Raw genomic sequence first — 212,214 nt, forward strand, 5'->3', positions numbered from 1 at the left:
TCAGAAATTATTTGTGAGAAATAGCAAATTAAAACATACGATGAAAGGCCATGAATGCATACAGCTGTACATTTGAATAGCATCGCATTCTCACTCTATGAAAAATAATCACAGTAAAATAATTAAAATTTCCGAAGAAAAAAAATACGTTACTATTATCAATTGGACGTCTACCTTGTTAAAAGCCATGAGTAATATATTTATCGTAGTAAAAAAACATTCGGTGATGAGTATAGTATTGTAATGCTTGAACGTAGATTTTATTTCTCGAATGCAGCTGTAGAAAAATTTTATTTTTAGTGCGTTCTTAGATCTATAGGTACCTACCTACGTAGATTCTGCGAGTTTTTGGTACCTAGGTATAAGTATTGAAAACATATTCTATTGCTTACCGTCGTAAGTATTGCAGATATGTAATAATGTTGATAAGTTCATCATTCATTCGTTTGTTGTGTTCAGTCAACATTGACTTTTTCAAGCTTTCATCATAAACTTGTTGATATTCGTAGGAAAATAAATCGGCGTAATTGTTCAACTTTGCAATCTCAGCTTTGAAAATTTTCAAATGCACACAAAATTGTGCGATAATAACGCAGTAGGGGATTACACAGAAGCACATGCCATAGTAAGACATCGTGCCAATCAGAAATTCCAACATAACTTTGACTACGAATTCTTTTTTCGTTTCCATTTTCCAACATAATGAATGAAGTAATCCCTCATTTCGTTGAATATCACAGGCAAACCAGTAAGGTATGATTTCAGATGATTTATCCGAATCCGAGAACGTTGGTTTAAAAATTAAAAGGTATAACGGAGGTATTACGAATATCATGGCTAAAAGGTTGTGAGCGCTTATCAACGTAATGATTTTCAAGTTGACTAATTTAGCTGTTTCTTTGAATATATCGTAGGTAGTGATGATGTTATTATCCATCGTGTGCAATAATTTCTTGATTCTTTGTCGACATAGAATTGAAATGAAGAAAGTGCAGTTTACTTCGAAATTCACGTATAAGCATACAAAAGATTCTATCGTACGAACTTTACTTCCATGAGTGTTGGAAAATCCGATGATGTTTCCAGCTAAACTGATCAGCAAGCTACCCATGTAAATTGAGCTGTATATGATGCTGCATATTGGTGAATCGAAGGCGCCAATTAAATGCAGTATTGTTGAAACTAATAATTTTAAGAGTTTAGCTTCATGTAGGAGCATTTTAGTCTTTACGGGCTATTTCCGCGTTCGGTCACTAAAACAGTTTGCGTTTTTAAAAACATACCGATAGCACGTTGAGGATTAACACACATGACAGATGAGTCGAATGAAACAATTACGAGTACATCTTGTCAAAAAGATAGGTATAATTTTGAAAATATTTCAAACTTTTTAATTACATGATGTCAGAAATGGATTCTAGTTGGTAAGTTAAGTTCATGCTAAAACTTGAATGGGTAATGTTCTTTCGACCCTGAATTATGTGTCACTGTCAGTCCACGTACTTATATGATCCGATAATTCAGTTGTAAAATTTGAATCGACGTGTACAGCAGTTGATTGAAAATTACTACCTATGCTTTGCTTCATTAGGAACTTGCAATTCTTGACTGGTTAATCTACTTACCTCGAGTTGTCACGATTGTTTTGCACAAATTTCTACTTTTAAAACTTCTCAAAATCATACCTAACTTCGTGCAAAAAGGTCTTCGAATTGATGTGATGAATATTCAAAAGCCCTTAAACATAAATAGATCAATTACGACAGTAGTATTTATTTCAAACGATGTACCTATACAAAACTTAATGACATATTTTCATGACTTACGCGGTTCAATACGTATAGGTACAAATTGATTATCGCCAAAAGTCTGTAAATAGGTATACAAAAGATGGCTAAAAGTTTTTCATTTCATTTCTTGGAATTTGGGCGAAGAAAAAAGAAAAATACAAGCATCCGATGGGTTTCAAAAATGAATTAATAGTTATAAATTCATGGTGGGAATTAATGCCTATTTGACTAGACGTTCCAGATTGGTTGAAAAATATTTTGATTTTTTGAAGTTCAAGTTGATCAAGAAAATTTTTTTTAGCAACGCTGCGAGAAAATTACATCAGTAATAAATGTTGTATTTCTGATCTAAAAAAAGTAAAAAACTGCAACATATTTTTTTAATCTTTAGAAAGCCTACGAAAATTCTCATTAGGTACGAAAGAGGGGGATGGTTACAGCATCCAATTGAAATAAATTAAAAATCGCAAATTATAGTTCGTTGAAAAAATATTCTAAATCTACCTGATTCCTGTTTTTAATAAGAGTACATTTAAAATAGAATATATTGTTTTGACAGACGATATTAAAAAAGTCAAATTCAAGACTCGAGCATCAAAGATCTTCACTTCAGTAGGTAGGTATGCAAGTGTCGGCCAATACCATCAAATATGTTTTACGAAATTGAGCGCATTGATTGTACCATGGAATGGTGGACATTTCATTCAATATTGTTTCATTCTGAAATTTCAAGTTTTGAATGATATGGTAGTGGTACCTCTACCTATTTAGGACTGACAAGGTAACTTTAACAACTCGTCAACTCCAATCTAGCACAAATTTAGTTCACTGAAAGAGCATGTCACTCAGACCTCAGAACCAAGCCAAATTTCAGCGGCACGATTACAGTTGACGAGTTGTATGAAAAGGTTCCATTTAAGAGATCATTTTTTACATTAAAATGAATAAGAAGAGTATCCAATTCTTAAATATAGTTTTTACTTACTGTATCTGAAATTATTTGAGCGAAATAGCAAAGTAAAACATATGATATTATACCATGAATACACACAGCTGTACACTTGAATAACATCGCGTTTTCACTCTACAAGTAATAATGACAATGAATTAACTAAAATAAAAAATAAAATTAATCGTAATGACAGCCTACCTTGTTGAAAGCCATGAGTATTACGGTTACCGTCCCAAAAAAGCATTCGGTGATGAGTATATCGTTGTAATATTTGAAAGTAGAATTTATTTCCCGAACGCAGCTGTCAAAAAAAAAATGATCGGTTTTTGAGTAGGTACCTACATATTGATGCTGAAGCTGGATAAAATTTAATCATATGGAACCAAGTTTAAAAAATCGAGATATTTACTTGTTTTGAAAACATTGTTAAGGAAAATGTAAATTTAAAAATTTTTTTTATCAAGTATTCAAACCCGATTATTTTTATTTGATGTTAACACCACCTTAAAATATTGTTTATAACAATGGTCATTGACCAATAAAGTTGTTATTGTTAAAAGTTACCTACTTCTCGTTATTTTTAAACATAATAAAATAAATAAGTACCTACATACTAAAGGAAGGTACCTATTTAATTACTTACTGTCTTAAATACTGCAGATATTTAATAACGTCGATAAATTTATGATTCATTCGTTCGTTGTGCTCAACCAGCATCAAATTTTTCAACTTTCCAGTGTGAAGTTGATTATATTCGTGGGAAAATGAATTTGCATAATCGGTCAATTTTGCAATTTCGGCTTTGAAAATTCTCATATGAATGCAAAACTCGGCTATAATAACGCAATAAAGCATCACGCAGAAGCAAAACCCAAAATACGACATCGTACCAACCAAAAGTTCCAGCATAACCTTGACCATGAATTGTTTTTTTGTTTCCATTTTCCAACACAATGTGTTGAGTAATCCATCAGACCGTTGATCATCGCAAGCGAACCAATAGGGTAATATTTCGGATGATTTATCTGTATCCGAGAACGTTGGTTCGAAAATTAAAAGAAATAACGGAGGTGTTACGAACATGATGGCTAAAACATTGTGTGCACTTATCAACATGATGATTTTCAAATTGGCCAATTTAGCTGTTTCTTTGAAAATATCGTAGGCACAGATGATGTTATTCTCCATCGTGTGCAATAATTTCTTAATTCTTTGTCGACATAGAATTGAAGCTAAGAACATGCAATTTACTTCAAAATTCACGTATAAGCATACAAAAGATTCTATCTTACGAACTTTTCCGTGAGTGTTGGCAAATCCGATGATACTTCCAGTTAAACTGATCAGCAAACTACCCATGTAAACTGAGCTGTATATGATGCTGCATATCGGTGAGTCGAAGGCGCCAATGAAATGCAGTATTGTCGAAATTAATATCTTCAAGAATTTAGCTTCGCTTAGAAACATGTCTTTAGTTGTTGATTTTCAGTTACTTCATTGGCGAACATATTACGATTGAGTACCTAGTAGTTATCTTAATGATCCTCCATTCTACGTAAGGATTAAAGATGATAGATGAGTGAAGCGCGTTGATAACTACAACATTAAGAAAATATGATTTTAAATTGTTGGTGACATGATGTCAACAAACGAAGTAAAAAAAACTGCTCTCTTGATACAAATTGTATATCATTGCCAAATCCACGAGTATGTAGGTAAGCTCGAGCAATAAAGTTGTAAAATTTAAATCAATAAGTAGCCATCCTTTTTTGAAATTAGGCGCTTCCTTTAGTTACTCGCAATTGTGAGATATTTAAAAATTCAAAGTACCTAATGCCCATCAAGAAGTCACGATTTTTTAAAACTTCACGCAGGATATTTCGACTTCCAAAACATCTCAAACTTGAAACCCAAGCAAAAAGTCATCGAATATTGATGCGATGAATATTTCAAGATAGGTAGATATGTACTGCCAATTACAGTGTCATTTCAAACAATACATGCAAAATTTATTATTTTTCAACTTCTTCTGAAAAAAAAAAAAAAAAAAAAAAAGGTCAAAACAGGCGTACGATTACCAACGAAAGGTATTGTTTTAAAAACCGAACGATTAAGTCAAGCACTTGCTAAAGTAGCAATAGGTATTGTAATTTTTATGCTTTCTAGAAAAGTTCACGTACCTATGAAATCAACATTGACGAGTCTTAAGAAAATTTAACACCAAAAGTTGGCATTATGATTTATGAGAATCAACCTCTAAACTCGAACGATTCCAGTAGTAACTAATTCGTGAATAACAAATTTTAAGCGAATTATTGAATTATAAGACAAAAATAATGATTGAAGTTGAAAGACAATAAATTGCTATCACCGATCACTTCAAGGGCGAATTTTAATTCGTTCCCATTTCAAAATTAGGATACAAAATTGAAAGCACATGAACGATATTATTACCTACCTACCATTATTTGTATCTCACCTCAGTGATTTCCCGTGTAGATAACTGTAAAGATTCACTTCCATAAGCCAACGTTTATGGTAGTCGTTTGATGATTTTGATTCGATACAATGAGATTGGTTTGGCATGTGATAAGGTGAATTCTCAAGTCAAAAGCCAAGTCTCGACGAACTGATCATTGATACTAATTCTTGCGAGATGTTTGGAAATAAAATAACTGAAAAAGTGCAATGAAAAAAAAAGTAACACGTTCCTTACCTAGCTAGATAGGTAATAAGTACAACTCTTGGCAAAAATTTCGGCCAACACTATCAACCAGCAACCATCAAATGAAATGATTATAATTTCCATACCTGAGATAAACATTCGGAATGAATTTATAAGGTCATCTTCAGAGGAGAAAATACTCTAAGTATGATAATACAAAACCTAGCTTCAATTGTTCCAAGCCACTTGAAAGAATCCTATCAGTATGATTTCTCAAAACTTGTCATTGTTTAGGAACACTTCAGTTCAGTGACGATTAGAAAAAAATTAAAAAGATAGTCAAAATATCTCATGTAAGTATAACCGATGAACTTCGCATCAATTTTCAAGTGGTAAGAGTAAAATTACAACAATATATTTCAATGTTAACTGATTCGTGTTTGAACATTCTAAGGCTTCGTGACGTAAATGATTAAAGTCTCGTAAAAGAATATCACTATCAGATCTCCAGAAGGCGCATTAGATACTTGATACTTAAAGGCTCGTTGGCTGAAATAGTGAAATCTTAATTCTTATCACATGTCAATTTCATCAAAATGAATTAAAAAATAAAGATGACACAATCTTCCATCATTAAGGTATGTACATTTACCTATTTCCGTTGGTTAGATAATACCGTAGATTAACTCGAATTAATTTATTCTATGACAATAGGTACCTAGACCTACCATATATACTCAACCATCCGGATACTGTACTAAACGTCATCGGATCGAATCCATTGTTGAATTTTTGCTCGTTACATTAATCTATAAGTTTTAAAGAAAATTCTATAAAATATCTTCCATTCTCCAACAATGAACTACCGAATTTGATTGCTTTTTCCCGAACTTCAGCCAATAGCAATGATCGATTAATTATAATGCTTGAAAATTTTAATCTAAGATACGTACCTACTTACGTTTGCCATTTCATGCACTTATAAATTAAGTATTACTAAAACAATCATATTTTATTTTTTGATCTAAATTAAATTACCTATACGTTATTATGTGTTTATTATAATTGGACCAAATTGTACGAAAAAATATTGAAAGCATTCTTTTCGATGCATTTCTCATTTAAAATGACCTTCTATTCGGATGCCAATTAAAACGTGAAAGTTTTCAAGGAGAATTTTCCGTAGGTATTGAATTTTGACATTTCAATTCACAAAATTGATTAAAATTCATTTGCTTGATTACATCGATTAGGTTCAAAATAAATATTCGAGAGTTTACCTACCGAATTTAACCAAACACAAAATTGACTGCACATTTTTATACGTAGCTGGTGATGAAATAATTCTTTCCAATTGAAACTTCATCGGTAAAATACTTTCGAATGCATTTAACTCCAACCTGGACTAAAAAGAAATCAAGCAATATAGTTTCTCAAGAATCATTATAGATAGAATGCTGTACTTATTGCACTCGAAAACTTTTAAGCGTGGATTTAATTTTTTTAATAGGTATAGGTACCTTATTCTTATTCAATATTGTGCTTACTTACATTATGAACAGTCGTCATTACGTGAATTTTCATCGCTGATATTTCTAATTTAGGTAAATGTAAATTTTTCCAACGATCGAATGATTTTCTGGAAAATGGAAAACGATAATACCACGTTTTTGTATTTCAAGATCAATCTTTTGCTTCGGTGAGTGAATCCTGAAAAGAAAAATGAATTAATTTTCGACGATCTTTGTTCTTTATTCGAGGAACGAAAAAATTACCTGAGAAGATTCCTTTCGTAGAGCTTCTAAAAACAACACTAGGTATTGTTACAACAATAATTTTGAAATTCTTACTGAAATCAGAAATTGGTCAATCGACACAGGTAATCGTACAAAGGTGTATAATTATCTAACTATCTACTCAAAAAGTCACCATCAGAATCTTCAAGTACCACGAAGTACTTTTGATTTTCATCATTGGCAACAAAATGAAGAAAGGGACGAGGAAAGAGAAGAAAAATGGAATACAGAATAGAAAAAGAAAAGGTATTAAGAGGAAGATCAAGCAAAATCAAGCACAACAAGCACACCCGTACACAGAAAAAGCAAAACACACATACACACAAAGCAAAACACATTTAAACACATATCTACATAAAGCAAAACACACACACAATACACGCATGCCATTGCAGAGCACATAGGTATCACAGATCTATAATACGTACAATTAATATACACTATCTAAATACACAAATTTATTACGATACTAATATTGCAGGATAGGAATCACTCCAATGACAGTCATATGTTACGAGGTCTCAGTTTGGTCTTTGTTTCCGGTCATCTCAGTTTCGTCCTTCGTTCTCTTGTTCTTAAAAAAATGGAACTCGCAATGCGCTCAACATAATACGAATACCTAAGCAAAGAAACAAGCATTAGAAATATTAGATTAGAATACATACCTAGATCAACATTAAAATTAACAGCACACCTCCGTAGGACTTTGGTTGTAGAAGAAATTATAACGAAGAGTCAACAATCGTGTTAATCACATATTATATAGGTTCAACATAACTCAGCTTTTTGGTTGAGTAATGTTGAAATTGAGAAGAAATCACATATTGTATTGAGAAGAAATAATAATAACGCTAAAACGCGTATTACGTATGAACTGCTACTTCGATGAATCTTCTTGGAACACTCTTCTGGGCGAACAGCTTTCTTCTTTTCGATTTTCGGCGATGGTTGATGAAGGATCGGAGGATAGGTAAGCAGAATTCATCTTCTCCGTGGAATCCGGCTTCTGACTGGATGTCGATGAAAAGCAGTGAAAACTGCTATTTTATTGTTGAAGAAATAAAAAGTAGTTAAAACTACTATTCACATATTGAGAAGAAATAAAACACGCAGCTCAGTTATGACTGTTATGAGCTGCTACTTCGATGAATCTTCTTGGAACACTCTTCTGGGCGAACAGTTTTCTTCTATTCTATTTTCGGCGATGAGTGATGAAGTCGGAGGATAGGTAAGCAGAATTCATCTTCTCCGTGGAATCCGGCTTCTGACTGGATGTCGATGAAAAGCAGTAAAAACTGCTATTTTATTGTTGAAGAAATAAAAAGTAGTTAAAACTACTATCACATATTGAGAAGAAATGAAACACGCAGCTCAGTTATGAGCTGCTATATCGATGAATCTTCAATCTTCTTCTTCTTCTTCATGGATCTTCTTGGAATGGAACACTAATTACATCGCGAAACATCACACGAAATTAAAAAAAGATATCTAAGCTATTCGGGTAGCAAAATTTACGTTAAAAAACTGAACACAATACGAAATACAAACTCAAACTCAGCTTTGTCTTCGTGCGTATTTGTTTTAACACTAAAATAAGACACTATTTTTCCGGCAGTAGAAGAAATAACCGAAGCATGCAAAATAAATCATCACATAAACCTACCAATATCAACTTTGAAATGAAAGAAAATCTCGCCATCAAATATGAACTAAACGCTACACACATGATTCAAACGAAAACCGACATACTTAGGTACGAAAGTCGAAAACAAATAAAATTAAAATCACAATTACAGGTCTATGATACTATTTTCAGTATTCGGCATATTGTAAGAAGCCACGAACTGACCTTACAGATCCGGTCATCTCCCGTGTTTCAACATAAGCAATAATAAAAATTACCTACGACGCAGATGCCAGCAACAGCTGGAGAATTTGTACGTCAATTCGAGGATTAGTACAATAGGCTTCGTACCAAAATTCGGCATCACAGCACCTGTAGTAGGTAGATCTCTTTCCAAAATCCGACGAATAAAATACATACCTAAATAGACCAAAAAAAGAGGTTGGTTGGGATCTATAAACTTGCGAATGAAAGATTGGAAAGAGAGAACCGGAACTGAAGTGCGGAAGCAATAGGTACCTATTATTTAGCTGAGAAATGAAACAATTTTCGAAAAATTTTGAGGTTTATTTTCCAAGCGAAGCAAGAGAAATAATTCAAGATTTTTGAGAATCGTTTCTTTTACCAGTAAATAAGAAACTATTACTCCGGTGTTAGATGAACTACGCTAACACGATATCTGAATAACTCTACCGATAGGCATACCAATATTAACTTCGAAACGAAAGAAAATCTCGCCATCGAATATGAACTAACTAAAAGCAAAACTCTATACACACCGATTCAGACTGAAAAACACGAAAATGAGACTAAAATCGACGGAAGTCTCAAAACCGAACAATTACGTAACGTATTTCACAAAAAAGGTGCTTACGAAGTGAAAAACACTAACGAGGGGATTCAATAACGTGATTTAGATTACCAAAATCGGAAAAACCGAAGAAAACCGTTAAAATTTCTCACACACGAAACACCGGAAATTATTGAAATATACCATCAGGCATTTACTTACAGAGCCAAAACCATACGTAGTACGTAGCTAAGCCAAAGATGAAGAAAAATGTCGAAAACATCAACCGGATATAGGTACACGATAATTCGAAAATGAAACCTTACGAGTACTTTCGTACTCAGTACATAACTACATACCCATCAAGTAACGTTCAGGTTCAGACGCCATTAACGAAGATCATAAACGACACAAAAACACAAATCTAACAAGTTCATTAGCAAATGGAAATCATTTTACCGAATTTCTTGAATAAAATAAAACCCAAATCGAAAAGAATAACTCAAATTTTACCTTATTTTTACGAATATAGCAACTCTTAATACACACGAGACAAAACTTTCGTATAACGGTCGCACGATCAGGAACAAACGAGAAAACGAAAACGGTTGAGGTGGAAGAAATGAAGAATCAGGGCCGCCAACTGCCAACAAGTCATCATTAAAATGCGTGATTATCCATATTAATTAAAATTCAGACAAAATAAAACAAAAATTATCTATTTAGTCGCTAATTTACTCATCAAGTTGGAACAGCTATTTATTACTTTCGTTTGAGAAATCAACAAATGATGACATTTTGCAATTTTAAAGCCGTTCAGTTTTCGTAGGTATTCCGCAACTGAATTGGAAAACGAACATCGAAAATGTTTTTGCCTTTTGGAACATAAATTAAAATATTTACCATTAAGAATTAAGATACTCGTGCACCTAGTTGAATTTCGCAAGTTTAGTTTTCTCAATTTTTGTCTTGAAATTTACTAATTATGGAGACACAAGGAAATAAACTTAAAGTAACCAATAACAAAGGCACAAAGTGCACAACACAACTATACCTACAAACGTGAAATTTGCTGACGTTCATGGTTTAAATGAAACTTGAAATTAATGAGACGTTTGCCAAACACTCGAGTTTATTGGAGATTGGAGAAGTCAAAGTCGCCGGTCGCAGAAGTTTTTGATGATTTATTTTTAGGATGAAGATGAATTTTCAAGTTCTTGCCATCTTGGAAAACGTTTAAATGCAAATTTCGTCAATTTCATTCAATCAAATTCATTTTGAAGACATCAATGAATAGATTATACGCGATTACAACGAGAACGAACGTTGTAATCTTGTAATCACAAAACTATGTCAAAAATGTCAAAATGTCAATGACCGCTGACTATTTCTTTTTTCCATCACGAAGCGCTAGTGATTGAAAAATTTTCTGTGAAGTAAACGAACTGACTGACGCAATTTTTTTCTGATTTCATTATACGTGGTTTATGTGATAATCAATTTTTTTTTATCAACGATTATGAATTTTCGAAATTGAAATTTTTTACTATCGAGTGTTTCAACATTGAGTATGCCAAAGAATTGCTATTTCAATGGCGTTCCAAGTTAATGAAAATCTTCGCGATTTTATTACCTAACTCTGGATATGATTTTTGCTGTTAATTTTCGGTACCATTTAACCAATATGTATTTTTTCAAAGTATTGTTCGTCGATAGTTCGAATTCATCTTCGAACTCTAAATTTCAAAGCCGTACTACCGTCTTGATATTGGCTATTTTGAGTGCCGCGTCGTCATTTCTGGTTGCTTTCGGTATTCTTCTATTTTCACTAGCGTTTACCGAATACGATAAACCCGATGTTTCCAGAAAAATATTCTATCCTCTACCCCAAGATAATTTCAATACTGTTCATCCAGGAACGCAAGATTTAATCTTACGAAAATCTGACCTAGAAGTACCTTGTGAGTATCGCTGGAGAATTGTAAATGGTTTCGTCTCATCTTGAGTCATCGTCATTTAATAACGTTATGTCGATAGCTTTGAAAGCTGAGGCTATTAATTCGCTTAATGTGGCTGTGGAGTTGAAGAATGCTGGGAAATTGGAAAAAGCGATGAAAATCATGGAGCATTGTATATCCTTGGCTCCGTTCGATCCAGATGTGTTGAACAGTTACGGTGAATTCTTGGAAGATATTCAAAAAGACGTTGTTGGTGCTGATCAGATGTATTTTCAGGTATACCTTGTGCCTTCGATATGTATAATTTCGTCGTTATCTATTCATTTAATAAATTTGAAAATTTCAGGCTTTAGTGAAGAATCCGAGTCATAAACGAGCGTTGGTAAATAGACGTCGAACAATTACAGTTGTCGAAGAAAAGGATACAGCTTGGTTGCATAATATTGATGAAAAACGTAATCAAGTCGCTGCTATTCCGGATACAAATGTTGCTTTAACTAGAGCTAAGAAAGAAGCTTATTTCCAAGTAAACATATGGGTGTTTTCTCCCTTTGTGTTTTGAATGATGTGATATTAATATTTAATTTGTGATTATTTTAGCATATTTATCATACTGTTGGCATCGAAGGAAACACAATGTCGCTGTCTCAGACTAGATCGATAGTAGAAACTAGAATGGCTATCGGTGGTAAAAGTATCGCCGAGCACAATGAAATTTTAGGTTTAGATGCTGCTTTAAAATACATCAATACTACATTAATCGATAGGTTAGTTGAACTTCAAAAATGTATTACTGTTATGTTGAAAAAAAATTAAAACGTACGGTATTATTTTTAGAATCGGAAGGATCACCGTTGAAGATATTTTAGAAATACATCGTCGAGTTCTAGGATACGTGGATCCGACAGAAAGTGGCATGTTTCGTCGTACGCAAGTTTTTGTTGGCGGTCATGTTCCTCCAGGACCACATCACATTCCTTTACTTATGGATGAGTTTTCCAAGTGGTTGAATTCCGATATAGCTGCGCGTTTGCATCCTATCAAATTAGCTGCTTTAGCCCATTATAAATTAGTTCATATCCATCCTTTTATCGATGGAAATGGACGAACGTCTAGATTGCTGATGAATATGATTTTAATGCAAGCTGGTTTCCCTCCAGTTATTATACCAAAGCAAGAACGTCATCGGTAAGAAAAAAATATCGATTTTCGATATACATATTTATGATTTAGTTCATTCTGTCTGTACCTTCGATTGTATTTCATAGATATTATCGCGTCTTGGAATTGGCCAACGGTGGTGATATCCGACCATTCATGAGGTTAATTGCGGAATGTACCGAGAAAACGTTGGATTTATTTTTATGGTCTACTTCGGAATATACTACCAGCAGCATTCCAGCTTTAGATTTCTACAAAGATGATTAGCATACCTCTTTTCCTACAATTTCTTTTTTTCGTATCGACGTTATTTATTTTATTTTTTTTATGGCTGTGATATTTCGAATAAGTTACTGTGCTGTTTATTGTGATTTCTACTCTTGAAATCGTTTTCTTTATATTTACGTGCATTGGTTCCTGATTGTGGGTATGTTGTATGTTGAATTATGATTAAGGATTTTGTTTTTTATGTGAGTATAAGAAGTGTTCGTCTCAAATGAATTTCACAACGCTATGTAATAAATTCCACTCTTGAGATGAAAGTATTAAAGTGGATGGTGAATGAAGTTGCGATATGAGAAACATATCATTGAATGTGAGCGTATTGTTACCTTCCGATTGGTGAATCAAACTGTCATTTTCATTCTTGTTTTTCAATTTTCATAACTTCGAAAATCGATGAATCATAATGCTTTTTTTCATTAATCAATATTGTATTACTTTTCATATCCAGCTGATTCGCTTTTGGGTTCGTTATGAATAATTTTAATGTTGATTATTTTCATTTTTTTTTCTTCATGTTGAATTTTATTTATTTCGGAAATAAAAATGAAGAGCAACGTTGAATTGGATATGTTTTTTTTTCACAATGAGAATTACGCAGTTTTTGGTAATATTTCATTAGAATCAGGGGAACTTCTGGTATACGTATGACTGACTGAAGAATCTTGAAGGTTTTAGAACCAAATATTGGGATGAAATGAAAACGCCAAAATGGTGCAAAATTTTTGTGTCAGTTCAAAGCTCAAGAGTATTAATTTTTTCAATCGAGAAGACCACCGAAGGATTGAATCATTCTGTTGTTCTCAGTTAGTTGAGTTAGTAGTCTTCCTTCTTGACTGGAAGTGGAAACTGTGGAAAAAGAATCAAATATGTTTAAAGGTTTTCGACGGGTCCAATCATTTCAATTACAATTTTGAACCGGAAAGTTTTCTTCAATTTTTCAAAAACTCAAACATGTTTCAAACACCTTATCAAAAAATAAATTCAAAAAAAAATAATAAGAAAGTTTTTCCGTTGCACAAAAGGCTGCACTGCATTTCAACTTACAACTCATCAACTCAAACTCAAACTTCCGAAGTGAGAAATTACCGAAAACAGCAAATTATGCAATAATAATGAATATTTTAATGAACCATGAAAATATGTATTTCCATTTGACATTATTAGTGTATTTTCATCTCATTCCCTGCAATTTGATTCTGAAAAAGTAAAAAAAATGGACAATTCTCTCAAAATTTTATACACTGGTTGTAAAAAAAAAAAAAAAATCACAGAAGTCACAGATCACACGATACATTTTATACATTATCTTCTAAAACTTTTCCTCTGTGCTGTCAACCGTTTATTTTACAGTTTACAGATTTCATTTTCAAACAGTTGTTCTTTGTATCGACAATGTGAAAACTTAAAAAGTCCGTGAAATTTTAATTTATTTTCACTCAAATGTGAATTTGTGAAAATAGTTTTCCAATATTACGTGTTAAATGTTACTTAGTTTTTAAATTCAATTTAAGAATCGGTAATAGTTCGCGTTAATATGATAAGAGCCGTTTTTAATGATTGCCTAGGCCAAATTGTTGAAATTTTAATCTGATAACGTTTAACGGTTTTTCTTAATTAAAATTCGAAATTTCGAATAAAAGTTAATTCCAACGTTGTTCGTGTATCGATATAAACCATGGAAGACGAATTTCAAGCCATCAAGTCGGGAATCACCGTCGATATCAAAAGGACAGATGGTATGTTGATTGATTTTTCTATTAAATATACCTATGTCATACTTAAAATATCTCTATCTCGTGTAATTCGAATTGATTTAGTCGAATGAGTATAAGCAGATATCGCAGAAACATAGTCAATTCATCTCTTTCGAATAACACGTCATTTGGAGATATCCCTCGATATCGTCGATGCTCTCGTATTCGTTTACGTAACACATCGTTCGTACCGGTTAAATTGATTGTGTGTTGTCTTGGATGAAAGAGTTCTAATCTCATTCTGTATAGTTCGGTTGTTTGCATATTTCTTACGTCGATTGTTATTCGATGAAAGATGTGTGTGTTGATACATATCGAACACTTGAAAAATGCATATTTCTTTGTTTACGTTCCAAAAGGTTACCCATACACACATCACACATCTGTATTCGTCGAGTTGATCCGTTATTGCGAATATTTTCCGCAAAATTATCCAGTTCTTCGGTACTCTACCTACTCCTCGTCTGGCAGAATCACGAAGTGTTATCTCAAATCAACGTACCCAGCTTCAGTCTGAGATAAGAGAGTAATTGATGGATTCGTGAAGTATATTATACTATCATTGGAAACATAGCATCAGCGGCGCTTCATTAACTGCGAGCAGGATGTAACCAGCGTTTCGATCAGATATGACGAAAGGAGAATTGGTGGAAATTTCGCGGAAAGTGTTCGATGATTCGTTTGCAGTAATCATCGTAACGTCAACAGCTCATTTTGTCAAGTTTGAGTAATTCGTTAAATAAACAATTGGCTTCTTGTATTACACCATTGTCGTATTGTTATACGAATGGTAATTTTTCAAGACTGGTTGTTTGCATTTTCTTGCTAAATTACTCAATTTGATGACACGTTGAGTACGATGTTCTTTTTCATGTTCAAGAAAATTGAAAAAAGATACTGGGATACTGTTCGAATTATGGAATACGTAATAAATTACGAAGAAGATGGATTGGAAAAATTTCCTGATTACTCGAAAGGTCAAGAAAGAAAAGACGTACATAATTTGCCAATTTTTGGAAAAAATTCAACAGGAAGTAATTAATATTCTTCTCACCTTCGAATAAAATTGAAAAATTTTACGAGAATATCCGAGTTGTTTGCAATAGATAAAGTATTGAGATAAGTCATGTTTACCTACACCTTCGTTATCGTTCGTTTATTCGGCTCTAAAGTATTCGAGTCTATTAACCCGAATGGCCGGTGAAATAATTTGTTGATAATTCAGATTCGCTCGGTTTAGTCTATATAAATCGAGATTATAGACAATAGAGGTATCTGGAAGGTATGGGAGAATATTTCTCGTGGTATACAACAACAAATGTAACGTATTGTACAACACGATAGAGATACCTTTCTCCTGGTTGATTTTTTACGAGTTGCGGTGCGGTTTCGTGCGACCAAATGATGAATGCGATTAACAATATTAAACTAAATGACCAAGTTGGTAACCACGAATGCATAACACGTCGACGCAGGTTTCCTCCATCCAGCTATGAAGAAGGAGCGTAGGTATCTCAAGGAATAATTGGTGGTCTGGCGTACACGATTTGGTAGTGTTGTATTTACTTCACGAGCGAAAGAGAATGATAGCAAAGAACAGAAGACACGAAAATAGGTACATCGGGAATGTAACTATCAAAGAATGACGATTATAATTAACCGAAGTAAAAAAAAAAATCCAAGGAAACTAGCACGCGCCGTCGAATAGGTTTCGATATTTATTTTTATGGTGGACTTTGGAAATATACGAAAGGGTGACCATGGAGACGAAGACGGGTAAACATTTTAATACACGTACCCTTCGACGAAGCCAATTTTATATCGAGGCAAAAGAAGCCTATAAAATGGTATCGAATATTAAAGGCGATTAAGTCGTCCAGTCTGATCAAATGTCGCGTAAATACGAGTCGAAAAATAGCGAGTGGTTTATTATTCATTACTCGTGTATGTCCCTTAGGATTGGGAATTTCGCGTGTATTGTGTATTAGGAGAGACGGGTGAGGAAGGGGTAAAGTCTGTGGAAGCTTTGGGAGTGTTTCCTCGTACCTGGTAGAACGTCTGGCGGCTAAGGTAATGGATTTTTTCCACTTATGCACTTTTTTTTTTACCGCAATAAACCAACGTGTATGTGTAACGCGGAAGCATCGCTACAGTGCTGCCAATTTATTCGCACTTTCTTTCGTATAAAAATCGTAATTATTTATAGAATAATGTATTTTCGTGTTGAGCATCCGCCGCACCAAGACCGCCTCGTATCTCTGCCTTCGACAATGTTCGATGTTCATGCTATGATGAGAGAAGTATGCGAAATTGGATGTGTAACTACTACGAATGGTTGCGCGCAATGATTCCATGCACAAGGTGCAGGTTATGCTTGAATTATGCGATGGAACTTTCACGCTTATGTGGGTACAATGGCGAGAGTGATTTGAGAGGGTGGTTGACGCAGGCGCTGGCGTTTGGTTGGGTTCCGGATCGCGGAACTGGGTTCAGTCTGGGGTCGCGAAAGGTGGGCAGTTTCTGTGGTATTTTTTGGCTTCGTGAAAATAACCAGTTGGATGGAATTTCGAATCGAAACGTTTAAAGCAGGGTTGGGCATCTACGCGTAGAATAGCCTATTCTACATTTTGGTGTAGAATACGTAAAATTTGACGTAGAATGCGTAAAATGCGTAGAATGCATAGAATGCGCGTAGAATGTGTAGAATGCGCGTAGAATGCGTGGAATGCAGCAAAATCACCCATCTGAAAGCCAAAAAATTGTTTATTTACCAAAAATGCACTTTTGAAAAATGAAAGTTCAACTTTTTTGTTCAGGAAATGAAATTTGAAATATGAATTTGGGTTTTCTTCTTTTTAATTATATAAATTGATTGTAACAATTGAGAATTTGATTTGAGAAAAGAATTCAATTGACTTATAGGTACCTATACGAACTGAACAGAAAAAGTAATAAGACTAGTAATCATAATTCCGAAGCCGAATGAAGCTGTGTTAGGTGAGCTTAATTTCAAAATTATAAAAACTACAGGAAAAGCAGGTGATTTGAAATACGTTGCTGGTTACTATTTTGTTCTTGTTCTTTACCTTACTGTTACTATTTCGTTTTTTTTTTTAGCTTATTGTTACTCTTATTTTGTTTTTTTAACATTACTATTACCATTTCATTTTGTTACATACCAGCATTGAATTAAATTATGTAAAAAATGAAAAAAATATGAGTATTTCGAAAAAATAAAAATAATCTGCACATTTATTCTACGTCGTATTCTACGCATTCTACGCATTCTACGCATTCTACATGTGTTTCAGGCTATTCTACACACGCTATTTTACGCGTAGAATGCCCATGTATTCTACATGGTGTATTCTACGGCACAACCCTGGTTTAAAGTTTGCATTTTGGCTCTTTTACGAATTTCAAGTGTACATTTAAATCCGAAAATGGGCTCAGATTTTGAGGTATTTGCTTTTATCATGCATGATTACTGAAAAAAATTTAGAAAAAAAAACAAAGGAGGAGTTGCGAGATAAGGCCATTTTTTGGCCCCATCTAGTTTTTAACTCGACAATTCTAAAAATGTTGTAATAAATGTCCGAAATACGAATCCGTGGTTAGTTGACCCAAACTGACCATTTTTGGGCTCCAGGGGTTCCTAAAGTTGCGAATAAGAAAATAATTTTAGGAACCACTGAGTATTATTTTCAAAAACTTTTTTAGCGTAAAATATCTTTTTGAATCAGATAGACGTTATGTGAGGTGATTTTCTTACTTTCGACCCTCGGGGGGGGGGGTTTCAATTTTTGAAAATTTTGGAACCACCATTTTGATCATACCCCTTTGAACCTCGCTAAAAAGCTTTCTATAGTTTATTAGTATCTGAAAGACCTCCATCCTTCCAAATTTTGAGCTCAATAAAAATGTTCGCTGGTACTCAAAAATCCAATTTTCCAATTTTTCGTAATTTCGATATTTTGGGAACCCCTGGAAAACTAGAAACTTGCGATTTGCGCCAAAAGTAACGTTTTCAGGTATATATTCGATTATTTAGATAAAAAAGTTGAATTAAGATCCATGTATATTCGTAATTTTGAACCCTTTTTTTAGAGCCCCCTTTTTAGGCACCCCTAAAAAAGGCGTTTATGCATAGTTTTTCAAATAAATAGTGCTCGATAATTTTTCGAATGATTTTTCCAGTAACTTTCAAAATTGAGCTATTTTGGGTCAAATTCTGAGATTTAACTCTTCGAAAAGACGTTAAAATCATGTTTTCACGATTTCACACATACATATTAAAAATCTCAGAATCAATAATCCAGTTGGAAAACTGGGTCGAACGAATCCAAAGTTCTGCGTGTAAAAAACCCAAACTCTGGTTACGAGAGGAGTGCCGATTTCACACTTTTTAATTACCTCAAGACCCCAAAGCCCAAAATGAGCTCCAAAGGGGAGGTAACGAAACCGACAATTTTCTGAAAACTCAATATTGGTGTATAAAAAGGATTTTTGAGAATGCAGAATTTATTTTTGAGGACTATTTGACACCAAAAATTCCAAAATGGGTTCCAACGAAGGATTCATACCCCTCTTCCCACTTTAAGGGGGTCATTTTTGATCTTTTTGGCAAATGAACAATTAAATTGAAATCAGCGTTCTCAAAAGCTTGAAATTCTCATAATATTGTACGAGTATTTTAATTTTTTTTTGAATTTTGTACCTCCAGTGAAATCAGCGTCGTTCAATAACCAATAGTTGGACGGTCATTATCAACATTTTACGTTTCCAAGTAATCTTTGAGACCGCCACCCCCGCTTCATTTTTTTGAAAACAATTTGGAGCAAAACATTTTCAGTTTTCTCGCACAATAATGCAGAACTTTTTTTTCTTTCGGCTACATTTTTCATCTGTATCAGTTTGGCGGGGGTGGGGGCTCCATTTTAGAGGTTTTAGCAAATTTTTGCAAGAAAATGACAAAAAAGTAGCGATTTAAAAAAAAAAATCAGGTTCTCTGTTTGGTTACTGCTGTGAAAAAAGTGCCAAAATTCACTTCAAAATTTGAAAAAAATTTTAGAATTAAAAATTTTTAATAACTTGAATTTTCATAATAACTCATGGAGCAGATCATCAAATTTTCGAAAAAAGTAACGATACTAGTGAAGAAAAAACACAGCTTGAATGAGAGATGTGTGAGATTGAAAATTGATCACATCTAATACATTGGAAATTAGATCCAGTTCTCGTTCTTATAATTAAAAGGACCAGCTATAACTTGTCAGAAAGTACATACATACATACATACTGAAAATGAATTTGAAAAAGTAAAAGAAATGCAAAACAATTTTTTCAATTTCCTTTGAAATTTAAAAACATTTCCACCTTGAACTTTGAAACGAGCGTTTGCATACTCTTTTGTCTTACCAAAGTCAACTCTTCAGCTTGATTTTGTTTCAGCCGTATCCTAGTAAACTAGAAAAGGGTAAATCTATTTCGCAGGCATCTCAATTAGTTTACTTTTTTCAGCCTTGGTTACTTTTGTTCCTATTTTCAACAGGAGGTTACTTTTTTTTCCAATTTTTCACGGTAATTTTAAAAACCAAAAAACGAACTCCTTGCATTAAAAAACATTGTTTTTCATAGTTCTCTCAAAATACGAATTTTCCAAAGTTTTTGCCCTCGCTTCGCTCGGGCCTTTCCTCTTTTTTTTTCACAGTCTCATTATCAAGTCTTGTGAAATCAAATTTCCAAAAACTTCGCCATTGCTTCACTCGGGCCAATTTTCTTCTTCATTTGAAGTTGGAAAAAAATCACATTTGCGCCCCCAAAAATTCAAAACAGAAAGTGAAAATTGTTGAAAATCTTATGAATTGATATTAATTAGCAAAATGGGTATTTTTTCCCTATTTCTGTTGACAAATTTTCAGTCAAAGTTATCGTTGGGATGCCTGATTTCGAGTTATTGAATTATTAATATTAGTCATAGATAAGAGCATGCTATAAGTAGGAAACATGAAACAAAACATAAATTAAGAAGAAGAGTAAACAAACATGAAACAAGATACAGTTTTTACTATTTTATAGAGCAATTGAAAAGTGTGTTAAACACATCCCCCTGTCGCGTTAGCATGTCAAACTTGCCACTTCATGAGTGTACAAGTTTGACAAGTTTCCAGCCCCCACGGCGTGGACGTGCGACTAGGAGTTGGAGCAGGTAATGAACCTGTTCCCATTCGGGGGCCGGGGCCGGGAGGGAAGGGAGGGCCGCGCGCGCGACCGGGCAAAAGGGAAGGGCCGGGCAAGAGGGGAGGGAAGGGAAGGGCCGGGCTGGGACCACCACTGCATTCCTCCTTCGGTCTTGATGTACTTACGATAATTAATATTATCTATACATCCTAATCTACTAACTCTAAGTAAATATAGTTAACCTAATGAGCTATCGAGGCTGTGGTCGACAGGAACACAACCCCCGAGCACCAACGACAGCAAATCATACCCAGAGCTCAACATGTCACCGCAAGCAAACGCAACAAAGCAGTGCAACACCAAGAGCCTTCTCTGTCCGCCAACAATCAGGAAAAGTGATTCCCACTACAGGAATATTTTCCCGACAGGAACAGGGAGCCAGGAGACCCTAAAGACCGTTGTGGTCACAGTACCCCGCCACGTCCACCCACAATGGCACATCTCCCACCAAGTAATCTCGGCTGAAATTGCTACCAGAAAGCGTGTAACTGCCACCGCAGTCCAACAAACCCATCTAAAACTACCTACCTAAGCTAGTAAACTAACTTAAAATAAAGAAGCGTGCCTTCACGCCCCCCTGTCGCGTTAGCACGCCGGATCCCTTTTTTTTAGGAAACCCGGCGCCTGCCAGCCCCCACGACGTGGACGTGCGACTCGGAGTTGAAGCAAGATCCAGCGGATCTTGCTTCCATTTAGGGGCCAATATTTAATCATGATTATTACCGAATTTAAAATCTACTTCTTCTTTTTGAATTTTTCTCTGAATCAAAACTAAATTTCAATGGTATGTAATAAATCTGAAAACACAATACACTCATAAATCTGATATTTTCCAGTAACTTTCAAAATTGGGCTATTTTGGGTCAAATTCTGAGATTTAACTCTTCGAAAAGACGTTAAAATCATGTTTTCACGATTTCACACATAGTAAAAATCTCAGAATCAATAATTCAGTAAATTGTTGGAAAACTGGGTCGAACGAATCCAAAGTTCTGCGTGTAAAAAACCCAAACTCTGGTTACGAGAGGAGTGCCGATTTCACACTTTTTAATTACCTCTAGACCCCAAAGCCCAAAATGAGCTCCAAAGGGGAGGTACGAAACCGACAATTTTCTAAAAACTCAATATTGGTGTATAAAAAGGATTTTTGAGAATGCAGAATTTATTTTTGAGGACTATTTGACACCAAAAATCCCAAAAAGGGTTCCAACGAAGGAAGAAAATTGAAAATTCTAAAATACAATCTGTGTATCATGGTTATGTTTGTATTTATTAAGTTTGTTGAATTTCATACCCCTCTTCCCATTTTAAGGGGTTCATTTTTGATCTTTTTGACAAATGAACAATTAAATTGAAATCAGCGTTCTCAAAAGCTTGAAATTCGATACTCGTCATAATATTGTATTTTAATTTTTTTTGAATTTTGTACCTCCTCCTTCTTGATTTGAATGGTTAGTGGAAGTGAAATCAGCGTCGTTCAATAACCAATAGTTGGTTGGTTATTACCAGGGCTCGGATTTTTATGCTGGAGCATATTTTTTGTATGCATAGAGGATAGGGAATTTTTCAATTATCTCCACGATTCATGAAATTTCAAGTAAAACGAACCTAATTCGTCAGAGCATATTTTGGCATATTTCACCATAAAAGCATATAAAAGCATATTTTGGCATTTTTTAGGGAATATTTTGTGTTTTTAGAGCATATTTTACATTTTTAGCAGTTTTTAGGGAATATTCTGATCAATTTCAAATTTTTGCAATTGGCTATTCTTCATTTTTTCCCCGAAAAAATTGTGAAACTTGCAGTAGCTCTCTTGTACCTACTTATTTTTTTTGTTCATTTTATTTGTTTTTTATTCCTTTAATAATGGAATTAGAATTTACCTTTTTGTAATTTTAAAATGCTCAGTTTTGAATTTCTGTTCGCAACAATATTAGTAAAATCGTATAGGAATTAATGTTTCCTGTAAAACAATGCCCGTATCGTTAGAGAATATTTTTACTTTTTAGAGCATATTTTGCCATTTTTTAGGGAATATTTAAGCGCATATTTTGGGTTTTTTAGGGAAAGAATATCCGAGCCCTGGTTATTACATATCAACATTTTATATTCCAAGTAATTTTTGAGACCGCCACCCCTTCTTCATTTTTTTGAAAACAATTTGGAGCAAAACATTTTCATTTTTCTCGCACAATAATGCAGAACTTTTTTTTATTTCGGCTAAATTTTTCATCTGTATCAGTTAAGCGGGGGTGGGGGGCTCCATTTTAGAAGTTTTTGCAAATTTTTGCAAGAAAATGACAGAAAAGTAACGATTTAAAAAAAAAATCAGGTTCTCTGTTTGGTTACTGCTGTGCAAAAAGTGCCAAAACTCACTTCAAAATTTGAAAAAAATTTTAGATTTGGCCTTAGAATTTAAAATTTTTAATAACTTGAATTTTCATAATAGGTAACTCATGGAGCAGATCACCAAATTTCCGAAAAAAGTTACGATACTAGTGAAGAAGAAACACAGCTTGAATGAGAGATGTGTGAGATTGAAAATTGATCACAAGTTATTGAATTATTAATATTAGTCATAGATTCTAGCATGCTATAAGAAGGAAACATGAAACAAAACATAAATTAAGAAGAAGAGTTTGAGTAAGAGGAAAACAAACATGAAACATGATACAGTTTTTACTATTTTATACAGCAATTGAAAAGTGTGTTAAACGCATCCCCCTGTCGCGTTAGCATGTCAAACTTGCCACTTCATGAGTGTACAAGTTTGACAAGTTTCCAGCCCCCACGGCGTGGACGTGCGACTAGGAGTTGGAGCAGGTAATGAACCTGTTCCCATTCGGGGGCCGGGGCCGGGAGGGAAGGGAGGGCCGCGCGCGCGACCGGGCAGGAGGGGAGGGGAGGGAAGGGCCGGGCTCCTTCGGTCTTGATGTACTTACGATAATTAATATTATCTATACATCCTAATCTACTAACTCTAAGTAAATATAGTTAACCTAATGAGCTATCGAGGCTGTGGTCGACCGGAACACAACCTCCGAGCACCAACGACAGCAAATCATACCCAGAGCTCAACATGTCACCGCAAGCAAACGCAACAAAGCAGTGCAGCACCAAAAGCCTTCTCTGTCCGCCAACAATCAGGAAAAGTGATTCCCACTACAGGAATATTTTCCCGACAGGAACAGGGAGCCAGGAGACCCTAAAGACCGTTGTGGTCACAGTACCCCGCCACGTCCACCCACAATGGCACATCTCCCACCAAGTAATCTCGGCTGAAATTGCTACCAGAAAGCGTGTAACTGCCACCGCAGTCCAACAAACCCATCTAAAACTACCTACCTAAGCTAGTAAACTAACTTAAAATAAAGAAGCGTGCCTTCACGCCCCCCTGTCGCGTTAGCACGCCGGATCCCTTTTTTTTTAGGAAACCCGGCGCCTGCCAGCCCCCACGACGTGGACGTGCGACTCGGAGTTGAAGCAAGATTCAGCGGATCTTGCTTCCATTTAGGGGCCAATTTGTATTATATAATATCTGCCTCGGAAAAATCAATGCCGGTGGAATGAAATTTCCGGCAGCTGATGCGCAGCATACTGCTGTGACTAGTGTCCCTTTTTGCTTTTTTCCTCGGATACTGAAAACTTCCAGAGGTTTTGTTCCACAGGTCCTAATCCCTGCAGTAAAAAATACATTCGTTATTAATTTTCAAAAAAAATGTGCTCATTTAGGAAGAAAACAAATAAGACATACCAGTTTTGTCTACGTTGAATATCCTACTGCTATCGAACTCATGTTTATCCATTTCAGTTTTTAAATTCTTGAAAAAATTCTGGACTTGAGGTCTATTGAACCCTTTGGCTGTCGCTATGGATGTTGCTTCAGGTGCTCGTAATACCACCAATGAATTTCTATCACAAAAATTATTAATCCATTCTTCACCAGCTGTGTTTCCTTTGAACGTGTGCGGAATGTTATTTTTCTCGGCAAATTGGAATGCCAACTCAGCCAACGTTTCTTTTTCAAGGCCATAAAATACTTCGTCTGCTTTTCTGATGTAATCCACAATAGACTGTTCATGTTCTTCCATGAAAATCGGTCTGAATCGTCCAAGATTCTATCACATAGCATATTTTATGAAGATTAAATTTATGTACTACGTAAAAAGTATGATGAATATTTTCGAATTGTATTTACCTTATCAGTAGAGTCCTTAATTAGATGTTTTCGAACTGTTGCATAGGGAATGTCAAATTTACGAGCAGCTTCTCTGATTTTAATCTTATCTATTCTAACGGCTTTGAATGCATTTCTCATGGATTCCTTTGTCCACCCATTAGCGCCAACAGTTGTTCTAACTTTAAATAATTACGTTCCTGGTTCCTCAACTGAAAAACTCAACAAAATAACAATAAATGAAGAGTAAAACCAATACCCAATCACCGATTTCTAAATTCTCTGTTCCATCTGAAGCCATTATAAAATGAAAAAAAAAATGGCTTAAAAGCTTGATAATTACTTGCAGGGTAAAGTGGGAAAAAAAGTTACTTACCAAACAGGTGTGTTACTTTTTGAACTGCGACATTATTTTCGACTGAATCACCATTGACACCTAGATTGAAAAAAGGCATCACAAGTGAGAAAAGTGATACGTGTACGTGTACTCATCAAGCAAAGTAAGTCTGCGCCAGATGATGTTCCTGGGCTTAAAATTTCAATTGTATCCTTTAATCCTTTACATTGGAGGGTAATTCATTGAAATTCATTTCGATCACCTGCACAGAGCATAAGACATGTGAGTAACACAGTGAAGAAAAATGCTAAAAATGTAATTTAAAACTAAGTATTTACCTTGTTTGAATCCCATAGAAGGATCACGATACTTTCGGCTTGATACGACATGATTGCGGTGTTATTCTTCCATTATTAAAAGAACAATAAAATTTCAATGGACATGAGTCAGTCTGGGGACTTGCTGTAAACACAAGAATGATATTACATATTGAATAACATATGTTTGTTTAAGTATACCATTTTCCAGATTAGACTAAACTATGATGCTTTTTTGTAGTAGTAATTTGTTGGAAGATAGTAAATTCAAGTTTTACATCTTCCATGAAATTCACCACCACTACTACACCATTTATCAAATCAGATGTTCCACTCAGTCAACAAAATATACAAATAAGAAACTTACTACGTTGTGCTACACTTACTTTAGGCCTTTTCTAATCCAAATTATTCGCTGCTATGTGATGTGCATGCATAAGCAATTTACATTACGTACATTACATTAGTGAATAACAACTGGAATCAAAAAACTTATACTTAATACATTACATCAGTCCCACCGACTGATTCCAGTAATAGGAGGGCAGCGTTGAATAATGTGAAAAAGCTAAACATTAATTGAAAATACAAAATAATGAAAGGTACTGTATCCTCTGCTCTGATTTTCAAAATTATTATCACCATTGTAAATTGTAAAACAAAACACAAAACATGCCAAACATGGCCATTTTCAATGATATGAGAAATGAAAAAAAAACTTTGGCCAATAAAAATAATGAATGAAATAATTCCACCAATAGAAAAAAATGAAGGTAATTCACATGCTAGAGTGCGTTGTTGTAGATTGAAGAAACTGAAAGTGACTTGGCAAGTACAAAGGTGTCTTATGTGTAATACCCAACTCCTAAGATACATTTCTAAATAACATGGTGCACTGAAGAATTCTCCTTAGTGATTGTAATAGGGTTTCCTGAGGCAGGGGTTGGGGAACCCTAAACAGTATTAAAAATATAAAACAATTAAAACATGGTAAAAGTCATGAAATTTAAAGTTTAGATTCTTTTCTTTTCTTTTTTGTTTTTTTACTGTGTTCTTTGTTCACATCTTTTAAGATGAAATACAATCCTACTGTGATAAAAAAAAATGCACAATACGATGAGTTAATCTCCTTCCAGGTTGAATTATTTACAAGTTGAAGTACTTACTGTGTCAGTCAGTATCCCATCTGTGACGGTTTCTAATATGCCGTTTTCTGTAACACAGGCCATCTGTGCCAAAGCTGCACTAGAAAATGAGTGAGTTTGGATGATCATGACTGCCTCAATGCGATCGAACCATTCCAAAAAATTTCTGTAACAGGAAATCACACATTAAGCTAACAAATAGAAAATTAAATTGAAGAAGAAAGTTTGAAATTAAAAGTACCTCGAGATTATTTTGATTTAGCCGACCAGTCATAACATATTTATATTTACATTTTGTGGTCAAATACTCAAAAAATTCAACGCAACCCTACAGGTAGCTTTCAGTCCAACCAAGGCCGAATTGGTAATCACTTTTTTGCGCCAGCTAGCTCCTCCCAGTTATTTAAGTACTCGAGGGAATCTGAAATACTCTGAAAATGAAAATAGGGTTTTGATGAAATTGTTTTCAATAATTTTTTATTGCAAATGGAAGTATTTTCTTCAACTTACTTTCAATTCTGTAGATTCAGGCCATAATGCACCTTCTGGACTCAACGAACTCATAGCTGTGAGTAAATTATTCACCCTTTTTATGAATTTTACTACAGGCTCACATCCTGGAAATTCTGTTTTGCCATCTTGTGATAATTTCTCCATCTCCGTCGCATCATCATAACCAAAGAACTGCAATGCACAAATTTATCACTACAAAGAAAACATTACATATGCCTACAGATATGCGCTGGCAGAAAAACAGCAGTGGTGGTGCGAATCGGTGCACCAGCAAGGTGGCGTTGTAGCAAAAATTCAAAAAAAAAGTGGACAACAGTCGTATTTTTTTTTTGAATTGAGTGCTTCACACCGCTGGAAAATCATCAGTGGTGGCGCTGACCTCTACATATGCCGCATATAATGCAATATTCCTTCATTATTTCTCTGTCTTTCTCTTTCTCTCAATTTTTTCCCCAACTATGTACCTAATTCTTGTACAGGAACAAATACTGTAACACATCAGGAACATACATATTACAGAATCAAGGTGAATTTAATCTTCCATTTTTTCCTTACTTGATAAGCTAACACAACGTGGCATTTTTTTGTAATGCTCTGGATTCAAGTGGTGACCATTCAACTTGTGTGATCTCAAGGAATATTTTGGTTTCTTTTCTTCAATAGCTATTAAATTTTCCCAAAACTTCGAGTCCATTTTTACATCCGGCGTCTAAAAACAATAAAATTGAACAAAAATTAGAAAAAGTAAACTTGTAAAAATTTTCTCATTTTGAATTCAGAGAGCTTTTTTGAGATTTTCTTTGGAAAACTGAATCTAGAACACAATTCTTTGGAGTTGATTTGCAAATCTTTTGTTTTTTTCTCCATTATTCTGTTTTTTTTTCTGGCCTGAATTAATCTTTTTCAACGTTCTTTTTATAAACATCAAGGTGTTGTACAGAAAAACAATTTTTCAGGTGCCAAAAATACAGACACCAGTACTTTGTATACTTCATAAAATTAATAATATTAGTACTAAAAAGAATACTAGAATCACTGAATCAGCCTCTTCTCCAAGTTTCTTAACAGAATTTACTAGGTAGATTAAAATTTAAACGATCATCACTGCAATGGTGGACACATCTTGGGTTCTTGTCATTTCAGCCATATTGACGCCACATTGAGCGATTCCAATTGGCGCCATCCGAAACAATCCCATCAACAAAAAATCCGCTATTCGCCAGCAACAAAGTATCCTCCAATATGAGTTGAGATAATACATTCCCTGGTGCGGCATTTCTGCTCAGAAAAGCACTGAGTGGCTGCATCCAGTTAACTCTAAATGGTTGATATGTACAATAGTACTAAACCATGATTACCCAACATGTTCTTATGGTGTTCAGGACCAGGAGTGTACTTACCAAGGTCAGAAAAACCATTAATTTCCAAATTTTGGGTATCCAACTTGGCAAATGGTGTAATTTTCAATTCATCCAGTAAAATAACACCTATAGAACAAAAATGAAAAGCACTGAAATTGAAAAATTAAGAAAATTAAGAATCACTGAAGTGTAATATAAGTACCTCCTTTGTCTTGCATCTCCCTGCTGACGCCTTTATCTTTGAGCAATTTGAAAATGTTCTGGTCACAACCATAATGAGCCTTCAAATTCTGGAGGTACATATCTGCATGAAACAATAACATGAATTATTCTTTCACTTTAGCATCAGAAATTTTTATCAAGTAGACTGTACCTACATACCTTCAAATCATACTTTGACATGGCAGTGCTAAAATTCCGTGTCTTCTCATGTAGTCGTAATTTGAGTTATCTTTTATAAACAAAAGAATACTTCTAGTTATATGTTCCGCCTCGAGGATCGATGTGTTTCCTAGATTTGAAGCATGCAAGAACACTCTCTTGCATGCTTACAGGAAGGTCACATATTTCTTTATGTAGAATATCTTCATTTTTTTGGGCCATTTTTCTTTGAAACCACATCACTAACTGCTTCAGTTTTTGTTACCTGTAAAAAAAATAAATCAAAGTTTAAAAGAACGCTTATAAAATAGGAAACAGATCTACAAAGCACTAATACTTACATACTTATGTAGGTACACTAGCGTGCGAATTACTTGTCCGAGCAGAAAAATTGCGATGTTACACAGTTTTTAAAAAGCTTGCTACAATGATACCATTAACAATTTTGAGAAAAATGTTAACCCTATTGTGTGTGAAAGCCCTATCCTTCAAGAACTTTTAATGTGTTTGAACCAAAAAAAAAATGTCCAAAAGCTCTTTGAAGTAAATGTGAGAGAATTTTTAGTGCTTTAGTTTTCTGCATTTATACTGGACAGACCATACATCCTATCAAAATCTAATGACCTTACATATAAAGAGAATTAAATTTTCTACAATTTTGTGAATTTGAAATTTTCGCAGGACCCTTGGTTTCAAAAGTGTAAGCCTTTGAAGTTTGAGTAAAAAAAGTTGAACTTGAAAATTGGAGTGAAACAATTTTGCAGTAAATTTTCATAAAATTCTCGTTCCAACTTCAAAGACGTGTAGCTCAAAAACACAGTGTGTAGCAAAAAATTTCACATGAACAAAATTGTAGAGAATTTAATTCTCTTTCTGAGTACTGTCTTCAGATGTTCGCTAGGGTGTACAGTCCGTCCATCTTTGAAGTTGGAGTGACGAGAATTTTATGAAAATTTACTGCAAACTTTTTCAACTCCAATTTTCAACATTTTAACCCTGTAAATTTTCCAAACACAGAATTGTGATACCCCCTCAAAAAACCTGTATGGATTCATGGCATTTCAAAATAATTGAAAAATCACTCCTTTTTGTTAGATAAAAAATACAATTGCATTAAATAAAGAGATGAAATAACTCACCGAATATAAAGCCTATTGTCCTGATATCACCGTTGTAGTCGCACTCCTTGGCATATATTTCCATCTATATCAGCCGGTTTCTAGCGTATCTGAATGTTTCTTTCAGGGTCTTACAGCGAGAGTTGGCCAGTGAGTTTGTTGTTAACAGCTCTGATCATTTCCTCCCTCTCGTCGTTCTTCCTTGGATTTTCTCCTGTACTGCTATCATGAAAACACCGTTTTCTTGTATTTTATGAGCTAAATACATTAGCTTTCTGTTTTTGATATCTTCAACGACAACTTTCCGCTCCTCTCCTATTCTTGCTAATACTTCCTTGTTGGTAATGAAGTCCTTCCATGAGATCTGTATAGTAGCCTTCGATAGCATCACATCTCAAAAGCTGATATTTTCTTCTTGCATTCTGCACTCATGGTCCATGTTTCACTGGAATACTTCTGAATGGTCCATACGTAGCATTGCATAATTCTCTTCCTCAGACGTAATACTCATTGTTCGATTTCCCAGCACATTGGCAAGGTTGTTGAAAGTGGTTTTTGCAATTCCAATCCGTGATTCAATTTCTTTATGATCTCTACTATCGTTGTTTATCAGCGCTCCAAGGTATCTGGATTGGTTTACTTTTTCAATTTCTTGTGTTCCAATGTTGATTTTGACTTCTTTATCATCTCCTTTTGTGCATCTCATCACCTTCGTCTTGGCTGTGTTTATTTTCATTCAGTATTTTAATCCTGCAGTGTTAATTTGGTCGATCATCTTCTGCATCTGCACTTCTGTCCCAGCAAAGATCACTTTGTCATCTGCGTAGCTTATTTTGTTTATTCTCTTGCCGTTGATCTTGAATCCCATTTATTTGATTCACGGTTCCCTCATTATTTCTTCTGCATACACGTTGAACAACCTGGTATAATTTTCTGGAATTCCACAATGATGGCACAACACATAAACACTTTGGACACTGTGCAATGCTTAAATAAAATACAAATGAAAATTTTGAATGCGACCACCGATCACACACGATTTAAATTCATCCATAAAAGCTGTGAAAAAATGAGACCTTAACAAAGTAACACACATTCAAAACTGATTGTGAAACAGTACTGTAAAATAAAATAGCCAAGAACTCGAGTGATACATACTTGGAAGGCGAGGCGTGAAAAAAAACTGCTGACTGGAGAAAGTTCCTTTAACAATATTTTTGTAATTGAGACCCACTGAGGTTAGAGAAATGTCTATAACCTCCCTTGTTTTTAGGTATTATGGAATGTTATTGTCAAATAGATAGTCAAGTCACCTGACTCTAAGCAAAGGTCATTGTTCATCTTTGTTTAGTTTTTTTTTTTCAAAACTGGTATCTCCACCTTGGTTTTAAACCTGTTGAACTAACCAGACTAAAACTTTGGAAACAAAATCCCCCCAGGTCAGTATTAAGTATTTCTCCTTGTCTTCTGTTCACTTTCTCATTTTTTTAAAAAAACAAATCATTTCTGTTATTGTTTTTCCTTGTAATTTTTTTTGCGACTTGTGTGATAATTGCAATCATTCTAGATTTTTTTTAGAGGAGTGTCAAAATATAATGTGTGAAAGTACCCTGCACTAAAATGTCCCTAATTCAAGTAGGCTTGTACCAAAGGAGAGGAGTCAAAAGCTCTACTGAATATCCTTTGTTACAAGTTACAAGAATACTCCCTAAGTCTCTTCTGACTACCTGTTGCTAGAGGATATCAACTCTTAGAGGTAGACAGAAGAGACCTGAATGTTTTGAAACAAATGTTTCTAGAAAGCCACTTGGCATTTTTAAAAATCCTAAACCAAAATAATGTTCCCAAATTAAAAAAATGAAACGTAAAATGAGGTGTTCACTATATTATTGCCTAAAATAACATTTTTTTTTTAGCAACAGTATTTTTTAACCAAAATAAAAAAAAATTCCCTCAAGACCAGTTTTGTTTTCTGTAATATCTACTCACTCCATTTTTGCTTTCAGTGGCACACATTTTTTGTACTTACATCAAAATTCTAAATTGGAAAACAAATTTCTCAAAACTAGAAACCTTCAATCTTAATTTTAAAAATGTTTACAATGCAGAAGTGACTGAACTGAACTGTACTACTTTCAGATAGTTGGTCACATTTATGCACTTTGTAATTCTCCTTATCTATTGTCCCCAATTTTTATTGTAACTACTCAATATCGTTTGTCTAACTTCATCAACAAAGGAAGTCAACAACAACCTGTGTTGGCTTGACTTGTCTCATCCTCCAAAATGAGGGTGGTTACATATAAGTACTTCTCTAACCCGGGTAGGTGTCATTTTCAAAAATATGGTAAAAGGAACTTTCTCCAGATAGCAGTTTTTCTTTGTGCCCCGCCTTCTAAGCAGTACTCGCGTTCTTGGCTATTTTATTTCACAATACTTACTATTTCACAAATAGTCTCATTTTTTCGCGGCTAAAGTGGTAAATTTAAATTGATGATTTTAATTTTCAAATTTTTCGAGAAAAAGTGCGCGAAAAGTTATTTTAACCAGAAAATGATGTCAGGACAGGATAATCTGGACTTCTACTTTGTGAGTTACTTTATCTGTTATTTGATGTGATTGTATTTTTCATCTAACAAAACAAGAGTAATTTTCCTGAAAAATTGACCCAGTTCAATTTTTTCTTTGGTAGATTTGTTCAACTCTAACTTGTTCATTAATTTTAAATTTTACAAGTAATCTTCATAGGTATCTAGTAAGTATTATAGCAATTTCGATTTAGACCCTAAAAGCTAGCTAGTTGAGAATATTTTCCATTTTACGAAACATACCTCTAATTTACATCTTCGTAAGACTTATTATCCTTTTAGCAGTACTGAAAAATAACCCTTTGCTTGTGCAGCAGTTTTACAGTAAGCATTGCTAATTTTTAATGTAATACACCATGCGTTTTTGCACGCAGCTGTTTGACGTAAATATTAGCAACTGTAGCAAAGGCAAAGTAACTGTGCAGATATACGTAAGTTGCGGTGTCTCAAGAGGGATAATTTTATTGCTTGGGGCGGTTTTTACGATATTTTCCAAGCCGTACTTTACCTAAGTAGAGTCATATAATGCAACTTTCAAGGAGTCAATTTTATAGGCTATACGTTCCAAGAGAAGAATCAGGAAGAAGTGAAAAAAAAGTTCCGGTGTGTCTACGACGACGTCGACGTCGAGTCAGACGAAGAAAACCGTTCGAGAGAGAATATGGTGTTAGCGAATGAAATAATAGTTTACGATATGACTTTTGTGTAGGGTATGCCACATACTCGTATACGAGATGTGTATTAAGCTATTTTGCAGTCTGGAAAAAAGAGTGTAATTCGAACGCGTTTTTACGAGGGCAATTTCAGCTGAAAATTTATCGTTCACGAAGTGAATAATTTTCTTCGAACGTTAATTACACAAGGCGAGAAAAAAATCGATGATAGTCGAGATATTCGTGTTGCTCGCTGGTCTAGTATTGTAGGTACATAGACCAGGTACTCAAATACTCGTACAATGTAAAATGGTCAAGGCAGAAGTTATTACGTAACTAACGGCCGCAATTATTATATTTTTCGCTTTTATTATAACCTATTCAATGGTAGTCTGAAATTCCGCAACGGTGAGGCGTAAAATCAAAATATTATGATAATTTTTCTCATTTTTGTTTTTTTTTCCGTCCATAAAAGCGAAGCGCACGCGCTTTATGTCGACGATGTCGCGAAACCGGAGAAAGACGAAGATATACCGCGAGATACGAGAGCAAAGGAGATAACTGGATGGGGTAGGAAGAGCAGGGTCTCTCTCGGTGTATTTTATACACATTGCAACTTGTTATATGAAATATTAAGAAGGTTAATACGACGATGGTCAGGCGGCAGTTGTACGCTTGTTTATAAAAGATTCCTTAAAAGGAGATACTCGCCAGTTGTGGAGGCGAACCCGCTAGTACTGTAGATACGAGTAGATACTGGTCCGCCGTGTATATTTTACGTGACGTCAATGTCGTTACTTTTACCCTCCTCTGGCTCCCCTGTCCAACAGATAATGCAGATATTTTTCAAGGGAGTTTTTAAAATGTATCAGGATTCGGTACGCGAGTCGCGAGTGATGGAGAAAAATACACTCATTGAGATAATTGATCGTCGTCTACGCTTGCATAGGATATTTTCCGCGACAATTGCGGCAGGTACTTGCGGATCTGCCTACTCGAAGACCCATTCAAATCCTATACTTGGAAAGACGCTCGGAAATTCTCATCGTGTTCGTGCTGACCTAGGCGTTGAAAAAAAAGCAGCAACGCGACCGCGTGCTCGCCCGCAATTCACCGAAAACAAAAAATTATGAGTCAAGATTTTCGGTGGCTTTGAAGAATTAATTGGCGTATGTGGGATGAGTGACTCTGAGAGAGAGACGAAGAGGCTCGCTCAGCTATCGTATTATACGATACACTCGCGTAGATAGTTGGAGGTATATTACTGTCGATGTAATAATTATACGTTCGATGTACGAAGCTAATTCGACATCGAGTAGAAATTGTCAACAATTAGCCCGCGAGAGTCGAGAGATAGCATCGATACCTACGTGATGAAAAATTTCATCGAAGCTCGTTTACGTTGCTGAGGATGAACCGGGCCTATGATCTCGAGTACCCAGATCCGCTTTCTTGATTCAATTAATGATCCGATGCCGCACCCGGAAAATAGGAAGTACAAATTTGAAGGTTAAAACTGCACCTCGATTTGGATTTGTGAATTTATATCGTTCGTAACGTACCGAGTATGTCTCCGCGTTACGTTTCTAATTCGGTATTCGAAGAGGGATTTTCTAGGTGGATTTGGTGATTTTTTTTTGCAGCTCGCGTTGATGGATGTATCACGAAGATGTATAATAAATAATGAGCCCGGTATTATGGTTTAGGTTCATTTTCCTATTAAATGGATGTGGATGAAAAAAGGGCGAAGAAAACGTGTATTTAAAGAAGACGACGTAAATGGAATAATAAATAAGAGTAACTGTACGGTAAAAAAAATGAGAAAAAAGTGATAAAGTTATATGTACAAGCAACCGGAAAAAATATTAAAACACACCCTTGTTATGCGACCAGCTCTCGGAGAGTTTATAGTCTCATCCTACACATGAACGAGGTTTCATTTCAACCACGCCACAACTCGAGCTATAGCTTTTTGTAATTTTAATTTTGAGAGAATTTACTAATGGATTTAGATTAATGGTAGGTACGATTTCTGTATATACCTTGGCGTACTCGTATCTGTCATTCGACCTTGAAATAGAGGGAATTAACGGTATGTCCTCGCGATCTGGTCGAGTATGCCGAATGTACGTATCTATACTCGTGTACTTGCTACTGAACTTGGGCACATGTATGGGAAATTCGAATCGATACCTCTAATAGTTGAAAAATTTTACCTATAATGATAGTGATTTTGCGATGACTGTATTATCTGATTGAATTATTTAGCTGGAAAACACTCGATTGAAAAAAATCAATAGAAGGCTTTATAGTAAGTATTAATGCGCCGACTGATGACAATATTATATATCGAAACATAACTAAACGATAATATTGTCGGTCACGAATTTATAGATATTGTCGTGCTGGTATTTGATCGGAAAGTACTTACTGTCGTGTAAATTTTTTCTTTTTTTAAAGTCCCTGCGAGTTTATTCGTATTTTGACGAGAATGTAGTGTGTTGAGATGCTCGCTTACGTGAAATTTGACCGAAAATTCAATGTTGAATCGTATTTAGTCGGGTCTTGATGTTGTGTCTATAGTTGATGTGTATAGTTATATCGGTTTATTTGTTGTGTATGGTCACCCAGGCGATCCGGAAATGAGGTGAATACTTTTCGATTGATACTCGAAGCACTAGTTTTACATTCTAGTAAATTTACATAGCTATAAAATTATATTCTGAGAAACCGTGTATCTGAACTTTTAGTACCGAGACCTACTCACCCACTGTCGTCCTAGCCTGCCATTTTGATAAAAGTGAGTGACTAGAGAGAGATCGGGGCGTTAAATCTGAAAAATGAATAAATATTCGAACTCAGCGATCTGGAATCATTAGAAATCGACATTTCACATCACTTTTTCGTCATTTTTTGAACTTTGTTTTTAAATGGGGTAAAGGGTGTCTTGAAAGACACTTGGTGGTTTTATCCAGAAAATGTAAGAAGTGAATATTGGAAAATTCTGCTTTTTCGAAAAGCTCATTTTCAAGTATTCGGGATTTTAATCAGGATGAACTTGGCCAGGTTGGACAGACTTTGAAAAAAAAAGTTGACTGAGTTCAAACCCTTCTTCAAAAAAAGTACCAACTCTTTTGTAACTCTTTTTTTCTCGTTTGACTTTTTACACTTTTCTACTTTTATTTTGACCCTTCAAAAAACTCACGTGTCCGTTCCTTTAAGGGCACTTCAAAGGTGACGGGGATCAGACCAGGTTCTGGTTACATCAAAAAAATATGCCAATGTTGGAATTCAGAGCCCCCAAATAACTGAAAATCAATGTGATTTCTCATTTAATTTTTTTTTAATTTTAGTCAAAATTGTGGCATTCTGTCTTTTTTTCATAAGTTATGAGATCCTGTTTTGAAAATTATTGATTTATAAAAATGCCCATTTTTTTGGAAAATTAGCCAGGAAAAGTCAGTAAATTTTGCTCATTCTGGAAAAATTATGAAAATTCCAAAAAATTCAACAATTTTTACTTCAAAATCCAAATTATGTAATAAACTTTGATTGAGAATGCTTTCACAACCGTTATATTCCTTGAAGGTTTGAAATGGACACCCCCCCCCTCCGTTTATATTTTATACTCGAAGGGCATTTTCACAATCATTTCTCTGCTCCCAATTTGCTGAATTGGGTCGTTTTTTTGGCCTGAAATTTAGATTTTTTATCCAGAAATTTGAAAAGTCGTGTAAGGTAAACATCGGAGAGTAACTCTGCTCTCACACATGGACACCAATTTGGTGAGGTTAGGTAACCCAACATTTTTTAAAACGGTAAATAAATAACCACCAGTCAAAGTTTCAGAAGCTGAAGTAAATTTTTCGATGAATTTTTAAAAATCAAATTTGGGTCAAAAATGTGATAAAATCGTAATTTTACTACATTGACCTAGAAAGCTGGAATTTGGCATGTTCTCTATTTTCGACCTTCTGAATCGATTAGAGACAACTTCAATTCGTTTTAAGCAATTCTGAAGCCTCCAGTAGAGTTTTGAAAGTTGACATTTTTCTCAAAATTGTACCCAGTGAAGTTGGAAAGTTGAAATTTACTTTTTTATCTCAATTTCAACATACTTAGTCAATTGGAGGTGGTTTCAAGCCGTTGTAGAGCTTCCAGTCATATTTCAGGGTGCCTAACAGTGTGCTGCTAGTCCAATAATTGTCTTGCTTTCAATACTTTCTATCAAAATGTTACGCTTTTCTCAAGATCAGACTTGAAATTTTGAAGAAAAAATTGTTGTTGTTCCCTCCTGACTGATGAAAAAATCTGTATAGAAATAGTCTTTAAACAGGTGAAAAAATATTATGCTAAAAATCTTTTTTGTTATTTTTATATATTCTGAACCAAAATTTTTCCAAAAATGTTATGCTTCGCTTTTTAAAGTATGTACTATGTTATGTACCTACATACCTAATTTTTGATAGAGGCATTAATTTGCATTTTTCCAGAACGAACAATTATGTGAAAAATGCGCCTATGATGATACTTTTATTAAAAAAAAACGCTCAAAACAAATTGAAAAATGAAAAATTTTGTCAGTAAAAATATTGATAACTCTTGCCTCCCTCCCTCCTGAAAAAATATTGTAATACCTCAGTCATAACACTGGAAAAGTAAAATATTTATTTGTAAAATTTTGACCTCTCCTCAACCCCTCCTCCCCCCAAGTCCTGAAGCGTTTGCAGAATGCCTCGCCAATATAAAATTGAAATGGTGAAGCAAATTTCGACATCTTCATCCCACCGAAAAAAAAACCTTAAGAGTGCCCAAAAATATAACAAAAGCGAAAAATTGACGTGTAAAATATTGACACCCTCCCCCCCCGCAAAATAAAAATAAAGAAGTCGTAAAGTGTTTGAAAAACATTCTGCCAAAAGTCCTGCTTTATCATTTTTAAATTTTGTTGGACACCTTGTATAACATTTGGGAAATTCCAACTTTTCAAAAAGTGCTATAAAAACTGTCCAAATCAACTATCGCGATTGTGCTTTTCAGTGACCAATTTCACCCATTACACTCCATTTTTTCCAAAATTGGTTTCTGAAATTTTTTGGAAATATCAACTTTCAAAAATCTGCTGGAGGCTTTAAAATTGCTTAAAACGATTGAGAGCAGTTTCTAATCGATTCGGTAGATCAAAAATAGAATACATACCTAATTTCAGCTTTTTAGCTCAATTTGGTGAAATTTAGATTTTTTTCATTTTTGACCGAAATTTGAAGCTATAGAATTTGAAAATTGAAAAAAATGGTCGGAAATCTGGAAAAAATCGTTTCTTTGAAAATCTGTGCAGGTTGTACGAAGCTACGAGTGAATTTAAACGTGCCTGAGGTAGACTTACTGTAACCTGAATCGTGCTAAAAATCACATTTAGCTTTCTGGAATACAAATTTCGACAGGGGTACGAAAACATCGAAGAACATCACTTCTGAAACTGAAGTTGAATGGCATCAGCCCTCTCCCCTCGGCCCTCACCTTGTGTAAAAACTTTACTTTTTATTGCATTTCGACACGAGTACCTATGTATTTCTGTTTTTCTCAATTTTCAATTCAATTTTCTCTTCTATTTTTACAGGACGAGTTCACGCTGCTTTGATATCAGGCATTTGCAGAGAATCTAGAAGCGTTACTGTAGAATGGTTCGAAGGAAGCGAAACCAAAGGCAAAGAAGTACGTACCATCAAAAAACACATTGTATATTTACCCGACGACGTCGAATTTTTTGGCGTCGAATCTTCGTCTATTAATGTAAAAATTTGAATATTACGGTAAATTACATTTCCATTTTGAGAGTAAACCTTCGCTTGAGTTACTCGTATATGGCTGCGGCGTCGTCACCGTCTTCTTCTCCGCACGATCCCATCCGGGAATTAATTCACGAAGATTTCAAGGCTGTAACAATGTACGAGTGGTCAAAACCGAAGACCGCAGGGAAATCTGGAATTGGACGTATGGCGACTGATATTTTTTCTGCTTTTTGTCGCGATTTCATGCGAATTAGTCGAGTGGAGGATTTGTAAGTTAGATGGATTGATTGGATTGGTGAGCGTTGTTCGCGTTTGTGACAGACTGGTTTGATTGACTGATGGTCTCGCGATGAAGAGCGAGTATACGTCAATGTATGGGTATTTATAGTACGACGATGTCTGCGTATGTGTACAATGTACATGGAGTACACATAATACCTATACGTTTATCTACTAGATACACCCGATGTAACAGTAACAGGTTCTGATACACGAGGTATAGGTATATATGAGGTCTGTAGGTAAGGTAGAGAGCTGTGCAGTGTACATTGTACAGCAGCATATGCGGTCGATGGCGATAGATGGCTGGCGGTGTGCTCAAATGAGTCATGGTTCAAACGAGAAGCGTCCAACGTTGTTGGTGAACCGGCGGCTCGACGCATAAAGTATAGAATGTAGAGAGACTTGAGGGACGATTCTTTGCGACATGAGGTAGGAGAAAGACGGTGATGATTTCAGTAGACGCTGCGATGAAGGGCGTGCGTTAATCGTAAGTCGACTTCGTGCAGTCCTAGTCTATATCGGAAGATATTATGACAAGACGCTGAAACATGTGTGAAGTTCGCTCTGAAATTTCCTGTAATATGAACGCCTGGCGTATGTTTCTTCGAATTGATGAAAATATGCGATGCACGTTGCTCGATCCATCGCCACGCGAATTTTGGTTTTAGCAAACTTTATAATTATGAATATACTTATACTACGAAATGAATTGTGAAATTATGGCGAAGTTAGCGATTTGATTTTATTGAGCTTACGTGTAGGTCTAGGTATGTAGATTGTAGGTACCAGTATGTGTGTAAATTGTGTGTACTCGTACTCGTATATTGTACTTATTACAAAGCTGTACCCTCTACCTGTGCCTACCAACGTGGGTAATATGTACTTTGTGTACGACGACGTCGAGCCGAACACGCAATCTGACGTTTTTGACATTACAAGGGTGGCAGTAAAGAGAGAAAGGCAATATTTTAAAATGCGAAAGTTCCATTCAAACAGCCAATTTGTCCGCTTGGTCGGTTGACTCATTTTTAACCCTATATTGCGGAAACTCGACTCGAGTCACGTGAAATATGCTCGAAAAGTGATAAAAAACATTGCCGGTGTAATTTTTCGAATTTTTTTTTTACCAATACGAGTGATTCAAATCCTATTTTAAGAAAATTTTAAAATTTTATGCGAGCATTTTTACGTATACAGAGAAGAATATTATGTAGCCTATGTGTATTTTGGCAGATGTACTCGTATCTTTGTATGTAGTATAAGATCACGTTTTGATAATCGAATTTTACGTATGCGTCGAGTTTTCGCCTTCTATTCACGTTCTAATGTTTCTTCCGGTTTGAGTTACTATCTGACTCGGCACTGCACAGTGATTTTTTTCTATCGTAACGGTGATCACGTAATTGGACTCTGTATTCGTTTCATTGGTTTAACGAACAATTCAATTGGCGACCGACCGTTGTTGTCGGTGAATTGAAAAAGCTTCATATAGAGCGTGTAAAGAATCCGTTTTTTTATGGGTTTATAGTGTGTCGCGATAAGTGAAGTTATTTTAAAAGTGCAATGAAAAAAATTCACGAGAAATTTTTCGGCAAATTCAAATGAAAACAATCGGTGACACGAATTGAAAAAATTGCACGGTTATTTTGCGGTTAATTGGGTGCTTGCTTTGAACTTTGAAGTACATGCGACGTAATTACTCAGCGCTTGATTATTTTTGGATAATTTTAGCTAATATTTGTCGTGGTTTAAGCTGGCGACCGACCTAAAAATTCAGTTGGGAAAAAGATTTTTTAAATATCAGGAAAAAATCCTCTTTTTCGAATTGTCATTTTTAATTAAAAAATTTAGCCATGAAAATCTCAATTCTCATTTTTTGTTCAATTCTAGAAAGTGAAGAAATTTTGAGATTTTTACCTCAACGTAGTAATTTTTTTTCGAAAATGGGTCAAATTCGCCATAATACAATATCAACTTCATCGAGTAAATTTTTTGCATTGAGACCCTTCTCCCCTCCTCCCCCCTCCAAAAAAAAACAGAAATGTCTGTTGTTCAATTGTTTGAATTTTTTCAAGATCACAACTTTCTGATTGGAATTTCAGAACTTGCCTCAATTTCTTGACTTCTTGTCAAAACATTTTTATGTCAAGTGATCATTATTTCTATTTTATTTTTCGCAGTTTAGTTCTAAAAATTTCAATTTCTTTATCATTTTTCAGTTTTTGATCAATTATTTAGTAATTTTTTTCAGAACTGGATAATACTTTTATTTTATTTTTTTCATACTTCAGATTCTTGAAATAAAAACGCGTTTCTTTTTTTTGACATGAAACACTGTATCAAAATGCTTATTTTTTATCAAACAAAAAAAACTTTTGAAACTTTGATTTATGTTGAATTGAGTAATGTACTCGTACTTATTCTCGGTGGAAAAAGATACTCATTCATGTTTCACGTTGATCAAAAACGAAAAATGATAAATTTTTAGCAGAAATTTTCTTCAACCGAGGTCCAACTTTTTTTCAGGGCTCGTAGTATTACTTGTTTCTACCTATGTTTTGGATACTAAAGTTACTTTTTTTTTCAAATTTTCCAAAAACTTAATTTTTTTATACGTCAAGAATAGCAAAAAATTTCATCTTTTGTCAGAGTAGCCGAATATATATAATCTAATTTCTTGCTAAAAAAAATTCCAAAAAGTAATTGTTTTTTTCTCAAAATCACTCAAATTAATATGTCGCTTCTTGCCATAAAATCCCCATAAACTCTCGCTTTTCAAATGAAAACTTGAAAAAAAGGGTCTTCCATTTTCAACAAAGATGGCGTAGAAGCATAATTTTTTCACAATAATTCCCAAAAGGCATATTTTTTGCTATAACTTGTCAGTTTTACTTTTCGTCAAAAATTGTCCAAAAGTCTTGTTTTTTTTTTGCTAAAAATCAAGAATTTTTGCCAATTGGAAAGTCTCGCTTTTTTACCACAAAAGTTCCAAAAATTACCTAGAAGTGTCATTTTACTACTTAAAAAATATAAACAAGTTTCACTTTTCTAAGAAAATTGTGAAAATATGTAATTTTTTTGCAAAAAATTCTAGAAAGTCTCACTTTTTTAAAAGAAACTATCCAAGCTTTGCTTCTGGTCAGAAATTGTCAAAAAGTCATTCCTTTTGTAGAATTGTCGAAGTCTCGCTGTATTTTTCCAAAAAACGATTTTTATGTCAAAAATCGCACAAATTCTAACATTTAGTTGTCAAAAATTGCCAAGAAGTCTCGCACTTTTTAATCAAAAAAAGTTTCAAAATAGGTAGTTGAATTTTTCATTGAAATGTTTTGCTCAGGTTTTGTCACTTTTTCGGTTACTTAATGGTTACTTTTTGAGATTTTTGATTGCTAAAGTTACCTTTTTTTTTTGGAAAAAATTGAGTAAGTACGAATCCTGTGTTTTCCATTCTAACTAAAAAATATGATCATGACACTGATTAAATGGAATTTCTTGTATTTATTTCAGGGTGTCTAGTCTTGAATTTTAGTAGGTATAGTCATGAAAGTCGTAAAAACTGTGAAAAGTCATGAAAAAGTCATGAATTTTGTTCAAAACACACTTGAAAATTTTTTTAAAAGCCTATAAAGTAAATAAAAATTAAAAAATTGAATATTTGGTCCAAAAATTAGAAAAATGAAAAAAACTGTAATACCTACTTGCCTACAAAATTAGAAAAAAATTTCTCGCAGTTTCAAGTTATTTTTTTGGAGGGAGGGAGGTATTTTCATGCGGTAAAAATGTGAAAAATAGGACATGAAAAAGTCATGATTTTTTGTGTGGTAGTTTTGTTAGACACCCTGTATTTCCACTTCATAATTTCTTTGATGTTGTAATATGAATTTTTGAGTCGTGATTTTTTTCGTTGAAATCTGATTATTTTTGGCAACGAATTTGATGAGGACCCGAGTCAAGGTGACCAATTTCAACTTGAAAATTTGTTCAAAAATCGTCATCAAATAAAAGATAATTTTTCTTTCTTTTCAATTACATTTTATTAACTTACCTTGTGGAATTTATTTCTGCTCTCTGATTTACACATTGTTTAAATAACGTCTAGAAATGTGCATTTTTTTTTAGGGGATGTGCTTTTGTTCTAACATGATGACGTTAGTTTCCGATTTTTTTAAATCCGTTTTGGAGAAATTGGAGAAATTCTTTCAAAAAAGAAAAATACGATGGACTACCCCAGCGAACACTTTGCGTAGAAATCTCATTTCTGGTTTTTTAAGAGGGATGGAGAGGGAAGGGGATGGCCTGGTTGAATTTAGGAAGTACAAAACTATTTTACTAGTGCATGTAAAGAGTATAGGCTCAATATATTTTTTTTTTGTTGAATTTTCACCCTATTTGATGTTTTAAATGTTTTCCATGATTTACATAATACCATGACTCACTCTCTCCACCATTCCTTGCTCTTTCTACCCTCAAGTAAAGGTCCCAAATTTAAACTCTATTCTTTCATCAATCATTGTTCCACTAATTTATGTAATGTACTTGGACTTACATTGCATCTAAGTACGTCTGTGTATGTATGTACTTATTTTTATTTCTAAAATATTATTAAAACACATTGGTGATAAATCCGTCAGAATATTTCGTTAAGAAAATAATCTGCTGTATACATATTTCAGTCGGTAATTTACGGTAATTGTTTATGGCAAAATGTCTTCATTTATATGTTGTTCAAAAAAGGGAACCCAATACGCTATAAATTTCGATTTTAAACGCGGATACTATTTATTATACTTTATAATTTACCGTACGTAAATTGCCTCATTGAGTAATCTCCACGTTGTTGTGTAAAGTTATCCGCAGATTTGGACCACGAAGCTAAGGTTCGTGTTCACGTTCGATGCAATGAAATCCATCATCGTTACGTGCCTCGAAAAGACGAGTCAAAATGATTAGGCAATTTTTTCTCTTTCTTTTTTTGAGAATCTACTCGTTCTTGGCGTATAGCATTTTGTGCTAGAAAATTTAATTCCACGAGACTGAATTTTTTTGGGAAGACGAATTCGTCGTTGGAGTCTCGGTGCCGCCAGTGTGACTCGAGTCTGTAGAGATACATAATATAAAGAGTGAAGGGAGAGAAAAGGCGTTAAATTGACGATAATTTAACGCTTTGCAAGAGAGTAATTTCGAGCTGTCGTCGTAAGCGTCGTCGTTACTGTGGCGTTATGTGTATTAAATGTCCGTAAAAGTGGAAGAAAAAAGAGATCCCAAGTTGCTAAGTATACGCAGAAACCAGACGATGGTGTTCACATGGGTTTCATTAATTTCCATGTAGCGGAATGTTATTTTTACTCGACGAGTATGGACTCGTAAAATATTAAATCGCATCTACCGCAGGTTATTCGTGAAATAATCGTATGCAAGAAGGTGTTTATTTTCGTAGAATTCACACGTGTGTGTAATTTTCTGTTACAGATTGATTTGGATAGTATATTAGCATTAAATAGTCATCTACTACCAGCACATACTCAAAATATTGAAACTATTCCTATCAGTTCGATTCCTATTAGCAACAAATTAGCCAGGGTAAGTATATCTTATAAAAGTAATCTTAAATCGAGGGAAAGTAATGGTCGGTGATTTCCTTTTATTTCCCTATCTGTACGCTCGCAATGTAGGATGCATGACCTTTAGAACATGAATGGTAAATAATTATACTAGTAAAAATTTCGCAGTTTCGGGTCAAAAAGTTATGGGATCGTCGTGGTTGGGCATGTAGTCGTACATACAACACAATACAACGTATCACTATGTGCAGTGTGTATTCGCAACACACGTGTTATCGATTACCGGTACTCTTGTATGGTACGACGAGTGCTGTGAATTTTAAAGAGAAATATTCTGCGGTACTATTAAAGCCACTTAAACTACTTCGAAAATGTTTTAAATTTGGCACTGTGTGTTTTAGCTGTGAGAAATTTTCTCAGCGTTGTTTTCGTCGAGAAGAATCAATCGATGAAGCGATGCGATGAGAGATTCTTGGTCGGTGTCGTGTTTTTATTATGGAAACTCGTGTTGTTGTTTGTTACGGCCTACGGGTTGATTCGAGCAATGAAAATACGAGTATGTCTACGTAATACGAACGTAATGAAAAGCGATAGTATACGTTATATTATGTCATTTGTCATCAGATGCCGAAGCAGGCTACGTCGATGTTAATCGTTGAAACGAGATAATTATCGTTTATCGTCGACTGATGATGATTTGTGACGCGAGAGCGCCCGTTTAACCATGCAGAGGAGTAGTTGAGTTGATGTAATTTCTCTTTGATGGACGTTGAAGGTTTCAATTTGGTCTTTTGAAGGGAGATGGACAGAAATTTGAGGGTGAAATGGGTAATTTTGTCGGATAGGTGTTTGATGAAATTGAGAGGAGTTGGATGGAAGAGAACGGGAAAAGATTGGCAGGTCAACCATAATGAATCTCAGCTCTCATACTAAAAACTCATTTTTTATTTTCTCCAATTTTTTCTTCAAAATGTATTCTAGACTTTTTTTTTTTAGTGAAAATTTTACGTTTAGAACGCATATTTTTTCCATCCCGAAAATAGATACACTGAAAGGAGAAGAGTTTGGAAGGACGAACTATCCTTGCTCCGTTGAATGAATTGTTCCACCATGAAATACGATGAAAATTGCTGAAATGCCACCAAAATGTCATAAAAATGGTATAAAAATCCATGAAAAATTATGGAAAACATAAATTGGGATATTTTGTTGTGAAAATTGAATTGTTTTGTGTACGATGATTAGTTCAGGTTTGATATTTCAACGCAAGGATTTACATATTTAAAAACAAATTAAATTACTTCTTTTAATTTAATTTCGAAGACATTATGGCGAGTTCGTGACAAGCCTATGATTTCTTTAGTAGGGCTTCTGATAAGCTGAAATATGGGGATATTACGTCAAAGATTAAAAGGTTACGATGACGTTGAAATTGTGGTGATTGATATTAATGTTAGGTAGGTATTGCATTTTTTGTCATTTATTTTTGTAAATGTTGTATGGTCATACGCGTATGTTTCGATGTTAATAAGTCCGAAAAAAATGGAAACTTACATTATTAGGTTCATTTTGTAGAATCCTACAAATTTTTACTTAGGATTTTTTCGATCCTGAATTTCAGTGAATTACAAACTTTTTTTTTGGAGGGGGGAGTGAGGGGGAATCATAATTTTTCAAAAATTTCTCTGCCACAAACTCGAAAATGCTATGAAGTAAATGTTCAAAAAATATTGGTCGAGAAGGGGTATCAACAAAAAAGTAAAATATTTCAAATTTTAAAAATAGGGTGTTCAACAGGTCATGCAAGTCATGCATTTGGTCAGGTGGTTAAGCAAATATTGCAAAATTATACATTTTCAGAGTGTCTACTGGCAAGAAAATTGCAAGAAAGCAAGAAAATAGTATAGAAATTCCTTCGAAAAGCAAGAAAATTTCCAAAGTAAAAAATTGAAGTTACACCATCAATTTTGAAAAATGTTGAGATCAGAAAAATCGAATCCTTTCTTTAAAATTGATGTTCTACTTTTCGAATTGCAAATTTTCTAACGCTTTTAAATTTTTATGAATTCAAAAATTAAATAGAAAAATTTCAAAGAAACTCAATAAGTAGATACCCAAACTATTTGAAAAATCCGAATTTTTCATTTTTTTCTGAACAGAACCACGAACTTTTCGAAATTTTTGATACTATTGTTTAAATTTTCGAGAAAAAATTGGGGGGGGGGGGTGGCGTTGATCATGAATTCGTAAAAATGAGAAGAGGTACGAAATTTCATGTTTGAAAATAAGAAAATAAGACGAAGAAGGCAAGAAAATGCAAGAAATTTGCTTTTTTGGTTTCAGTAGACCTTCTGATTTTCCAAAAAAATTTAAAAGAGAAGAAACTGAAAGAAACATCTAAATAAATTGGGTTTTAATTTTTTTTCATTTTATTGTAAATTTTGAATAATTCTGAAAGAGAAAATTAAGCCTTTCTCTGGACCAATCTCAACCTGACCTCGGTACTGTTTTGGGAAAATATTTGCTCAAGTTTTCCAAAAATATTGTTGGTAGAAAAATTGATTCCAAAATAATTTTGTTTTATTTGTGAAAAATGGTGAATTTTCAAAAGCATCTGCTCTAGCTTCACTCGGTCTGATTCAAATTTCTATTGCTTAAATTTTCAGAAAGGGTATTCCTAGGTAAGATAAGTGAAATGTCATTTTCCTAGATTTGGGAAATTATGATGAATTATTGTTGGTTACTTCTGAAAAAAAATCGATCCAAACTTACTCAAATAAAGAGTAAGTATGCAATTTTGAACATTGCCTCACTTACATTACTCATTTAGCATTTTTAGTTTTTGAGATAATTTAATTCAAAATTTGGATTCAAAATAGCTCAAGGACTAAGAACCCTAGAGTGGTACTTAATGTAAGTGAGAGAAATGTTCAAAATTTAATACTCTCTAAAAAGAGACATTAACCACCTTTATTGATTTTTTGGTTTTTGATAGGCCTATAGGTGCATTTAAGAATAATCGAAAAAATGACAAGAATGGCTCATTTTTGAACTCAAAATTTGGTCCGGCTCTTTAATTTCAGAAATTGTTGAGCTGTATATTTTTTCCATATTGTACAGATGTTAACGTGTCGATTTTTAAAAAAAATAGCTCTCTAGGTTCCATAAAAGGGGCTATAGGTATAATTTTTTTCGATTTTTCGAGTATTTTTCCATGTAAGTAAGTAGTCTATTTTTCGAGTATTTTTTGGGAGAGGCGCGTTATTTAATAGAGATAGATAATAGAGGAGGTAGATAAAGATAACTTCACTTGATGATGTTAACAACTCACAATTCTCCGAAAAATGAGTAATCATTCACACTACCTATACTTAGGTATCTTGTAGTTGCCATCTATTCATAGACTATTGAAAAAGAAAAAATAATTTAAACGCTGCAACAGGTATTTACATGACATGACATGTAGGTACTTGTTTAGGTGAAATGGTCTTCTTTCAAAATGACTAATTCGTAATTCCTTGAAGTCCTTACGATGCTGATTTGCTGTGTAAAACCTACCATCTCTCAACAAAAGACTTTTTTTTGGTTTGGTAAAATCTGACTGATGAAATGATTAGGAAGAACTGTTTTAAAGGTGGTTCGTGAGGGGTAACGTTGACAAAACACATGGCTCCTGGCTCGATGTCGCCTTCATGTTAGCTACCTCGTCTCACCGCACATGGTTGTCACCCCTAAACAACCCATGCATCTAATTCAAGCGCCGAATAGAACCCATTTCAACTCGAAATTTGGGCCCTTTAATTTCAAAATTTTTTGGGCTGTATATTTTTTCTATATTCTAGAGGCGTCGAGGCGCCGATTTAAAAAAAAAATAGCTCTCTGTGGTGCCATAGAACGGGCTGAATAATTTTTTTTTGATTTTTCTTGTATTTTTTGGGTTGGCGCATAGAAGATGTGGCAACAATTTTTTAGTCATATTGCCAGTTTCAGTTAATCGAGAAAAATTGCCAAAAACTTATGAATTTTTTTCGATCCTTTGGAGCTACCATTTTTTTGGAGTATTCAACTCAAAATGAAGGTCTCTGCTGAATTTGGTCAAAATCTGTCCCGTTATTTTTTTTTTCAAGATCCACCATAACGTACGCGTGTCTCGAAAACCAAAATGTTGACATTTTAACCCCCCCCCCCCACTTTTGAGAATCCCCAGTTGCAACTAGAGCATTTTTTCAATGTAGGCTATGGTGCGTTGTTGTCCAGCAAAAATTTGAACCATTTCACTACTATTAAAGAGGTCGATGAACTTGTTGCAAAAGAAACCACAAAAGGGTGGGTTGGTGAAAATGCATTTAATTTACAAAATGTTCTACCCTCACTTGTGAGGAAGTAGAAAGTTCGTTCAAGTTAGTGTTGATGTGATCTTGATTTCCTTTAAAACGTGTGAAAATCCCCGACCTTCGTCTCTCTAATCATTTATAGATTACCTACTTTTTATTTTTCGCACGTTTATCATCGACCCCATCTGACCTGAAGCAGTTTGCAATGTATTTATTGATGGAAAATTCCCAAACGGTTTGTTCGATTCATCTCGTATAGCCTACAATATGAACATAAGATGTGATGATAGCATTACTTGAACCAGAGATGGATTGGAAAAAAATGCAGATTATACAGTACGCATAATTTTATAAAATTCTTCTGACCAAAAACGCTGTAACACTTGAAAGACGCCCCCACATACATCGCGATATACAAAGTACATGCTAACGATTACTGCTTTCGGTGACTCGATTAATGCGATTCGTTTTTCACGAATGAATAAAGTGAACTGTGTAAGCGTGTACTGTATGGTGTATCGATGTACTCGTTCCTTGTCCTCTGTGTTATTGTTGTATTTTGTCATCGCCGATCTTGGCCATAATATAGTGTCTTGATTGGTCTTGGTTTCGCGAAAGAAAGAGCGAGAGAAGAGATCAGACAACCGACACTCGATTCGAGTATACGCCGTATAATCTAATATGGATATGACGTGGAGAATTTAATTACAATAGTGAAGGTTACGGACCAAACCTCACTTCGTATGGAGTGATCTCGTAGATCAGTGAACCATCGCATATGTGTGTATCGTGTACGAGTAGAATTGCAATTCCCTGCCGTTTTAATATGCGTATAAGCGTTAACGCTACTCTTCATAGATGAATTCCTCCGCCCGCATCGCTTCATCTGGTTCTCTCACACTCTTCTGTGTCTGTATTCGTTTCACGGTCTCGTATATCAGCTGTGCAAGTGCCACTGTGTTGTCGAAAATTTATGGTTTAATATGGTGGTCAAATATGGTGTGTGGAGGTAAGAACGTCTCCAGTGCTTGGCTTCCTGATTCCTGATTTTTGTGTACGTAATTTTTTGGGTTTCGTGTGTTTCGGATTTTTTTGATAGTTTTTTAGTCGAATTATTCAAAATTTGGCGTGAATAAAAGAGGACTCATAATGGGTAATTTTTTTGAAATTTTTCAGAATCAATTTTGAACTTACGGAAATTAGGCTCATGCTCTTTTTTTGAGTTGTTTAAAATATCCAATTAATGACATTTTTTTTGCCATCACTCGAAAAATACCGAAAATTAGTTCGAAAATGACGATTTGAATTGAGAAATATTCATAATTTATTGGAAGTTTTGTCAGCTCTAAAATACAGGTTTTAATGCCAATTTTCGTATTATCAGAATAGAGTTTAAAGGTCAAAAAAATGCACAAGAAATAAAAAAAAATTATCAAGTGGTATTACACTGGTAACCTTTTTCAAATTAGGTGATAAAAACAATCAAGATGAGTTTTATTGCATTTTTATTACATTTTTAAAACTCATCTCAAATCACCATTTTCTTCTCTCTTCCACGAATAGCCAAAAATATTATTATGCAGTAAAAAAAAATGAAATTTTTGACCGCTCTGGACCAACAAGTAAAAAAACAAAACCGTGTAAAATTTCACACCGGAGCAAAGTTGGCGATAACAGCAAGTAACGGGAATTACACACCAAATAACAATAACACCGATCGATAGAGATGGTCGAGACGTGTTCGTATAACCTTGAACTTATACGATGCGATGGTGCATTTCACGATGACGAATATTTTCACTATCAGAAGCAGCTTCTCCCCTTCGAAATGAGTCAAAGGCTGAATTTATCTGAATAAATGCTGATCATATTATAGATGAGATTAGGAGGAAGCCGATAGAAAAGTTGAAAATGACGCTCGTATGTGTGTTGCGATAAGGATATCAGTTGTCAGTTGCAGAATTGACCTTTTAGGCGGTACCATAATTGAGCTTTTTTCAATGGGAGAGGTTTCCTCCTTAGATAGTGATGTTGTTTGGTTTTCAAAAATAATGTTCGTGAGAGTTCAAGGACAGCCTGGAGATAATCTGTGTTGCGAAATTGTTCCTAGTTCAGTTGTAGGGTGTCCAAAATTCGATAAAAATTGTACACTGTTGGTACGTATTAAAGACCTGTAAGTGTTTACTTATTTTTTTCCAACTCGAAAGTTCAATGAAACATATCGCGTGCTGAAAACTATACGTACGTGTTTTGAGATTTTTGCAGAATGCATCATGCTAGTTCACTTCGAGTTCGACGCTGAAATGAAAAGATATAGTAATTTATGTGGGTCATTCATCGGTATTATTTCATTCAAAAACTCTGGTGGTGATGTCACGGATCTGTCTATATTATTTCTTCCTTATTTTTTGCGATAACATCGTTAATATTTTGACAAAATTGGCGAGAATTTTTCAAGATGAATTGTATAAGATTGAAATAAATTATTACTCGAAGGGCAGATTCGTGAAATAAATCTATTTATACGACTATACGTAATATTGATGAAATCTCAGATATCATCCCTCTCGTGTTTTTGTGCAGCTTTGAGATGAACTATGTAGATTGTAGATGGAATAATTCATACGAGTATATGCGAGAAAAAGTTATGCATTACAATGAGCAAAGCGAATAAAATGATGTATAGTGGCTCGAATGCAAAATACGTACCCGAGAGTAATTAATTTCAATTAATCGCACACGATTTCGTTCCGTTCAACGTTTTAGTATAAATGGAAATGAAAATTAGGTACCCAGCCAATGGAGACCGTCGTTGGGAAAATTTAAACTTAACGGATTCTCTAAATGAATTTTTGCTAATTTGAAATCGTACGAGTATGTTGGTTTTGATTTGTTTTTTTTTGGCATGGCTGTAGAATAATTTAAATCAAATTTTATTTATCTAAGAACCTTACTTAATTAGTATTTTGTAGATGTGGTAGTGACAAACAGAGATTTAATGAAATGATGGCCAAAGGTCGGATAAAGGTTTGCGGAAAAGTGAATTTTAAAAAACTTGATGACTATATGTAGAATAACTGTAGAGGTGGTGGAATTTTGAAAATTATTCGACTTACGTATTTTGATTTTGTTCCCAATGCTTGTGAATTGTCTTGAATGATCAAGTACACGTTCTTCGTTCTTTCTCCTGCCTCTTTGAACTTTTTTAACTGATCAAAATAATGACAAACTAATAATATTGTAGATCTCAATTTTTTATCTCAAAATGCAATTTTTCCGATTTTTCTACCAAATATTACGAGAACATCAATTTTGTCAACTTCAGCGTTATCTATGTATGTACCAAAAACAGTGAAAATTGTCGTATTTTGTCAACGTTGTCTCTTGTTTGCAAAAAATTCCAAGTGTTTAATTTTTTTCCAAAAATTGAACAAGATTTACATTTTCTTGTTTTGTTGCCCTAGTAGCACACAATCGACAGATATGTAATATCGAAAATGGAATTTATCTACAAAAAAAAGGTGAATTTATCTTTTTCGATAATGATACGATAATATTACGAAATGTGGGAATCGCATATCAAATAATTATCGGAAGTTAATGGAAATCGATATCCATCAGTAGATAAATTGACGATAAGGATATACCATCATCCAATATAACTATAACAGAAAATCGTTTAGTATTCGTTTCAGATTTCATGTCGATTTTCACTGTTAATAGTGTTTATATCATCATTAAAAAAATCGCGAATTCATCGTTTTCGATAATGATACGATAATATTACAATATGTTGGTAATCACATATCGAATAATTATCAGAAGTTAATCTAAAACGTTATCCAGTAGATAAATTGACGATACCATCATCCAATAGAACTGACAGAAAATCTTTCAATAATTGTTCTTCAAAAAATCTAATCGCGAATTTAATCTTTTTCGATAATAATACGATAATGTTACGATATGCGGCAATCGCATATCGAATAGCAAAAATTAATCTCCAGTCAAAATTTCAAGTACTGAAGTGCATTTTTCAATTTTTGCTAAATTTTTGGAAATTCAATTCAACCCAAAAATGAGGAAAAAATTAAAATTTCACCAAATTGGCCTAGAAAGCTGAATTTAGGATTTCGACCTGACAAATCGATTGGAAACTTTTTCAAGCCGTTTTGAAAATTACTGAAGACTCCGGCAGCTTTTTGAAACTTGAAATTCCCATAAAAATTCATCAAGTGGAGCAGGGTGTCTAACACTCCTATTTATCCTATTTATCCTACAAAAGTCCTTTTTTTGCCTATGACACCTTTTTGTCCTTTTAGTGTCCTTTTTTTCAACAATTTTATCCAAAAGTCCTTTTTTTCCAAAATGACTTTTTCAAATTTTCAATTTTTCCCCTTTTTTCCAGAATTTTGAACTTGTAGAAAAGGGCTCATTTGTCGACTTTTTTAGAACTTGAATCACACGTTTTGGTAAGCTTCTGCCCTCGCCTCGCTCGGGCTATTTGCTCTTCTTTTTCCGAATATGTGACTTATTGTTCAAATTCAAGAAATGTTCAAAGTTTGAATCAGAAAAATAAACTCCTCCTTCCTTACAGATTTTTTTTTACTTCTCAGCAAAACATGAAATTTTGAAATCAAAACTTTTAGCCTTGCTTCACTCGGGTTTGTTTGCTTTTCTTTTTCAAGTTTGAATTTTTTCTTTTCTTTTTTTTGAATTGGAGTTTTGAATAATCATTTAAATTTTAAGATTTTGTAGCAAAATACGAATAATTCGTCACGCATACAAACATCGTTTTTGTATCTCTCGAACTCGAAATTATGATTTTAGAGGACTTTTGCCCTCGCTTTGCTCGGATCCGTTAGCTTTTTTTTCGGATTTTAAATTTTCAAAAAAATAATTATTCGAATTTCAAAATTTTGAAGCAAAATAATATACTTAGTAACTCATCACAGAAGATAACATAATTTTTTATATGTATCTCCCAAAATACCTTCTAATTTTTGAGAGCTTTCGCCCTCGCTTCGCCAAGGCCAGTTTGTTTCTCTTTTCCTTGATTAATAATAAATTCCGAACTTAAAGGAGAAATCTCGCCCACTCCCTCCCCCTCACAAAAAATCCCAAGTGTTCAAAAATTGTCCTGTTAAGAGTCCTGCTAAAGTTCCTTTGGCTAAAAAATTGAATGAAAATTTTGAACCTCCCACCTTGAAAAAAATTTTGCACCCCCCCCCCCCACCACACCTCAAAAAATTCCATAAGTGCTCGATAAATGACCAGCTGAAAGTCCTACTAAAAGTCCTTTTTAAATCCTTTTTTTTCATTTTGAAATTTTTTAGACACCCTGTGGAGTCGGAAAGCCGAAATTAAATCTGCACTCCGATTTCAACTCGCTATCAAGTGTACCTACAGGGTGTTCCAGAATAACCTTTCACATTTGTTTTTCTTATTACTCTGAGAGAAAAATGTTTACAAAAATTCTTTTACAACCAAAATGAAGTAGAAACATGCCGTTTTTAGACCATATATTTGAGTTTCCATTAAAAATAAAGTTTTAAAAATTTTTCCATCGAGATATTTTCCATCATTTTTGACACATTCAACCAAACATTTTTTCGAATTATTGAACACTTCTCTTCCAATCAGTCTCAACTCACGATTAATATCACCTAGAAGATGTTTTAGAGTCCTAGATTCATCCTGATACACTTTTAACTTGAGGTAACTCCATAAAAAAAATCATAGGCGGAAAAATCAGGGGATCGAGGTAGCCATTAAATTTCTGTGTTCAACGAAATTATTCAATGACCGAAGTGCTCACGCGCTAAACATATTGTGTTGGTCTCTGAATGATAGGTAGCTCCAACATGTTGTAACCAAGTAAGTAACTATACATCTATAATACTATAAAGGAAAGTCCCCTTTTTTTGTTGCCGGTAAACTCGAAACTTGCCGAACCAAAAATTCTGAATTTTTATGCATACGAACGCCTGTAAGCTGGAGAGTGTTTATGGCAAAAAAAAATTTGAAAAAGTTTCAAAGGACAATTGTTATAAAGCTTCAAAGTTGAAAAAAATGACGACTTTTTTGGACTTTGCGGAGGTGAAACCAGTTTGCGGAGAGACGAGGTAAAATTTCGTTGCAAAGCGAGTGTATTACGTTGCATTGAGGGTAGGTGCTGGAAGTAGGGGTGGTTTTAACTTCTAAGTGTAGTAAGAGTCTATCAGGTTGTGAAATCAGCAGTTCGGAACAGTGTTGCCAGGTTTTTGAGATGTTAAAACCCCAATTTATGACGGGACCGCGATTTTGGGAAAGAACGTGTTCTAAAACCCCCCAAATCCAAATTTTCAGCTGCCCAAGTTCATTTTTCGAATTTTGGCGAATTTTTGATAATTCAAAATTGACTGTTTTTGGCGATTTATGCTTTTTTTTAAAAGAAGTACGTACTTGACCAATAAAAATGGTCAAAATAAATCCCAAAACTAATATTAATTTCACCATTTCCAGCCATTCTGGAGCCTCCAGCGATATTTTTCAATTTCTCCAGAATTTTGAATTTGCTCCAGAAAAGAATCAAAAGTTTTCCATTGGCGAGGAAATTTTTGAAATTTGCGCGAATCGGTGTATTTCGTCCACAACTAACCTCCTTCGAAACCACTCAAAAATGCTTCAAAAAAACAAAATGAAATTAAAATGTTAATTTTCAAACTTTTTTACAATTTTCAGTTTTTTTCATGGCATACATCAAAAATCAATCATTCATCTGCGATCTTTTACACGTAAATTTATAAAAATCGTCAAAATTTCAATTAAGATTACTCAAAATTAAATATCATTCATCTGCGAACTCAAAATTAAATATTTATATTTTCCTTTATTTATTTTTTTTTGTTTTTTTTTTTCATACTGAGAGCTGTAGCTTTGATTGTTGGAAAGTTATTCAGTTCAGGTTCAAAGTTGTAAAAACGCAAGGAGTAATAAAAATGAAATTTTGAATTGAAATTTCTTGAAATTTTCAGTGAGCACCTCAGTGTTTCACTAAAACATTCTGCATTTTATCCTTTCTACTTGGGGATACAACTTGAACTTGAATACCTAACTTGAACAAAAAAAAGCTGCAGAGCAACCCTCAGTAAATCACAGCTACAAAATCGGATAAAATTCAATTTTTTAGTCTGGAAACTGTTCTATATAATAGTTCACACGTTCAGAGATGAAACTTGAGGAATGGAGTACTTTTATGAACTACTAAAGTGGGGATGGTCAAAGGTTTAAATAACAGAAAGGTCATTTTTTTGAAATTTTGAATTCGATTTAAAAAAAAAAAAAAAATCAAAAAGAGCAGTGGACCCAATGCACAAGAAAAAAGAATCATATTAGGCCATCATGATTATGACCGCATTTTTCAAGACGGTCGTGATCTTATGTGACCATTTTTGACCTTTTGTACCTTAAGTGACTGTGATTGGGGGGAGGGGTGAAAATTTCGAACTTCAAAAAATAATAAGTTGGCCTGTGTCTGAAAAATGCCACTATCCAAAAATCACTGATAATGAAAATGAAAAAAATAAAATAAAAAGAGTAATTTATTGATTTTCTCATTTGTAGCCAAAAACTTACTAGGTACCTACCTGCGTAGATGATTCACAATGTCAGATTTTATGCACGTACTTAAGTTTTCCATTTTTCAGTTTGGAAACTGTTCTAATGGTTCAGCGATGTTTGGAGATAAAGCTATGAGGAATGGGAAACGTTCAGAAACTAGAGTTGACCCTGGAGTGGGGAGAGTTCAAGTTGAAAATTACAGAAAGGTCTTTTTTTTTGAAGGGGCATTACTGTCATTACCTACATCAGGTGGAATGTGAAATAAGATAATTACCAAACAATTTTTTATTCATTCATATGTAAATAAGCAAAAACTGCTCTAGATCTCTTCAATAAAAATTTCAAACTTCGAAGAATGAAAATGAAAAAAAGAATTAAAAACGGATAATTGACCAATTTTATCATTTTTAGCAATTTTTTGTTCAAAAAATATGTCTATTCCGGAGTGCCCACTTTGGAAAAAAGGCCGGGGGAGTAAAATTTTTGATATTTCGCAAGTTTTTGAGCTCAAACTAAGAATGAAAATGAAAAAAAGAATTAAAAACGGATAATTGATCAATTTTATCATTTTTAGCAATTTTTTGTTCAAAAAATATGTCTATTCCGGAGTGCCTACTTTGGAAAAAAGGCCGGGGGAGTAAAATTTTTGATATTTCGCAAGTTTTTGAGCTCAAACTAACTAGATGATTCACAACGTGTCAAATTTTGTAGGTAGGTTATGGTGAATTTTCAATTTTTCAGCCTGGAAACTGTTCTAATATACTTAGTTCAGACATTCAGAATTAAAACTTGAGGAATGAAGTACTTTCAGGAACTATAGCTGACCCCTGAAGTGGAGAGGGTCAAAGGCTAAAATTACAGAAAGGTCTTTTTTTTGGAGGGGCATTAGTGTCATTAACCACATTAGGTGAAATACGACAACAATTACCAAAAAATTTTTTATTTACTCAAATGAATTTTAAAAAATGCAGCTCCACCCGTCCGAAGGACGGGTATTTTCTGCTTGTACACTATATAATCGTCTGCCTTTCAGTTCAGGAACAAGAAACTCGTTCAACATTTTGCCTTACCCCTCACCGTTACTGTTTCATTAAACACACATGGTCCCACTACACCAAACTTAGCCACGCCCAACCAAACAGTCAACTTGGCGGAGTGTAGAGGTTTCTCGAGTATTATCAACTGATTCTCTGTACACTTGAAGCGCACATTCTGTATATTCACTTCACTGTTTAGTTAAAAATGAGCTTTGTTACTGATGAGTAAAGTAAAGGGGTCCGGGAGTCTTTATTTTTAAAAAAGGACCTCACAGTAAAAGTACACTGTGCAGCCATCTACTTCTCCAGGGCAAAAAATAACTATTGAAACATAATTCGGCATACTTTGGCTACCTAGAACCGCCTTTACCATTCCCCTAGCTCCTCTTGAACACAGATCAGTGGTTACCAAAATGTGAAAGGTTATTCTGGAACACCCTGTACTTCTTGTGGGTTCAAGTCATTTTGGAGCCTCTAGCGACTTTTGGAAAATTTCTGGAGCCTCCAGGAGATTTTTGAAACATGAAATTTTCACAACATTTTATTAAAAGGGATGAGGAACCAGCCTGAAATTTTGTTGCAATTTCATGTTTCAAAATTCTGCTGGAGGCTCCAAGAATTTTTAAAAACTCGCTGGAGGCTCCAAAACGGCTTGAAATCCACCAGCAGTCAACTTCATGGCGTGTTGGAATTAGTTTGCAGAATTAATTTTGGCTTTCCAACGGCATTTGATAAAATGTCGAGGGAATCTCAAGTTTTAAAAATCTGCTGGAGGCTCCACAACTGCTCAAAACGGTTTGAATCGATTTGACCGATCGAAAATAGGGTGTATCCCAAATTTCAGCTTTCTAAGTCAATATGGTAAAATTTTGATTATTTCATGCATACGAGTATAAATTTTTTTTTTCATTTTGTTTATTTTCATCTAAATTTTGGATTTTGGATTTAAAATCCACTTTTTGGGAAGATTTTGGATTTTGGAATTTGAAATCCATTTCTGCAGGGCATTTTGAATTTTGGATTTGAAATACTTTTGAACACATTTCTGCGATGTATTGAAACACAGGGTGTCTAATAGGTGCTGCAAGTCCAGTTATTGAGGAAGAAGTCCTTTATTTAATTCAAAAGTAATGCATGCATTTTTGCCTTGTTAGAAATTCGTTCAAAATTTGTTTTTTATTTTATCGTGTCAATTTTTTACCTTACTTTGTTTTTTTGTAATTCATTGATCAAAATTCTAATTTATGTTTATTTTCTAGTATTTTGTGGTTTTTAATTGAAAGAGAAGAGGAATGGTAGAAAAATTTGAAAAGAACCCCCCGTCTGTTGAAAATCTGAAAAATACTTCAAAATAATGATAGTGTATTTTTATGATGCAAGGAGTATGAAAAATCGTGCTCAAGATGCTGTAGCAGGGTATCTAACAGGTAGTGCAAGTAGTGAAAGTAGTGAAAAAGTAGTGATTTTTAAAATGGGTAGTGAAAGTAGTGAAAAAGTAGTGAATTTTGTTAAAAAGGTAGTGAAAAAATGAAAAAATTCAAATTCGTTCTTTCCGTAGAAAAGTGCTCATTTGTCAACTTTTTTAGAGTTTGAATTACACATTTTTGAGAGCTTTTGCCCTCGCTTCGCTCGGGCTATTTTCTCTTTTTCCACATAGAAAAGTTAATAAAATCCTCTCTGTATGACGAAAATTTTTTTTCACTTCTCGAGCAATGAATTTTTGGAAACTTTTGCCCTCGCTTCGCTCGGGCTTGTTGGCTTTTTTTTCAATTTTAGGTTTTTTCTAAAAAAAAATCATATTTTGAATTTCAAAATTTTTAAGCAAAGTAATAAACTTTTTATAATTAACCAACTCAGAATTTCCGAAAAATTCATATCAGAAATCTCTGAAAAATTTAAGTTATCCCACCAATTTTTAAAAATGCGGAGATCACAAAAGTCGAATCCTTTCATTAATATTGATGTTGTTCTACTTTTCGAATTAAAAATTTTTCCAAAAGCTTTTGCCCTCGCGAAATACTGATTTTTGAGAGCTTTTGCCAGAGCCCGTTTGTTTCTCCTTTCCGCAATTAAAAAATTCCCTTGAAGGAGAAATCATTTAAACTCACCGTTTCATTCGAAAAATTGATTCCCCCCCCCCCCCCCCCCAATGACATTGAAATTTTCCATTCAATTTTTGCACATTTTTAAAAAATTTGTTACGTTAAAAAAGTTTTTTATTCACCCAATTTCATTAAATTAGCTTGAACCTTTAAGGTGAAAATAAAATCAAAAATTAAAATGATGAAATTATATTTTTGACATCCACTTTTTTGAAAAAAAATCTTGGGATGTTTAAAGACATTGGAGAAGCGAAAAATTCTAATGTAAAATCTTGCCTCCCCCCGGCTTTCTTTTCTTGTAAAAACTCTAGTGTTGAAAAAATGTCCTGCTAAAGTCCTCATTTTTTAATCTGAAATTTTGTTAAGGCACCTTGTCTTAAACGTATGTAATGAGCTCATTTGTATTATTTTTTTTGAAAATAATGTTGATTGAAATGAAAAAATACTGTCTACAAATTTTCTTCCAATTTCAATTTTTGTGTATGTGAGGGCCCGGGGGTCGAGTGGATAGAATTCTGAAAATTTGGTTGAAAAAAGGTAGTGATTTTTTCAAAAAAAATCCGTTAGATACCATGTGTAGATATTTTGAAAATGGTCTGGAAAAGTCCTACATTCTGATTGAGAGATTTTGTAATTTTGTCTGATGAATTTGTTTCTTCACCTTTTTTCAAGGAGTTATTTAAAGATTGCTTCAATTTTTTCACATATTAATTTTCCAATTTTATTTTTATTTAAAAAAAAAACAAAAAAGACGTTATTTGGCGTTAGCTCTTTTTTTCACAATTTTCTTCATTTTAAGCAGTCATTTTCGATTTTGATGAATCAGTTATCAAAAATTTTTCGTTTCTTAAATTTTTGAAACTATTTCTGAATTTTTTATGGAATTCTCAAATGTTTTGAATCAATTTTATTACATTCTATCTATTTTCTCTATTGTCTGATTCCTTCGCTGATAAAGTGATGATGCTGAGTTCGTTTACTCATTTTTGAATTCTCCGCTTTCTAGTAGATAGAAATAAGACGGGTCTCTGGTATTTCTCTATGGTGAAGAATGTGGAACATGTAGGTAGCTTCTAAATTGTGAAAATTTTTCCCATCGCAGTAATACTTTGAAATCTTTTGATCGGCAGGTCAACGTAGCAAAGCGTTCTAGAAGCGGTCGAAATAATCGTACAGTAAGTTTTGCGTCGATGCCAATTTTACCTTTCTTTTCGCATTTTTTTCCTTTTTTTTTTTTTTTTAGCATATTCAAACACAACACTTTGGGTTTGGATACCATATGTGTGTGTGCTACTTAGTATATGTATTGTATCAATCATTAAAACTCTCTTGTGTAGTGGGAGGATAGTGTGGAGTTGAATAAGAAGTATGGTATACCATACGACGAAGAAGGTAATAAAGTTATTTTTAACGACATGATATTTGGCTACTGGAACAAGCAGTTTGATTTGCTTGATTAATATAAAAGATTTTTTTATGGAAAGTGCGCCGACAAAAGTCTAGCTATTGGATGTTTACTTCGACATAATATTTCGCATTTATGCACATTTATGTATCGATGCCAATAATGTATAAGGTACTTGAGATTTATTCTTACAACATTTTTGTATGTATAGTATCGATATCGGCGAAGACTACTGCGGCGTGGTCGATCGGTCGTGCGGTGTTTGTAGACCGTATCCGGTAATGGGAATCAAATAGGAAAAAAATGAGCTTTTCAATACATTCGATTATCATTGTCATCGCGACATGGCGGCATGTCCTTCATTTGGTCGCTTTTTTCCCTCCTCTGGCGCATTTACCTATAATCGCGTGCTCTGAATTATTCCAACTATCGACAGGGCGAGCATCGTACAGCAGGGAAATAAAACGATAAATTAGGTATTTGGTATTTCGACGTAATGATTTTAATTTTATTTTTTTCATTTTGTGTTGCAGAATTCAACAAAAGCCTCTATTCCGGTCGTTGCAAATAAAGGTAAGCATTCGTAAGGGTGAATTTTTCCTTGCTGCGGTGGTTGCATGTGTAATTGGCCTAATATTCCGGTTATGGAGACTGGTGAATGGTGATTTTTCCGCGACTCGATAACGTATTAATTTTACTAAGGCGGAGGCAAAGGCGAATTAATTATTTTAAATTAACAAGCGTAGACTAGTTTGATTATTTTGAGTCGTGGTATTTGCTTAGAAATTGGCTGGCTATTCGAGTAATGTCGAATTGTCACGATACGTTTTATAGGTTATTGTTTATTTTTGAATTTGAAAATCTAAAAATTGCTCTTGGTAAAATTAGGTGAAATACCTACGTGCCGCATGCTCTGGTTCTCAGAAGTTAGAAAATACATCTTATCAGATAAAGTTGAAGTCTACTTATTAGAAATAGTGAAACTACATATATGCAGAGTGATGAATTATGTTTATTTCTGATGATACGTATGTGAATCATCGACCATCGTATTCATCGTTACTGTTTTATTTCTGTATCAAAAGTGGTGTTAAATTCTGAAAACTACTGTACCTATAATGTTTCGGGGTATTTTTTCATAACCATACAGGGTGTCCTAAATAGATTTGAAAATCTATCGTCTGATGAAATGACACGTAGGTGAACCAAAAAAAAAGTATGGGGATATTTTTGACATAGGTACGTAGATATGTTTTTTCGCCGGGGATATTTCCGAAATTCGCGTCGCTTACTTTTGAAAACTTGGAAAAAAATCGACAACAAATTCTTAAAATTATTTCAGACTTTTAAAGACTGAAAAAATGAACATTTCTGACATTTGAGTAAAAAAAAAATGATGTTTTATGTCAGACTTTTAAAAATTCTGGGAAAAAACTTGATCACTTTGAAATAAAATCTGATTTCACAATATTTTGTCTTTTCTGAAATTTCTTGAGCAAAAAATAATTATATCCATGATTTAAAACACGTTCCTTAAAGAGCCTTTACTCCCATTTTTCGTTTTAAATTTTGAAAAATTAATTTTTTCAAACAAAGATGTTACAATTTTTTAAGACACGTGACAAGAGGGTGTTTCCGGGTAGCGCCTTGCCAATTTTCAGGGTGTCTTATAGTCGTTCCGATCCAGAAGGTCAGGAAAAGTTTGTGTTTTTGCCTATGGGTCATTATTTTCAAAAAAGTCAGGAAAAAGTCCTTCTTTTTGCCAGAAGGTCCTTCTTTTATCCGAATTTTCAAATAATTCTGTCATTTAATGAAAATTGAGCGAAAAATGAAAACTCAATTTTTTAGGATTTTTCATTTTTTTAAACGTTAAAATAATCAAATTATAATAGCAAAAAATTAAATATTTTGTTAATGAAAACCAATTACTTAGATTATTTCCATTGTTTGATGTATGTTCTTGATTATTTTTTTGTTTCTTTTTACGATAAAAAATTTTTGAAGCTTTTTTTTGGCAGTTTTCTGAAAATTATCTTCAAATTTGAAAATGTCCTTCGAGGAGGTCCTTCTTTTTAGTTTTCAGATTTAGTTAGAAACCCTAATTTTCGATTCACTTTGATTTTGAACTTTCATATTTTGTAATGAAAATTGGTGAATTTTATTGAATGCTTCGTATGATTTTCAAAAAAAAAAATTACGAACCATTTGTACTTAAAATTTTGATCACAATGACATTTTTTGGATCCTTTAAAATTGAATATGAACGAGTCGATTTTTGGCCTGGACACCTTGTATACGTTTTTGCTCCTGTTCAGCTTGATTCCTGTAAAAATGGCATTTTTGTTTTGAAATCGTGTTTCAATTTCTTCTGAGAATAATTTCCTCATTTATGGTTGAGGTTTGACATCATAGACTTAAGGGAAGTATCCCGAACCGAACAATCTGAATTTTATACATTTTATGAACCAAAAATTTAGGTACCAAATTGCATTTTTTGATTTTTGGTAAACTTTGAAAATTTAATGTTTTGACCAAAAATGCAAAAAATCAAAAATTCATCAAATTGACTTCAACTCCTCAAATAGATTGATAACAGTTTAGAATCGTTTTGAGTAGTTCTGGAGCCTCCAGCAGATTTTTGAAAGTTAAAATTTTCACAAAAAATATTATCCAGTGAAGGTGAAAAGCTTAAATCAACTTTATACCTTGATTTCTACATGTTAAGCCGATTAAAGGTGGTTTCGACCCGTTCTGGAGCCTCCAGTCATACTTGGAAAATTCCAGATTTTCTAAAAATGCCATGAATACTGTTATAATCATTAATCAACTTTGGCGTGTATAAACCAGATACGTGCTTATTTATATAAATGCTAAAATTGAATTATAGTAATACCTATGACAGATTTTATGGTGTTTTTCTCAAAAGTTGGAATTTCCAAAACGTTGCTAGAGGCTTCAAAACCATTTCAGTCTACTCGACATGTTGAAGTTCGGTATAAAGTAAATTTTGGCTTTTTAACTTCATTTGGTGAAATTTCTTCCGGAGGCTTTAGAACTGCTGAAAATGACTAGATACTGTTTCCAATTAATCCTGAGAAACGAAAAAAGGGTACGTACTAAATTTCGGCTTTCTAGGCCAATTTGGTGAAACTTTGATTTTTTTTCATATCTATAAATGTTATGTACCTATTTTGCCAGAATTTATTTGATGTTTAGAAATTCAACAGAAAGTGAAAAATGCACATTTGCCCCTGAAATTTTGGCTGAGAGTGTATCTTAGCATGCTTTTTCGATTTACTTCGTCCTGTTCAAAAAATTATCTAAGAGGAAAAAATATAAAAATCTTTGGAAAAATTACAACTGTTTTTGTTGTTATTTATGTTGGAAATTTTTTTCTGTTTCTCCAATATTCAGATTTCAAATTGATAGAAATACATATATTTAAAGTGAACAAAATTGCAAGGGTAAGTGCACCACCAGATTACATTTCAAATGCTGGATTTCGTTTTTTCAATTTTTAAAAAGTGTTAATTCAGCTCAATTTCAATGAAAGAATCAATCAAAGTTTAATAAAATCAAGTCTCAAAGTTTGTGTCTATCCTACGTATTTTCGACCTCCAAAATCGATCGATGGTAATTCTCTTCTAGCGATCTTGAATTGGTTATTGTACCATAAAGTGTTCTTGCAACATTTTTCGTTAAATTTTTAAAACGAATTAAATTTTTTTGATTCAGATTCAAATCATTTTTCGAGCAAGTATTATCCTGGAAATTTTTACACCCCTCGTATGATTCTTGCCTCTCACCTTACTTTTTAACCAATAGCTAAAAGCTGTGAACTTCAAAAACGATAAACAAGATCATTGATTAAAAATGTTTTAAGTGCGCTCTACTTTGTTCCTTAGTTCCAAAGGTAGGCAAACGTACATACTTGTACTTGAAACAAGTTGCCTAGTCATCCATTCGAAGGCGGATCTTTCGTCGTGCAACACCCGGTATACTTACCTCGTTTTCTCTCATTTTCTTCGTTTTTTTTTTCTTTCAATAATGGTGGTCCAATTTTTGCTTGATGCGAATGGAGATTGGAGAGGAAGTAGGCAACATTGTAGTATTTCTCAATGAAGAAAACATTTCGAGGGAACTAAAGGAAGGGTTTGACATTTACTTCGGTAATAAACGCTTTATTTATAAATAAGCTTTTCACATTGAATTATTCCTGCGGGAAATTTCTGTTTTCATGTCAAAAATTAATGATACACCAATAAAATGCACCATTTGCTGAATAGCCAGCCGATAATAAAATGAAGGGTATCTAATCGAAATTGTAAGCAAGTAGGTACTCTGCATATTTGTGTATAGGCACGAAAGGGGAATCAAAAGGCAAAGGTTAAATATGGCATCGGAGCCAACATGGTTGTTGTAATAAGGTGGTCTCGACAAAACTGAAATGCTAAAGGACGTTGACATTTAGATTTTTAAACATTTTATACCTGAAAAGTTGAGAGTGAATCGCCCAATAAGGTAATACAAGATTCAGAAAAACGGATTTTTTCGAAAAAATTGTCAAACTTTCATGATTACGGTTTCGTGAATGAATGGTCAAGGACGTCAAGAAAATGTTGAAATGTCAATTTTGGTGTTATTATTTTGAATGTTCTGCGTACTTTTCCCAATTTCGAGCCGAGGAATCCCGAACAATTGAATGCTGCAGTGAAAATTAGGCTGAGTTTTAAGTATCCTATGTAAATTCTACAATGTCCGGCAAAGATAATTGTATGAGACCAAATTTTTCTCTATAATTTTAGGAAATCTGGATGTACTTACGTTGGTCTTGATGTGCTCACAATGATATCACTGCAACATGAATTAACCTCGTATAAATTTATTTAATTAGAAAGAACATTCGGTTTGGAATGAGCGTTGGAATCAAAGCGTAAAATATTAGCAGTGCGCGAATTATAATCCGCGATCTAGGTATATGTGGTGTATGTAACTCCACCAGTATACGTACAATTTTTATTAGTCTTTCGATTACGTAAATTGTGGTAATTATTATCGAGGTGGTGGTATAGTTCGCACGACGTGGATGGATTTTGATGCGTTTATACGCGTGCAAGCTGTACCGTCATCGTCGCTTTTACTTTATAACGATGTTATAAAAAAGAACGATGGGTAAAGTTCTTCGAAGGAGTGGATCGTGTCTCGGTCGTGGTAAGATTGTCGATACCATTTAGTACCTAGATTTCTTTCTTTTCTTTCTTTTTTTTTTTTTTTTTTGTTGTAATACCGTTTGTGTTTGTGTGCGAAATCAACCCGCTAGTGAGAAGGGTAAATACCGACTGTATTTTTAGCGTATTATGTATTTGTATTTTCATTTTAATATCCGCGCCGAAATACGTGGTACTTACTACTTACCTATAGCAACGTGTAAAAGAATACGTTGCTATGTAATATGTGTGTAGTTATATCGATATATTAATTTTTAGCCGCAGGTGATTACACTTTCGGGTCATCGGTGGATTGAACTTTTCTACTCGTGTAATTAATGAGCTCAACTATTTTTCATTTGTCTGTGGCTTGTCTATGTCTGTAGTAGAGTAGGCGCGGTATAGTGTTATCTTGAAAAGGTGTAAAATTACTCCAGGGCGAAAAAAAAATTAACGAAGAAATTGTATGTTGGCGATGATTTCCCCAAAGTATATTGTACCGAGCTTATTTCTTTGGAAAATTTCACGTTTGGTTCTTTATTTTTCGAGGTAGAAGATGTTTTTCGAAAGTTATGAAAAATTGAGTGAAAATTCCAGAAAGTGTTTTAGAGTGGAGACTTTTTTTTTGTATTTTTTACTCGAACATTATGATTGGGTAATTCAATTTCTCAACGTATTAAGGTTGGAAAATTTTCATCGTCATGAAAAACTTCGTAGATAAGCCTCGACTAGTGATTTTGATCCGTCTCTGGATAGAAGATAGCAATTTTTTTAAACGAATTATCTGACAATCCGACGAGTCACTATCCCTTCGCCCAAATGGTCAAAAAAAACGTTCAATTTTTTGAATAGACGAGGCTCTTGATCTGTAAAATTGATGATAATTCTCCAATTAATAAATCTGTGTCATTGGAATAAAAATTGCACAATTAAGTTACCAAAAATTGATGGAATATTAAAAAACAATGAAAAGTTGAGAAGAAATTTTGCATAAATTGCTCGTATTATTGAAGAATCGCCGAATCTTGATTAAATATATTTTTCAAAGGAGGAGTCCCGATAAGGCCACTTTTTGGGCCCCGCACAGTTATCGACTCGACTACACTTAAAATGTTGTAATAGATGTCCCAAATACGAATCCGTGGTTAGTTAACCCAAAATGACCATTTTTTGGGCTCCAGGGGTTCCCAAAGTTGCGAATAAAAAAAGAATTTTAGGAACCACTGAGTAAGCATTTTCAAAAACTTTTCAAGCGTAAAATATCTGTTTGAACCCTATAAACGTTATGCGAGGTGAATTTCCTATTTTCGACCCTCAGGGGTAGAAATTGAGGGGGTTTCAATTTTTGGAAAATTTTGGAATCGCCATTTTGACCTTACCCCTTTGAACCCCGCTAAAAAGCTTTTTACAGTTTATTAGTATCTGAAAGACCTCCATCCTACCAAATTTTGAGTTCAGTAAAATTTTGCGCTGGTACTCAAAAATCCAATTTTCCAAACTTTCGTAATTTCGATATTTTGGGAACCCCTGGAAAACTAGAAACCTGCGATTTGCGCCAAACGTAACGTTTTGAGGTATATAATCAATTACCTAGACGAAAAAGTTTAATTAAGCTCCCTGTATATTTGTAAATTTGAACCCTTTTTTTGGAGCTCCCCACTTTAGGCACCCCTAAAAAAGGCGTTTATGCATATTTTTTCAAATAAATTGAAGAATTTACGATTGAAACACACTAGCAAGAGCTCGATAATTTTTCATTCGATTTCACCTGTAACTTTCAAAATTGGGCTTTTTTGGGCCAAATTCTGAGATTTTACTCCTCAAAAAAACGTTTAAATCACGTTCGTTGAAGTTTAATCTCAGAATTTGGCCTAAAAAAGCCCAATTTTGAAAGTTACAGGTAAAATCGAATGAAAAATTATCGAGCTCTTGCTAGTGTGTTTCAATCGTAAATTCTTCAATTTATTTGAAAAAATATGCATAAACGCCTTTTGAGGGGTACCTAAAGTGGGGGGCTCCAAAAAAAGGGTTCAACTTTACAAATATACAGGGAGCTTAATTAAACTTTTTCGTCTAGGTAATTGATTATATACCTCAAAACGTTACGTTTGGCGCAAATCGCAGGTTTCTAGTTTTCCAGGGGTTCCCAAAATATCGAAATTACGAAAGTTTGGAAAATTGGATTTTTGAGTACCAGCGCAAAATTTGGTAGGATGAAGGTCTTTCGGATACTAATAAACTGTGAAAAGCTTTTTAGCGGGGTTCAAAGGGGTAAGGTCAAAATGGCGATTCCAAAATTTTCCAAAAATTGAAACTCCCCCAATTTCTACCGCTGAGGGTCGAAAATAGGAAATTCACCTCGCATAACGTTTATAGGGTTCAAACAGATATTTTACGCTTAAAAAGTTTTTGAAAATAATACTCAGTGGTTCCTAAAATTCTTTTTTTATTCGCAACTTTGGGAACCCCTGGAGCCCAAAAAATGGTCATTTTGGGTTAACTAACCACGGATTTGTATTTGGGACATCTATTACAACATTTTAAGAGTAGTCGAGTCGATAACTGTGCGGGGCCCAAAAAGTGGCCTTATCGGGACTCCTCCTTTAAATGTTGATTTTTCAAAAATGCAGGAACAGAAATAGAAATTGTTGGATTGACTTCGCAGTTATTGTAAATTACCATAAATTGATGAGTAAAATAAACATAAGTTTGCTCACATTTTTCAAAATTTAGGACACTTTTTTCAAATTTTTGGTCACTTTTTTGCTATTTTTCAGTAGCCTAAAGTCACTAAAAAAAATAAAATAGCGAGTTTCATGCCTGATAATTGAGAGAAGTTTGGCAAAAATTGCTTAAGAATTTTTTTTAATGTTAAGTACAAAAATACTTGTAGCTGACTGAAAATTGATAAAACATCGTATTGTCAACAAAACATCACAAAATACGAAAAAAATTCAAAATTCGAAAATGGGCTTGAAAAGTACAAAACTAAATTTACGAAATTTATAAAATTTATTCGAACCGAAATTTTGAAGGAAATGACTTTTTTTGGTATACTTAATATGAAGGAAAGGAAGATTGAAATTGAAAAAAATTAAATAAAATCGATTTTTTTTTGCTCTCACAAATAGTAAATTTTTGAAAGCTTTCGCCCTCGCTTCACTCGGACTAGATCAAAACTTTTTCAATCAAAACTTTTACGCCCCCTCTTTGCTGGGGCAACCAAATGATTTATGTCGTTGATAAATTTTCATCTATCGGAGGAGGAGGAGGAGGGGTGAGGAAAAAATGAATCCAATTGATACCATTCAAAATAATGATGCACGAAACAAGTACGAAATTGTGTTTTTCCAATTTGGTAGACACAATGATCGCAAAAAATACACAAAGAACAATTTTTGAAAATTATGAAAAAAGTAGATGAAGAATTATCAGAATTGAATGAAATTGTGAAAAAATTGCATAAAATATCATGAATAAAAACTGTAAAATTGAATTTGAAATCATTCGAAACTTTCCAAAAATTGATTAAACAGTGAAATTGTGCAATGTCTTGCAACTGTTTTAAACATTGTTGAAATTTGTTGGAATCGCATTTAAAAAATTTTAAAACGTCCAAAAATTTGAGTAAAATCTTGCAAAACCACCAAAATGATCAAAAATTGATTAAATATTCTCAAAATTGCATAAAAATGTGTCAAAATTGTCGAAAATATCATAAAATTTATCAAATCAACTCCTAAGTTGAGTATTGAAACTGGCTTAAATTGATGAAAAATCGACACAGTTGAGCAAACTTTGTAAAAATTGCTTTAAAATTATTTTGTTAAAATGCAAAATATCGCAAAAATGCTCAAATTTTAAACAAATTGTATGGAAAATTACTAAAATTTGATCGATCAATGTTATCAAAATGGAATGAAATTTAGCTAAAAAAATCACAGAAAAATTATAAAACTGGCATAAAAATTGCTAAAAATTTCCAAAAAAATTGATATAATATTACAGATTGCCTAAAACAGCTTTCAAATTTGATAAAATGGTGTAAAAACAATAAAAAATGGCAAAAGTTGGTGAAATACATATCTCAAAATTTGAATAAAATTTCCCAAAAATGTTGTTCCTAGATCATAAAACATTGCCAATAAAAAAAAAACGTTGAAATGTACCTACTTGAAAATTACTGAAAATTGTTGTGTTTGAAAATTCGAGTAAAATGTTGCAAAAATCAAAGTCGTTCAATGAAAAGAACGAAGAACAGAAAAATGATTCGTGAACGTGATTTATGGTGCAAATAATTACAAATCACGAATCAGAGCTAAAAGGTTGGAATTATGAATCAAAATCACGACATTTTTGCTCCAAAGTCGTGATTTGAATCGTCTCCTGTCTTGATTTCCAACCGATCTAGAACCTCTTTCGAAGTCTTAATTTTTCCCATAATTTTCGAATCCCTCTCCAAAAAAATCTGTTGAAAATCCACGATTCTACTTAATAAATTCCAGTCAATGTGTTTTTCTGATCCCGAAGATCTACTCACTTGAGAAATGTAAGGGAGGTGTCCGAAAAACACTTACACTTTTGGGATTGCATTTTTGAAGGAGAGGGAGAGGTAAAATCAGAAAAAAATCGAAATCTCGAGATTGTATTTTTGACCGAAAGAGAGAGGATTCAATTCGAGGAACACCATGTTCAAGATCCTGCAAAAATGTTGAGAAAATTCTATGAAAATCCTTCACATTTGAGGTAGAATTTGTTGAGACTTTCAGTACTGTCAACTTGAATCTGCAAAGTGAGAGAGAAAAGCATGCAACCACTGCCACACTTAGATCTCATTTTTTTGTTTTTTAAATATTATGTAGAAGATTTATTACGTTTTTGTTATTTCTGTTCGCAGGATCATACAGATCCAGAGTGCAAAGTCGACCTACGAATATTATGCCACCGGCGTTAAATAACCATGTAGAAACCGCATCCACCGTTCCAGTTACCCCTTCGACTCCAGTCGCAACGAATCCGCCTAGAATTACGCAGTCTTTTGTGCATCCGACTGTTGTGAAACCAATACAAGAAATGAATACGCAATCTGTTAACGTTACGAATAATCAAAGTAAGGGTGCTTTGCCTAAACTTACTTATGCTGTCAAATCATGACACTTAATAGATGTATTAGTTTTGCGGTTGCGCATAATGTATCTATCTATGCGAAGTGGAAAATGGATGTGTAGTATCGTGCTGGACAATTGACTGGCGATAATGCAAAGCTCTTTATTGTTGCAACTCATTCAGTAATTCGAATAGTAGCTGTTGTACTAATAAATTCTGCTCGACTAACTTTTAATTCGGTATTAATAACCCCGTGTAACAGTTAACGTTCATCATTGAGATTAGTCACGGTGACGAATTGTTAAAAAATTAAATGACGCGAATTTTACGAGCTGTTGGCATAATAAAAATCATACCTATCGGTCACTCGGTCACCTAGTGGATGGGATCAGTTCAATGATACTCGACACTCGTACGAGTATATTTTGATTTCGATTTTTCGGATTCTTTCGGTCAAGTTCAAAGTGAAATGAAAAATGTTACGTGTAATTGTGGGGGAAAAGTTGAAGTATAAGGGTAGCTTTGTATAAATTTAGTCGAATTGATTTGAAATTCTAACTCGATACCGGAAGCCGTATTGTCGAAAATAAAATAAATCACTTTTTCAGTCGTAGTTAGCTTTTAAATTGATGGTTGAATTTTTTTTTTTGAAATGTTTGATTATTTCGGTAGGCAAAGAATTCGTTTTAGGCGTGTTTAATGTGATTATAAATGATAGTTTGTCACGTTTTTTTTACCCCTGTGTGACCTTGAATTATCGAAGAGCAAAATTACGTAACGTTGTATTGTTGTTTGATTTTGTTGCCGAAAACAAACATTGTCTCGCTATTTGTATTTTTTTTCGAGCTTTTTTTGTCAATGAATAAGTAAGTCGAGCGATATACAGGGTGGTCTGTGTAGGAGGCTACAAAAAAAAATCGCTCGGTGAAGATCAATAATTATTATGTTAGTGACAAAAATTTAGATTTATTCAATTTCTTTTACGAAAAACAGAAAATTAACATAAAATTGGAGTAAGTATTGCAAAAAAAAGAAAATGAAGGGGAACAAAATTAAAGAACATGAAATTTCCCATGAGTAAAAGTGCCCTGTTGTTTTCTGAGAGACTTTGTTTTCGAGATATTTTGAGCAAAAATTGAAAAGGATCAGCTTGAATTTATTGTTTGATAAAAAATGGATGATTTCCTATTTTTCTCCTTGAAAAATCGATTTTTGGGAACAATTCAGAAGTTTTCAAAAATGAATAAAACAAACAGGAACAAAATTGTGGAGCATGAAATTTGCCACATTGTTTTTCTATACCTAGTTTTTTCATTTTATTTTATTTTTTTTGAAAAAGCAAAAATTAAAAAATTCAATTTTATCGAAACATTTTTAATTGTAACTTTACATATGGACCACCCTGTATTTCGTCATGAATAAATTTGATTGCCACTGAATAAAATAACATTTTCTTCTATTTGATTTATGATTCTTCCAATGAAGTTTCATTTTGTTTCTATTTTTATACACGAATGAAAAATCCTTTATAATTGATTCCACACTATTTTTATAATGTTTTGAATTTTTCTTGAACTGAAAGATTTCAAAAGGGTGTTGACAGATGTGCTAGGCAAATTAGCCACCAATAGATTTCTATACTGATAAGTGATGATAACTCTGCTTCTCATCTTTAGTAATTTCAAATGAGGCTTCCGAAGGAAAAGTCATTTGATAAAGTTCAATTTTCCAATCCCAATCCCACCCAACAATTTTTCAAATAAAAGCCTCTGATAACAATTTTATTTTTTTTTTGTTTTTTTTTTCAAAAAAATCAAATTGAAAAAACTGGAGTTCTGCGAGAAGTTTTTTTTGCTTACAACGAGATTTGCAAACAAAATAGAGCTGAAAATCTTACCTGAGGTTCATATTTTGAATTATATTCGATTTTTAGGAAATTGGACCAATGAGAACGTTGCATACGCAGAATTTTAAAAAAATAAGCTGATATTCGTACTCAATGCTTCCAAAAAAAAAAACAAAGAAGGGTCAGATCAAAAAAATGACTGTATATTCGAATTCAGTGCTCTCAAAAACCAAGTAAACCATATGTCACACGATTTTTTCAATTTTTAGAAAATTTTGGGTGGCATTGAAGGCGTTGGAGGAGCCAGATCGAAAAAATGACTTTATATTCGAATTCAGTGCTCTCAAAAACCAAGTAAACCATATGTCACACGATTTTTTCAATTTTTAGAAAATTTTGGGTGGCATTGAAGGCGTTGGAGGAGCCAGCTTTGAAGGAGTTTGAAGGGTTAGATCGAAAAAATGAGTTGATATTCGTATTCAGCGATCTCAAAAACTTGTAAAACGATATGTCACACAATACTTCACCTTTTTTTTACATTTCATGTTGACCAAAATTGCTGGACTTTGTACCTACACACCCCCCCCCTTCCAAATAGATTCTGGAATTCGTCTCGAAAAATTTATAGTTATAAATTATCATAAAAATGTATGCTTTCTAGATGATTTTTTTCAAATTGTTTAATCATCGTACCAAAAGTTGGCAAACTTTTGAAATTTTGGGTGAATATTTTTGAAACTACATACTTTTAGAATGGATTTTCTTCTTGTCTTTAGAAATTGAAGATTTCCTTAAAATATTGCGAGTAAATTTTCAACGCGAAATATGAAAATGCAGACGTCAACGAAAAATCAATTCGGTATTTGTGATGAAATTTTATCAGCCTAAAATTTTTTCAATTCCTCTTCCCTCGAGTTTTTTCAACTTCGCAAAAGGAAAAATTTTGAAAAAAAATATAAGCATATCAACGAGTCAAAAATACATACCCATTTGGAACCCTTTGACAAGCTGATACTTGCCATTTCACTCCATAAACGAACTTTTGTTACTAAGTTTCAAGATGTGAACAGGAAGTCGATTTGTATTACCGTCTGTCAATACCCTTTCATATCTTTAGGCATCAACTTTCGATATTTTCGGTCAAATTGAAAAACTTTTCCAATTTTAATACACGTGCTTCTCGGTTTCAACGTTTATTTCCTCGAGATATTCTCATAATTTCACGTAACTATATTTTTCAGTTACTCAAAACAACAAAGGTAACAGAAGAAGTAACGTCGTCAAAGAAGTAGAAAAATTAAAAAAGAATCGCGAAGAGCGGCGACAAAGGCAAGCCGAATTAAAAGAAGAAAAAGAAGCCTTGATGAATCTGGATCCTGGAAATCCAAACTGGGAGTTCCTTGCCATGATAAGGTAAAAATAATGAAATTTTGAAAAAATAAAATAAAATATATGAAATTGACCAAAGTCAATTTGTAGATTGATTTTTCTCATTCTAATAAGATTTCATTTTTTGCAGAGAATACCAGTTAAACATAGACTTTAAACCATTAAACGATCACGACGTCGTAGAAGATCATCAAATTACCGTTTGCGTTAGAAAAAGGCCGCTGAACAAGAAAGGTACGGTTGCGTAAACATTACTCAAACGACGACGAACTCTATTCACATTTTTTTTATACTAATGATGATTCATTTTGTCGGGCGAATTCGCAGAATTGACAAGAAAAGAAGTAGATGTGATATCGGTACCAAGTAAAGATCAAATCGTCGTACACGAACCGAAAAATAAAGTAGATTTGACTAAATACCTAGATAATCAGCATTTTAGATTCGATTACGCGTTCAACGAACAGTGTACAAATGAAATAGTTTATAAGTAAGTATCGTCGTATCGTCGAGCGGAAAAAGTGAAAAAAATACTTACGTAAAATTTATAACACATACGAGTACGTTCGACGTATGCTATTCGTAAAACATGTGAACGAATTGGCATTTTCAAAGGCACAGACATCTTTATGTCGTGTCGATTTACTTTATTACACTGGTGTCGAACGCGAACGCGAGCGTGAGTAATAAAATATTCGACTCTGGCAAACGTGCGTCAAATACGAAACACGATTTTTCCACTTTTTTCTTTTCGACGTTTGATTTTATATATTTCCTTTCCATTCGTATAAAATGTGGATGGTTTTTTTTTACTCCTTTCGACCGAACACGAAAGAAGAATTTTTTATATTGTGTGAAACTCGTACTCGTTAATAAAATTTTGTGTATTATTTTTTTTCATAGGTATTCGGCTAAGCCTTTAGTGCAGACAATTTTCGAAGGCGGTATGGCTACCTGTTTCGCATACGGTCAAACCGGCAGTGGTAAAACGCACACTATGGGCGGTGATTTTCACGGTAAAACGCAAGATTGCAAGAAAGGCATTTACGCGATGGTCGCCAAAGACGTATTCAAGTTGTTAAAGTCGCCTAAGTACAAATCGTTGAATTTGGCCGTGTCTGCGAGTTTTTTTGAGATATACAGTGGTAAGGTGAGTACCGATAGGGTGAAAATTTCGGACATGTATTGAAGTTGAAAAAATTGTATTCATTTTTTTAAGGGGGGGATAAAGGGAATAAATATGAGAATGTAGTAGACATTTTTTCTCGAATGTTTCACAGAAGGTATCCCAATTTCTGTTGAAAAATAACGTGATTTCAAAAAATATACACTTGAAATTATCTCGAAAGTTCAAATGAAAATGCTACTAAATGACAAAGCGCAATAGGAACTTGACAGAGGCGCGCCGCACTAGTGTCACCTTGTTTCTGAGGTCCTGGTGTAAACATTGGAATGTTATGTTGTCAAAATTGCTGATAATAACAGGACCTTTCGTTAGTTCCGGCGTTTTTGGCTACAATTTCCTAGAGCGCGACAGTTGTCTTGTCAAATCCCTATTGGGTTGATTTATTATTTTTTAAAAATTTGTTTAATCTTCATGTTTTTTGTTCAAAATTTGTGAGATCCTAACAAAAAAGTTACTGTGAAATGATCTTTAAAAAAATGATAATAATTTGAAAATTTAAAATGAAATTTGATTCTGATGCACCCTCCTTTTGCTCCCTTTTGCACAAGCAGGCATCGTAGCGGGTTACTTTTTTCATAAAAAAGTCACTTTTTTTAATTTTTTTTTTTTTCGTTTTTTATCCAAATTATCTTTTTTTAATTCATTTTCAAAGGATTTTATGCGAATTTTCTTTATTAAACAATTTCAGAATTTTAAAAACACAAATTTTTACTTTTCGAAACATCAATTTTCGAACAAAATCAACTTCCTTCAAAAAAACGTCATTCAAATTCTAAAATTTTAAAAATAAAAAAATAAACTACTCGTTCTCCCATTAAAAAAAAAAAAAACGGATTTTCCGGTGGGGCCAGGCGGGAGAATAAAGTTATAGTTTTTAGGTGAGATATTGAACGTTTTTTTGCTTTTGTTTTTCGATTTTTTGCTCTCCTAAACGCTGGAATTCAAAAAAAAATTGGTCACTTTTTTCACTGGTGAAAGTCACTAAAGTCACTTTTTTTTAGAAAAATAAAACAATTTTTGGAAGCTTAAATTGAATTTATTCGCATTCGAATTTTTTCGAATACATTTTTCAAAACTTATGTTGAAAAATCAAGTCAGGTTAGTCGAAAAATCTGCTCAAAAAATCTTAAAATATTGCAAATTCTTCCAAAATATCAAGGATTTGTGGTGTCAGGGTATTTAACGGTCATGAAAGTCAGAAAAAAGTTATGAATTTTGTTTGAAACACACTTGAAAATTTTTCAAAAAGTCCAAGACTATGATTTAAAATTTTTTATTTCATTTCCTCTCCTCTCCATAAAATAAAAAAAATGAAAAAATGAAAAAATAAAAAAATTTGTTCAAAAAATCAGAAAAATGAAAAAACTGAAATACCTAATTTTGATACTGTGAAAAAATTGGCAACCCTGTTCGATTTCTTCGCAGTTTTAAAAAGTTTTTTGCAGAGGGGGGTTTACTATCGGAATTCGGAGTGTTGCTTACTGCCAAAAATACCTACCAAAAAATCTCACGTTTTGCTAAAATGATCAAGTAGGCTCATTTCTTGCCCAAAATCGTCGCTTTTTTCAAAAAATTCTCGAAATTGATAATTTTTTTTCCAAAAATTTCCCAAAATTCTCGCTTTTTGTCAAAAAATGGCAAAAATTATCGTTGTGAAAAAAAGCGGGTTTTTCAATTGCGGAGAAGTATTATTTTTTTGCAAAAATTGTTGAAAAGTTCTGCTTTTTGCTAAAATTGTCAAAATTGCAAAAATTGTTGTTTTTATTCCGGATAATCTTCCTGTTTTTCAAAAATTACCAAAAATTCTAGCTTATTTGTTACGATTGAAAAATTTCGATTTTTTTACCAAAAATATAAGTTTTTTGCTGAAATTGTCAACATCTTGCTGTTTTGATGCAAAAATTGTCAAAAATGCTTGCTTTTTAACAGAATTGGAAAATTTGCAGATTTCTTGGCAAAAAATTCCAGAAAGCCTCACATTTGAAAAAAATTGTTAAAATTGTCAAGGTGACACCTTTTTTCTTTTTTTTTCCGGAAACTGCAGAAATTCTCATTTTATATTTGTTGCTAAACATGTTGAAAGTAAAAAGTTCAAAATAGTTCAACTTTCTGTTTGGGGGGGGGGTGATTATTTCTTGGTTTCTAATTTTTCGAGTATTTTTGATTACTTGGTTGATTTTTTTTTTGGAAAAAAAGAATTACGAGCCCTTTGGCGGGGATTTCCAAAAAATCTTGCTTTTGGCCAAAAATTCTCGCTGTTTACCAAATTGCTGAAATAATATAGTTCTTTTTTGCCTAAAAATGCTAAAATTTGCCAAAAAAAAACACTGTTTTATTAAAAATTATCAACATTTTGCAAATTTTTACCTTCAACTCTTCAAGTCAAAAATTACCAAAAAGTATTTTATTTTACATTTATAATTGAAATGTTCTGAATTTTTTAGAAATTTTTTTTCTGTATTAAAATATTTTGTCCACATTTTGTAACTTTTTTGGTTAGTTCACCTTTTTTTGGAAGAAACTAAGCACGAGTCCTAGAAATTTTGATTTCAGTTTTGTCAAGGGAAAAAAACGAACATACTGGACAGAGAACGATTTATTGTTGGTTCAATTTTTACTAAAAATTTGGTTCAATTTTTACTAAAAATTTGGTTCATAGTGAAAAAAATACATACAAAGGATACTGAAAAAAATTTCCAAGTGACGAAATTGTAAAAAAAAGAACTTGCAAATTTTATTAATTTTTTGCTAATTTTTTTAAATCATCAAAAATCTTATTTTTCCAAAATTTGCATCTTTTTGTCAGAAGAATTCGCTTTTTAAAAAATAGATTTTTAGGGACGAGTAAATTTTTCTGAAGGAAAATGATTACCAAATTTCATTTTTAATTTCAGGTTTTCGATTTATTAGCGGATAAGGCGAAATTAAGGGTACTAGAAGATGGTAAACAACAAGTGCAAGTTGTCGGTCTCACGGAAACTATCGTTGAAAATGTCGAAGATGTTTTTAAAATAATTCAACGCGGTAACTCAACAAGGTAAATTAATTTCCTAATAAATCTCGATCCATTTCTAGCCTGTAGGTGACGAGTTGTGTGTGCCTCGATTGACGTTTACTATATCTAACAACCCACGTAATTATTTTCACAGAACGTCTGGTCAAACTTCAGCCAACAGTAACTCATCTCGGTCTCATGCTGTGTTTCAAATCATACTTCATAATGCAGTAGCGAATAAAGTACACGGTAAATTCTCCTTGATAGATTTAGCAGGAAATGAACGAGGCGCTGATACGCAATCTTCCAATAGGCAAACGAGTAAGCGGAAGATTTTGATTTATTTTACGTGTCATGTCACGTGTGATGTGTGATGATTTATTTATCGTGTTATGTGGTATTTTTTTTTTGATCGTAGGAATGGAAGGCGCTGAAATAAATAAAAGTTTATTAGCTCTGAAAGAATGTATTAGAGCGCTCGGTAGAAAAGGATCGCATTTGCCATTTAGAGCCAGTAAATTAACCCAAGTTTTAAGGGATTCTTTCATCGGGGATAAATCTAAAACGTGTATGGTGAGTATTGAATTTGTGATTTAAACGAATAATAAGCTCAAATTAATTCATTTTCTATATATATATATTTTTTTCAATTACAGATAGCAATGATAAGTCCTGGAATGTCTTCCTGTGAACATTCATTGAACACGTTGAGATACGCTGATAGAGTTAAAGAATTAGCGGCCACCGATCTGACGTCCGAAAACAAGGGTCAATCATCACCTACGTCCAATAGTCATTCGTTGCATCGTCACCAAAACGGTAGCAGTTCAATCAATGATAGTGATTTAGCAGCTCTGCGTTCTCTAAATGTGAGTTGAAAATGTACTGGCTGATTTTAAATATTATTTAGGGTGATTGCAATTTAATTTTTCATTCAACGATAGCTTAAAGTCATAAAATCTTCAATTTTTCAAAAAAAAAAAAAAAAAAATTGAAAAAATATTTAAAACAATTCTTACCATTTTTTTTTTTTTTTTTTTTTTTTAATTAATTCAAAAACTGTATTTACCTGTTTGAATAATGAGGATTCTAGAATTTCTTGAAAAAATGAAATTTAATTTCAAAATCTTCAAATCATTTTGTATAAATAATCTAATTTTATTACAAATTAATAATCGATTCGATTTACAGGAAAATGAGATATCAGCCGAGTTATATACATTCCACGAAGCTGTCTCGCAGCTACAAGAAATCGAGGACGAAGTCTTAGATACACATAAGACTTACATAGATTTACAGAACAACTGGCTGCAACGCAGTTCTGAAATATTGAAACGAACCAAAGAAGTTGATTTTGATCAAGACGGTAATTATAGTAAACTGGCTAAATCCGTTTTGCAATTTATTCTTTTACCGCTTGCTTATACCATCGTGTTTATTTTTGCACTTCCGTATTTCTGTAAAGAGTCGCAATAATGCTTGTTGTCTTTTTTTTTTTTTTTTTGCGAAATTTGCTCAATGTATTACTAGAATGTTACCGTTCGTAGGTTTTAGCTTGTGAGGCTGTTTGGTCGTTTATTGTCATGAAAAACGACAGTTGTGATATTAATTTAATATGTTGCTAGAGCTTCGTAAGTGAATTTGCATGTTTTTAGCATGATGATTGAATTTTTGCATCGTTGTTTGGTAAATTTCTCATTTAGTTCTGTTAATATTATTTTTCAAATCATTTCATCGTCTCAGGTTATTACTCGTGATTAGTTTTTTTTTTGTCATATGTAAGCGTACGAATAACTTTGCATTTTTTTTGTGTTTTTCTTTTGTATGTACGTATGAAAAAAAAAATATACCTATGTACTCACCCTTGGGGCATACAGCTTGCTATTTTAGTATTTTTACTATGTTAAATATCACGCGTACGCTTTGCCAGTAGCATGATTGTGTAGCATGTAATTTGTTTTGTGTATTTTTATAATTTGAGACCGTGTAAGGGTAGGAAAAAAGTTGGAAAAGAATGTGAAATAGAAGGTGGAATATTTTCTTCACCGAGTTTTCGTTTATCATGTCGACGAGACGACGTTTGCGGTACGAAATGATACCCTCTTTAGTATGTCGTGACGGTGGTCGTGACATTGATATTGTCTAAAAATTGAATGTCTTGAGGGAATGGGTCATTTTAATGTACTTTTCGAAATTATTATTCATTTTCCAATTTCTTGGTAAGTTTTTGAGAACTCACCCCATCCCCCCCCCATTCATGAAATTAATTTCAATTAAATATCTTTTTAGACCATTTCAACGTATAGGAGAAACATTTGATAGTTTCAGGGTTCTCAAATGAGGTATTCATGTTTTGAAGATTTTTGAAAGTTGGTCCAGAATGGTTGAAAATCAACTCGAGTGGCTGATTGAAGGTTTAGGAGTTCAAAAAAAGGGCATTTACGAAAATTTTATACGAATGATACATTTTTTGATCTGCTTACCTTTAGCTGAACAAAATGAGAATGGCGAATTCAAATCTACGTACTTGCTGGAAAGCTTTCACTATGATTTTTCGTGAAATGAAATTCAAATTTCGTGTATTTTAAAACAGCAGAGAGAAGGGAGTTGAAAATTTTTTTCACAAGAACAGAAACTGTCCTGATATTCTTTTTTTGTTCCAATCTCCCGTCTTTTTTTTTTTTTTTTTTTTTTGTAAAAATTGTTAGGAAATTGAATTATTGGCAACTAAGTTTTGCCTTTTTTTTTTCATCAAACATCAAAAAATGCCCTGTTTTTTAATTTTTTCCCTTGTTCAAAAGTAGAAAAATTATGTTTTCTCCCATTTTTTTTTTCAATCAAACTTCAAAATTTTCTTGAATTCGTTTTGTTTTGTTTTTTTTTTTTTTATTTTCCATAATATATCTTTTAGAAAAAAGAATGTTCTCCTTTTTTTGCCGAACTCCTAAAAAGGCCTGCTTTATTCCTAAAATGCTTAAATGTTGTTTTTTTTTTCAAAATTGCCTGAAAATTTTGCCCTTTTTTGCCAAAGTTGCAAAAAAGTTTCGTTTCTTTTTTTAAAAAAATCTAATTCAATTTTTTGAAATTTTTTCCTTTTTTTTGAAAATGGAAAAATGTTTGCTGTTCGCCAAAGTTGACTAAAAAGAACTGTTTTTTCCATTTTTTGAAATTTAACTTGAAAAAGTTCCTTACTTTTTCTATAATTTCAAGTTTTTTTAAAAAATGTTTCAACCGGTTCTGTTCGAAAATGGAAAAAATTTGACGCTTTCCCCTGTTTCTCCTTCCTCCCTCCTTCCCTCCGTCCTTTCTTCCCTTCCAATTGGAACTTTCAAAAAATCTCCTAAAAATTATGTTTTTTGCCATAATTATGAAAACGATTTTTTTTTCATTTTTGAATGTGGAAAAATGCCCTGTTTTTTGCCAAACTTCTAAAAACGTCTTCTTTTAGTCCTAAAATCTCAAAAAGTCTTGTTGTTTTGTTCAAATTGCAAAAAAATTCTGCTAATAATTTCATTTGTTTAAAAAATTAAAATCAAACCAAAATTTTACAAAAATGTAATTTTTTTATGTAAAAAAAATATTTTGCTTTTTTGCCAAAGATGTCAATAGTCAAATCGCCCATCCAATTAAAACGTGACATTTTCCTGCTTAAAATCTTGTACTTGTTTTTCTTCCAAATAGAGTCAAGTTCTGCTTTTTAGTTTTTTCCATCACTTTTTTCTGTATTCATTGTTCAAAAATTTGTTCTTTCTATTTTATTATTTTTTTTTTTTTTGAAAATAGAGATATTTTTTTGGCTGACTTCTATAAAAGCAATTACCTAGGTAAAAAAAATTTATTAAAATTTGTTTTTTGACAAAATTGTTGGAAATAATTGCTTTTTTCAATATCACAAGAGTTTTATTTTTTTTCTGTGTGTTTTTTTTAGATAACTTGAAAATTTTTCAAGAATTTAAAAAATAGAAATAATGTCCTGTTTTTTTTTGCCAAAATTTCCAGAAAAAACAAAATTTTTCAAGGATTTGATTTCTTTCATTTTTTAATGTTGAAAATAGAAAAGATATCTTGCTTTTTTGGCAAAAATTTTCAAAAAGAACTATACTCTCTAAAAATCATTTTTTTAATTTTTTCAAGTTGAAAAAAAAAGGAAAAATGTCACGTTTTTTTGCCAAAATTTTCTGAAAGAACTGTTTTTTTTCAAATTTAAAAAAAAATCAAACTTGAAAATTTTCTATTCAAACGTTTGCTTTTTTTTAATTTAAATTTTTTTCGTGTTTCAAAGTTCTTATTGAAAAATAGAAAAAACTATGATTAAAATTAATTTCAATCTTCTATCCCGGTCCTTCCCCACTCTCCAACTCTCCATCCTTCATCCTTCTTGCCAAAATTTTCAAAAAGATCTGCCTTTCCCCATTAAAAAAAATCATACTTGAATGTTTTCCATTCAAGTGTTTGTTTTTTTTAGAATTTTGTTTTTTTTTCATGTTTTCAAGTTCTTTTTGAAAATAGTAGAAAAAAACTTTAATTAGAATGAATTTCCAGCTTCTCCACCGGTCCTATCCCTGTATCCTTTCCAATCGAAACATTTTAATAGAAATTTCATGCCAAAGAATCCTGATTTATACCATAATTGCAAAGAAGCTTGACCTTTTTCAATTTTTTGCCTTCTAATTTTGAAATTTTCCATTCATTTTCTCCTTTCAGAATTATTTATAGTTACTTTTTTGATACAAACGTCTTGGTTATGAATCTTGTTCAAGTTATAATCAAATTGAGTACGGTTCAAAATTGATGAAAAAATATTCTAAGCTCACTTTCATGTTTTTCACCTCTATTCGTAACCTTTTTTTTCAACTTGCACGGTCATATATTACTGGGTAATATTGTAATTACATACCACATTATTGATATTCATTTGATATACTTTGTTATTGTTTTAGCTTATTCCAAAGATCTAAAAGATCTTATAATCGAAATGTCGGAGACGTGTAGTAAATTTGGACACAAACTAGACTCTTATCGCGCACAGTTGATTGCCGAAGAGAAACTCAGTCAGGCGATGAAAGGCCCTTCTCACAGATATAATTAAGACGCCTATATACGAACAGAATAGTGTTGAGAAATTTGGAATGAATATTTCATGTGAAAACTATGCGCACATTTTTAATTTTGAAAGATGTTGTGGCGGTTAGAGAAGTGTGAAAATTACCTATATGAACTGAACAAAAAAAATTGTTTTCATGTAACGTTGAAATTTCATCTACGATTTGATTGTTTTTTTTTTTAATAACGCATTTTTTCCTTGATTTTGTATACAACTGTTTTTTTTCTCGATTTATTCAAATTTTCGGCTTAATTTATGCACACAATTATTACTTTCAACGTTATCGCGCATTTAAGTCTATTAATTGCCTTGTTTTTATCGGGTAGATTTTTGAAATATTACTTGTAATTTTTTTTTCCCTCCTCGTTTTAATGTACCTTAAATCTGTTATTAACCATTTGGATTTTAACCACTCATGAACTGGTGCAATTGAAAAGCTAATTTATTATATTAAAGTTTTAAGCTATGCTTGTTGTGATTTCAAAATACATTGTTTGTAATTCTTTTATTTTTTTTTCTTCTTTTTTTTTCTTTTTGTATGGTCCCGTGTTATGATATAATGATTGTTTTTGTATACTCGTTTTATTTTGTAGTGAGCGTACGCCTTAAGGGAGAAACTACTTAAGAAAAACACACCTTAAAAAAACGCATTTTTTTTAACAGTCTTATAGCGTATATAATTTTAAAATGATACACGTAAAAAGGCTTTCTCGTCTTTTGTTTTTTTTTTAATTTCTCATCATCCTGTAAAAATAAGACTGATTATATAATTTTTTTTTAAATATCTAAAATCGCTTAATTTTCATTTTGTTTTTTAATAATTCGATAATTGTACCAGTTACTTTACACGGTGATGCGGTGTTGTAAGATTGTATGAAATGACAATTGGCAACTAAAAAAGAGAAAAAGAGCATGTACCAACGTTTTTACATATTGCAAAAGTACATACATATAAATACCTACCTGCGCATTTTGATAATTATTAAAATTTTACTGTGCTAACGTTACTCATACATACTGTTGCTGATAATGATCGTGTTATTTTTATCCTATACCTACTTTTTATATTTATGAGTTAAATTTTGTTTAATTAAATTGCTTGTAATTGCGATTATGGTAAACATAAAAAAATTGTACATGTATAACTATTAACCGGATATAGTGATATTAATAAACAATAAAGATCGTTTTGTATTTCGTTTCTCTTTTCTTTGTTTTTTTTATTATTGCCTATTTTAGATCGAGTGAAAAATTGAATTTATACTTATCTGTTCTAATTTTTTTTTTCTTGAAGTGTGGTATTGAAATTACATATATGTATTTTATTGATTGGAGAATTAGGTACTGCAAAAATAATTTAAAACACGAAAATAGATAACGTATTTAATTAATCGACTTTGTGATTAATGTAACGTTGTGTGAAGTGCATTAATACATTTCATTTATGAAAGTTTTGATCCTCAATAATGAACATGTCTCATTTTTCACACACACTAAGGCGATAAAAACGTGATATAAATTTTCTGAAACCGGTTCATTAATTTGCAACCAGTTAACAAAAAATATCCAAAAATTGTAGATAGAGAAAAAAGCTTGAAACAAAAGTTGTAGAGCGTGAAAAATTACACAATTCTGTCTAATTACTAGTGCATTTAGAAACCGGTTCATTGGTTCGCATTTAGCAACCAGTTGATGACAATCACCTAAAAATTGGAGATAGAGAATAAAACTTGAAACAAAAGTTGTAGAGCGTGAAAAATTGAACCATTTTCGCTGATTGGATTTTGAAACCGGTTCATCAGTTTGCAACCAGTTGACAAAAATTCCCTAAAAATTGTGGATAGGGAAAAAAGCTTGAAACAAAAGTTGTAGAGCGTGAAAAATTACACAATTTTGACTGATCACATTTTTGAAACCGGTTCATTGGTTCGCATTTAGCAACCAGTTTTTGACAATCGCCAAAAAATTGGAGATAGAGAAAAAAGCTTGAAACACAAGTTGTAGAGTGTGACAAATTGAACTATTTTTCTCTAATGAGATTTTGAAACCGGTTAATTAATTCGCAGCAAACCATCAAAAGTTACCTGGTTGCGAATTAATTAGCCATTTTCAAAATCCGATCAGCAAAAATGGTTCAATTTTTCACGCTCTACAACTTTTGTTTCAAGCTTTTTTCTCCATCTCCAATTTTTATGTAATTGTCATAAACTGGTTGCTAAATGAGAACCAATGAACTGGTTTCAAAATTTGGTTGAACAGAATTGTGTAATTCTTCACGCTGTACAACTTTTGTTTCAAGCTTTTTTCTCTATCTACATACAATTTTTGGGGAATTTTTGTCAACTGGTTGCAAACTGATGAACCGGTTTCAAAATCCAATCAGCGGAAATGGTTCAATTTTTCACGCTCTAAAAATTTTGTTTGAAGCTTTTTTCTCTATCTCCAATTTTCGGGTGATTGTCATAAACTGGTTGCTAAATACAAACCAATGAACCGGTTTCAAAATGTTATTAGGCAGAATTGTGTAATTCTTCACGCTTCAAGCTTTTTTCTCAATTTTTCACGCTCTAAAACTTTTGTTTAAAGCTTTTTTCTCTATCTTCAATTTTTAGGTGATTGTCATTAACTGGTTGCTAAATACGAACCAATGAACCGGTTTCAAAATTTGATTAGGCAGAATTGTGTAATTTTTCACGCTCTACAACTTTTGTTTCAAGCTTTTTTCTCTATCTACAATTTTTGGGGAATTTTTGTCAACTGGTTGCAAACTGATGAACCGGTTTCAAAATCCGATCAGCGGAAATGGTTCAATTTTTCACGCTTCCGGCTTTACAACTTTCGTTTCAAGCTTTTTTCTCTATCTCCAATTTTTAGGCGATTGTCATAAACTGGTTGCTAAATACGAACCAATGAACCGGTTTCAAAATTTGATTAGGCAGAATTGTGTAATTTTTCACGCTCTACAACTATTGTTTCAAGCTTTTTTCTCTATCTACAATTTTTGGGCATTTTTTGTTAACTGGTTGCAAATTAATGAACCGGTTTCAATAAATTTATATCATATTTTTGTCGCCTTATTGTGTAGAATACATTGCGCCAATAAAAACCAGTTTGAATTTTTTGACCTAAACCGATTTTTCAATTTGTGAACACCCTGTGCATGGGCCTGAAATTTTCAAGCACTACTTTTGTGTCATACTGTAGAAATAATAGGGTATGATTTATCGTTAGGACAGAATAGGTGAATCGCAGGACAGAAAAGGTGGTCTAAACGACAGGCCCGACAAATAAATGAAATGCCCGACTAAAAAAGAAATTGAACGACAGAAAAAAAAGTTTTGCAATTGGATGAATTGTTCTGTCGTTTAAAATTTTATTCTGTCGCGTAGACATCCTTTTTTGTCGGGAGGACTTGTCGTGATTAATAATTAAAAATAGTCGCTCTGACTCATTAATTTGTCGTTGAAATTTGAAAACCTGTCGTTGTAAAGACCTAACTTGTTGCTACCACAGCATTTTTTGTCGTTTGCTGGTGTCGTTCAAACACCCTTTTCTGTCGTGCGATTATATATTTCCCGAAATAATATTTAAAGATGTTTTTTGCTGCTTTGCACTTGTCTTATTTTTTAATAACACTTTTTCTCGATACATATTGTAAAAAACATTGTATCAAAATAAAGATGAAAAAATTTAGGGATTCTTATTTATGTACCCATACAAAAAATCGCTCAATTTATGAAATATGAAAAAAATTATGAAAATCAATTAATAAAGTGAAGAAAAGTAGGTATCAGAGTATTTATAAATTCTGAAAGTACACACTACACATTGAAAGCTGCATAATATGCTAATAATTTTTTTTTAAAGCATAAGATTCTGAATTTACACTTCCATTTTTTTTTTTATTGAAATGTTTTCAATTCTTGCAGGATATCCAATTGAAGTGCTTATTATTCCAGTGACGCTGACTGATCAAGTATCCGAACGGAGCAGGAGCTAACTACTCGTAGTAGTGAGATCGGGCCTTTCAAGTGGCACATTGTACTTATAGGTGCATGAGCCAGGCATGCCCATGCCCGATTTGACCGATTCACTGACCCATTGCAGAAGAATCCAGCAGCGAAACTGACGAAGAGGAAGCGAAACTTGCAAACCAACAACCGTCGAAGAAGAAGCCAGCAGCGAAGCGGATGAAGAGGAAGCGAAGCTGCAAACCACAGAAGAAGTTACAATTTTCAGTTTCAAGTTATGCAGAAGAAGAGTTATTATGTTATCAATTATCATTTTGTTAGCGTTTTTTTGTAAATAGAAACTGATGATGATCCATAGTTAATGATTCAAAAAAAAAGTTCAACTTCATACCTAGTTTCATTTTATATTTTATCTTGAAGTAGTCGAGCAGGTTGTTGAATTCAACGTTGTCCATTCCATTTCATGCTTATTGATGTTTTCATAATTTTCACAACATCGAATTGAAACGGAAGGTTACCAAATATTGACAGGCTGCATACGTAAAACAGGATGATTGAAATTTTGTAGTGGCATATACCTGTTGAATTTATCGAAATAAATCTGTTAGTGTAATACATGTTTTTTTCTAGGAAAATTTTGAAATTCTAAAGAAATCAAAAATTGTGCTAGATCCTCCAGAATGGCTCAGAATGGCAAAATTCGGATTTGGGGATTCGATCATAAATGAAAAACACACATGTGCAAATTTCAAGAATTCCCCTCTGAACAGAATTAATTCCCTGATTTTTAAAAATTTTTTGCTCATCAGCTCGGAAATTGGCTCAAATGTAAGAAAATTCAATGTGTCAGTAGTAAACCAAAAACGTGTTTTTTTGGTAATTTTTTTCACTTTAACCCCAACACAATCAGTTTTAAGGAAAAATTTCTCAGTTCCAAAAGATAGTATTCGAGATTTTGCGTTCACTCACATACAAGGCAAATGCTATCAAAATCATAAGTTTTTAGCTGCCTACCCATTTTTCTCAAGTTTTTGAAATTGGCAATAATGATCGAAAAATTGGCACCACTGCGTTCCAAAATATTTCTTCAGTTTCTGAAAAATGATTTTTCGATGTTTTGGTTTTGACCTTTTGGCACCACTAATTGTGAAATATTTGAGAAAATAACATTAATTTTCAAAACACGAATTTGCTTACACAAAAAGTGGATGATTTGAAAATTCTTAACCACTCAGTAGAACCGTAAAAGTGGTGCGAAAAAAATTTTTCTAGCCGAAATAGAGAAAAAATTTACAAAGAAAATGCGTTTAAAAAAATTGAAAAAAAACTCCTACGCCTTATACAAATTAAAAATTATGTTGAAGCTTCCCTTTTTATGATAGCAGTTTGAAATATGCATCAAATATTTACATTTTTTCCAACATTTGAAAAACGTTTCGCAAAATTTTCAATCTTTAACGAGTAGTTATTCGGTAGGTATAGGTATTTGGATATTTGATGGAACGATGAGCAAAAATGGATTATTTTTTACAATTTTCAGAACATTCAGCGATGAATTTTTGACCAGAACAAGTGAAAAAAAAGAACAAATTTTTAAAGAGGCTATAGCTTGTGAATTAGAATGACCTATTACTTAATCATTATACCTAATACATAATAAATGAAGAGTCTGAGTTTCTTGCCTGGTCCATTGCACTGGGTACGTCTACTTCAAATGGGTTGATTAAAACAAGTTTGATTACACTGCACTGAAAGATGTCACAGTCAGTCATACTGAATAAAGTTTTAAACCACCATTAGGAAATTTAAAGTCGTAAATTAAATCGTCAAAATTTATTTACATAGGCGATAACGACTAGTCGACTGATAAAACTTACCAGTGCGATAATTTAACAATTATTAGTAAGTATAGATATGTTGTGTAATTGGACTTCGTACACTACATTCGTAGTGTTGAGTAGTAGCATCTGCTGAAGATAATCTCTAATAAGTATTATTAAATAGGTTAATTTAACAACATTTTTAGCGCTGTACATATATAAGAAATTCGCCTCATCTGGTTTCCTACTCCTTACCTGTTTGTCGTAGGCAACCAAACGGACATGAAACTACCGCAAATTGCATTTAAAGGCATAAGTTGACCTATCTATCAAAATGGCACCCATCTTGTAAGTAAATTCAACTTCTTTTACGTTGACAAGTTTGCTTTAAAATGTTCTCCAAGATGTCCCCTATTGGAAAAAAGTTCTCCAGTGATCGGCAGGGGGGGGGGTGCAATTATTCCTATAGTCATATGCCATATGAATATGAACAAAATGACCTATTTATGACTTTTTGCCCAACTTGCAAATTAAAAGGGCTACAAATGATTTTTAATTTCAAAAAATCTCAATTAAAAAAAATAATTTTATTTCAATCATTTTTTGTCTTACTCCAAAATTTAAAAAGTTTTTGAAACTCAGAAATTGCTAATTTAATGACATTTTTCGCGAATAAAAAAATTTTGAATTCCGAATACTTTTTAAATTTTAGAATAGGGAAAAAATTGATCATAACAGAGTTTGTTTATTTTTTCACGTAATATTCATTTTCGGAATTATTTTTTTCGTCACGATTTTTTGAAATTTTGTAGCTAGCCAGGTATAGGTACTTCAATTTGCAAGTTGAGCAAAAATTCATAATAGGTAATTTGGTTCATTTTCCAAAGTACTATACCGACCTCATGGTCAAAATTGGATTTTGGATCTTGGTTTTTGAAAAATAATTTTGCCCCTTTAATTTTCAAAATAGGCAACTTGTTTATCTTATACATTTTTTTTTGTTACTCGTACCCGGTTATAATCCAAAACTGAAGTTTATTGTACCACCACTCCCCGGACACCATGTAGAGTTCTTCATACATAGTTAGATAGATTTACTTATATTTTCTATTTTTAAGTATTCAATGGCGTTGCGGAAGTTATTTTTGTTTATTCAAGTAGATAGCTCTATAAAATTTGTAAACATTGGTTTGGCCTTTGGCACTTGGTTATTTCAAATTCTTTTAGACAATACCTACCTCAGAGCTTACTGATAGTGATATCAAATTTGTTTCTTTCTTCTCAAGTTATCATTCGTGTATTCCGATTCCATTTTCCTTATTTCATTTTTCTTCTTGCCAATGCTGTGGTGTTCAAGATCACATTGATCTATTGGACTATTTTTCGGTGTATTTTTTTATATCAAATAATCAAACGTAAGTTTTCATTCCATTTTTTCGCTGTGTTTTGTTACTGTATTAAATCCTAGATTGTTTGTTAAAACCTTTTTTCCTTAAAATGATTATCGATTATAAAATGGAATTTATCAGTTCTAAAATCCAAATATGTACTTTTTCAAAAATCAAGCTTTCTTATTCGTGGTCATTTGTACTTATCTATTGTTTTCATTTTATACCTAACTTATTAGTTTTTATCAGCCATCGATTTTCACGCACCTGAATGTTATTTCCAGGGAAACTAATAGTTGATGGAACGTTTACCATGAGACTCCGGTCAATTAGCAATTTTTGGTGTCTTTTCATGAAACTCAGCCTGGCTATTGGATTGACGAGCTGTATTTCGAGCTCGAATCAGAAATATGTCGCAGGTAAAGGAATCATCTCACCTCCATGCATGCTTCCAGATCCAGAGGCAGAAGCAGATATAGTTTTAGAGATCGGAACACCTCTAGAGATCTTTTGTACATTAGAATTGAAGGATATCAATTCCTGGAATCAAACCTCTAAAGACATAAGATTTCATGAAGGAGATCGTATGGTGGACAACGAGTGCGTAACATTAGTAAATTCGACAACAGCCAGATTACTCGTGGAAAATTTATCTGTTACTGTCAAAAAGAAGATTTTCTATTGCATGCTCAGCTGGAGCGGCAGCAGTGGTGGTAATCTAACATCTAACGCATCCGACAGCAGCTCAAAAACATCATTGACCAATGAGCCTGAAACTCGAATGGAACAGCTGATCTGTTCAAATTCTGTACTAATCGGTAGCAAACCAAAAAAAGTAGTCAACTTTAAATGTCTCGGTTACAATTGGGAAGCGTTGGATTGCTGGTGGCACGAGCCTAGTAACGGAATCCAGACAGATTATTCGATACATTATTCCATTCCCAAAGAAGCTGGTAAAAATGAAATGTTCGGTTGTCCAACTGATCAGAGTGAACCTGGTCACTGTCGGTGGACTAAGAATACGTCTCCTCCTTATAGAGAAAATTTCGAATTCGTGAACTTTTACATTAATGGCGATAACCAATTTGGAAACATTACCCAAATGTCCAGATGGCATCATTACGCTCACGTTGTTCTCGCGCAACCGAGTAATTTGACATCTTTGAATGCAACACCTCACAGTGTTTATCTGCAATGGCACATTGGTTCTTGGAACGTGTCCAGTATAGATTTACTTTATCGAGTCAAATATAAGCAGCCTTCTTCAAAGCATTGGAATGTAATCTACTTTCACTCAAAAGATGTAGAGAAACAAGATGGTTACGTAAAAGTCAACATAACCGGCATAAAGTACCCGAATATGGAGTATAAGTTCTTTGTATACGTGAAATTATCCTTATCCATGAAAAATCCTTGGTCTAAAGCAGCTTCTTTGCTGGTGAAAACTAGCCCATGCGCACCCTACCGGTCACCTAAAACTGACACAGGTGGATTTGAAATTTATGGTGAACGATCAAATTTCAGAAACATGATTCTTTATTGGAAGCAAATCCCCGCAGAAGAATATAATGGTGATAATTTCGAGTACCAAATAACTGTGTTTGAAAACGATATCAAAGTCGATATTAAGCCTATTTCGATGAATAATTTTTCGGCCAAATTCTCTGATCTCTCGTTCAACGCTTATACATTTTATATTAAATCAGTAAACGAGATTGGCTCAGCTCCTCGATCTTCCATCGTACATGTACCCTCAAAACATGATATCTTGCCTGTACCCTTCATGAATGATATAATACGTTTTGGAGACAATTTAAAGGAAATTACAGTGTTATCAGATATACGAGACGTAGAATTCCATCATTACCAAATCACAGTCACCAATTTTACATTATTCTGGTGCAAAAGTCATCACGGTGATCCAAGTCCCTGTACTAACTTCTTCACATGGATCCATCTACCAGTTGATATATTGTGGGGCAATTACGCTTTTAAGCATAACTTGACCACCGAGCAGGACATTGGTTATCAATTCGCTGTCAGTACAAATTCACGCAACTCTAGCAGTGGCATGGAATGGATTCTATGCACTGGTATTTACAACCAGGTAAATAAAATTCAAAATATTTGGATTGGAACGGTTGGCTCGGATTTTGTAGACATACGATGGCAGTTGGAATGCGCCAATCATGTGAAAGGTTTTCAAGGCTACAACATATCATATTATCCTATCACTGAGAATCACCCGCAAGATACTGTCAAATCTACAGCACAATATTTAGAATATTATTATGAGGGTACAAGCGTTCTTAATGTTGAAATTAAAGATTTACTGTCAAATACCCCTTACAAATTTTCTGTGGCTATTTTCACTGGTGAATTATTAGGACCGTGGAGTGAGTGGGTGTACGCACGTACACTGAACCTACCATAGGGCATACGTATGGTCACTTGAGTGAAATGGGGGTAGGCGATTATTCCAAAATTACGAGTTCAAACGGCGTCCAGGACCCACGACCTTTCGTAAGGTACAGTTTAATTGGTTGCCTATCGATATTTTTGCAGAATAATTTTTACCGGGAATTTATTTATTTCGGGTATTCTTCCTGTGCTAGTTTCATCACTTCATCTTCGCATTCTTATTAGAAAATGAAAGGAAAATCTTCAACTTTTTCCCCCTGGAATTCGGGTTACCATTATTCTCTTCTTCCCTGTCGAAGAAATAAAACCCCACAAAATACATTTTTTTTATTGACTACACACTCCTGATTTGATATGATTGATCCTAAAATATTGCGAGGTAAACTAGAAAATTATGGTATTAGAGGGGTGGCTTTGGACTGGACCACATCCTTTCTCAAAAATAGAACTCAAATTGTTAAGACAGAAGATATAAATGGAGAATACCATTTCTCTGAACAATACCCAGTTGAGCAAGGAGTTCCACAAATGTATTTTTTCTGATTTATTACAATTACCTATGTTGCTTTTTTATTTATTTTTATTATTTTGGTTTCTATTATTTTCATTGAAGGCGTCTATTGCTGTACATGGCACATTCATTTCATTTTATTTCATAATTATTATTTATTTTATTATTCATTTTTTTATATCTTTATCATTTCCTATACACTGTTAGTACATAAGTCGACTTTGTAAATGCAGCAATGCCTGCCTATTGCAAAAAATAAAGTTAATTTGATTTGATTTGATTTGATTTGATAAGAAGACTAGAACTACTCAATATACCACACAAGTTATACACATAGGTAACTTAGAATTTTCATACATAACATACTTATTCAAAGATGTAAATGACTACGTACTAATAAAACATAATTAGCAAACACCATTATTGTAACAAAAAAAAAAAAAAAAAAAAAAAAAAAAAAAAAGAAAAAGAAAGAAAGAAAGACAGAAACATTGTCGAAAATCAGAATAGCGATAGAATAATATACCTAAAAAATTTTAGGAAAAAATCAAACACCAATCAGACCCCAAAAAAAAGTTCCAAATATTACGTTGATACTGCGCAATATCTTTGCTTTTTCTCGATGATAATTTTCAAGAGCTAACCATAAGAGCAATTTCGCCAATTTTCGGATAAATATTCATGAGCATCGAGGTGGTCATTTCCAAAAGTGCATAAGTAAGTATTTAACTAGAGACAGACGATAATACTACCCATCTAGCTAAGATCGAAAATCTTACTCAGATACATGAGCAAAATCTTTGAAAAAAAAAAAATTACATACTTACACATAAGTAACCAAACGAAAAATAACATTGGAGCAACATAACAGAATATTAAAACTAGAGTAGATGAGCAACTGAAATAGGTAAAAGACCTGCAAAAAAAATTAAAATGTAACAAACTGACAATAGGTACCTACTCAATACAAAATGAGTAAAAACACGACAAATTCACTAAAAAAAAAAAAGTAGGTAGATCGCAAACATTTCAACATGATAAATCAAAATACTAACAAGGGAACCTCTGGAGGTGTCACACTCCGATTTAAATGGGGCCGCGATTCTTAGAAAGAGCATAGTCTAAAACCCCCAAAACCAAATTTTCAGCTGCCCAAGTTCATTTTTCAATTTTTGGCAAATTTTTGAAATTTCAAAATTGACTGTTTTTGGCGATTTATGCTTTTTTTTAAAAAAAAGTACGTATCTACTTGATCAATAAAAATGGTCAAAATCAGTCCCAAAACTAATATTAATTACCCAAATCCAAATTTCACCATTCCCAGCCAGTCTGGAGCCTCCAGCGCGATTTTTCAATTTCTCCAGAATTTTGAATTTACTCTAGAATAAGGCGTGAATATGAAGTTGGGCAGCTAAAAATCGAGTTGTATATTACACTCGACATGTTTAACGAGTTTATCCACATTTGAGCCGATTTTGAGAGTGACACCTCAAAAGTGCCTTTTTGACCAGCTTTTTCCAAAATTAAAAAACCAAAAAATCAAAAGTTTCCCGTTTGTGTGGAAATTTTTGAAATTCACACGAATCGCTGTATTTTGTCCAAAGCTAACCCCCCAATTCCAAAATTCACAATTTCCAGCCATTCTGGAGCCTCCAGCGCTATTTTTCAATTTCTCCAGAACTCTGAATTTGCTCCAGAAGGCGTGAATATGAAGTTAGGGAACTAAAAATCGAGTTGTATATTACACTCGACCTGTTTAACGAGTGTATCCGCATTTGAGCCGATTTTGAGAGTGACACCTCAAAAGTGGTTTTTTGACAAGCTTTTTTCAAAATTGAAAAATCCAAAAAATCAAAAGTTTCCCGTTTGTGTGGAAATTTTCGATATTTACGCGAATCGCTGTATTTTGTCCAAAACTAACCCCCCAAATCTAAATTTCACAATTTCCTGCCATTCTGGACCCTCCAGCGTGATTTTTCAATTTCTCCAGAATTTTGAATTTGTTCCAGAAGGCGTGAATATGAAGTTAGGCAGCTAAAAATCGAGTTGTATAATACTTTCGACCTGTTTAACGAGTTTATCCACATTTCAGCGGATTTTGAGAGTGACACCTCAAGAGTGGTTTTTTGAGGTGTCATTCTCGCTCCAAAACGGCTGGAAATGGTAAAATTTGCGCTCCGGGGGTTAGTTCTTAAAGAAATACAGTGATTCGCGCAAATTTCAAAAATTTCCTCACAAACGGTTATCTTTTGATTTTTTTGATTTTTTAATTTTGAAAAAAGCTGGTCAAAAAGCCACTTTTGAGGTGTCACTCCCAAAATCGGCTCAAATGCAGATAAACTCGTTAAACAGGTCGAGTATAATACACAACTCGATTTTTAGCTGCCCAACTGCATATTCACGCCTTCAGGAGCAAATGTAAAATTCTGGAGAAATTGAAAAATAGCGCTGGAGGCTCCAGAATGGCTGGGAATGGTGAAATTTGGATTTGGGTAATTAATATTAGTTTTGAGACTTATTTTGACCATTTTTATTGATCAAGTACCTACGTACTTTTTTAAAAAAAGCATAAATCGCCAAAAACAGTCAATTTTGAAGTTTCCAAAATTCGCCAAAAATCGAAAAATGAACTTGGGCAGCTGAAAATTTGGTTTCGGGGGTTTTAGACTATGCTCTTTCCAAAAATCGCGGTCCCGTTCAAATCGGAGGGTGACACCTCAAGCGGTTCCCTTGTAAGAGGTGAACTCCCATACTTAGTGAACTAGAAAAATAATACTTAGGTATTCAAGTTGGTTATTATGGAGACAAACGCAAATCCAAGAGCAATATTTATACAAGAATGTACCTAACGGTATAAATATACATCATTCACGTATCAAGCAAACAATTATACCTAAACATGAAAAGTAATTATGGAAAAAAATACATGCAGGCAAGGACAACTTTCATCCTAGCTTCCATCACGGTTTCATACAACAAAAAATCCTCGATGTATCTGAAGGTATGACGATATATTTGAAAAAAATTAGTCATGTACCCTCCTCAAATTTTTGTTGTCGATTTTTCGATATACAAAATTTCAGATTTCCGGGTTAATTTAGTAAAATTTTGATTTTCCAAAATTCATTAAAAATCGAAAAATACACTATAGCACTTGAAATTTTGGCCTATGATAAATTTTTGCGTGCTGACGATCAGAGTTGTCCAGTTCAAAAAATGTCATGCAAGTTCTATGTTGGAAAAGCAAAATCTACGATTTCGGCCGACCTGTCAATCTCAGTAAAGCCAACCTTTTTTTTGTCCAGTTTGCTTTAAAATGTTCTATAAGATGTCCCCTTTAAGAAAAAAGTTGTCCCAAAAGATAGGCAGGGGGTGCAATTATTCCTATTGCCGATTTGCCATTATATGTGAGGGCGCATACGGAAAGGGACCTAACGACCAAAAAAAAAAAAAGTTCTCTGAAATTGTTGTAGGAACTCTGTAAAGGGTTCCTACAACAATTTCAGAGAACTTTTTTTTTTTTTTGTTTTGGTCGTTAGGTCCCTTTCCGTATGCGCCCTCACATATGAACAAAATTACATACCATGACTTTTTGCTTATGCAAATTAAAGGGGTTAAAAATGATTTTTATTTTTTAATTTCAAAAAATCCTGATGAACAAAATAAACGCGGTAGTAATGAATACTACTTACGTTAAAAAATGAACAAATGTTGTTAGGATATGATCATATTTTTTTTTCTTATAGAGCAGGAAAATAACGTAAAAAAGCGAGGGCGAAAAGGAAAAAATTGGCACATAAATTTTTTCTTCGGGAATGTGTTCTGACGAACCCCCTGAACTACCAAAAAAACCCGAACCTCCTAACCCTGGAGCTAATTTTTTTAGGGGGCTAAAACCGGTTCCGATTTACGTTTTTTGCGATTTACTCCGAAAATATTAGGTTTACGAGAAAAACTACCATGACGAAAAATGTTCCCCTTCAAATTCTCGACAATTTGATACTACGCTCGATACCCATCCCTCAAGAGGGGTGTCTGAAAAAAGGGGTGGAAAGAGTAGGTGTTTGAAAAAAAGTCAGTCCAATAAATTGATCAAAGTTACCACTTAATATCATTCGTTTTCGCTCAAATTTTTTTTACAAAGTCTACTCACCCAACTATTAGTCACACCACCATTGATTGGTCTTCATCCCTCCCAAGGGGTTGGTGGGGGATGCTTGGTTTTTCAAGTAACACACAACTGAATCATATATTTGAAAAACGAATCTGGACATGCAATATATCGAATGGTATGTTTTCGAGGTCGCTGAATACGAATACCAACTTATTTTCTGGGTCCAACTCCTCAAAGCCCCTCTGTGCCGCAAAAAGGGGGTTAAAATTTTGAAAAATCGTGAAAAGTCGAGTGATATATCGAATGGTATGTTTTCGAGGTCGCTGAGTACGAATATGAACTTGTTTTTTGTGTCCCACCCCCCCACCCCAATGTTCCTCTGGGCCCCAACAAGGGGGCCAAAATTTCAAAAAATCATCAAAAAGTCGAGTGATATATCAAATGAAATGTTTTTGAGGTCGCCATGCAGGCGCAAATATGAACTTATTTTTGGGTCCCACCCCACAATATCCCTCTGTGCCCAAAAAAAGGGCCAAATTTTGAAAAATCATGGAAAGTAGAGTTATATATCGAATGGTGTGTTTTCGGGATTCTATTTTGAAATTTTTCATCAATTTATGAGTTTTTTCAGCAAAAAAAGAAACATTATAAATGATTAATTTCATTTAAACACATGAAAATATAATTCGAGTGGCACGTAAGAACCTAGACAAAATTTAAAAATAGAAATTAGTTGGATGATTATACATTTTATTTCAATGAAATTCGACAACACAGTGAAAGTCCTAGTTCCATTTTATTTTCTATTGAAAAATAATCAAAACCTGCAAGTAGGTGAGTGAGCGTTTTAAAGAAAAATCTTGAGATGTAAAATGTTTTCTTTGCAAAATGAGCGTTCAAACTTTTTGAACAGCGATCCCAATAATACCTTGGCAATGCGAGTAGCTCTACTTACATCTCCCCTCCTCCCGCCGAAAGTTAGTCCAATCAGTATTTTTGAGATGAATTTTCAGAATTTTTTCAAAAATAATGGTGTGAATCTTTAAAGAAAAAGATCACACCATGTTTTCACGTCAACTTCTTTGGGGCTGAGAACCATTGTGCTTTTGATTCTAAAAATATGTGTTCAGCGATCTTGAAAACATACCATTCCATATACTTATAACTCGACTTTTCATGATTTTTCAAAATTTGACCCCTTTTTTGGAGCGAAGAGGGACATTGTGAGGTTGGACACGAAAAATAAGTTCATACTCGTACTCAGCGACCTCAAAAACATACCATTCGATATATAACTCTACTTTCCATGATTTTTCAAAATTTGGCCCTTTTTTTTGACACAGAGGCATATTGTGGGGTGGGACCCAAAAATAAGTTCATATTTGCGCCTGCATGGCGACCTCAAAAACATTTCATTTGATATATCACTCGACTTTTTGATGATTTTTTGAAATTTTGGCCCCCTTGTTGGGGCCCAGAGGAACATTGGGGTGGGGGGGGGGACACAAAAAACAAGTTCATATTCGTACTCAGCGACCTCGAAAACATACCATTCGATATATCACTCGACTTTTCACGATTTTTCAAAATTTTAACCCCCTTTTTGGGGCACAGAGGGGCTTTGAGGGGTTGGACCCAGAAAATAAGTTGGTATTCGTATTCAGCGACCTCGAAAACATACCATTCGATATATTGCATGTCCAGATTCGTTTTTCAAATATATGATTCAGTTGTGTGTTACTTGAAAAACCAAGCATCCCCCACCAACCCCTTGGGAGGGATGAAGACCAATCAATGGTGGTGTGACTAATAGTTGGGTGAGTAGACTTTGTAAAAAAAATTTGAGCGAAAACGAATGATATTAAGTGGTAACTTTGATCAATTTATTGGACTGACTTTTTTTCAAACACCTACTCTTTCCACCCCTTTTTTCAGACACCCCTCTTGAGGGATGGGTATCGAGCGTAGTATCAAATTGTCGAGAATTTGAAGGGGAACATTTTTCGTCATGGTAGTTTTTCTCGTAAACCTAATATTTTCGGAGTAAATCGCAAAAAACGTAAATCGGAACCGGTTTTAGCCCCCTAAAAAAATTAGCTCCAGGGTTAGGAGGTTCGGGTTTTTTTTGGTAGTTCAGGGGGTTCGTCTGAACACATTCCCGAAGAAAAAATTTATGTGCCAATTTTTTCCTTTTTAAAACTGCTATTTGCCTGCTCTATTATCCTAAAATCTAAAAAGTTTTTGGAACTCAAAAATTGATATATTTAATAAAATTTTTAGCGAATAAAAAATTTTTGAATTTCAAAAACTTTTTAAATTTTATATGTAGTACAGAGTAGGAAAAAATGATCTTAACAAAATGTATTTATTTTTTGACGTACCCACTACCTAGGTATTTATTATTTATTTCCACATTTATTTTTTTCATGACGATTTTTTGGAATTAAAAATCATTTGTAGCCCCTTCAATTGGCAAGATGGGAAAAAGGCCATTGAAGGCAATTGGATTTTCGCTCTTAGATTTTGAAAACGTATTTTGCCCCTTCAATTTTCAAGACAGGCATCTTGTTTATCTTACGCGCTGGAAAACCAGTACAGTTCTTCCTGCATAGTACGAGTACATAGATACTTATGTTTTCTATTTTTAGGTTTACAATGGCGTTGCTGAAGTTATGAAGTTATTTTTGTTCTTTCAAGTAGGTATATATGTAAATTATTTAAACTTTGGTTGGCGCTCAGTCGGTTATTTCAATTCTCTTAGAGAATTCCTACCTCAGAGCTTACTGATATCATTTGGTTCATCTCAAGTTATCATGCGTGTATTTCGATTCCTTTTTCCTTATTTTATTTTTCTGCTTGCCAATTCTGTGCAGGTGTTCTAGATCACCTTATTGGACTATTTTTCGGTGACTTTTTTAATCTCAATAATCAAACGTAAGTTTTTCTCTTGTTTTGTGACTGCATTAAATCCTAGATCGTTTTTATCGATTACCTATAAAAGATAGGCACCCACTTACTTAACTTGTAAAATAAACGGTTTTCAAAAATATTGGTTCACATCCCTCGCTTTGCTCGAGAAATAAACCTGAAAATTCGTCGAAAATCTCGTTATTTTCTCAGTTAAATAATGTACCTACTATTTATTATGGTTTTCTTATCAGTTCTCAAATCCAAAATTTTTTTCAAAATTCAAGCTTTCTTATTCGTGGTCATTAATTGTACCTATTGTTTTCATTTTATACCTAACTTATTAGCTTTTATCAGCCATCGATTTTCACGCACCTGAATGTTATTTCCAGGGAAACTACTAGTTGATGGGATGTTTACCATGAGACTCCGGTCGATTAGCAATTTTTGGTGGCTTTTCATGAAACTCAGCCTGGCTATTGGATGGACCAGCTGTGTTTCGAGCTCGAATCAGAAATATGTCGCAGGTAAAGGAATGATCTCACCTCCATGCATGCTTCCAGATCCAGAGGCAGAAGCAGATATAGTTTTAGAGATAGGAACGCCTCTAGAAATCTTTTGTACGTTGGAATTGAAGGACACCAATTCCTGGAATCGTACCTCTAAAGACATAAGATTTAAAGAAGGAGATCGTATGGTTGACAACGAACACGTAACATTCGTAAATTCGACAACAGCCAGATTGTACGTGGAAAATTTACCTGTTAGTGTCAAAAAGAAGATTTTCTATTGCATGCTCAGCTGGAGCGGCAGCAGTGGTGGTAATCTAACATCTAACGCATCCGACAGCAGCTCAAAAACATCATTGACCAATGAGCCTGAAACTCGAATGGAACAGCTGATCTGTTCAAATTCTGTACTAATCGGTAGCAAACCAAAAAAAGTAGTCAACTTTAAATGTCTCGGTTACAATTGGGAAGCGTTGGACTGCTGGTGGCACGAGCCTAGTAACGGAATCAAGACAGATTATTCGATTCATTATTCCATTCCCAAAGAAGCTGGTAAAAATGAAATGTTCGGTTGTCCAACTGATCAGAGTGAACCTGGTCACTGTCGGTGGACTAAGAACACGTCTCCTCCTTATAGAGAAAATTTCGAGTTCGTGGATATATACATTAATGGCAATAATCAATTTGGAAAAATTACCCAAATGTCAAGATGGCATCATTACGATCACGTTGTTCTTGCGCAACCGAGTAATTTGACATCTTTGAATGCAACACCTCATAGTGTTTACCTGCAATGGAACATTGGTTCTTGGAACGTGTCCAATATAGATTTGCTTTATCGAGTCAAATATATGCAACCTTCCTCGAAGCATTGGAATGTAATCTACTTTCACTCAAAAGACGTAGAGAAAGGAGATGGTCTCGTAAAAGTCAATATAACCGGCATAAAATACCCGAATATGGAGTATAAGTTCTTTGTATACGTGAAATTATCCTCATCCAAAATAAATTCTTGGTCTAAAGCAGCTTCTGCGTTGGTAAAAACTAGCCCATGCGCGCCCTACCGGTCACCTAAAACTGACACCGGTGGATTTGAAATTTATGCTGAACGTTCAAATTATAGAAACATGATGATTTATTGGAAGCAAATTCCCGCAGAAGAACACAATGGTGATAATTTCGAGTACCAGATAACTGTGTTTGAAAATAATGTCAAAGTCGATATTAAACCTACATCGATGAATAATGTTTCGGCCAAATTCTCTAATCTCACGTTCAACGCTTATAAATTTTATATAAAATCAGTAAACGAGATTGGCTCAGCTCCTCGATCTTCCATCGTGCATGTACCCTCAAAACATGATATCTTGGATACACCTTACGTGTATGGTTTCAGACGTTTTGGAGACAATGTTTATGAAATTACAGTGTTATCAGATTTACTAAACATAGAATCCGAGCATAACCAGGTAAAAGCCACCAATTTTACATTATTCTGGTGCAAAAGTTCTCACGGTGACCCATATCCCTGTACTAACTTCTACACATGGATCCATCTACCATTTGATATACTCTGGAGCAACTATGCTTTTAAGCATAACTTGACCACCGAGCAGAACATTGGTTATCAATTCGCTGTCAGTACGAATTCACTGAATTCTAGCAGCGGCATGGAATGGATTTTATGCACTGGTATTTATAACCAGGTAAATAAAATTCAAACTGTTTGGATTGGAAAGGTTGGCTCGGATTTTGTAGACGTACGATGGAAGTTGGAATGCGCTAATCACGTTGAAGGTTTCCGAGGCTACAACATATCATATTATTCTATCAATGAGAATCACCAGCGAGACCCTGTCGATCCTGAGAGTTCATATTATAGATATTATGCTGGTACAGACACTTTAAATGCTGAAATTTTCAATTTACTGCCAAATACCACTTACCAAATTTCGGTTGCTATTTTCACAGTTAAATTATCAGGGCCTCCGAGCGAATGGGTGTATGCACGTACACAGAACCGACCATAGGGCACATGGTCGCTTTGAAGAAATGGGGTAGGCAACTCTTGCAATGTCGAATCATTGATTTTTTTTCAATTCTCACGAATGCACTCGTTTGGTAGGTACCTGAAACTAAGATAGTTTCAAAAGGTTATTTATTATTGAAAGCTGTAACGTTTTTAAAAATATAGTTCTTACACAGCATGGAAAATTGTTCAAAATTCAAGATCTCATAGCCAAATATCCCTTACAGAATTACCAAATTGGTGCCACCATCAATCAACATCACCTCGTCTGAAATTTTACAGAAATGAAAATATGGCAGTAGTAAAAGGCAATTTGAAGCGAGAGACGAATCTGCCGGAAGCTCTAGAACTGCTCAAAACAATTTGAAACTGCTTCCGATCGATTTGGCAGGTCAAAAATAAGATAGGTGTATCCAAAGTTTCAGCTTTCCAGGTGAATTTGGTAAAATTTTGATTTTCAAAAATTCATCAAAAATCGAAAAATACACTTCAGCACTTGAAATGTTGGCTGATGATAAATTTTTGCGTGCTTTGTCCATCAGCTTTCTTTGCCCAGTTCAAACAATTTTGTGCGAGTCCTATGTTGGAAAGCAAAATCTGCGATTTCGACCAGCCTGTCATTCAAAATGGCCACCTAAAGCCAACTGGTTTTTGACCAGTTTGCTTTAAAATGTCTTTAAGATGTACCTTTTAAGAAAAAAAGTTGTCTCAGAGGATCGGCAAGGGGTACATTCATTTCTATTGCCATATGTGAACAAAATTACCCACCTATTATGACTTGTTGCTTAACCTGTAAATTGAAGGGGATACAAATTATTTTTAATTTCAAATGATCACAATTAAAAAAATATACTACCTACGTCAAAAAATAAAAAAATTCATTATGATCATTTTTTTTCTTCTTGCTCTAAAATTTGAAAAGTTTTCGGAACTGAAAAATTGCTAATTCGTTAAAATTTTTAACAAATAAAAAATTTTCGAATCCCAAAATCTTTTTAAATTTTAGAGTAGGAAACGATTTTATGAAATTAAAAATCATTTTGTAGTCCCTTCAATTTGCAAGGTAGGCAAAAAGTCATAATACGAGTAAGTACCTAATTTTGTTCATTTTTCAAAGTAAATACTACCAACCTCCTCATAGTCAAAATTCGATTTTGGCTCTCAGATTTTGAAAACGTATTTTGCCCTTTTCATTTTCAAGATAGGCAACTTGTCTATCCTATACCCTACGTTTTTTTGCTCATACCCTGTTATATCCGAATCTGAAATTGTGAGGTTTGTAAAGTCAAAAATTATGACATTTAAGAAAATTTTACCAGAGAGCTTTTTTGTATAGAATGAATAAATATGACCAACTGTGCAAAAATCTTGACATTTCATTCAGCAGAAATAGAACCTAAAAAATCCAACAAAATAAAAAAACAAAAAAATTCTCATAACTTTTTAAATGTTTTCAAAATTTTAAGTTCTACTGCATGAAATTTCAAAATTTTTGCACAATTGGTCATAGTTTTTCATTCTCTACGAAAAAGCTCTCTTGTAAAATTTCTCTAAAAAGTCATAGTTTTCGACGTATAGAAAATTCGCTTTCGCAAGAAAATGGCGGACCAGCATATCCCCTGTTATAGTTCCCAATAGTACATAGATAGGTAGGTATATGTACTTATGTTTTCTATTTTTAGGGTTACAGTGGCGTTACAGAAGTTATTTTTACATGGTTATTTCAATTCTTTCGGAGAATATACCTACCTCATGAGCTTACTGATAGTGATATCAAAATTGTTTCATCTCGAGTAATCATGCGTGTATTTCGATTCTATTTCCATTATTTCATTTTTCTGCTTGCTAGTTCTGTGCAGGTGTTCTAGATCACATTGATCTATTGCACTATTTTTCGGCGGATTTTTTAATCTCAATAATCAAACGTAAGTTTTTATTCCATTTTTCTCGCGGTTTGTTACTGTATTAAACTTTAGATCGTTGTTAAAACTTTTTTCCCTTAAACTTATCAATTACCTATATTATAAAATAGGATTTTTGCCTTTATATGAATTTTATGCAATTATTCAAACTCTGGTGTATTTCTGATGTGATAGAGACGGTTAAAAATTATTAAAATCGTAATGTTCTTACCTATGTACCTATGTAGGTACCTACCCAAGGATACCCACTTTATGTAACAGAAGTGAATATGAGAGAGTAGTCAGCCGTGATAATTGCCATCTGCCAATTAGTTGAGTGGATGACTTATGAGTAGGAAAAGAATCAAGTTTCTTATTTTTTCTCTCATCGTTCATAGAGAGAAGGGAAGAAAATTCTTCAGGGGTAAATTTTTTGTCACGATAGTCGATAATCAACGTCATGCCTAAAATTGTTGTGTTGGTAGGCAAGATTTTGAAAACGAACAAGGGAGATCTTTCGTGATAGGTGACAAAGTACCTATTGATGTTGTTGTTTTGCATTGTTTGCTTTTTGATTTATTCAAATACTTATTATATCCCATAATTAATTATTTCTTTTAAATAATTTTCTTATCAGTTCTAAGATCCAAAAAAAAATTTAAAAATCACGCCGTCTTATTCGTGGTCATTTGTACCTATTACATATTTTTATTTTATACCTATGAGTTTGTATCAGGAATCAGTTTTCACCTAAATGTTATTTTCAGGGGAACTAATCATGAGACTCCGGTCAATTAGCAATTATTGGTGGCTTTTCATGAAACTCAGCCTGGCTATTGGATTGACCAGCTGTGTTTCGAGCTCGAATCAGAAATCTGTCGCAGGTAAAGGAATGATCTCACCACCGTGCATGCTTCCAGCAGATCCAGAGGCAGAAGCAGATATAGTTTTAGAGATTGGAACGCCTCTAGAGATTCTTTGTACATTGGAGTTGAAAGACACCAATTCCTGGAATCATACATCTAAAGATTTAAGATTTAAAGAAGGAGATCGTATGATTGACAACGAACACGTGACATTCGTAAATTCGACAACAGCCAGATTATACGTGGAAAATTCACGTATTACTGTCAAAAAGAAGATTTTCTATTGCATGCTGAGCTGGAGCGACAGCAGCAGGGGTGGTAATCTGACATTTGAAGCAACCGACAGCAGCTTAAAAACATCATCCATCAATGAGACTGAAACTCGAATGGAACAGCTGATCTGTTCAAATTCTGTACTGATCGGTAGTAAACCAAAAAAAGCAGTAAATTTTAAATGTCTCGGTTACAATTGGGAAACGTTGGATTGTTGGTGGCACGAGCCTAGTAACGGAATCAAGACAGATTATTCGATACATTATTCCGTTCCCAAAGAAGCTGGTAGTGATAACGGTCAAGTGTATGCTTGTCCAACTGATCAGAGTGAACCTGGTCACTGTCAGTGGAGTAAGAACACGTCTCCTCCTTATAGAGAAAATTTCGAGTTCGTGGATTTCTACATTAATGGCAATAATAAATTTGGAAAAATAACCCAAATGTCAAAATGGCATCATTACGATCACGTTGTTCTTGCGCAACCGAGTAATTTGACATCTTTCAATGCAACACCTCATAGCGTTTATCTGCAATGGCACACTGGTTCTTCGAATGTGTCCAACATACGAGTAGATTTGCTTTATCGAGTTGAATATAAACAGTCTTCTTCGAAGCTTTGGAATGTAATCTACTTTCACTCAAAAGACGTAGAGAAAGAAGATGCTCTCGTAAGAGTCAACTTAACCGGCATAAAGTACCCGAATATGAAGTATGAGTTCTTTGTATACGTGAAATTATCATTATCCAAAATAAATCCTTGGTCTAAAGCAGCTTCTTTGCTGGTGAAAACTAGCCCGTGCGCACCCTACCAGTCACCAAAAACTGACACCGGTGGATTTGAAATTTATGCTGAACGTTCAAATTATCGAAACATGATGATTTATTGGAAGCAAATTCCCGCAGAAGAATACAATGGTGATAATTTCGAGTACCAAATAACTGTGTTTGAAAACGATATCAAAGTCGATATTAAACCTATTTCGATGAATAATTTTTCGGCCAAATTCTCCAACCTCTCGTTCAACGCTTATAAATTTTATATTAAATCAGTAAACGAGATTGGCTCAGCTCCTCGATCTTCCATCGTGCATGTACCCTCAAAAAATGATATCTTGCATACACCGTACGTGTATAATTTAATACGTTTTGGAGACAATGTTTATGAAATTACAGTGTTATCAGATTTACAAAACTTAGATGAATCCGAGCATTACCAGGTAAAAGCCACCAATTTTACATTATTCTGGTGCAAAAGTTCCCACGGTGACCCATATCCCTGTACTAACTTCTTCACATGGATCCATCTACCAGTTGATATATTGTGGAGCAATTACGCTTTCAAGTATAACTTGACCACCGAGCAGAACATTGGTTATCAATTCGCTGTCAGTACGAATTCACTGAATTCTAGCAGCGGCATAGAATGGATTCTATGCACTGGTATTTATAAGCAGGTAAATAAAATTCAAAATGTTTGGATTGGAAAGGTTGGCTCGAATTTTGTAGACGTACGATGGAAGTTAGAATGCGCTAATCACGTTGAAGGTTTCCAAGGCTACAACATATCATATTATTCGATCAGTGAGAATCACCAGCAAGACAATGTCAATCCTGCAGGAGATTATTTGGAATATTATGCGGGTACGAGCAAACCGAATACTGAAATTTTCAATTTACTGCCAAATACCACTTACAAAATTTCGGTGGCTATTTTCACAGCTGAATTATTAGGGCCTCCGAGCGAATGGGTGTACGCACGTACACGAAACCTACCATAGGGCATATGGGGTAGGTGATTATTTCGAAATTACAAGTTCGAACGGCGTCCAGGAGCCACGACCTTTCGTTAGGTACAGTTGAATTGGTTGCCTATCGATTTTTTTGCAGAATAATTTTTACCGGAAATTGATTTATTTCGGGTATTCTTCCTATGCTAGTTTCTTCAGTTCATCTTGATATATGTATTACATTGTCATTCTATAAGATTACACATTTACACAACCACGGCGAATTTTCAATTCAACCCAACGAAACGGATTCAGTATACTCGACGCGCAGGAGAACCAGCTTTTCCAATTTCTGAATTTTGCATTTGCATGAGAAAACGAAAGGAAAATCTTCAACTTTCCCCCCGGAAAATGAACAATACCTGAGTAACGTAGGTATTACCAAAGATTCTCTTCTCCCCTGTAGAAGAAATAAAACACCACAAAACACATTTTATTATTGACTACATACTTCTGTCCTGTAAGAAGATGACTAGAAGTACTCGATCATAGGTAACTTACAATACATACATACATACATAACATACTTATCCAAAGATGAAAATGATTACGTGCTAATAAAACATAGTTAACGCCATTATTTTTACAAAAAAAAAAAAAAAAAAACATAGTTGAAAATCCGAATGGTGATAGGCTACCTAAAATTTTTAGGAAAAAATCAGACACCGACTACCGGACCCCCAAAAAAAGTTATCTTTCATTTTTCTTAAAGATAATTTTCAAGGGCTAACTGTAAGAGCGATTTCAACGATTTTTGGATAAATTTTCATAAACATCGAGGGAGTGATTTCCAGAAGTGCATACCTAATTAGTAATAATTACAGATGATAATGTTCGCCATCTGGTTAAGCTCGAAAAACTTAGGTAGGTACGTGAGCAAAACCTTTGAAAAAAAATTACAAAATTGCATCGAATATCAACACTAACATATACTTAAGTACCCACTTAACAAAAAAAATAACGTTGGAGCAACATAAAAGAATATTAAAAATTGAGTAGACAGGCAAATGAAATACAAAACAATAATAAACGAAATTCACTGCGAAAAAAAAATAAATAAAAAATGACGAACTAACAAGAAGTACCTATAGGTGTAGGTACTTAGACTTACTAGAAATGAGTAAAAAAAAACATGGCAAATTCACTAAAAAAAATAGATCGCAAACATTTCAACATGATGAATCATAATATGTACTAAGAGATGATTTTTTTTTACACACAGTGAACTAGAAAAATAATTCTTATTCATAGCTGGTTATGGGAGACAAATTACATCATTCGAGGGTCAAACAAACAATTAAACTTGAAAAGTAATTCTAGAAAGAAATACTTACATGAAGGCGAGGACAACCTTCATCCTTCCATCACAGTTTTAACAACAAAAAATCCTCGATGTACCTATCTGAAGGTATGACGAATGACGATATTTAAAAAAAAAATTCAGTCATGTACCCTCCTTAAAATTTGTGTTGTCGATTTTTCGAATTTTTCACCTCCTCATTCCTCTCCCAACTGATTTTTTTTCAATTTTTACGAATGCGCTCGTTTGGTAGGTACCTTAAACGAAGAATGTTTCAAAATGTTATTATTGAAAGCTGTAACTTTAAAAAAAATATAGTTCTTACACAGCAGGAAAAATTGTTCAAAATTTAAGATCTCATAGCCAGCTTAAAGTTAATTGGTTGCTATTACAACTTCAACATAATTATTTTGAACAAACTGAAGTACGTACCTACCTACGAAAATATCCCTTACAAAACTACCAAATTGGTGCCAACATCAACATCACCTCGTCTGAAATTTTACAGAAATAAAAATATGACAATAGTAAAAGGCAATTTGAAGCTAGAGATGAATCTGCCGGAAGCTCTAAAACTGCTCAAAACGGTTGGCAGGAAGATAGGTATATATCCAAAATTTCAGCTTTCCAGGCCAATTTGGTGAAATTTTGGTTTTCGGAAATTCATCAAAATCGAATAACAGATTTCAGCACTTGAATGATCATTTTTTTTCATCTTAGGTACTGTAAATATAATGATATTAAGTACCACTTGGTGATACTTGCATAAGCTGAATACTCAAAGAATATATCACTTACCCCGGCTGGAGGCTATACCAATTATATCACACAATAAGTAAAATGTAGTCACGTGTAAGACACTATGTATTAAATGTAAAAGAATAAACACAATTAAATACCTTTGAAGAAGGTTTATAGTATCAACACGATACTTTACACATAACACTAATTACTTATAATTAAACACAATTAAAACTAATATAATACGCTTTCTTGCCAATTATGGCTATAATACACCAACGAGATTATACCGCGTCGACACGTCCGATCACTACGTACCTCAACAATATAACAATCGGCCGCAGCGCCGCTCCGTGGGCTTGTAGCCCTGTGTCGCGACGCGTGATCAGTGTTACCAACACATATACTTAATCCTATATAACCCTTACAGGTCCGGCATATCTCCCCTCTATCAGTACTTTAAAATTTGAAAAGTTTTTGGAACGAAAAAATTGCTAATTTAATGAAATTTTTAGCAGATAAAATTTTTTCAATTCCAAAAACGTTTTAAATTTTAGAGTAGAAAACGATTTTATGAAATTAAAAATCATTTTCCAGCCCCTTCGATTTGCAAGGTAGGCAAAAAGCCATAATAAGTACCTACGTAATTTTGTTCATTTTTCAAAGTATACTACCGACCCCTATGGTCAAAATTGGATTCTGGCTCTTGGATTTTGAAAACGTATTTTACTCCTTTATTTTTCAAGATAGGCAACTTGTTTATCGTATAATTTTTTTTACTCGTTCCCATAACTTATCCGAATCAGATGTGAGCTTTGTACCACCACTCCCCAGACACCCTACCTAGACCTATGTTTTCTATTTTTAAGTTTACTGTGGCGTTGCAGAAGTTATTTTTACTCAGTTATTTCATTTATTTTAGAGAATACCTACCTCAAAGCTTACTGATAACAGTGATAACAAAGTTGTTTCATCTCAAGTAATCATGCGTGTATGTCGATTTTATTTTCCTTATTTCATTTTTCTGCTCGCCAATTCTGTGCAGGTGTTCTAGATCACATTGATCTATTGGACTATTTTTCGGTGGATTTTTTAATCTCAATAGTCGAACGTAAGTTTTTATTCCATTTTTCCCACGTTTTGTTACTACATAATATATTAAATTCTAGATCTTTGTTTTAAAACTTTTTCCTCTTAAAATTATCGATTATAAAATGGGACTTTCGCCTTAATATGAACTTTATGCAATTGTTCAAACTCTAGTGTGTTTCTATGTGATAGACACTTTGAAAATTAGGTGTTAAAATCGTAATGTTCGTACCTACGTATGTACGAACTCATATTTTGAAAAATTTATGCCACAAAGTGAAAGATTAGGTAGGTACCTACCCAGGCGTACCTATCTTATCTGACAAGAAGTGGATATGAGAGAGTAGTCAGCAGTGATAATTTCCATCTGCCAATTATGTAGTTGAGAGGATGACTTATGAATAGGAAAAAATCCATTTTCTTATTTTTTTCTCTCAGTTACAAAGTCTAGATTTCTTCATAGAGAGAAGGGAAAAAAATTCTTGAGGAGTAAAGGGGTGATTTTTTATCACGATGGTCAACGTCATGCCTAAAATTTTTGTGTTGGTGGGAAGGATTTTGAAAACGAACAGGGGAAATCTTTCGTGATAGGTAGTACCTATTTTTGTTGTAGTTTTGCATTGATATTGCTTTTTGATAAATTTTTATTCGAATATTATACCCCACAATTGGATTTTTTTTAAAATTTTCTTATCATGTTCTAAATTCTAAAATTTTTTTTAAAAATCAAGCTGTCTTATTCGTGGTCATTTGTACCTATTATTTTCATTTTATACCTATGAGTTTGTATCAGGCATCAGTTTTCACGTACCTAAATATTTCCAGGGAAACTAATCGAATCGCGTTGATGGAATGTTTACCATGAGACTCCGGTCAATTAGTAATTTTTGGTGGATTTTCATGAAACTCAGCCTGGCTATTGGATGGATCAGCTGTGTTTCGAGCTCGAATCTGCAATATGTCGCAGGTAAAGAAATGATCTCACCTCCGTGCATGCTTCCAGATCCAAAGGCAGAAGCAGATATAGTTTTAAAGACCGGAACACCTCTGGAGATCTTTTGTACATTAGAATTGAAGGACACCCATTCCTGGAATCGTACCTCTAAAGACGTAAGGTTTATAGAAGGTGATCGTATGATTGACAACGAACACGTGACATTAGTAAATTCGACAACAGCCAGATTGTACGTAGAAAAGTTACCTATTACTGTCAAAAAGAAGATTTTCTACTGCATGCTCAGCTGGAGCGGCAGCAGTGGTGGTAATCTAACATCTAACGCAACCGACACCAGCTCAGAAACGTCATTGATCAATGAGCATGAAACTCGAATGGAACAGCTAATCTGTTCAAATTCTGTACTGATCGGTAGTAAACCAAAAAAAGTAGTAAATTTTAAATGTCTTGGCTACAATTGGGAAGCGTTGGATTGCTGGTGGCACGAGCCTAGTAGCGGAATTAAAACAGATTATTCGATACATTATTCCATTCCCAACGAAGCGAGTAAAAGTCAAGAGTATTATGGTTGTCCAGCTGATCAGACTGAACCTGGTCACTGTCGGTGGACTAAGAACACATCTCCTCCTTATAGAGAAAATTTCGAATTCGTGGATTTTTACATTAATGGCAATAATAAATTTGGAAAAATTACCCAAATGTCCAGATGGCATCATTACGATCACGTTGTTCTTGCGCAACCCAGTAATTTGACATCTTTGAATGCAACACCTCACAGTGTTTATCTGCAATGGCACATTGGTTCTTGGAATGTGTCCAGTATAGATTTACTTTATCGAGTCAAATATAAACAGCCTTCTTCGAAGCATTGGAATGTAATCAACTTTCACTCAAAAGACGTAGAGAAAGAAAATGGTCACGTACGAGTCAACGTAACCGGCATAAAGTACCCCAATATGGAGTATGAGTTCTTTGTATACGTGAAATTATCCTTATCCAAAATAAATCCTTGGTCTAAAGCAGCTTCTGTGTTGGTGAAAACTAGCCCATGCGCACCCTACCGGTCACCTGAAACTGACACGGGTGGATTTGAAATTTATGGTGAACGTTCAAATTTCAGAAACATGGTGATTTATTGGAAGCAAATTCCCGCAGAAGAATACAATGGTGATAATTTCGAGTACCAGATAACTGTGTTTGAAAACGATATCAAACTCGATATTAAGCCTACTTCGATGAATAATTTTTCGGCCAAATTTTCTAACCTCACGTTCAACGCGTATACATTTTATATCAAATCAGTAAACGAGATTGGCTCAGCTCCTCGATCTTCCATCGTGCATGTACCCTCAAAACATGACATCTTGCGTATGCCCATCAGGCATAATTTAAAACGTTTTGGAGACAATGTTTACGAAATTACAGTTTTATCAAATTTACTAGACGATGAATTCGGTTATCATCGAGTCAAAGTCACTAATTTTACATTATTCTGGTGCAAGAGTCATCATGGTGATCCATATCCCTGCACTAACTTCTTCAACTGGACCCATCTACCAGTGGATATAATCTTGCATAACTATGCTTTCAAGTATAACTTGACCAACGAGCAGGACATTGGTTATCAATTCGCTGTCAGTACGAATTCACTCAACTCTAGCAGTGGCATGAAATGGATTCTATGCACTGGTGTTTACAACCAGGTAAATAAAATTCCAAATGTTTGGATTGAGAAGGTTGGCTCGGATTTCGTTGACATAGGATGGCAGTTAGAATGCGCTAATCGTGTAAAAGGTTTCCGAGGCTACAACATATCATATTACCCGATCAATGAGAATCACCAGCAAGACAATGTCAAATCTGCAGGACGATATTTGGAACATTATGCGAGTGCGATCAACATGAATTCTGAAATTTTTGATTTACTGCCAAATACCACTTACAAAATTTCGGTGGCTATTTTCACAGATGAATTATTGGGGCCTCCGAGCGAATGGGTGTACGCACGTACGCAGAACCGGCCATAGGGCACATGGTGGCTTGGAAGAAATGGGGTAGGCGATTAATTCAACATTATTAACTGTGTCCATAATCTTTAATCACATCTAAACTGATTGCTTTTTGATATTCAACTTTTTCCCCTGAAAATGAACTAGGTAACTACATGTAGTAGGTATACCTAAATAACGCATTTCCAACATTCTCTTCTTTCCTGTCGATGAAATAAAACACCACAAAACAAAACACATTTTATTATTGACTGTACAGTACGCACTCCTGTCCTGTGAGAAGACAGTGAGTACTTAGTAGGTACAAAACTTATCTGCAATGGACATACTATGTAGGTACCAATCTACCACACAAATTATACACATAGGTACCTATACCTAACTTACAATACATACATAACATACTTATTCAAATATATAAATTATTACGTACTAATAAAATATAATTAGTTAACGCTATATTTTTACAAAAAAAAAAATGTTGAAAATTAGAATGGTGATAGTTTACCTAAAAATTTTTAGGAAAAAATCAGACACCGATCGGACCCCAAAAAAAGTTCCATCAAAATATTATACTCCGAGAATATTTTTTAAGGGCTAACTGCAGAGCAATTTCACCGATTTTTGGATAAATTTTCATAAACTTCGAAGGAGTGATTCCCAAAAGTGCATACCTAATTTACAGATGATAATATTCGCCATCTATAGGTAGCTAAGCTCGAAAAACTTGTGTTGGTACATGAGAAAAATCTTTGAAAAAAAATTTACAAAATTGCATCGAGTATCAACACTAACACACACTTGAGTAGGTACTTGACAAAAAAAAAAAAGTTAGAGCAACATAAAAGAATATTAAAAATACAGTACCTACCTACATATATTTATGTAGACAGGCAATGAAATAAAAAACAAAAATAAACGAAATTTGCTGCGAAAAAAATTAATGAATGACAAACTGACAATGGTACCTACAATTACCTACTTACTAGGTATAAAATGAGTAAAAACACGACAAATTCACTAAAAAAAAAAATAGATCGCAAATATTTCAACATGACAAATCAAAATACTAAGAGGTGATTTCATACACAGTGAACTAAAAAAATAATTCTTATTCAAGTTGGTTATGGGAGACAGGAGACAAATGCAAAACCAAGTGCAATATTTACAGGAAGGTATAGTATACCCTCTTCAAAATTTTTGTTGTCGATTTTTAGAATCTTTTACCTTCTCATTCCTCTCTCAACTGATTTTTTTTAATTTTCACGAATCACTAGTTTAGTAGGTAGAGGTACCTGAAACCAAGAAAGTTTCAAAAAGGTATCCTCCGGAAGCTCTAGAACTGCTCAAAGTCAATACAGTTTGAAACCGCTTCCAATCAATTTGGCAGGTCAAAAATAAGGTAAGTATATTAAAAATTTAAGCTTTTCAGGAAAATTTGGTAAAATTTGGATTTTCAAAAATTCATCAAAAATCGAAAAAGGAAAAATACACTATAGCACTTGAAATTTTGGCCGATGATACATTTTTGCGTGCTCTGCCGATCAGCGTTGTCCAGTTCAAAAAATGTCGTGGGAGTTCCATCTTGGAAAACAAAATCTGCGATTTCAGCCGACCTGTCAGTCAGAATGACCGCCATTTTGTCAGTAAAGCCAATCATTTTTTGGCCAGTTTGTTTTAAAATGTTCTATAAGATGTCCCCTTTGAGAAAAAAGTTGTCCCAGAGGGAGGGGGGTGGGTGCAATTATTCCTATTGCTAATTTGCCATATACATGAATAAAATTACTTATTACGACTTTTTGCCCAACGTGCAAATTGAAGGGGCTACAATGATTTTTAATTTCAAAAAATCGCGATGAAAAAAATAAACGTACGTGGAAATGAATACTACGTCAAAAAATAATTTTAGAACCCAAAAATTGATGATTCAATAAAATTTTTAGCTAATAAAAAATTTTTGAATTTCAAAAACTTTTCGCATTTTAGAGTAGGAAAAAAATGATTGTAACAAAATGTTGTTTATTTGACGTACATTTCATCGCGATCGATTTTTTGAAATTCAAAACCATTTGTAGCCCCTTCAATTTGCAAGATTGGCAAAAAGTCATGAAATATAATTTTGATCATTTTTTAAAGTACTATCGACCCCCATGGTCACAATTGGATTTTCGCTCCATGATTTTGAAAACGAACTTTGCCCCTTCAATTTTCAAGATAGGCAACTTGTTTATCTTACTTTTTTTTACTCATACCGGCTGGTTAGTGGTTATATGTTCAAATATCTGAGGTTTGTACCACCACTCCTCGGACAACTGGTAGAGTTCTTCCTGCATAGTACATAGATAATTAGATACTTACTTATGTTTTCTATTTTTAGGTTTACAATGGCGTTGGCGGTTGTAGAAGTTATTTTTGTTCTTTAAGTAGGTATATGTAAAGTATTTGAACATTGGTTGGCGCTCGGTCGGTTATTTCAATTCTTTTAGACAATAAATACTTAACTGAGAGCTTAGTTGATATTAAATTTGTTTCATCTCAATCTCAAGTTATCATGCGTGTATTTCGATTCCAGTTTCCTTATTTAATTTTTCTGCTTGCCAATTGTGTGAAGGTATTCTAGATCACATTGATCTATTGGACTATTTTTTGGATGATATCATAATCTTAATAATCAAACGTAAGTTTTTATTACATTTTTTTCTGTTGTTTCGAGTTACTGCATTAAATCCTAGATCGTTTTAAAACTTTTTTTTTAAATTATCGATTATCAAAGATACCTATTTAACTGGTAAAATAGACGGTGTTCAAAATTTTGGTTCACTTCCTTCCCTTTGCTCGGGAAATAAACCTCACAGTTTGTCGAAAATCTCGTTATTTTCCCATTCAAAAAATGTACTAGCTGTTTATAGTTTTCTTATCAGTTCTAAAATCGAAATATTTTTTCAAAAATCAATCTTTCTTATTCGTGGTTATTTGTACTTACGTATTATTTTCATTTTATACCTATGAGTTTGTATCAGCCATCAATTTTCAAGTACGTACGTAAATGTTATTTCCAGGGAAGCTAATCGTTGATGGGATGTTTACCATGAGACTACGGTCAATTAGCAATTTTTGGTGGCTTTTCATGAAACTCAGCCTGGCTATTGGATTGACCAACTGTGTTTCGAGCTCGAATCAGAAATCTGTCGCAGGTAAAGGAATGATCTCAGCACCGTGCATGCTTCCAGCAGATCCAGAGGCAGAAGCAGATATACTTTTAGAGATCGGAACGCCTCTAGAGATCCTTTGTACACTGGAATTGAAGGACACCCACTCCTGGAATCGTACCTCTAAAGACATAAGATTCAAAGAAGGAGATCGTATGGTTGACAACGAACACGTAACATTGGTAAATTCGACAACAGCCAGATTGTACGTGGAAAATTTACCTATTAGTGTCAAAAAGAAGATTTTTTATTGCATGCTGAGCTGGAGCGACAGCGCCAAGGGTGGTAATCTGACACCTAACGCAACCGACACTAGCTCAAAAACATCATTGGTCAATGAGCCTGAAACTCGAATGGAACAACTAATCTGTTCAAATTCTGTACTGATCGGTAGTAAACCAAAAAAAGTAGTAAATTTTAAATGTCTCGGCTACAATTGGGAAGCGTTGGATTGCTGGTGGCACGAGCCTAGTAACGGAGTTAAAACAGATTATTCGATACATTATTCCATTCCCAAAGAAGCTGGTAGTGGTAAAGGTCAAGTATATGGTTGTCCAACTGATCAGAATGAACCTGGTCACTGTCGGTGGACTAAGAACACGTCTTCTCCTTATAGAGAAAATTTCGAGTTCGTGGATTTTTACATTAATGGCAATAATAAATTTGGAAACGCTACCCAAATGTCCAGATGGCATCATTATGCTCACGTTGTTCTCGCGCGACCAAGTAATTTGACATCTTTGAAAGTAACACCTCATAGCGTTTATCTGCAATGGCACATTAGTTCTTGGAATATGTCCAGTATAGATTTGCTTTATCGAGTCAAATATAAGCAGCCTTCCTCGAAGCATTGGAATGTAATCTACTTTCACTCAAAAGACGTAGAGAAAGAAGATGGTGTCGTAAAAGTCAATATAACCGGCATAAAATACCCGAATATGGAGTATAAGTTCTTTGTATACGTAAAATTATCCTTATCCAAAAAAAATCCTTGGTCTAAAGCAGCTTCTTTGCTGGCGAAAACCAGCCCATGCGCACCCTACCGGTCACCTAAAACTGATACAGGTGGATTTGAAATTTATGCTGAACGATCAAATGTCAGAAACATGATGATTTATTGGAAGCAAATTCCCGCCGAAGAATACAATGGTAATAATTTCGAGTACCAGATAACTGTGTTTGAAAACAATGTCAAAGTCGATATTAAACCTACTTCAATGAATAATTTTTCTGCCAAATTCTCTAATCTCTCGTTCAACGCTTATACATTTTATATCACTGCAGTAAACGAGATTGGCTCAGCTCCTCGATCTTCCATCGTGCATGTACCCTCAAAACACGACGTCTTGCGTACGCCCATCATGGATGATTTGATACGTTTTGGAGACAATGTTTCCGAAATTACAGTATTATCAGATTTACTAGACGTAGAATTTCATTATTACCAAATCACAGTCACCAATTTCACATTATTCTGGTGCAAAAGTTATCACGGTGATCCAAGTCCTTGTACTAACTTCTTCAACTGGACCCATCTACCAGTTGATATAATCTTGCATAACTATGCTTTCAAGTATAACTTTACCAACGAGCAGGACATTGGTTATCAATTCGCTGTTAGTACGAATTCACTCAACTCTAGCAGCGGCATGGAATGGATTCTATGCACTGGTATTTACAACCAGGTAAATAAAATTCAAAATGTTTGGATTGGGAAGGTTGGTTCGTTTTTTGTAGACATACGATGGCAGTTAGAATGCGCTAATCGTGTTAAAGGTTTTCGAGGCTATAAAATATCATATTATGCGATCAATGACAATCACCAGCAAGACTTTGAATATTATGCGAGTACAATCGTTCTAAATGTTGAAATTAAAGGTTTACTGCCAAATACCACTTACAAGTTTTCTGTGGCTATTTTCACAGATGAATTATTAGGACCTTGGAGTGAATGGGTGTACGCACGTACACAGAACCTATCATAGGGCATAATTATTATGGTCGCTTGGAAGAAATGGGGTAGGTGATTATTCTGAAATTAGGAGTTCGAACGGCGTCCACGAGCCTTCGTTAGGTACCGATGAATTGGTTGCCTATCGATATGTTTGCAGAATAATTTTTATTGGAAATTTATTTATTTCATTCTTCCTGTGTTGGTTTCCTTAGTTCATCTTGATATATGTATTACATTTTCATACTATAAGATTATACAACCACGGCTAATTTTCAATTCAACCCAACGACATGGATTCAGTAAACCTGATGCTCAGAAGAATCAGCGTTTGCAATTTCGCATTCACATGAAAAAACGAAAGGAAAATCTTCAATTTTTTCTCCAGAAAATAAACCATAGGTACCTGAATAACACGTATTACCAAAGATTTTCTTCTCCCGTGTCGAAGAAATAAAACACCACATAACACATTTTATTATTGACTACACACTCCTACCTGTCCTGCAAGAAGACTAGAAGTAGGTACTCAATTTATCACACAAATTATACAAATAGGTAACTTACAATTTTCATACATAACATACTTATTCAAAGATGTAAATAACTACGTACTAATAAAACATAAATAGGTAGTTAACACCATTATTTTTACACAAAAAAATTAAAGAAAGAAACACTGTCAAAAATCAGAATGGCGATGGACTACTTAAAAATTTTTAGAAAAAAATCACTACGTACTAATAAAACATAAATAGGTAGTTAACACCATTATTTTTACACAAAAAAATTAATGAAAAAAGTGCCACCAAAATATTACACAATTCGCGAGAATATTGCGTTGATACTGCGCAATATCTTTGCTTTTTCTTGGTGATAATTTTCAAGGGCTGACCATTATGAGCAATTTAGCCAATTTTAGGATATAATATGTGAGGGCGCATACGGAAAGGGTCCATTCGACCAAAAAAAAAAAAAAAAAAAAGTTCTCTGAAATTGCTGTAGGAACTCTGTAAAGGGTTCCTACGACAATTTCAGAGAACTTTTTTTTTTTTTTTTTTTTTGGTCATAAGGACCCTTTCCGTATGCGCCCTCACATATACATGAACATCGAGGGGGTGCTTTCCAAAAGTGCATATTGGATAAGTGCATACGTATACAGACGATAATATTCGCCATCTAGCTAAGCTCGAAAATCTTATACTTAGATACATGAGCAAAATCTTTGAAAAATAAAAAAAAAAAAATACAAAATTGAATCGAGCATCAATACAACAGCACATAAGTAACAAAATGAAAAACATCATTGGAGAAACATACCTGACAGAATTTCAAAAATATAGTAGACAGGCAAATGAAATAAAAGACAAAAATTAGCGAAATTCTCGGCGAGAAAAATTTAAAACGTAACAAAGTGACAGTAGGTACCTACACCTACGTACCAATGGGTAAAAACACGACACATTTACTAAAAAAAATGAAAAAATAAAAAAAAATAAGATCGCAAACATTTTAACATAATACATCAAAATACTAAGAGGTGATCACCCTCAGTAAACTAGAAAAATAATACCTGGGTATTCAAGTTGGTTATGGGAGACAAATGCAAAACCAAGTGCAATATTTACAGAAAGGTATCGAACGGTAAAAATATACATCATTCGAGTATCTAAACAAACAATTAAACTAGAAAAGAAGACAAGTACATGTACAACCTTCATCCTTCCGTCACGGTTTCAACAGCAAAATATCCTCGATATATCTGAGGGTATGACGATATTTGAAAAAAAAATTCAGTCATATTATACCCTCCATAAAATTTTTGCTGTCGATTTTTCGAATCTTTTACCTCCTCATTCCTCTCTCAACTGATTTTTTTCAATTTTCACGAATCACTCGTTTAGTAGGACGATCATTTTTTTTCTTGACCTAAAATTTAAAAAGTTTTTGGAACTTAAAAATTGATAATTTAATAACATTTTTAACGAAAAAAAACTTTTGAATTCCAAAAACTTTTTAAATTTAAGAGTAGGAAAAAAAATGATCATAACAAAACGTTGTTCATTTTTTGACGCAGTAAGTAACTATTCATTTTTTTCATCGCGATTTTTTGAAATTAGCTAAAAGTCATGAAAGACAATTTTGATCATTTTTCAAAGTACTATCGACACCCATGTTCAAAATTGGATTTTCGCTCTTTGATTTTGAAAAAGTATTTTGCCCCTTCAATTTTCAAGATAGGCAACTTGTTTATCTTACGGTTTTTTTACTCATACCGGCCGGTTATATCCAAATATCTGATGTTTGTACCACCACTCCCCGGACAACGTGTAGCGTTCTTCCTCCATAATACATACATAGATACTTAACTTAGATATGTTTTCTATTTTTAGGTTTACAATGGCGTTGCAGAAGTTATTTTTGTTCTTTCAAGTAGGTATAATATGCAAATTTTTTAAACATTGGTTGGTGCTCGGTTGGTTATCAAATTTGTTTCATCTCAAGTTATCGTGCGTATAGGTATGTACCTATTTCGATTCCATTTTTCTGCTTGCCAATTCTGTGCAATTGGATGAACACCAGACTTATCACATCTCCTTGAAATATGCTAAACAGCACCTCCGATCATATCTTAGAATTCATCAACTTTGAAAAAAAATGAAATAGATACATAAGCATTAAGTGAATAATGACAGAACTATTTGAGCGCAAATAAGTATAAAACGCAAAAGCAAAAATAATGCAGGTAGATATAAGTAGGTACGTGAATCACAAAACAAACGTTAGTATAATGTTAAAAATACGTACAGTAGATATTCATTCAAAATGTAGGTAAACGTTCCATTAACATAAGGTAAATCAAATCCAACATCTAATTGAACCACCAGAATGATCATCATGATCAACACGAATATCAAAGAGAGTAATTCATATTCAATCAACTTACCACACAAAATATCGTATGAAAGTATCGGGCAGGTGGGTATGACTCATCATCACTGGCAAGCTGCAACATTCGACAAGATAATCGTTGGAATTGAATTAAATATTGATCACGTCTGACGTCTCTTTCGAAGTTTGAAATAATGCAAAACCCAAAACGACACTTTTGATCATATTGTTGAACACGTTAACTGTAAGAAAACCGAATAAAATGCATAGGATTAATTATCATAATTATTATTACCGAACAACTAGAACGCAGAAATACAGTAGTACATAAAATCATGAAACGACCTTTTGTGAAGGTAAGGTAGTCAATTAGTCATAGTCAAGGAATGAACGTATAGTACAGGCGCTAGCTTACGTGACGTATGCACTTTGAGGTGCTCGAGGTTTGATGGCTGATTATTGTAGAGGACATTTCCCTTGATTAAAAAAGTGATGTTGTCGCCCCCTCACGTGGTCCACATTTTTGCTAGGGGGCCAAAACCCCCTCATTTTTCGGTTTTTCGCAATTTTCTCAAAAACGGTTGCATTTAGAGATGAAATACCTCAGAGGAAAAATGTAGAGCATCAAATTTCCTACCAAAAATGTTCTATGCACCTTTTCCGTATGTGTGATAGTTTTTGAGATATGGATGATTGAAGTTACACCACGAGCGCATACACGTGTACATGTATTAGGTAAGGTTACGCTATATGCGTAGTACAGCAAAGTAGCAATTCGATATCAAACAAATTGCAGTAAGTACAAGTTTTATTTTAGGTTTATTTCTTACAAGAAAGCCCACTGTAATCATATGGGGATTTCCTCATCATCCGCCCCCTTCCCCCTAAAGCCACTAGGTACTTTTAAGAATTCAGCTCTTGAAATCAAGTTTTTTGCTTTCAGTACAAGTATAATATCTACTTGCATATTATGAAAAATCCCTACAAGTAACTGTTTACAATTTTTCAATTTTTTCGTATGTCCCATAGGAGGGCAGTGGTTGGGTCTGGGGAGAGGGGATCTCACGAAGAGTGTTTGAATACGAGTACATGTACCTATGTATGCATATATTTGGTGCGCCAAGACCTTTACAAGCATTTATAAATCTCATAGCTTACGTGCTATGCACTCATGTTTGTACCTGGTGACCAAAGAGTCCTCTCAGGGGGCTGGTACCTCTCCCCTACAATCTTCTATTTGATTACAAAAACGAAAATGATCAATACTTTTCTCCTTTATCTTGTAAAAATAGAATTAATGTTGTCTAGAGAGGTTGAGAGAAAAGTTTTAAAATTTGTAGCTCTTTTACGGAAATCTTGGAAGAAGTTTCGTACATAAAATTTTCACGCCAACAGATCAAAATGCAATGTTGTTACAGCATTGATTTTTTGCATTTTTGAAGTAGAACAGAAGGAACTTTTCATTTTCTTTTCAACACATCTCACAAATCTCTATGATTCGTTGAAACATATTTCTCTAGCTATAGAATTCATTAAAAATGAATGGAACGGGTTTTAAGGTTTTTTTTTTATTGTAAAAATTTCAAAGGAAAGGAATTAAAAATCGAGAATTTTGGAATAAAATTGCAAATGGTGGAGGGGTGGTAAAGGTACCAGCCCCCTGAGAGGACGCTTTGGTCACCAGGTACAAACATAAGTACATAGCACGTAAGCTTTGAGATGTATATGCTTGTAAAGGTCTTGGCGCACCAAATATATGCATACATAGGTACATGTACTCGTATTCAAACACTCTTCGTGAGATCCCCTCTCCCCAGACCCAACCACTGCCTTCCTATGGGACATACGAAAAAATTGAAAAATTGTAAACAGTTATTTGTAGGAATTTTTCATATATGCAAGTAGATATACTTGCACCGAAAGCAAAAAACTTGATTTCAAGAGCTGAATTCTTAAAAGTACTTAGTGGATTTAGGGGGAAGGGGGCGGATGATGAGGAAATCCCCATATGATTACAGTGGGCTTTCTTGTAAGAAATAAACCTAAAATAAAACTTGTACTGCAATTTGTTTGATATTGAATTGCTACTTTGCTGTACTACGCATATAGCGTAACCTTACCTAATACATGTACACGTGTATGCGCTCGTGGCGTAACTTCAATCATCCATATCTCAAAAACTATCACACATACGGAAAAGGTGCATAGAACATTTTTGGTAGGAAATTTGATGCTCTACATTTTTCCTCTGAGGTATTTCATCTCTAAATGCAACCGTTTTTGAGAAAATTGCGAAAAACCGAAAAATGAGGGGGTTTTGGCCCCCTAGCAAAAATGTGGACCACGTGAGGAGGCGACAACATCACTTTTTTAATCAAGGGAAATGTCCTCTACAATAATCAGTCATCAGACCTCGAGCACCTCAAAGTGCATACGTCACGTAAGCTAGCGCCTCGTCTAGTAAGTATAAGCTACTAATACATATTCTACTCATCTGCATGGTGATCTGTTATCTGTTCGACGATAAGAACAACAAAAAAAGAAAAGACGGTGACACATAGAACTCGGGAGGGTAGGGTGGTGGAAGCACTGTAGGCAAGCTTGAGCACAGCTCTGTCGGTTGGGCAGGCGGGCAGGCCGCGGGTCAAGGGTGATCTATAGGCTTACTCATTCGCTGTCACTTAAAATTTTGAAACCCTCGAAACTTGAAAGCAATGACTCACTCTACCATTTCTGAGATACGTTTACGTACTGATGTACGAGTTCGTACTTGGTGAAGTATTGTAAATATACATTACATATACTTACCTACTTAGTACTCATGTAAGTACATATTTTTCAGCACAATGAGTAATTTAGCATTCACAGTTTCACACTTCAAAAAAGCTCCACACATGCTCGAGGTAACGAAAAACAATAAAATTACTCTTACTTACTCACTTGAGGAAATTTTTATAACCATGCCATCAAGCTACATGTCAATTCAGCGAAATTCAATGCCAATGCCATGAGGAGACATCGAGACTTGCAGATCGAGTTCAACATTCATATCGTAAAATTCGTAAATAGAAATACATAAGTAGGTACATACAAACACGTACCTCATCCGTCATCCTCATCACACGAATGACGAAATTCTTAACCTTACTTCGGAGGTTCGAATATCCGTCCACATCTGCATAATATAAGTATACCATACCAGTACCTATTGCATACCTAATTCCAATCAAACGATTCCTGCACGAATCCGAATATTAAAAATGCCAACGGCGAATAAAATTGACGCCTAACTATCGTAGTCGCTTCAAAAATAAGTACATAGTATAATCATTAATTCGCTACTTCGTAACGTTCAAGTACTCACCATTCATTAAGTCGATGTCGATGCCATAACACAAAACAGAACAAATAATTCAATAATAATTAATTAATTCAACGTAGTAATGCAACTCTAACTACATCCAACGCTCAAAAGAAACGAGATTGAAAAACGCAGGCAGAAAAAAACGGGAAAGAAAACGACTGAAAAAAAAATGGCGTTTGAAAAAAAAACTCACCACCACAGCACCCACAGCACCACCCCACCATCTTGACATGAATAAACCTAAACGTCAAGGTTCAAGAAACTGGATTGGAACTCAAACGTTGGAGCACGGAAAAAGGAATGATTCAATCCATCGTGTGACGTCATCAGTCACGTTTTGTTTTGTTTGATCGTTGTTGTTGTTGTTTTTTCTCTATTTCGATTATCGTTGTTTCAGATTTCAGAAAGTGTTTTTTCCTTTATTCGGTCGGTTCTTTGGTTTCAATTAGCTAAATTTGTGTGATTTTCATTGCTTCGACAATATTTTGTGGGTTTTACAATTGTTTTATTTGATTTCATCTCACTTTTCGTGTTTCAATCAAAATACAGAAGTTCCGGTAACTATATCCAACGGCAATATTGTAATTTATTGATCACTATCAGTATAGGAATAAGGTATTTGCAACGTCAACTTGAAGGAGGAGAAATTCGTCGTATTTTCAACTGCATATAGTAAGTTACTTACCAGCTACTTACAACTAACATCATTCTTGTTGATTATTCTGCAGAGTAACATCCACAGTTCGATACTTACCGCTTTACGATGGCGGATTGGATTCATTGCAATATGTGTTTCATTCAACCTCGAGAAGGAGATTCCAATTTCATATTGACTAGTTGCGGTCATGTGTTTTGTTCGACGTGTGAAAATAAAGGTAACCTCTATATTACGAATTATCACCGATGTAAACTCGAGTGCTTATTTACTTCCAACTTTATTATTAATGAATTAACGAATCAATTTAGATAGTGGCGTCGAGTGTAAAATTTGCAAAACGTCTTGTTCCGTTATCAAACTTCGTGGTGATGTAAGATAAATATGTCATTAACATGTCTAAATTGGGTTCGAACTTGGTTATTCTATGCACAACCACCTGCTGCTTTAGGTATTACCGAATGTCAAGGAGTATTTCGAAGAACCGATGGTGATAGCTGAAAAATTATTGAAAGCGATCAAGTTTCAAAAAGGACATCGTATGAATTTATTTAAAGCTTATTCTAGAAACGTAAGTGATTCCATCGTTATTACATTTTATTTTGTGTACAACTCCTTATACACAACAAGTTCGATAGTGTTATCACGTGTTTTATCATTGATAGGGTGAAAAATATCAGAAGGCGAAAACTCATATACAGAAATTAGAATCGCATATTCGTAAAATGGAAAGTCATATTCAGAAATTAGAAAAGTAAGTGGTATTAAATTTGTTCGGATTTTTCAGTCAGTACTTTTTTCATCATTGGCTAATAATATTCATCTTACATTACAGGAAGGTCGAGTATTATGAAAATTACAGATCTCCGGGCGCGGCGTCTAATTCTGATCAGTTTACTTTTACTCCGTATACAAATAACGATGCGGAATCTCAATCGCATTTCTTCAACAGCAGTCAAAGTAAAAAGGTAAACAATACAATACTAATCATTTAATCAGATCTGCGTAGGTAAAAAAACAAAAAAATATTGAATTTGTTATCACTTATTTTTCAGACCACCGTAGACACTCCTCGATTCCCAAAACCAGAGTCCGGTTCAGCGTTTAAACAATACAGGTAAATACTTGTTTAAACTTGCACTTTGTTTTATTTACAATGTGATGCATTGATTTGATGATATTCTTTAATACTGCAGACGTGAAGTAGAATATACGCCAGCTTCAGCGTCGCCAGCTGCTCAACATACACCTCACAGTGCCGCTGATTACAGGTACCTAAATCTACCACGTTATCATTCGAAAGTATCTAAATTTGCTACCGTGATACTGTAACGTGTAAGATTAATTACAGACTTTCGCACAGCTCGCGTCAAACACCTCGATCTTCGCAGTCTAAATACCCAACGAGAACGCCGCCGTACAGCATGCTGAATAATTTAAAGATCACCGGAAGCCGAAAATAAGCTTTGAAACACGTCCGAATTTTAGGTATAGTTACACGATTTTATTCAAACGGTTTACAAAATTAAATACAAAATAAAAGTCAAAACGTTCCGACACCGGTAACGTTTTTTGTAAAATAGAAAATAACTACATAATTTAGCGGATTTAACCGGCGCTCGTGATCCAATTAACGTACAGTGTGTTCCACTTACACGATAAAAACTGCTGTTTAAAAATACAAGCAGTTATAAATTTTGGTGTTTGAATCGGCGCAATTGTTAGTTTCAGAATTTCTAAACGAAACTCCGGCCTAAAAAGAATTTCCAGTACGTCAAGAATTTAATTTCGAGTGGCAATTTTTTTCGCTTCGTTTTAATTTATTCTGGTAACTCGAAGATATTTACTTTTACTTCAATGAAGAGAAATCGCATTTCGTCGGCATACAGATTACGTTAGAAGAATATGTTTTCTTTTGTTCCTCGGTTTATTTATTTCATTTTGAACTTTTTTTTTTCTACCTATCTCTTAATAAATATAATTTCGATGACATCCATCTGCTAGCTGTGACTATTTCTTCTTGGTGATCGTACCCGTCTTGATTATCGACAGTTTTCTGATGAAATGAGCTTTGCTTCGTTGGCGGCAACATGATATCCTGTAAATGAAAATTTATATTATTTAACGCAAATATACGCTGATTTCGACGAAACTTTTGAATACGCGCGTTCGCGTTTAATTCACCGAAGTATCTTATATAACTATACATATATGAGATAGTAAAGAAACTTTTGCTTGTTAAAAATGTATAACGTTTCATTTATATTTCAATTAAACAACGAGCTTTATATTACAATAACTTTTCTCTCTACAAGTTATACGACTGTAGATGTTGGTATAACTTTTTAATATAATATCAAGCGTTTTTCCTCCCTCGTATACCTATCAATTTTCGTTACACGAACGAAAAGAACTCGTGATTATCGTCGAATATGTATCATTTAAAATAATACGTTTTGTTTACGTATAATCGAGAAGTAATTAAAAGCTGTTATACTCGGTGAGAAAAACGAAAATAAACCTACGTATAACGAGTAAGCTTTTTTTTTTATTAAATTACTCGGTATTTTGTTCGTTTACAGTGTAACGAAGATATCGCGATATTGTCCTAATAAGTTTTGTATTTTGCGTGACAGATAATGGAAAAATCCGTAGCGAGATAAATTTTCCCTCTATCAAATACGATCCGCTGAGAATTTTCCAATATAATCGTATGCCACGTGTGTTACAAGCCAGTCGTCGTCGTTGCTCGTTCGTCGAAGTAAATAAGAAATTCTACGAGCCTATATCGTGGTTATACGAGATTTTACGACACAGTGCAAAATGAAAATATCCGCGTGCGAGATCTTAGCTCTATGCAATGTACATCGAAGTAGGTATATATTTTTTGTCTGTCAAACCATTTAGGCGTAAAATTTATTTTAAAGATACTCACGCTATACCGAATGGATTGGCACGAATAGTTCGTTTGATGTAGCAACACGTTATACATCGAATTGAATTTACTTCGCCTACACACATAGCGAAAGCTTTTTACAACTTTTCAAAATTCAGTGAAAAAAATTTAATTTAAAACGAGTAATGTACAATCAATCATTTATTTAAAAATATTTTCAAATCGAAAACGTACGAATATTTCGTTTGGTTTTTCTTTGTGATCTTTCACTGTACCGTAATTATATTGTTGGATACAGAGTGCTATATAAAAAAAACAATTATCGTACATTTGGAATTTCATTTGTTTTAAAATCATAAACTCGCCTGGAACGCGTAAAGGTTGAAAAATTGCGTTATTTTTCACACGGAAGCTTTATACATAGTACGTAATGTTGCTAGATGCAAAATAACGAACGAATTCAAATAACAATGTAATTTTTTTGTTGCAGTATGTTCGACTACATGCCATCGTGAATAACAAATGCTATACAGCCAACCAGTGAAAAAACCAATTTACCCTTGGGATTTCTATTTTCGCATGTACTTTGAAGTAATTCAAAAACCTATTACTTACCAGTAATTTGCTCGAGTCACGAAAAAGCGCGTATTTTTATCCTATCTCGCCGACGACGACGTCTAACTGACAACGCCAAGTTGAAAAAAAAACAAGCACCGGTATCGGAATACGAAATTCACCCTGCATTTCGAATCGTAGGTACCTAACTACTTAAATTTTGATTTTATTTCAAACGACACCGAGTGTATTTAAAATTTACATCACAAAGAAGGTACAAAACTTGTCTTTTATAAATTCCCCGCTGAAAAGCTTTTGTTAAGGTTATTTCATCGGATCGACTTGACGGTGTTAATAAAATGTCCAAAAGAATCTCGTCGTCCTCGTGTATTAGATGCGGGCTCGCTTTTCGTTACCTATTTTGATCGCACAAGATATGCACTTTTAAGCCGCGCGTCAAGCGATTTTCTCGGATTATCTTCATGCTTCTGTGAATCTCTATACGTTTAAGCGGCGCGAAAAAAATTAATTTTCTTTGGCATTTTTTTCCCTCTTCTGTAAAAGAAGATTTTTGCTGGAAATTGATTTTTTTTTTCGTTTTGTTAATTATACAGACTGTTCGACTTTTTTTTTATCAAAGAAAAAAATAATTTCATCGTTTTTAATTAATTATTGAAAAATACGTGCTGAGTTGAGCTGTTTTCTTTTTTTCGTTATGTGGAATAATTTTTAGTTGGATTTTCTGTAGGGAAATATAATTTACCAACTACTGCAGTAGGTTTCTAGGTGGATACATCGTCATCGTGCCTGTGTTTTTTTTTCGGTATTTTTTTCAGATCATCGTCAACCAAATGAGATGAAATTCGAAGTATACTAAAATGTTTGCAAAATTGACTGAAAACTTCTTCTAGTTTAAATAAATGGAGCTGTGCATGATCGGGGGGAATTTCTTTTCAATTCAGAAAAATTGAAAGCTTAGTAAGAAAACTGAACTTTTACAGTCAGTAATTTCCACTTTATACTTAATTTTCTGATTGCTCTTCAAATGATAAAGTATTCAGAAGTAACTATAATTTAGTATTAGTAAAAATTATTCAAAATTTGAGAAAAATTTGTCAACCAGTTTAAATAAGTATTGTTGAAAATTACCTGTGTAAAAATTTTTAATTTTTTTTTTTTGGTTGCATTTTTATGCAGTTGAGTAAAAAGTTATAAGTCTGAAAAACTGTTTGAAATCAGAGAAAAAATTCTTCAAAGTGGCTAAAAAATCGTGAGAAAATATCCAAAAATTTGTAAAAATAGCATTAACATGGGAAAAATGATGTAAAATAATATGAGAAAGCTATGTTAAAATTGAAACAAAAGATTGTTCGAAATGCTTGAAAAATTTGTTCAATCGTCGAAAACGGCGAAAAATTTCAGATGCCAATTACTTAAGTAGAGAAAAATGGAATGGAAGCTATTTGAGACTCTGGAAAATTTGTTCACGATGAGGAATACTAGGTATACGAGTTCAGAAAACATTCTGTAAATTTTAAAAATCTTTCTGAAGAATTAAAAGTTGATCGAATTCTAAAGATCTTGAAGAAAATGCCACAAAAATTGCTTAAAAAATGAAAGAAATCGCCATAAATGATATCAGAATTGGAAAAAGGCATTCAAATGAACTGAAAAAACAAAAAAAAAAAAAAAACAAGAATAACTAGGTACTTTGAATGCAAGAAAATCCGGTTGAATTTTTGTGATAATGATTAAGAATACAAGTGAAAGTTATTAATCAATTGAAAATGATAACTTTTACACTTTCATCCAAAATTTTACAATGCACATTTTTAGTGAAATACCCATTCAGTAAAATAGTCACTAATAATAGTCGGGGTGCCCGTACAAGGTTCACTTGGCAACTTTTTTCTTAAAGGGAGAGTTCTGAGGAACATTTCTAGCCCTTGTCCTCAAAAAAAAAGTGGTCTTACTTACAAAATGGCGGCCATTTTGATTGACAGGTCAGCCGAAATCGCAAATTTTGCGTTCCAACGTAGGTCTTGCACAAAAATTTTTAAACCGTACAAACGTAGATCAAAAGATCAGGCAAAAGTTCATCACCTGTCAAAATTTCAAGTGCTAAAAGTGCATTTTTCGATTTTTGGTGAATTTTTAAAAATAAAATTTAGGCCAAAAATGAGGGAAAAAATCAAAATTTTACCAAATTGACCAAGAAAGCGGAAATTAGGGATATGCCCTATTTTCGACATGCCAAATCGATTGGAAGCTGTTTCAAATCGTTTTGAGCAGTTCTGGAGCCTCCAGCAGATTTTTGAAACTCGAAATTCCCACAAAATTTTATCAAATGGAGTTGGAAAGCCGAAATTTATTCTGTAAATTAATTTCAATACGATTCAAAGTCAACTGCAGGTGGATTTTAAGTTGTTTTGAACCCTCCAGCGACTTTTTGAAAATTACTGGAGCCTCCAGCCGATTTTTGAAACTCGAGATTTCCACAAAATGTCATCAAATGGAGTTGGAAAGCTAAAATTTACTCTACAATTAATTTCTTTCGGAGCCTCCAGCAACTTTTTGAAAATTACTGGAGCCTCCAGTCGATTTTTGAAACTCGAGATTCCCAAAAAAATGTCATCAAATGGGGTTGGAAAGCCAAAATTTACTCTGCAACTAATGCCTTTTGGAGCCTCCAGCAACTTTTTGAAAATTACTGCAGCCTCCAGTCGATTTTTGAAACTTGAAATTTCTCTAAAATTTCATCAAACGGAGGTGGAAAGCCGAAATTTACTTCGCAAACTAATTTCATTGCGACATGAAGTCGACTACAAGGTGGTTTCAAATAGTTTTGAAGCTTCTAGCTACTTTTTAAATTTCAATTTTCCAAAAAACGCTACACAACCTTTCAAAAAGTCGCTGGAGACTCCAAAACGACTGGAAATTCACCAGCAGTCGACTTCGTAGCGTATTGAAATTAGTTTGCAGAATGAATTTCGGCTCTCTATCTCCATTTGATGAAATTTTGGGAGATTTCAAGTTTCAAAAATCTACTGGAGGCTCCAGTAATTTTCAAAAAGTCACTAGTGGCTCCAAAACGACTTGAAATCCACCTGCAGTTGGCTTCGTAGCGTATTGAAATTAGTTTGCAGATTAAATTTCGGCTACCCAACCCCATTTCATATAATATTGTGGGATTTTAAGTTTCAAAAATCTGGTGGGGACTCCAGTAATTTTAAAAAAAGTCGCTGGAGGCTCCGAAATGACTTAAACCCACCCGAAGTCGTCTTGAGGGGTGTCAAACTTGGAGTGCGGAGTAAATTTTGGCTTTTCATCTCCGTTTGAGGAAATTTTGGAGAAATTTCAAATTTCAAAAATCTACTGGAGGCTCCAGTAATTTTCAAAAAGTCGATGGAGGCTCCAAAACGGCTTGAAATCCACCTACAGTTGACTTCGTAAGTTGTGAACTTTTAAGAAAATTATTCAGAATTGCCAAAAAAAAATATTGCACAAATGAAAATTATTAGGAATTTTTGACCTTACATAATTTCTGGACCAACATTTTTCTTATTAGAATATTTTAATCTAAAATTAAGTATTAGGAATTTTCCAACTAAGAAATATTATTGGGAATTTTCGACCCAGAATGATGGAATTTCTAGACCAAAATTATTGGGAATTTTTGATGCAAAAATTGTAAGGAATTTTTCAGCAGAAATTTACGTACTATTTGTATGAACTTGAATTATTGGGAATCTGTTGACCAAAATTGTTGAACATTTTTGAACTGAAATTACTAGAAATTTTAAAACCAAGTTCTAGATCTACTGTTTTTTTGAACTAAAATTATTGGGAATCTGTTTACCAAAATTGTTGGTCATTTTTGAACTGAAATTACTAGAAATTTTTAAACTAAAATTAGGTACTAGGAGTTGAGAATTTCAAATTAGAGTCATTATGAATTTCCGATAGGTATCAAACTTATTGCAAATTTTCAACCAAAAATTATTAGGAATATTTGAACAAAAATTTTCAGATATTTTCAAACATGCCGAAATTTCACCCTTGAAACATTTAAATTTAAAACAGATTTCAACCCTAAAAACCTTTTACCACGAAACCCATCCCTTATCAAAAATTTTAGAAAATTCGCCTCTTGTACAGGTACGATGCGTTTTACCGAAATTAATTTCTGAATTGGTTAAAAATCCGTGATATTTTAGCATTATAATTAAATTGCAACTGACGTGTTGATGTTACTAAAACGATGGTAATTTTTTTATTATTTTTATAGCTTATCCGCGACGCGTTGCTGAAGTATTACTCGAGGATTTTTTCCCCCAACAACTTCGCCTGTTAATATGAAGAGGAAAACTCGTTATACACCGATATGGTTCATCGTCGCTATAAAGTAAGTAAAGTATATACTCGTAGTATAACTATGTAATCGTATTCGTATACGTATAATTTATTCGTATTTGGCCATCTCTTTAGTCTGAATCAGAGCCAAATTTGTCTGCGGAATACGAATGGTTGGTGTAAGCCAAAAACATAGTTATACAAACACCTAGCTCTAGCTCAATCGACGATAAAACTACGTGCATAAATTTTTTTCATCATTCCAGATTGGCTTCTGCGATCGAGGAAGAAAAATGGCTCCGGTAGCGTGAATCGTGGTGCATTTCGTATTCGCGCAAATCGCAAAAATTCGAAAGAAAAGAATGACGAAATAAACTAGGTAGGCGTCGTTGGTTGTTGTTGTTCTTCTCTCCTATGTATGCAATTCGTCGTACGCCAGGAATTCATTTTGCTCTCGCACCAGTCTCATCGTAGCGTGTACTTGACGATTGTTTTCGAAAAGGTAAAAACGAACGCGTTATGGTTTTGAATAAATGTAACATTTTTATACGGGGGTTGTGTCACGTTGAATGGAGATTTAAAAAAAAAATACCTATTTTTTACACTTTTCACGTAGGTACATATTACGGCAGTGGTGAAAAAAAAAGTTGAAACTTTTCACGCTCCATAAATCTTAACGCTTCGCCCAAGCCGCGCCGTATCGTTTGCGGACCCGTCAAAAAAATATTTTTCATTCTCATTGGTAAAAGTGCTTTAAATCTACATCACTTAACTTTAAATTAGATTAAATTCCGAAATTTACCGATAACGTTTTCGTTTAGTTTTTCCCCATGCAAGCTCGCCGGCGACGACGACGACGCGAACTTAATGAACCGTTAAACTTTTTTTTTTCGCGAAAAAATACGGTTTAAATTTCTATTAATCGACCCTTAATCACGTTTTTTATTTTATAAACGACGACGTACGCTTTGTTTGATCGCGACTTGCATTGTTTTCTGTTTCGAGGCTCCCTTCTCTCACAAGTTCGATGACGATGCTTTAGTTCGAGTCGAGTTTTTCTCCTTGCTCTTGGCGAATGGAAAAGTTGACTAAGTATGAAAATGCGGCTCAAGAATCATTCTTACACTGATTTTAAAAGACGTAGACGTCGAGTCGAAGTCTTCTTCTTTTTTTTTTTCGAGAGCGTACAAAACCCCACGGCGTTGTTTGTTCAATCATTTATCACTATTTGCGTTTTCGATTTGTACTTGTAGTATGTTGATACCTCTACCTTTGATTTCGTTCGTTTTTTGTCGTTTGATTGACAAATAAAACTGATGAATTCGGAAAGTTAGCGAGTTTTTCGAATAAATTTTATTCGCATAGCGAAAATAATTTTATTTGACGACGGCAGCCTATTTGTTTTCGTATTTGTATTCAATTACGCGAGGTTTTGCGCTTCCATCGCGATCGCGTAGAAGAGACGTTCTCATGTGTCGCTTTATTTTTATTTTTTTCACTCTCGTGTGCATCTAGACAGACTTAGACATGGTACGAGCTTTATTGTAATTTTATGTGCGTGTACAATTAGCGGTTTAATTTGCGACTTTTTTTTTTGCCATTCTGGAGTTTGAGGAATAGATGACCTGACTGCAGATGGATATCGAAGAGCCTACCTTCGGAAAAATCCAAACGATATTTTGTCTGCAATTGAAATGATGATTAAGAAAAATTGAGCAAATATTCCTTATTATGAGAGCTTTTTGCCAACGAGGTAGGACTAAAATTTGAGGAGTTTTTTCTTGCTCACTTCATAAATATTGTATGTGGGATCCTGCATTTTTTATTGAAAAAACATGAAAACCTTTGATCACAGTACTCCTCATGATGATCGATTTTCAAATAAAAACGAAGATGAAACGACATACGTAATAAGCACAAAACAAATGGTAATTTTGAACATTTGAAAATCGCGAATAAATTGATTTTTGATGGACAATTTAACCGACTTTCTAAACGGAGATCTTGTTTTCTCAGGCTAAAAATGGTTTTTTATTCTGAAATGATCGATCAAATGAGATTGAAAATCGAAAATGGATCGATTTTTAGAGCTCAGATAATCGATTTTCGATCATGATCGACTTTTTGATCGTTATAGGTAGGTATATTTCAATTGTCAAGTAGGTATTTTGGCTGAAATTGATTTTCAATTTCAAATTTCGATCAAGTGAAATCGAAAATTGCGAAGAAATAGATTTTTGGGGTTTGATTAATCGATCGATCATGTTTGATCTTTTGATAGAAAAATGGACTTTTTGATGAAAAAATTGATTTTTTTGTTTTGGAAATGATCGATCAAATGAGATCAAATAATCGCAAATAAATCAGTTTTTAGGGTTCCATTAATCGATTTTTGATCATGATCGATATTTTGATCGAGAATTCCATTTTTTTTATGCAAAATTTGATTTTTTGTTTTGAAAATTATTGATTAAATGAAATAAGAAATCGAAAATAAATCGTTTCTTAGAGTTCGATTAATTGATTATCGATCGCAATCGATGTTTTGATCGAGAGTTACATTATTTATGTCAAAAATGATTTTTTCGATTTTTTGTTTTGAAAGTGATCGATCTAATGAGATCGAAAATTGCAAATAAATCGATTTTTAGGGTTCGATTAATCGATTTTTGATCGTTATCGATATTTAGATCAAAAATTATATTTTTTTTGCGAAAATTGATTTTTTTGTTTTGGAAAGTGTTCGACCAAATGAGATCAAAAATTAGAAATAAATCGATTTTTAGGGCTCGATTAATCGATTTTCGATTGTGATCAATGTTTTAATCGAGAGTTAACTGAGTTATATGTATTTTTTATGACAAAATTGATTTTTCCGATTTTTCGTTTTGAATCTGTTTAATCAAATGAGATCAAACATTGCAAATAAATCGATTTTTAGGATTCGATTAATCGATTTTTGATCGTTATCGATATTTTGATCAAAAATTATTTTTTTTTTTGCGAAAATTGATTTTTTGTTTTGGAAAGTGTTCGACCAAATGGGATCAAAAATTACAAATAAATCGATTTTTAGGGATCGATTGATCGATTTTCGGTTGTAATCAATGTTTTGCTCGAGAGTTACATTTTTTATGTCAAAATTGATTTTTCCGATTTTTCGTTTTGAATCTGTTTAATCAAATAAGATCAAAAATTGCAATTAAATCGAATTTCATAGCGATCACGATCAGCTGATTTTCGATTTTTATCTATTTTTTGATCAAAAGTTTTTTTTTTGCTAAAATTAATTTTTCATTTTGAACATAATCAATCCAATGAAATTGAAATTAACAAAAGAGAACAATTTTTGATGTTTGATTAATCGATTTTCGATCATGATCGATTTTTAATTAGGTGGTACACAGAACAAGATTAAATTTGTCTAGATCTAATCAGGTCAGTTTCAGACATTTCCTCGATTCAATTCGTTCGGATCAGTTCCAATCAGATCAGAGTTTTTATCGAATTAGATTTGTTCAGACCTGATCTTCCTCTAGAAAGGTCTGATCAGATCTAAATAGTCCAGAGGTTCGATAGGATTAAATCTGTTCAAACCGGATCAGATCCAATATCCAATCGTTTTTCTTTTTCCTTGGTTAGACAGGACATTGATTTGTTCAAATTAAATAGGTATCTAATTAAATCTGCTCAGATATGGTTGAATTTTCTGGCCAAATGAGATACCTTTTTTTGCCCCTTTAAAACGTATTTTGAAGAAGAAATCTGAGAAAAATTATGTAAAAGATGTTCAACTTCGAAAATTTTTTAAAAAGTTCTATTATGGAGCCCTGTATTTTTATTAAAGATTTTGGTGTAAATGCTTTAGAAATGAACGACAATGCCCATCTGACTTTTAAAGTTTTTTACGGGTAGAAATTTGTTGAGAAAATTTATCAAACCAAATTTTTAGCTGTCCCGATTTAGTTTTTAAATTTTGGAAAATTTTTGCCAATTCAAAACTTTAAACTCGTCAGAAATACTAAAAATGAAAAAATTTTGAAATCTGACATTTTTTTTGAAACTTGCATCTCACCTCACTCCAACCTCACAGATTGATATTTTTTGGTTTTAAGATCCTTCATAAAGGTACGACTGGTACGTACATTCATTTTGTGCAGTTCTATGAATTTTCTTCTAAAGTGATCAAATTCAACTCAGGTGACCGATATCTATTCGCCATGAAACTCAATTTTAAGTGATTTGATTTTTTTTAAATTTACCATTCTCAAAAATTTGAACTCCTTTAAACCCTCTGCTAGCTATTCTGAAACGATTAATGAAAAAATCTGCACAAAATCATTACCTAAGCATGGAACAATTAATTTCCTCACTCGTTCGGTTTCATCTAAATTTTCAATTTGGTCATTCGCTCCCCGACGAACACCCTGTACCTATTTTATCACCCTTCCACGCCACATCAAAACTTTCTCACGCCGTTATACGTACACGTAAATCACCTGGTTTATTATTCGGCGACAGAAATACATATTTATGAAAGTTGCCTCACGCCGCCGCCCAAGTTTTCTTCCATAACGCGCGTGTGTATAAATTACACAAAATGAATGAACAAAGTTTGTAGCGAAAAAAAAAAAATACCATCATATACCGGAAAAATATCATGTTTGACATGACAATACGAGACATGAAGTCATATTTCAAACTTCGTCGTGTAACAACGTTAATGCGAAACCCACGAACGTGCTGTGTCGACGACACATAATTTTCTCACCTTTTTCCAATATTTATGCAATTTTGTTACTCGTGTTTTCCCCCTCTGTCTCTCTCTCTCTCTCTCTCTCACTCGTATACTCGTACAAAAATACGTATAAGGCGAATAAAAAATTGAAAAAACACTACTGGACGAGTGAATTTTCGCCATCCAGTTACGGATTTTCATCGAGTCGTTGACCCGTTTGAAATTATTACAAATGGAATGAATGTCGATGACGTGAATGGACGAAAATCTAATGTATTTCTCTTCTTTTTTTTTCACTCTTTCTGTTCGTATGTTCTTCGCTCTCTGTGTCTGTGGTGTGAATATTGAATTAGATTTATCGGTATTGACCGCAGAAAAGGTAATGTGCTCGGTTCCGGCAGAGATACGATGGGCAATTGCCCGAGAGCGCCGGAAAATCCGTTGTGAGAGTACTTACGTTGCGGATTTGCAAGAGTAAGGGAGAAAGAACAGAATTAAATTGATTTTTTTTTTAGAGAACGAATTGAAATTGTATTTACCTATTTGAATGTTTTAAAATGATTTTTATTTTAAATTTTTTTTTGCAAATTAAAAAAATTTGAATTTTTTTTTTCAATTTTGTAAAAATTATTTTTCTTTGATTGAAATAAGAAGATATCAATTCTATGATTTTCAAAAAAAAAAATCAACGTCATCTACTTTTGTAGGTACCTAATTTAAAAAACAATCATTTCAATTTATTTTATTTTTTATTTTTTTAAAAATTTTTATTTATTCATTTTTTTTTAGTGAAATATTCAAAGTTTCATTTCAGGAATTCTTACAGTTCCATTCATTTCACGATCAAGAAAGATGATGAAAAAAACAGATCAGCTATATCGACGAAAAAGCCTCGATAACTCGATGAAATAATGAACGAAGAAAACAAATCACACGTCGATCGTATCCAATTCAACATCCTTCCAAAAACTGCGAAGCATTTTCCTCCAGTTCGAGATACCTGCTCGAAGAAAATTGTTTCAAAATACGTGAAAACTATTCCAACGGAATTTATTAACAATCGGATCAGTAATGGAATGGCGAAGATTTTGCCACCGAGACGATGCATCTTGGCGGTTAAATCCATTCGAAGTTCTCTCGGTCTCGCCGACGTCAAATCCATCCAACTCTAGAATCTGGTTAAAAAGTCTACACGAGTCGATATTTCATCGCCGAGCACGAACAATCTATAGAAAATTGACGCGGATCCGAATTGAAGTTTCGAGGTTTTAGCTTGGTAGCCGTGCATAATAGAGTTATGCAACTTTAGATACGCCTACGAGCAGTGAAAACTTTTACCACGACAAATCGCAGGAAATTAGATAGCTCCGTCAAGAGTTCGGTTCGCTCAATCGAAAAAGTACACAGATACAACAAACGTGTGGATTTTGTTAAGTAATTCAATTAGATGCGAACAAACTGTGTATGGGAAAGTAGTGAAAAAATGTCGATGGTGCCCCTCATTCCCTACGTGGAGTAAATTTTTCGTCTAGCTGCACGTTCGGGTTCGAGTTAGGTACCTGTACTTGTACATACACGAAAATAATAATGAAAAATCAACGAAGTGCCTATAAAATCAGACGTGGAATACGTCGAAGGGGATTGAATTCATTTAGCATCGGAGTACGTAATAATTATTATACTAAATAGATAGCTATTTGAACGGAGCCCGGTGTATTAAATTCTATCTAAATAAATTAACGTATCACGTCTATTCAACAAGTGTATTCGAATGCGATGAAGCAATACAAGTGTACTGTGCCGCCCTCATCTCACCACCTGCTGCAGTTGAACCGAACCGAGTGAATGAAAACGGGCGAAAATAATTTTCAAATTCGCATTTTCGTTTTAATTCGCTGCTAATGCGATTGATTCGATTATCACGTCTCCGAATTAAATGGCCATCGGATAGAAAAACGAATAAAATTAAATGAAGCATCGTCGTCGACGAGTGTAAAAAAAATTCCCGCGTCTTATCGGCTTGTCAAAAAAAAAAAAAAATACCCGGAATTCCGTCTCCTATTACGAATCGACTACGAGTATACCTGCCTGCTGCCGATCAGATATCTTGGAAATCGCCTCGAACACATCGCGCCTCTTCTCAGATAATTTGTTTAAAAATACGTAATATTTCTCCGGAGGGATTTGAAAAATGCGGCGAAATTCCGACACATTCGCTTTATAATTTCGTTGATAAGGGAGAGACATTTTGAAAACGTCATTCTTTCACCAGATGGAATTTAATAATGTAGAAGTACCCCTATATTTTCGCACAAGCCGCGTCGCGTCGCCGCCACGCCGCAGGTTTTCCCGTCGTACCCCCGTGCCCATATCATCGTGTAGTTTTTCTGGCGCGAAAACACGACTGTAAGGCCTTTTTATCTAATTCGATAAAGTCGTACAGTACCTACAGTCGAAACGACGAGACGCGACGCACCGGAACAAATTAAAAATTGAACTAATACAACTTAACGTCGGATAAATTTTATGGTGAAAAATTACTCTGGCAAGGATCCATACGAGTTGACTGTAGGTATACGTGTAGTTAGGATACTGGAGCGAAGACGAATATCGCGTATATCAAATCACCTCTCTTGCTTCCTATATTCCTCATTCTGTCTGTTTCCACGTAATAAACCGTAACATTATTCGTGGTTATTAGACGCGTCGCTCGTCGTTGCATTGCATCGGATTATGTCGTGTTTTTAAAAATTACCCTAGTTTAATTTCCAGTAATAATTTTATACTCGTGAACGACTCTCGGTTTGCCAGAGACTAGAAATTGCTCGATCATTCTGTCGTCAATTTTCGCGCTCCAAAAAAAAAAAAAAAAAAAAAAAATTGAAAAATGGATGGTTCTAATTGTAAGAGCTACCATTCTATTACACTTTCTCCAAGATACCTAGCTTGAAAATTGCATCAATGGACGAAGAAATTGAATGATCAGTTATTTTATTACTCCAAAAAAGAGTGGTTCAGAATCAGTGTAAAGGGGCAAGTCTAAAAACTTCCTATAGGAAAAACGATGTGAAATTCTGAAAAGTTTGTTAGGGATATTGTGATTTTTTGAGTTTTGATGAAACTTTCTAAAACTGAACTAGAAATTAATGGAAATAAAACACTACAAAAATTCAAAAAAATTTAAAAATTGCTTAAACTTGAAAAAAAAAAATTATGAAAAATTGATCAAAAATGCAGGGTTGTACACGTTTAAAACAAATAAAAAAACAAAACAGTGTTTAAAAAAAAAAAAACATTCAGAACATTAATTTTGTTTCAAACTTTCAACTCCAATTTTCTAAAAAAAAAAACGTTTTTTTTCAGTTTCTCGTAGAAAAAAAAGTCGAATTGAATGAACTGTATTTTATAGATTTTTGGTTTTCTTCCTGTGCTTTTTTTAGACAAATTTTTTGTTTTGATTTCAATTTTTCAATTTTTTGAGCCTTATAGCAATTTTATGTATTACGTCATTCACATCTTAAAAATTGATGACTACTGGTTAACGGATATTTAAAAAACTGAATCCAAAACAAATGAATTTGTTTAAAACACATTTTTAACGTGCTTAAAAAACGACGTTTTAAACACATAATTTTAATTTTAATTTTTTTAAAACTGTTTAAAGACAAAAAAAAACGTTTGTTTTTTTTTCAAACTCACATTTGTACAACCCAGCAAAAATATTGTCGAAAATCGAAATTGAATGTTTCGCAAAAAATCATATTGGTAAGTGTCACAAAAACTGAAATTTGAAAAAATTCAAAAACTACCGAAGTTCGGGAAGAATAAATTAAAATTTACCAAAAATGGACTGAAAAGAGATCAAATTGTCACATTGTGATAAATTAATTTCTGAAAATTGATAAAATGTTTATTAACTTGAGCAAAAATAACAAACTCCCATCACTAGTTATGATTTTTTCACAATTTAACGCTGTTTTTAAAAAAAACATATTTCAAAATCATAATAAGTTATTGGCATAAAAATAAGGAATAAGTAAGTACAGAAAATTGATTAAAAAACCCGTTATAAGTAAATGATTGAAAAAAAATTACAAAATTTTCCAAAGTAAAAATTGCGAAAATTTCTGAAATGAAAAATAGGTAGGTAGTATACCTACTTATTTATTATTAGAATTTGTAAAAATCTTTAAAAGGGAATAAAATTTAGGAAGATTGCATATAATATATATCAAAATCTTTAAGTATGAAAATCAGAAAAAAAAGTTCCAAAAACTGAGAAAAAAACAACAAAGTACATTCAAAATTTTGTTTAATTTAAACATCATTTAAAAAATTTAAAAAAGACAAAAAATTAATGGAGCAATACAAAATTAACGAAAAAATCTCTGAAATAGACGTATATATATAACAAAAAAAGATTGTTCAAAATTAAAATTGCAAAAAAATGAATAATCTTGTTAAAGGGGAATGAATTCAGCAAAAATCCTATAAAATATGACAAAGCCATCACCCGGGCGTAAAAATTACGAAAAACACAAAAAATTGGTTTAAAAATTACAAAATAATTGACAAATACGGCAAAACTGATAAAAAGTAGCAAAATTTTCACAAAAATTTGTTGAAATGTCTTGAATCAAGGTTTAAAATGGCTAAAAATTGACCACACAATGCCAAACCCTCGTGAAATATCACAAAAACGCATGGAATTGCCAAAAAGAATGGGTAAAAATTGTTAGCCTTCCAATATTATTGGACTTCTTAGTTTTGGTTCATCCTTTACCTATACTCAAAGTGCCACAAAAAAATTGGCATGAAAATCAAAGAAACGTACAAAAAACTAGATGATTTAAAAAAAAGACAAAATTGATGAAAATTTGCAAAATTTACTCAAAAGTTTGTTAACATGTCATAAAAAAGTTCAAAATGACTAAAAATTGACAAACAATTGCAAAATTCTCAAAAAATTGTGTAAAAGTGTTCGAAATAACAAAAGAAAATGTTGAAAATTTCGAAAAATTATTTTATAATTTCAAAAAAGTGTTCAAAAATTGCTAAAATTTCTCAAAGTACTACAAAAAACTGTGAAATTTATATTGAATTGAAATCAGTGATGAATATATTCTGTTAACAACTGGTCAAATTTCACATTTTAGATAAATTGAATAATATTTTCCAGAAAGTAACTTGAAACGTGTTGAAATGACACCAAAACGATTGAAAACGTTAAAAAATGTATCAAGTATTTTGGTAATTTGAGCTGAAAATAACCAAACCACCTTCAGAGTTATGCTCCAACTAAATAACGTTGTTTTTCAAACAGTACTCCAATATAGGTATGCTTTCAAGTGTACGTAAAGAACAACCTTAGGGAACACGATTTTTCATGTACCTAACGTTGTTTTCTGGAAAGATAAATATTTTTGAAAAAACGCCTAATGAATTATGATGCTTCATCTAGTTAACGTTGTTTTAAAAAAACCCGCTCCCGATAGACTTCCATAGAAGCCATATTATAATAATATTTTTAATAAATTGTAGATAATTTTAAATAATTATTGCGTATTGTGATTTCTTTTGAGTTTTGATGTCCAGGAAACCATACACAATTTTGTCAAAATTAGTGATGGTATCATTTTCATGTTTCATCACTTTGCCAAAAGTAAAATTGTAATTTTATTTATTGTTCTCGAATGAATATTTTTTTTTTCAATTTTTATCATAAGATGATAGGGTGAGAATTCTGTAAGGCTTTAGACGAATTCAAAAGATGAATTTAGGTCGTATTTGTGTTCATTTTCGTATTACGTATAATAGTTGAGGTGCCATTACCGCGAACAAAAATATGGCAAAAATTATTCCCCTTTATTGTCAAAGTGACCACCTTTTTAATAAGACCTCTGTACCAGCGAGAACCCACATCTCCATCGTAGCATGAAAATTCTCTTTATTAATTTCCGATTGATATTCTCCCATACACAGACGAAATAAGCCCCGATGTCTGCGTGTTCTTCGTTATTTTTCTATTCGTTTAGAAAGCGGTACACCTAACAACAAAAAAAAACCACAAACGCAATCCACGAAAAGGGAGAAAAATGTTTAAAATTATAAAAGCTTATAAACGAAAGCACGCGATACAATGGATGAACTGGAAAAGTGTCCTTTGAAATACAAAGGCGCGGCGGTACAAACGCAAAAATACCGCCGAATATTAACCCATATATATGTTAGGTACCAAGTCCGAAATTGTACAATTCGGGGTTGGTACAGCCAATTTTGTACCATCTCCGAAGTGTCCGGACCAAGCGTGAATATTACTTTTTCATCGGACTTGGTTTGTACAATGCACGGAGGGTCCGGACAAAGTGTTCGACTTGGTACAATTTGTGTTGTGCAAAGTCCGAAATATAGTTTTATAATGAATGAATTCGAATTTTACATCCCTTCATTCCATAAATATTGAACCAAATTAAAGGAAATTTAAAGATGACTCTAAAATACACACCACCAGCAGAATTTTCAGGTGCTGAAATTCATTTGTTGATTTTTGGGGAAATTTTTAAAGATTCAAATATTGCTATGCTCACTTCTCAAAAAAAGAAAATGAAAAGATCAAATTGAGGTACTTACTAACTAAAATGCTGAAATTTGGTTTTGACTCTCTATTTTCAACTTCTCGAGTCGTTTGGTGGTGGTTTTGATTTTTTTGGGCGGTATTTATGCACAGGCAACTTAGGCAGCTGCCTAGGGCTGCAAATTTTCAGAAGCACAAAATTTTGAAGCGTTTTCATCTCGATTTTTGTGATTTTTTTTATATTTCTAAATTGTGTATAAGTATTTAGAGCAAAATTAAAATTTAGCATAAACCTGTATTAGCCATCGATCTTTATGATCTTTTAGATAAATTTTTTCAAAACCATTTTGTATTAGTATTAGTTCAAATCCAAAATTTTTTCAATTTTTTAAAAAATTACTGGAGAAATCTGCTATTAACTCAGAAAATTGATAATATGGTACAAACCAAATTTCAGCCTTTCACGACAATTTGTTGAAATTTTGACTTTGAAAAATCCATAAAAAAATGAATTTGGAATCTACACATAAGTATTAGTGCGTAGTTTTCAAATGAGTAAGGCACGAGAATTTCACGAGTAGAGAAGTTGAAAATAGAGAGTAAAAACCAAATTTCAGCATTTTAGTTATAGTAAGTACCTCAATTTGATCTTTTTATTTTATTTTATTTTTTTTTTGAGAAGTGAGCATAGCAATATTTGAATCTTTAAAAATTTCCCCAAAAATCAACAAATGAATTTCAGCACCTGAAAATTCTGCTGGTGGTGTGTATTTTAGAGTCATCTTTAAATTTCCTTTAATTTGGTTCAATATTTATGGAATGAAGGGATGTAAAATTCGAATTCATTCATTATAAAACTATATTTCGGACTTTGCACAACACAAATTGTACCAAGTCGAACACTTTGTCCGGACCCTCCGGGCATTGTACAAACCAAGTCCGATGAAAAAGTAATATTCACGCTTGGTCCGGACACTTCGGAGATGGTACAAAATTGGCTGTACCAACCCCGAATTGTACAATTTCGGACTTGGTACCTAACATATATACGTATAGGGTCTATGCAATCCTTTCCTTTCCCATCGTGTATATACGTATAGTATATGTATAGGCTGCGTGTATCACTATCCGAACAAAAACGACCGCCGGATTGTATATATTCTTCGCACAATGAAAATGAATTATGAACCGGCGAAAAGAGTTTTTCTTAAACTTTCACCAGTGTCGACCACGACGACGAGAGTACAACACCATGAGCTGGTGTAAATGAGAGAACCGCAGCATCGTTGGCGCCTTATGCGGGATAATTATGCTACCATCGTATATAGTAGAACGTAGAACACACTGTATCTATAGTATGTACATAAAACCAGTACGATATCTTCGATGTAATTAGAATTTATTCTCGCTACGGTTTTTCCTTCATCGCGTATAAATTACAGAACAGGAAGAGGAGACGATGTGAAGGGGAATAAAAATGCAAACGAGTTATAATTGAAATATATGTAATACCGAGTATTAAAAGAGAATGAAAAAATTAGGTAGGTACCCAGAGAGGGAAGTTATTGTAGATGAGGAAGTAAATTTGATGAACACGAATATGAATTCAGATGATTTAGAGGTACAACCTTATAGCTCGTATGTTTATTACCAGAAAATTACTATAAATAATCTATAATTCTCGACCAACTTTTTCGTATAGGTACTACGTTGCTCCTGCGGCTACTTGTAAATTTTACAATAACAAACGTGCGCTTTTTAAATTAGCCACTGGTAACATTAAAAATGGAAGCCGCTTCGTGAGAATGTAATTGAATCATTTTACAAATCAATGTACTCGTACTTCTCTAGCTGTGTACGTAGTGTGTATCTAAATGTAAACGTTTGACTATCGATGCGAATGCATTTTATATGCTTGTACGTTACCTATACTGGTTGATAGGGCTAGATAGACTCAAGTATATACCTCGATATGTGCTGCCAATGCCAATGGTTTATTTTCAACGTTCGTAAGGTATACACTATATACAGATGTAGGTAGAGAGGTATCTCGTTGTAACAATTAAATTGGAACATCGAATTAATGAATATTTCCAATTAAGAGCAAATTCACGATTTTACTAGAACGGAATTAATTAAAGTAGCTCTTTTGGCTGCCATATAATCAGCTGGGATACGCGAACTTTGCTAAATTAGCCATCAGCACCTTGTTTAGCATTTTTAATGTAGTCTGCTCCTGCCCTACGACGAGTACATCGTCTCATCGTAGAGTACCAAATTCACCATAAAAAACCATAGCAGTGGACACACGATTAAATTAATCTATTTCGGTGGTTGCTCGCACTCTGGGTATACAACATACCTTATGTAGTAATAGAGAAACGGTGTAATTGGTTTGGTGTGTGATTTGTACGATATGTGGCTGCGTATATAGTATAACTTGAAAAATTTAAAAGCTTGTACCACCATCGAGTAAAGTCATTCTATAGTCGATGTGCGTTTAATACGTATTTTTTTTCTTTTTTTTTAATGTTTTCCCAAAGGTACCAACGGAATCTACTTAATAATTCAGTATTTCGTTAGTACCACTATTCGGTCATTTCTCCAGAGAAAATGCGTCCGAGAAATTTTTACCTTGTTGAATTTTTGTTTTTTATACGACACTGGTCGTTGTACTACATTGTGAAATTTGTTAATTCGTTTAAAATTCCAGTTCTTTTTAACATCGTTAATTAAATATTATAATTAACTACTTTTTTACTATGTCTTTTTTACAGCGTAACTCTCGTCGTCGTCGTCGAGTTCACAATTCACGACCTCGAGGCTCGATGTCAACCGAGATGGATTAAAAAAAAAAAAAGTCATACTCAACCTGGTACGTTATGTATATACCTTTACCTACCTACGCGTGCACGTGGCCCGATGTTGGAGAAAAAAAAAGGGCTATAGAACCGAATATTATATTAATTGATATTTTTATTATACCCTGTAGCTCCAACTTCGAACGTCGTAACTTACCTATCTGCTCGAGATGGGTAAATAATTTTTTTCCAAATCAACGTTCACTTTTATGCCAACGGTGTACCTACTTGGAAAGCAAATGATGAATAAATACCTTCGGGAATACGACGACGAGTTCGACTTCGACGAAAATATCATATTTCGAGGTGTTTCTAGGTGAGTACCTTTACAACACGTCTACCTACCCTGTGTTTTATTGACAAACCGATATAGGTGGTTTTTTTTTGTTTCCATTTTGTTTTTGATTTTCAAACGAAAAATGAAATTGAGAAAATTACCAATGCAAATGGTATAGGGTTGTTAGTTCGATAAATGGAACTTAAATTGGAAAATTAACACCTCGGGAGTTTTCGAGGTGACTGATGTTTTTTTTTCTTCAACGTAGACTCGTGTGTTTTAGTGTGTTCTAAAATATGTTAAAATATGTACGAAATACATAATCGTAAGGTTGTATGGAATGAAGAAGTCTGCACCGTTTGACTTTGAGATTGAAAACTCGTTTTTCGAGACTCCTCTCCCTCCCCACAATTCGTTCGTTTCGTTTGTATCTGCTCAACTTAAATGAAGAATTAGTTTGAAAAATAACCAACCATTAGTTTAATAATATTCATGTAGTTCTACAAAAGACTGATTCTGAAATCAGAAATTGAAATTTGAGATGCTCGAAACCGAAATTTCAAAAAGAAAGTTGAATTTTTTAATGAGTACAAAAATGAACCTTTATAGTTTGAGAATAGCACACTCGGTTTGCTGTAAATATTATGTAAAATAATTCGCTGTAGGTATTTACGGCGAACTGAGTATGCAATTCTATTTACACCGTTGCATTGCTTCTAAATCTACTCCTTATTAAACTGGATGAACTAGAAATAAAATAAAATCGGTTACCTATTCCGATTTTTCTCACATTTTTTTACAAGTTCCCTCTGATGGCCAGCTAGAATTTCCATCTTAGCTCCTCAGAAGGAAAAAAATGGAGAAATTCGTAATTTTCATCCATCTACGATTCTTCGTGAAACCACCAAAATTTGAAAGCTCATAACTATTCAAGACTGGTTGAGTTTGGAACAAATCTGTTTTCAGAGGAATATTCTTTAAGAAATTTACCTCATGCTCCATCATAATTCTCTCTTCAGGAAGGACTTCCTTTGATGCTCCCAAATAATTTTTGTCCTAAGTGTATGGAGCCCCGAAAAGTTGAAAAAAAAATACAAAAAAATGAAGGGGAGCATACTCGGTTACTTTTTAAGAAACTGCTAAGTTACTTTTTTTTTTACAAATTTTCAAACATTTCAATACATTTTAATAAATTATTAAAGTCTCATTTTCTGTCAAAAATGAAAAAAATCTCCTTTAATCATATTGCCAAATTCTAAAAAGTCTCAATTTATTTTAAACTTTTTTTTCAAGATTTGCCCAGAAGTCCATTTTTTTTGCCATAAATTGTCAAAAATTGTTATTTTTTGCCAACAGTTTCAAAAAGTTTTAGCTTTTTGCTACAATTGTCAAAGTTTTGCTTTTTGTTAAAAATTGTCAAAAGTTCTTGATTTTTCAAAAATTGTCAAAAATTTCCACTTCTCAGCAAAATCTATAAAAATTTTCGTTCTTTTGCAAAAAATTCCAAAAAGGCTCACTTTTTCCCATAAATTGTCCAAAAGTCTCGCTTTTATGACAAAAATTGGCAAAAAGTATAGTTTTTTGGCCAAAAGTTTTGCTTTTGCTTAAATTATCAAAGTACATATTGTTTTTTGACAAAAAATTCTCGTCTATAAAAAAAATTTCTAAAAAATCTCGCTTTTTTTCAAAACTTATTTAGAAGCTTCTCCTTTTTGCCCGAAATTGCCAATTGTCAATAATTCTCAAAAATTTATGTTTTCTGCTAACATTTTCTTGTGCAGAAAATTCCGAAAATTCTCAAATTTTTTCCCAAAAGTTACTCAAAAGTAGGTATCGCTATTGCCAGAAATTTCCAAAAAGTCTCGTTTTTTCGACAAAAATTCTTGGTTTTTTTGAAAAAAAAAAAGTGGAGGATTGTCGTTTCTTTACAAGAAAAATAAAAAAAAAGTCCTACCCACTTTTTATTCAAAATTGTCCAGAATTCTCTCTTTTTTGGCAAACATTGAGCGAATGCTTTTTCTTTTGCTGTAATATTGTCAAAGCCTTAATTTTTGTTAAAAATTCTCACTTTTTTAAAAACAACAAATTTTTTTTTTTTGGAAAAAAAATTGAAAAAGTCTCATTTTTTTGACAGGAATTACTAAAATATATTATTTTGTTGGCTCCTACCTAACTAAAGGTTACTGCTTTCTGCTACAATTGTTAAAGTCTTGCAGTTTTCCAAAAATTGAAAAATTCTCGTTTTTTCAAAAAATTTTTACTTATACGAAAATTGCTAATAACTAATAAGTAAGTAACTGTTTTTGGCAGAAAAAAATGCGGCATTTTTTCACGAGTATTAAATAAGGATTATTCTAAGGGATCTTAAATATCTCATACTAGACTTGCCACATCCTTAAAATTTGTAAATTTGATAAAGTTACAAAGAATGCCATTTTTTTATTCTCTCTTTTACAAACAAATTTTCAAAATCGAATTTCAACTTGAGTACTTGAGGGTATATACAAGGACCTCCAACTGTGATAAAAATCCTCCTAACCCCAAATCAGTATAACCAAGCAACTTAAATCAATTGTTAATAAAGACGTCAAGTTCGAATATTATTGGCTTATTTTTTCGATTCGGCCCTTCTGACTCCCTCACCCCTCCATGTCTAGATTTTGATCTCCTAAATCGAATTTTGTTCTCATTTTTGAACCATTCTGATGCTTTTGACATGTACGTTCAACTATTTTTCAGATTTTTTCATAAGATTTTTCAACATTGTAATTGACATTGAAATGATTACGATGGCTTATGAGAGTGTTGAGGGATCAATTTCATCATTTTAAATCATGTTTCGAACCTATTTTTTTTTTGTATAAAAATGCCCAATAAAAAAAAAAGAAAACATCGCATATGGTACGTAAAAGTAAAGACGACGAAAGAAAGAAACCCATGAAATAGGTACACAAACAATTCGCGACGAAGTATCCACGTAATAGTATAAAAATTCTAAAACAATAAACTATAAAATTGACCCTATTCGAACGTGTAAAAAAAGAGCAATAGTGTGACAACAAGAGCACATTACGAGTAGTTATCGCTGATCCAATAAATCGCACTCTTGCGTAAGTCGTAAGTTGTGAGATGCGCCCTTGCCTTTGGTGAAAAATATAAAATGAAGCATTTCTCAACTACAAATCAAATTAACACATCTTCGAGTTTGAATTAGTGAGAGGAAAAAAACACACCATTAAAAAAATTACCTTATGTAAGAAAGGAAAAAAAAAAAAAACGCTGGCGTTAAAAAACAAGCGAGTATAAAATTTACGATGAAAACCAATCTAAAATATTAAAGAACTTCTTAATTCAAGTTTTCCAATTTAATCGTCGACCGTAAATCTCAAAATAAGGTACTTTGGTAATTTTTTTTCAAAGATGTATTGGCTGACGGTACGTTCTACGTAGGTATGGTAGGTACTGTACGTTTCGCAGTGATAGTCTTGGAGTAGAAATCAACGTTAGAGGGTTTTGAAAACTACCGTGTACGATTTATTCTTTGTGGCCATGGCTACGAGAAAGTAACAGTGTACACGGTGCATACCTCCGTGGCTTTTTTTTTTCTTCTCGCTTAGTCGTTAAAGTTAAATGCGTTTCGTTTAGACGTAAATAAAACAGACATAAGGAAGCTTAAAAGTCGTCCCGTGCTTTAATATGTGTGTGTGCGAGTTCATCGTAGTATGTACATGGCTATAACAGCCATTCAGACCACCAATGAAATGTTGGAGACCTCGAATGTACAAAGCCTACGTAATAAAAGAGATTAAATTTTACCCAGGTTCCAAAATTTTGGGCACGCCGAGTAAAAAATACATAAATCGATACTTAATATTCGGCACACTTTACTATATATAAAAGATGCGGCTCTTTAATTTATTATATAACAAAACTTTACGCTTTTTGTGGGGCAATTAACAAAGCACGTATATGAACAAGCTCCTGAAACACGCCCTCTTTAAAATGGCTATCTAACCTACCACCTTAGTATTATAGTACCTATCTCTAGATACTCGAAAAACATGGTAAAATGAATTTTTAACTGCAACAAGTGCTACTAAATTATTCCAACTTTATTACTCCTATCTTTATGTATAGTATGGCAAAAGCGAGAGAACACCGAAACGTTAATTTTTATAAAACTTTTCTCCGGCGGTCCTTTCTTTTATACTGTATTTTGCGTTAGTTCGTATTGTTGCACATTTCTATGCGTATATAATTTCACGAATCACAGACTTTGATATTCATCGTAGTGTAGTTGGTATACGAGTAGGTATCAGCAAACAAAGCTTATAATATTTCAATTCTCGATGAATATAATAATATTCTATATCTTTGAGAAAATTATTTTTCATTCCGATCGTCTCATCGCGGAATATGAAATCGTATCGTTGAGAATCGAAATGAGAAAAAAAAATATCTTCTTACAAGAGATAATTAAAAGTCAAACATAATACAGCCTACGATCAATGATATTATGAACGAAAATTAAATTTCACAATACCGACCTAAAATTTCCTTTCGTTGAAAATATTTGCCGAGGATTAAACAGAAAATAATACTCGAGCTAAAATTCCGCTGTAAATATTTACGTTTAATTAATTTCGTCTTAAGTTATAATTTCATTTTAGCTGATAAATTTATAATAAAAAGTACATCTGCTGAACAAGTGCGTATCGTTTTGTTCAAATATTTTAATTCGAATAGAGAACAAAATGCGGAGGCAAGAGAAAAAAAGCCAAAGAAAGTTCACGTAGGTATAATCGACTACGGAGTCAGAATCAGACCTATAAAACTATAGGTACCTTACGGGTAACGAGAAAGGTGAAACCTGAAGGCCCATCGTTCCATAATTAAAGAAAAAGTCGCTAAACACAGTTTAATGCGTCGCTTTGATAAATAACTTGCTTGAATAATTGATTTCCTTCTGTAAACTACGGATGGTTTGCGTTTCAACTTTCAATCATTAGGTATTTTCTTGCCTTTGTTTCCGAAATCGTATTTTATTACCTTGGTATTTTTAGACTGAATTTTCGTAAGACATTATGCTATTTTTTTTTACCTCCCGACAGAGATCTTGCGTCGAAGAAAATAATGAATGAATCGTCAAATTAAATGCCAAAGTTACGTTGTGTCTATTTTTGTTTTTTTGAAATATTGCCGATATAATTTCAACATTTGTACCTCTTTCTTTTTTATTTTTGAGATAAGTTACGGTTACCTTCGAGCCGTTTTGAGCTGTTCTGGAGCCTGTAGCAATTTTTTTGCTGTTTCAAAAATTTACAAAAATTGTAATTTTTTTCCAGATTAATATTGACTCGTCTTCTGAAAACTTGAAAAAAATTGCTCAATTTTTCATCGGTAGGTAACGTCAGACTTTTAAAAGTTTGGAAAAAATATGCGATAAATCCTTGTCATTAAAATGTGAGACTTTTAAAAACAAAAATGACCAATTTCTGTATACATTTTTAAAATCGATTTTACAATATTATTCCATCTTAATTATAAGAACTTTGAAAAAATAGCATTCAATTCCAAACATTATGCAAGACGCTAAACTTATGTAATTAGGTAAACGAAAAAATTACTAATTTTTGAAAATTTTACTTGTATAAAAGTGAAATTTTAGATGCAAAATTTGACTTGCCTATAAGGACTTGAAACAAGGTTACTAAATTATTGAAAGACCCGACAAGTTACACATGCGACATTAAAAGGTCAGATAAGAAGACAGACGACCTTGAACAGACAGACAGACGGGTCAATGACCTTCAGCGGACAGATAGGCAGACAGACAACCTGAGGAAGCCAGACAGGCAGGTCAATGACCTTCAAAGATGAGACATGAAGACTTCTACGACCTTGAGCAGACAGACAGACGGGTCAATGACCTTTAAGAGAACAGATGGACAGCCATACGACATGAGGAAGCCAGACAGGCAGGTCAATGACCTTCAAAGATCAGACATGAAGACTTCTACGACCTTGAGCAGACAGACAGACAGACGGGTCAATGACCTTTAAGAGAACAGATGGACAGCCATACGACATGAGGAAGCCAGACAGGCAGGTCAATGACCTTCAAAGATCAGACATGAAGACTTCTACGACCTCGAGCAGACAGACAGACGGGTCAATGTCCTTCAAGATTAAGAGAACAGATGGACAGTCAGACGACATGAGGAAGCCAGACAGGCAGGTCAATGAACCTTCAAAGACCCGACATGAAGACAGATACGACTTTGAGCAGGCAGCCATACGGGTCAATGACCTTGGGAGTACAGATAGGCAGAAAAATGGCATGATGAAGCCAGTTTTAGACAGGTCAATGACCTTAAAAGATCAGACATGAAGACAGCTACGAGCTTGAGCAGGCAGCCAGACGAGTCAATGAACTTGGGAGGACAGACAGGCAGATAGATAACCTGAGGAAGCCAGGCAAGCAGGTCAATGACCTTCAAAGACTAGACAGGAAAACAGATACGATCTTGTGAAGCCAGACAGAGATGTCAATAACCTTAAGAAACCAGACAAGTAGGCAGACACCACCTTAGGGAAGACAGTCCGACAGATGAATGACCTTCAAAGGCTAACCAAATGGGTCAATGACCTTAAGATGTACGAAAGGAACACAAACCACCTTGAGAATCCAGACAGATGGGTCAATCACCTTCAACCTTCAAAGAACAGACAGGAAGACAGCTACAACCTTGGGAACCCAGGCAGAGAGGTGAATGACCTTAAAAGGTCAGACAGGCGAGTAAATGGGTTGAAAACTAGGTCTGTATGATTATGTCTGATCAAGCATCAAGTCAACTTCACCAAAAAACATTCATACTCGTAATTTAAAACTTTCCTTGGAGAGGAGACTTTACACCCTGTTTTTTTTTCAATAATTGGCATGAAGTCCTGCTTCTTGCCAAAATTGTCAAGTCTTTGCTTTATTTTGACAAAAATGGACAAAAACTCTCGCTTTTAGCAAAATTGCTGAAAAATTTTACATTTTACCAAAAATTTCAAGATTTTTTTTTTTCAATTTTTTTTATTGAAAATGTCAAAACTTTGCTTTTTGTTAAAAAGTCTCGCTTTTTCAAAAATCACTAAGATTTTTGCTTTTTAGCAAAATGCATAAAAGTTGTTGTTAAAAAAAAATCCAAAAAGTCTCACTCGTTTCCAAAATTTGTTCAAATATCTCGTTTTTTTTTTTGACAGAAGCTGGCAAATACATACCTATTTATATTATTTTTTGGAACCTACCTATCTAAAGTTTCTGCTTTTTGCCCAAAATTGACAAAATTCTCGCTTTTTTGTCAATTTTTGAAAGTTTTTCTTTTTTAAAAGAATCGTTAATGATTGTCAGTTTTTTCAAAAAATTTTAAACTATCCCACTTTTTATTCAAGATTGTCCAAAATTGCAAAAAGGTATATTTTTTGACCAATAATTGTTATAAATGCTCGATTCTTGTTGAAATTGTCAGTCTTGCTTTTTGCAAAAAATTGACAAAAACTCTCGTTCTGGCAGGATTACTGAAAATTTTGCTTTTTTCTTAAAATTCCAAAAATGGTTTCCCCTTTTTTTAAATACCTAGTTGTCCAAAAACTACAGCTTTTTTGGCAAAAATTATCAAAAATTCTTACATTTTTGCTGTTTAGCTAAATAGATATTTTTTTGGGAACATTTTTTTAAAGTCTCACATTTTTTCAAATATTGTCCAAACCTCGTTCCCAGAAAGTCATATGTTTTGCTAAGATTACCAAAGTCTTGCTCTGTGCCAAAAATTGTTTTTTTTTTTTTGCCAGAAATAGTCACTTTGCGGTCAAAAATGGTCAAAAAGTTTCGCTTTTTACGAAAAATTTGTAAAATGAATCCAACTTTTTAAAACTATAAAATCCAGTCGACTCGAGGTTGTTTCAAGTCGTTCTGACCACAAGCGATATTTTGAAAATTCCAAATCTCCATAAATTTATGAAATTTGGAATTTCCAAAATATCGCTTTAGTGTTCAGGTACTACCTACACATGTCTTCATGTAGACGACACAATTATTCGAACTCGTCGTACACTTGATGACCTGAACCTACTTTCGCGTCCGTAATCAATAAAAAAAAAAAAAAAAAAAATAGAAAAACAACTAGAAAATATTTCATTTTGAAAATTCGATTAAGATGCAAAACACGAAATTTCTGTCAAAATAAACGAAGGTTTGGTACACGGTTATTCGAGATCAGACTTAGAAACATATTACAGCAAAGGTATATATCTGCGTTTCGACTATCACGTAAATGAAGATACGTCAAGAGGATTGAGGGTTCTAAGGGACACAAGGGACACGATGCCTACTCCTGCTTCCTGACCAAATGACCAGTGATACGAACACCATTGCGAACGACTTTTGCATTCTCAATGAGATGTTTGCTCTTCTCGGTCTTCGGCTCGTATCCAACTCTTTTCAGACTCTATACGGTGTGTTCTTCTTGAATTCCCTTCTCTCATCTCCCTTTCACCATCCCCCTTCATCCCTTCTTTCCACGTATAATACGTTCGGTCTAGGTACCGTGAAAAAAGAATAGACGTGTTATCCAAGGTGGAATGCGAGTGGAACGAAAAAAAACACACCAACGACGAATTTGATGACGGGCTTTTTTACGTCGATAGACGGCTAGTTTTTTTCAATTTTAATACACCACTGTTCGCCGTATCCGTATGGAGGACGTTTCGCTTGTTCTATCGAGTTCCAAAGTTGGAAAAATTTTTTTCTCGTTTTTTTACAGTATTGGCTATGGGACTATTGCGTGTCGTTGGCTGGTTGACTGGCAAAATGCCTCGCGAATCAATTATTATGTAAATGTACGAACGTGAAACATTTTCACAAGAAGGATACCGCTTTTATCTGAGTTTTAAAATGAAAATATATTTGAGATACCGAGTGAATTGAGGAGAATTAAGCGTTTTAAAATTTTAGTCGTTTCAAAATGAAAAATTGTAAAGGGGAAGGGTTCACAAAATAGATCGAAAGAGCATGTTCTGAAACCTACGTATCCAAAATTCCAACTTCCCCAAGCTCAAATTTGGATTTTTGGTGAATTTTGGAAAATTTTTAAAGTTCAAAAAAGCTGTTTCAAGGACATTTTTAAAATTTTCATGAAATATACATTTATTGAGCAAAGTGAACTAATATCAATAATTCCTTCAGCTGAACTCCCAGGCCCACTTATCAACTTTTACGTAGTTTTTGAGCCATTCTGGAGCCACCTGCAATTTTTCAATTTTCTCCAGAAATTTTAAATCGATTTGGAAAAGCCAAAAATGAACTTAAGAACCTGCAACTTTGAGTGGGTGCTTATCGATCACCCTTTTGATCGTTTTAGGTGGATACCTCGAAATTACAGCCGTGACACTTGTCAAAAAAAGCAAGACTTTTGAACAATTTTTGAAAAATACACTTTTTAGCCATTTTGCTGAAAATCAAGAATTTTACAATTCTGGCAAAAGGAGACAATATCTTGACAATTTCTGGCAAAAAAGTGAAATTTTTTGAATTTTTTTTTTGAAAAGTAAGACTTGGGAATTTTTGGAAAAAAAGTACATTTTTTGATAAATTTAGCAGAAAGCAAGAGTTTTTGCCAATTTGTTATTGTTAGACTTCGAGGGATTTCTGTAAGTGAAAAGGTGTCAAATGATCTCCTTAGTACCTAATTTGGTCAATAAATATCCCTTTAGCTGGGAGATTTATTGAATACGCTAGCTCAATTAGGCATTAGTCTCGAATAATCCAACCAATCTAACATAGACAGAATACATACATAGCAAATGAACATAACTATAACAGGTTACTATGTATGTGCATTGTGCAAGGTTTATTTTATTAAAGTTTCAACAACATTCGTCCTATACCTATACCTACATAATACATTTATATCAAATATATAGTATGTAACAAATGTGATTCATTTTAATAAATAAGATAGGTAGGTACAGGTACTAGAGCTGAAAATGGTACTTGCTGACAGCGGGTAACTATTGTACCCATACTGTAAATTTGCGCTACTCGCCAGTAGCTGGTATCAAGTTGAAAAAATGTCACACCAATTCACATTGTAACTGGTAGCATGTTGTATACATAGTGGGTGTACTTGCATTACGTCATCAGTTATGAAGTCTTTCCTTCTTGCTGAAATTGTCAAAGTCTTGCTTTTTGCAAAAAAATTGACAAAATTCTCGTTTTTTCAAAAATTTTAAAATTTTTTTCTTTTTTGGAAAAATAGTTAATGATTGTTGATTTTTCAAAAAATTCCAAAATATCCCCCTCTTTATTCAAAATTGTCCAAAATTGCAAAAAAGTATTACCAATAATTATTGCTACCTATAAAGTCTTGCTTTATGCAAAAAATTGACAAAAGCTCTCGTTCTGGCATAATTACTAAAAATTTCACTTTTTTTCTAAAATTCCAAAAATATATTATAGTCTCCTGTTGGTCTCAAAAATTCTCACTTTTTCAAACATGACAAATATTTTTGCTGTTTAGCTAAACGGATATTTTTTTAGAAACGGTTCTTAAAAGTCTCATATTTTTTCAAAAATTATCCAAGCTTCGTTTCCAAAAAGTCGTACGTTTTGCCAAGATTGTCGAATAAGTCTTGCTTTGTGCCAAAAATGGACTTTTTTGCCAGAAACTACAAAATTCTCACTTCGGAAAGTTTCGCTTTTTTACTTACCAAAAATTTGCAAAATGAGTCCAACTTTTTAAAATTAAAACCCACTCGACTCAAGGTAGTTTCAAGCCGTTCTGGCCATAAGTGATATTTTGGAAATTCCCAGCGCCACCGATTTTCTCAGAAACGAAAAAAGTGTTGTTCTTCTTCATACTGTTGTACTTTCTAATATAATTTTCTCTCGCCTTCCTGTCTTCAAAAAAAAATACTCGTTTTACACGCACCTAAATAATAAAAAATAACTCGTTCGAAAAATAATATCGTAACCGTATTGAAAAACTTTCAAAAGACACTCGAGTCGTCAAATAGAGTGAAGGAAAAAAAAGAATCTAGAATCAGACTGGAATTGTTTATTGTTATACCCTAGGTGGAATTATTTTTCATGTTGATTGCGAGATTTCTCTAGATCTGTAGATTTTCTACTCGATTTGACTTTATAAATGAAGACTGTTCAACCTATGCCAACAATTTTAACGTACGCTTTAAGAAGAATTTAAGAAGACGAAGACGACGACGCCTAAAAACCGATACACTCACGCTAGAGTCGTATTATCTACCGCATATAAGAAGTTAAAGTCTATAATACCGTATCGCTTGTGCAGCTTCAAAGCGATGCGAGCGAGGTAAAGAAATATGAATTGAGATTAATCAGGAGGAGAGAACTGCGTGTAGAAGGAAAACAGTGGTAAAATTTTTATTGAAAATCGAAGAAACGTCGACATTTTGCTAAATCTACGTGTATTAGTCATCCGCCGCACCGTTTGAGTGATTAATCTTTCGACTTGACAATCAATCTTTAGAATTAGTGACAGCTTGAGTAATTGTCGCTTAAACGTTAGAACTTAATTTGTAAAAAATTACCACCCAAAATGGTGGAAATTTTCCTATACTACGAGGTTAACGATTTAAAGAAAAAAACCCTGTTATGGGGGAGCCGGGGGTCGAGGGGCCAAAATACAGTGTATAAAATGCATCGGCACGTTGCGAACATTACGCTTTTTACGGCGACTGTGTTTCGCGCTCGTTTCTGCTGCTTGTTAAAACATATGCAACTCACGATCGTCTGTAATGGCCCTAACATGTAAAGCATTCGCAGTAAAATGAGAAACATGTAAATGTCTTTCGCCGGCGAATAGGCTTCGCGATGTGCCAGAAGTAGTTTAATCTCCTATGACTAAAGGCTTATTTACATGTTGATGTGCTGCAACGTGGGAATCGAACTCGTTGACAAAAAAAAACCTACCAAAGGAAAACGTACTAGGAGTTGGGAAAAAAAACGTTTATTTTATGAAGAATAAAAACCCATATTCGATTGTATTCTCTTTATACGTATATTACGATTGCTTTTACTTTTTATTAACGAATAGCTCTCTAGATGAAACTTGATGCGAATTCGCCTTTCACTGATAAGTGAAGTAAAGCGTTGTTTTTTTCGAGAATTATTTCAGCCATGAGAATAAATCGTACGCTAAGTACACCAAGATTCTTTTTACGTATCGTTTGGTCGAGATATTTTCCAAAAAAATCATAATTTATTAATCGTAAATTTTTTATTGCTCTTTTGCTCGTTAATAAAACTTGGCCGTGTAAAAATTTCTAACCAACGGAATTCGAGAAGACTAAATTTACCATTATATATATTTGAACGTATTCGTAATTTTTCAAGCAGAAAAACGCGCGAGATGCTTCGATGTTGGCGAAAAAATCGTAATTTATAAGTTATAAATTTTTTATGCCAGTTTTTTGGCTAATGAAGCGATTTAAGAAACGCGTGTTATATAATGGCCAAAGTCTTCGGGGGTAAAATGAACCATTATTACATATTTTATTCATCATTTTTCAATACGGTTTTTAACTGGGTGAACTTTTTTTGGTGGTTTTTTAACGATAAAATTTTCAATGGCGTCAAAAAAAGAATCCAAGCAAGTTATGAGGTAAAGTAATAACGGTCTGAAAACAAGAAAAATTGGCACATCTATTTTTTTTTTATCATGAATCCAGTTCAAAGGTTTTTGTAGGGAGAAAAATGCCCTCCCTTCCTTGGTACTTTCCGATTGAAACCAAATCTAGCTAAATCGAAAGACCATGACTTAAAACCTCCGGATAACCAGCATTTCAGGGGCTTGAGTTCATTTTTGGATTTTTGATGAATTTTTGAAAATTTAAAAGGAAGTTGAAGAAACTGTTTCAACACCGATTTTTCAATTTTTTCGAGAGAATAAATTTTATCGAGCAAAACGAACTAATGTGAATGATTTCTTCAGTTTAACTCCCACACATTAATGGCAACTAGTTTTAGGCCATTTTGAAGCCTCTTATGCGATTTCTTAATTTTCACCAGAAATTTCAAATCGCTGTGGAGGGTCCAAAAATAATCTTCTGAAGCTACAACTTGACCATTGCCCCGTCATGGAGGGGGGGGGGGCTGCGAAATTCTAAGAATGCCAGCATGATCAAAGATAGCAAAACATCTCGTCTTTTGCAAAAAATCTCGTTTGCTTCCTTAAAATTGTCGCTTTTTTGTAAAAAGATCCAAAAAGTTTCAATTTAAAAAAAAAAATAAATCATCAAATATTTTTTTACCATTGAAATTTTTTTTTTCAAAAACAAAAGGTTGCGAGAAAATATTACTCTAACCTAACTTAAGCTAACAAGTCCTGCTTTTTGCACGTTAAAAATTCTCGATTTTTCAAAAATTGACAAAAATTTTCGTTTCTTTGAAAAGTAGCTAAATATTGCTGAAATTTTTGTAAAAGCTTTCAATAAGTCTCACTTTTTCTCTAAAATTGTTCAAAAATCTTGCTTTTTCAAAAAAATTGAGTGAAAGAGTTAATTTTTTGCTAAAACTGCCAGTCTTGCTTTTTTCAAAAAAAAATTTGATATGGTGCAATATGCCTTCACCGCTACGGTGGTTATTCTAATAATGCATCCTTACGTCATTCTATTTTTATCCCACAATGTAAAGATGCATGGTAACGTGGGAAATTGTATAGGGTGTGTTAGAGGATGTGCTTGAAGGTTACCACGCTATGCACCAAAGACCAAGAGTATGTATGATCACTTGATTTCAGCTATTTGCTGTGGCAGGAGTTTCGTCAACGATGGAATTTGGGCATAATTCTGTTTATCAATATGTGGCAGGGATTTATCTAAGGTCTCATTGTCCCTTGTTTTAGCCCAATGCAGATTTGGTGCAAACATGTTTTATGTATCTTTTCAAGTTGGATTAACCCAAAGGGATAACCTAATGCCCAGTTACCTTTTTCGGTCAATTTGGGATGTACCCAGGCATCTACGAATTGGAGCGTGTGTTTATTGGTCCTGCTTTTGAAGTAAAGCAGCCATTAACAGCCACTATTATTGGGGTAGGCTAAGGAAAGAGATGGTGAGATGGTCAGCAGTGTTAGGTAAGTAGGTACTTACATGTTGGTGTCTCCATTAAATTAATTATAGCCTAATCTAGTTAATTGATGAAGTCATTTTATCATAAGTAGAAACATTGATCTGATATGTACTTACAAACGTTTTAATCTCTTGCATATTTGATTATAGCAAAAATATAGTTGAATAAGATATCAATGTCTGTTAATTGCTGTGATCTGCAGAGATTTGTACCTTCTTAGTTCTTTGGTACCTATCAGAGCTGAAAACAGTTACGCTACCAGCTTATTGGTATCTGGTTAAAATACCGGCTAAACCCGCTAGTGGATGTATCGAGTTGATTCGGGTACAGATAGTAGCGTATAGCGCAGTGTTGGAAAAAAAACGTTTTTTTTGAAATAAAACAAAAAACAGTTTTTTTTGTATGTTTAAAACAAATTTTTTGTTTTAAACCCAAATTCAAGTGTAAAATTTGAACTGTTTTAAACGTGTTCTAAACGTTTTTTAAAACACGTTTAAAACAGAAAATTTCGTTTTTTTCAATGTGTAAATGTGGTTTTAGATTTAGTTTTTTTGTTTTTTTTTTCAGACTTTTTTGGTACTTTATGACTTTGTTTGAATTTATTGTTCTTGTTCAATCAAAAAACATAAATAAAATTCAAAAAGTATATTGCCTTTCAGTTCAGGTTCCTATGGATTTTGCATAATCTAGTATATATTTAGATTATGGATTGTCGGAATTTTTTTTTTACAAAAAATAATATGAAATAAGTTTTTGAAAATCCAGCTGTTTTTTTTTTACCAGATTGTACCTAAACAGATTAAAACATTGAAAATCCATAATCTACTGGGGTAGTAGATCATAGGAATGGATTTTAGATTTTACTTTATCAGAAATGAAATGAACTGACAATCCAGCTGGAGTCCCAGAATTCAGATTATGGATTCTTGTAAAATCCATATTCCATAATTTAGATAATGGATTCTTGTAAAATCCGTGTAAAAAAAAAACATTATCATTAAAAAATTTTTTTTTGATAATTCTATGGTCAAGAATCTTGAAATCATTGAAAAAAACAAAAAAAAACGAGGTCTAAAAAAAACAAGTTTTAAACAATAAAAACAGTTTTAAATAAAAATTATGTTTTAAACAACGATGTTTTTTTCTCGGCATTTAAAATACCTGTTTTAAACAATGTTTCAAACGATCGAGTTTTAAACAACCAACACTGGTATAGCGAGCACAACCCGATCATTTTCGCACTTAGTCTGCACAAGCACCCCAAAATTTGATAATGCGTAAGTGGGAGGAGTTACGCTTCGATACCTGTCGTTTGTATGTGTGATTGACGTTACCTTAATGCCAAATCCGAGTATGTCCATCAAAAACAAAATCGTCTTTTTGCGTCACTGATAAGACTCTGGGAAGCCCTGAATTGAAAAATTTGCAACCTAGTATAGTTGAAATGCACCACTGAAGATGCACGAAGCTGGCCAATGTTCAATCAGAACTCAACGAACCCTTCTGAGCATATCCGAACCTTATCAGTGATGCGTAAAATCATACTTTTTTGTATGGACATACTCGGATTTGGCATTAAGGTAACGTTGATGTCTGACAGTGATTGTTGGCAATGATGACATCATAACAATTAATTTTTAGTAAAAAGTCAGCTATTTTGGAATTTAAAAAAAAAATCAAAAATCATTAACAATTTTTCAAAAAAAGAAAAATTTTTGAAAAAAGAGAATTTTTTCAGTTTTTTGCAAAAAGCAAGACTTTGACAATTTCAGCAAGAAGCAAGACTTTCTAGAAATAATTATTGATAAAAAATATACTTTTTTGCAATTGAACAATTTTGAATAAAAAGGGGGAATATTTTGGAATTTTTGGAAAAAAATGACAATCATTAACAATTTTTCAAAAAAAAAAACAAAAAAACTTTCGAAAAAACGAGAATTTTGTCAATTTTTGGAAAAAAACGGAACTTTTTGTTACGAAAATGAAAACATTTCATTTTCTTTAAAAAATAAATCAAAATTTCGTCGCGATATATTTTAATTATTATTGGCTACGCCAAAATTGAAACAGTGCAAAAGACACTTATTGCTGGTTTCATATAGTTTTGGTTTTCATTTTTCTAAATAGAACTTTTGTACTTCGACGCGATTCATATTGTTTCTGTACGTTGAATGATACGTTAGTACGCGTCTCCGGTACAATATTTATATTTTGAGTTCATTGAACTCCAAGTTATTGTTTACGATCTTTTTCGTAAATATTTTTATGCAAATAAAATTTAAAATTTTATTGTCGATTTTTATTCGACATTTTGATTCGTTTTTTATCGTGGGATGCAATTTCCCTAATACTTTTAGTTACTGTCCATTCTCCTAGAAAACCTGGAAAAGCCGAGGAAATTCGGTTGGTCTGGAAAAGTCATGAAATTTTGTCATTTTCACGCAAAATCTTTGGAATTTTGAAAAAACGATCAATTGCAAATTTTGGATAAGGACCTGGGATGAAACAAAAACATATTATTTTTTGCTTTTCGAAACATAAATTTTCGAAAGCTTTTGCCCTCGTTTCGCTCGGACTTGTTTTCCTTTTTTTTTTTGAGAGCAAGATGGAAATTTCTAGATGATAAAAATCAAGTTTTAAAGCCAAAAAATGAGCTCCTCACAAAAAAACATCGATATTATGCCTCTCGAAATTCAATTTACAAGAGCTTTCGTCCTCGCTTGAGCCTGTTCAGTTTTTTTTCAAAACCAAATTCCCTCAACAAACACATTATTCATATTCTAAAATTTAAAAAGCCATTTATTCCTCTCGAAATGCAAATTTTCAGAAGCTTTCGCTCGAGCCTGTTCTCCTTCTTCTTCAAAACTAGGTAACTTCCTTCAAAAAAAAACATCATTCCAATTTTAAAATTTAAAAAGTCAAAAAATAAACTCCTCGCATTAAAAGAACGTTCGTTTTTAGGCATCTCAAAATAAAAATTTTCAAAAGCCCTCTCCCTTCGCTTCGCTCAATTCAAAATTTTCATTCGACACCACCCCCTCTCAAAAACCTAAAACTAGCTTCTACTTTGGAAATGAGGCCTAACATGATATCTGCCCTGGGGGCTCGCATCGGCTCTGCTATTTTTTTGTTATTTCTATACTGGATTCAAAATTATTTTTAATTTTTTTGAATTAAAAAAGTTGATGACTAAAGTGCTGCTATTTTTTGTATCTGAAGAAATATCCAGTTCGAAGAGAAACTTATAAAAAAATAGCCCCCCCCCCCCCCGAATACCTGGAAGAGTCAGGGAAATTATAGTTTGCCAACGGCAGAAAAGTTCTTGAATTTTAGTTTTAGATTTTGGTAAATTTCTGAAAAATTCAAGAATCAATTTTTCATGAATTAATTTCGTATAACTTTTTCATCTCTTCCTAACGAATTTTCCAACACTCCACATAAATCCTATACGGTGATTCGTCAGCGAGCAAAAAATATTAATCAAAATGCGTAATGAAAAATGACTCTCGAATCTACCACACAACGACCGCAGCCTGGTGTAATATGAGCTGCTTATAAGGGAACCAAATCCTTTTCGAAATCAACTTTGTTTATCTTGCCTTTGATTCAATGCGGCTTAATTTCGTAATATGTAAAATGCACAACGTGAAACCAACACAGATCAAATAATAAGAGCCTTGTTGTTCCTAACCCTCTATTTTATACGTAGAATTTTTCATTGTTTTGTAATTTTTTTCTTCTCAGGGATCAAATTTTTTCTCGCTTGACTAACCGAAATAACGTTAGGGATGGGTTTACCTAAACGATGGATTTTTTCAACTGAAATAAGTAGACGGTTAGAAAATTTTAAATCGAAACGAAACGTTTGAAGAAAAAGGGAAATTACACATAGGTAGGTAGTTTGAGTCGTCCGGTCTGGGTCTATACTTACTTACATAAGCTCTTACAAGGGCTTTTTCAGCGAAAGAAGCATAAAAAAAATCTCAACAAATAAAAGAAAAATTGCTACAAATCTTCTGCAATCCAAATACTCGTACGTATGGATACCCATATATGTGTGTAGTATGAGTGGAATAAGCATATAGTGGTTCGAGTGTATACAAAAAATTCAATATTAAAAAAGAAAAAAAAAGGGGGGAAATTATCATAGTAGAAATTGGAAAAAATAAATGAAATCGTTGGCAATATACGTGAGAGTATTTGGTTCAGTAAGACGAACAATGAAAAGACAACATATGTATTTAACAAAGCGAACAAAATGAAGACGTTCGCCTTTTTCCGAAACATAAATTTACTGGGAAGAAAATTTCCAAAGCTGCCCAAATACACAAATATACTCGCTGTAGCGTATAAAGCTACTTTACTATAGTACCTTCATGGTCTCGAGTACGAGTAGACTGTATAGTTTGACGAAAATATACCACCGGTCAGCGTTTAACGCGTGGCAAATATTTTTATATTTACCCCCGACACGAGGAAATTCGTTTAATTTTCAACTTGGCTCGTTTTTTTCCGCAATAACGCATCTCGAACAAAAATTCCAACTCGTTCTCAATAAAGCAACGGAACGCGTATAATTTTACGTTTTTTTTCCTTCTCTCTTTCTCGTTCACTTCTTTCCTACATCTCTGCTCAGGAGCTTTCGTTTCTGCTTCTATTTCATTCCATATCGAAATACCTACGCCAAGAATAGTATTACAAGCGTATCTATAAAATAAGTTTATTCAAATAGATTTCTATTCGGATTCGGTGTATTTGAAAAACGAATACACTCGGTACGAGATTAAATTCCGTTATGAAGTGTAACACCGAAACAGATATGTTAATCACAAAACCAGTGCAAATGACAATTTCAATAAGTTTCCATCCTCCACGTTATTCTACACTCGTCGCCTAAACCGTAAAAATGAGGAGTTGGAAAAAAATTTCGTATCATCGTATATTCTCTATCTCTTTTCTATATTCGGTGTGTGTGTGTGCAGGTTTTTTTTTCACGAGAGTATATTCCAACGAGAGACGATTCGTAACGTAATTTTCACTCGGTCGCTGTATTGTTTAACTTTTACAAATTTTATTTTCTTTATTATACAGCGTCAAAAACATGATTTCCGTAATGTTGAAAAGTGTAGGTACCAGAATTACTAGGTACTAAATCAGCCATCAATTTGATGTCGTCAACGCGCCGTTGACGTGCATGTTTTATATAAAATTTTTAATAAAAATATGTCCTTTTAAGCATTAATAATTTGATAAAATGTCGTTACCGTCGTTATTAAGCGTAATATTTTTTAAATTTTCTTCGTCTTGGCGACGATATTTTTATTATGTTTTCGGCGAACTGGAATGACCCTCGTAGAATGTTAAAAAATTACCTCTATCGTAAAAAAAATCTCATTATCATTGACATGAACTGGAGGTACTTATCAGACGATAAAGACATCAATTCGAATTGAAGCTGTAAACCTAAAGTTATTCCAGACCCAGTCAGAGAAGGAAGATTCGTTCAATTTTACAAATTGATTTTTTTTCTTCAAATTTTGACTCTTGTTGCGAGTGTGTAAAAAGGACAGAGAGTGAAATATGCGACCTAATCAAATGAATAAAAATCATAATATTCGTGTTCAATGTGCAAAAATCATACCAACTGGTACGTCACATTTGATATGTATTACTGAGACACCATTTGTTTGAAGTTGGCTGAATTTGGGAAGGGAGGAGGGGTTGAAAGTTTTAGAGCCATTCTCAAAAGCTTGGATAAAAAATTAGATAAATTTTTAATATTTTAAGATTATAAGTATGTACCTATCTATCTAATTTTACCATGTTTTGCTTGACTTTTGATAGTAACTAACTTTGAAAAAATTGCGATTGATTCTTCACATTTGATCGCAGAGTTTTGTGGACGAAAAAAAAAGTTGATCAATTCCCGGTACTTGAAGAAACAGAGGTGATTCATGGCTCATCATGGCTAAAATGATTCGAATCATAAATCACGACATTTTTTATCCAAATTACGTTTCGAATGAAATATGATTCGAATCATTCTCGCAGCCCTGATTATCATCAAAACATATTGCGACGATTTGTTCATAAGAAAATTCACTCCTGATTTGACGTTTGGAAACGATCAAGAAGATTTCTTAATAAGCACCAAAAATTCATATTTAGCCCTACCATTATACGATTTCTGATTCTTAGAGATATCCAGAACGACCAACAGTGATTATTTTTTTAGGGGGGGGGGTGGGTCAAAATGAAATTACATTTTTATTTACACTGAATTGTTTCCTTTAGAAAAATAAGTACCGTAAATAGAAAAAAGTTTAAAATTTGTCTCAACAGCAGTTTTTTCAAATTTTTTGAATTTTCAAAAATTTTCCAGAAATTTAAAAGTGATTTTTAGCAACTAAAATTTTGGTCGTGGAAGGTTATATTCTTCGAAATGTGCCCTTCACACAATTTGATTTTTCAACTCACAAGGGAAGTTTTCAAATTGGCTCTTTCGAATTCGATTTGAATAAAATTAAGCTAAACAGGAAGAGCATATCCTGAAACCTCCGTAACTAAAATTTCAAGTGTTGAAGTTAATTTTGGATTTTAATTTTTTTTTCAAAAATTTCAAAAATTTGTAGGTAAAGATTGTAGATATATTCTATGGTGATTTTTAACTTTTTTCCAAAAAAAAAAAAAAAAAAATACCTCATCAGTGCAAATACTTTATTAATAGAATTCCTTGTATCCCTTTTCAATAATGAAAACTACCAGTTTTAAATCATTCTGAAGTCCCTCCTCAGCCAGTTTTCAATTTTTTCTCAGAAATTTAAAACCTCTTTGAAGGCACCGAAATTTGATTTTCCTCATTTTTTCTGTAATCAACAAATAAGTCAAAAATTCACTTTCCAATAGACACTCCTGGAATTCTAGGTTAATCACGAAAAACAATCGAAAGGGTATCCAATAAGCATCAATCAAAGTTATACAGTATGTCTGACGTTCATTTTTGGCCATTTCAAAGCAATTTGAAATTTTTGGAGAATATTAAAACCCCGCTGGAAGCCCCAGAATGGCGTAAAACTGGTCATTTTCAAAGTGCTAAGGTAGAAATGAAGTTTTCACACTGGTTCGTTTTGTTTATATGTAGAACAAAATACTCGTATTTTATGAAAAATTTGAAAAATAACCATAAAATTTTCAATAATTTGTCAAAAATTCAAAAATGAAACAACTTGAGCACTTGTACACGTTTATCGGAGTTTTAGAACGTGCTCCTTCGATCTACCTTCGTTTCGTTCAAATCGCAGAGTGTCAGTCAAAAAGTTTCCTTTGTAAAAATATGATTTACATAATTTTCTGATACAAAATTTTTCCAATTTAAAAAAATTCAAAGTTTTGAATCATCAAAGCAGTTTTTAAAACCTAAAGTCTAATTTTAAAAAAACACTTCTTTTTCTATCTGGAAACCGGTGGAACGATGGGTTTGTCAATTGGTATTTCAAAAGGAAATGAAAATGTAATTTTTGTTTACCCATATTATTTACCCCAAAGATTTCGAAAATTACCCCAAAAACTTGAAATCAGCCCGAAAGTTTCAGATCAGCTGAAAATGTTGAAATTCAGTTTTTGAAGATCAATATTTGCGTGAAAATCAATTTTCATCGACTTTATCAGGGAACTATTGGCATCTACTTGAAAATGAATAGTACGTTCTGGCTGAAAAAAATTGCCACACATTTTGCAAATCTATTTACAATTCTAATTCAAAATTAAGTACTGTATTTTGTATCAAGATCAAAATTGGAAACCTTCGCATCCACTCATTTTAAAAATTAGCTCGTTGAAAAGAGTGTAAAAAATGATTTTTACCTTAATTGATTTCAATTTTATGTGATAGTTTTTGTACTGCCTTGAAAAGTTGAGCTTTCCTATTGGTAAGGGTTGACGAATAGGGACGGTCATTCTAGGCTTTTTTTGTTGGAAAATTTGAGGGGAAATTTGATGAAAAGTTGTAGGGGTACCTCAAAAAATTGTAGGGAAAATTTACTTTTTTTAGAAAAAAAAGTTGGTGTTGATTGATCATATTAAGTATACCTATATCCACTTAGGTATGAGTTGCGGAAAACCGTTCTTGGAATTTTTTTACTTTTTAGGTCATTTTACCCTACCTACTTTTGAAAAGGTTCAAAATTGTATTATTTTTGAAAATCATGGAAAAATACTTGCAAAGGTGAAAAAAAATTCAAAAATAATTCTTTCACTTTCTAGTGGATAAATAATAAAAGTCGGAAAAACTTTTTTTTCTGTTTTTTAATTAAATTTTAAAATTTGAAACCGCCATTAGAAAATTTACGGTTCAAGTTAGGGGTCCAAAATTGGTCCTGCAGTCCTCTGAGGCTCCCCTAATGATTTGAAAAAATATATTTTCAAGTTGCAGTTATTTGATGTGACAGGTCCATTTTTCTAATTTAGCGTTGTCGAGTTCAAATACAATTTCATATTCAAGTACCTATTTTTGGCCAATTTGTACGGTCGCAGTCGTGATTTTCGAACCACTTGGCACACCCATAGATATTTTTCAGCAATATTCAATTGTCCCACGGTACCATTCGAGCCTCTATATTTTGAGAGACACTGACGAAAAGGCCGTTTTTGTAAAATGACAACGAATATAAGCCCAAGCAAAGGAATATTTATAAACCGCGAATGGCGCTTCTTACCTGCGTACACGACTACACGTAGAGCGCAAAGCATCATTAATGTAATGGTGTAACATAAAACAGGTGAAATGATTCAGTAATGGGTTTCACTTATTACAAAAGGTTTCCACAAATGTTGCGTAATAATTACGAAATGCTTACCGGGTATAAACAAGTACCTACCGATGAATTTGTTGCAATAAAACCTTAGATACGGTTGTATATTTCTCATGCACACCCGCACCTCGGCAACCCTGCAGATTCCCACCAATAGGCATATGGCGAGCTGCCGTGCCAGTGCCACGATGCGACACCGACACCGACACCGTACCGTCTCTCGTATACCTTTGAAAATATTGCATTTTGACAACAACGAAACGAATTTGTACGGCAAAGGATGTGGCGAGGGGTTTGGTTTTTGAATGTTCAAATATTATTGCATTTGTCTCGTCGCGTCGCCAGCGACAATATTTCCCCGGCATGCTGCGCCTTTCTCGGTTTCTCTCGCTTTTATACTAGGCGCATCATTAACTCGAAACATTTCGCCGCAGATAAATAATTCAACCGGTGCGAAAAGCGAAGGGAAAAAACACCTTTGGTGTGCGAAACAAAACCACCTTTTGGATAATTTTCGTATTTTATTGAACATCGAATGGCGCAATTTTCAAAAATAATTCATATTTACGATATGCGCATGTATATCCTCGACTATTTTATTCATTTTTACCCAAGATGAAAAGATATACATGTAGTTAGAGTTGAATATGGGATGTGGTTACAATCTATACTTGTACTATAAGTATTTATACAGGGTGTCCCATAAGGTGGTCTTTACATTTTGAAAGTTCAAATTTTGAAACATTAGGACTTGAAAATCTTAGCTGAAGATTTTAATTATGTGCTCCAAAATAGTCCCCTGAGTAATGTGAAAAAAATTCACTTGTGCATAAATTCTGGTTTTTTTCTTGACTTTTTTGATTCAATTTTGATCTTATGTTGAGGACCCATTTAAGGAGGGAAAAGGAGAGCTCATACCCTTCAAAAAAATTTAAATGATTACAATTTGCCTCATTCGAGAATTTTTTTCGTTCGCTAAATTGAAAAAAAAATTAATGGCATTTGGTAGGAACATGGAAAGTCTTGGGAGAAGGCTGGAGGAAATGGGGTTAAATTTCCCTAATTATGAAATACGAATTTCAGAGAATATGTAACCTAATTTTTACTTTATGGGAGCCCATGGGAGGGAACGAAGGGGTGAATGTGTTCCAAAACTTCTTGAAAACAGTAAGAATCTATCTGATTATGCAATTTTTTCCAATAAAAAATATTGAATAAATGACTTGAAAACAGTTGGAGCGAGAGGGATCTGCGATGAGTTGGGGAGAAAAGGAGAGTTGAAATTAGTATTATAATCAGTCCATTCACTGGACACTCTTAAAATTTGATAATATGTCACGGAATACGAAAAAGTGTAAAATGTTACACATATAGGCAGTTATAATTTTTTGCGAGGATTTGATTTTTTCGAGGGGAGGGGAGTGATTGCTTAAAAATTAATTAACGTTTAGTTTTCCAAATTTTTTTCACACTTTTCAAGAAATATGTATGAGAAAAAATTACCTATTTACATATGAAAACATTTTTATAAGAAATGACTTTTGTATGTCCCATTTTTGAGGGTTCTAAAGAACTCAAATCATCTTAAAACTGATTTTACCGATCTAATGAAGCACATTTACGTGCAAATTCAGTTCAAATTTTCAAAAATTTAGAATTGCATTATAGCCTCAGATATAAATTTGGACCAAAATTGCAAACAAAAAAGTTGAGTAGGTATTTGATTTTTTATAGGTATACCTATCATTCATTCTTTTTTTACTTTTTTTTCAAAATTCGAAAAAGCTTGAAAAAGGAATTTTTTTGACATGTTATGAGTAGATCAGTGATGGTAAAAAAGGAATTGCTTGAAAATATTTTTTTGGGTGCCCTGCGTAAAAAATCGTTGAAAATTTACCAACGATTCGCACTTAAAAAACCTGTGATGAATGGTTGAATAGGTATATAAAGGTATTTCAAATATCAAAAAATTTTGCGCTTTTATTTCTTTTTTTTCTTCAAATTGGTTGTCCCTTTCAACGTCAAGAAAATTGCATATTTTTCAGTTCCCAGACATTTCCCTGAATACACTGTCCTGAATAAAAAAACCTCAAATGTTTTTCCGAATGACCCCAATTTCTTGAATATACTTTTACCAAACTGCTTCATCTCGAATGCACAAAAGTGAGAAAAAAGTCAGTTTTTTGCCAAAGTTTCACGAAAGACACTGGTTTTTGAGTAAAATTTTGCAAGAATTCATTTTTTTCCAAAACTGCAAAAAATGTCTACTTTTTTAAAAACCAAAGTTACCAAGAAAAATCTGATTTATTGCCAGCATTATCAAAATGAGCCCAGGGTCCTGTTTTTATCAAAATTACCAAAAATCTTGTTTTTGACAAAATTGCAGAAATCCTTTTCTTTTAGTTAAAATTTCCAGAATGTTTTGTTTTTACTGTGGCAAAAATTAAACGCGCTAAAAATTGAAAAAAAATCATTTAAGTATTGGAAAAATTATCAAAACTTCTTGCCTTTTATTGCCAAAATTCCAAAAAAATGCTACTTTTTTGTAAAACTGTATTTTTTTGTCAAAATGTCTAAACAAACATCAAGAACTACCTACCAGAGCTGAAAACGGTTACGCTACCCGCTTATTGGTATCTGGTTAAAATACTGGCTAAACCTGCTAGTGGATGTACCAAGTTGATTCGGGTACAGATAGTAGCATATAGCGAGCACAACCCTATTGTTTTTGCACTTAGTCTGCGCACGCACCCCAAAATTTGATAATGCATAAGTGGGAGGAGTCACACTTTGATACCTGTTGTTCGTATGTATGTGTGATTGACGTCTGACAGTGATCATTGGCAATGATGACGTAATTCCAGTACACCCGCTAAGCATACAACATGCTACCAGTTACAATGTGAACTGGTATGACATTTTTTCAACTTGATACCAGCTACTGGCAAGTAGTGAGAATTTACAGTATGGGTACAGTAGTTACCCCCTGTTAGCGAGTACCGTTTTCAGCTCTACTACCTACATGCTTTATGAGGTAGCATCATGCCAATTGCCAATACATATTATTATGATAGTGACTATATAATAAATTCTCCTCTTTGATCTATGTGTTAACAACTCCCATTTAAGCCAAACCCAAAAGTGACTAACAGTTAGAGGGTTCATGCACCAAACTTGAAATATCTTTTGTCACTGCATGAGTAGCTGCATCGTAGGATCGAAAGAGAATTTGAATCGTTATGCTCGTGTATGTCCTCACACTATAGGTGACCAAATATGGTAATCTCTGGTACCTGATCAATACTTGAGCCCTTCGTGTGTGTCATGTTGTTATGTGTGATTTTACTACTTTTACATCAAGCCATTAAATTGTTGTGATATATGTTACTATTCAAAGAGGTTTCTTCCGAACACAGATTCCTTCTCATCATTGTTGTGGTATGTGTATAGTATTTTCTTATTGTTGTAGGGTACAGTTAGTTATACTTCATCTTACTAATTTGTGTGTAGTTTTAAGAGTGAATCCCGTAAGCTATCCAGGAAAACTATAAGGAATGATATGTATATTATATGTGAATATATGTGACGCGGCCAGCGATACCATACCATGTGTTGGAAAACTTTTTTTTTGAGATAATCGCGTTTTCATGGAAAAAGTCAGAAAATATCAAAAAAAATTTTTTTGTCGATTCATATACTATGAAGCCTATACTTTGGAATGGGTGTACCCACCGATCTCAAACACGTCGTTTTAGTGGTGAAAAACCGGTTTTACAAAAGTGCTTTTCATAAAAAAATGTCAAAAAAAAAAAAAAATATTATGATGTAAAACTATTAAAAGATGAAGAAAATCAAAAAAAAAAAAAAAAAAAAAATTTAAAAAATGTTACAAAAATAACCCGAACTTTCAAAAACGTTTTTCTCAGAATTTTGGTTTTTAAATTTCAAAAAATACGCAACTTTGAAATTTTGCAAATTTGTCAGATTTTAATATTTTGAAAATCTGTTTGCACCATTGAAAAGAGGAAGAAAAACACTACCAGAAACCACAATAAAACGAAAAAAAATTTTTGCCGACAAATATGGTATGGTATCGCTGGCCGCGTCACATATTCTGACCTTAACCGCCCCTCAGACTGAACTTCTAAACATCTTCATTACCATTCATTCCCCCTTCTTCTCTTACAACTTTTTCGATCAAAATTGTCAAAAAGTCTCGTTATTTGCCTAAATCGCAAAAAAAACTTTTTTTTGATCAAAACTTTCAGAAAAAATTGCTTTTATCTTGGAAAATTGAAAAAATCTGTTTTATAGCAAAATTATCAGAAAATCCTACTGTTTTTTAAAATTGTAAAAAAAAACAACTTTCTGTCAAAATTGCCAAAAAACCTGTTTTTTTTGTTTTTCTTTTTTTTCAACATGAAGAGGGATCCTGTAATGAAAACATTGTGAGGAAAGAAACTTTTGTATGTGAAGTGGAACCCCAGTTTGTGATTAAACTGAAACCCTATAACATTTTTATCTATGTAAATTTTCATATGAAGTGGAACCTTTTCATTACCAGAAAGAAAATGTTCACATTGATGAACAGAACTGAGCTTGCATAAATTGAATCTTCAACTGAAGGTGCAACACAACTAACACAAGCCTAATCAATCCAGCCCTCTGATTTGCCTTTTTTTTCAACTCAACCCATTACCATTTATTAGTTTATAGTTTATCAATGCATTAGTTCGATAGAACCTCTGATAATCATAATAATATAAGTCATTAAATCTGGATACTTCACCAGTTCACCGAGCATAAGTAGTCATGATAACCCCAAATATTGAAAATTCAGGTGATAAAAAATTTCCTTTGTGGGTATGAAAGTCCATGATGAATTTGAGTGGTAGGTTATCATATGATATCCAAATTTTTGAGCTTTTTTCTTCATCTATATACTGACAGTGGTTGCCCTCCTACCAAAATTGCAAATTAAAAATTCTGATTACCCAAATTTTCGTTGATTTAGTTCACTTTGAGAATTTCTGTTGGGTAAACATGTCTGAATTTGAGTTAACTTGGTAGGACTAATGGAATGTGAATTTGAGAAAAATTTTTGCATAGATCAGAGCATCAATGAAAATTGATCCGATGATCCCTACCAAAATTTGTGATGAATAATCATGATAACCCCAAATATTGAAAATTCAGGTGATAAAAAATTTCCTTTATGGGTAATGAAAGTCCATGGTGAATTTGAGTGGTAGGTTATCATATCATATGATATCCAAATTTTCGTTGATTTAGTTCACTTTGAGAATTTCTGTTGGGTAACGATGTCTGAATTTGAGTAAACTTGGTAGGACTAATGGAATGTGAATTTGAGAAAATTTTTTGCATGGATCAGAGCAATGAAAATTGAAAATTGATCCGATGATGGCGATGATCCCTACTAAAATTTCTGATGAATGATCATGATAACACCAAATATTGGAAATTCAGGTGATAAAAAATTTCCTTTGTGGGTAATGAAAGTCCATGGTGAATTTGAGTGGTAGGTTATCATATGATATCCAAATTTTTGAGCTTTTTTCTTCATCTATACTCACAGTGGTTGCCAGTGCCGGTTTTAAGGGGGGGGGATTTGGGTGATAATCCCCCCCCCCAAGAGGCCAGTTTTTTTGGAAAAAATTTTGATGCTATAAAGTGGGAATTTTCCTAGCATTTTTGCGCTCTTGTTTCACTGAGATGGATGCCGATTACAAACCGATGTTCATTTTTTCCCATTAATATTTTTTGAGAAGAAGAGGCCTTTTTTTTCTTCTCAAGCCCACATTATTGGTATACATTCGTACACGATTTACTTTGAATAATACTTTGCAGGCAAATTTCAGTCACTGAGGTCCCTCCTTTTTAAAAATTAAATAAATAAACGACATATTTATTCAGTGGCGTGGCCAGGAAGTGAAGGGGGCTATTGTCCTCCCTTGCGAACGAAAATTTGAAAGAAAACATGCAAAAATGAACGCTTTTTGTTGTTGTTTGGACCCATTTTTTCTGATAATTTTCGCTCTCGCTTCGCTCGAGCAGTAATTTTACCTTCATTTTCATTATAATCATCCACACATCACGATAGGTTTCCAGAAAATGACTCCTATTTCGATTTTCCATGCCTAAAAATCTGGTTTTGCCTCCTCCTTGAGGAAATTCTGACTATGCCACTGTATTTATTTGATTTCTGCTCTCCAAAAAGCCTAATTTTACCCCCCCCCCCACCCAAAAAAATGAGACGGCAAAATTGTTTGGTTCTGACCCAATTATCCCCCTCCAAGGAAAAATCCTGGCACCGGTACTGGTGGTTGCCCTCCTACCAAAATTGCAAATAAAAATCCTGATTACCCAAATTTTCAACGATTTAGTTCACTTTGAGAATTTCTGTTGGGTAAAGATGTCTGAATTTGAGTAAACTTGGTAGGACTAATGGAATGTGAATTTGAGAAAATTTTTTGCACGGATCAGAGCAATGAAAATTGAAAATTGATCCGATGATCCCTACTAAAATTTCTGATGAATGATCATGATAACACCAAATATTGGAAATTCAGGTGATAAAAAATTTCCTTTGTGGGTAATGAAAGTCCATGGTGAATTTGAGTGGTAGGTTATCATATGATATCCAAATTTTTGAGCTTTTTTCTTCATCTATACTCACAGTGGTTGCCCTCCTACCAAAATTGCAAATTAAAAATCCTGATTACCCAAATTTTCAACGATTTAGTTCACTTTGAGAATTTCTGTTGGGTAAAGATGTCTGAATTTGAGTGAACTTGGTAGGACTAATGGAATGTGAATTTGAGAAAATTTTTTGCATAGATCAGAGCAATGAAAATTGATCCGATGATCCCTACTAAAATTTCTGATGAATAATCATGATAACCCCAAATATTGAAAATTCAGGTGATAAAAAATTTCCTTTGTGGGTAATGAAAGTCCATGGTAAATTTTAGTGGTAGGTTATCATATCATATGATATCCAAATTTTCGTTGATTTAGTTCACTTTGAGAATTTCTGTAGAGAAAACATGTCTGAATTTGAGTAAACTTGATAGGATTAATGGAATGTGAATTTGAGAAATTTTTTTGCATAGATCAGAGCAATGAAAATTTATCCCTACTAAAATTTCTGATGAATAATCATGATTACCCCAAATATTGAAAATTCAGGTGATAAAAAATTTCCTTTGTGGGTAATGAAAGTCCATGGTGAATTTGAGTGGTAGGTTATCATATGATATCCAAATTTTTGAGCTTTTTTCTTCATCTATACTGACAGTGGTTGCCCTCCTACCAAAATTGCAAATTAAAAATTCTGATTATCCAAATTTTCGTTGATTTAGTTCACTTTGAGAATTTCTGTTGGGTAAACATGTCTGAATTTGAGTAAACTTGGTAGGACTAATGGAATGTGAATTTGAGAAAATTTTTTGCATGGATCAGAGCAATGAAAATTGAAAATTGATCCGATGATCCCTACTAAAATTTCTGATGAATGATCATGATAACACCAAATATTGGAAATTCAAGTGATAAAAAATTTCCTTTGTGGGTAATGAAAGTCCATGGTGAATTTGAGTGGTAGGTTATCATATGATATCCAAATTTTTGAGCTTTTTTCTTCATCTATACTCACAGTGGTTGCCCTCCTACCAAAATTGCAAATTAAAAATTCTGATTATCCAAATTTTCGTTGATTTAATAGTTCACTTTGAGAATTTCTGTTGGGTAAACATGTCTGAATTTGAGTAAACTTGGTATGTTTAATGGAATGTGAATTTGAGAAAAATTTTTGCATAGATCAGAGCAATGAAAATTTATCCCTACTAAAATTTCTGATGAATAATCATGATTACCCCAAATATTGAAAATTCAGGTGATAAAAAATTTCCTTTGTGGGTAATGAAAGTCCTTGGTGAATTTGAGTGGTAGGTTATCATATGATATCCAAATTTTTGAGCTTTTTTCTTTATCTATACTGACAGTGGTTGCCCTCCTACCAAAATTGCAAATTAAAAATCCTGATTGTGATTATCCATTATCCAAATTTTCAATTTTCATCAATTTAGTTCACTTTGAGAATTTCTGTAGAGAAAACATGTCTGAATTTGAGTAAACTTGGTATGTTTAATGGAATGTGAATTTGAGAAAATTTTTTGCATAGATCAGAGCAATGAAAATTTATCCCTACTAAAATTTCTGATGAATAATCATGATTACCCCAAATATTGAAAATTCAGGTGATAAAAAATTTCCTTTGTGGGTAATGAAAGTTCCTTGGTGAATTTGAGTGGTAGGTTATCATATGATATCCAAATTTTTGAGCTTTTTTCTTTATCTATACTGACAGTGGTTGCCCTCCTACCAAAATTGCAAATTAAAAATCCTGATTGTGATTATCCATTATCCAAATTTTCAATTTTCATCAATTTAGTTCACTTTGAGAATTTCTGTAGAGAAAACATGTCTGAATTTGAGTAAACTTGGTACTGGTGATTGGTGAAGGAGGCATTGTAGTGCCGCCGTGATCAAGCTCGCCCTGCATCGAACTTTGACTATATAGATATACTACGTATATGGACTGCTAACCCTTATCAAAGTGTAAAATGTAAACATAAAAGTCCACGCAACAAAATCGACGGTTCTAGTCGAAGATTACATGCAATTGTATGCGAGGATGACGCGAGGTGACGCGCGCATCCAAGGTTCCGTACTGTGAGAGCCAATGAGCAACGTTTTCAGGCAACGAACACCGCGTTTCATTGAGTGGACTTTGAAAATCTGGCTTACACGATTTCTCCATATAACCAACGTTAAATTGATAAGAATCAGCAGTCCATATACGTAGTATATCTATATAGTCAATGGCATCGAATGTAAATATGTAAACAGAAGATGATCTGAATTCTGAACCATATCTGAACTGTATACTCAACTGAAAAAATATTTATAAGACACCCAACATCTATCATCTATGATGAAGTAAGAAACAAATGATATTATGTTGATGAATTTATTTCTAGTTAATTAATTATCGCGCGATTACACAATTAATGAATAATGAAGTGTTCTCGGGCTATGATCAACCCAAGAAAGTGAATCGTAGGATCCCACTTCAATCAGATAATTTTTGTGTAAGGAAGGTTCCAGTTCATGCATAAAATTTGCACATGAAGTAGGATCCGGTTCCACTTTAGTGATACATAGGTTCCACTTTGGCCGATGGTCCCAGTTTATATACACTAATGTACCCAGGGTTTTTTTGGTCAAAATTGTTGGGAAGTTTTTTGTTTTTTTTTTTTTGTTCAGAATATCAAAAATACCTATTTTTTAAAATCATATAACTTGCCTAAAAGTCTTTGCTTTTTGTTTGCCAAAATTGCAAAAAATTACTATTTTTGGGTAAGACTCGTTTTCCATCAAAATTGCCAAGAAGTTTTGTTCTGTTACTAAAATTGCAAGAAATTCTTACATTTATTTGGGAATTAAGTTTTTGGTGAATGGTTGTTCTGGGAATATTAATTCGAGAAACCAGATTCCAGAATTCAGCAGTCACGAAAAGATCGTTCAAGAAGAATTTTTTTGGGGAAATGGCCATTGGGGGAATAATACACCAGTAGGGGATAATGGATTCAGTGGTTTGTCCAAGAATCAAAGTTTGCTGCGTTGATGATAATTTTGCAATTTGTGATCTTCAGAATTTTGAGACATAGGTAAGTATTAAATTTTTCATAAAAATGCCTATTTTCACTCAATTTTTGGCAATTTTTTAGAGCACATTTTGACATTTTTCAACTCCTTTCCAGGATTTAAAATGTCCATTGAATCCAGATTCTCGTTAAGAAATCTAGCTGTTCATACGCAGGTTTTCCATTTCCCACAACCGGTTGTACCAAAATCTCGCCAGCGTAATAAAAATTTAAACGGACACCTTGTATATTGAAAGCATAGGTAGATTACGTTACGCATAGGTAACAGTCACAGAATACCTAACTTTTCCGCTGAAATAAATTCCGAACTTGTATTCAACTATTCCTCGTACACACTGGTGCGGCTTTCGAAGCGTGTAATGAGGTAGACTTGAGAGACGTGCATACACTCGGTATTGTTTTTTTCACCGAATGTGTATTTTTTTTCACATGTTAAAATAAACATAAATTCCAATCCGGCCTTTACATTATTGCGAAAAAGGTACTCGAAATAGTTTATTTTTCATTTTTCTCCCCCAACGCGTTGCTTTTTTCACGTTCTCGCGCAACCATTTCACCTCGAATACTGATGACTCTGCGAGTAACATCACAGGTTTTGGTAAACTTCCGATCTGGTTTTGAATTTTGTCGCTGTCTGAATTATACGAAGGCGTCGCTCGTTGTCTCCTTTTTTCGTCTTCATCGTAGGTAGGTAGGTAGGTAGGTATATACTTTTAGTTACATTTGTAATTCAGTTCATTGAAAAAAATCCTCTTTCGCGGAAGGTGAGATTGTATATGCATAGAGTTGTGTTTGAATTTTTTATATTTCGTTGCTTTTTCGCTTGTGCTGCGTTTAAGATGCTTGATAAAGTCACAAATACCGTTTGAAATATTAAAACGTGGGTATCCGCGAGATAAAAATGTGTCTAGGAGGTTTTTTTTCTTCTTCATGCTTATGTACCTACTTTTGCGTATTGATTTAGCGGTAGGTATGGTACGCTGCTATGTCTACTGTAAAGCTCGATATTTGACACTTTGTCATCGCATATACGAGTACTTATACACGCTTCCATATGCTGGAAAGCGTGTATATAGAAAGATAGGTATCTATATTATCACTGTTATCTGGTGTATTTTCTGGGGAAAAAATCTGACGACGTGTATAAAGGTATATTCTTCCGTGTAAGTAGGCCTGTATAATAAACCTTTGCAGGAATCCTTCATCCATGTCGTCCATTGTGATTAAAATGAAGTAGAATTTATTACACAGTCTTTTGAAATCTCATCGTGCCGAATCAACTCTTCGGGGTATAAACGTGAGAGAGAAAATTAGATGGTATAGGTAACCCCCTCTGGTATTTGCCAAATGCCTTTTCTCAACTGTACGTATAACTCAAACGTTGGAGAAAAAAAAGTAATATAATCGGATTTTATTGCCTATATGTACGTTTATTTTTTTATTTTTTTAATTTCACAGCGTAACAGTTTGACGTGATTTTTTTTTTTGAAATGTAACTTAGGGTTGCCTTTTTTTTTTTTTGATTTGGAAAAGTTGAAAATTCTGCGATTGTTGAGTTGTATCTATATGTAGAAGTAGAAAATTTCATGGGAATGAAATTGATTTATTATAATTATTATCAATATCACCATGAATCACTTTCATGAATCATTTTTTTTGTTTAAATTTTTGCAATATTTTTAGTTAAATTTTGCCATTATTTTATTCACTTTAAATGATACCTACTTATTTCCAGGAATTGTTGCCAATTTCACCTCATTTTTTAAAGGATCTTTAGCCATTTTTGTACTCATTTTACAATATTTATGAATGACACCTATTTCATGCAGTTTTTATCAAATTTTACTTAATTTTGATAATATTTCATATGATCAATTTTATTGAATATCTTTAAAAATCCACGCAATTTTCACTAAATTTTTCTCAAACTCTGGAATAGGTATTTTCATCAATTTTTACTCGTTTTTAATTGTTTTCATGTCATTTTAACAACTTTTTTGACTTTCGTTGTATGCAATTTCGGCAAATTATTTTGCTTTATTTTATTAAGATTTCATCAATTTTGGGTATTTTTTAAAATTCAGATTGTACGATTCGCCAGAAATCTTGAAAAAGTAGGGGAAAATGGGCGGTATCTGGAAGTTTGTTATTCACAAACACAAACATAGAGCAATAGAATCCATCATGTTTTTCTACTACTTATGTGATTGAAAAGGTAAGTACACGATTCTGATTGATCAAAATTGATTCGATTCGCTTTTTTTGAGCAGTGATTTGTGATTCTGATTTAAATAATTTTTTTCGTGATTCGTCTCAACCCTGATAATAATTCTAATGTGTACCTGCTGAACTCAAAATTCACACTTGAACTGGGCCCACTTGAATTTTACGACTAATCGAAGTTTTTAGTTTTGAATTTCATTTTTGGATTTTCCAGAGCAATTTAAAATTTGACCTGAGAAAATTGAAAACGTAATGGAGACTCGAGAATGCTCCAGAAATAGTTGGGTTTGAGTTGGTAGGTCAAAATGAAGCAACTGATAAGTACATTATATTTTATGGACAAGTCTAAAATTCACCATGATATCTACTTTCTTTGATTTTCAAAAACTCTCCAAATTAAAAGTAACTTTTGGTTACTTTTTTGAAATTTTGGTTTATGAAGTTACGTACTTTTTTTATTTTTGAAAAATTGTCGAAGTCTCACTTTTTGCCAAAAATATTAGTTGGGGGGCGCATAAGGATCTATTGCACCTCCCCCCACCGCCGATCCTCTGGGACAACTTTTTTCTTATAAGGGGGAGTCCTAAGGAAGATTTCTAGCTCTTGTCCTCAAAAAAAGTCAAAATTTCAAGTGCTAAAGTGCCTTTTTCGATTTTTAGTGAATTTTTGAAAATTAAATTTAGGTCAAAAATGTGGGGAAAATCAAAATTTTACCAAATTGACCCAGAAAGCTAAAATTTGGGATTCACTTTACTTTCGATCTGCCAAATCCATTGGAAACTGTTTCAAACCATTTTGAGCAGTTCTGGAGCCTCCAGCAGATTTTTGAAACTCGAAATTCCCACAAAATTTCATCAAAATGGAGGGTAAGTTCAAGTCATTTTGAGCCTCCGGCGACTTTTTGAAAATTACTGGAGCCTCCAGTAGATTTTTAAAACTTGAAATTTCCCCAGAATTTCATCAACAGGTTTTATGGCGTTTTTTTTGGGAAATTGAAATTTCCAAAAAGTAGCTGGAAGCTTCAAAGCCACTTGAAATCATCATGCAGTCGACTTTATATCGTATTGAAATTAGTTTGCGGAGTAAATTTCGACTTTCCAACTCCATTTGATAAAATGCGTTGTGAAAATTTCAAGTTTCAAAAATCAGCTGGAGACTCCAGTAATTTTCAAAAAGTCGCTGAAGGCTCCAAAATGACTTGAAATCCACCTGCAGTCGTCTTCAAAGGGTGTTAAAATTGGAGCGCAGAGTAAATTTTGGCTTTCCATCTCCATTTGATGAAATTTTAAGTTTCAAAAATCTATTGGAGGCTCCAGTAATTTTCAAGAAATCGCTGGAGGCTCCAAAACGACTTGAAATCCTCCTGCAGTCGACTTCGTAGCGTAATAAAATCAGTTTGCAGAATGAATTTCAGCTTTCCAACTTTATTTGATGACATTTTGTGGGAATTTCGAGTTTTAAAAATCTGCTGGAGGCTCTAGAACTGCTCATTGTATTTTTTTTTTTTTTTTGGTAAAAAAACAATTTTTTCCAGAAATTACTATAAAACTTTTTTTTGCTAAAATTTTTCAGAATTCTCGCTTTTTGCAAGAAATTGCAAAGTGTTCATCTTTGTTGCCAAAGTTGCCTAAAATTCTTGTTTTTCTTTTCTCTTTTTAATAATGAAAAAATTTCAAAATAGTTTGACTTTTTTTTTGGCAATAATTGCCTGAAAGTCCTACTTTTCGCTAAAATTCTACAACTTACAAGTTTCTGAAATTTTTTGCCCATGTTTTGTAACTTCTACATACGTACTTGTTGATCACTTTTTCAAGCTTTCTTGGATACTAAGGTTGTTTTTTTTTTTTGAATAAAAAACGAGGACGAGTCTTGAAAAATGAACTTAAGCACTTAAAATTTGGGTATGGGTCTGGCTAGCTTAATTTTATTAAAATCGAAGTAAGCATCAATTAAAGTAGGTACTTAGCCCTCTCGTTAGTTTTTTTTTTGATATACCTACTTTTATTCAGACGATGAAGGATGAATTTTTGAACTTAAGAGCAAAAGTAGATTTCATTGATAAGGAAATTTTACGTTCCACAATTTTGGTTATACTCTTCTTCCTCTGGGACTTCTCATCCCCTCCAAAAAATTTACCGTTATCGGTCCCTTTGTTTCATTTTTTCATCTGTATTTAGGTAGGTACTCGTATTTATCTATAGTAGGTAGATTGCAATAATCAAAAGTTAGATAGTTTCAACCAATCATTTTTTTCAAAGCCTCACTAAAACCTGTTCAACGTATAAGAATAGTGTTAAAATTAGTTAAATTGAAATTTTCTGGCACAAATCAAATGAAACCCAACTTCTTGCGAGTTCCAACTACGAGATGGTATAAGGTAGCCTATTTTTTTTTTAAATTGTAAACTTTCAAATGTTAATGAAAAACATTGAAAAGAAGAAAACGCGAAAAGAAAGAGAATCTCCCGCTACGCAGACTTTTTTATAGATCCCTCGGGAACGGGAATTTTCTTCAGAAAGCTGTACGAAGGGTTTTTACCGACGTTTCAAAAGACTTCTTGAATACAGTATAAGTATACTAGTATAAGGGGACGAAGGAAGCGCAATGCAATATAATAAGTACTCATTTAACTTATCCAATGTGTATTACTCTTGCCTCATCTTCTCGTATATTTAATCTATCCGAAAGTAAAACACTTTTAAAATTCTATTCGTATTGAATAATAAGTACGTAATTTATTTCTTTGAAGACGTTCACATGTTTAATTACCTCGGTAGTATTTCTCTCGTTCGTCGTAACGTTATTCAGTAATCAAGTACCTACTACCCCTTGCCTTCTGCACTGTTCATTCCAATCAATTTACATTTGGAAAACTGAAACGTCGTACTGTAGATAGATGCAGTATAACGTAGTCTTGTTTTAGTTGAAAAGTTGATGTAAATGGTTGGTTTAAGTTGAACAACGAGAGCTCGAGCTGTCGCGAAGAAATATAAAACCCGTTTACAGTATATATACGTAGTAACGTACCTACTACGAGCTGTACTATACGAAAACAGTAAAGCTTTTATTTTAATTCATGGTTGACAAAGTTAGGCCATAAAAAAAATTCTCAAACGGGAATCTTTTTTATCGTTTGCACGACGACGTGAAAGGGTGAGAAGAGAGGAAGAGAATTTAAAAAGTACAACTTGAAACAATGAACAAGTTTGAAAACTGCGCGACGATGAGCCAGAGATATAGAGAGAGAATAGATGGAAAGCAGGGTAATAGAAAGATAAAGGTGGACGATTCCGGAGGTAGGAAAGGTGCGATGAGGCACAGAAGGGACGAGAGTATTGTGCGGAGGTGTAAACGATGTTCTTGTTTTAATGCTGTTGGATACTCTTGTAATTAGTACGGTACAAGAATCGTTAGGTAGGTACTAGCAGGGTACCGGTGTGTATCCCCCTGGAGTGCCAATGTTGATAATAAATTCTCTCGTTTAACAAGGGTTTGAACATTAATCAAAATATATAGACGCGGGGAAATATATAATTTAATGAATTAGAAATACATATAGCGAATATAAGATGGAATAAATTACCGTAAAACACGTTTTAGCCGCGCATCCCATCATCGGCGCTGGAAATCCGTCGAAAATAGCTATCGTCATCATTATCATGGTAATTAAAATCGAAGTGACTAGTAGTATTCCTGACCTATTCCATTCGACGTTTTCTTGATCCCGGTACGAAATAAGGTTACAGCTTTCACACAAATTTAAACCAATCGTCTCGAATTTTTTAACGATTTTCATCTTTTTACGAAAATAATTACGATACCGTTCTATGGATAATTTTAATATATATTTTTGCCAAATATCGCTCGCTTTATACAGCAAATTATTCATTTTAAAAAAATTTTATCGCAAAAAAATTTACATCGCGTTGTTTCAAAAAAAAATAGCAATTCATCGTTTAAAATTTGATCGAAAATTTCCCCCTGTACCGAGGAAATTTTCGTTATTTTTAATACATTTTCGTAAACCATTCGTCATCACTTTGAAAGCATCAACTTTGCCGGCACGCGATACGTGTGATACTAAGTAATGCTCAGTCAACGTAGTAAGGTATTTCGACTTGAGAGTTTTTTGAATTTTCATCCTCTCTCCGTCGGCGGCGTCTACGGTGAAGCGTGCGCACAGGGCCTATTCGTCGTTGTAAATAAAGTTCATCATTTTTCTTCAACGCTAACGTGTTTTTGAGCGTATAATGATAAAATACGATGGCTGTTGTTTTATTTATGTAAGCATTTTTGATATTGTTCATGATGAATTTATACCTCGATTTTTAAAACGACGTTTTTGTAGCTTTAGATGTTGTAGGTATTTTTTTTTTTTTTTTTTTTGATTAGAGTTCTTTTTTCATTTTGTTTTGTTTGTTTTGTTTTGCTCTCTGTGTCTCTTTAACCTAATGTGGATAGGATTGTTTGTTGGTAGATATTATTTGCTGTGTGTTTTTTTTTACGTTACGATTCATTTTTCTTTTTTTGTTTGTAAGTTATTTCCTGCGTTTTTCTTCCCCCCTTTTTCACTCAATATGCTACGTAGTTGTACGACTGATATTTTTCCTAGGAATTTTTTTTCTCGTAGGAATATGTAACAGGTGGTTGGGGAGTAGTTTTGGAAAATGTTACTCGTTTAATTTTTTGGATCGGACTGGACAAATTGGAAAGAGCATTTTGAAGTATAGAACCAGGCCAGAGTAGAGGTGGATGTCATTTTTTGATTTTTGGAAGTTTTTTTCAAAAAAAAAATCAATTTAACTCATTTTTACGAAAACAGCAGAATTTGGATCAAATTAATGAGATAAACAAACACTTAAAATTTGGTTTGACTCTATTTTCGATCATCTGAATCGATTGGTGACAGTTTCAATCCGTTTTGGAGCTTCCAGAGGATTTTTCAATGTACTGATTTCATTTGAACAGTTTTTAATGCATTTTATTGGAGAATAGGAATTTTTAAAATTTTCGTGGAACCTGTAGAACGGCTTATATTTCAAAGTAAGATAGGAAAGGGAATTTCAGGTTTCCAACTCAATCCAGAAAAATTTTGTGCAAACTTCAATTCATGAAAATTTGCTAAGGACTCTAAATGGCTCAAAACTTTTTTAAATAGATTTCAACGATTAAAAATAGAGTGCAGGTATACTAAATCACAGCTTTCTTGGTGACTTCGGTGGCATTTTGATTCTTTGCTTTTTTGGTCCGAATCTGATTTGCAAAAATTTGCCACAGCAGCATCATTAATGTGTCTGGTTTGAAACTTTTCTGTCGAAGAGATACTTTCTCTCATCAAATAGTTTCTTTATATTTTTTGGTAATCTGATAAAATGATTTTTTGCATAATTTTTGGTAAAAAGGTGAAAATCTTCAAGTAGCAATTTTACTAAAAAGCAACAGTTTTTTTTTGTCAAAGAGCAAAATTTGATAATTTTAGTAGAAAGCAGAAATTTTTGGGAGTACTCATAAAGTTATTTGAAAGTACCAAATAAATACACACATTCGACAAAGTAGATACATATTAATTGTGTGATTTATTAGTATTGAAGAACAACTAGAAAAAATACACTTTTAAGATTACTCAATATAAAATAAGGACGAGATTATTTTATAATTGATATACAAGCTCTGGTTTGCATCTTACAACTCGCATTACTAACTAGAAAAATCTTAATAATAATGATAAATAAGTATAAGCTTATTAATTCACGATGAAGTAATGTTCGTCGTGGTCGTGGTTCCTTGTCCTTTACAGGACATTGGAAATCGCATTTTTGTGGTACCCTAACAGGGTGAGGCGAATGCCTATTGCCACTGCGATTATTCTGGGGAATCGACGTTGTTTCGAGCTTCCACTAGTAGTTTCCTGTTGCTTTCTAGTGACATCTACACAAGCACCTTGGAGCTAGCCTGGTAGTTTAGAGACCCTGGGCTCCTCAGTGTTGACCTCTATAGACGCTCAAACCAGTTTCAGCTTTTTGATTCTGCTAACAGATGGCGTGCATTATCTGTTAGCTCGGCTAAACTGGTAGTCCCCTGGTAATACTTGGCATGTAATGTTGATAATTGCACGAAAGATTTTTAATTACACGCACAAGCTTGCCTCTGTAGCTGGGTTTGAACCGGGTACCTCGTGAACGGAGGTCCGCGGCTCTACCTACTACGCCACCGAGGGACTGAAGTAATGCTACATTAATAGAAATTGAAAGTAATTAGGTACTTACTAATGACACTGTATGCATTTTCTTTTCTGCCTCTTTTGAGGGTGTCCCTAATACTCATCAGTATTATACTAAATGGATACCCAGCAAGTCCATTTACCCCACATCAAAGAAGAATAACTATAGATTGTTAGCTTATCTAGTTATTGATGCAATTTTTTTCTGCCCATGGTATCTGATTGGTTAATTTTGATTTTGAATTCAAACCTGGTGGCCACGTGGGTCCGCGTAAATGTGAAGTTAATCACCTCTTCCTACTTGCAAAATGTTTTGATGGGCATCACTTGCGCCTATGGTTGCGCGGCAATAACCACCCCCTTTCCCCTGTGAACTTTGTGATCACTGCATTACCCACCCACCTCTCTACACGCTGTGTATCCATTTAATGAAATATCGATGCTTATACTTGACACTTCAACAGAAATGTCTTACACAAAGCTCCTTTTCGATGAGAGATATTTCCAATGGCTAGCATGATCAGAGAAATATCCAATGTACTATAATTAATATACGTACTTAATTCGAATAGAAATCACATTGAAAGCACGAATCATCCACTTAGGAAAGTGGGCTAAGACAGTAAAGAGGGGGGAAAGCTCCATTGCCAATGGGTATATAAGTTGACAAAGAACCAGCCATTGCTATGTAGTAGCTGAACCCAAGTAAAGTTGGTGGTTAGAGATCTGATGCACAAGCCTTCGAGCTAGGAGCCACAGATCTACTCGTATAAATAGTTCCCCACGTTACCATACTTTCAGTACATAGGGATAAGTTTATTAATTTAAGAACCGCTAAGGCTATTAAGGCATATTTCCTCATATCACACTTAGAATTTTAATAAACAAAAGAGTCCTTTTGGCAATTTCTAAAAAAATTAAGACTTTTTGGAACTAGAATTTTTGACTTTCTTTGGCAAAAAATAAAACAAGAATTCAACAATTTCAGCAAAACTTTTTGGAAATTTCTGGGTGAGAAGCGAGATTTTTGGGTAATTTTTGGGGGGGGGGAGTGAAAATCTGTAACAATGTTGCCAAAAAGTAAAATGTATCAATTTTAGCAACAAAAACAACAATTTTTGGGGAATTATTGGCAAGGAAATTGTATTTTTTTGCAATTTTTTTTAAATGCAAGATTTTTCCAATTTTTTTTTTTTTTGGTAACAACACGAGACTTTTTGGGTATTTTCGGCCATTTCAGCTACAAAAGTGAGACTTTAATCCCTAAAAAAAATCGAATTTTTGCCAAATTTTGGCCAAAAATCAAAACTTTTGGACAATTTTTAAAAGAAAGTAAGTAATACTTTTTCTTTTTTTGTTCTGTTTTTTTTTTTTTGGCAAAAAGGACATTTGTAGCAGTTTTGGTAGTAAAACGAACTTTTGAGCGAGACTTTATAATCGCCAAGAAGCTATAGAATTTTTGGAAAAATAAGACTTTTTGGATTGTTTTTTTTTCAAAAACGACAATTTTTAGCAGTTTTGTTAAAAAGCAAAACTATGTCAATTTTTGAAAACGTGAGAAATTTTTGCAAAAAAACAGTCTTTTTTGAAATTATTGACAAGAAAATAATACATTTTCACAATCTTTGGGTCAAAAAAGTGACTCATTCGGGCAAAAAGCAAAACTTTTTGGTAATTTTTAGAAAAAAATTCATACTGTTGGGAATTTTTTGCGAAAAAAATTCAATCTTTAGCGAGAAACGAGACTATTAATTGGCAATTTTGGCAAATAGTGAGATTTCTTGATGTTTCTGAGAGAAAGTGAGGCCGATAAGTTTAGCAAATGGCTGTGCTTTGTAACCATGACCATGATATCGCAGATCAGCCCTCATAGTTATGTACGAGTAGGTCTAGGTACATGTATGTAGGTACCTAGTTTTGCAATGAAGCACATACAGGGTGCCCAGAAATATCGAGTACCCCTAAAAAAGTTTTCTGCTAAATACTTTGGGTTGGTCACAGTGAATGATAATAATGATAGCACATGATTGGTTGTTGGACTGGAGAGATAACATTCCACCAATCATATGCATCTATTTCACGTTGCCAACCTATATGTATGTTTAATGAAAAACTTTTTTAGGGGTATTCGATATTTCTGGGCACCCTGTAGAAAAATAGATATCGAATAAATTGCATATTCTGTTCGCCGTAAATAATATGCCTCATCGTCATCACCACCGTATTTACGGCAAACTGAGTATGCAATTTTACTAACACCATCTGATTGCTTTCGACTCTGTTCCATTGTACATACCTTACATAGGTACATACAATAATATGCAGAAAAATACTATAAGTACGTAAATCGCGTCTCTATTTTACTCTGATTTTTGTACAAATCTCCTCTGATGGCCTGCTAGAAGTTCCTTGCAAATCCTCCAAACTTAAAGTAGATACCCTTACGTGAGAAAAAGCACTAAAATCTTGTTTCACATTTGAGGATTATCACTCCAAATATCCATTCATTTTTGAATATTCTCACTCATCACTTCTCCACCTTCTCAATTTTGAAAAAATTTTGAAAAATTCTGAAAATATAGCGAGAGAAGGCAATTTTTATCAATTTAGAAATCGCATAGTTCAAATACTTAGTTACTTGCTTTTTTAAATTTAAAATCTGGGTTTTTTCCACTTCTCTCATGTCTATAATTATCTTTTTTTGAAATGGGCTTCAAGGAGGGGGGGAGGCTATTCTAAGGTAGTTCAAAATTGATGGAAAAAATTCAAATTCGTACTTCATGTGAAGAAAAGTGAGTGGTATGGTACATAATGTGTGGAATGAAAGCTACTTCATTACATTTTTTTTAGGGATACCCCTACCTACGTTATTTTTAAAAATAATACAAAGAAACAATCACTACACTTCGATTGAAACTATTCGTTTCTCGAATCTCCCAATTGCAAATTTATTTCGAAAAAAAAATGTGCTTTAATAATCTCCGCTGAATCGAATATACTTACTGTTTCGAGTAATTTACGATAAATTTACCATGCGAAATACATAGTCGTCGTGCTTTGAAATCTAGTGTAGGTAAAATCATATCGAGCACGTTTATATAAATCAAATTTACTAGTGAAACGAAGGCTTATTCACTGATGCATACGATATACAGCGCGAAGAAGCGCAAAATGGGGAAAGTTTCTCAAGTTTCTCATATATTTTATCTATTCGAATTTTATTTTCCATTTATATTAAAATGAAAAAGAAAAATAACCGAAAAATCACAATATACTTTGTTTTTTAAAACACCGACGCAATAGAAGAAAAAAATATACATACTTATAAGCACTTATACGTATGTACGTAATGTAGGTAGGTACTATAGGCAAACATCTCTGGAGGATTTTTTCGGCAATTTTAGCGAATAAAATACACGTAAAGGTGTAATTTACAATTTAAAAATACCTATAAATAATTTTTTTGCCGTTACGTGTCGTTTATATGGTAGTTGGTTAATGCAAAAAATACTCGGTTTTGTTACTAAATTGGTTCGAAACTCGAAAAGTATTTTACGCAAATTGCCTACTACACTATAACGAAATTGAATTACACGTATATATATACGAATTTATCAGCGACGTATTGGCGGCATGGCATGGCATAGGCTACCTATGATGGTAATTTTCATCATGCCCTCTTCTCTCGAACGAGAGATAGAAAAAACAACGGTCGAATTAAAAAAAATTGAATACCGAACAAGATGGAAATACTTCGGGTCGAAATATATCGTATTATCTCGCTGGTAAAATTAGTATTTCATTCGAAAATTATGCTTATTTAGTTCGCGCGGCGCGCGAATCGAGTAAAAATACTCGAAAAATCTTCTCGTCTGCTGCCAAACGAGAAAATAAAATTTGTAAATGCTTCGCCTATTTTATTAAGCTACATATTTACGGCGCTAACACGACGAGTAAGTATAGGTATATTAGTGGAAAATCCCCCTTCTGGGTGGCTCCTGGCGCACAACTAACGAACAATAAATTCTTGATTAACGAACTCTCGTCTCGAGGTTGCGATTAAATTTTTTCATTTTGCAAAACCATATGTTTATGGGCGCGATGCCTGAAGGCGCGTACCGTGTTTTTCAAAAAGTGTTGAAGTATTTATTTCAAATGCACACAATAAAAAACGACACAAATTCTTCATAAAATATTTATCAAGCTCTTGTATACGCTTTTTTTTTCTTCCTTTTTTTTTGTGCGATTGCATTTCAATGAATTATTCAAACAAGTAAATTCCACTCGGTATTTTATATGAAACGAGAAGCACTCCCATTCTGCAACTGCTATACTTTTGCTTTAGAATCGCCTTTATCTATAATGGATTACATCATGTTGAGTGTGTTTTTCCATTTGTCTAATTAAAGCTATCCCATACTATACTATGACATTTTTGTTCTAATATAATTTCGTTCGCTATATGTCTAGTTGTTTTTCTTATACACACATACGTGTACATATGTTCTTGGTTGTACGAGTACTACGAGTACGTAGTAAAATATATACTCGTAAATAGCAGTGTAAAAATTTCACTCGTCGTATACGCGGTGTTTACGCGTGAAAATTCCCTATTTAACGTAAGTATATTATTGTCGCAGAATCTTAAGATTTGCCTCGAACACGTAATTCTAATAAGAGAAATGTAGTACTTGTCGTCGTAATTATCATGATAAATTTTTATAATGATTGCGCCATTGTTATAGTTAGCGTTTCATTCGAGTGGCTCGCTTACTCTCGACACAGAATACACTCGAAAATAAGTATAAGTTGGTAAAATAATTCAATTATTTTAATGATTTCGACGAATTTTCTTTTCTCTATGCAAGCAAAGCATAAACTTTGTGAAGTGTTCTATCTCTCTTTCTCTCTCTCTTTTTACTGTGATACTTCGATTATACATATTATTGTTCTTGAAACTTTGTTCTTACTTATAGCTCTCGTTTTTATCTCGATTTTCGTAGTTTTTAGTGTGCGCAGCATCACTATTCGTTTCGAGACGATTTTAAAAATCTACGATTCAATGAATGTTCTCGGAGATGAGTAGAATTACAGGAATGAATGTAATTTATAGGTAGAAGGTAGAAGTACCTATAGATGGATTTTGAAGAGGAGCAATGTGCATCGGTAATCAAGTCTCATTTTTTTTTTTTTTTTGTCAAAAATCTTTTTTTTTTATTTTTGTTTTTTTATCAGAAATTCCTCTCGAGATTGTAAAAAAGCATCATTTGTTGCCAATAATTGAAAAAAATTTCGATTTTTTCCAAACTGGTGGGTCGTTAAAGGTACATATTTATTAAGATTCATGTATGGAACGAATAAACAATAAACAATAAACAATAAAAAAAAATTCTCAAAAATTTCCATCAAGTTTCGTTTTTTACTTACCTAACAAAAATTTTTTATTGTTCCAATTTATTGGTGGAAGCGAATAAAATCAAAATTGATCCCGGTTGGCAATTTGTGCAGTCAGATTTTTAAATATGACTGGGGATGTGACTACTGAACGAATATGACGACCAAATGGAACTAATGTGACTGGGGTTATGACTGGGGATATGACAACTGTTATTATTGGCGAATGGGTCCAATTTTGGGTTCCAAATAGCGCATATTTGAGCCAAAACCGATAATTTACCAATATGGCAATTCCATTGCTCATAAAAAGTGGACTTTGCATATTTATTTACTTACCATTTTAAAAAAATTTCACCAATAAGTAGTCAGAAAAAACAAAACTGAGTGATGATATGATTGGTCTTAGTTGTGTTCTAAAGAGGGAGTGGCCATATTGTCCCGCACAGCAATAATTGTCGACGTTGACATTTACATCGACTACGTTTTTTTCCAACATAATGATGGAAAAGTGATCAATTAATTATTTAGTAGGAATCGTCAGCCAGGTGAATGAATATTTTCGAAATTTTCTCATTATTTCTGATACCTTGACATGCCATCTCAACACGTACCTAGATGTAAAATTTTATGCTCGAAATTTACATCTACAACTATGTCAACCAATTTTTCAGAATTTAAATTTCTATTTTGGTGTTTAAAAGCTTAGTAAACGTTCAATCATATGATCTTGTTCAATGAGGAAAACAACTCTTTTAGGGCATTAATGAAAATTATTCACTTTTCCGCAGTTTGGAGTTGTAGATGATATGTTAATATTGTGGATGTATTTGTTGATGTCGAATTTCACATCAACATTAACATCGACATGTTGACATGAAAATGTATTAGTTTAGTACTCTTAGATAAAGTATTGCACCATCTTTGATATAAGAAATTTCTGTTCAACTTTTCGATTATACAGACTTTTCGTCTGTACTTCTTCGGAAGTGGACTTTGCATCGATGCTGTTTTCAGCACGAGCAATAGCCACATCAGTGGGCATCATTTTGGGGAAAAAATTTAAAATTTTTATACTCAAATTTTATAACTTTACGAATTCGGAGGTCAACATAAATTTTGATGTGAATGTCGATCCATCCACATCCGTCACTTTTGGATGCCCCATGTTGATGTGAATTTTGACCCTGTATCGAGCCAATTGTCGACAGGAATGCAGATCAACATCAGTCGAAAATTACATCGACAATTAGCTCGATACAGGGTCAAAATTCACATTGACATGTGGCATACAAAAGTGATGGATGTGGATGGATCGACATTCACATTGAAATTAGCATGGTCATTGTTGTACAGGGTATTTTATTGCTTTGTGATTGGTTGTCATTTCTGACAACCAAACGGAACTAATGTGACTGGGATTATGACTGGGAAAATAACAGTCATATTTTTCAAACTTTTGCCAATTGGGATTCTACCTAGTTAAATTTTCTCATTTTCAAAAAGAACTAGAACATGAATTCAAAATTCTAAATCAAAAAATAAACGGGAAACTCCCAAATTTAACTTGCAAAAGGGCAGGACTTTTATACCAGTATTTTTTTAACGCTTCAATTTGGAGAAATGAGAACGGTAATTTCAAAATTCATTTGAGAATTTTTTTCTATTTTCTTCAAAGTTCTAAAAAAAGTAGAGATTCAGTAAAATATAAAATTCCAAAGTTTGAAGGAAAAAGTGAAAAAACTGGATTTTTTGCAATTTTGGCAATAAAGCAAGATTTTTGCAGGATTTTTTTAAAAAATGAGGTCAAAAATTAATTCTACCTCTATTCCTTCTAAATATCCTGTACTTTAACAGTGACCAAAAAAAAAAAAAAAGAAAAAATCCTGAAAGAAAAACCAAACAAATGGAAAATTTCAACGTTTGATTCTAAAAAAGGCCCTCTTGGGCCAACTTGGGGTAGTACAATCTACGCTACAACTGCCAGTCCCAGGAGTAGAGAAGACAAATCTTAAGAGAGGTTTGCAGCGTCCACGTCACAGAGGCCAGTAACTCATCTTCGGTAGGCTGGAAGCTGAGGATGAGGCTAAGACCAAACCTAACAACTTGGCGATGGCGTGTGCCCCGTGTCAAAGCTGCAATCTGAATGGGCTACAACATCAAGCCATCTCAGGAAGTTGAGGAGAGGAGAAAACAATAGGAAAATATCCCTGAAGCAGCAACAGGAAGAGCAGTGAAGCTTGCAAACCCCAATACTCAAGAGTCATAAATACTGCTAGTGCTAGGCACGAATCCTGTACAAAAGCGAGAATTCGGCGCTATAACCAAACTTTGGGAAAGTCGGCTTGACGGCGCAGAGGGCAGCCCCCTCATCAAGCTATACTTCCTTAGGCTAAAAACCCATAGAAGTAAAAAAAAAACAATTTCTTGAGAAAACAAAAATAAGAAGAAACTGGCTGGAAAATCAGGGAACCTGTGAGATACTATCATGCCGACATTTGGTGTACGTGAGAGGTACAGAAATCACTGGCTGGTGATTTCTATAAGTATTTTGTCAACAACAACTGTTGTTGACAAAGACTTTTTGCTTTAGTGCATCTCGGATTGATCAACTGTTATGTACTTATCGTTTAATATTCATTATTTCTCTTTAAAGGTTAATTGTATTTGTGACTTATTGTCAACGTAAATAATCGCGAATAATTTCAAGATTGTTTTTAAATATTTTACTATCGTTCTTAGCAAAATTTATACTTTTGTTTAAAGATCAATTATACGTTCGTGAATGCTAAACTTGTTTTCATTTCCGCGAGTGTAATAAATATGTGACGATTATCTCCAGCAGGTAAGAGCTGTGTAATATATCTTGACGACTAAAGTTTTCCCAGGCAATAAGTTTTATCCTTATTGCAACGTGTTCTTATATTTTACATTACCTGAAGGATCTCTAATCAGACACCTCACATTTGGCGCCCAACGTATTGTTTTCTTTTGCTAGCAACTGCTAGTGGTCAAGAAAATCGTTTAACTGTATTGGTATTTCGAAAATTCACAACTGTGAACAGAATACCAATTTTTATTTCGGTTAAAAGTGCGCTCAAACTCGTTAATTCGTCGTAATATTTCGCTTACGTTGGGTAAATAGCTCCGCCGCTACCCCACCGCCTCCCTTTCAAGTGTAAACAACTGTACGCGTCGGTCGTTGACCTTGAATCGATTTGGAAATTTTTATTTACGTCTGTGGAATATTTACTTACATCTACCTATTTACCTGTTACAATGGAACAAAATACCTCGCGAGTTACGTTTAATTCAAACTCACCTACTGACGGATTCCTGGAAAATCTCGATTTACGTACAATACATCCTGAGATTGCCACAGCAGCTGCTGTACAATCTACAGACGAATGTATACCCGAAGACATGCCTTCAAGAAATACGAGATCCAGGTCACGAATTTTTATTCCTAGTAAAAAATACGAGGAAAGTATTTATTGGAGAGGCGATTTCAAAAAGCCATCCAAAAAACCGACGAAACCTATTCCGAGGAATATAAATATTATTTTAACTGACACACCTATACTAAATAGTACATATCGCGTCGAGACTACGACACCTACAGCTGTAAGTGAAGTAAATCTCAGCGACAATGATGACGAATCTGAGGTCAATGAACAGCTGTTCAATAGACCCGAAGATCGTCAAAACGACAATGATATTTTCAATTCCGAAACGTTGAATATTATTGGTGAGAATTGGTCTTGGCGTGACCATTTAAATAAAAAAGTTGAGAAAACGGAGAAACGTATGGACAAACTAGAAGCTAATACCGATGCAAAATTAGCCAAAATAAACGACAAAGTCCAACAGGTATATAATTGTTCGAAATCACAACACGAAGACAATCGACGTTTCACCAAAACGGTTGACGAATGGCATAAAGAAATTAATACCAATTTAAATCACCAATATAAGATATGTATGGATAATACCAACGAAAACGTTGAACTTAGAAACGAGGTTGGTATGATAAACAACGATGTAAAAAATCTCAGAGAATCCTGTGCTAACGATTATTACCAACTGGATAATAAAATTGATCACGAATTGGAAAAATGCGACGAAGGTTCGGAAAGGATGCTGGAAGAATTAAACGCTGTCAAAAACATCGTAAAAAATATTCGGAGAATGACTCAGAGAATGGGAGCAGTTCCAGTTGAAACTGCCCCCAAAATGAGAGCGATTGGAATCGATCCGATATCCGTAAAAGCTGAGGGAATATTCTTCGACGATACAATGTTATTTTTCCCTCACGCATTCGTAAGCGAATTTGAAATTTATTTTTCATGTACATACGCGATCGAGACGCACAAAATCGCAGCGTTCAAGGGAGTGATTTTAACATCAACAGCGCAAAAATTTTTGAGAGGTCTCCGCAATATCGACACGTACGAAAAATTATTAGACGAGTTCTACGATTTTTATTGGAATCGTGCAGTTCAAATAAAAGCATACGAACATTGCAGGAAAGATTTCGAACCTTGTCGTAATGAGAAAGAACTGGCTAAAGAAATAATAAAATGGACGGAATGCCTTAAAGAGGTAACTACAATTTCGTTCATAGAAAAAATTAATACCATGGCGGCTAAGGCCCCGAAGGATACTCGTAAAATTTTAAAAAGATCCAGATCCATTGAAGAATTCATTGAATTAGTAAAAGAAAATTTAACGGATGAAACCAATCCGGAAATCGAAAATACGAATACGTTAATCGAGAATTCATCTGAAGTGGTGACGCCTAATTTAACGCAAAAGATTGATCAGCTGATCAATCAAAGATTGCAATACAATGCCAATTTAAATAGGAATAATGGTTTCCCTAAAAACAACAATTTCAACAAAAATAATGGGACCCATGCAACGTCAGGAACTACAAATGTAGAGACAACAAAACTGAGCGAATCTGTGTTACATCTACAAAAACCAAAAATTCCTTTATTTAAAATAAACCATGAAGGAAACATCATATTATCGAAATACGAAACAAAAACTCCGATAACAACATCAGTACATCTAATTGACTGTAATAACGAGTACGTACAGAGTCAAATATACAACTGTTTCCTATTAAATCAAAATATGGCAGAAAGAGATGTTGACGACCTTGACATAAACGAAATAACAAAAATGATGCACGACCTAGGGGTTGACCCCAACCCATTACTAGAAGATATCAGAGATTCAGCCTCATCTGAGCCTGAATTTTACGAGTCGGTAAACTGAAGAAACTAGGAGTTGGAGGGGCACCTCCTAGTGACATGGACCCTGACGCCCCAATACGCAATATATTTGCAGACCATATCGCCATAGGCGATGGTATCGTTCATTTTGTGAAACGTGGCGAGTCAGATAGCAAATGCAATCTGCCAGAATCAGAGTTGGCGCGATTCGAATCGCGTGAAAGAATCGAGAAAGAATCCGATTCTCGCGATTCGAATCGGATTCAAATCGCGATTCTTTGAAAGAAAGGAATCATAAAATGCAAGAATCCGATTCCCTTTCGATTCGGAATCGCACTCTCACGATTCCCTCCGATTCTCTGCACATGTTTCGACAGTGATCAGGCAACGCAAACGCAAAAGCAGTAGAGTAAAGTATGAAATGGTTCCGTGTTGTGAATTTCGATTATGTGGTGAAATAAATATTAAGTTTTAGTTTTAAACTTTTCGTGTACCTTTTTTAATTTTGCAACATGAAGACCAAAGTATTCATCTGTCCAGCTTTCGCTGTAAGTCATACATAAGAATTACATTTCTCTTCTAAGTATTAGTAATAACTCATACTCCGAGTAAGTATCAATCTGACATTATTTTCATCAGCTAGTAGGTATTTAATGTTGTAGGATTATAATTTTATAGTAGAATTCAGCTCAAATACTCAGCTACAGATCTTACTCGTAGATAGATTTACACTTACATTTTCTCAAAGTTATCACTTGAAACTTGACCTTTTTTCCTTTAGCAGTAGATGTAAAGTTCATTTGTCTGTAGTCTCCTATCCGGTATCAAACTTTAAGTTCAAATTCAAGTATCCAGGTATTTATTGATAATCATTCTGCGTATTGTCCTAATAAAAAACTCTCTTACCGCTTTTCTGTTAGAAATTTAAATTGTTTAGAATTTTATTGCCTACATTTCAATTACAAACGCAGTGAAACGCTTATAGGTTGCATGCTGTAGTTTTTCATTCCTCTGCCAATAGTTTTTTCTCGCAGATGCGCTAATTTACGAATTACTTTCTAGGTTTTGAAGATTATGTCGGAAAATTCTGATTTGGATGATGATCATCATGATCCAGAATGGAACCCAAGTAGCAATGCGTCCAGTTGTGAAGATTCTAGTTCTCGTTCCCCTTCTTCATCACGATCTCGAAAGAGAAAGAAAGGTGAGAACTTTTAGTTTTTACTATGTATCTTCAGTTTGTAAACTAGGTGTATAGGCAGGTACATAATCAATTTTCATTTTCTATTATATGTACTGTAGATGATGGTGAAATAAATGAACCAGTAGATAATGTAGATGACAGTGGCATGAACGACGCGATGGAAACCTCAGAGGATCTCACTATTGATGTTGAAAAATTTAAAGAAAATTACAAAAACTCGCCAATGCTAGATGGAAAATTTTTCATCTTTGAAAGTCTTACAAAAGTTTTCAAGGATGGAGCATTTCGAGAGATTACGAGGGCCAAATGTTCAACATGTTGCGTGTCAATTTCAGTATCTGATAGCAGTCGTTCAAATTTTTTGCGCCATATAAAGGTACCTAAATGTTGTTCAAACACTAAACTAAACTTATGCCTACAATTATCGCTCTCCGTTTTGATACAATTTTCCTGATATTAATTTATTCATTTATAGACTCATGGTAAAGAGTATGAAAAACAGTATCAAGAGTACAAAATTCAAAAGAAAAAAGATCAGAAAAAACGTAATACTGAAGTACAATCATCAACAAGTGGAAACATTGCGGTTGCTGCTCCTGTGTCAAATACTGCTCAAAAAACAATCACACAATTCTGTACAAAATTATCTGCCGACTCGGACTTCTCTGGTTTATCTCAGTATCAGCGAATTAAATTACAAAAGGATATACAACACTTATTCAATACAAAAGTTGTCAGATTTGTGATAAATGGATTGCATCCATTATCTGTTGTTGAAGAAAATGGATTTCGCGATATGTTTTCAGTGTTTCAGCCATTTGTTCAAGTATCAGTGATGAAAAGGCATACGTTGACCACAGAGATTGATAAGCTGCAACTCCAGGTCATCGACAAACTGAAACTAATTTTCGAAAATGTTGACTACGTATGTATTACGTGCGATATGTGGACAAGTGGTAAAAAAAGCTTTCTAGGAATCACTGCTCATTGGTTGAATGAAAAGTATGAAACATTTTCAATAACTTATTTGCTCTTGTTATTCGAAGGTTAAAATAATCGTGAATTTTAATTGTTTTTTCCTAGTTTTGAAAGAAACTCAGCTGTACTTGCTTGCCGACGAACTACTGGTAAACATGATTATCAAAACTTGGCTGCTGGCATTGATGCGATTCTTCAAAAATTCAACTTGAAAGCTCATCAATCTGAGAGTAATGGCAAAGTTGTGGGTATCGTCACGGATAATGCAAGGAATTTTGGAAAATCGTTCAAAACCTTTGGCTGTAAAAACGTATATGCGCATCTTAATCCATCAGATGCTGAGAACGAAGATGATGTAGAAGTCATCGATATCAATCTGGACTGGGACGACAATGAGACAGGCACAGATACGTCTGATGAAAGTGTACATGTTGAGTTTGAATCTGTGCAGGCTGAGTTAGATGAAGCAAGGTTAAGTTTATACAATTTGCCACCACATTATACGTAAGATTTCAAACATTATTTTGATGTTAACCTCGTCAAAAAAATTGCATTTCTAATTAGTTTTCGTTCTGTAGGTGCGGAAGTCATACGTTGAACTTATTAGCTTCAGCTGATTACGCGAAAATTCTGAAAAAACGTCCTTCTCTGCTCACCTTACATCAATCTGCAATTGCCAAATGTGGAGTCATATGGAAAGGTAGTCGAATTCCAAGCCGTTTTGAAAAATTATATGCTGTTTACGGACGTCATATACCTTACCCCGTGATAACAAGGTGGAATTCCTTGTATGATGCTCTCAAATTCCTCAGTGAAAATGAAAAGAAGCTACCAATTCTCGAGCAAATGGGTTTTTTCCGAGAAAAAGATATACTCAACGAAGCGGAGTTGCTTTACATAAGAAGTTATGTTAATGTGATGAAACCAGTAGCCATAGCACTTGATAAACTACAATCAGATGCTTTGTATGGTACATTTTTACCAACTTTATTCTCGTTAAAAGTATCGTTGGAAAACGTTGTCAAAACTTCAAGCGTGGCTACGGAGAAATTTTTAGCTACTGAGCTTTGTACATTCCTGACTGATCGATTCAAAGAGTTCTATCAATTAACAGACGATAGCATTGTACTGAGCGCCATCCTAGCTACGATTTCAAATCCTGCCTTCAAAACAGGCCCATTCAAAGAACAAATGCACGAAAAATTCACAGAGTTATTTGTAAATGCTGTCCTCGATGTGCTGAATCGAAATGAGGAACATTGTCTTCCATCAAAGTGAGTTTGAATATGTATGTACTTACCTACAAAATTCTATTTGTAATATGTATACGATGCATTTTTTTTTCTTGAAAATTCCCATTGCTCAACAATATTCTATTGTAACTTTTTTCCCCTTCAGAGAATCCATTATAACTGAGCCTGATGAAGATTGCGATGAATTTCTGTCGTTGTGTATGCCAAAAGCTGGAAGCTCCGATGCCAATTCAGAAACGGATTCCACCTCGAAAAGATTATTTGCAACTATGAGCGTAAAGACATTTCTACAGGATAAACGAACATCGATGAAAATGCTTCAAGATCACCCACTGATAGTTCCCGTTTTTCGCAAATTTAATGTCTTACTAAGCAGCTCAGCTGCAGTTGAGCGGCTATTTTCACTTGCTGCCCTTATTTTAATACCAATTCGTAATCGTTTAACAGACGATCATTTTCAAACGTTGCTAATGCTAAAAGGTAACAATAAGTACCTATTATTATGATGTGCTTTTACTTTTAAAAATGTAAAATTTTGTCATTTTCTTTAATAAAAAAATATTTTATTTTGTCAATACTTGTTGTCTAGGTGGATTTGGACTTTTTTTCTCATGGTTTTCAAATCAAAATAGAATACTACTGCGTTAATGGTTTATGAAAATAAACATTACGTAAGGAGACAGAAAAGCTGAAATTCTTGGAAAATGAGAAAATACCTACCTTCTTTTTAAGATAGTTCATAATTTCATTTCATACACTTTTTATAGTTGAACTTCAATTTGAATATTGTATAAAAATGAATTACTGTAATTTTACTCGATTGACGCTGATAAAATCCTTCAGAATCGGAATCGGGGGGAATCGAGAACCGCAAAAACCCCGATTCAGAATCGGATTCGCTTTAGAAACGAATCGGACTTGATGAATCGCGATTCCCTTGAATATGAGAATCGAACTTTGAGAGTCCAATTCTGAAGAAGGAAGGAATCGCGCCAACTCTGGCCAGAATATTTACGGGATCAGATGAGCATGACGGAACTTTACGATCGTATAAAAGATGAGGAATTTCCAGCTCATGGAAAATACATCATATCCATCGGACAATTAGAATTGAATTTTTCCAGTCTTCCGTACAATGTAGTCAAAGATCAATTAAAGAAGATCTTGAACTGTATTTTGGAAAAAGGGGCAGAATACATAATTCTCCTCTTCCCATTAGTGAAACCTAGAAATGAAAACGATAAACCGGTATGCCTAAACAGATACATTGAATATTGAAAAATGTATGTAGAAGTCGCAGAAGATCCTAGAATTACCCTATGGCGAGAAACAGCCCTAGGATATGCAGAAACAGAAATTTGCAAAAAAGCAGAAGGTGGTTTATACATTAGAGCAAAAACTGGTAACAAAAAAGAAATATTACCTAACTTATTAAAATTCAGATATGCGTTCGAAATGCGAAGATGGTATCCACACTTGGCGACATATATACCAGTGCACAACTTAATGAGAAGAAAGCTGGATAAACATATACTGGAACATCAAAAGAAAAAGAATGAAATCAAGAATATTAGGAAAGCTAATATCAAAGGACCTCTAAGAACTCTAGTAGACACTACAGATGTAGGGTCGAAAGATGAAAAAGTACGATTCATAGAGGCCTTGGATAGAGAAGAAATGGCTCTACCTTTGAAGCCCGACCGTATAACCAGTTTTATTGTGAAAATAGAATGACGGAACGTTGTGTGTGAGGCAAGATCCAGGTAATGCAGAGCCGCTGCCAACCTATAGATTTTTGAAACGTTGAATTTACCAAGGATGCGAGTTGTCAGTGTATGCAACTAACACGAATGTCTCCCTTTTAAAATATGTACTTGATTTGATTTTAGATGGTAGCGGTCAGCGGGTGGGTCGATCCTGATTTTTTTTTTTTCAAACTGGTTCATTGTTCATTTATAAATGCGACAGACGGAAATGCGTATAAAAAAAAAAAAAAAAAAAGGGGTAGGAAAAGGAAGAGATTCATACTGCGTTGACGAGTTGAGCAAATTCTTCACGTAAATAACTGCTTTTTTATGCACTTAGCTAGAATGCGTGTTGTCATGGTTTGTGACGTCAGATCGTTCTTAGCGCGGACAGACTTTAGCTATGGTACAGCTACTTCCCTCTGTACACCCTCTACCTGCTCTATACTAACCATGTAACACATGTAACAGTAAACTGCTAAAGACCCTTCCGACTTCACCCCTCCCCCCCCCGATCACCACCCATGAATGAATGAAATAGGAAGACGCGAAGTCGCGAATGGTTGAATAGCGGATCGTTATTTTAAGCATTCATTTTTATAAATTAACGTAAGATGATGGATTAGACAGAGACGAGACCTGTGTTGATGTTTTCCCCCGGCGTTATACATATTATTTATACGAATGTGATACGTAATACCCCTAATTTTAAGTAGCCTACTTACAAGGGAACCTCTTGAAGTGTCCGCCTCCAATTTTCGGAAAGAGCATGGTCTAAAACCCCCAAAACCAAATTTTCAGCTGCCCAACTTCATTTTTCAATTTTTGGCGAACGTTTGAAAATTCAAAATTGACTGTTTTTGGTGATTTATGCTTTCTTCAAAAACGTACGTATTTGATGAGTAATGAGTAAAAATGATCAAAACAAGTCCTAAAACTGATATTATTCCCCAAATCCAAATTTAACCATTTCCAACCATTCTGGAGCCTCCAGAACTATTTTTCAATTTCTCCAGGGGCTCCAGAAAGGCTGAAAATGAGGAAATTTACTCTTGTGGGCTTGATTAATGACGAAATACAGCGATTCGCGCATATTTCGATAATTTTCTCGCAAACGAGAAATTTTTGATTTTTGGATAGGTATTTTTATTATGAAAAAAGCTGGCCAAAAAACCAATCTTGAGGTGTCCCTTCCAGAATCGGCTCTAATGTGAACACATCGTAAACAGGTCGAGCATAACACACAACTCGATTTTCAGCTGCCCAACTTCATATTCACGTCTTCTGGAGCAAAATTCTGGAGAAATTGAAAAGTCGCGCTGAAGCAGGGTGTCTAACAGGTACTGCAGGTACTGCAAGTACTGTAAAAGTACTGCATTGAAATCCCCGGTACTGCAAGTACTGTAAAGTACTGCATTTTGCCTGAAAAGTACTGTATTTTTTCTCAAAATCATTGATTTAAAATTTTTTTAAAAACCTCAAAATGAATTAATTGGTGAAAATTTTAAAAAAAATTTTCATTTTGTACCTCAAAAGATGCAGGGTGTCCGCAAGCCTGGAAAACCTGGAAAAGTCAGGAAATTTGGTCGGTCTGGAAAAGTCAGGGAATTTCGTAATTTTCACGCAAAATCCCTGGAATTTTGAAAAAACGATCAATTGCAAATTTCAGATAAGGACCTGTTATGAAAGGAAAACATTATTTTTTAATTCTCGAACCACAAATTTTCAAAAGCTTTTGCCCTCGCTTCGCTCGGGCTTGTTTTCTTTTCTTTTAAAAGGACCAGATGAACATTTCTAGATGATAAAAATCAAAGTTTTAAAGCCAAAAAATGAACTCACGAAAAAAAACATCGTTTTATGCAACTCGAAATACAAATTTACAATAGCTTTCGCCCTCACTTGGGCCTGTTCTGTTTTCTTTTTCAAAATCAACTTCCTTTAAAAAAGCATTATTCAAATTCTAAAATTTTAAAAGCCAAAAAACCCTACTCGTTCTCACATAAAAAAACCTTGTTTTTATGCCTTTCGAAATGCAAATTTTCAGAAGCTTTCGCCCTCGCTTCGCTCGACCTTGTTCTCTTTTTTTTCAAAAGTAGTTAACTTCCTTCAAAAAAACATCATTCCAATATTAAAATTTAAAAAGTCAAAAAATAAACTCTTCTCATTTAAAAAAACCTCGTTTTTAAGCATCTAGAAATGAAAATTTTCAAAAGTTCTCGCTTCGCTCGGACCAATTTGTTTCTCAATTTTAAGATGAACAAATTTCACATTTTGATGCCTCCAAAAAACCATAAAAGAAAAGAAACATTTTCAAAAGTTATTATGAATATTGTAATCAATTGGCCAAACTTGATGCATGTTTTATTCATTTATTTACTTATTTTTAATTAAAAAAGTTAATAATCGAAGTTGAGCTGTTTTTTATATCCGAAGAAGTATCCAGTTCGAAGAGAAGCTTATAAAAAAAAATACACCCCCCCAAAAAAATTTTTTTTCTTTAACCAAAGTATGCGGTAAGCATAGAAAATTGAAAAAATGGTCTGGAAAACCTGGAAAAGCCAGGGAAAATCATTTCCAGAAATTGTTTCGATTGAAATACTTATAATTTTATCGACGAATTCCAACTCGTTCAAAAATATAATTTTTTTTCTTGGGGGGGGGGTGTAAGCTGGATTTAAAAAAACATAAGGTACTGCAAAAGGTACTGTAAAAGTACTGCATTTCTTCGGAGAAATTTTGTTAGACACCCTGGCTGAAGGCTCCAGAATGGCTGGAAATGGTTAAATTTGGATTTGGGGAATAATATCAGTTTTAGGACTTGTTTTGATCATTTTTACTCAAATACGTACGTTTTTGAAGAAAGCATAAATCACCAAAAAAAGTCAATTTTGAATTTTCAAACGTTCGCCAAAAATCGAAAAATGAAGTTGGGCAGCTGAAAATTTGGTGTTGGGGGTTTTAGACCATGCTCTTTCCGAAAATCGTGGCCTCGTTCAAATCAGTGGTGGACACCTCGAAAGGTTCTCTTGTTAGTCTAACTAGTCTTGCACGATGCCATAGTTGCTTTTAGAGCTTTTTAAAATGATGATCAAAAAATTTTTTTAAAAAACATATCAAATCATATATAGAACAAAATGCTGTATTCTTTTGAATATTTTCCTCATGTTTTGTTTTCAAAAATAAGTACCTAACAGTTGGAAAAAAATTTAAAAAACAGAAGCAGTTGTTTGGAAAAAGAGAAATGTATAAGACAGCTATTGAAATGGTGATGAAGTTTTCATTAGATTTTCACCTAGGTACTACTTACGCGAAAAACATCGCGGCGTATTAGTGTTAGCTGTAAGTATTGGGTTGTATTTCTTTCGGACTTTCGCCATGTAAAAAATTAATATAAACTGTGAAAAAATCATTTTTTCGAGTTGTAACCACTACATTAAGCTAAAATTTGGAACATGAATCTAGCAATACCTATATAAGCGATATGTTAGTGCACTATTTCTTCAAAACATCCATTTTGGGAGTAAATTGATCAAAATTCATCAACTTTGAACAGAATAACGAGGTAATAATAATAACTGCACGATATAGGTAACTATACCTACCCAAACAAAAATTTATTTCCCTCCTAATTCGTGGTCACTGAGCTCGAATTTGAAGTCAATTATCCTCAATTCTCCAATATGAACCAAACCCTTACATTGTCAAATTTCACCCCAAAATTTTTTTTTTTGAAGAAACAGTAGGTATAGGTACCAAAATATCGCTAATGTAGGTATATTATTGCTAGATTCTTATTTCAAATTTTTGATCTAATAGTTACAACGCGAAAAAATGATTTTTTCACAGTTTATATTTTATTATTCACATCCATACGTTGAAGACGTTTAGTTCTGATCACTTTTTTTACCATACGAATCGTTAACTTAAAAAAGACAAAAAAAAATGTAGAAAAAAAAATCAAAATTCGTCCATTTTGAACTAAATACATAGGTATACCCAGAAAATAAATTCGAAACAGGCCTACCCACTAATTCGAGGTCGCTAAACTCGAATTTTGATTCCATTTTTATGCAATTGTAAACCCTGCCCCCTCAAGCGCATTTTACTACAAAATTCACCCCCACTCTTGACAATTTTATTTTTGTTGAAAAAAAAATCTACAGGCCTATCAATGGTGTATTGATTCGGCCATATACAAAAATTCAGCTCATTCGGTAGGTTTGCGACCAAAATAACCCCAAAAAACGCATTTTTGGTACATTTCTCACCTAAGCGAGAAATATCCATGTGCTGTGTATGAGCTGTAGTACACTTTGTATCGTGATCTTAAAAACGAGTAAAAATAGTAAAAAAATTCATTTTCTGAAGTTGTAATCGTCGGAAGAAGCTGAAATCTGGTACATGATTGTTTCAGTACCTCATTGATGCGTGTGTACAAAAATTTTTCCAAAAAAAAATTCAATAGGAGGGGGGGCGGGTCTTGAGATACACTTTGTGGTGAGAGTTCTGGGTTGAAATTTGGGCTGAAATGGAATCATAATTCGAGTTCCGCGATCTCGAATTAGGGGGGGGGCTGTTTGGGGTTAATTTTCTGCTCATATTTAGCTCAAAATGGACAAATTTTGATTTTTTTCAAAATTCTTTTTTGTCTATTTTTAAGTAAACGATTCGAAAAATCAAAAAAATTAGAGCTAAACTTCTTCAGCGCATGAAGCTCTGCAGTAACACAAAGTTTGAAATGTTAACTACCTACTTTCTCATTCCTATTTCCTATCAACTCGAATGGGGTGAAGAAATTGGGAACTCAACATTTTCAAACCTTATGTTCCTGTAGAGCTCCATATGCTGAAGAAGTTTAGCTCTTATAATTTTTTCGATTATACGAATCGTTTACTTAAAAATAGACAAAAAAGAATTTTGAAAAAAATCAAAATTTGTCCATTTTGAGCTAAATATGAGCAGAAAATTAACCCCAAACAGCCCCCCCCCCTAATTCGAGATCGCGGAACTCGAATTATGATTCCATTTCAGCCCAAATTTCAACCCAGAACTCTCACCACAAAGTGTATCTCAAGACCCGCCCCCCCTCCTATTGAATTTTTTTTTTGGAAAAATTTTTGTACACACGCATCAATGAGGTACTGAAACAGTCATGTACCAGATTTCAGCTTCTTCCGACGATTACAACTTCAGAAAATGAATTTTTTTACTATTTTTACTCGTTTTTAAGATCACGATGCAAAGTGTACTACAGCTCATATACAGCACATGGATATTTCACGCTTAGGCGAGAAATGTACCAAAAATGCGTTTTTTGGGGTTATTTTGGTCGCAAATCTACCGAATGAGCTGAATTTTTGTATATGGCCGAATCAATACACCATTGATAGGCCTGTAGATTTTTTTTTCAACAAAAATAAAATTGTCAAGAGTGGGGGTGAATTTTGTAGTAAAATGCGCTTGAGGGGGCAGGGTTTACAATTGCATAAAAATGGAATCAAAATTCGAGTTTAGCGACCTTGAATTAGTGGGTAGACCTGTTTCGCATTTATTTTCTGGTTATATTCAATCTTATTCCGCCCAAGATTAATGAATTTTGATTTTTTCAAAATTCTGTTTTGCATTGAATGTGAACTGCCTACTTCTCGCTTAATAGGTACTTGTGTGGAAACTTGTGATTTACATTAGCAGTCCATATCAAAGAGGTATAATGTCAATGGAAAGATAGGTGAGCGATTGACATGTGAAAAACCAATAGCTCGTACTTGACC

General features: G+C 33.7%; 10 protein-coding genes and 3 long non-coding RNA genes across 21 annotated transcripts; 9 read left to right on the forward strand and 4 right to left on the reverse strand.

The window, feature by feature from the left end:
• Window positions 1-1,757: 1,757 nt before the first annotated feature.
• Window positions 1,758-10,217, reverse strand: LOC135842561 (uncharacterized). Of its 6 annotated transcripts, XM_065360075.1 has the most exons (10): window positions 7,898-10,217; window positions 7,183-7,822; window positions 6,959-7,117; window positions 5,222-6,812; window positions 4,923-5,024; window positions 4,573-4,771; window positions 3,386-4,338; window positions 2,941-3,043; window positions 2,776-2,874; window positions 1,758-2,510 (listed from the first exon to the last, which is right to left on the reverse strand). In XM_065360075.1, exons 7-10 carry the CDS (start codon window positions 4,207-4,209, stop codon window positions 2,400-2,402), a joined length of 1,137 nt encoding a protein of 378 aa, XP_065216147.1. In that variant the 5' UTR covers window positions 4,210-4,338; window positions 4,573-4,771; window positions 4,923-5,024; window positions 5,222-6,812; window positions 6,959-7,117; window positions 7,183-7,822; window positions 7,898-10,217; the 3' UTR covers window positions 1,758-2,399. The 6 variants fall into 6 exon arrangements, with proteins under 6 accessions (XP_065216147.1, XP_065216152.1, XP_065216149.1 ...); XM_065360080.1 differs by lacking the exons at window positions 4,573-4,771; window positions 4,923-5,024 and having other exon boundaries at window positions 5,222-5,417; window positions 6,692-6,812; XM_065360077.1 differs by lacking the exons at window positions 4,573-4,771; window positions 4,923-5,024 and having other exon boundaries at window positions 5,222-6,216; window positions 6,692-6,812.
• Window positions 10,218-11,080: 863 nt separating this feature from the next.
• On the forward strand, window positions 11,081-13,543 carry LOC135842560 (protein adenylyltransferase Fic-like). Its single transcript, XM_065360074.1, has 6 exons — window positions 11,081-11,578; window positions 11,655-11,851; window positions 11,922-12,101; window positions 12,176-12,342; window positions 12,413-12,763; window positions 12,844-13,543. The coding sequence occupies exons 1-6, from the start codon at window positions 11,263-11,265 to the stop codon at window positions 13,001-13,003; spliced, it is 1,371 nt and encodes a 456-aa protein (XP_065216146.1). The 5' UTR covers window positions 11,081-11,262; the 3' UTR covers window positions 13,004-13,543.
• Window positions 13,544-14,382: 839 nt separating this feature from the next.
• Klp10A (kinesin-like protein 10A) lies at window positions 14,383-85,757 on the forward strand. Its single transcript, XM_065359748.1, has 15 exons — window positions 14,383-14,757; window positions 39,229-39,323; window positions 45,152-45,262; window positions 62,257-62,296; window positions 71,828-72,040; window positions 75,124-75,295; window positions 75,402-75,505; window positions 75,599-75,761; window positions 76,175-76,421; window positions 79,352-79,494; window positions 79,607-79,773; window positions 79,871-80,025; window positions 80,109-80,321; window positions 80,644-80,818; window positions 84,393-85,757. The coding sequence occupies exons 1-15, from the start codon at window positions 14,697-14,699 to the stop codon at window positions 84,539-84,541; spliced, it is 2,208 nt and encodes a 735-aa protein (XP_065215820.1). The 5' UTR covers window positions 14,383-14,696; the 3' UTR covers window positions 84,542-85,757.
• Window positions 85,758-88,340: 2,583 nt separating this feature from the next.
• On the reverse strand, window positions 88,341-90,408 carry LOC135843293 (uncharacterized). Of its 2 annotated transcripts, none has more exons than XR_010558296.1 (3): window positions 90,174-90,408; window positions 88,919-89,105; window positions 88,341-88,763 (listed from the first exon to the last, which is right to left on the reverse strand). It is a non-coding gene; the product is annotated as an uncharacterized LOC135843293 (long non-coding RNA). The 2 variants fall into 2 exon arrangements; XR_010558297.1 differs by having other exon boundaries at window positions 90,210-90,407.
• A 1,153-nt stretch (window positions 90,409-91,561) lies between these two features.
• LOC135843539 (cytokine receptor-like) lies at window positions 91,562-95,140 on the forward strand. Its single transcript, XM_065361474.1, has 2 exons — window positions 91,562-91,762; window positions 92,020-95,140. Exon 2 carries the CDS (start codon window positions 92,049-92,051, stop codon window positions 94,167-94,169), a length of 2,121 nt encoding a protein of 706 aa, XP_065217546.1. The 5' UTR covers window positions 91,562-91,762; window positions 92,020-92,048; the 3' UTR covers window positions 94,170-95,140.
• A 6,395-nt stretch (window positions 95,141-101,535) lies between these two features.
• On the forward strand, window positions 101,536-104,392 carry LOC135844737 (cytokine receptor-like). Its single transcript, XM_065363063.1, has 2 exons — window positions 101,536-101,715; window positions 102,081-104,392. Exon 2 carries the CDS (start codon window positions 102,101-102,103, stop codon window positions 104,225-104,227), a length of 2,127 nt encoding a protein of 708 aa, XP_065219135.1. The 5' UTR covers window positions 101,536-101,715; window positions 102,081-102,100; the 3' UTR covers window positions 104,228-104,392.
• Window positions 104,393-105,976: 1,584 nt separating this feature from the next.
• LOC135843994 (cytokine receptor-like) lies at window positions 105,977-110,561 on the forward strand. Its single transcript, XM_065362067.1, has 2 exons — window positions 105,977-106,151; window positions 106,895-110,561. Exon 2 carries the CDS (start codon window positions 106,906-106,908, stop codon window positions 109,042-109,044), a length of 2,139 nt encoding a protein of 712 aa, XP_065218139.1. The 5' UTR covers window positions 105,977-106,151; window positions 106,895-106,905; the 3' UTR covers window positions 109,045-110,561.
• Window positions 110,562-111,973: 1,412 nt separating this feature from the next.
• On the forward strand, window positions 111,974-115,606 carry LOC135843951 (cytokine receptor-like). Its single transcript, XM_065362018.1, has 2 exons — window positions 111,974-112,205; window positions 113,009-115,606. Exon 2 carries the CDS (start codon window positions 113,036-113,038, stop codon window positions 115,163-115,165), a length of 2,130 nt encoding a protein of 709 aa, XP_065218090.1. The 5' UTR covers window positions 111,974-112,205; window positions 113,009-113,035; the 3' UTR covers window positions 115,166-115,606.
• A 1,902-nt stretch (window positions 115,607-117,508) lies between these two features.
• Window positions 117,509-120,980, forward strand: LOC135843643 (cytokine receptor-like). Its single transcript, XM_065361593.1, has 2 exons — window positions 117,509-117,824; window positions 118,207-120,980. The coding sequence occupies exon 2, from the start codon at window positions 118,227-118,229 to the stop codon at window positions 120,339-120,341; it is 2,115 nt and encodes a 704-aa protein (XP_065217665.1). The 5' UTR covers window positions 117,509-117,824; window positions 118,207-118,226; the 3' UTR covers window positions 120,342-120,980.
• A 366-nt stretch (window positions 120,981-121,346) lies between these two features.
• Window positions 121,347-126,777, reverse strand: LOC135843600 (uncharacterized). Its single transcript, XR_010558354.1, has 4 exons — window positions 126,564-126,777; window positions 123,255-123,441; window positions 123,116-123,179; window positions 121,347-122,953 (listed from the first exon to the last, which is right to left on the reverse strand). It is a non-coding gene; the product is annotated as an uncharacterized LOC135843600 (long non-coding RNA).
• Window positions 126,778-126,835: 58 nt separating this feature from the next.
• On the forward strand, window positions 126,836-129,221 carry LOC135843598 (zip homologous protein 2-like). Of its 3 annotated transcripts, none has more exons than XM_065361536.1 (10): window positions 126,836-127,178; window positions 127,292-127,438; window positions 127,530-127,591; window positions 127,670-127,789; window positions 127,884-127,972; window positions 128,054-128,186; window positions 128,274-128,335; window positions 128,415-128,489; window positions 128,570-128,706; window positions 128,944-129,221. In XM_065361536.1, the coding sequence occupies exons 2-9, from the start codon at window positions 127,327-127,329 to the stop codon at window positions 128,679-128,681; spliced, it is 765 nt and encodes a 254-aa protein (XP_065217608.1). In that variant the 5' UTR covers window positions 126,836-127,178; window positions 127,292-127,326; the 3' UTR covers window positions 128,682-128,706; window positions 128,944-129,221. The 3 variants fall into 3 exon arrangements, with proteins under 3 accessions (XP_065217608.1, XP_065217610.1, XP_065217609.1); XM_065361538.1 differs by having other exon boundaries at window positions 128,582-128,706; XM_065361537.1 differs by having other exon boundaries at window positions 126,836-127,120.
• Window positions 128,701-188,775, reverse strand: LOC135843599 (uncharacterized). The gene is made up of 2 exons (XR_010558353.1): window positions 187,993-188,775; window positions 128,701-129,316 (listed from the first exon to the last, which is right to left on the reverse strand). It is a non-coding gene; the product is annotated as an uncharacterized LOC135843599 (long non-coding RNA).
• A 12,537-nt stretch (window positions 188,776-201,312) lies between these two features.
• LOC135843693 (uncharacterized) lies at window positions 201,313-205,204 on the forward strand. The gene is made up of 6 exons (XM_065361658.1): window positions 201,313-202,467; window positions 202,566-202,843; window positions 202,943-203,469; window positions 203,551-203,949; window positions 204,024-204,719; window positions 204,844-205,204. Exons 1-6 carry the CDS (start codon window positions 202,338-202,340, stop codon window positions 205,202-205,204), a joined length of 2,391 nt encoding a protein of 796 aa, XP_065217730.1. The 5' UTR covers window positions 201,313-202,337.
• Window positions 205,205-212,214: the final 7,010 nt, after the last annotated feature.

Source organism: Planococcus citri, chromosome 4 (genome assembly GCF_950023065.1).
Source record: "Planococcus citri chromosome 4, ihPlaCitr1.1, whole genome shotgun sequence".
Taxonomy (NCBI): Eukaryota; Metazoa; Arthropoda; class Insecta; order Hemiptera; family Pseudococcidae; genus Planococcus; species Planococcus citri.

What these genes read in the sequence shown, in the direction of transcription:
- LOC135842561 (XM_065360079.1), bottom strand. Translation starts at nt 4,209, where the DNA reads ATGTTTCTAAGCGAAGCTAAATTCTTGAAGATATTAATTTCGACAATA. An exon ending in TATCTGCAGTATTTAAGACA is followed by an intron (nt 3,044 to 3,385) that starts GTAAGTAATTAA and finishes TTTTTTTGACAG; the next exon opens with CTGCGTTCGGGAAATAAATT. An exon ending in TACTCATGGCTTTCAACAAG is followed by an intron (nt 2,875 to 2,940) that starts GTAGGCTGTCAT and finishes TATTACTTGTAG; the next exon opens with AGTGAAAACGCGATGTTATT.
- LOC135842560 (XM_065360074.1), top strand. Translation starts at nt 11,263, where the DNA reads ATGATTTTTGCTGTTAATTTTCGGTACCATTTAACCAATATGTATTTT. An exon ending in ATCTGACCTAGAAGTACCTT is followed by an intron (nt 11,579 to 11,654) that starts GTGAGTATCGCT and finishes TTATGTCGATAG; the next exon opens with CTTTGAAAGCTGAGGCTATT. An exon ending in AGAAAGAAGCTTATTTCCAA is followed by an intron (nt 12,102 to 12,175) that starts GTAAACATATGG and finishes TGATTATTTTAG; the next exon opens with CATATTTATCATACTGTTGG.
- Klp10A (XM_065359748.1), top strand. Translation starts at nt 14,697, where the DNA reads ATGGAAGACGAATTTCAAGCCATCAAGTCGGGAATCACCGTCGATATC. An exon ending in CGATATCAAAAGGACAGATG is followed by an intron (nt 14,758 to 39,228) that starts GTATGTTGATTG and finishes CTATTTTTACAG; the next exon opens with GACGAGTTCACGCTGCTTTG. An exon ending in AGTTGATTTTGATCAAGACG is followed by an intron (nt 80,819 to 84,392) that starts GTAATTATAGTA and finishes TTATTGTTTTAG; the next exon opens with CTTATTCCAAAGATCTAAAA.
- LOC135843539 (XM_065361474.1), top strand. Translation starts at nt 92,049, where the DNA reads ATGAGACTCCGGTCAATTAGCAATTTTTGGTGTCTTTTCATGAAACTC.
- LOC135844737 (XM_065363063.1), top strand. Translation starts at nt 102,101, where the DNA reads ATGTTTACCATGAGACTCCGGTCGATTAGCAATTTTTGGTGGCTTTTC.
- LOC135843994 (XM_065362067.1), top strand. Translation starts at nt 106,906, where the DNA reads ATGAGACTCCGGTCAATTAGCAATTATTGGTGGCTTTTCATGAAACTC.
- LOC135843951 (XM_065362018.1), top strand. Translation starts at nt 113,036, where the DNA reads ATGTTTACCATGAGACTCCGGTCAATTAGTAATTTTTGGTGGATTTTC.
- LOC135843643 (XM_065361593.1), top strand. Translation starts at nt 118,227, where the DNA reads ATGTTTACCATGAGACTACGGTCAATTAGCAATTTTTGGTGGCTTTTC.
- LOC135843598 (XM_065361536.1), top strand. Translation starts at nt 127,327, where the DNA reads ATGGCGGATTGGATTCATTGCAATATGTGTTTCATTCAACCTCGAGAA. An exon ending in TTATCAAACTTCGTGGTGAT is followed by an intron (nt 127,592 to 127,669) that starts GTAAGATAAATA and finishes CTGCTGCTTTAG; the next exon opens with GTATTACCGAATGTCAAGGA. An exon ending in CATATTCAGAAATTAGAAAA is followed by an intron (nt 127,973 to 128,053) that starts GTAAGTGGTATT and finishes CTTACATTACAG; the next exon opens with GAAGGTCGAGTATTATGAAA.
- LOC135843693 (XM_065361658.1), top strand. Translation starts at nt 202,338, where the DNA reads ATGTCGGAAAATTCTGATTTGGATGATGATCATCATGATCCAGAATGG. An exon ending in ATTTTTTGCGCCATATAAAG is followed by an intron (nt 202,844 to 202,942) that starts GTACCTAAATGT and finishes ATTCATTTATAG; the next exon opens with ACTCATGGTAAAGAGTATGA. An exon ending in GCTCATTGGTTGAATGAAAA is followed by an intron (nt 203,470 to 203,550) that starts GTATGAAACATT and finishes GTTTTTTCCTAG; the next exon opens with TTTTGAAAGAAACTCAGCTG.